Source organism: Gasterosteus aculeatus, chromosome 7 (assembly GCF_964276395.1).
Source record: "Gasterosteus aculeatus chromosome 7, fGasAcu3.hap1.1, whole genome shotgun sequence".
In the NCBI taxonomy this organism is placed as follows: domain Eukaryota; kingdom Metazoa; phylum Chordata; class Actinopteri; order Perciformes; family Gasterosteidae; genus Gasterosteus; species Gasterosteus aculeatus.
Window position 1 is genome coordinate 26,282,395 of NC_135694.1, and position 256,854 is coordinate 26,539,248.

Sequence of the window (256,854 nt, forward strand, 5' to 3'; positions counted from 1 at the left end):
GTTCTCCTCTAACACGAATCCCAGCGACTGCCCAGACATCGGATGATTCATCCTCAGCCCGGTGTGCGCAGGGTGTGGTGCAGGTTTTTATAAGATGCTGCTTTGTGCTGTTTCAAAAGAGCTGCCTTATTAAGTTGAAAGATATCAAAGACTCATGTGGATTTTTTTGCCACAGCCCTCAGACTTTAGTCGGATTAAACCCAATGGGTTCTTCCGCCTTTTTTCTCCTCACTCTTAAAGGCTTATTACGATAGTCTGGAGAGAGAAAGAAAGAAACACACCTCATTTCCGCCACATCTGCAGGGAATAGGTAAACTATGAAAGAAGGAAATGGTTTGTGAAGAGTGTTTTGGCATGTTTACGTGTATTTATTAATGTCATCTGTATGCCCATTGCACTGATTAAAACGTCACGTCGGCTTCACGGGAGTATTACTTTCTGGATTTAATATACAACATTCATTGAATTTAATATAAAGCGACAACATTTTTGTTCTGTTCTCAGCAAGGTTTCACCAAGCGAGAGAACGACAGCGATTTAAAAACACAGCTTTCTGGTTTCTTAAGTTATCAAGCTCCTCTTTTGTGGAACCAGCTTCCACTTTCAGTCCGGGGGGCAGATTCAGTCAGCTCTTTTAAGATAAAGCTTAAAACTTTCGTCTTTGATTTTGCTCATAGTTAGGGCTGGCTCAGGTTAGCCAGGACCAGCCCTTAGTGAAGCTGCTATAGGCTTAGACTGCTGGGGGACTTCTGAGGACACACCGAGCTCCTCTCTCACACTCTCGTTCCACAATAATTCATGTTTTATTAATGCATATCACTAATTCAGCTTCTTTATGGGAGTTTTTTGTGCTTTCTCTCCCCTAGCAGGTCTCCGTAGATAGTAGTTCCTTCTGGACCCTGGTCCTGACACTTGCCGTGGCCCTGCTGACGCCTGCTGCTGCCAACATCATCATCATTATTATTTTATAATTAATAAGTATATTACTGTACTCATAATCCAACATTACCCTCTCCTAAAGTCTCTGTGCTCTCCCTCCACAGGCTTCTGTGGATGGTGGTTGTCCCTGCAGTGGTCCTGCCGTACTCACAACTATTTGAATAATTTCTGTCATAGGAATTGAATGTATTATACATTGTTCATTCTGTACACATGGCATCCATTGTAGTCTGTCCATCCCGGGAGTGGGATCCCTCCTCTGACGTTCTCCCTAAGGTTTCTTCCATTTTTTCCCCATGGAAGGGCTTTTCATTTTTTGGGGAGTTTTTCCTGTGCCGATGTGTCGTATGTGTACAGACTGTAAATCCCTCTGAGGCAAATTTGTAATTTGCGATTTTGGGCTTTACAAAATAAAATGAATTGAATTGAATTGCATTGGTTTTATGTTATGAGCTTCATCTGCAAGGGCAGAGCTTAGCTCATGAAGGCTTATTATGTCACCCGAGCCCAATGCACACATTCATTTTATGGAAGCATATGATCCCAGAATTACGACAATGGAACATAATGTAGCAATATGCAAACGTTGGAATTTGAAAATACTACGGATGACACACCCAAGTGCGCCCTGAAATAATATTGAACACACAGACGAGTGAAGTGTGCAGACCAGATAGATGCTGCTGCAAATGAAAACATGATTGAAAATTAAAGGTTTTGGGGACATTGTTTAATTTCCAAGAACAGAATAAAAAAAAAATGGCAACCTTGTGATTCTTTTGTGTGTCAATAATGGAGCTCCCTCTTTGTTCCAAAAGAGGCTTGGCAAAGAAGATGTTAGGACATGTTTGCACTAGTTGTACCCGGTGTGCAGGTTGCATACTGTTAGATGGTTTTATGGTTTTAGCTCAGCCAGATGGTTCAATACTCCTCCTGTCCACATGTTTCAATCTGCTTGAGTCAAAATAATGTAAAGTACACACAAGTGCTTTGAGTTAAATATTAACGTCAATGAGCATGTAATAACTAACACACTAATGTTTAACAGCTATCTTTAAGTAAAGCAGGAGACAAAACTGAAGATTGTTGATGGTTCTGGAGAAAACCCAGATGGATCACGGAGGTTTTTTGAGGTGAGTTACTGTGTAACATGCCATGGCCGTCTATCCAGTAGTTGTGTCAACCACATGGTAGCGCCAGAGTCAGGGGGGCCAAATAATGGCTGAACAAACTGCGGTGCCAGTCCATCAACATTGTGAGATGCTTCACTGCACAAGTAAGCTTTGACCTGTTGGTGGCACTAAACAAAATGTCAGGGGATCACCAAAGTCAAATCGATAAAAGACAGTTAAGCGTCTTATAACATAGTAGTAACAAAAATGACATTAAAAAATGAGCATTGTGTACACAAACAGCTGACCGATGTGAGCCTGGTTTTCTCTTGGTGGTTATTTTTTATCCAGAAGCTACTTGGTCCTACGCTCAAATCGAATCACAAACTTACTGGGAAGAAGCGAAATGCAACCTCTCAGGGACATTTCTGACTTGTTTGTTTCAGAATTACTGCCCGTTGAAGTTCCCGCCGCTGCTCGCCGGCGGTGGAAGTGATAGAAGAGGAATTTCATGCACGCCGTACTGACTGGTACACCCTTAAGCACCAACCTCATGCTTATGTTTATGTTTTGAGTTTCTTTACAATTATGTAACATACTAGCATATTATCAAATGGGACAGAAAGGAAAGAAAAAGCAGTTGTTGTATAACTGAGCAACAGGGATTGGATTAAAACCAAGGTCAAGGACAAGTGCTGTGCTCATTTCTATATTTTGATCTTACTTGCAAGAAAAAACATTTCATTCTCGCAATTTCAAAGGGATGGATAAATTAAATCTGTTCCACCCAATTATTCTACTTCACACACTTTACAGACAAACATGGACAAGACAAGCTTAATCCAGAAAGCGGGAAACACTGCCCTAGCCTCGCCAACATTAAACATTGGTCTGGCCTTTTTACTGAGCTTGAATTGCAAATATCTTATTTACATTTTGTCATTTGCACTTAAAATTTGCATTCCCTCTTATACATGCTGCAGACCGTCTTCAAAAAGTGATTGCACTTAGCTTTCCTTGAGTCAAACACCCATTAATTAAATAAGAAAATAGGCCGCGCTGCTGCACTGATGTAGTGACTCGGTAACATGGCCATTAATAAAATCGTCTGCGTTCAGATGGTATGCTGCGGGGAAACATGCCCATTTAAAAGAAAGATAAAATAGTCCTTTATTACAAAATGTTATAAAACATACACGTTTAATTTTATTCATTTATAATGCTAACACGGCTAATTGTGCAAATCGTCTTTTTTCATGAGACTGCAAGAAAGCAGGTAGTAGGGTGGTCTGTGAGTCAGGAGATAGCCTGTTGGTCTATCTGCATTTCGCAGACTTCAGCTCAATTGACCTCAACCGGAGACCATATCTGCAGGCCAAGTGTTCAAATCCCCTGTGCCAGAAGTTATCAGCCCTGCACGTGTGCCCTTGAAGTTCTGTATTCTAAACTGCCTGCTCTGTGGCAATGAGTTGCCCAAATGGGGAGTCATCGCACGCTGCACCAAAGATATTTCAGTAAAGATGAACATTTGGCATTAATTATGCATGCACAATCAGTTGCTTTCCATTGCCAACAGGGATTTCATCAGGCCAAGTTGGGTGTAGGATCAGGCCAACATCTGGATGTGAGGTTGGGATATTGCGTTGCTTGATTGTTCCAACACATACTTGCAGATTTCACATCGATGGCAGTTGACAGGATGCCAACAGTCCACTTGTAGATAGGACGGACCTCATCGTTGTTTTGGAGTCAAGGGAAATGTAATCAGTCTAAATAACAGCGAAAGTATTGCGAATCTGTTGTCAAAGTAAAAGCTTCCATCTAACCTAATACTCCATGGGGAAGAACAAAAAAAACAACAGACCCAGAACATTAGAGTGACACAACACTTGGAATTGAAAAATTTAAAGGGACAAAGTGTACAAAGTGAACCGTAACAAGAAATCTGAATTATTATTATTTTTGCTGCTTTCCAACTATTCGCCATATGGGTTTGATTTTGTAGGCGCCCACCGGAAACTCGGTGCGCTATCTCTTTTTTCTGATTTTTACTCTGCTGCTATGGCAACGAGAGTCAGTGGGCGGAGTCTGCTGGTGGCAGTCGACTTGAGGTTTGATGCGGCGACGAGGTCCTCCTTGACCAAAGTACTCGTCCACTTCTCACCCGACGAGCGGCTAGAGCGCGCAACTTTCAGCACCCGCTCAGAACAAACGAGAACATCTCACACCGGGTTTTCGGTCCAGTCGTTGTCCGTTAATCCGGGCTCCGGGGGGGTCTGAACGTGTCGCACAGGAATCCACACCGCTGTTTCGTGATAGCAGGCAAACAGTCTCGTGCTTTTAAGGGAGAAGAAGAAGTAGAAGAAGAAGAAGAAGAAGAAGAATAAAAACGCTGTTTGCTGAGCAGGAAACTGTGGATGTGGGAATGAACCGATGTGGAGGACCAACGCAGATGAAGTGAGGTGTCCGGGGTCCGCGGACTCAACCCGCTCGGTCATCGATCCGCGTGGGGGGGGAGAAGAATCGGGAGAAGTCACGCGGAGCACAAAAAGCGCTCATTTAAAGCCGAGGACACAGCAAGTGTGGACCATGTCCACTCTGTGCTGACAGAGGACCGGGGAGGTGAAACGCTTTGACTGCTCTTTGGGGTTTTTTCCAGACCGGACTTTCATCGCAACGTAAAGTTGGTCAATTTCGGAAGAAGTTTTTATTTTATTTTGTTTTGTTGTTATTGGTTACCATTGGGTCTCAACACCATGGGGCTGACGTGCAGGAGCGTCGTGCTGCTCGGGTGCATCTTCTTCCTCCACCGGCCCCTCCTGGCTTCTGCAGAAGAAGGTGAGTCTGGAGACTGTACACGAGTCGAATGGTTTTCTGTGGTAAATACTGTTTCTGGACACAAAAAAAAAGAGCAGTAAAAAAAAAAACACGAGCATTCGATGCCATCAAACGCAATGATTTGACCTAAATCTCGGTGGAACGGTCTTGGAAATGTTATGGCAGCACGTGGCTGCAAACCCAGTAAAGGAAATAACAGTATGTGGTGTACACAGCTTACATTTAATTCACCTCATTCTCATTGTATTTTATTTTGAAAGTGTTTCTTCCAGCATAGTCAAAGAATTAACAAAATCTTCAGACACTGCTTTTCCCTTTAGAGTCAAAGGTCCACAGGCAGCACCCTGGAGACCCTTAACCAGCTCCTCTTAGATCAATTATTACGCAACTTTCAGTGCCCTGAGGATCATAGCGGGGGATTTTTCTGTGAGTTGGCGTTTGAGATCTATGTGACGCAGTGTGGGAAATGCATCAAACACTTTTTGTGTATATAGTCTGGATCAACATTTATTTTCGTTTCTTGCAGCAGACATGCCACTAGCAGGTCGCGGGTCAGCTTTGTATACTCTGCGGGGAGCAGTCAGACATGAGCTGTCACGAAGCTAAAGAAAAATGCTGCTTTCAAACCGTCTGGTTTCGGGGGCGAGTGAAGCTTGGCATCATCAGCATAACAACAGGGCCAGTGTCTGGATAATTGGCTTAATGCAGGGAGGGAAGGGAGGGGGGGGGGGGTACAGGGGGTGCAGGAGCCACATTGACAAATCCAAATCAATCAGAAGGCCCAGATGTCTTAAGGCCCAGATGTCTTGTTCATTTTAATTCTCCGGACACGTCTTCGTCTTTCTGTGATGTTGTTCGGGAAGTTTCAGTGTGGAGGGAACTCCAAACTGATTTGAGTTGATTTAAAAAAAAAGATGACACTCCTGTGAAAGGCCGGGGGTAAAATCCTTTCTGGAATAATAGGCCTTTTTTTCTTTTTTGTTTAATCCGAGGATCAGCGGATCACAACTGGGTCTCCTTTAAGAGCCACTGACTGGCAAGGTTCTCAAAAGGTACCTGACTACTGTGTCGGCTGCATGCTGTTGACTACTCTTTATTCTCCTTCAGCCTATTTCCGATGATCTGCTTAGGGTGACATTGTGGCATAACAAGTGGGCTTCCTAGATCTCATTTCCCCTCAGTAGTCAGCGCCGCGGAGTGAAGAATGGAGACAGATGCTATTATAACCGTAGCACTAATCAGTAACGCAGCTTTTGTTTCTCCGGTTCCAAACCTGGGCTGCTACGTGAGTTTGGTGTTTCAAGACCAAAATAAATAAAACTCGCCCTGAAAACAATGGTTTCTCCCACAATGAAACCCCCCCCCCCCCCCCCCCGATATGTTCATCGCAATCAATAGCCGCTGTGAACCGGAACACAGCACGAGCACGCATGACTGCACACACTGTGCGGCAGGAACGTGAATCTGTCAACTTCTTCTGGTTTGAGTCCGGACGTCACGTGTCTGCTGGCACCCGAATGCCCCGTCGTGGATCTTGGATGGAGGTTGGGGAGGGGGACGTCACCCGTGGTCTCCCCAATGCTTCCATTTGCAGCACTGGGAAAAGATTGTGAATTTCCCGCTGCAGAGAGTGTCTGCCAGTTCTCGCCGGGGGCAGAAAAACAAGAAACATAAAAATTGTTGTTGACTTTTGTACGTGGAGCGAGAAGCTCGGGACTTTCCCAGACGTTAAAGGATCAGGCCGTTGGAGGAGTCAGTGGCTTCTTCCACAGCTGGAACTCCACCTCCCCGACTCAACGCAGAGGTCTTTGTTTCTTTGGGACGCGAGAGGTGCTTAACCTCGGATCGGTGCGTGGGAAACGATGCTCGGCGGGCTTGAGTAAATCCCTTTTTAAACGGCCGACCCGGCTGTTTGCCGAGGTTCGGCGATGCCGGTTCCGCCCAAGGTTTCGGCCAGGAGGACGGACACGCAGGCGGTAGAGAACCAGATGTCTGGTTCCCGTGTCTGTGGATCGCCCGTTGTCGGGGATCCTCCAGTGAAGCTCCAAGCTGCCAAAGCTCTTCTCCTTCTCCAAATACGGGATAAATGACTCACTTACGTGCACCGGTTGCTCGCTCAGTGCGTGGATCTATTCCTCCTTCTGTCTCTGCGAAGATTAAAACATAGACCCTCTTGATCAGATAATTACTTTTGGCTCGAAATTAATTACATGCTTTGGGTGGAAATTAGTAATGACGATGCACAGACGTTGCCACACACACACACACACACACACACACACACACACACACAGAAAAAACAAACGCTAATTCAGGAGGGCCTCTCTTCTGAAACACACAATGTGTCATGTACAGAAAGGTATGAACCTTAAACTGGAATGATATGAGCTTTTTTTTTAATTATTTGATCCAGGATTAGTAATTCTCACGAATATAGCCAGCCCGAGTGCCATTTTTAAATATTTGACGTTAGAATGTAAGCTCTAAACGTTTCTTATCCTCCCACTCACCGGCTCACTCTGTAAAGCACCCATTGGGTTTCCCTCCCTGCCCCTCGTTATTCACACATATACAGGTTCTCCCTCGTACGGATGGAAAGATGCAGCCAGGGACAAAAACGCTGCACTGCTCAGGTCCAAAGCTCAAACCATACCAGTGTTCATTATTCGAAAGTGACCCCAACTTATCTAAACTTTTTAGGGCGATCTTCCGTATTCCTTTCTCAGCTCAAAGGCGTTTTTGAGAGCTCGTGCTGCTGATTTACCTGTTGGATCCGCTGAAGGTGCAACCAGCTTTGTACAGAGTCACTCTTACCACCAATGGACACGTTTCCATCGAAAAGTAGCGCCCGTCTCAACTGAATCTCCCCAAAAGGGCAAACGAGTTTCTGAATGTTTGCATCCAGGAAATCGGCTGGTGGTGCAAATTCTTCCCGTCGGTTGCGGCAAATAGTTAGAAGAGGACGCCACAAGATGAGTAGATTGAAAGAGCAGCGTAAGAGCCCAGGGAAACCAGAAGGAAGTGGGAAATGTGAGGGGAAAAGTGGCTTTTAGGCTTCTTTCATCTGTTCATTCGGGGGAAGGTTAACGTCTCCTGATTTGCTCCACACTGAATAGATGTTTTCGTCTGAGGAAATTCTTCATCACTTCGGTGGAGGGGAAGCCTGTGTGAAAAAAAGAAGTCACATGCTTCCTGTTCACAATGAACAATCTGTTGAGTGCGCTTCCATGGCTTTCTTTCTTTTGCCACCTCAGTCAAGCGTGAAAAAACCCTTTCTGTGATTTTACAACAACAACAAAAAAAAAGCCCCGAACGTCTACTCTGGGTTTTTTTTGATGTGCAAATTAGAAATGTGGATCAGCTCTAGTGGATTGAACCGCACCACAAGGATCTTGTTACTCGTGTTCATGCAGCTTGACTGTCGATCCGTCGTGGCGGGGGAATATCTGAGACGGTGACGTGTGATTGACAGCTGAACATCTTTAGCAAAATTGAATATTTCAGTCGACGCTCACAGTTTTTTTTTTTTGCAGCGCTGTAAATCCATCTTTCTATACGATCAATCTCCTGCTTCTGCACTAATGCAGCGCAGCTGTTACCTCCTTCCGTTTGCACATCACCTTTCCACATAATGCAACCAGAGAGTGCTGCTCAGCGCCATTTGTTAAGCAGGAGCCCGACGGGTTGTCGGTTGTGAAAAACAGCACATTTCCTTTGCCTCAGCTCGAATTGTCATCCTGTCGCCTGCAAACTTTACACACAGCAGCGGCTCGTTCCATATTGCACCGCCCCCCCCCCCCACTCTCCCCTCCATCCAAACTAAAACAACCCCAAAAACAAAAGCGTTGACATTAACATCTTTTGTCCTGAGTCTGACGTGACACGTGCTCCCTGCGTCGGGAACAATGAGCTCACAGAGCCACAAGTAGATGCACCGGGGGGGTCGGCGGGTAGTAATGAGACAACTGAGTAGTTAATTCACATTTTCATCAGATGTTACAGGATTGAAAGATACCGTAAATGAAAAAGAAGATGGATTCATCATATTTGTGTTCACAAAGAAGCACGGTTCATATCGTGCAACGCTATTGGATGCGAGAAGAGTGGGAAATCCAATGCACTTCTGCATATGTGTATGTGTATGTAATATATCTACACTCTTTAAACAAATGCTGCAACACTCCCCAGTTGCTTTTTATATTCAGCCAGCCAGCACGTGAACGACTTCTTCAGATGGAATAAAAACATCCAGTGCTCACATTGATGTAATCTGATCGCATTCAGTGGAGGGATGGATTGACATCAACCCCTTATCGTCTAAAACATTCTCCCATCTCCCACACGAGCTATTTGTTCGTCACCTCCTGACTTAACTAGCATGATGAATAGCACAAAGCTCCTCAGCCCAAAACTCACTAACCCAGAAAGGATGTTTTTTTATTTTATCTAAGAGGCCTTACTTGAGCCTCAATCCCCTTCTTTCACAGACATGTAGCCTTTTCTTTTGCTACTCTCTCCACGTCCTCTGTCTCCTTGATGTTTGACTGGCGCTATGCTGTTTTCTCCTGCCGACCGTCTCCCCTGCCGTGGAAATGTGGATCGTTTCCCAGAAATCCTTTTAAACGGAACCGATTTTTTATAAGAAAGGGATTTGCATTTAAAGCAACTTCCCCCCCCCCCTCCTCTCTGAAAGCCTGTAGCCCATCATCCTCAGCACCTCAATCCGATGATTAGCTTCCTCAAGAGTTAAACAGGCATCCGAGTGCCACAAGTACTCTCAGTCCGTGTCTCTCTCTCTCACCCCTCCCTCCGTGCCCCCCTCTTCCCCCCTCTTCCCCCCTCTCGCAGTGAAGGATGCATAGGGCACCCGGGAATTGCAGGTGGATGATAATGTCGCCCGGCGAGAAGAGACACTCGCGGCCCATACGTCCACGTCGGGCGTCCGTCCTCCACCCACGCGCTGCTCCCCGAGAGTGGGACACAATGGGGACAGGCTGCAGCAGAGAGGGAATGAGGCCACAGCCTATCAGCCATAAGCACCAAGGAGAATGGCACTTTTAGAGGGATGGGAAAGGGTGGCGGGCAGGAGGGGGGGGGGGGGGGGGGTTCCTCTTTGAAGTGAGTCAAGGAGAGATGGGGAGGCGTGAGTCGACGAGCCGGTGCAGAGGGAGCATGCAAAGCATACCCAGAAAAGTGTGCACGTGGCCTGTTTGCATCCTGTAATCACGCACACCCGAGGCCACGTGTGAGATGTGAGTGACGGAAGGCCTTTTTTTATTACATCAGAAGTAAAAGCCATCCATCTCAGGTCCATCTTTCGTCTTTTATCTCGGCACACTAATCACAGCTGCTGGAGCCCCGCTGAGCGTCGCGTAGCCAACAGTAAAGACGATGGATCGTGAGGCGTTTTCACGTTGCTTTCTTGTGCCCTGTGGGTTTTTTTTTCTTTTATCGTTGCATTTAAAAAATAGAATGAAATCTTGCAGCAAAGGCGCTTGGGGGGCGGGCGGGCGGGGAAGGGGGGGTTGCAAGAATAGATTAAGAAAAAAAGAAAGCATCCGCCACATCAAGACGTCGACGTCTGAGCCTGAAGCAGGCGGCCATCAGCGGTCCTGATTCGATTTGTGCCCGGGATATTTTTCTCACTGCGTCAAAGGCTGACCTACATCTGGTGCTCGATGCGCCCGCTCACAGTCCAAGTGGAATTCACTTGGTTTCGACATCAACCCCGGAGACCCGGAGTGCATGTTTTGATTCCGCCTTTCGGAGCGTCTCCCGGGGGCCTTCTTTCCTACGTCGAACCCCGGCGTACAGACACATTCCTGTGCACTAGCTGTCCCCCCCCCACCCCCCCCCCCCCCTCAGTGTCAGTGCAAGTGTTAAACGCCTCTTTTTTTGGCCTCTTATTTTGAAGGAGTGCCGCAAAACCAAATGTTCTCTCCCCTCTCGTGTTCACGCTCATCGCCGCTGCTTCAATGATTACTGATGTCTTTCTCAGCTCAACTCCGTCCGCTCATTTGAAGAAGAGCCGCTGCATTATTAAACCGGGGCCCATTTTTCACACGCCGTCGGGTGTCCTATTCAGTATTTAAACTTCTGAACTCGCTCCAAGCGCCAAAGGGAAAAAAAAATATGCTCTCTGTGCTCTAACAAATGTCAAAGGGACGCATCCGTCTTTATTTTGGAGAGATCGGTCGCCGCCACACAAGCTGCAGAGCAATGCACAGACTGATGAGGAGAATTAGCTCAGTGTGTCTGTTGATGTTTGGATATGAGAAAAAAGAAAAGCGGGATGTGTCGAGATACGTGAGAAGATTCTCGCTGTGAGTCTTGTTTTTCTTTTATCTCTACTTAGATGTGTCAATCCTTAGATGGTTTATTTAGCTGGAGTCTGCAATGTTCCCTTCAAGCTGTCCACCTCCCACTGCAGATTAGTCACTGAAAGCTCTGTGTGTGTGTGTGTGTTTGTGTGTGTGTGTGTTCTTCTGCAAGACCCCCTCCACCCCCCCAAAAAAAAGAATTGTAGATTCTGGCTTTGATACCACTACTGTGTTACAAGAACAGCAATAGACACTTTCGGGGCTCATTGAGAGCTATGTGGGGTTTTCATCACGGCAGATTTCAAATAAGATCGGTCACCACCTGTCATGTGTTAGTTTATAAAAGCTCATATTTCCATGGTTTCTTTTCTCTAACAAATTGTAGTTTGTTTAGCTGCTGCAACTCCATAGCACACTACATCATTCCGGCCCTGTGAGCGAACAGGCGCTACAGCGTTTTGGAAGGGATCCCAGTCGTTTCTGTGGCACGATTAAATTACACACGCGCGCTAATAATTCATCCGTACCGGTTAGGAACTGGCAAACTATCTGGTCCAATTGTTGGAAGACGGAGCGCCTACGGGGGGGTGGCGGAGTCTCCCGCTGGTTAGGAAGATCATCGCAGACCTCAGCGCCGCGTGTCTCCGAAGTGTCCGCCCTGCGAGGGTGCCAGTCTGCGGCTGACTGCGAGTGACCCTGACCCCGGGCACTCCCCGTGGACGGTGACGGAGACGAGACGGCCGACAAAGCGCTTCGAATTCAAGCTCACGACCTGCACTTTCAGCTTCTACGGCGCCGCTCGGCACTCCCACGTCGGCTGCCTTCAAGCCTTCTATGGAGGAGATGAAGAGGCTGGTCGGTTTGTAGAGGGCCTGTTCGGACTGCACACTGAGGAGGCATGATGGGTCCCAGGCACAAGAGAGAAGCCACTTTAAGGGCCTCAAACTAGCATTCTTCCTCTGGTTGAGATACACGACCTTGCTTCTCCCTGGATGTATCACTTCAGTAAACATTCTAAACATCAGATAATGGTCACAATCTCTAGTTTCAGCGTTCTCTAAAGCAGGATGTACTTTAGGGCGGGGCTTCCTTGTGATTGACACAAAGCAAACCATATGATTCGGCTTCGAAGCGGAGACTCCGTGTGCTTCTTATATACGTTCTGTTGGCGCGGCATGGACGTATAAACTGTATCATAAAGTTGGTCCAAGAAGGTTTTGGCAACGTTCCCTTTTTAGTCGTGCGCTCTTTCTGGGATGATGGATGATTTTTAAATTATATTGCTGAATGAGTAACATTTCCCAATCCAAACATCCTTTCTAAGTAGCTGAGTGTGGAATTGAGTTTCTGTTGCGCTCGTTCTGCCCTGCAGCGTCTCAGACTGTAGCCTCTGACGACGTCTAACAAAGTGAAGCCTTTTTCACCAGAGCACGTTCATAAGAACACATTCTTATTTTCCGATTGTCAGTGCAAATCTTCCTCCGCGTGCGTCTGAGGGCTGTGACTTCCAGAAATTGTCACAGAAAAGTGATAAAATGTGTTGTACAGCCCACATCTGTTAACAAAGGCTCTCGCCTTCAATCAGGGTCTATAAAAATAAACCATAAACCATAAGCTCACAGGCAAATTAAGCCATTTTTAATGGCCTCCCCTCCGTGTTTTAACAGGCTAGATATGTTTTGTAATTCAATGAAGCTATATTTTAGAATTACGGTATATTCCCTGAATCCCTGCAGCAGAGTTACACTCTTCATGAAGACGAATGAAGATGTCTGTCGACGCTAATCAACACACGTGTGACCCACATTTCAAGGAACTTTCCCCTTCAGCAGCAGGTAGGATTTTAGTTTTCGGGGAAATGTAGCTAGATACGATCGGTTTAATTTGGTTCCACGCGTCAGGCTCCTGGTTGACAGTTTAGTTCGGGCAGCGTGCGCATCCTCATCATCTGAGAGAAGGAATTCAAGGTGGAGAAACAATGGATGACGAGGGAAGAGAGAGAACTGGTGTAAACAGTAGGAGAGGAATGAAAAGTGGCGGAAAGGAGAATCAGCAGATCAACTGAGGAGCACGAATGCTCCAGAGTCTCAGATGTAATGCAATAGCCTACATTAATAGCATTTGCAATAGCGTAACAGTTTTCTTCCCTTAAAGACGACACGACTCGCAGAGGATTCAGAGGTCTCAGGAAGTGCCGTGCACCCTCCCAAAATACACGGGGTTAATAAAGCCTTTTAAACTTCCCCTCAGCGATTCATTCCTCCTGCTCCAGGATCCTGCATCAGGAAGCCACCGGGGAGCAACAATGTTCTCCACAAGGCTTTTCAGTTTTTCACAGAGTCGGGTTATTTTTGAAGAGGGGGGGGGGGGGATTTCAGAGAGCGGTGCCCCGTAATTGGAAGAAGCGGGAGGTGAATTCTCTCAGTGGCCGGATCGATATTCCCAAGTAGCTGAAGCACGCTGTAAAGCACAGCAATGTAATCCATCACACCGGTTGGAGGGATAGCGCGGCCAGTTATGCGTTTAAAGCTCAGAGTTCTTCTGTGTCGAGCGGGTTGGGGATGATTAACTATTTTGCCGGGGGTTGGGGAGAAGTGTGTTTTTTGGGGCCTAACGGCGATGAGGACTTTGTTTGCCTGGCTGCAGGAAGCCTGCTTGAGGCCCATTTGCTCTTCTGCAGTTCACTCGGCGGGTCAAGACTCATTACTCTCGCAGGCAGCGATACAAAACGTCCCGGAACCGAGTGAGTGTCTCATATCCTCTTAACCTCCACCTCACATTTTATGCAAGGGTCAAAACGTTTCGTAGACCCCGTGATTAAAGTAAATATTCCCTCCGAACTCGCGCTCTGTGAATAACGCAACAACCGCTTTCCCCTCCACTCCACATTTGTTTTGTGTCCCGACACCGTAGAGAGAGAGAAAACGTTTTGTGAAATCCCGTCCCGATGACCCGCACGTGTATTTCCATGTTTAACGTTGAGCTACAATTAGAAAAGGGGATTTGTATGAGAACACGTTTTTGCCGCCGGACAACACGACCAGAAATCAAAAGCGTTGTGGTGAAATTCACTGCGAGCTAAAGAAAAAAACCAAACCTCTGGGATTGATTGGGGGGGGAAACACATGTTTAACTGGAAACGATTAATGCGACGATTGTGCCCAGTGAACCTCTGAAGACCTCCACTGGATCCTCGGCGCTTCGGCTCGGTCAGACTCGCCCGTCCATGAAGCTCCCTCCCTAACTAGGTCAGCGACACCGACGTATTGTTATGCGTCCCCAAAGGCAAGAGAGAACAAAGTGTCGGACATTAACACTTTCTCTTTGCAGCCCCCCCCCCCCCCTTTAATCTCACCACTCCACATCGCACACTTACAGTAGCTGAGCTCATCTGCACGTGTCGCAGGAGTTTTTTTTTTTTGCCAAACAGCCGTCGAGGGGTTAAACAATGAGCGATGAGCTTGTTGGCGGTCGTCCTCCCCCCCCCCTGCTCCCCCTTCCCTCCCCCCCCGGACCAGGCGACAGGAAGGGGGAGCTGCAGGAAGCCGGGGTCTGATCTCAGTAGACACAACTCTTTGACAAAAACACACAAGCAGGGCTCTTACACACACACACACACACACACACACACACACACTGTAAGTTTTGGCTACTGGAAGCCGTCTTTTTTGATTAAGCATCTCGGCGTTCCCCGCGCGCCCTTCGGCAGATGCCCGGGGTTCCAAGGACGTTTGCTTGACCTTTGCTGTTGTTAAAGATGTAAACAACGACACTCCTCGTACCGCGGTGCTCAGTAAGAGCTGGCGGGCCGTCGCTCCAATTGTAGAACGTGAGCGATAATTACGTTGGAAGTATTATTTGATACTCCGAACGAAGAAAAAAAAAAGAAGCTTTCACTGACATTTCCCGTAGCAGCTGCAATCCATCAAGCTAATGTCAATGGAGAGAAGCTCATTAACCTGCTAATATTGGCCTCACTTTGAATCATCCGTTGAAATGCAGCACAAATGAATCTAAAAGAATCATTCAACATATTCTGAAATAGTTTTTTGAGGTCTCCCTGCCAACAGCTCTCGCGTCTGTGTGAGGCCTCTGAAGCCACAGCACGTTAGCTTAGCTTAGCTTAGCTCAGCAGAAGGATTGGAGCAAACCCGGGAAAGCTGTTTCCAGTGTGTGCGCTACGAGCTCACGTCGCATGAGTGGGATTCTCGTTCAAACGTTTGGCAATGAGGCGAAATAAGCGCATTCCACCAACATCTTGAACTACTGCTTTCATTTAAATGTGAAACATGGAAGGTATTAAATTGCCCGAGGCACCAGAGCATCCCAGAAGCAGGTCTGATTTCAGGCTCTGGATATTGTCAAACATGTGCTAGCAGTTTCCACCCGACACACATGAGGTTTTGAGTTCTACCTGGAGGACAGTAGGTATCAAGAAATGTCGTATGGAGCAGCTTCGTGTCTCAAACCTCCAAACAAATGTCATGCCAGCAGTTGAGATCGCTTCGCGCGGCAAATTCTTGATCTATTTGCCGTTTGTGTTTCGTGATAATCAAGTGATTTGAAGGGAAAACGCAATGTCTTTTACTGACACGAATAATGTCCGTGGATGTTCTTCGTTTCAGGGACTTCCTTCTGAGTTGGAAAGACGTGACATAAAAAGAAAGCATAGCGTACAGAAACACACCAAAATGATTTCAAGTTGTATCAGCTGAAAGATGAAATGAGATAAAAGATGTTGAACGCAGACGTCGCGCCGACCGGCACGTCTGGTCTTTCTCATATTTAAATCCTTTAAATTTAACATCCTCTCGCATTCCCCCTTTTTTCATTATCCCCGTTCTTCCCCTCTGTCTCCATTTCTCCAGGTGTACGAGGGTAATTGCCACTCTGTTTCTTTAATTAAAATGAGGTCTAATTGTAGCTGGAGCAGAGCAAACGTTCACAGGCCTATAATTTCCCCATCAGACTCCGGAGCCACGCAGGAAAGAGTAGAATGAGGAGGGAAAGGGGGGGCCGCGAGAGGCCAACAATTCAATGCCAGCGATTCATGATGCGCTCGGGTTTGAGCTCCGGTCCTGACGCCTGAAGACGACCCTGTAGAAAAACCAGGGTGTGATATTTGCCGCCCAGTTAAGCCTTTGTGGGGGGAAAAAACGCAGGGTCAGGTTTTACATTTCCAAAGAAAACGCCCTCTATTGTTGTCTGCCTTTCACACAGAGGACCCAACACCTTCCCTTTGCCTGTGTTTTTCACGACATGGGTTGCATGTCAGAGTGTAAACCACACCACGCTAACTGCAGTACAACTACTTCAAACCTCCCTCTCACCGTCTCCACTTGGAATAGAAAAGTCACTATTTTTGTTTCCATAAACCAGTCACTATCACCAGCATCAGCTCAGACCGGCCCGCTGTCTGTCTCGATTGTACTGTAATTACTGTACAATCGTTTTGTTTTGCGTCCGGGTGACAAATCTTCATTGTTCTGACATGTTTCTAACACTCTGGGCCACATCCCGGCAGCGGGTGGCCCACCGCCGCTGTAAAAATGGGTGGTGTGGTGGGTGGGGGGGGGGGGGGGGGAGACGCCAGCTTCCTCTAAGCGGGGCTCAAGTCTGATTCCCACTTCAGTGAAAGGCGAGTCGCTGCACGCACACGATGAAGAGACTCACCATCTCATCTCATCCATCCTGTGTCATAAACCCTGATGATGGAGCAGATGATGAGCCGTGATTATCGTGTCGGGGGGGAGGGGGGGTGGTGTTTGTTTTCCATTCCTTTGAGCCAAAATAATAATCAGCGCATGAAAAAGAAGGAAAGATGCGCTTACGATAGGTGGAGGCGCGGCGACCCGACTCTTATGAATGAATATGTGTTTTTTCTTTTTTTTTTTATTACGCCAGAGTGAACCTCAGGTCGACGAAATGCGTGGAAAGCACCAGCCTGAACTTTGTCTGCCAATTATCCTCCTCACCCACCTCTCTCCTCTTCCCTTCCTGCCTCTCCATCGCCTGGGATCGTTGCTGTGGAGCCGCTGGGCTTCTGTGGCTGTTGAACTGGGGGGAAGAGGCGTGTGTGTATGTGTGTGTGTGTGTGTGTGTGTGTGTGTGTGTGTGTGTGTGTCTTCTTTACAAGGAATCGTAAACAGTGAGAGTGAAAGAGAAGTGGGTGATAAATAATTGATTTAAGTCACATTTACCTCTCAGTGGGGTGTGCTGCAGAAGAAGCCTGAACAGTGGAACCTGAACGGTGATGTCATGCTCTGGTCGACCAGGTGACTGGAACGAGATGCTGGCGCTTTGGATGTTGTGAGGAAGACATGACGTGACATGATTCGGCTGTACGGCAGTGAGACGTGTGTGTGTGTGTGTGTGTTCACAGAGGGAACGTTTTAGACCACCAGCAGCTACGATGTGAGCGGCAGCCGGCGTGATGGAGTGATCATTGAAATCATTATGACAGAACGAGGATATTAGGAGTCAGACATTTAACTCTAGTTGTTTTCCACTTGTTCTTTTACCGTTAAGATCAGCCAGAATGTCCCCAGATTGTCCCTCACATGGCTTCGTACTGAGTCTTGGGTGACGGGCGTTCCAGCAGTCCATCCTGAATGCAGCGGGCTCGCCCGCCGCGTATCTGCTATCCGGTCGTCGTTTAACTGCTGAACAATGGCGTCGGATGAGACCTTTGTCTCCGAGGGAAGCGCCTGTCAGTCTGACGGGTTCTTGTTTTGCCGTCGGGATGTGGGTCGAGCGTGATTTGTCTCTCACTTTACTGGAGCTCACAGAGATAAATAACTGTTAGCCTTTGCGGTTGTTTTTGTAGAAATACTACGAGCGCTGCTTGTGTTTTAATATATTCATGGCGCTCGAGGAGGCCCCGACTGGCTTCGCCTCTCTGTACGAGAATGTTTCTCCAAACATCCTCTTCTCCTGCGCACCTCAGGTGCTCCACAGGAAACGGACTGTAGTCAGTGATTGAACACAGCGATAATAACATGGAAGGATGGGTCTTTATGAATCTGGCAGCGTATTTTGGAACGTTGCCATCAGACTACTATATAAATGTATGCATATAAATAATATAATACAATATGGCCGCAACAAATGCTTTTCCTCAAATATGTTCAATCAGCAATAATCTCAAACAGAGGAAATCAGAAACTTGAGCAGCTGCAACCAGACGAGATTTTGATTATCCAAATTACTGCTGATTTGTTTCGTTTTGGTTAATTAATCAATGTTTTAATCACAAACTGAAGAGGCATTCAACATGTAGTTCCAGCTGAGGAATAGGAAATGTAAACCGTATATGTGTGTGTGTGTATATATGTATATATAATATATACACACTATTTATATACAACCCAAATGTTGCTGAAAGAGCAACATTTGGGTTAATACAGATGGACTCCCTGAGCTGCGTTTAGTCATATTTGATTTGTATAGATTTGATTTTGCATTCGGCGCAGATGTTTTACACCATTTAAAAAAATAACATGTTGAAGTCAGAAGTGGAAACAACTTTCCTCAAACAGTCGAGAATAACGACGCTTTGGCCTCATCCAGAATTCAGAGGGGAACATTTTTATTTCTTTAATGAATCTAATAAAAACAACCATATTAATAAGGTCAATAGTGTTTCAAAATATGGTTTTAGTGTATTGTAAGCATCGTTTTATTTATATGAAGCATTATTAATAAAAACATTATCACTATGGAAAAAGAAATATATTCAGACGGAAATAAACATTTTGAAAAAGTAAAAAGAAAAGAGGAAAAAGTAATTTAATGCTCAAATGTATTTTGTTGTGTTGTGTGTGTGTTACTGAGCGTATCGGATGCCTGATTTTATTGTTGTCACTGATTTATATTGGGAGCCTAATTCAACATAATAACACACAATAATAACAATAATAAGTTAATAACTCCAATGAAACTCCAATGAAAAACCCACTCTGAAACCCCCTATTTTCCCCTCAGCCTCCTTTTCGTTCTCCTTGATCGAGGAGCACAGGAGAGCCTGTTCTTTGGTAAAAAAAAAAACGTCCTCGTTCTTGAGACGAGCTTCTGCGGGGGGAACACTTTAAAAACCAGAGCTATCTCTGCACCGAGCTGCATTAAGTTCGGGGGCCCCCAGTTTTTTTGAATTGCGATGCCGAAACACGGCGGAGCTGCTTCCGATTGTTTGCCGGCTGGCAGCTTTCTCCTCAGAAGATGAGGAGAAGAAGAGAACAGAAATCTACGCCATCGTAATGGCAGATGCACTTAAATCTTTACATTGCTTTACAGTCTGCTCTCCCGTCCCGACGACTTGTCCCGACTGCTCTCTGGACTCCTCGTCTACACCACGAGGGCCGTGGTGCTGGTTGGAGGGGGGAGGGAGGGGGGGGGGGGGGTAAAAGCAAACATGAGAGGAAACACAATACTCAGGCCAGGGGGAATGTTTCTGTAGATGTAATTGACTGGTGAAACTCCATCTTCTTGCGTAATCCCGCTGTAAGCCGGAGCCGATACTTTGCATGGAAGGCGGCGTGTGGAAATATGTCTCCCCCCCCCCGATTTTAAAGTCACTGGTGTCGTTTGAATGTAAATGAATCTCGCACATGGCATTTTTATGTTTCTCGCTGCGAGTGACGCTGTGTCTTTTTGCACTTTTTTCTCTTCTCACAGAGGTGCTGATGGACACAAAGACGGAGACCTCCGATCTCAGGTGGACCATCTTCTCGCACGCCACACCCGCGGTACGTAAACCCCAGCGCCGCCACGTCACCTGTATCACCGGCACAGACTTGTTTGTCCGTTTGGTGATTTTGTTTCTTTTATAAAAAGGCTCCTTATATGGCAGGTAACTGACAGAATGAAGCAAATGCCAGAGTGGATTTGGGATCCAAAGTACATTGAGAGCAGATGCTTTGATATTTTCCATCAAACTCAAGAGTCTTCTGGCTGCCCACAACGGTTGCAAACCGCTTCCAGAGAAAGACATATTTGTAATTTGATCATCCGAGGACGCCGGCAAGACGATTTTCAAAAACCAGACAGAAAACCAACCGGGCCGACCTGTTTTGAAATAGTTTGCACAAGCGTTATCATTTGAAGCCGTTCATCAACACCTTCCCGTTGTCAAACATTTCGCTTTTGTGTTTTTAACCCACAAACCAGGATTTAGTTCGAGGCGACGACGTCGGCTGTTTCAGATGTAAAACGGTTCATGTATGGGGATTTATTTCTAGCAATGAAGGATTATTATACATCATTCTTGTTAAGAATGTGTGTTAATTGTCGCATGAGGTACCAACACGGAGCCAACATTCACGTTAAACCTCCAGACATCGTTTGGCGGTCTAACAGTGATGTGAATTGATTTCCAATTCCACACTAAAATCTTGCGCAAAGAGCGATAACAAGGAATCGACCCCGCGTCGTGTTTCGACACCCATTTGCCACCTCTGACCCTTCAGTCCGCTCTGTAACGAAAGCGATGTCAAACATGTGACCAGTCTCGCAATGGGTCCGCGTGATTGCACATCACTGTTAATAATTCCTCCCAGTGATTTGTGTCCAAGCCAGACGAGCCCTGCGGGATATTTCGTGCATCCTCCTCACGGGGAAAACTGTTTGTTCACAGAAACATGTGCCGCTAAAGTGTGATTCTCTTTTTTTGGGGTGGGGGGGAATCAAAGCGGAACCGTCCCCTGCGAGTGATTCCTACCTGGCTCTCGGGGCGCTGCTGCGCCGTAATTCATGCAGACCAGTCGTCTGCCTCACTCAACACATCATCTGCAAATGGATTTTTGGAGATTTACATATTTACATAACTCAATTTCTAAGCCTCGAGTTCAGCGAATGTGCTCAATTCTGCCCCCCAGTATGTTAATTTGTTGCTTGTTTCCCGCTCTTGGCTAACAGCCTGATGGTGAACATGTTTGCTGTTGACTCGAAAGTCAAACATTAAAGCTCTTTCTCAGTTGCATTTGGCTCCCCAGCAAATGTTGACTTGTGTGGAGGGTTTTCCCTTCGTATGTGTATATATATGTCTGCGATATCCCCCCCCACCGCCCCCCCTCTGTATTCCTGTATTTGAGTCTAAAAGTGTGTTTGAAGGGTGAAATCTGTCTGGCTTGTTGTGTGCAGCAGTGTGCTCTGTTTGACAAGTGAGACTCGTATTCCCACTCGCTGCGCTGCGGCTCAGCAGGACGAATGATTTAACAACACACAGTCACATTTGGGCCAGATCTAAACCCACAGCAGGCCACGCGTGTCCCTCGGGCTTCTGACAGGTGCCGCGACAGGAAGTTGCACCATTTTCTTATGAGAAATGGGGCTGTTTATGTGATGAATTTTTTTCAAAGAGCCCAGCGAAAGTCCAAGAGAACCCAAAAGGTCTTTGGGGTGTCATTTCAACTGGCGTCTTCTTCTTTTTCTGCAGTGGGAGCAAGTCAGCGGTTTGGATGAGGAGAGCCACAGCGTGAGGATCTATCAGATCTCGCAGACCGACAGCTCGTCCAGCCACTGGCTGCGCAGCGGCTTCATCCAGCGCCGCGGAGCATCTCAGGTCTACGTGGAGCTGCTCTTCACCATGATGGAGTGCTCCTCCACCAGCTCCAACCACCGCACCTGCAAAGAGACCTTCAACCTGTACTACTACCAGGCCGACTCCAACAACGCCACGTCCTCCTACCCGCCCTGGATGGAGAACCCGTACATCAAGGTAGGTCCAAATGGCCGAGGTTGTGGGACGGGCCTGCTGTTATCAAGGGGGAAGTTTTTCTCTTTGTGCTATTTAAAACGTTATTGACTTTCACGCGGTAAAAGATCTGCATTCCTTTCTCACGGCTGGTGCCACTGAGCCCGTGAGGACAACTTCAAAATGTCTTATTTTGCTCAGGAGGATTCTTCTTTTCACACTTGAGAACATAGTTAACTATAAGGCTCCGACTCACTGATTCTGTTTGTCTTGACCTTTAACAATATTTATGAACTAGACAAATTCCCTACATTTCATGAAAGGACTCAACTGGTCGTGTTATGTCAATAATCGATGTATGTATGATCTAAGTTTATATACAAATATACTGGACATGACTGCAGACCAAAGCACATCTATGTTTTTTTTTAAATTGGCTTCTAATGTGCATTTTTCTCTAATTCATTCCTGCAACAGTTGTCTGCTTGCAGAGACAACAAGTGTTGATTTAGTAATGCATTTATTACAGTTGGCATTTAATCTTCTCAGGGGAGCAAGTTCACATTTGAAAATTCTCCTCGTTGGTGCATTCAATCTGTTTCACAACCTGCGTGCTCGCCTGTTCACTGTCTGGCTTTCATTTTCACAACACATAACTCATGAGCAAAGTGCTTCTGGGCTTCTCATTATCAAACGTCTCATGAAGGTTTAAATTTGTAACTACTCCTTTTCTTTTATTAAGATTTAATTATGTGACTTTGACAAAAAAAAAAGGAAAGCGATGAAATGTCCACTGTAATTAATGACGTTTCTCCAAAGCAAGTCCCTGAATGTCGAGGTTCAAGGCGTACTTTAGCAAATGGGAAACAATGGCCGCCAGGAAAGTGGGACATCAATCTAAAATCACAGCGGTGCGCTTTGTGCATTAATGTAAAGCACATGTGACGTCTAGCTAATGGGCTAAAATGGCTAAAACATGCGAAACCGCCAGTCTGGTCTCTTTCAAAAGCTGAGCCCTGCGCGTTGGAACCGGGCCATTACATCCGATGTTTTCTCTTCCTTCCTCTCGTAGGTCGACACAGTGGCCGCAGACTTTCTACTGCGGCAGGATAGGATCCGGAAATTCAACGTGAAGACCTTAAGGCTCGGCCCGCTCTCAAAGAGAGGCTTCTACTTGGCTTTTCAGGCTCAGGGCGCCAGCATGGCCCTGCTGTCCGTCCGGGTCTTCTTCAAAAAGTGCCCCCCTTTGGTCAGTGCTCTTTCCTCCTTTCCGGAGACGGTGCCCCACATTCTGGTGCAGGAGGCGCAGGGCGTGTGCGTGGCGCACGCCGCCCAGCAGGTGCCCCGACCCCGGCCGCCGAAGCTCTTCTGCGGGGAGGACGGCCAGTGGGTGGGCCAGCCGACGACCTCCTGCGCCTGCCTGCCCGGATACGAGTCCTCTGAGGGACACACCGTCTGCACAGGTGAGAAGGACGCCGTGTACATACACACATCTACTCCGCCCGGCCAGGCACCGCCAGAGCAGGCAGACTAAACAGGAAAACAATGGGAGAAGATGAGCGGGTGGGGAGGGGGGGGAGGTTCGGGGGGGATTAAAATGCTGGAGGGGAGAGATTGGAGGAGTTGGAGGAAGTTAATGAGGCAGCGGAGCGCCTGTAACACGGAGTGGACGGGGGGGAGAGGTCAGGGGGAGCGGCACTTATCTCAGACAGGAAGAGCAGGGTCAGATGCTCGCCGCTGCGACAACTCAACAGTTCAGCTGAGTTAGAGGGAGCACACAAGGGAGTGGGGGGGTGGAGAGGTGAAAGGAGCGCAGGGGGAGGGGGCGCTCGGGGTAAAGATCATATCACTTTGAGAACATCAAAGCAAAGCGGGTCTGAAAAAGAGAGAGGAAAAAGCAGGATTATTCTCTCAGGAGCTTTGCAGCAGCAGCTCCGTCTAATGAGTCCAATTAACAAGCCGTGTGCATGAACATCCCCAACACACACACACACACACACACACTCTCTGCATCACACTAGCACAGATAAATGTTGAGCAGTGAAACCGCAGAGACGCAAGAAAGAAATGCTACATTTTCTCAAGAGGAGCATTATTGAAGGTTGGATACGGTTTGATCTCTGTGGGAGGTCTAATGATTTTTCTTTAAAAAAATGTAAAAAAAGATTTTTGACATTTTGCTTTCGGGGGAAGTGGCGCCGGCATTTCCAGCATTCTGTCACTTAAGAGCGCCGTGAGGAAGAAACACTCACCAGACCATAGAGGGAAATTGCCTTCATAGCAAGATTGAACTGTTAATTTGCTTCCTAGGCCGCTCACTGGAAATATCATTTATGTCTGCGTTTAACATTAAATCACTTTAGCTGTAATCCACCGAAGAAAACACACACATCTTCTAGGTCAAACACAACCCTTTCACGTACAACTTGAATGCTGTCAAGTGAGTGTTATAAAGCAGCTTGATTAGATTATTTAAACACATCTTTGAAGTAAAGCTCCGGCAGGCTATAAATACTTTTACAGGGGAGGAGTTGTGCTGCTATATTGTAGCTTTACCAACGTTATATAACACAAAAGGGTAGAAGACTGTTCTTGAAAAAGTATTACCACCATCTTGTCATCAATCTCCAGAAATGATGAGAATCAATCTTCATATTTAAAAATGATCACCATTATTATTTATTCAAGATAGTTTTCAGTCAGAAAAAGGTCGAGAACATAATCATCGGTCATATTAGCTTGGACAGCTGCAGCATTCCTCACGTTAAACTAAGCCAGGAAGTGTCTATTATGTAATGTTCTGTAAAGAAAAGGTTCAGAAGCACCAACATTAGATTAATAATCCTGACAAGAACCGCAAAGAACAGTCTTTAAAAGCTGGAAAGTGACACTTACACTGTTTAAAAAACTGAGAAAAGCAGTAAATCCTCATATTTGAGAAACTTAAACCAGGGACCTTTTAAATCAAAGTGGTCTGCCAACCACTTGATTGATATAGCTTAACACTTTCAGCAGTAGTTCAGGCCCGTTTCACTGTGCCTTTACACTTTGAATGCCACCCGGAGCCGTTCATCAGTGGATCCACATGTTCGCTGTTGTTATTCTTAAAGGTACAGTCAATAATAAGCAGCATGTCAATGTCAGACAGGTTTATACACTATACTGACTATTACAATCGGCTTCATTACTGGGTCTGTCTTCAGTTAATGGCCTCCATTACACGGTTCTGTACCGTCAGTCAGCAACCATCTGGCACCCGGGGCCATGTGTTTGGCAAACTCGGTTTGACCCGTGCGGGTCGTGTCCCCTAATCAAAAGCCCTGATCATTTGCCCCCCCCACAGCTTGCCCAGTTGGTCAGTTCAAGCCGGCCTCGGAGGGGCGGTGTGCACCCTGTCCGGGTTTCAGCCACGCCGCCGCCAGAGGAGCGCCGGTGTGCGCGTGCCGCTCTGGATACCTGCGTGCGGAGTCCGACCCTCCCGACGCCCAGTGCACAAGTGAGTACATTTCATTACATTTCATTACATTACATGTCACATAGCTGACGCTATTATCCAAAGCGTCTTACAATAATTGCATTTCAACCACAAAGACACAAACCCAGAAAAACAAGGAACAACAGAATGCAATTTCATCAAATAAGCCGATTTACAACTTCTACAACAACAGCCATTATAAGTACAATTAAAGTGCTACAATTTGTTTTGTGTTTTTTAGTGCACCGGATTAAACGTACCGAAACGTCCCCTTGTTTGCTTTCACTTCTATGCTTTGCCCTGCTCGTCTTCCCTCTTCTCAATCTTTTTCTCTTCCCCTCTGGTCTTATGTGCCCAAACTCGTCTAATCCGTCTGCGTGTCTTTTGTCCCGCTGCTGGCCATTGAGAAACATTGTCTTTTGTGCCAGGTGGCTGGGGGCAGGGCCTCCAATCTAAAGTGAAGTAGCCATTGGTGGTCTTAAGTGACACCTCCATGCAGATTCAGGAATTTTAATTCTAGCCACATATTGTGTGAATGGGAGGGACTTTGTTATTAGGTGCTCTCTTTTGTAAATGGCCATAAAGAGGATGTGAAACAAAGTAAAACCCGGTGGGGGTGTTAGGAGAACTTGTTCTCTGCAGGTGTGATATCAATGTGATATCAACTAGAATTTACCTCCAATTTTATTATTACTGATAACTTTAATTACAAGGGATTTATCTTAATTGTGAATCACCTAATTCCATTAATCGCCATTCCTATTATTCATTCTGTTATTTTACTGGATTTCCTGTGCAATTATCCCTATCACTTCTATTTTTCGATTTGTATGCAAAATTGTTAACCGGATGCGCCAACTGTGAATGACGCAGAGCTTTTCCCCTGAAAATAAGTGTTTTACATAACTTAAACCAGCCCTGGTGATTTTAATAATTCTGATTGTTGAGTCATCAAATGTATCAAAATGTTAAAAAAAAAAATCCCCATTCCCAAATGCCGAATTCAGAATTCATTTGCATCCAGATCGTCTATGATTCTGCCCCACTTGGGTTTCCAGTGAGAACACTATTAGGACACTAGTTAGCTGCCGGCTCAGTGACAAAGCTCCGTCTCCTCGGCAGGAGCAGAAACCCATTTTACTGCGGCTGAGTGGTATCACTGTTTAGTTATGCTTGGCTTCAGGCAATAGCTATCGTCTTACAATTTTCAGACGGCGATCACTATCATCCGGTTTTAGACAAACTGCAATTGCACCGGTTCAATTCCGCAACACATATGCTCCTGCTGCGACGCAAAGGCAAAAACAAATGATCTGTGGGGGTCATGGAAAGGTAAAGCAGCAGTAAAATGACTCAGAAGATATTAGGATTTGATTTGATGGAGACGTTCGTGATTATTGCATCAGGGCTAAGAGGCCGAGTTATGTGACAAATATTTGGCGGATGACTTCTGAGGGTAATCGGAAGAAAAGACCAGGTACATTTAGAGAAATAGACTCAATTTGTTTTTGGAGATTTTCATTATTGATTATTTTTTCTGTGGTGGATTTAAAGCGGCTGTTTGGGGAAAGATCCACAACAATAAAACAAAAATCCACCAACCTGCACGTCCAAAGCTCACTGATCTTTGTTTAATAAGGACTCAAAGTATAAAGAGGTCTACTCATTTCCAGCACTCGCATTAAGAAGAATGACAAATAAAACCCCGTTTTTGTCACTTCAGCACCTCCCTCGGCTCCGCGCAGCGTCGTCACCCAGATCAACGACACCACGCTCAGCCTGGCGTGGAACGAACCTCTGGACAGCGGCGGCCGGGCGGACCTGAGCTACGCCATCGAGTGCTCCGTGTGCAGGTCGCCCAGGGGGCCGTGCTCCTCCTGCGGGGACAGCGTCAGCTACCGGCCGGCGCAGCGCGGCCTGCAGGGGCGCCGGGTGGAGGTGTGGGGCATGCTGCCTCAAACCACCTACACCTTCACCATCCAGACGCTCAACGGCGTGTCTCGCCTCAGCGGCAAGGACCCCGCCAGCGAGACCGTCAACATCACCACGAGCCACGACGGTAAGACGGGGACTGAGACGGGGGGGCGGTACGAACAGTCCGGAATTCCATGTGATGCTTATGATTCCTCGGCCGTGTGTGCAGTGCCCTCGCTGGTGTCTGTGGTCCGGAAGGGCGACTCCACGGAGAGCAGTCTGACTCTGCACTGGTCCGTCCCAGCTCAGCCGCACTACGCCATCCTGCAGTATCAGCTGCGCTACTGCGAGAAGGTGAGAGCCCCCCCCTCCCCCGCCCCCACCCGCCCCCTCCACCCGAAGACGTCTCTAAACCGTCTGACTTAAAGGTCACGTAGCGTTGGGGTTTCATTGTTTCTCACAGGACGCACACACTCGACACACGGGTGTGGACTTTGCATTTCTATGGGAGGGTTTGTCTGACTAAACACGAGAGAAGCCCGACTCAGAGACCCCGTCGTACAAACGGAGACACAAGACAGCTTTGTGTCAACCAATGCAAATCTCTAAACATGTGTTCTCCTCCACCACAATAACATAATTAGAGAGCAGATTGTGTAATTGTGTTTGAACGTTTTGTGATCAATTGCAGTCAATTCGACTGAACTTTGCGTCGACATTCAACATCGACGGCGCTTGAAGCTGGGGGGTTTTTTTCACGCTCACTCCCAGTTCAGCTAACTCGTGTTTTTCGTGCGGCAGGAGCGACGCAGCGAGGACCAGTGCCACTACACGGAGAGTAAAAGGAACCAGGCCGTGCTGACGGACCTCCGCCGTGCCACTCAGTACGAGGTGCAGGTCCGAGCGCGCACCGCCGCCGGCTACGGCAGCTTCAGTCCCGCGGCCTTGTTCCACACGCTGCCCGACGGTAGGTTTCGCTCCCGAAGGGGGACTGTTCACGAGCTTTATTATTATTTCACACTTTTTTTTTTTCTTTTTCATTTCCATCAGGAAAGGTTTTTTTTTCGGGTTCTTTCAGTCCCCGCACATTTTTTTTGTAGTTGAATGAATGTACCGTGTGTGTCCTTCTATTCAGTTTTTGTCCTTGTATTGAGCCTCTTTAATATTCTAAATTCCTGTCATGTTCTTTCTTTCCTTTCAAACCTGTTTTTTTTCAATTTGCAGCAGCAAAAAAAAAAAAAAAAAACTCTTCTGTGATCTTTGTCGTTAAATTTTCTCCAACTCTCTGTCTTCCAGGTCACGACTCAGCCGCCCAGTTCTTAATACCTGGCATCCTCATCGCTGTGGGGATGCTGCTGCTGGTCGCTTTTGTCTTAGTGGCCGCCTACTGCATACGGTGAGAATGAAGGAAAGAGAGTGCAAGCAGAAACAAAAAGATGGATTTTTAAGGGAAAGAATCTGACACAATAACAGGAAACGGATCATCGAAAAACAAACCGTGACCCCAATTTTACAGTTTTACACCCCTTTGTTCTTTTGTTTATAGAAGTCGTGTCTTATCGACAGTGGATTTGCACTCTGTTACCCACACTATGTTTTACTGTGTGAGGCCGTTCAGGCACAAAGCAAGGCTCATGTTGCCTTTGCTTACGCTGCCAAAAGTTATCAAGCTCATTAGAACCTTTTTCTTAGGCTTCATTGTTTGAGTAAATACTGCTGGATGGCATCCGAGGGGGAAAGTGTGTGTGCGTGTGTGTGTGTGTGTGTGTGTGTGTGTGTGTGATTGAGAGAGCGAGAGCGATGACGGTAGAGGCAGAGGGCAGGGAGAGACAGGATGCAGGCGTCCCAACCCTGTTTCCACAGGGCAGGAGAACAATAGCCGTGACCTTGTGACACGCGCACACACACACACACACGCACATACACACAAACCGGTGGCTGAGGCCCAGATCTGCCACTAGCTCAGGGTGGTGCACATTATTGCTATTTTAGGCTTATGAGGTGGGAGCAGGAGAGAAATGGAGGAAGGTGGGGATCCAGTAGCCACAGGGCTTTTGCAGTTTTAATGGAGCCGCTTGAATCAAGGAGTAGAACCGCTAGGGTTTGTTCGCCGTTATCACGAGCAGCCGTCGTGCGTTAGAGATCGCTGAGGGTTGTCAACAAGATTTTGTGTCAAAAAAAATAACAGGAGTTGTTCTTGGGTTTTTCGGTCCGTAGCTGATCTCACCGCTGGCCTCAGTGAACAGAACCGAGATAGCCGAATGTTTCCAAAGGTTGTTTTTTTTAAAAGATACAATGTACTTTTTCCCTTGTCAGACTTTGTATTTCATCCACGGATACTTAGCACATCGTAAGACCCGTGATTTGCATAACATTGGGCTGATAAAGCACTAACAATGCTTCCCAAACAAAGGTATGATTCTCGTTCTTCAGCAGTGCAAATCCTAATCTTTATCTTATTCCTCCCCAATCTTTTTCTACCTGCAGCAGACACAGCCGGGTAAAAGATCCAGAGTTGAGCGACAAAAACAGCCAGTACCTTATTGGCCAAGGTAACAGACCAAGGACACGCACACTAAACCTTAGCTGGGATTTCAAATGTGCTCACGTCAAGAGATTTGCTCAGAGTACTCAACATTTCTTCTCTTCCTTTCCCACGACTCCTTTTGTTTTTATTTTACAGGGGTCAAGGTGTATATCGACCCCTTCACCTACGAGGACCCTAATGAGGCCGTGCGAGAATTTGCCAAGGAAATTGATGTTTCCTTTGTCAAGATCGAGGAGGTTATCGGTGCTGGTAAGCTTCAGGCCTCCCATTATTCACAAATGTTCTCTTTGTGGTCACACAAAGCCAAACAAATTAGCAACTTTCAACAAAACATGATTAGAAATATATTTCATTTACTAGGCCGAATTGACTCTGTGACATTTGAAAAAACAATTGTCTTTATTATTCTTTATCGGACTAAATTCAATATTGCCGCCTCACTAAAGCAATAAACTGATAAATATGTTTCCAGTCGGTACAAACTAAAGTGCACCGCTAGCTTCAGGCGAGCTTTACGCTTGCAGAAGACCAATGGCCTCGTCCTAATGTGGTTAACAGCAGTTAAAGAAGACGCGGTTGTTTGTGGGTGCGTGTGCTGCAGGAGAGTTCGGGGAGGTGTGTCGCGGGCGGCTGAAGGTCCCGGGGAAAAAAGAAAACTACGTGGCCATCAAGACACTAAAGGGAGGCTTTACTGACAAGCAGAGGCGGGACTTCCTCTCCGAGGCGTCCATCATGGGTCAGTTCCAGCATCCCAACATCATCCACCTGGAGGGGATCATCACGGCCAGCTGTCCGGTTATGATCCTCACAGAGTTTATGGAGAACGGAGCTCTGGACTCGTTTCTGCGGGTGAGTGTGACACCAAAAAACAACCCAAAAACCCGCTGAAAACACACAGTCCTTCTCCAACTCAACCCGCCTCTCTCCTGCGTAGCTCAACGACAGCCAGTTCACTCCCATCCAGCTGGTGGGGATGCTGCGCGGCATCGCCTCCGGCATGAAGTACCTGGCGGAGATGAGCTACGTCCACCGAGACCTGGCCGCCCGCAACATCCTGATCAACAGCAACCTTGTGTGCAAGGTGTCCGACTTCGGCCTGTCGCGCTTCCTGCAGGAGAATTCGTCCGACCCGACTTATACCAGCTCCCTGGTGAGATGATGCTCCTGTCATATCTGGATGTCTGGATCTTTATAAAGATATACACACACACACACACACACAGTCCTTCCTTTCCTTCCTTGTCAGAGATCCTGTCTGACTGTGCTTATTTGAAGTTTTGCAGTGCTGACTGTTTTCTTTTCTGTGCAGGGAGGTAAAATCCCGATTCGCTGGACGGCCCCGGAGGCGATAGCCTTCCGAAAGTTTACTTCAGCCTCGGACGTGTGGAGCTACGGCATCGTCATGTGGGAGGTCATGTCTTTTGGAGAGAGACCCTATTGGGACATGAGCAACCAGGATGTAAGTTTCTTTTCTTTTTAATACCATTTGGAAGTTTTTGGAAGTTTTTGGAAGTTTTTGTTTAGCAGAGTTGAGCTTCTGCAAAACAAAATAATAAAAGTCTGAGAAAAAAAAAGCCGCCCAAGCAGCTCCACTCTTTTTGAAATAAAAAAGTTAAAGCATTGGTTTCAATAGTGATTCTTTTTCTGCCCATTAGGTCATCAATGCCATCGAGCAGGACTACCGGCTGCCGCCCCCACCCGACTGCCCCACCCATCTGCACCAGCTGATGCTGGACTGCTGGCAGAAGGACCGCTCGGCGCGCCCTCGCTTCTCGGACCTGGTCAGCGCCCTCGATAAGCTCATCCGCAACCCTGCGTCGCTGAAAATAGTGGCACAAGACGGAGCCGGGTGAGTGCAGAAAAAGAGGCCCGGTGAGGTCGGAGTAGCAGCCAACATACAGCTTCAGAGAGGAGGAAGCATGACAGTGCTTTCATGATGTCATTGTCCATTTAGAGTTGGAATGGTCACAGGACACTCATTACCCTCCTACTGCCCCATCTTATGTCCCACTTCAATGTCCTGCTGTGACCTGTCAGCCACTTGCTGTTCCCATTTCCCGCCCTCCGCATTCTGCCTGTCAGCCGGGCGCATACAGGAGAGGACACCCGACCCCCGAAAAAATCCCATTGTTTGCCCCCGTCACTCAGCTCGCACCTTTGCTTGTGGTGTGGAATGCTTGCTGCTGGGTATTTATAAGCTCCTCTGTGTCGTTACGGCGACGGGGTGACTAAGTCCTTACATGGTTCCTCTGCTCTGCGCCGTAGGCCGTCTTACCCCCTGCTGGACCAGCGTGCACCTGTGGGCCTCTCGTCGTGTGCTTCAGTGGGGGAGTGGCTGAGGGCCATCAAGATGGAGCGCTACGAGGACAGCTTCCTGCAGGCCGGCTTCAACTCGGTGGACCAGCTGACCCACATCACCACACAGTCAGTTCCCGTCTTCTTATCTTGAATAAATTACAAAATGTATTTCAATGAAGTCAGGTGGAAGTGAAAAATGACCCTCCTTTCATTTTTTATTTCCCTTTTTTAATGAGTGATTTGTGTCTTCTGTGTTCAGGGATCTGCTGCACATGGGAGTGACTTTGGCCGGCCACCAGAGGAAAATCCTTTCCAGCATCCAGACAATGACCTTTCAGAACAAGAGCACGGCGAATGTGACCTTCTAGCTGACCTCGTTCAGCAGCGCGGACGCCAGCCATCTATTTGGAGCGCTCTGGACACTCTCCTGTGACCCACTTTGAAACACGGCCTTCAAGGGAAATCCGCGGGATTTACCTATGACCAAAAAAGACTTAGAAAAATGAGTGACTTAAGATGACTTTCCCATGAGAGGGAGTTCTCCAGCCACGTCACGCGTCACGGTGGCGTGTCCCCGACAGACACAGTGACAATGGGACAAAGTTGCTGTTGAGCAGACTTTATTTTTTTTTATAGTCAGTGTTTTTGTATCTAATCGGAATAAGGACCCGATCAATGTGCTAAACCAAGAGGAGGGACTCATCAGAATTCACAGAGATTCTGTAGCATCCTGTCGTCATGGAAACCGACCGTGGACAAGTTAGTTGTCTCAGCAAAAAGAAATGCCGGTGGCAATACAGGCATTTCAGTTTTCATATTGTTGTTATTATGAATGTCTTACATTTAATCCAATTGGATTACATTACTACGTATAGACTTTTTCATATTGAGACTGAACATTTCTAAGAGCTTTTAACAGGATTTTTATTTTGTTTTGTTTTCTGTTTGACTTCCACATTACCTCCTCTTTACTCAGGTGTGATGTGTGATGCAAACTCCGGAGAACGCTGCAGTTGTTCTTCCTAATCAGAGTTCTTTCATCTTCTCCAGTCTCCTTCTTCATCGACTCCACAGCGTATGAGGAGAGAGACGCAGAGACATATCAGCACTTTTGTCATTTCAGAGTGAATATTGATCTTCAGTAACTCCATCCGTTTCTCTCGGGGTGGTTGCTTATTTCCGCTGCCGGTTGTTTCGGCTGGCAGGTCGGTTTCATTATAGTCTGAAGACCGACCCAACAAGGACCAAGTGGGATCCGATGCCTGAAAACACCGGAGAATTGCTTTTCCTTTGTAGAAATATACAGAGGAAACCCTCGAACGTGTTTTTCTTGATGAAACTGATGCATTGATAATTCTCTTATTCTGTATTCCCCATATTCCTGTGCCATTCAGTTGTCTTTGTGGACTTAATTGCAAATTTTATAAAGCAGAAATCTCTCATAAGTGATTATTGTCTCATTAAAATGTAACTCAAAGGGTTACTTTGACATTTTGAAGTGTATTATTTGTGCTGGTTGTGTAGTTGGCACGTTGTTCCTGCCTTTGCCTCAGATTCTAAACATTATGCATTAAAGTAAATGTACAGCTACCAGCCAAGCTAACGTGCTAGCTCGTAGCCACTAACGTCCATTGGTGTCTGTTGGAGTGAATCACAGGCTGCAGTTCAAAATATCCAAATATTGCTTGAAGATCTCTAGGAGGAGACTACCAGTCATTTTGGCAAGTCGTTCATTTTCCTGCTGTAAATCTGGAAAATAAAGTATAGTCAGCTGCTAAAACAAACACCAAATAAATACATTGAAAACAAAACAAAACTTTTTCTTTGCAGTTTTTTTCCTTAGTGCCATATAATTCGTCTTACAGCAATTTGGGTTGACGTTGTATTTCTATCATATACAATTTATTATCTTGGTTTTCAAGAGGCTTAAAGTGCAATTTACACACATTCAAATTCCATTCAAATGTGATGGTTGTGATGTAAATGTAGGTCGGATTGATTCACATCAAACCCTCGGTGGGAGCAACGGCTGCACTGCGGGTTACACTTGAAAAAATATGCCTGGTGATACAATAAAATCATCCACCCTCTTAATTAACATAGTTTTATGTCATAGGCCCATCAGAAACGCTGGTATTGTCACGGAGGAGTCTGCCAGATTCATTTAATGGTCATGAGCAACGTGGTCTTCATATTGAAGAGCTCAATGAAATCGACTTTAAAATAATGTATACATAAAGTATGTTTTAATTACTGTCCTGTGTGTAGGCTAATCTGTATTCAGTATTCATAATAAAGATGCACTACCAGTGTTTACTATGAAGGACTCGTATCTCTGATTATCAGGTGTCACCTGAATGTCTGACTGCATCATTCTACGTCAAAGGAAGATCCCGAAAGGGAAAAATATAACTTGTGCCAGTGAACCCTGATGACTTTTCCCCCAAATTCAGAGCAAAGCAGCTCCACTTTTGCCAAAACACACTGAAGCCAAGCATATTCCTTTTAATTTCATTTTGGTTCTCACTAACGTGAGATAAATAAACCGTTCCTGTGGTTATCTTGGGTCAGATAAGGCCTCGTCTGGTCACGCTCACGGCGCAAAATGTGCAAGAAAAACATCTGTTTTTATGTCTCCCTTTGTGGCTCTTGTTGCCAACACGCCTCTCATCTTCCCCAGTCGCTCCCCTTTTTTTTGATAATGAGAGGGAAACAGGACACGGCCACAGCGAGGATTGAGACTCACTCCCCCTGCATTTCCCAGCTTCGCCTCCTCTTCGCCTTCCATCCCCTCGAGGGCTGCAAGCGTGTCCTCTCCTATGTTTCTCTTCCTGGTCCTCGGCTCTTTTAATCACGAAGAGATGTTCCTTTTCTTCTCCCGTGCCTCGGGCCGAGAGCAGCTTAGAGGAGCGCAGCATAAGCTTAAACTAAACTTCTCCCCCCCCCTCTCGCTCTCTATCTCTGTAACCCGGCGGAGCTGTCAGGGCTTCAAGAAGTGTTTAGTTTCATTGACTAATGTCCTTTGATTATGTCCGTGTTACTGACTCATTCCTCTTGTTCTACTGCTCTCTTGTGGCCCACAAAGTACAGACCTGCGCCAGTGGAGGTAAATAACTGTGAATAACTCCTCTATTTCCTCCTCCTTTTTTCTGTTATGCCGTGTATGGATCTCTGTGTCGGAGTGAGTCATTGTTTGAAAGGGAGGGGCGGGCATTCCTCTCTGGTTTCTACTTCTGTCAGTGCTTTTACGTGACCCTTGACCCCTTCCTCCCCGGCCGTATAGCAGGAATCTAGCCTGGGCTTTGTCTGGCGATGTGAATGGCCATTCATTAGGCCCGCTGTTGAGCGGAGAGCCGACCAGGGCGCCCAGGTTTCAGCATTCAGCGGATTGTGTCATTCCCCTCGCATTCCTTGCGTGCATTCAAGTGTGAAGTGTGAGCGGGTAGGTGGTGCAGGGTGGATGGGTGGTGCAGGGTGGGGGTCAACCAGCACGACAGGTACATTCGCGTTTGCATGCGGGACGAGAGGGGGAGGGAGGCGGGACGAGAGGTGGTTTCACCGCGTCTGCAGCGGTAAACGGGAAAGTGACCGTGCACCGGATGTGCTTCGTCAAAGGTGTAAAGATGGATTTAGATGGAGATGACACAGTGATTAAAACAGCCTGATCTCCAAAACCTGTTGGTAAAAATGTATACGAAAATCTTGAACATGCAAATTTTGTAGTGATACATACGAAATAAATACTGACTGCAACTGATGACGTCACCCTATTCAAAGTGAACGGGGACCTGCGCCCCGTAAACACACTTTGTGAAGTCTAACGATGTAAAATAAACGTGTTATGATTGCATTTTTAACGAGAAATCAATGTTAACTTGTAAGAATAGAATACTAACCCTAAACCCCTCAAAAAATCCAACATGGCGGAGAGACGTTCACTCAAGAATCCGACATGGTCGGCCATGTTGTTCACTCAAGGGGCGTGGTTAACCACCGCCACTTCGTATGTATTGTTACGAATTTGTATGTTCAAAATTGTTGTATACATTTATACAAACAGGTTTTGGAGATCACGTTGGATTAAAAAAAGATCCTGATGACATCGTGGGGGTCAATGCACGAAACAGCCGTCCCTCAAACATGAGTTTGGAGATCCTGGAACGAGTGCAGCAGCATCAATGAGGCTCGCGCCGTCGTCGCCGTGTTTGTAATCTTTCATATGATGACCCCCCTCCGCAGCTGTTGAACAAACTAGATTGTTTTCCGGCCCATCAACAGTATTAGAGCCGGTTGAGCTCAATGCGCTGCATTGGTTCAAATGCCCCTTTTTGCATTGAAACCCCCCCCTTGCCTGGCCCCTTCCTTCTTTTTGGCTTGCAGAACTGCTTTGATTTCCCTCGACAGCATGGTCGAGGCTTGAAGAAGGGCAGTTACATTTGAGATTGTCATTCATCTCTCTCTCTGGCTCCCGGTGCCAGATCTCCTCCCCGGGATCCGTCGCAGGCCACTTTTGATTGAAACGGCCCGATGTTTCTGAGCAGAGCAGCCAGCGGAGATTATTTCCTCACCTGTGTACGCAGCGTGATCGGGTGGTGAAAGACGGGAGGCACGTCGCGCGGCTGAGCGCCTCCGCTCTGTTTTGTATTAAGTTTGATCACTGGGAAAGGTGTCCCTCCCCGCTGTTCCACAGCCTTTCTGTTGACTCTGCCGCAGCTCCTGCCAGTGCCGTGGCTGTAAATAAGAGTTTGTTCTTCACTGACCCACCTGGTCAAATAGAGGTTTGGAGGAATTTAATTATACTTTCATGCGCCGTTTGATGTGGAATTAGTCTTGTACTTTTCATCGCGCCCTTAATCCGTTTTAATCAACGTAAACCTTTAGATTACAGGCCCCTGCTGTCCCCTCGGTGTTATTATTTTTATTATTTGTTGTAGACAAGTGTTCAAATGTTGTTCTATTATCTGCTTCCAGGCTGTCGCCACCAGATGAATTCATTTTGGTGTGATCTCAATTGATTTGATTTTTCGGGAAGTTCCGCAGTCACACAGAGACGTGCCTGCTCCTCTCTGTGTAAGAATGGATTTTCCATAAAGCCCAATGGTTTCATATACTTATACATAAACATTACGGCTCCAAAGAGGCCCCGAACACATGTAGCTCGCGTATTACTTCTCCTCCGCCAACCAGGCTTCAAAGGACAGACGAAGGTGTTAGCGGGACGACGAATGCAGATGTGAACACCTCTAGGACGAGCGACCGGCCCCACCGAAGGTGTTTCCCGGTTCCTGTGCTTTCAACGGCCCCCCCCCACCCATCAGTCCCCCTCCTCCAGCCCCCCCGTGGCGCCCTTTTGTTTCCCGCTCTGCTGAGATGTGTCCGCCGCCTTCAGTGAGGAAATGAAAGGAGCGTGACCTTCCGTGCTTCTTATCCTCTCGCCGTGAATCACCCGGTGTACTCTGAAACTCAACCCACATGCGTGGAGAAACACTACGCTAGGGGGAGGTAAGGGGGAGTAAGGGGCAGGAAGGGGGGAGGGGGGTGTTAGGGTTATCAAATGGCTCTACATTGTCAGAAGTAGTGAGGTGTTGTGTGACAGAAAGGGCCCCGAGTGTGCGTCTGAATGGTAAAGAGGTTTCTGATGGGTGTACTCGGGGGGGTTGACCCGCAACCAAAATGAGACAAACGCAACCTTTTCTCACCGCAAAGTCACAAAGAATTTGAAGCATTTGGAACACTCGATTGGGTCGGGTTTCTTGTCGTCGTTTCTCGTGATCTCTATTTGTGTTGTGGTCGTAGCTGTTTACCTTCACTGGATGTTTCCCCTTCTTTTTCGACATTTTAATTGTACAGTTCGGTAACCGATCGCCTAAATGAGCTCTTCTCGTGGATGTTTACAGAGCGAATGAGTGGTAAACACTGAATATTCATGTAAACAAGCGACCACATGTGAGCCTCTGCACTGCAGAACTGACTTTGCTCTGAAATCTAAAGTCTGTACCTGATTCAGTCCCCTTTTTTTGTCGGGGGGGTTGGGGGTTGCATGAATGTAGCTCCTCACACAGCAAGCCAGCGGATTAACCCCCCCACCCCCTTCTGTTCCCCCAGGGCCCCCCCCTGAAAACCTAAACCCGCTGCTGCTGCAGCCTGGTCCTGATAAATGACAGTCCATCACTACTGTTGATTATACTGTAAAAACACGACCACACGTTAGGTTCTGACCCCACGCACGAGCCGGGTGCTGCAGTCTGCAGGGCGGTCAGGGGCGTGAGTGTGTGTGTGTGTGTCGGTGTGTGTTTGTGTGTGTCACCTTTGTGCAGCATGTGCAGAGTCCACTTAGAAATCTGAGGAAGGAGCATATGGTTATGATTCAACCAGCATCTGGATGCAATACAAAGCAGATTTTCAGAAGTATGAAATATGTGTGTGTGTGTGTGTGTGTGTGTGTGTGTGTGTGTGTGTGTGTGTGTGTGTGTGTGTGTGTGTGTGATAGAGTCAATGTGTATTGCATGTAATCAGACCAAACACAGCCCGTGTGCTCCCTCTAGCGTGCACAAACTCCAGCGCGGGTTATCCGACAGAGAGAAGACAATCATTCTTATCCTAACGATGGTCCCACTGGGGGGGCATCGTTAATGAAAGCTTGAAATACATGAACATGAAGCCGTCTGCACTGTCGGCAAGGACGCGCATCGGTTCCAACCAAGTCAATTAGACCACACCGCCGCGTGGGGCCACGCGCGCGCGTCACGCACGGAGCACGTTTGTCTCTGCTTTGCCACAGCAGGTGCGTGACCTGCAATGTCTGTCTCTCCTCCACACGTCACAGGTCTTCACGGTAACTTTGAATCTGCTACCAGACGTTGCGCGCGGTGTGTTGATTCAGCCGCGCTGCTCTGGCGCCATCCGGCGGCGATACGACGACGTTGCACCATGAAAGAAACATTTACATTTTCCATTGAGCTAACGTTTTTTTATCCAAAGCAACTTGCAATGACACATTGATGTATTTCTGCGGTGTCTACGTTTGGCTTGAAAGTATATCATTGTTATTTGATGACTTGTCCACTATGTCAACCCCCCCCCCTTTCTCATCCGTGTGACGTTCATAAGGAGAATTATAAATGCTGCAGATATTACTTAATTTTTTTGTAGGGCAGCCCCATAATTTAGGATTTCACTGTTTCCCATCAACAAAAAGCCTGTAGGATTATGAATGTTTTTCACTAAATAAAAACAGCAAGCGGTAATTACTGGCGTATTTGTTTATATGTTTATATATGTATATATACTGTACGTACATATGTATGTACGTATATATATACCCACATGCAATATGTATATGTACATGTATGTGTATATATATATATAAATATATTTACATGTATAAATATGCATACATCCTGAACCCACTACCCTCACAAACAATTGAGCTTGCTCCCCTGTCGTCACTGTGCATTATGTACAAGTGTCAAATAATAGCCAGACTGCATCATAGTTCAGTGCTCTGTACTCCTGAGCTGCCATACTGCCGGATTGACTGAATCTATCTTTGCACAGTTATGCAACAGTTTACTAAAAACAGACGCTTCTAACCCAGATGGTTATACAATACGGAGATCAAGATTGCTCACACGAATGCAAACATATATTTTTCTCTCGAGTTCCCCAGCGGTAATCCCGATGTTTAGAACTGCACCTTCTGTGGCTCGGCCTGCTAACGCAGACTGAAGATCAAGGCTGACCTCCAGCGGCGGCCTGTGGCCAATCGAAAGAGCGATTATAGCGGCTTAATCCCAGATGATCTCCGCTTTTAAAATCCACTGCAGCAAAGTCAGGGAGCGCCGCAGCAGTAAGAGTAACGCCTGGTCGCCATGACGGCGGCGAGGCGAATGAAAGGAAAGAGGTTGACGGATGCATGAATGGATCCTCAGGCAGTCAATGAGCGTGACTTCTGTGAACTGACGCACTTCTATTCATCAATTAATCATCGCTGGTTCCTAGATCCTGTGTATCCAACGTTTAACCTGCTGCATGACACGTGTGAGCACGTCGGCGAGCGTTTTCACTGACTGCAGTCTCATCTCATTGTTTCCCTTTTGAAATAAAGAAAAGTTGATTTCCGTTTGTCTTCATGGTCTTTAATGTCATTTTGCGAGATGGTGCAAACGTTTTAATGGATGAACAGCAAACATTTGTTGGCCCCTCCAGGTTCCCACATTCAGTGCTGCTTCACGCTTCATGCAAGAATCTGGCCCTGGGATTTGAACATGAACCCAGACAGCAAACACCGAGCGCTGAACCCGGAGGCGCCGCCAGGCTTTGGGAGGATGCCGCTCGCTTTTTGTGTCTGCAGCCAACGGGAGCTGCAAGGTGGTGGTACTGATGACATTGCCCTTGGAGAGAAACTGATCATCTTTCCACGTAGGTAAATAAAAAAGAAAAAGGGGTTCATTAATACCCGGCGTGTGGAGGAAATATCAGAGGGCTGGACTCTCCCAGCCGCTGCTGTATCAGATTATATGTCGGCCACAGAAGAACAGATCATTCATCCGCCGGCTCTCTTAATCTGAACAAATGTAAGCCGGTAGAGCTTCGCCACAAATCCCTCTTTTAAGAGATAAAGAGGGAATTGATGCTGGTTGCTTTTCCTCTTCATTTGTAACGCAAAGAGGCGCCACACATCAGCACGAGTCCTTGTTTGTGACGGCGTGCCTCAGCTGAGATGTTAGGACTGGCTTGGTCTTATTTTGGATTTAGAGTAACAAAGAAGCAATCAAGACTTTTGATTTTAAGTTCTTGCTTCCAGCGCTTTGATGTCTGGCATCCTCGGGCCGGATGTTTCAAAATCTTTATCAAAATAGCTCTGCCTTGTTGTTTCGTTTCTACCTCAGAAGCACCTTTTGCCTGAAGTAGACGTGGCAGACGATTTTCCTCAGTCTGCGGCGGTCGCCTCTCCGTTATGTTCGCCAGCCGTGGCGCCAGTGGAGGAGGAAAGGGTGGGAAATACTCGGTGGAGGACCTCTATGGCATCAGTAAGAAGCCCAAGGCGTCGTCCTCCTCGGGGAGCATTGTGGCCAAATCTGGAGCCCGGAGCAGCAAGACCCCGGACCACAAGACCGAGTCGGCGGCCCTGGCCTCTCAGATCCTGGAGGCGGCCCACAGGCTGGTGGAGCGCCGCCGCCTGGAGCTCTACCTGAGAGAATGCGGCCTCTCGCTGGCCGAGTGCGAGGCCGGGCGCTCCGCGATGACATACAAGTAAGAGGTGGCGGAGGAGGAGGGGGGAGAGCGGAGCGACCGGCGTGATTTGAATGCGGAGAATGAAAGATGTCGGATGAACGCCTGAGGATTGAAGCTTTTTCTGTTGCGTCGATGAATAGTGATTATTATGATGATTGACAACCGGAAATGGTGATTATTATGATGAGCAACAACTGGAAGTGGTTGTGATACCACCGGAGTGACCGTCACGAGCCCTCTGCCATCTTTAGAGGAACCATTTCACAACTTGTTTCTCATTTATTACGACTGCACGAGTGTTTTCAGAGCCGTCACTTGAAGGCAGCGAGTGAAGACATCATTCATGGGTGAAAAAAAAGGAAATACATTTGCATTTGTTTATTCATTTTTTTTTTCACCAGTGAACCTAAAAAAAAGGAATATCACACGTTTGATGAGATTTCAAAGCCCAGCGGCGCCGGATACATGTGGCCGGACCGCGGGAACATCTGGTTGTTCGGGGACCACTAGTGTTGATGTGCCGGATGCGTCAGCCATTGTCTGAGTCTCCCTCCGAGCAGCTTGACAGGGTCAACAGCACGGGGGGCATAAGTTCCGGGTTAATGATGCGTGATTTGACAGCAGTGAGGGAGGGAGGGGGGGCGCGCTGTTTGTCGCTGCGCTGTTTGATTCTCTTTGTTTCAACTGCTCAGGTGAGCTATTTTTGGATGAGGAGGTTGTTGTGATCTATTGTTTGCTAAAATGATGAAACTATGCAGAGCATGAACATGAGGACGAAAAGCACACTGCTTTTTTAGATGTTGTAGTTTTTTGTTGTAGTATCAGTGGTTTGCTTTGTGAATGCCATTGAGTTTACTTGCTACTGACAAATTGTAGTTTATCAACCTAATTACTTGGAGACAACGTTGCTGTGACACAATATGACATTTTATTTGATGCTCTGATGTCCCCAACAGACTCACGCGACCATAATGAGTCCAGTGAAGTCGCCTCTAGGGGGCAGCGTCACTCCGGTCAGAAGACAAATTAGCCCCGTGGCTCCATGACTCAAAACCAGTGAAGAAACAAAATCCATAGTTTGAGTGGCATCCTGGGTTTGATGCAGGGACCCTGCACACGTGGTCTCAGACCTCTCAGCAAGGCCTTGTAGCTAAGGGAACATTATGTTACAGGTCATTTAGCTGACGCTTTTATCTAAAGCGACTTACAATAAGAAAACTTCCACCTCCGTCAGTGTCGGTTCGATCTCTCAAAATGTGAATTTCCTCTGACATGGCAGCAGTCTGTGTGTGTGCGTGTGTGATATGTTACGTGTAATTTTTATGTCTAATTTGCTGGAAAGCAACATTTTTTTCAGAGTGCAGAACAAATTTGGGAATAGCGAGACAGATACTTTTGATTTTTTAGACAAACACATTATGGGGGATTAAAACATAATCTTGTCTTTCACCAGAAAAAAGCTTGACGGTTTGAAAAATGTCAACAAATTGCAGGATGGATTCACAGTGTTGACGGATTTAAATAAAAACAATCCTACTAACAATATTTAGTACCAGTCCTCTGTCCTCTTCAGGGCAATCCTAATGCCAAGCCGATTGTTTTAACCAAATGGACCAAAACAAGAGAATCAAGCGAGAGCAAGTGTTACTTTATCTCATTTTCCAGCTTGGCAACATCTGTGCTTCTAAAGAGTAACCACATTCTACTCATTATAAAATGTTATTTTTACCATGAATGGCCTGTAGATTAGGCCAATGGCACGCACCCTTCTGATCATGATATTATAGTTATTTAACACCAAAACTAAATTAATGGGCACATTTAATTGCAGAATACGCCCATCAAATCAGAGCTTTACGGCACAAGACACGTCATTGTGTAAATAATCTCCGAGCAAGGACGGAAACAGAGGATCAGGGTCGGAGGAGAGGAGGGCTGATGATAGTGGTTGTACAGAGAATCTCCCCCTTGATGGACTTTTTCATCATACAACCAGTTTAAAACGGCTCTCTTTCAAAGAAAGATCCAGAAGTGAATAAATGTCTGTTGTCCACCGATGCAGACCTCGCAGGAGGAGCAGCTGCTGCTCCGTGTCAGTGAGGTGAGGCACTACGGTGTGTGTGTGAACTGTGGCGCAGGATGCGTCAACGTCAAAGGGAAGACGGGCCTCGTTTGAGAGGGGGGGGGGGGGGGGGGGGTGAAAGTTCAAACCTGCAGGTGTGGATGAAGATTATTCGTGTCTGGACGTTGTGCTTCTTGGGAAACGCGTGGCCCGCCTGCATCTGGGCATCTGACAGGACGGGAGATCAGAGAACGTCCCGGTGCATTCGCATTCCCAGCCCACCCATTCGGATGGAAACTTCCCCGAATACACCGTTGGTCCCTAAATCTACCAAACAGCTCTGTTGAAAAACAGAAGAGTCCCAGTCACAGTCTGCTGGCCTGCTGACAAGGATCATCCCGGGACTGCAGAATGCTCTGATGCGAGACTCTGGTAAAACAAGTCCACAGAAATGATGGATGTTTCTCTGCACAAAGGTACTTTGCAGGGAGAGAAAACACGGGCTGAAACTTTTGGGGATTGACGATTACGTGCAAAGTTGTGGCAGCAGAGTTTAGACTCATCATTGCCTGGTCACCAAATGACACATCCGTTTTATCCCAACGTGACGTGATGCAATGTGATGTGATACACTATCCAAAGTTGTCACGTGACCAGCGGTGACTTACAAGCCATATCTGCTCTTTGTTGTGAGAGGATGATGATGATGGTGCAGTAGCATTTTTACTGTTTGGTATTCAATCAAAAAATACTATTCTAGTAAAACATGGGTGTGGTACAAAGAGAGATGATACCAATGGGATTTCACATATGAAGAAATTACACTATGTATGTGTATGTATGTATACACCCAGAGCGAGAGAGAGAGAGAGAGAGAGAGAGAGAGTGGGGGGTGGGGGGGAGAGAGAGAGCGCGCAAACCTCCACATTGCTGTGTCGTGAACATTTTGGAGACCGTGTGGAAAAAGGGAAAGAACAAATAAATAAAAAGTCGGCTTGATGCCGAGGAGCGTTAGAAATGACTTCGGGGGCCAGTGAGCCGGCGTTTCGTTGCAATCCGCGCACCGGGAGGTGCAGTCGGATGACGGGAGACCTGCACAGCTGCTGCCGGCGTGTGAGCGACTTGACACGCTGAAGGTAATAAGAAGAAGCCGGCTCGGCGTTCGTTCCCCTTCTATTTTCCTCCCGTTCTCCCTCTTTCTGTTGCATCAGTCGGATGCTGCGCGAGGCGGCCGGGCGGTGATGCATCGCCGGAGTCTGACTCTCTGAATGTGCATCGCATCAGGTCCATCCACCCTGCACGGACCGATCACCTCGGCGATGTAAATCTCAGCAATTAAGTCGGTTTCTTTTTTTTTTTCTTTTTGTTTTTGCTGACAATAAGTCTTGCGACAAAAAAAAAAAAAAACTCAAAGAAAAAGCAAGACAATTTCGACGCGAGGTGCGAGGATGCCTGTGGCTGTGATTGTGTCTTTGCTGCAGAACCCTCCGGAGCTGCTCGGCTCAACACAACCAACCTCAGCTGAAGAGAAGACGGCGAGCTATCAAGTGCTTTACCACCCCACGTAAGCCACACCGGCGTGTGCGTGTGCGTGTGAGGGCCCTACCTCTGTTGCACTGTTGAGTTTTTTTGGGGTGGGGGTGGGGGGTGGGATTAGGGGAGGGGGGTTGGCTGGGAGGGGAGGCTTGCCAAAAAAACAACTGCCACATCCCCAAAAAAATCCTGCCCGGGTACCGAGTGAGCGAGTAGCAGCTCCCCGATGGCTCCTGGAGGAGGACAGTGCATCTCCTGAGTGGGGAAAACTCCCTTGGAGCCTTTTCTGCCAGGTTTGCATCACCAGACGGGAGAGCGAGCAGACGGTGACTCTGCGCTGTGTCATGTCAGAGGCTGGACCCTCGGCCACCCCCCCCCCCCCCAGCACCCCCTCGCTCTCAGCCCAAATCTCTGACCTGCCCCCTCTGAGCCCCCTCTCGTTTTTTGCATGAGCGTCGCTGCTTCGCCACAGCAACAACAGCACCAAGCGGTGTCGGGCAGCACCAACAGTTTGCAGACGTTGTCGGTCGACTAGTCCCGAGGCCCTCCACCCCAACCCCCCCCCCTCCGCACTCTTGTCAAGACAAAAAGACACCAGGGAACCAGGGTCAGGATGCAGGTGTCTTTCGCCTGCACGGAGCACAACCTCAAGAGCCGCAGTGAGGACCGGCTTTGTGGCCTTCGCACCGCCCCGCCCCCCGGGGGCAGCAGTGGGGGAGGAGGAGGGGGAGGCGGTGGAGGAGGCGGCGGCAGTGGAGGAGGAGGAGGAGGAGGCGGCGGCGGTGGCAGTGGAGGAGGAGGAGGAGGAGGTGGCGGCGGACAAGGCAGCAATGGCAACTACACGTCCCATGGCTCGGTCAAGACCAGGGAGGGGTCCGGGCCCCGCCAGACCCCGCATGGCCATGCCCACATGAAGGAGGCCATCGGGCGCCACAGCAGTATGAAGTACAGGTGAGTGTGGAGGTTAGGAGCTCCACATCAGAGGGATTCTGGGCTGGTTTTCATTTCACTTTGATTACCTCGGCCTCTTGACTCCCAAACGACCCCACAGGTACGAGATTATCATGAAGAGCATCGGTGGCTCCGCCGGATGACAAGGCGGCAGGTTCCTCTCCTACCTGCCAGGCTTTCTGTTTCCATGTCCGCCGTCAGTGTCTTTGTCGGGGACGTGAGGCGAAGTTAAAGTTAGCTGGAATTGTCCCCAACGTGCATCCCGTAATAACACATTGTGCAGTTCTGCCTGCATGTCCGTCCACTCAGTGAGTGCACATACAGCAGTCATTTCACTGACATCATAAAAGAAACGCTTGCACCGATAGATGCACGCTTACGTAATCCAGAGCAAACAGCCATAATGTTATCGCAGTGGAGCAGACAGTATGCGTATAGGAGCATCTGCCATAGGATTAGGTGTGTCATGCAGATTTTTCCAAGGCCTCCTGCTCTCCACCTTGTATTAATAAAAAGCATGCCTCCGATAACAGCTTTCCTAAAAGCACCTCAGGTTTTCTCTGAGGTTTTCAAAAGCATTTCGTTTTTATAGACTGGAAAAAAGATTGCAGCCGGATATGTTATTTGCGCAGTAGAAAACGTTGTTGCACACTACAGGTCTGAGTCATAATGTAGATGGAAAAAAAACAGAGTAGATAAACAGCTAGAAAGCTGTTTTTGTTTTCCTCTTTTAGTTTTCCTCTTATTCAGCTCACCTTGATGGTTCGGAGCTCCAGCGTAATAGGGCGTTTAAAAAAGGGAATGAGGCACAAGATGAATCCGGGATAATTCACAGTTTCATCTCGCTTGAGAATTGCATACATTCTTTTGATTGTGTTTTTTTTTCTGGTTGCTCTGCTCTCTCTCTCTCTCTTTGTAAAAGTGTCGGCAACAGGGAGTGCAGCGGCACAATAAGTCTATACAGCATATGGCCGGCTCCGGTTGCCAGTGGCAACACCCCAGGCTTTGCTTTTAGTTTTTGTCTGTCCTATTTCCTAATCAGTCGGCGCTGCCGTCGCCGATCAGTCCCTTCTGCAACGGAGTCCTCTCAAAGCCCCTTCTGCGGCAACACAGTGGTCGCACAAATCTCCATTTTACGCTGCTGTCACAACCACAGTGAGGTCAGGAAGAGGCAGAGATCCACATGAAACATGGCTGCATGCTGTATGAATGAGTCTGTGTATAGTACATGTTGGAGGCTTCTCGGCGTGTGGTGGATCGAGGCTAAATGAAAACCAGTTGTGGGTAAATTTTATGTACAGATGACGCACATCATTTCCACTATGTGCTCGTTTTCTAATCTCCCCTGCTTTGTCGTTAACGGGAGTATTCATCCCTCACCGGCAGGTCGCAGATGATGGCACCTGATGCCAGTTATCACTGAGCCCATGAGCCCCTGCTGCCACCCCCCTCCACCCCCCTCACCAACTCTTCCCTTTGAATCTCTCTGCATCTCCTTTCTTTGATCAAAACGTCTCAATTCTCAACTAATTATCTTTTTAATAGTTATGGGAACACGGTTGCAGTCCACTGCAGCGTTCTGTCTTTGTTTGTCTCTGTTTATAAGATAGGTATAAAGGTGATGAAAAGGCGACCAATGCAAACAGAGAAATTCTGCTGCTGATGTCTTTAATGTGTTAATGAATCAATATTTAAAGGCACAGTGAGTAGGATTTGTAAGTTGTGGCTGGTTAACAAAACATTCAAAGTTGGCCCCTCCTACTGGATTTAATGAGCGTTGGGATGCTCGCGGTCAGTGGAAGAAAGCCAACCCGAGAACTCTGCTTCATCAGCCCGGCGCTTCGTCTCGCTTCAATTGCGTACAAAGCAAAATGAAAAGAGAAGAGAAATTAGTGGCTGGACCACCAACTTTCCCAAGAAAGCCACAGTCTGAAAAGATGTGTTCACATCAGCACATTTCAAATCCTAGAGAGTCAATTACATTTTTAAAGTCCATATTGTTGTAGCTTACAAAATAAATGTTCCTTTAATTTTTAGGACCTGTGGAGGTGAGGTTATTCTCAAAGTCTCTTCGGCAAAGTCCAGTCAAATTAGCCGTTTCTACGGTAACCAGGTCCTCTCTTTTTTTCCAACAGCAACGTGGTAAGCAGGTCAGGTACATTTCCAAGATGGATTTATCTTCCACTTTTGGACATTTCGCATGGATTTTAGTGAGGGCTGCAGGGCACATTGTGGCAGCTGGGTGCAGAGATCATAATGCATGAGTGAGTTAGGAAGCTTAAAATAAGTCAAACATTGTTAAAGAAGATTGTGGTTGCAGACTTTAATAACAGATGTTTCTGCATCCTCCTGTTTTTTTTCTCAGGCAGTACTGAACATATTGCAAAGTGTTGGTTTTTTACAGTCAATTTAGCTCACAATTTGTCAAAGGAATACTTTTAGAAATAAACTCATTGGGTCTCTTGCAGAGAGTGAGATGAAAAGAATTACCACTACTTATCTGGAGGATGGTACCCATCCCCCTGTGAAACGTCAAACTTCTACTTTTACAGTTTAATGGCCTCAGGTAAACATGCAGGTCTCTTGCAATCTTGTATCATAAGTAATTTTAGATCCGTTCCTATCAAGCTTTCATAATTGTGTTTTTAATTACCTCTGTGTAGTAATGCCAGAACCTAGTGGTAGTTTTGGATGCTAAAGCGACGCACGGCGTACCCTTACCTCGCATTTGGGGAAGCTCTTTTGTCGGCAGGTGTGCTTAAAATGAGATTTTGAGAGAACCCATGACGGTCTTCAATCTTCAAGCATGACTGGGATATTTCAAACTGGTTGATTAAATCATTAAATTATAAATTCATCCTTGGCCGTTTCGTAAAGGGCCCTTTATTTTGGGAAATGTTGGTTTGGTGGTTGATAAATGTTAGCTAGTGCAGGTCGAAACATATTTGGACAATGTTACTGATCGTCTTTAGCTGTTTGTCTAACATTCAGTGTCTATTTGCACCTGAGTGGTCTCAAGGTGACTATTAAACCTTGCTAACGTTTCTCAATTGAGCTTTAGTTACCTAGCTGAGTATAGCAATAATTAGCTTGCTAAACTTAGCAATTTATTGGTTACAGACACCTGGCTGTTTGTCTCTGCCATGTCACGGACACCTGGCTGTTTGTCTCTGCCATGTTACAGACACCTGGCTGTTTGTCCCTGCCATGTTACAGACACCTGTCTGTTTATCCCTACCATATCACAGACACCTGGCTGTTTGTCTCTGCCATGTTACAGACACCTGGCTGTTTGTCCCTACCATGTCACAGACACCTGGCTGTTTGTCTCTGCCATGTTACAGACACCTGGCTGTTTGTCCCTACCATGTCACAGACACCTGGCTGTTTGTCCCTGCCATGTTACAGACACCTGTCTGTTTGTCCCTACCATGTCACAGACACCTGGCTGTTTGTCTCTGCCATGTTACAGACACCTGGCTGTTTGTCCCTACCATGTCACAGACACCTGGCTGTTTGTCCATGCCATGTTACAGACACCTGTCTGTTTGTCCCTGCCATGTTACAGACACCTGGCTGTTTGTCTCTGCCATGTTACAGGCACCTGGCTGTTTGTCCCTGCCATGCCCTGGACACCTGGCTGTTTGTCTCTGCCATGTTACAGACACCTGGCTGTTTGTCCCTGCCATGTCCTGGACACCTGGCTGTTTGTCCCTGCCATGTCACAGACACCTGGCTATTTGTGCCTGCCATGTTACAGACACCTGGCTGTTTGTCCCTGCCATGTCCTGGACACCTGGCTGTTTGTCCCTGCCATGCTACAGACAAATAAATGCTTTTGTTTGTATCTGAAATCCAGATGCAAATAGAAACCACCTCTTTTGTCACATTTGAATGATCTTAAGTCAAGTAGCTTGACCCACATCTGATGGTATTCATCTGCACATATGCAGTTACATATGGAAACTACTATTTTTATGGTATATATTTCTATACATTTAGAACTTGCTGCTCCTTATGATCTTCTAGCACTTTGATGGCAAGTACCTGAAAAAAAGGAGAGGTCACATTTTCACAAACTAGATAATTAAAGCAGATAGCAAATGGCCTTGAAGTACAGTAAAATACCAAAATAATGATAATACCAAATACTTGGTTCCATTTTTAGCTGGGGATCGAGGCTTTGCATTTGTGTAGAGGTTTAAGCGTCCTGACATTCAACCATGCAGAGAGGGGCTGTTCTCTAGCAGAGTACTCTTCAACAGTGCGTTTTGAAAGCCTGGACTCTCAGTAGCTGATGAAGTAATGATTGCGTTTTACTGATGAACAACCTTGTCAAGTTGTACTGAGACATTGTGGTCCTTTGGTGCCATGACGAGGATGCTGGTGACTCAGCCGCAGTCTTATCACAGTCAGTTACCCTTTTATACTCGCTGAGGACACGATGCCATCACAGCTTCAGCTTGTTAATTTGATCCCAGACTATTTACTTTTAATGGGTTTTTTTTTCTTTTTTTCTCATACAAACAAAATGGAAGCAACAGACTATTCCCACATTAAAACCCTATGTACATAATGGATACCAAACAGTGATACAATATTAATAATAATAATGGAGTAATAATTAAGTGCTTTGGCCTCACATTATTTTTAATATTATTTTTGGAAACAAATGGGGTGTGAACAGATTTGTGACATTATTTGGATGTACTGCAATACGTTTTATCCAAAGTAAACAAATTTACTTGCTTGATTTCATCCTGGCCACTAATTCAAATATGTCCAAACAATGATCTGTTTTGGGTTGTTAAACTGCAAAAATCCAGCTGCTTAATTCATCTCCCACCTACTAATTTATATTAACGGGTTACTGAATATTATAATTATAAACCATTGAACCATGCAATACTTTAAATTGCTATTTGCATACAGCTGCAGGGTTGGAGACCTTAAAGGGGTGTTTCAGACTTATAACGTAATCTTTTTTTAATGCGAAGTGACTGCTGGGCCAGTGCTGTTTGTTGAGCTTTCCATTTGTCAATATTTGCCCTGTGGGTGGACGTGATAACAGCAGCACTCAGCGAGGGCAGTGATCAGGGCCTGGAAAATCCACGTCACGTCCTCTGAAAAGGCCGGCTAGTCAAAGTCGGATTTTGTCTTTCAGCAGAGACAATGTCGTTATAGCAAGACATTGTGTAAGAGCAGCAGCACAGCCAAACAAAACACAAGACCTGTGACTCAAAGTATTTAAATAAAACATCTTCGCTCTCTTTGTAAAAAGCTCTTTGGAGTCTTAGTTACATGCATTCTTAATTTTACCCATATTCAGCTGAAACATGGACATTCACTGCAAATTCAGTGAATTTTTTGTTTTCCCCCCCCCACTGGCTTCACTGCGTTTATTCACTGTGGCAAAGTAGCACAGATTTAAATTGCGGAACAACAAGATAAACTAGGGACACTGAAGGACAGCATGACACTCAAAAACATCAGCATTTAATCATTTTAAATCCGCTGAGCTGTCCGAGTCTATATTCATGAAGCAGCGGACCGGACACATCTTTACAATATTCGGCATCCTCCCTCGCAACAGACATAATGCAGGTTGGCAGGTAATGGTGCAGTGGCCCTTTCAAGCAATATACAAAACTACTGTACGCTGTATTCAGGAAGCCTCTCCTTCCTTTAACTGGGATGCATGTCTATGTTCTTTCATGTGTTGTAAAATCGATTTTATTTTTTACCTCTGCTGTTCTCCGTGTATTCAATTATGACAGATTTACTTTACTAATTGTTTTAGTATATTTTAATACAACTAAATTGAATTGAAAAGAATGACAGAAGCAAAAATTAGAGCGCTGTCAGAGCTTCACTGGGGTCCACAAATGCGAATCCGTTCACACAATATATATTTCATCACTCATAGTGGTATCTAGTATTGCAGAATTTATTTTTGTGTATCCAGGTTATGAGATTTTCGCTCTCAGAAATGACTGCCGCTACCTGAGACGTTTTTCTGTGGTACACAAAGCAGAAACGACGTCCTTTGTTGTGCTTTTCAGAAATAGTCCCTGGGGATTTTATCTACAGTAACAACGGGCCTGATTGAAGGAAAGAGTCAAAAATAAAAAAGAAATACTACTTGAAAGAAAGAATCTCTGCATAGGTTTGAAAAATGTGTTTCTTTGTAATTCGGCTGAAAGTACCCTGAAACATGTGCACAGCATTATTAAGAGAATGAAATGTTAACAATCTTTCCACACCTATTTCTCAGAAGGTGCATGTATATGCAAACACACACACATACTGGTGTGAGTGTAATTAATATCAAGGCGTGCTTCCCTCCGGAGGGGAGCCTGCTCAGCATGCGTGCGTGTGGCATTTCATGACAACTGCAGGGGAATAAAACTCCTCTATCATCTGCACCTTACCGTCTGAAAAGTGTCTTCCTCCCGTCTCAGGTGAGACCTAAATATAAATGTCAGCGCAGGTTAAAATGCTGACTACACCGTGACACAGCAACCGTCTGCCTCCGTCCCAGCCTCCATTAGAGATGCATGGAACAACCAAGTCCCTCTAATCTCCTTGTTTAGAGGGAGAAGAGAAAATAGGGAATAGACGAGTAAACAGACAGTCCTACTTATAAAAGCCACAGCGAAAGCATCTGTGTTTCTTTGTGCGCCCTGGTCACAAATGCATTCATGCGTGTCTGTATGTAGATCTGTGCCTGTGTTGCAGTGTAATTCCCATCAAGCGTGAACATTCACGTGAAAGCCACGACCAGCCCCACTTACCACTGCACAATATAGATCTCGTTGTTTCTGCAAAACGCCCATTCAGAATGCACGTCAAATGAGATATAGGCCGAGTGTCTGCACGCACACGCACACGCACACACGTGAGTGGGAGAGAGAAAATGTCATGTGAGATAGTGAAAGGAAAGTGTCTCTCCAGACTCATTGATAGTAATTCAGCAGACTGCAGCACTGCAGAGAGCGGGGAGGGGGCGGCCAGTTGTCATAGAGAAAAACAATGACATCCCTGCGTAGCCCAGAAAGAAAAATAATTGCGTTTCATGTGGCACGGCAATCACGAATTCACCCACTAATGCGTGCGGCTTTCTCTTTTGCTCCTGTAATGAGGCGCACATATTTTCTTTCTAATCCATAATGAATTCATGCTCAATGAAAGTGAAAAGGCATGCGCTTGTGTAACAGTTGTGGATGCTACCGGATGCTCGGCGTCCTCTGTAATGCTGACTCATGTTCAGTTCTGTTTGTCACACATTCAATTTGCAATATAACACATAGCATTCTGTTTTTCCATCATGGTGCTCTTGTGCGATTAAGGTGGTTAACAGCTTTATAGACGCTATGAACATTTACTACCAGTACAATATAGCCTCGTGCTAATAAGAATAATGATAAGGGGTGCATTTATATTCATTAATATATCTACATAAAATCTGTATACTCGCTAAGCAGATGACAGAATTGTGAGCGGATGTTTTTTCAAGCTTTTTTGTTTAGAAGCTGAATGAAACTATTTTAACCAGAGAAGATTTTCCGTGCTGATTTCATTGGTTTCACCTTGTCAAATGTTGTTTCACCAAAAAATTTCCTTTGAACCGCCCCCCTGACGTTGAGACAATGAGCCACAATTTGACGGGTGTCGCACGACAACACCAGCGCGGCTCAACCAAAACAACAAAACACAAACGATTTGAATATTAGATTTGAAAAGGTCTCTGAAGTGTGTTTTCTCCCACGTGCCTCATTTATATTTGCCCCCCCCCCGGCGTTTAAAGTGACTGTCAGGGTGCGAGAGCACACGCAGAGCCGTCATTGGTTGACAAGCGGCAGCCAGATCACCACACAAGGCATCGTCAACATCAAACTAACAGTTCTCCCTCTGCACAACATTCCCGGCCTTCCACCTGTCTGCTATTTCCACCCGTTTAAAGGAATGACACATACAATATGCGTTTCACACCCAAACCCTCACGCCCGCGCTAAATCAAAGGCTCACACACACGCACGCTTGCATATGCAGGAATCTAAAAATAGCTTAAGGTCAAGCATTAAAAATAGACCAGAGAAAATAAAGGCGAGACTCGTTCGACTGAGTCTAAACGCTCTGACAGTCTGTCTTCCTGCATTTGGCTATTTGTGGCGGACGCAGGCAGAGAAGGGGGAGAGGCGCTGGAGACGAAGAGACGGCGAGCAGCGAGTTGCACTGCAGTTCTGCTGCCTCTCCAGCTGGCTCCGTGGCTAATTAGAATGGGGGAGAGCGAGCATGAAGGAGGAGGAGGAGGAGGAGGAGGAGGAGGAGGAGGAGGAGGAGAGCAAGCGTGAAGCCCACATCATTTTCAGCTGTGCACGCGAGATGCAGCTCTCTTCTTCTTCTTCTTCTTCTTCTTCTTCTTCTTCTTCTTCTTCTTCTTCGTGCTCGCCCTTCAAAACTCAGCTGTCTGAAAAATCGGATGCGGCGTGTCAGGGTAATGGACTCCTCTTGAGCGTGTGGGACATTTTGGGCCGTTCATCTGAGCTGAGCCCTTTTCCCTGCAGCTGTTTTCACTGACCCAGTGTTTCACCCCGAACTGTTAACATACGATGGATGAAAGGTCAATTGTTCAGAAATAAATAGACGGACTGTAATTAGACCAAGACGAGAAAGACTTTCGATCAGCAGCAGTGGAGGAGGAATACTGTGGAAATAAGGGATTTTATCTGGTTTTACCAGATTTGTGTTACATATTTATATGATTTCTTTGTCTTTGTATATGTTCGTGCCTCATGTCATCTTTTGCAAATACAATCTTAATCGTCAAACTAAGTAGCAACCACACTGGTAATGTAAATGTAGTGGAGTAGAACTACACAATAGCACAATAGGGAAACAGTATTGTACAGTGCAACGTCTGTGATTGTTTGTGCAAATCTATCCTAAAAGCCCACCCATCACACCTTCTGTATTCTCTCTCTGAGCGTCACAGATTTGTTGTTTTTTCATTCTTTCTTCACAGAAACCTCGGGAAGTCGGGCCTTCGGGTTTCCTGCCTGGGGTTAGGTGAGTTGGTTTTGAAGGAGAACAATGAAATGCGTCTCTGTCTGAACCCCTCAAACCACCGCTTCTGTCTCCTTCAGGCACCTGGGTGACATTTGGATCGCAGATCTCGGATGAGGTGAGAGCGCATGTGTGGCTCCTTGAAGGAGAAGGTGATTCCCGGACGCCCCTTCGCTGGTGTTGCTTTTTACGGAAAAAAACACACGAGTACGATCCGTGTTTTCAATTATAGAAAGGTTTGAAAATCCCACAGACGCCTGGTGGCTGGAAACCAGAGTAGTTTGGTGCCACATTACACATTATCTCCGCCGTATAAGCCCCTTGCATTGTGCCCTTCACGGATGGCCGCTGTGTGATTGAAACGTGTCCACCGTCTCCTTCTCTCAGTCTCAATGTTCCTGTTCCCCCAGATGGCGGAGAACCTGTTGACCATAGCCTACGAGAACGGAGTGAACCTGTTCGACACAGCCGAGGTGTACGCGTCTGGAAGGTCGGGCTTCGCTTATTCCTCCTAGCGTAGAGAAAAGCGTTTGCGTCTGTTTTTCTGCTTGCAGTGAATGCGGCCTACTGTATCTCTCCATAACATAACATAACAGAACACGACATGTCTGCAGCATGATTCAACGTTGTTGTCCAGCGATGGGAACTTGGCCTCAACCTATCAGAGTAAATGATGTGTTTCTCCACAGAGCGGAAATCACTCTAGGGAACATCATCAAGAAGAAAGGATGGAGGTGATATTACTCATTTCTACAAACTGACTCACTTGCATTTTAAAAGCTTTCCAACTCTGTAAAATCGTTTTTAGATTTTAGACTATAAAAAGGATTCAAATGTTACCATTTTTAAATAAATACTTGTTTGGCGGCCAAACGTGTCTGGGAAATCCTTGAGATATTCTTATTCTGAGAAAAAAACGTAGCCACATTTTTATTTTGTGTACCAAGGATGCAGGAAAAAAAACTGTTATACTTCATACTGGAATTATACGATTGAAGATTTTAGACCAATATACTTATATATAACTATTTTCCATGATAACTCTGCTCCTAATACTCGTGTCTTTGCCAGGCGTTCAAGTTTTGTCATCACTACAAAGATCTATTGGGGAGGCCAGTACGTATAACACTAAAATACTAGATGTTTAAAAGGTCAAATTATTGTTTCCTTTCAATAGAACATCAATACTTTGCTTTCATCACTCCACAGAGCGGAGACGGAGAGAGGACTCTCCAGAAAGCACATTATTGAAGGTAGTGTATTTTATTATTTGTGTTATTGTATTCTACTTTGATAAAAATGTTTCCCAGAATGCATTGGTTTGGGTTTGAGATGTGAGGAGTGATTTCAGGTCCTTTTTTTATTTGCTCAGTTAAAGCTTCTCCATATCTCGTGTCACGGTGAACGTGAAGAAGATAACGTTTCAATGCCAATAACACCTCGGGATCACCAGGGACATCTTTGCACACCCTGAATCAGTCCCCCCTCCCCCCAAAAATAACCCTATAGAAATCCTTTAGAGAGGCTCTTGGCCTCACATAGGAATATCTTGGATGTATGTTTCGTAAGAAGAGTGGCCTCGAGGCGACCATTTATGGAGGAGCTGAATGGTCGCTTTGACCCTCATTGTCGGGAGGCTTTTGATTTGAGTCCATTGCTCGTATTTGGAGTTCGCATTTCACTTAATTTGTGGCTTCAGCGACTCCGTCGCACCGCTGACGCACACTGTGGGGGAACGTTAGCACACGGAAGATGAAAGTGGTGCAACGGATCATAACACTCCGGGTTTGAATTGGATCACGGATCAGAGTCACGGATTGGATCAGAACTAAAGGGGGAGAAAAAGAGCAAATGCAAAGTATATAAAACTGTTTTTTATGCCAATACTGATTTCCCATCTTTACATTTTTCTTGTCCCAAAAAATAATTTCAACCACTCTGAAGCCTGTGAAACATAACATATTCTAAATGTTACCCTTCTAATTTACTTATGGGGTTTTCTTTCCCTCGTAGAAACACACAATTCAAAGAATATGAAAATAAATTCAAATCAAACCTTTCTCATAACTCATTATTAGTTTTAGATGTATTAAATGCTGCTTAGAGAGACTGTAAACCGGTCATAATTCATCTCTCAGTTCATTCAGTTTGCATTTTTGGAAACTTCATGTGAACACATCATGATGACGATATGATTTCTTGTGGCCCAAATCTGATCACATATGCGACTGAATATTGTGGGAAACACGATTTCACACTGCGGTTAAACTGTCTAATTAATCCATGGTTCACATGTGTACCGAAACAGCTCATTCAACTCCCCTGTCACCCTGAAATCTAACTTAACACTAAATAATTACAACAACATAACAAATGATTACAAATGTTGTTCATGGCGTGTAATATCTATGACCATTGTTTATAACAGGTTTACGAGGATCCTTATCGAGGCTCCAGCTAGAATATGTGGACATTGTTTTTGCCAACAGAAACGACGTCAACAGTCCGATGGAAGGTCAGTTTCAGATGTTTGGAATTATTTCTGTGCGCTTCAATCAATTGCCTTAAATTATTCCGCAATGTAACGTGAATACTATTCATCCCGTGATTCGCAGAGATCGTGCGGGCCATGACGTTCGTAATAAACCAGGGTATGGCGATGTACTGGGGAACATCACGCTGGAGCGCCATGGAAATCATGGTGAATGCCGATCTCACGCCCAGAGTAGCTCACTCTCTCTCTTTTTTTGTTTTGTTGCATAAACGCTGATCGGTAACCATTTTGTCTCCAGGAGGCGTATTCGGTGGCTCGCCAGTTCAACCTGATACCACCTGTGTGCGAGCAGGCGGAGTACCACTATTTCCAGCGGGACAAAGTGGAGGTGCAGCTCCCCGAGCTCTACCACAAGATCGGTCAGCCATCCACGGCTCTTGCAGACCTATTTGTATCTTTAGTCTTTTAATTGAAGGTTCTTTCTTCATCATTTGAAAAGCTGCTCTGGTTCCACGCCTGCAGGTGTCGGAGCAATGACCTGGTCGCCACTTGCTTGTGGATTAATCACAGGGAAGTACAGTGACGGTGTGCCAGAGTGCTCCAGGGCAGCAATGAAGGTCAGTGTGATTTCACAGGCCCTCCTGTGGGATTTCTCACGCCGAAAAAACGAGCCTGGGCGTAATTCTCTCGCTGGTCGGCGGAGCACGGCAGAAGGAAATCAGCACTGTATTGAAGCTTTTCTCCGTTTTGGCTCCCGCTGAAGGGGTACCAGTGGCTGAAGGAGCGGGTGAACAGCGAGGAGGGCCGCAGGCAGCTGGCTAAAATCAAGGAGCTCCATCTGCTGGCGGACAGGATGGGCTGCACTGCTGCACAGTTGGCCATCGGTACGAACCCGGGAGAATAACACGGCCGAGCAGCGGAGACGCAGAGACACTTTGTCTACTTCGTTTTTGTTTAGATTGTTTTGGTTTAATTGGCTTTTTTTTCTCGAAAAAAACATTTCTTCAAAATGTTTGTAGACATATTTTGTACGCAGGTTTGGCCAAAAAGGAAGTGAAGCAGCAGATGTGGTGCTCTGCTCCTGATTGATGACCCCATCTTTTTTTTTAATCAAAACTGTCGAATGCATGGTTTGACTCCCGTCAAATATTTACATTTTTTAAATTTGGATTCATAGATCAGAATTCCTACTCAAATAATTTTGCTAGATACTTTTTAATTAAGTACTTCAACATTTCACAGGTCGTCCCCAGTAACACTCACTTACTTGGTTTTCTCCTCTCTTTTTAATTGTATTGTTTCTTCCCAGCCTGGTGTCTGCGCAGTGAGGGAGTCAGCTCTGTACTTCTGGGTGTTTCTAATACAGACCAGCTCCTTGAGAACCTGGGTGCCCTGAGGGTAAAATGTAGCATTTCCTTAAAGATTTAGCCTGACCGACTGACCCATTGTTGTAAGAACCAACAGATATTTGTGAGCAATTTAAGAGAGAGAAAAAACAACTAAATGCCTTTCTTTCCTTTCCTTTTCTTTTTTACAGATTCTAACCCAAATGACGCCTCAAGCTATTATTGAGATTGACGCCCTTTTGGGAAACAAGCCACACTCGAAGAAAGAGTTGCGTGCTTGAAGAAGCAAATCTGAGAGACAGATGATGTTTTGACATGATGACGAAGAAGACAAATGACATTGGGAAACATTGTTTTATGCTCCGCTGTATACTCGAAAAACGTGCATGTCCTCTGCAACATTATGCTTCTAGTATGTGCGCATAACCATTTTGCGCGATACGTTGAATCATGTATGGAAAAAAAAAAGATCTCTCGATTGGGGAAAAAACAGGTCATACTTTGCTCACTGCCGATTGTTCACGGCTTAATTATTTCCATGGAGGAGAGTCTCTGTCGGAGGCCAGGAGAGGTTGAAAGACGTTCAAACTGAATGCAGATTCGACTCTTGTAAATCAAATGTTTGAAAATGAAGAAGAAGAAGAAGAAAAAAAAACACCCCTGTGCTAAAATGCAACTTTAAAGTCTGAATGGTGCTTTCATTGGAAACGAGTCGCCTCCCCTCGCAGCTGCCTGTTATTCCGTATGACGTTTAGCACCCAGCAGCCAAAGGTCGGCACTCGTGTCACGGGCCAAACATCTCCCATAGTGTGCATGTGCCTGCCACGCTCAATGCTTTACAGGGTTGGGAACAAGGGATCACTCATAAAGCTCTTGTACTATAACTCCTTTTAAAACAATCACATGTTTGAACATTGATTTATTGGGTAGAAAGTAGCAAAAATATTGTGAGCGTTGTTACACATACTGAATTAATGATTACTTGGTCTGAATTACTGTAACCGAGTGGAAGTGGAAATCAGAGGTGGGTCCGATTTTGAAGATAACTTTTCCCAACCCTGCTGCTCTCTCTCTCCGCAGTCTCCTCATCTGTTTGTAAACTGTGCGCATGTCCCTTTAAGAGAGAACAGCCCCAACAGGGTGTAAATGTGGCATGGCTTTTAATGGCTTATGTAGATTCGCGGTGCCCTTGTTTTTTTTCTTACTCTAAATGGTCTGGCAGTTTGATGCAGGATCTGTGCCGGCGGGCCACTCGTGCTTCTCAAGAACCTTGCGGTCTGCAGACGGTGGCTGTGAGCGTCCATCGGACCTTGTACTGTCCTGAACTGTATCAAAAGATGTTGACCGATCATCACTCAACAATGCCATTCTCCTGAAGAGCATCACTGTTCCTAAATCCGGACGTTTGAGACATTTGTACCGTGTTAGAGGGTCACTGAGCAACCGACGCAGAGATTTGGACACACTGTGGGGAACTAGTAGTTTTCAAATGATAGAAGATAAAGGACGTGACAGAGTTTATCTGATGTGATGTTGGGGAATGACTTAGCAAATGTACATTTCTTTTTCTTGTGGAAGCCCAAAAAAATATAGCTTCTCTGCTCATTTCTCTGGGAGTTCTTTCTGTGTGTATCGTTTAGTCCCCGTTTAGACAACTCATGCTATACTGTGCATTGTTGTATCTTTCCCTTGGTTTCAACTCTTTGTCATTGTATTGGGGGGGGATTTATTCATTTTGTGTGTTTTTTTTCTCTCCATGAAGACGTTACTAATCCTTAGAGCGGATGATTGCATACACGAAGTTGTTTTATTTGATTACTGCTGTAAATAGGCGTTTATGTTTGGTAGTGAGTGAACAAGATAAAGGTTAAATACAAGGATGCTGAACGAATACCCGGAGCAGCTGAAACGTTTGACTCTGATGATGTAACTTAAGAATTACTGTCTTGCAACCAGGAGAAACCAAACAAGAGAAGAAACAGCTGATGCTTAATGTATCGTGTCTGTCTCCAACCTAATTGAACAAAGCACATAACTAATAGTTTCTCTTGGAAATTGATGCAAATATTTACATTGGAATCAGACAGGAATTTCCTGTACACTCATAACTTTCAGAATGTTTATGGAAAGTCTGATAAGATTTTTTCATTTACACAATTCATTCCTGAACCTGAAGGCTAAACCATAGCTGTGCTGTTAAAGTTCGCTAACCCACCGTTTTGACATTTGGAATCAACCTTTTGTTTGTATGTATGTACAGGGATATTAATTTAGGATTTTCATACAAACAACCTGTCGCCCCAAGAGACACTAAATGGCGTGTTGGCTGTTACCCACAATATTGTTTATTCTAGGATTACAATCAACCTCCAGTGTTAACATACCATGTGCTCCCATAATGTTTTTTAGCTTTTTTCTGTACACTTGACATAAATACTGTTGATGGATGACTCACTAATTAATGACAGTATTTGCACAAATCTGTAACCCCTCAGACTCAACATGTACGTGCTGACAAAGTAAAGAGAAGCAGCAGCGGCTACTTGAACTTATGCTTCTTCCTCATTGTCACAGATAGTCTTCCCTCATAGAATGAAGCCAGTAAACCAAGACAGCAGCAGATAACATCCACCGAGCACATTGAACCCTGGACAGCTTTGGTTGCACCATTTATACACACAACACATGTACCTTTGTGTGCACTTCCCGGTGTGGTAGTGTGTGACACCAACGTGAGTCCTTTTGCAAGTTAGTGATTGCGCAGATAAGTCAGACAAGCTGCTACTTTTATTCCCGAGTGTTTCTCACTCTGCAAAGAAATTATTTTAGCTTAATAATGTGACTCGAAAAGCTTTGTTTTGCACTCAAGCGTTTAACAAAGGGACAAATGACTAAATATCTGTGGTGGCATTAGGCAATTTAGGTTTGAAAATATTAACCAAGTATGTACACGGATATACAATTGCAAATGAATATAGTGGCAATTTGCATGTGTTATAGTTATAGTAACTGTCCTCGGAGATACTTAATAGCAATGATTATTGTAAATAACGGGATGAAAAACGTAGTTTTATCATGCAGGTAGCTCTTTGAAGCCACATTTCTTTAGAGACACCAAGCCATGCAGTATTTCCACAACATGAACTAAACTAAGTGGGGTCTTGTTAATCTCTCCCGAACGAGTGGCAGCTTCACCTGCATGTGGGATCCCGGCTCAGTCAATTGGACGTTACAGGAACACTGCGGTAGCTGTGTGTCCTGCCGGGACTCCACACACACACACACACAGCACATCTGCAAAGCCGACACTGCAGCTCGCCTCGTGTGTGTGTGTGTGTGTGTGTTACACAAAGCCACCCACTGACGAAGACGATCATGTGAGGTAAAAAAAAAAAAAAAAACGTAGCATGTGACACTGGCAACGCCGCCAAAGGAAAACCAGGTCTCATGGCATGATTCATTGATCTGGTAAAGAAGCTGACTGGAAAAACGGAGAGCGATGCAGTCAGTGGAGCACATTTTGAGATTGACAAAGCCCCACGTTTAATACATTACACCTGATACCCTGCCTGCTTGTCACTTCATGACCAGTTCAGTGAATATATAAATGGTGAAGCACATCACTGTGGTACCAAGTACCCCGCAGCTGCGGCTGCGGGGTACCAAAGGTTACAGATGTCAATTGAGATTCCTTTAAAACTATTTAATAGAACAAGACCATGTTTGCTGACATGGGTTCAGTTATTGTGCCATTTGCCACATCTGTGTGGGTTTTTATAGACATTTAAGTGGAAATTTGACCTTTGTAGGCACGAGCCAACACATTGGGTCGTGCCTACACTATACTGCTAAACTAAATGCACAGCAGCACATTATATATCCGTTCTAATAACTATACCCACATACTAATAAGAATGCCAGAAATTATTATATTATTTAGTATGTCCTAATATATATAAAGGGGGTCATCCAGTCGCACAAAGGTGTGTAATCTGGAACGTAGTATTTTGTCTCTCAAACAAGTTTCCAATGCATGAGCTATTGTCTCTCTAAGCAGCATTTAACACACCATTGTAGTGGCTTTGCTGCCAGTTACATTTGTGAAATTGTATTAGCGAATTATTAATCATATTGTGGCATTTTTTTCAATTGATCAGATACAGAAAAATCACAAAACATTTAGTCTTTATTTAATTGTAGTTCATACAAAACCACATCAGTTGATGCAACAGAATATCTGCATTCTAGCCTTCCTGTCCTTACTTCCTCCCAGCTGTCTGCACATCTGCTGATTCAAATTCAACTCCCCACAGGTTGCTCCAGAACAAAAGTCCTTCACATCATTTCAACAGGCCCTGAGCCCCTTTTAGCTGCTGGGGGAATTAAATCCTCCCAGCAGCCAATAAAGTGTTTCTCACAGCAGCTTTTAAAAAACACTCCCATGCGCTGTTCATGTTTTCTATCCAACGAACCCAATTTGACCGATAATTATTGTTAAACCTGTTTTATCTGTGAAAATGTAAAAGCATGAAACGGTCAGTTGCCACAACTATAATCCCCACATAACAACAAAACAAAAACACACAAAAAAGGAACAAAAGATGAGTCGTGTGATAACAGGTTACTTTTATTTTCTACTAAAATACACGTTTCATGCAGGATTTCTCACTTTCCACAACAGTCAACAAAAACACCATGAAACTAGTGTGGAACCACCTGGCGGCATTTTGCCTCACAACGTTAGCCAAAGATGTTATGTGGCTCAGTAGCACATTGTGTGTGTGTATAAATAGTGAGTCTTCTTCTGCTGTTACATGCCGTTACATGCGTTAACTTGATAACCAACAGCCAATCATACCTGGTCATGACGTCGCTTAGAAAATCATGCTAAGTGCATCGAAAAATGGAAAATAAAAAGATTTGACAAACAGAACTTGGTGAAAGTGAAATATTGCTTTTGAAAATGAACGTAATAACATTCAGTGTTAGTCCACCAACTGCTCGCCTCCATCGATGTGGTACAGTTTGGTTGGTCTCCTGGTTGATTTGCTGGATGTGGCAAGTAAAGAGTCAATGTTTTATCATTTCGGGTTCAGTTCCGTTGGCAACTTTGAGGCGCCGACTTTGACCAAGAGGAAAGGTTGTGCACTGGCAGACTAGAAGGCATAAGTGAATCAGAGTTAAATATAAAGGAGCGACTGCGCAGGGAGGAAACTCTACTTTACAAGGCCTGCTATGATCTTCATATGAAAATAAAAAGAGGTAGGCTAATTCGCTCCACTCCTCAGAATATACTGAGTTGAATAAGATGCAGAGATGAGCACAAAGTACTATTTGTCAAACATGCAACACACAAAGCCTGTTTTGAAGATGACAGCATGCTTTAAAAATCAGCCATCAGACCGATTAATCAGTGTTTCCTTCCTTACGCAACAGCTTGCATATTAATACTATTAACACTTGAATTACTTTTTCATGTAAACAAGGAGACAACAAAACACCCGACTCATGCATAAATTATCATCTTCACGTAAGCACAGACAGATGTCACACGACAGCAAATCTAGTGGCTTTTGCTTGCTGATTTGTTCTCTTTTGTTTTTTAGGTTGCGGGACAATGTTGAACGAGCTTTGTTAATACAGAAATGAAGCGCGGCGCGACTCAGCGCATCTTCTTGTCCTTCCTGCTGCCCGCCTGCATGACGTCGTTGAGGTTGAACGACATGAAAGCGATCTGCTCGAATTCGCTCTCTTTGCCGCACTCCATCAGGCATGAGAACTGATCCTTATCCCCGTTGTACGCCACGTCTGAGTAGCCGCTGGGCCCGCGGTGGATGATCATGGGCCGGTCCCACCCCGACGAGTGCAGCGGGGACCGGTTGAGGTACGCGCCCATGTCCCTCCTGCTGGACTTGTTGCTCGGGTGCACGAAGAGGAGCCACGTCTGCGAGTCCGGGGACAAGAGCGACGTGCCGCACGCTTTGCTCTCGGCGTCGTCGTTGGGCACGAACTCGGGAGCGGGAAAGCCAACCACGCTGCCCTGGCAGCCCCTGGGGGGCTCGACCAGCTCCGGGGCCACGTGGGGCTTGTCGAAACACACGCCGCTATTTTCGCTCAGGGCCTCGCACCTGGGGCCCCCGGCGTTGCGGGCGTTGCAGTAGAGGTGACTCCGGCCCTCGTGGTCTATGATCTCCGCCATCTCGCACTCGCACGACGTCTTCCGAAGCATCTCGCCCACGCGCCACGTCTGGCCGAAGTCCTCGCTGTAGAGCGACAGAGCGCGCGGGCGGACCGTGAAAGGGACGGGGAAGGAGCAGCACCTGTGGGGGACGTGATAGGCGTACGCCGGGACGATCAGCCTGCCGTTCTCCAGCTGCACGCCGTGGCCCGGGCCCACGGCGAACGTGGCCCACCTGTGGACGGCCTCACCGATCGCGCTTTCCGTCAAGTCTCTCGCTTGACTCCAGGTCTGCCCGTCGTCGCCGCTGCTGACGCAGCAAAGGCGGGCCCTGTTCTTGCCCGTGATGATCTGCCTGCGCTCCGTGGTGTTGCCCCAGACGCAGATGAAAAATAGAAACAGCGTTTTGCTGTTTTTTTCAAACACCGGGCAGGGATTCATCGTGCGGTGGGATTTTAGACATGCTGTTGACAGCTCCTGGCTGGACGACCACTGAGAGGGGGGGGGGGGGGGGGGGGGGACATGACCAAAATCCACCGTTAAAACATGGGTAATAATCATCACAGCTGTTAGTATTCACTCAGAGGTTAATAAGAGTATTATTGCATGTTAATAACAACCTGAACGGATCCATCATCTTTCAGCGTTCCTCTTCTCATAACAAGAATTTTGGCATCACAATCCGCGGAAGAAGATCTTTTCTCTGCAAAGGCGAGGAAGGTGTGACTGTGCCTCAGATAGATGAGAGCAGGGATTCTATATGTTGTACCACTCATTTCCCTCTGAAACAAAGTTGTTTTGACCGGTTCCTCTGCGCCGCCACTCTTTGATGGCGTGTTCCCCATGGTGGATCCCTGCGAGTAGAGAATGTTGTAGATGTGTGACAAGTCTTGGCTTGTGTGTGTGTGTGTGTGTTTTTTAAACCATTTTTATAACAATCTTAATTCAGAAAGAGTTCACACTCCAACAGCTCTTCGTCGACACATATCATTGGATTGCTACAAATAACGTGTTCCGTACAATACAACTCTTACCTTCACTGGTCACTCTCCGCATTTGTCCCGCTTGATCTTTGCGTGAACGGCATTGCACTATTTAATCTCACGCCACGCAGAAATACCTCTGATGTTCACGACACTGTTGTTATGGGTTCATCGGAAAAGAAGACGGCGCCGAAGAGAGAGCAATCCTCGAAAATACTTCCGTGTTCACATAGACGCGTCCTGAATAAACTAGACGCCAAATAAACAGCTGACGTTATCTAAATCTCCAAAAATAGCTGCTCGGTCAAACCTTCTTCGTTTTATCACCATAACACAATATCTGAAGGACAAACAAGGGAACTACAAACTGAAATCGGACGGAACCAGTCAGAAAAAACACTGTGACTTTCGTGGGCAGTCGTGCGCATGCGCAGTTCTGTGCCGATTAGACGCTAACTAGCTAAACCTTTTCAAAGAACACGGTTCAAACGGGTCGAAGGTAAACTCGGCTTGGTGAGTAATTGGATCCCGTGTGTCCTAACGCCAAAAACCGTGGCATTATCGTCACAATATATATTTAATGTATCAAATACTTCACGGTGGTTAAGCGGATTTTTATCTTCTCATTGAATTAAATCTTTGACCAGGTCTCGCCTGTACGCCGCAGCGCCTCCACCGGACTGGAGGAGTAGTTCTCGTTTTACGTGCTGTTGCTAGGATACCGAGCACCACAGTGTAGCCCGAAGCAATATGATGTAAATTGTCGCGGCCAGCTCTTCTCGGGGGGAAATTGTTTGCGATGAGTCTCACCAGCAAACGAGATGGCTGCATTGGATGATGGACAGGGCGAACCCTACCAAACGGTTCCCACCTCGGACATTACACCAACGGAGAAAAGAAAGTCAGTTAGGTAAAAGTCAAAATATATTGAAAAAATATTTAACATGCATGTAAAACCCATTCACAGGTATTCTACGTGATGATAAGTACATAATCATTTTGTATACTTCAGAACAATACACTATGAATATATTTATATTGTATTGTATTGTGGTCTTTGGTTTGTGGCAGAGGAGCAGCAATACAAGAATATGCAAAGAAGAATAAAAGACACCAATAAATACTATGACAACAAAAATGGGGCATTTTCTCCGCATGGTAACACATTGGATAGACATTTCCTGGTAAGTTACTGATGTCTATTGATCTGCTTATTTGACTAAAGTATCACGGATCAGGTGTCCATTAGTGACGCCAAATAATGACGTTCTTTTTGCAGCTCAAATTACACTGCGCTGATAAACCGTGTGAGCTCTTCTCTGTTGACATCAGTGAGCGGAATCTGAATTCTGTGAGTATCACTTCCCCCATCGTTTAAAACAAAATGTTGGTGGCCTGTGATTCAATCGTGTGTGTCTCCTCTCTGTGCACAGGTCAAACCAGGAGACCTCGAGGCCTTTGACAATGTAGCTTACATAGACGCATCTGTTAACTCCCTCTCTTTAGGTGATTGCTCTTAAACATCATGCATATTTGCTACGAAGACGATCTGGTCGCTTGCAAAAAATCTCTGACTTTTAGGAAACTTTTTCTTCAGGGTCTTTTAGCAGCTTTATGTCTTTGAGAGAACTCAATCTGTCACTAAATGGGATTTGCAACATGACGTTCCATGCAGCTCACTTCCCTAATCTCCAGGTAAGAAGGCTGACTCGGACATACTTAATAAAGGCACTGGTTGTTTCTATAGTTTGTCTTCATAATGTAATTATCTATAAATTGTCTCTGTATTTACTCACAGGTTTTGGATTTGTCCTTCAACAATTTGTCAGCTGATGATATTGTTTCCATCGATTGTCTTCCACGTCTAAAAGTTCTTCATCTGACCGGAAATAAGCTTCATCAACTTCCTCCTAATCTGGGTTCAGTCAACCATGACCCCACGCAACAGTTAGTTCCTTTTATTTTCACAAAAAAGGCAATATACTCGTCCAAATAGTACATTTTAGTTCAGGTTCAGGTTCATGTTGACCAAGAGGTGGCGCACAAATGCTCAAAATTCACACTGCGGATTCTGGTGAAGCAAATGTAATTACGTTCTGTACACCTTCACTACGGCAAGGTGTGCATATATATTTACATGTTTTTGTTTGTGTGCAGACCAGATGGAGAAGACGACACCACGTTTAAAGCTCTTGAAGTCCTGATGCTTGACGATAACAAGCTGTCCTCCGGAGTCTTCGTTAGTCTTGCAAACCTTAAGAGGTAATGATGGGGTTTGACATTTCCTTTGTAAAGTAAATTGAACATGGCCCCTTTGTGCATCACATTGAACAACAAATTATGTGGAAAGATTCATTAAGCATTTATAATTGTCAATCACAGGCTGAAGTGTTTAAACCTAAAGGGGAACCTCATTTCTGAAATACCATATTTGCAACAGACGCCGTGTTCAAAACTTTGGCGGACGTCTGTTGAAGAGCCAGCCGAAGAAGAAGGACTTGGTGAGTAAACTTAACAATGGATCTGCTCGATGAGTTTCCTCTCCATCCTCAGGGAAAATACAAACATTTAGTCATTTTTACCCCTTTAGCGCTCAATCCAGAGACAAGTTCTTCCACCGTCCTCAGGAGGATCTCACAGGTGACTGATTATACATTTGATCTTTGAGATGTCTCATCATCTGGTTTCCCTTATTTTAAATCTCTGCTGCCGCCCCAAGGAAAACTTGGAGGAGCGCCTCAAAAAATCCAGTTTCCCGCTACCTGAGCTTCAGTTCCTCAATTTAGCCGATAACAAGGTGCGTCGGACGATTTGATGCCCCCCCCCCCACTACAGAATGAGCTAACGCGTCTCTGTTTTCATCAGATTGCCGAAGAGGAAGCCCTGATGGCTGCTGCTCTTTTCCCAATGCTTCGAGAACTGGACATTCATTCCAACCCTCTGACCACGCTGAGAAGTGGTAACCCTTCCCTCCTTCTACAAGAGACCCTTTTTTTAAAGATCACTTCTGCAATGCCGATGCTTTTATGTCTCTGATTGGACACAGGAGACCCTCCCTTACTGACGTATTACCTCCACGAGAGACTGGGGATTACGATAAAGCGTAAGAAGGCACAGAAGAAGGTGTTGAAGCTTCCACTGAAGCTGTGTGATGATCCCAGCTGGAAGGTTGGTGTTCTGCTCCGGCGTCTGGTCGTGACCCTCCAGATTTTGGGATATTATTAACGATTCATCTGCTTTCTTTCTTTTTTCTTTTCAACACAGGTGGAGGAAAGGATCCCAAAGTTCTCAAAGAAGCTGTCGCTGATGGACGTACCTGGTTCTTCCCAGAGTCAGAAGAAGAAAGCGTCAGAATCTGAAGGCAGGCAAAGCAGAAACGACACCCTCATCTTTGTTACTCAGGTATGTATTTTTAGGTTTATTTTAATTCCCCCTCTCTTTTAGACTAATCGTTTTCTCCACTTTGCTGGATGTTACTCCATTTCCAGGCAACAGATGTTCCCGAATATGAGTGCGACCTCCCAGCTGTCAACAAAGAAACTGCAGGGAACGAGGAAAGATTGATGGACTCGAAGGGAAAACCAAGTCCTGATGTGGTGGAGCCCATCGGTGAGGACCGCAGCTTCACCCGCAGATATGCAGTTTTGGACATTTTCCTCAAGCCTTAAAAACAGTTTTGTGTTTCAACAGGAATTCAAACTGCTGTTCGGATGCTGGAAAACACACTGAGGCGTCTTGATGTTCGCAGAGACTCAAATCAAAAACTTGATTGCGTCCAGATTCCATACAGAAGGAGAGAGAGAAGGGTTTTAACAATTTGTATTCACACTTAACGTCATAACGATCCAGTCGAGACCGTAGTGACCAAGGACGACATCTAAAGAGACATTTTCTGCACACAGATTGAGGAACTTCCCCCCGTGAAGCCAATCGAGCCGCCGACCGAAAGGGTCAATGAAATGATCGCGCAAATCAAGGAGAGTACAACCGTCACAAAAGTCCCCTTAGGTACGCACATTTCTGGCACAACGAACGTCAGCTGACTTTTCCCCTTCGGCGACCTTCGCCCACGTAACGCTGTGTTGTCGGCGCAGGCGCCGCCGTACGAGGGACGGGCGTCAACAGGCGGGAGCAGAAGGAAGCTCTGTCGCTGCTGGGAGACATACAGAGGAAGCACAAGATGGTCCATAAGAAAACGATGGAGCAAGCAGCCGGCATTCAGTCCGACCGAAACACCGACCGGCCGCCCAGATGCTCTCCAGTGCTCAGCTGAACTGGGATTTTCTTTCCGGCGGGACTGAGACCTCGTTGCTGTCGGCATAGAATTGGTGCGAGTGCAGTGGATGACAAAGCCAACCATGTATAAAAACTAAAATAGGTGGTCGTGCAACTTATTGGACGACTTAGATACGCAAACGTTATTTTGAACAAGAGACCTGTAGCCTGTAGCACACGGCGGGCAGCGGATCAATAAGCAAATAGAAAGCTGCGGCCCGTATAATATGATCTTTAATGCATTTCAGAGGGATGGTTTAAAGCAGCTGCTATCAGCAGACTCACTCCAGCTTGCATGCATAGTACACTACAGCATCCCATGTGTCAGCTCAGCTTCTTGGGCAAAAGACCAAAGAATACGTTCCAGTGTTTTCACCGGCCCACATGTTTTATTCCATGAGCATTCCCTTGGAGGCTGCAGTTCTCGGCCTTCATCCTACTGAAGCGTGCTAGAGAATTAAATTAAGATTGCTTTATAGAATGCTTGGCCTTCCAATAAATGAGCCCAGCTGCAACTGGACTAAATAGAAGTGATCTTTTCAACCAATGAATACTAACGCTGAGGATGTGTGACATGTTGAATGTGTAACACCTTAAAATCAGCTGGAGAGCATTTGTACTGCAAATACTTACACTGTGCTACTTTATGTGTTATATTAAGTGGAACAGTAATTTATTATAACTTAAAGCAGATGTCTGCACATCAATAACAGTTTTCTATTACATGTCACAATACAACGGAGGCTTCGTTTTGTTCCTTCTTCTTCTTTTCTAGCCGTGTTCTGCTTTTTGTTGTTCATTCTCTCTTTGATTTCGTACTTCAGTTCTCCTTTTCCAGAGCCGCGTGCACGTGTGGAATGCAGGCTCAGCCCAGGTGGAATAAATCAATGGCCACTCTAAAAAAAGGTTTCACGGGATTCTACATTTTTACATTCACATGTGAGTTTTCCTCTGTGTGCAAAATGACACGTAGTATTACGCGCAGTAAGCCGGGAGCTTTGTGCTGCTTGTGTGTTGTCATTCTGTGGCACACGTTTAACATTTTCATTTTCAAACTTAATTTAAAGTTATTATCCATGTATATTTTTTTGCTGTAAGAATGCCACGTGGTGTTCATACACAAAAATTAATTTTAAAGTTTGATCTCCCCGATCGATGCGATGCGCCAACCACCAGGCCTTCCGTCTTTTCATCTTCAGCGTGTTAGTTGGTAATAGGGACACGGTGCCAAATGGCAGCGCTTTGACACGCTGCAGAAATACCGTTTTCCAGTCCGCTGGAGCTCAGCAGAGCTCGTCTGTGTTACAAAAGTACTCCACAGCTGCTGAAGATATCCAATCCTCAACGTGCTATATTTCTCTACCGCTCTCTTATGGTTTTTTCCCCGTTAATGCTTTTACTGCTCGATCCAGCTTTGAGGGCAACTTGACAAACGTCTTCTGGGGAGTTGTTGCTGCTTTCAGTAACCCGATGAAGTTTGCACTTTGGCCAGCGAGTCCTGGCCCGAATTTATTTCCGCTGCCCGGAATGCTGTTTCCAAGTCATTTTTTTTAAGTGATCATTTTTGGAACTTTGGCCATCTACGGTTGAACGAGTGCAGTGTTTTCATGCTGGAATTCTAGGCAGAGAATTGACTATTGTGCAAGAGGTTTACACTTCCGTCTACAGTTTGGGGAAATGAACAGTCAAAGGTTATATTCCAAGGAAGTCAGTAATCACTCACTGAATTCATCACAGAGTCAGAAAACCTTGGACAATTTGTTGACAAGGAGAAGATGAAGATGTTTTGCGCTCTGTGTTCGTCCCGGCTCTTGCTACCTACTAAAAAAACTGCCAAACTGATGATGTGTGGAGCCCGCTGACACGGCCCAGTGGAGACCGGTCTCAAACACAGAAACTGTTACTGGGACCCTCCCAGTATCCTATCGTTGGCTGACTCACAGGAGATGCACGGCGAGGAAGTGAAACCAAAATTGAAGCAGCGGAGATGACCAAATTTGTTTGTCCCATGTAGGTCAAGCTCTAAGAATCCTTCAATTCCCATAATGCAACTTGATGGCATATTTCATTGAAACCCCCATGTTCTACTGATGACATCACTATTCCCCCGAAAGCAAAATAGTGACATATTCTTTTTGGAAGTTTTAGTTAATGTTTCTTTGCTTAGCATTTGTCTGTTCTGGAGGCATCATGGAGTCATGCATGCTGAAGAAGTAACAATGGTCTTCTAATCAAGGCTGGAGACAGTCACACAACCCACACACGTCTGTGTTGTTACTCTAAAGGGTTTCCTTGGGATAAGCACCACGTTGGCGGCAGAGTGAAGCCATTAGAATCGCGTGTCTCTTTTTATTTTTATTGGACTCTTGCTCACATTAACGTCAACACAGAATAAACACGCAGACCCAAAAAAAGGCCCGGCTGCCCTTTTGTTGTTAACATTAAAAAAAAAAGGCGATGAGGTGAGTTATTAACTGAAAACACATTTCCATCCGTTCGGCTGGGTAATACAACACACAGTCGAGAAGTAGAAATAACAAAAGACGTGGTGGAGAAAGGCGGGACGGATCTTTCTTTATACATCTATAAGTTTGTGTTTATTTTCCTCTGTATATTTCAGCGCTGCACATTCTCACATCTGGAGCGGCCGTCGCTGCGAAACCTTGACAAATGTTTGGGTTGGATTTGTTTGGGCTCTCAAGTTGAAGGCCAACAGTTAAGCTTGGAGAACAACCCTGTGGAGAATCAGACGCCGGATTTGGCTCGAGAAGAACGAGCCCGAATACCTCATCAACACTCCTCATTACTCCGGTGCCAAATGAGTTCACTGCGGACCGGACCTATTCATCATTTATTGTGATGGGACAATTGAACTGTGACACGCTTATCATGTAATCCCCGGAAAAGGCTTCGGAGGCTCTTTGGCCAAGCGTCTGAAAAGAGGTCGTTATTAGTGAAAGATCGCGACCGCAAAGCTGTCGGGTCTCCTGCGTCCTGTGAAACATCTCGCTGTGCTCTGCTTTTAATGGTCTGCAGGTCTGCGAACAACACGTGTTTAAATGCATGACCCTTAGACTGAGCTGCTCGGGGGGGGAAGAGATAAGGAACAAAGAGTTCACTGCATGTCTCACCGTATTGTTCATGTTCTCTTGGCCAGACGCCAATCCTCCACTAAAATGATCAGGCCAAACTTGATTAACGAGGGGATAAGGGCGTAAAAAAACAGAGCCCTTGATAGACTTCAGAAGTATTTTGATGAAGTGTAAACTCAGGGCTTCTGCTGAGCACCGTGCTCAAAAGCAAACACGTCTATCAGACTCAATTAACACAATTTGGCTCCCTTTGAATCAAAAGACTGCCCGATTTGCGACGCTTGAGTTCCTCATAAAACGGGCGTAGATGCGAGGAACTACCTGCTGCAGCACACGAGGGCATGTGATCTTTTGAAACGAGTTAAAACCCGGTTGCTTTTTACCGTGGAAGACAGCTCGGTTACTGCAGAGGACTCTGCAGAGAAACCCTTCAACGGGAAGTGTGTAAAAAAACTTCATGCACGAATGGATGTTCTCTGAGATGCGTCAACGTTACCGCGATGCCTCAGAAGTTTTTCCCACTCCGGGCCAAGTCGTGACCCCGAGTCACACGTTTTTTTTTTTATTTCGCTTCTCACTGAATCTGGGCCTCTTGGGCAGCAGGGGCCGAAGCACACGTACACAGAGAGCCGACCGACTGCATGATTTATACCCCGCTGACTGCCCCCGGCTGCTACAATCGCCACAACTAAGCATGCAGAGCAGAATCGGCCCGGGAGACAAACTCAAGCATCCTCTAAATAAGGAGTGTTCAGATTTGCATCAAAAAACAGTAGACAAAGACATCGAAACATGCCGTGCAGATGCGACACGTTTGTTTGAAAGTCAATCATAATCCCCATTGAATGACGTGCGTTGGAAGACGGAGACGTGGAAATGTTGAATACTCATTTTAAGTTTGCAGCAATGAGGCCAACTACACAAAAACACGCCCGGCTTTTTGTGAGTGTAATGAAGGCGCACAAGGGGAGTGCGTCCGTTTCAAAATATTGTTTCATGGGAGACAGAGTTGTGTGGCTCGGAGCGTAAAAGAAACACAATGAGTGATTGTGGGAGGGAGGGGACAGAGAGAGCTCGCTGGGAGTTCACAGAGAAGGGGAGCAATATTATTATAGAGCGCCCACTCAGTCTACCAAACCTGCAGTTGCACACTGGCTGAGTCATTGCAACCGCGGTGATAATTGGACAGCTGGTGATCAAACGGGCCTGCGGAGAGACTGCACACGGCGCTGCAAAGCAAAAAGACAGAGCGTGCGTGCTTTCTTATTATTTTCATGAAATTGTGTTAATTCAGTACTTGAATTGGAAGCACTACTTATTTTACTGTGGTTTGGAAATACTTCAATACTTTTTTTTAAACCCTTTTTTTTTAGTTGATATGATATATATATATTTTTTTACTTTTCCATTACTTTATTCGACTTGATATTTTTTTTCAAGACATTAATTTACTTTTTTCCATGACATTTTTTGACATAATATTTGGGGATTCTTTTACTTCGTGTTTAGAAAATACTAACCCATTTTTGGGCTTATACTTGCATCAATCAGCTAAATCTCCTCCACCACGTTTACAATGACCCATCTGATGACCAAGAAAAAAATTGATGAAATAGATTTTATACCCAATTGAAAGTGTACATTTAATTCTGTGCTGCATAAAAATGATTTTGATAACAAACAGGATTAAGAAAATTGTTTTTTACACGCAATTACAAAGGCGTGTAATCAAACCTCGATGCAATGCCCTCTTTCTACTTAATGCAAAAACAATTCAGACAGTCAAATATATATACAGAGAAATCATTCAAAAGTAACACTTTCTAAAGGGGACAACCCCTCAGTTTGAATTTCCAATAAATATGTTGATTATATATATATATATATATATATATATATATAACATCTTTTAAAAAACCTTTACATTCTCAACCAACGATGGCCCTTTGTTCAACAGATAATAAAATACAGATCACTTTCCTACAAAGCAAAGGATTGTTTGAGAAATACTGATTGCAAAATGTCCTCAATCATTCAATATCATCAGTAAGTTAACAACATGTCGGATTCCACTTGTATTGCAGGAATGATGCACAACATGAATAAAGTATTTACTGCATCTTAACCATGTACATATCGGGAATATTGATATAAAAAGTGTCAAAGGAGGGGAAACAATCAGGGGGAACACACGTCTAGTATCTGCTTGGGATTTAGGAAAGTCACCATCTCTCGAAGGCCGTCTACACAAATTGTGGTCCTAGGAGCAGCGCTCAGTCTTTCTGCCTCATCTTTAAATATTTTCCACGTCTCTAAAAAAAAAATTAAAAATCAGTCATCAAAACCCAAAAGGTCAGGTGGATTTCACCAAATTCAAGTATTTGCAGAATAAAAGATGAATACCTTCATCAAGTTTTGTTATTAATGTGAAATTTTCAGGGTGATCCACAATATCTTTTCTTAGAACGTCACCAATTTCCATTAATTGTAAAACACCTGTATAAATAAAGAACGCAGATGAGAGTCACATATGTGTGCAGCGATAATGTGCATTCCTCTTAATGTTTGTAAGTATGGCATGAACCTAAGACACACGTGTGCATGTTTACTTAAATGCTGCCAAGAGAAGCAGATTTAGTAGACTGATACCGCTCTGTCTCTGTCCATACCATAGGGTACAGTCAGCAGCTGATAGCTTAGCTTAGCATTAAGCCTGCTGACAAGATCATTTAAGCAGCACATCAAAAACCCACAGAACTTCCCATATTTACTCTTTTTCAATCCGTAACAAAAAAAAAGTCTTACATTTCTGTTTTTAAGGCGGGTTATGTGCTAAACTACGTCTCGATTCACTGTTTAGATCTCTAGAGGTGTATGAACTACTCCTTCTTTATAGTTCCCACCAGCGGCTACCGTACCTTCCACGGTCTTCCAAACTTGCACTTCAACCTCAGCAGGACTTTGTCTTTCAACGGCAATGATCCGAACTGCGTTGGTCGGATCAACTTTCAAAGATGAGTCTACTTTATACACCGAGAGGCGCTTCTTATGTCCGAGGAAGCACCGGGTCTGGTTACTTCCAGCTTCGTTCTCTGAAGACACAAAACAGACGCCAGAAATGTGGATAGTGTTTACAGACAATCAACACGATGTCAGTATAAACAGCTCCTCGTGTTAGTGTTTATATTTGATCACCTGGACAAGTCTTGCAGCACTTTCCAGCTGATTTCACAGGATGTTGGCACGGGTACCGTCTGGGACACGTGATGCGTTTGCAGTCCTGGAGGCCGTCGGTACAAGTGCACAAGATGCATTCCAGGACCTTCCCCAAAACTGGGTGCCACATGTCTCCATGCGAGTACGTCTTGCCGTTGTACAAACAAGCTGAGGGGAAATCAAAAACATGTGAGTGTTGTGCTACACGTGGAAGTGGTTGTGAAGTTGCGAGGCAAGTCGAATACTCACCTCTCTGGTGCCTCCTCTGCATCAGGATCTTCACGGTGGTCTCGGAAGCCCCCCCGAGGTTAAGTCTACTGAGGCTCAGGCCTCGTGGAGAACTCCTGACCTTGAAAGGAGTGGCGCGGTCAAACCGTGTCCTGCTCTGCTCCCCGGAGCACTGGTCGACCGAATGCCTCTTTTGTAAACAGAGAGATATAAACAGTTGTCCGTCATCCATTCAGCTCTTGGCTTTAATATCTTTATCTCGTCTCATCTTATCAGACCAAGAGGTCCGAGGATCTCGAGAAATTCGGACTGCTTTGTCTTTAAGGATCGCTGAAAAATGATTGTTTTAGAAATAATGTGAATGACGTGAAGTGGAAACAATGAATTTGCACAGTAAGGTCAAAGGTCAGCGTGGTACGCACCACGCCTCTGTTTAGTTGCTGGTTTCCATCCTCAGTCGACGATGAACCGCTGGCGCCGTGATCTAAAGACCAGAGAGGGGGAATAAAGGTGAGGACAGTGTGTGTTCTCTGGAGGACACTTCAGAATGCATTACAGATTCACTGCATTCAACATCAGTTTCTTCTCCCAATTGTATTTTTCCATCTACTTTTCATTTTGTTACGCACATAAATGTGAGAAGAACGTTTTTTATGAACAAGCCATGTGTTCAGACCCAATACTCAACATATTATTGCAGGTTGAAAACAGAGCGAGGTCGTTTTTCTCAGCTCGGAGGGGTTTGATTACCTTTACACACCAAACAGCAGGTATCCTGGACGGAGACCGGAGCGGAGCAGGTGATCGGCTGGCATGTTTTCAGACCGCAGAAGATGTTTCCATTCTGAGAAAAGAAGTTTATGCTGACTGAGAGATCCATGGAGGGAAATATATTATTAGTATTAGGATAGATGACATTTGTACTGCTCTTATATTTTCACTATGAATCTGTTTGTTTATTTTGTAATGTGTTGTCTCCATGGAAACCTCTGTCAACAAACACCACTTGTAAACTCTAAGAAAATTAACTCCTCACATCGTGCAGCCTTTAAAAAAAGACAACTCCAGGGTGATGTCAAGTTTTGGCCTGACTTCTGCTTTCCTCTCCGATGTCTGCTTTTGGTTTTATAAATGATTGCCAACGTCAATTTTTATTTTCCTCACCCCAACTGAGCCCGAATCAAAGCACCAGCTGCAGGGATTAAATGGAACTTAACAGTACATTTCTATTTTTCCTTCATAGCATTAGCAGCACTAAGCTATACATCAACACCACCTGAGATAAATCAAAGAAATTGGAAATTCCACAACCTTTCATTGCCTTAAATATGAGACATTTTAGCACACGAGCAGCTGCTTTTCATATGGTACAAATAAAGGCTCATTAAACGTAATTTAAAAAATGCTCTGCTGAGCATTAACTCCGAATTTTTTTATTGTTAGGGCGACATTGTGTTGAGTTAAGTGTTTTATGTGATGTGGGCTTAAATCTGGTAATTAAAGCTTCATTTTATTGATCAGAGCTGTTTGGAGAAAACAACTCACAGTCAAGAGTGGATTGTGATAAACTCTAGGAGTTATTGTCCTATTTATTTGAACATAGATAAAGATACATCGGAAAATACTGTACATTTCTCTTTTTTATTGTCTACAGAGAACTTTTCTCTTTAAAGCTTTCTTCAGCTTCACATGTCTCACACACTGCGTGCGTTCGAGATATTCTTTTCACCGCATCAATAAAAGTACACAATTAGATGCATACTCACGGAGCAAGTGCACATGACGCACTGATTGCTTTGCCTGGATGGGAAGAGGTCGAGCTTAGTGAAGGTTTCCCCCGGCTGATAAATACTTCCATTATGCCTGCAGGACTTCACCGAGGCTCTCAGCCCTGCAGGGACCCGGGGCTCATCTGAAGAGGGCACATCGCACCGGACAGGAGCGTGTTTAAAGTCACACAAACGACAAACCCCGCAGGCCCTGATGGGTGGTTTGGGACCGTCTTACCTGTGCATCTGGGACAACACTGCTGAGGCTCAGCTACTTGGTTTTCACACGGCAGAGTTGGACACTTGATTGTGCTACATTTCACATGACCTGCCTAAGAGAGAGAGAGTGAGAGAGAGAGAGACTGTACAGGACTTCCCAAACATCCTTGACTCCCCCAGCCACAGAGTCTCTCAGACGCTCGAGCGACTTTAGTGCAATAGTCCTTTACATTTGTTTTTATAAAAAAGGTACCTCTGAACAGACACAGCGCATGCAGAACATGAATCCCAGGGGCTCCAGATAGGGATGCCAGCTGTCTCCTGGACTGTAGGTCTTGTCTTTAAAGGTGCATAACACTGCGGGCCCTGATTGTCAAACAGGAGGAGGAGGTGAGTGTGGTGCAGAACGACCCAACGGCAAAGCGTAACCCTAAGCCACAAACATTATTCAATGCCAATCCGCTTTGAGTCATTCTACCATTAAGAAACAAACGTTTTATCGTAATATGGCTTCTGGTAGAAAGATGTAAATACGCTTTAGCACAAAACCCCAATGTGGAGAGGCATTCGGGGTGTTTATCTTATGATATTAGTTCAGCTTCATTGCTAAATTCCTCCCAACTTTCCCCATCAGACTCACATCGCCATGCACTAACCACTTTCGATCAGGACTAAATAAGCATCAGCAGGGTCTTACCTTTGCGGGGCTTTAGCTCAGTTTCTGTAAACCAAATGATGAAAAAGAAGAATAATGTGGGCTTCATTTTTTTTGTACATGTGCGTGACTGAGTCTTCAGCGCACAATGCGTGTTTTTCTGCAGGATCGAAACTGAACGGCAGCTAAAAAAAATAATTAAAAAAATAGAAAGGAGATCCGACCCCTTTGGCTGGTTGATCTCTGGCGCCCCCCGCAGGACACCGCGGTCAAGTCCGCCTTCGCTTCGTGTAACACGCGCGCGCACGGTGTTCCGCAGTGCGCGCGCGTGTGTGGAGTCCGAGGCGCGCTCCCGCTAACACCGCGAGGGTTCGGTTCTGAAGCGTTTGAGGGCTCGCGGGCACACACGTCACACATGTCGAGCCCTTTACGAACACCGTGCTGAACACGTGTGGACAAAAGTACACATGAAATCAGACGATATTTATTCATGAAAAATATGCTGTCATCAAACCAATTTCGACAACAAAAAAACAAACACTATTTAAAACGACCCTCAATTAGAAGTCCGAATTTACGTTGTTGTCCCATTCATAGACACAATTTAAAGCCCTCAGACTTGGGGGTTCAGGATGAGGGGCCAGACTGGGATTGGGCCCAAGTTTAAAAGGAAATTGTCTATAGTGAAATAATTCATTATAGAGAAACGATGTTCGCAGATTGAAAGCCCTTGGAAAACTTTAAAATTACATTCTCAGGCCAATCTCTCGAATTTCAAATTAGATAAAAGGAAATGGTCTGTAGTTTAACACAGGATAACAACAGAGAATCAAGACATTCTGATGTAGGTTTTCAAAATGTATATAGACAAGACATTGATATTCCAACATATTGTTATGGATAATTATTTTGAGGTTGGATAACAATACAAATTTGAGGCTGTATTTTCCTGATGTGTTGGATAAAAAATGGCTTCTTAAGTAACAATGAAATGGACAACATACAGAAAAAGAATATTGTTCTCCATTTATTAACACACATGGGGAAATTTAACAGTGCAACCACGTTAAAATGACATTAAGATCCCTCCAAATTTACTTGAAGATCCAACAAAAATAAAAGATGTGACAAATATTCCCACAATGAGAAGAGTACTTCTGCTCCATACATATTTCCAGCCAACAACCGGCTTAATAATAAAACATTCCGTTTGAAAAAAGAAAAAAAGGTTAATTCAGATCTTTAGAAACAAAAGATCCCAGACTCAATTTAAGATTTCTAAAACCAATAAAACGGCATATTCTAAAATAAGAAAAGGAGGAAATGGCATGCGTCCAACAATATAAAGATCCTAAAAAGGTTGAGACGAAGATAAAATCCCCCAAAATTGAACCAAAGGCTGGTCGTTAAACAGCGTTCCCGTTTCCCTTTAAAAACCGCACCGGATAGCTCACTTTTCATCATCAAATCATCATTTCATCAAAATTGTGAATACTTTCAGAATAGTAATGTCACTTAAATATAAATGCTCGTCCGTATCAAACATGATGACAAAAATATCCTTTTAAAAGTTTTGTTTGAAGATGCCAGGGTGTTTTTAGCAGCCAGTCACGTCGTCCTGGACTAAAAACAGATTTCTCATAAAGTAAAAGGGTCAAACACTGGAAGATCTATAATTAACGAGACGAGCACATATTTAACCCTTTGGAAACTGACTCAATCAGACGCGACTAAACAGGACATTATGATTTCAACGCAGTCCAAGAGTGACAGTGGTATACACCCTGGATTCAACACCTCTTGTTTAAGTTGTACTTAAATGTCTGAAGTAACAGATATTGCATTATAGGATGAATTACACCGTGCAGACAAACCCACAAACGCAGAGACGCACACGCACACACACATACAAACCCAAACACCTCCATACAGCGGATGGCAACAATATTGAAGACTCAAGAGCTGCTGCTGGGTGCCCCTGACTCGCCCTCTTGCTTTTGCCGCTTCTTTGCCCTGATTTCATTCATGGCTTCCTCTATGGAGCGAGTGTCCCGCTTATTCGCCACCGGCACTAAAAGAGAAAAGGAATCCCTTCAGTAAATACAGGAGAACTGCGCTTTGAGTTGAAGTGAAGCAAAGCAAAGCGGCAGTGAAGAATGCGACGACGTGTACTCACCGCAGCCGTAAGCGCTGTTAGCCTCGAGTGTATGTGCCGCATCTTTCGCAGCCGAGGTGCCGATGAGGTGACTGTACTTGTCTCTGTAGTTGGAGTTGGGACACGCTTCTGCCTTTTTTGTCTGACTGGAGGCTGTTTCTTCCAATGCAGCCTGCTCCTGCAAGGGAAAGGAAACCAAAAAAAAAAAAAGGATGAATTTAACCGTTATTAAATTAATTGATTTATCCTTTATGGTCAATTAATGTGACGCTACTTGAAACATTGGGGTGGATCCAGTCTTACTTTCAGTCTTCGCCGTTGCTCTGCCAGCTTGGGATCCCACTCCTCTCCATTGCGATAAGCTTCCAGCTCCTCGTCTGACGGAGCGAACTCCTGCCAGGGCACAACGTGGAAACCGGTCACATTTTCCCCAAACATTATTACCCCAAAAATGGATGAAAAGCAAAGTTTCCTCACTTTTTTGAAAATCATGACATAACGGCTCTCCTCTTCCTCCCCAAAAGAAAAAGAAGTCAGACCAGCCACCTCCGCCACATCATGCCTACATGAGATGTGAAACAACGTGAGCATTTGACGCAACATGACATGACTTCCTGCATTGAAAGGAGGCCCATCGTATTCATCTAAAAAACTTACAATATACTTCTTTCAATCTTCCCCATTGGATTGTATTTCCGTTTCGGTTGTGTGCTGTCTTGAATGAAATCGGAAACTTCTTTCTCAATCTAAACACACAGAGAGAAACAGCCTGTGTCATTTTGCATGTGATTAATACCAACATGGGGTTAGGATTAACCCTAACCAAAGACATATTGCACATAGCATGTAGACAAAGTGTAATAGATTAAACTCATGGAGCGCTCACTTTTTTCCTGAACTCGGCTTTCTTTCTTTTCTCATTTTCCTCCATCTTCTTGAGTCTCGCTGCTTGTTCTTGAAAAAAGGAGGACAGGAATTTCACTTGTTTGCACCCGATGAAAGTTGACGCTTTTAAACAGAGATCACATAGCAGATGCAAACGGCCGGCCTTCATTCTTAAAGCGTCAGGTAACAAAGAGTAACTCCTCTACTTCAGGGCTGGGAAATGCGATTTTCTGTTGCATGTTACTAAAGTCAAACAGCTCATAACGGTTAATGAAATAGGTTTGGTCATTTTTGTATTCCAATCACCGGCATCTTGACGCGGTGTCTTCACAACTGAAAAGATGACGTTCTTTTATTTGTTGCACTCCACTCAAAGATACATACAATAACGGATAGAAAATGTGCGTCGTCTAGTACCATTGGATGTATTGCATGTATAAAGGCTAGCTAAACGGATCGTGAATGTAAAGAATACAATAGATGTTTATATAAAAAAGGGACAACTTTTGAATGTTGGTGTTTTCTGTTGTCGATGTCAACATCCGGGACACTACAGCAGATCCCACAGCGTTGGATGTTTGAATGATATTTATTCGATTCAAGGAATTGGCCCGCAAGTATCGCCACTTTTGACCGCATCAACTGCTCCGACACAAAAAACACTGCTCCATTGTGATTCAGAGGGCTCGGCCCCCCGCATCACTGGTCTCGGACTGCGGGACACGCGAGGGCTCCGTGGGGGCGGTAGTGATGGCAAAGTGAAGCTTTCTGAACCAGTGAAGCTTTCCAGCCAATTGTATCGGAAAAAGGTTCATTCATTCAATGCATCGCAAACTCTATGATGACCTCTGCTGTTGAAAACTTGTAGTGCAAATGTATCGAATGGCCCACCAGTATATTTTGGCCCAGTCTCTGTGGGTTGAACATGATTATGAAAAGTTGAACCAATAAATCATCTAATAAATACATGGATTTCTATATGAATAAAACTATTGTTTTTCAGGTTTGAATTGTGTCCTTGTTTGTGTATTTCAATTCTCTGTACATTGGAAAGAAGTTTAACAAACACTTATCTATATCTTTCTGCACCTTTGTGCATGTATGTTTGTGATCATACTAGCAGAATAATTAATAGAAGATATATAATATATATAATAGACGATTATATATATATATATATATATTATATATATATATGACATGTAAGCAATATAATTTAAAATATCAGCAAGTGCTTCCTACTGCATGTGCAGTTCATGGCAGTCATAGGGACTTATGTGAATTGTTTGAATGTGGGAAGTGATTTGCAGAGGAAAGGTCAGTGGGGCAGTAATTGTGCTTTTGGGCAGGTTTCTTATGACAGGATATTGAGGTGCTTGTGGACACATGGGATCCATCCATCCATCCATCCATTGTCAAACCGCTTATCCTGCACTCAGGGTCGCGGGGGGGCTGGAGTCCATCCCAGCCAACTTCGGGCGATAGGACACATGGGATGGGGCATGAAGAAACACAATTTTCTCCACAGAATTGGGGTTGAGTCGGTTTCTTAGATACTATTTCCCCTGCCTTACAAAAAAGGCGCTTACACGACACGATGAGGCAGGAATGCTCATAAGATTACGTGCTAATACAAATAGATGTGGGTACACATGTTTGTGTTTGATCCAATATTTTAGCGGGTCTTCACTCCGTGGAATGTTTGATTCAGCCAAATATCTGGTGGTCTCCACAATAAAAAATAAACATCCATAATTACACAATACAAATGACAGACTTTGTCTGCCTATTACAAACCTTGTTAGAGGAAATCAAATTGAAGTGCTCCCACATCTCGGAGCGACCTCTTTGCCACAGCTTCCATTGTAAATTTGCTACTAATACTACTACAACAACACTGACTTTGACTGTATCAAACAGACAAGCCCCAACCCTGTTTCGCACCCATTTGAATCAATTCGAAGCTGTCACGTGACTGTGCGCCGGAACGAAGCTTCGGACGTCACTGATGACGTCACTGAGCCGGAGCGAAGCTTCGGACGTCACTGATCACGTGATCAGCAGCGAACGAACCGAGCACCGATACAATTGCTTCGCCCTGCACTGGTTCATATTTCGACACAAGCTTCGAAGCAGGAGGGTGGGAGGTAACAACACTAGGGGGCGGTGACACCCCAGCTCCACGGTGCTAAACGGAAGGCTCGACTGGCCAATGGCAACAGCAGAAACGCTCCCTTCGCCTGCCCTTGTGCTACTTTACACACTACTGACTCCCTTGTAATGGCCGTTTCAACGACGTCAAACTGAGTTGTTATTTAGTCCGAACACAATGTACCTCGAGCCTTTCGTCGGCTTTCCTGGTCGCCGACAGTTGGAGGCTTTTCCATCGAGTTTAAGATTGAGCCTAGGAGGTCCGCCATCTTGGAATGAGGGGGAACGCCGTGGGGTTGTTGATCACGGCAGCGGTAGAGGGCTGCGCATGCGCAGAAGCTCAGAGTTGTTCTTCATCGCGGTTAAATAAGCGGCGTTTTAGGCAAGTGTCGCCCCCGTGTGGACCAGGAGATTATGTCAACCAGCGGTGGGATTTAAATGTCGACTTCTCCTTCTGCTTGACCAGCATTATTTCTGTTATATTACTTTATATCAATAATTTATGTAATTTCATAAAATGTGCATGCATTCAGTTGTTGAAATCAGTAATAATGTCACCCTGACCACATTTGAATGCTACTGTGATGCTAATCAATTAACAAAAGTCTATGATAATTACCATACCAATAGACCATAATACGTACATGTACGATTTTTAATGCAAGATGTTTTGTACCAGAGTATTTTTACCTTGTGCAATAGTAGCAGATTAGTCCATTGAAAGTGATTTCCCTTTAGGTGTGAGTGCACATAAGCTCTAGAGGGCAAAGGACACAAGTACACGTCTGTGTATCTATGCACAGTGTTGTTAGTGTTTTGTTAAAAACAATCCTCCCTTGTGTCTGTGGAGCAGAGTGTTTTGTGCTGTTTGATTGTAGTTCTACAGCATCAGCAATAACACATGAACTACTGCCATATTCAAATGTGGGCAGAGCAATGGTTGAACAGAGGGAAGCCCTGAAAGCACAGACAGCATTGTGCGGCTCGCTGTGTCTAAAAAAACAGATTCACTCGTATTTCACCGGCACTAGTAACCTTTGGAGGGCTTTTTCTTTTGAAGTAAGTACAATTAAAACAAAGAAGAATAATTTACAGTATCTCTAAATCACAGAGCAGCCTGAATAATGAATGATTATTAGGGAAACTGAGCACACAAAATGGCTGTACAGCTCTTCGTTAAAATTTAAACAACCATCTTAAACCCATAAGAAGCTGCTGCTGTTGAGCGGGCTGAGTAAGCTGATAGTCCCGACCTACAGGCCTCAGACTGCCGTCATCCTGCGCTACTTTGTTATTGTGATCCGGGCAGAGCGCGGCGGACTCCTCCCCCGGGGGGGTTGAAATGCTGTATAAATGCAGCATCAGCCTGTCAACAACATGTGTGAAAGCTTATTGGTACCCAAACATGAAGGGACTGAGCTTGGTTCTCCTTGTGCTTCTCCTGATGCTCGCAGTCGGGGAGGGTAAGCAATGTGGACACAACCATTTTATTACTGCGTGAGATCAAATCCAGCAAATCACGATGTGGCAAATGCTCAGACTAGACCAGGCTTTTAAAAATGTTTTCAAGATGAATGGATTTGTTGTGATTGTGGTTTAAGTCTCTTTTCATCAGACATGTGGGAAGATATTTTTAATCCTTCTACAACGCTTGATTGACAGGGCATGATCCAGAGATGCAGTACTGGACATGTGGGTACAGAGGACTCTGCAGACGGTTCTGCTATGCTCAGGAGTACATTGTTGGTCATCACGGTTGCCCTCGACGATACAGGTAAGGCCGCTAAGATTGGAACTGTGCAATAGGTGCTAGTATTTAAGCTTGTATTGCAGTAGACACAACTTTAGAGAGGATGTTTGACTGTGGAACCTTAATTGGCACCGTGGACGTCATGCATGTGGTTTTCAGGTGCTGTGCCGTGCGCTCTTATCACCAGCATGGGCCCGACGTCTTCAGCGCAGCCTGAAATCCTGGTAATTCTTCTGGAAAAAACACTTTACTCTGAATGAACCCTCTTGGACTCCAGAACGTGCAGTGGAATCTGACAATGAGTGCTTTTGGGTGCTCTTTATTTAGCCGGATGTCGTTAGATTAGCTTCACAGCTCTGTTATGTGGCTAACTGACTAAACCTGTATGCCACATTTAATGACACCAATACTTTGTGAACAGTGAGTTCCACTCTCTGAAATGCAGTGTTGCCAATAAACGCATGAAAATAAATCAACGTTTGGTCTGTTGTTGTTAAGTTAAGATAGTAATCACTATCAGATTCAATTATACCGTCCACAATATAATTCAAAGTAATTCTTTCAATTGACACGTTCAACGAACTCAAATACAGCGTCGACACTAACTTTGAAGCCCCGTTCGCCTCTTGGCGCGACCTTAGGGAGAGAACAGCAGAGAAGGCGGTCCGGCATGCTTTTGCTCACCGCTGCACAGACGCGACACAATAACGGTCATGTGACCGACCCAAATAGCTGTGATGGAATAGAGCTTTTGTGAATGAAGGGTCCGGCCTCTTGATCCCTGTTAATGTCATCGCCCCACCCTCTCTGTCTGGACAACACGCCGTCTGGACCGTCCTATTCATTACGGTCCGACTGGAAGGTCAAAGGTCCTTGTTGGTAAACTTTGGCTTTATTTCATGAAGTGACAGCTGAAAAAAGAAAAACATTCTCACCTTAACGTGAGGCACAACAATGCAGGTCATGTTAAATACTGACATCTAGCAACCGCGCGAGTAAATCCCTCTTCACACACTTTATTATTATCAGCTTGCTGTGTTGGCAGAGGCCGGATCTGAAGATGGTCGACGGCTGGCCCGGACCGGTAGGTGTTAAAGGCCCGGACGCTATTTGTAAACAGGAGCCGCCGCATTGTGCCCTGCATTGTCACCCGAGTGGAATCTTTGTGCTATTCAGACAGCGCGGCGTGGCCGCACTACAAAGGCGTAGCCCGCCACGAACCCGATCGCATGAGGCTGTCTGTCTGTCTTCACAAAGCCCACAGCTCAAATGAGAAAGTTACCACATGGGGGGAGGGAGGGAGGGAGGTGGGGGGGTATTTTTAAACAGTATCAGTGTCTACTGTACCTGCTTTACAGGCTTTTGAACTTGAGAAGTCACATCGAAGTATTCTAAGGCTGCAAAATACCTAATTTGGGCTTTAATTTGGGTTAACTTTATTGGCCTTGCTTGTGTTTTCTTACCACATTTCGGCTGCATCTCTGCATGCAATGAGCTGTACAAATGAAGTTATTGTCATTGTGTTTTTTTGCAAATGTTTATCCCATAAAAACACGAAGCGATGTGATCAGAAATGATAAAGAGACACGACATCATCAGAAAAACAGAAATCCCGTAGGAGTTCTTCAAGGGTACGTTTTGACTCGGAGCTCAAATAAAATATAGTGAGTCCAAAATGCCAAATTCAGAGGAACATATTTTCAAACAGGACCTTTGACCTCTGTGTTGATTAGTGTCCCAGCAAGCTCTGGGTAGAATGTTGTGAGTCTGGTACTTTCAAAACCAGAGAGGCCTGATTGATGCAGCGCTTTTAATTTACGGTTTCACTAGTAAAGCATGACGCTCTGATGGAGTTCACCTTCAGGTCTTGTTTCTGCACAGCAATGGTCTGAGCTCGTTTCTATTAGACTTCGTTTTATATGTTTTTTCTCTGGAATTTGGATATATTATGATGGAAAGCATCAAAGCATATGGCCGCAATTCATGAACAAAACATTCATGGCAAATAAGCACTCGGCTAGTTTAATTCCCTTGAGAGATAGCGGTGCAAATTTACACACTTTGGTTTGAGACATCCAGTTTCTACTGTTTCAATCCAGTAGAATAGAATAGGAAAGGACTTCCTTCTGAAGGAGCTTCTTCTACGAGAGAAGCAGCGACGCCAGAATGCGAGTGACATCAGTGTTTCTTTCAGGCTTTGTGTTTGGGTTCGGGTTCCATTTCTTGGAACGGGCCAACAGTTTTTAAAAACATATTTAATGAAACAAAACAATCATTTGTTTTAGATGTAATTTGTGTTGTCAGATTTACTTGCTCTTCAATGGCTTAAAGGGAAGAATCACAAAAGAGCAGAATGCAGAAAATGTTGTTGTACGATACTGAATAAATTGAGTTTTAATCTTTCGCACATGAAATGATGTTGGAACAGGTTTTTGTATCTCTAGTACAACCTTTCTTGCGTTATTAAATGCGAATTATACTCAATGAAGGAACATTTTTGTAATTTATGCAAACTGCCCTCACGATTACAGCATGGAGCTAAAAAAAGCCTGATCGTCTCGGCTCAATAACAACAAAAAACACACTGGGTTTGGTGCCGCGCGTCGATGAGCCAATTCTCCCCGAATCCAAAGTGTCACATTTCATCATTTCATTAGTGTTCCACAAGTTTGATGGAAAAACTCATCAACTGTTTTCCACTCTGAGGAATTCTCAAATCGCAGTATCATTTCAAGGAGAAATAAGAGTGCATTGACGACAACACTCCTTTCAAACAGTTTATAAAAAAATAAAGAGCCAATCTAAGAATCCATGTGCCTGCCAGGACAGAACAAAGCAAACATATCAGAACCGTTGCAATGTACATTATCGTTTGTCGTTACACAGCTGGATTAGCGGTCCGGTTTGAGACAAAAACTCCAGACTCACAAATTGGCAACATAAAAAAAAAGAAAAAAGAATCCACTGGAAATGAACAAAAGCAGTTATGAACTAAATATCGACAACACTAAAACAAATCTTTGCAAACATATTTACAACGATCCCCTACTAAAATAGAAACACATCATCCATCTTTCCCCATCGCCTCCTGCTCTCGTTTGCCAAATGATGCGATGGAACCAGGCGCTCCCGGCCGCTGGGGAGGAGAGGAGGAGATGAGAGGAGCTCAGTGCAGACCAGCAGGACCACGACCACAGCGGCCCACTCGCTCAGACTAGTTCAAGAGCAGAAGACCCCCGAAAATAGTTTGGCAGCGCAACGGCATTTTAATAATAGAATTTGGTAAAAAGGTTGTGGCAATATTTCATCACTGTAAGAAACTAATTTTCTGTGCGCCGGAAAGAAGTTAGAAATGGATTAATAAATGGGATTTATTATGCAGCGCTTTGATGACAGGCCTCTGCCTTATAACTTACTCTTAATTATGCGCTCAGTTATGGTTAACATTATAAAGGATATATAAAAAAGGTAGGGCTATGGCTTTAATGTCATTAAACAATGGGGGTCTGAAGAACACGTGAAGTGATTTGATTCATTAAAAACAGTCAAAATGTATAAATGTGATTTCAGGATTAAACATTGAGCTGCGGCCCCGTTTCAGATAGCAGGCCTGCTAAAACGGAATACTGTTTAATAATGACAGAATTTTATATTTTATGACTCTTTTAAGTGGACAGGCTGTTACTTAAAGGAAAAAGAGAAAGTTGGGTAAGCATCAACTATTTCACCGGATGTTTGTTGTTTTGACTGTTTTTAATAAAACCTTCATCTCTTCAATGAGACACTTTTCACTTCATAGAATCTTAAATTTGAGCAATTTAGGAGCTTTTCATCTTGCCCTTTTCCAGATGTGAACTTGCTCACATATCTGCTTCAGCTTAAAGTTGAATAGGCTCTAAGGCCTATTTTGCAAAACAACAAAATAATCACTATAAATTAGGGTTGGACGCTGGGACAAATGCATCAGCTAAAAGCAAGCTGAATCTGTGCCCAATGGAATTTGTTTCACTGCTTTAAATTCACCAAAATGTATAAAACAGTATCCAAGACAATCACCAGATGAAGTGGGGATGGTGGACAAATGGAAAATGTCTGCCCTAACATTCAGAACGCGTGGTGATGCGGTGGCACGGGAAAACAAAGTCATGTAAAAGACATACGGCCAGAGATTTGCAAACACGTGGCCGAGCATCAAGATGGAGCCTCGTCGGCAGTCCTGGGAAATGATCGGCGGAGCACCTTTTCCAGTCAGGCCGAGCTATAATGTCTGGCTCCGGGTTCCACTTCTGTGGAGTCACAAACGGTAGTTCACTGCGTACCGTCTGAGGCGTTGTTATCACCGGAGGGTTCTGATAGGCAGATCTCGTCTTTACAAAATGAATTCCACTTTTGGTCCCGTTCTCCTTTATTAATTTCATCATCAGCGTCTGAAAAGCTGGAGCTACTGGGAAGGACTCCGGTGGTTCCTTGTAGGCCACGGCCATACGAGCTCGTACGTACGTTGGTAGCTGAGGCTACTCACATTCGATGATGCATCAAGGCAGGAGCGGTCATTTGTGAAACAAGTACATTGGCCTCTGAAAACCTGTTGAGAGGGGCGGGATAACGGAGGTGAAACTGACATGCAGCTAATGCGATGAACATCATGTGATGCATACATTTGCTCTATAAACAATTCATATAATGAATCACCTTTAATCGAACACTTGGGGGCCCCAAGGTACTCGTAACTGGTGAAGCCCACCTCTGACGTAAGGTACGATGCAAACTGGTCAGGTTTCAGGCGGATGCTGTGAAAATTCCTGCCAATATTATCCTGTCAGATGAAGGAAAAACCATCATCAAACCGGGCTTTAAAATCATGAATACACCATATACGGTACCGGCCTCCAGCACGGGTCTCTTACCGTCAGCTTCTTTCTCCTGACGTAGGACTCCCAGGGCTGGGGCTCGAGGATGAACACGCCTCCGGGACGGAGATGTCTATAGACCCTCTGGAAGAGCCGCTTGAGGCCGCAGTCCCCCCAGTTGAGGTGAACCCATTTGGTGACGCTCAGGCACATGATCACGTCGTACTCCGGCCGCTGAGTCACGAGCAGGTTGTCGTTCTCCAGAACATAGTTGGCCTGCAGGACAGAGGAAAGGCGCCGTGAGGCAAACTGGGCTGAGAACGGACAAACTACGCTGTGCTTCTCGGCACTACGACCTTTGATGTAAATTGGATACACACCAGGATTTATTGGCTTCATATAGCCAAGCTTTATTTAAAAAAAACATACGTAGAGGCACGAAACCTTTGCATACTTATAAGCACTGCACGTCACTAAGATTACCGTATAACTTCTGCTAACTCACATTCAATGCATGTTTAAGAGGGGGGGAGATTTAATGGGATCATTTGGAAAGACGCAGGCCCATGTAATATGTTTGAAGTATGTTCGTGCTGACAGCAATTTCTCTAAGCATATTTTAGCGTGTGAACTAAACATCTGGTAGAGTAGAAGCTGCTAACTGAATTTTATCTGGATTGATTCGGCCAGGAGCAACTTATCTAAATGGTCATGCCCATATATTCTAGATTTTTTTTTTTTAGTTATTGTTGTTGTGATCGGCCGTATTCAGATACCCTCAACCACGGCCTCAGAGTGCCATCTAGTGGACGGCAGAGGTACAAATATTAGACAGTTTGACATTTCTCCCTAAAATCCACCCTGTGTTGTGCAGGCGGCAATCTTGAGGCTTTTCACTACTTAAGTAAAAGTTCTTAGGTGTACTGCAATTATCTCTAATGAGCATAGCGGGGAGACTGTGGCCCACTGATTTTATTTATCGCACCAATTCATGTGACAGCCTGACACACAAAAACCTCTAAGGCACAAGGCCAGTGGAGTGAGTGAAGAAATAAAATGAAGATTCTCTTTAAGAGAAGGCCGTCATAACAGTTCTGAAACATTCAACCATAGGTGGCGCTGACAGGCCGACAGCATGCAACAGCCACCTGGTGAAAAGGGAGGGTTGCTCTTCACCGCTTCCATCTCTCAGTTCTTACGGTCACCGGCAGCTTCGGGGCGTAGGAAGCCTCTGCTTACGAGGTGTGTAGATGGAAAATATGTAAAAAAGGTGGACAAACTAGTAGGAACTCCCTGAACACTCACAGCTTCAGCCAGTGAAGACAAACTCAACAGTTAATGATTGCCTGATCCCTCTGTATTAACTTATAAGACCTTCGTCCTTTGAATGGGAGCAAAGTAGCTTTTTTTTGTTGACAAGAAAACAATATTTGTAAATCAGTCAAAGTTTGCATTTGTAAACAAAATATATTTTTTTCTTTGGAAATGTGTCCAGGATGTACTGCACACGTGTGATCTACTTACCGTTGACGGCTAAATGACCATTTATAATTGAATAAACTAAATGCCATCTCAATTTAAAATATGACACATCTTTAATTGCAATGCTAACTCAATAAAGATCTTGTCCAGATAAGCTACACAGTATTGCATGCTGTTTTGGATACGGTTATGTGTTACATAGAGGACAGACAGTGATCACTGTCAAAAGATTCCAGGGAGATTACGTGGTTGCACAATTTACATCCTCGTGAAGTCAGAGTGTTTCCCCTCGATTGCTTGGAACTAATGATTTCATTTGTACCGTAATCTCAAAGCTGTAGAACCAAATGTTCCCACAGAGAACGCCATCTCACCTTGACGAAGGACACGTTGGAGGGGAACTCTCCGGGCCGTGTGGTGGCTGTTTCCGTGAGTGGCGGTGCGGCGATGGGACCCCTGGAGATCCGCAGGGACACCGGAAAAGAGCAGCTAGCAGAGTGATCAGCGGGGGGTGAATCTAAATCTTCCTGCTCCGTTTCCCCGGTTTTGACCACCTGCCTCTGGGTCCCCACCTCGTCCGCGTGGCAGGAGCCGTTGTCCTTTCCAGCCTCCGCAGGGCCACTTTCTCCTTTCGCTGGTTTCCCGTTTTCTTCGCTGCTCTTGGCGTCACTGTGCCTCTCCCCTGTGCCCGTCCCGCTCTCCCCCTGCTTGTTGCCCTTTTTCTCTTGCAGTGCATGCCGGGCCTCTTGGGTCTGCAGCTCGGACAGATAGTGTCGGATGTTCTTACGAGCTGCGTGTACCAGACCACTGTCAATATCCAGCCCCAATATGCGGGCCGGTCTTAGCATTTTGGCAATATAGAGCGTCAGGTGGCCCGAGTTGCAGCCCAGGTCCAGAACGTCTTTACCTTCAAACCACTCCGGACGAAGCACTCGCACGCGCGCGTCTTCGCTGGCGCCTGGGTTGCGGTAGCCGTAATACTTGTTGTAGTTCCCATACTGAAATTTTGTCTTCTGCTGCTCCTTCGCCTGGTTGCGGGGCTGCTGGCGACCTCCCGGCACGGTTTTGGAACCACTTCTGGGTGTGTGGAAGGACTGGGAATTCCTCGGCCCCGACGTAGCGAAAGCCCTGTCCCCGCATCCGGGCTTCCCAATGGGCGTAGAATGGGTCACGGGGGTGTCCATTTTACCGGAGTTGCGCCTCCGCTTGCGCCTGCTTGTATGCTGGTTTGTTGCCCCTGATGTGGAGGAGGTGGAATCCTCTATGGATGCAGATGTCGTTATCTCCTCCTTGCAGCTGGCTGAGTTGACAGCTGATGGCTCGTGGGAATCCTCTGTGACACTGGAAAAACCGCTGGACTCTTTGGAGACATCTAGTGCAGAGCATGAGGCTAAAACCCCTGGAAGCGGGAGGGAGGTGCTAGTTTTAACCTCACTTTTTCCTGATTCTGAGAGGCTTACCTGTGCAGCTGAAATCCCACCAGCACCTCCTCCTCCTCCTCCTCCTCCACCACCACCTCCGCCGCCGTGGTGTCTGTTGCGGTGTCTCTTCCTACCGCCGCTCTTGAAGGGGGACACCATGCAGCTACCGTCCGCTAACCCGCTGTTAAGGTTCAGTGGATCGGTGATGTCTCTGGGGATGAGGATCTCCACGGGGTCTCGACTCTTCGCCGGCAGCGGGGACGATTTGGGCGTCTCCGCGTTGAGCGCCCGATTGACATCCTCGTCCAGCAGGCTGTTGAGATTCAGCGGGTCAAATATGTTCCCGCCCAGGAGGAAGTTGGTAGGCAGAACGGAGTCGCTCTCGGAGTTTGCCCTTCGCCTCCTCTTGCCGGACGTCGGATGCTTGAAGCTAGAGTTTGCCGTGTAGCGGCGCTTGGCGAGCTTCGTTTGTTGTTGTGGCGGCTTGGAATGATTGAAGCTGTTCCTGGGATTGATGTTATTCTCGTTCCCCCTGGCTCCCTGTCCCGCGTCGCCCGAGTTGGCGAGCGCGTCAGTCGTGCCGGTGTGTTTTGGCGAGGCTTCGGTGCCCGAGACTGGACAAGCAGCCGCCAGGTCGGGGGTGGCGGCGGTGCCCTCCACCATCGCGGACATGTTGCTGTAACCTCCGGTGCATTCCGAGAGCTGCAGGGATGAAGTGGAGCTGGCGTGTGGACTGCCGGTTTTTACAGTATCCTCATCAACAGACATCTCTTGTGGTTGTCAGGGCTGACGCAGACATGGAATGGATTTGGTTTTTCTGGATCTGAAAGTCAAAAAGAAAACGACAAGAAACTAGTTTAAATACTTCAAAGTACAGTAAAAAATAAATAAATGCTACAACCCCACGGTCACAGCTGCAATACAGGCACGTTTACAACACAACGACTTTCCTAATGTGTTTTTTTAGTTTCTAAAATCCTTAAATGAATGTCTGAAAAGGCGAAGGGTCGCTGGCAGTGCGACGTCGTGGTTCGATCCCTTTGTATGGCAGCAGAAGATGAACCGCATGACCTCATTACCTTCCACTGTCATTTCCAAACATACGGTTAAAATAACAACAAAAGTATCCGATTGAAATGCAGAGTCTCCGGGACTAACGAAAAACCCAAATCGGGTAATTGTGACATCTGAAGGGCGTCTACCAACCACTCGGGGCTCAACGCTACTGACCTGAAAAGTTTAGGAGTCCCCCCCCTGTGCCGGACTGTTATCTGTAGTTAGCATGCTAGCGCCTAGCTTCTCTATCGCGGGCCACAACGCTGAAACGTCGAGCGAACGTTCGGCTCCACTCGGGCCAGAAAAAAAACAGCCGTTAAATAGACAAACGGTCGAGTACCCACCTCGATGTTCTGCTACTCGGCTCCCGCTTAAAAAACACACGGGTCACATGCACGCACGCGACACTATCTACCAGATGGCTCTACGCAGTCAACAGAGTAGTCACCATCAAAGTAACAGTCTCACCTCACAGTTCTCCCCGCCTCCGATAGGACTCCCTCCCTCGCTCTCGCGCGCGCTCTCTCTCTCTCTCTCTCTCTCTCCCTCTCGACTCGAGCTAACGCTAGCTTTAGCGTAGCTAGCGCTCGAGCGTCCACATCAACGCAACGGTGGCACGACACGCGAACGCGCAACTTTACACGGCGGCGCGCGTGACCCGCGCTACCGCCCGTCCGCGGCAGAAGGCCCCCGCCCCAACGTTCGGTCTCGCAAGGCGGGGGAAAAACTGTCTCGGGGAGGTCCTGGGGGGTCAACTCCTAGTCGCCCAGTCTCGGGCAGGTCGGTGAATAAATTGTTCCATTCGGGGATAGAGTCGGCATGGCGGCGCATCCGGGCTCCTCGCTGTGGCGCGGGACGGACTGGGGCGGAGATCTGTGGCTGGGAGGAGAGCTCCGTGGATATTCTAATGAGCCGCGCTGATGCCCACGCGAGTGCACGCCAATGAAAAAAAGCAACCGGTTATCTATAAGCCGGTGAACACAAATGATTGACTCACTGGTGCATTCTTAACATTACATTTTAGTTACTGTTTTGATTTACTTGCGTTACGAAATGTTGCCACTGTACACGAGTAAGACTAGACATGTATCTCGTTGCATCACTGACTAGCAGGAACATTAACAAATGTGCTAATTATTATGTGAAAAATGATACAACTTTATTAAATAAGCTGCTAATTGCATTATAAAGTGAGAAAGGGTTTTTTCACAAGATTTTTTACAATTACTGTAATTTAATTACATTGTGTATTGATAAATGCAATGTTCCGAAATTACTAAAGATTGGAATGAAATGTTTCGGGGGGGTTTGACATTTAGCATTGTTAAATAACTCCTAGTCTGACCTGTGTAAGTAATCAGGAATCAGGAAACATTTATTGCCATAATATGTCAGGGATACAAGAAATTTGACTTGGCGGTTGGTGCGTAGCAGACAGTACGACAAGACCACAGTGCACGAGGAATAAAATAAAATATAATGCTATGGGTCAGTTTAAAAATAAAGGAATAAGAGTTAAAAAAGTTACAAATGTTTAAACATTAAAAATAAAGTGCACCAGTGAATAGAAAGTGACAAATGAAAGTGACAAGTGAAAAGAAAGTGACCGGTGGAATGATTGGGGGACCGGGCTTCTTTGATGAGCCCGACTGCCGACGGGAACAAGCGGTTCGTGTGGCGGGAGGTCTTGGTCCTGATGGACCTCAGCCTCCTGCCAGATGGAAGGGGCACAAACAGTTTTTGTCCGGGGCGAGAGGGGGCAGATTGCAGCCGGTCACCCTCTCTGCAGAGCGGATGACACGCTGCAGCATGCCCTTGTCCTGGGCTGTGGCTGCAGCGTACCAGACGGTGATGGAGGAGCAGAGGATGGACCTGATGGTGGCCGTGTAGAAGTGCATCATCATCCTCTTTGGCAGGTTGAATTTCTTCAGCCGCCTCAGGAAGAACAACCTCTGCTGAGTAGAGGTATTCAATGTGAATGCAACGTCAAGCTCATGATTGCACATAAAACCATTGCCAGATTTTGAATGTGCTCTGCACTATTTCTAATCTCTTGTTGACCCCACTGCTCCCCCAGCGGAGATACAGCATGAGCTCATACAATCAGAGCACTGGATGCTAGGAGGCCATTTTGCTTGTTGTTCCTCACATATTGTGGTCGTTATTGTGGTCGCTGGCCACAACATTGCAGCAGTTTACTGTACTTTATAAAGGCCAAGATGCCCGCCGTCCTCCAGGTCGCCACTAGAGGGAGACAAAATATGCTCTTAAAAACGCTTCACATTGTCAGGCTGTGTGAACTACAAAAATGTTCTTCAGCAGTATTTTATTACTCTACTGTATAAAATATATTTCTTTTGACAAATCAATTGTGTGATCATGAGAGATTCTCTCTTTCAGGTTGGAATGGCTAATGATTCAAAACAACAGAGAGGGCTCATTCCATCCAGAGAAAGGCTCCGGCACCAAAGACTGCAGCTGCAGCAACAGGAGTGTTTATGTTTTGGGGTAAAAAACGTTTCCAGTGAAAAGTAAGGAAAACACGACCAGCCAGTTTCTCTGTTGAGAATCTTTTCGCACGCCAGCTTGTTTTCATGATGTACCGAGGAATAGAGAAATTAACGGGGTTCAAGAAAATCCAAAGTTGTGTGATTGCTGATGCTAGATTATTTTCCTTCATACAACATGTGCATTCCAAAATATAATCGATGAGCACTCTAACGGCTTGAGCTTTAAAAAGGCACCATTGACAGCTGCAGATTAGATTTAAACCCAGTCTTGATTTGAAACAAGATTAAGAAAATAAAGAAAAAACATTTTATTGATTCAACCACTTGCTGACATTTCAAATAAAGATCATAATTGAATGGAAGAAAGCTCCATCATTTGACTCATTCATTAAAAATTAAAAGATAATCCAGATGAACAGTAGACACGCACATAACAAAACAGTTAAATCTTCAAATCTTCACATTTTTTTCCATAACGTTGTATTAAAAAATATAGCTTTCAATCTATGTAGGAAAATAATTTTTCTCATGCAAAATGAAAACATTCTAAATAAGTCAGGAGCTGCAGGTCTTGAATATGAGTAAGAATAGATGGGACTCTCTTAAATATAAACAGAATCCTCACATTCAATATTGTCTGCTCTTGAATTGACAGCTTTTCCCCTAATTGAGTTTCACATCCGCACCACAGACTATGAGTCGCCCCCCCTCTCTAACGTCTAAGCAAGAGGGGAAAATAGGAGAGAGGGTACCTGTCCCCTCTTCCCCCCCCCCCGCCTCTGTCCCTCTCTTTTCTCATGTTAATAGGGTTGTGGTGCTCGATCCCGGGCACCATCTGCCCTTCCTCGGGGTCTGGGCCCCAAGCACTCCAGACGTGTCCCATTGTTTGCGTGTGTCCAAGCAGAAAGTGGTGAGTACACATGGTTCTTGTGGCCCAAAAGGCTCCTCCATCGAGAACACGAGCCTGCTGTTCGTCAGCTTACATGTGACGGAGGGAGGGAGCGAGGGTTTGGGGACGGGGGGGCGGGGGGCTGCTCGCGTGGCCCGTGTGCGGTCACATCAGCGGGATCCAAAAGCTCGTGGGGGCCGGTGTGTGATGTCACTGGCAGCAACCGTTGGATCGACAGGTCAACGCGGTCCATAAAGCAGCACGTTATGTCAGAGAGGACGTGCTCTGAATGTGGAACATCATTGATGCCGATAAAGTGCACAGGTGGACAAAGAAAAGCATTGGACTTTAGACAGTGATGATGCAATCCATCATTGAATAAATACATATATATATGTAAATACATTTCATACTCAACATGAATTATACAGCGCACCACCACAAAACCATCCTTCAGACTGTGACCTGACGGAGGGAATATACGGAGCCTTCCTTTAACTACTGAACATACCTTTGTTGATGCATCATCCCCACTGATCTCAGATGTGACAGACGGATGGATGAACTCAAGGATGGAGACCAAACTACGGCTGCCCTTTCTCACATTTCATTACTGAAGGTGGAGACGATAGGATGACAGCTCAAAATGTCATTTGAAATCTTGGGCTGAATAATTGCAAACGTGGCGCAATAACCTTTGATGTGACTTACTTGATTACAAACCAAAGGATTCTGCGGAGGCTGAATGAAAAATGTAATTAATGTGATAAATATTCACAGTTTAATTAGGCGAGTTTAATAATACTATCCATCAGGCCTGTGCACAACTTTTGGCAAAATACATTTTAACAGTTAAAAAGAAAAGCGTCCCATTATAAAAACCCATTATAAGCTTAACACCAAAGTCCATTTGAACTTTAACAGTGTTGTCTTACTCTATTTGTGCAGCCAGGGTGTGTTCTCCCTGTCCTGGCCCTGAACGCTCATGTGAACTGACAATATAACCTTCCAATTACCCAACACACACACGCACGCACACACACACACACACACACAAACAACACCCAACACCGCCACGCCAATCAGGACTTTCCATCGGGCCTGCCCTCTTCATTTTCAAAACCACAGGCTGCTGGCTGCATTGAGATTAGTTATTGAACTGTCCAAGCAAAGAGGAACAAACCGCTTCGGAGGCTCAGCACACAATGAGGCAGCTGTCAGTGGGCGGGGCTTGCTCACAACGCCCCGTTGTCATGGATAGGACGTCTGCGCCCTGTTGCTCTCTGGAAGCAAAGAGGTGCTCCTGTCATCGACCAGTTGATGTTGACCCGGAGCTCGGTGGAGGAAAGAAGAAGTAGATGTGAATAGTTGTGTAATTATGCAAAGTGTGTGTAGAGGAGACACACACTGTGCTGCTGCTGCCGTTACCACGGACCACTGGCCTATCAGCTTTATAGTAGTTGTCATAGCTGAACTCATTTGCCTGTTTTACATTCAAAGGTGTGTCTCTGAGCTTCTTATTAACCACATGGAAGCTACACTGAGCTGTTGTGTTACACCCAAATAATGTGGAACCAGAGTTTTTTAGCGTCAGACAGTTCTGGGGTGAGTCAGCAATCACAAGTATGACAGTTTACAACAGGAATATAAACTCAATTTTGAGTTTATATTCCTGTATTGCAATTGTGGCCTTCAGGCAGCAGACTTTTTCGTGTTGAATTTTTGCTTTTAGTTTAGTTTTATCCGCCTCCCTGTTTTTTAAACTCAGCTGTGTATTAAACAGCATTTCAAATCAGTTAGATGATTAATATTTAATACCTGACACATTTGCTCAAATTGTTTTTTTAAACGAATATTGCCAACCTACCTAAAGTTAGTTTCACACCATTATAACATCAAACCGCTTCATTTTAAAGCCCAAGATAATTTAAGTGTAAAAGGGATTTGTACATTTTCACTGTCACTCAAATGTCATAATAAAAACCCTCTAATCCCGCTTAAGGACAGATTTAGCAGATTGCGTTACAATCCAGAGGTTATAGGGTATTGGATTGGAAAAGTTTATCAGCCACATACGACTGGAAACAAAGGAGCGATCTTCTGTGTCCAGGTTTCACACACTTTTCTACAGTTCAGACTGAATCACTGGGCCACCGCGTGGACAGATTTACATATATTGCTGTGAAATGAATGAGTGTAAATAAATATCATCACATTTTATCAACACGCCACTTGTAAACACGATGGCACTGGTACTTTCTCCGAACAACGGCGTGGGCAAGGAATCGTGTTTGATGGCTTAGACCAGCAGTCATGACGTAAAACCTACGGTGACTTTCTCCCTCTTAACCTTTGCATGTTCTTTGAGGCAGCGAGTTGAAACACGCAATGTTACATTTGTAACATTTTAAAACATTCAAGGTGTTCAGTGTATCTGTAATTACTGCACTGACAGCGCTTGAGTGTTTCTCACTCTAAAAAAATGGTGAATTGACGTAATGAGCTCCTGTTCAGTGTGCAAACCTATCAATAGGTCAACCATCGTCAGCAGGATAGAGGCCTACTAACCTTGATTATATTCCTTTGGGGGTTATTTCTGGTGTGCCACACACATTAACAAGTAGTTTTCCTTTTTTTTGAGGATGAAGCTGAAGCATGCAGAGCGTGACCCATTATCTACTGCATGCCAAGTCAGTGGAGGGCTTACAGAAGTTAATCTGATGTGGTAAAATGAAGAGCATTTAATACACAGTCCATACAAGCCATCTCTGTCCTGTTTGATCCACCGACATCAGCACACTTAGAATACTCTATAATGCTGCATATGCGTGTTTTAAAATTGGTATTTAAAAAGGACATTTTAGAACGTGATGCAGATTAGTTTAGGATTTAAATATGCTTAATTTTGTGTATTGCTGCTTTTTCATGGCAAATATCCACTGTTGTGAAGCAATGTAAGTAACCTTAACCCACAGTTTGAATAGGTCAAAGTGCCTGTGTTCTAGTATTTGCAGTTGTTATCACCAAATATATATTACAGATACAGGTGAGTGATTTTATTGATCTCCATGGAAGAAAGCAAAGTTTATTTCAGTGGGATTCACCCACACACTTTGTTTCCTCCTCATATATCATCATTTCCTGCGAGGCCTGCACGTCTCTATGAAGCTTCCCTCCACCTCTGCTCCCAAGGCACAGTGAGCACTGCCAGAATGTGATACTATAAACCGTCATCTGATATGGTTCATAGCGATAGACTAGTGCAATGATTATTTCATTCTGCACCCAAAGAACCTTATTGTCTCAAATGTCTTCCTTCCATTTTGCAGAATAATATATTCTCCTCGGACTGATTAGGAAGGATAATCAGGAAATGACACGCGCACACACGCGAACGTGAAGGCATTTTCCTATTCATGTTGCTTATCGGTTGAACCAAAATTTGCTGGACTGGACTGCGAAGCTTCACTGCCTTCACAACTTTTTTCCCTACAAGGCAAACATGTTATAAAGAACGCACAGCCACTGGTACTCAAATCCATTTGACAAAAGGACACTAGTTACTGTGCTTAGGCAGTGGTGTTTTGTGGTAAACATCGGCCTGCTAACGTGCTCCCACTGACGATGCCAACACGCTGATGTCAGCAGGTGTCGTGTTCAGGTCACAACCTGAGATTACTCATCAGAATGCCAGCATTTGTCAAGTAGAGCTGAACAAGAAGTTTTGCTAATGCTGCACAGAAGTACTTTGCCGTAAACAGATGTATTGGTCTAATTGGGGATACGCGCGGCTGCATATTTTGCAGCTTTCCATCGCATGGCGATATTTCACTTAAAACCTGTACTATTATCTGCAATTTTCCCGACTCAGCCCACACCACTGCTGAAATCCAGATGGGGCTCATTACAAAATGTCACCAGGGAGATGTGCTCTGCCTCCCAGGGATATTTATAGGATACATTATATAAACCTGGTCACTCACAGCAGCCTATGGATACTAGTAAATCGTGCTCCTCCTCACGACAGCTGCAGGTGCTTCTGTCGGCTCCCGATCTGAGGCGAGCTCTGGGAAATGATCTTTCTGGAGTGTTAATCGGCTAAGTTTATGAGTCACGGTGTTAGCAGCATGTGGGACGGAGAGAATACTGCACGCATGTTTATAGCCGCTAGAACAAAGATATTGTATGAGACACCACACCGGATGAGGTTACACGTATAATATGTAATATCTATGAATATTTAGAGATGTCGATTCTCCAAAAGACAAGACAGCAACACTCAGGGCTGTGAAAGGACACCGGTCGGTAGAAAGTCTGTGACCTTTCTAACCATTGTTGAATCTCAGTTGGTTTCTTGGAGTCAAAAAAACTCCAGGTTGTCTCCTGGAGGGGACTCAGCGTGTTAACCCAGGTGGAAGACATAATCCGTTACTAATTTCATCTATTAAATCTCTTTGAATTACCAAATGAAAGGTTAGAGAAGAACTTGAGCACAATTTGGTGGTTGTGTGTGTGTGTATTACTTCTTTGTTAAGCCGGGGCCGGATTCTGATCAGAGTCGACCCTGATTGGCTGACGGAGGCTAATAGCAGTCCTTTATAACTCATTGTACCATGACATTCACTGTGTTGCAAAAAAACCCAACAAAACACTTATTTGAGAATTAGAAAAAAACTTGAATTGATGAAACACTGACCGTTGACACAGTTCACATTATGCATTTTTAATCCCATGACCTGTGAATGTCGTTGATGGTGACCCTGAAATGCTCTGATGTTTGAGGGAGTCCATGCGTTTGGGTCCGTGATGGAAGCTGACCACTTCACGGTATTTACGCATCAGCCAAATGCCGGCTGAGATGACCCCACTGTGAATATCCATCATTACAGTCACATTTACGAAAGTCATCAGCACGGACAATGAATAAATTAGTGGTTGCTGCCGAATTGAAAAATATAACAAAAAATAGATCTCTGTAGTATTTAACTGAGAGGTCAACATCATCCAAGTGAGGTATCTTTATTTAAATGCTTTGTCATAGTTGTGTTGTCTCAGATTGAGGTTGATTTTTTTACTTTCTTCTATGTTTAAAATCCCAAAGAGTTAAGAAAGTATCATGACTATTTCCAAAATATACTACATGTTACTATTTCTGAGATGGATCATTTTTAAGCTATTTTCTTGCAATTGCAATTTAAAAAAAAGCCACCTTCTGATGCGGCCAAAGGATCACAGTGAACATTATCATCTCGTTATTATCAGGTTCTCCATTTGAGGAAACGCTGTCACAGAACAGCCATATTACTCTCTGACAAGGAGTCGACATTACAGGGGTTGTCAGGACAACCAGCCATGATTCACAGAGCCTCAGATAGGCCTCCACCTTGGGCTAGAAGCACTTTCCATGAGACTGAGCAGATGCTGTGCCACTCAGCCAATCACAGGTGAGATAGACGAAAAAGATGACATCATAGGCAAATTAGGGCAAATGCAGGGAGGTTTTGGGTTGTCGTCTCCGCCTGCTCATGAACCCAGTCACATTTATGCTTTGAATAAATTAGCTAGCCATTTATGGCCAGAAAAGCATTCTGGCCATAAATGGTCAGAATATATTTTTTTTAATTTGGTATTATCTAATATTTTTATTATAAAAATAAGAACTACAGTTGTGAACGAGAATGCAGACTGTATTTCAACAGACACCTGATCTATTATTCACTCTGGTGCACAGAGCGTGAATACTAACACCGTGATATGATATAGATGACCTTTTATCAATCGAAAATCCTCTGATCAATATTTCAGTGTTGAGCACCAGGCATTCATTCACAGGGAAACTTGTCATGTCATGAGCTAAAGGCTCAAACATGTAAACAGGGAGATAGCCCTAGAGGGACTTTCTTAAATATACCACCACCTGTAAAATAAACAGTTTTTGTTTTGTTTATTACATCTATTTATTTCAGGACAAAGATCACTTAAAATGAAATATATTTTGGTTTTATATATTAGTTGTATTATGCTTGTTCAACTGAACCATTTTGCAGCGAGTTATCACCTTTGATTATATTTTTGTTTTACAATGTGCTTGTTGTTTTCTTCCAAACTTTTAGAGCATATATCTATGAATCTACCACAACCCTTTGCAGGTAATATATCAAGTTTTACCCGTTCCCCTTTAAAAATAGTTAAGATAGAAAATACATTTACCATCCCTCCCTCCTCTCCTCCTCGCAGAGCAGGTTTCTTCTGTCAAACACAAAACCAACCGCGTCTGCCCGCTGCCTGCCTCCGCCCCCTAAACCGCCTCCCTCATTAATATTCAGCCCTTCAGCCAATGAGCGGAGCCGGGTGGATGACATCACGGGCTAGGGAACAGTGAGCAGCCAGTGAAGCATCCAGCCTGCCGAACGAGCTCGCTTCTCTTGTTTTAGGGTCAGGAACTGGTCTGACAAGAGAATGGCAGTCCTGCCTTTAAACTGTCACTAGGACGGCGCGGTTGACGATGAATCCACCAGAGCTCCGGGCTCAACGGCGAAACACGGAGCAACAGAATGTGAAGACATATTTCAGGTAATACCCTCTCTTATGTATGGCAATAGAGGAGGGGGTGGGGGGGAGGAGGAGGGGGAGGCTGTGTATGTAGGGGTGCTTTGTAGCCCCCCCCTTTTTTCCCCCCTTTCCTTCCACTGTTCATCCTGCCCTGCTAGGAAGGCAGCTGTTCCATCAGCAGTAGAGCAGCAGAGATATGGAAATGGATGCCTGCATCAGAAGGGCTCGAGACGTGTGTGATCATATATAGATATACGCCCCCCCCCCCCCCCCCCCCCCCACACACACACACACTGCAGCACATCAACTCTGTATACACTCCCTTGTGCCTCGGAAATAGCATCCCTATTGATGGGGAGGTGTTGGAATCAATGGTGGCGCTTGTACCGGCCTTTTGTGCGCGTGCCCGCCTGCCTGCCTGCGTGCGTGCGTGCGTGCGTGCGCCTGGAGAAATGCAGCAGCTGCAGTGGCAACGCTGGAACAAAAAAGAAGCGATGCTATTTCTGGTCCCCAGGCTAACGGATGGATCAGGGCTGTGGATTGGGTGGTGGTGGTGGTGGTGGTGGTGGTGGAGGAGGAGGAGGAGGAGGAGGAGGAGGAGGGGGTGAATGGTTACACGCTTTTGTTATCTCTGCACGGCCTCACCTATGTGCTGTCTAGGGAGGGTTTCATGAAGAAATGTCTTATTTCCATTTCGGTCATTCAGAGATCTCGCTCTCGCTTTTACATGGACGTGTGTGTGTGTGTGTGTGTGTGTGTGTGCGTGCGTGTGTGTGTGTGTGTGTGGCAGTTTCATGGCCGCCGTAGTCACAGGGAGATATACAACATCTGGTCACCTGACTTCATTTGGGGAGCGGAGTGGGGGCTGGGGCCGGTCCTATGAAAGCTGAGCTACTCTGCCTCAGATTCTTCCACAGCCATCGGTGGAGGTGGAGGGAGGGAGGGAGGTGATCGGCTATTCGGAGGAGGATGTGCGCCCCCCCCTCCCTCGCCCCCCTCCCCCCTCACACCCCGTCACTTCTGCTCACTCAGCTTCGTGGCTGCAGAGCTCACGCGTTCATATCCGAGGAGGGCGCAGTCATCCTCGGGCCTGACGGGGGACCTGTTGTCGTGAACGAGGGATGCGAGAGAGAGAGTCACAGCAGTGATGGAGGGGAGGGGAGGGGAGGGGGGGGTGCGAGGGGAGCGCAGAGGGGAATTGGGGGATGGGATGCCGAAGGTGCTGCTCCCTCTGTGTGTATTGATACCGATGTCATCCTCGGCCCTCCATTCATCACTAATCCATCCGTCCCGACGCCGTGACCGCGCTCATTTCCCCGCGTTCCATCAAGAGTTTGTGGATTGTGTCCCCCCCCTCCCCCCTCTCCCCACACCTCTCTTTTTGTATGGAAATATCGAGCGCCCCCCCCCCAAGCCCAAAACACCAGGCCCCCTCCTTTGTCGTTAAATAACCTCATTTGAGAATCTATTATTTCTTTGCAGTACGATTGGGGATTGTGTGGGTACAATATTTAGTGCCAGTACAACCCCCCCCCCCCCCCCCCCCCTTCAGTAGTAATCTAATACGGAGGTGATGCGTTATGCTGTTAGGGTGTTTGTGTGCCTCTCTGGTTGTCTCAGCGCGCTACACGTGCCACAAGCATCGCGCGTGCATCCATCACAGCTTTATCTGCACGCGTGTGTTGCAGGCAAATGGGCGGCTAATGGCCGTGTTTTGCGTCGGCGGGTTCCGGGTAGGGCCAAAGTACTCACAGGGGCCTTTGTCGGCGTAGGTGGCCGCCAGTGTCACAGGCACCGGCATGAAAATGTTATATTTGCAAAGAATCTGCATGTGCGCTCTGCGATATAAAAAGTACCAGGGAAAGCTGCTCCCTGAAGCTGACTGTTTGGAGTGCAAACAGGAATCGTGGAGGCCGAAAACGAAGCTTATGGCGGCTCGGCTGTTTTCACAACTAACCCCGGGGATTAACTTAAAAAAATGATTATCAGAGATGCACCGATGATGAGATCAGACCGACTCACAAAGCTGAATTGTGTATCTGTTGCAATTACACAATTATTTCATTGAATTATAATTACAGTACATTTTTGTTGTTTATTGGATTTAGTTTTAAAAAGTTAAGAAAGCAATGTTTACGTCAAGCCGACACATTAACGCATGATCCCTTCCACATAGCGTATGTGCATACAGCTTATTAATAGCGCATGTATTTGAAAAAGGCGAATCAATGCCTCAATTTTGGTACCGATGTGATACTTGTGAAAAGTTTTATTTTGTGAAATACTTTTCAGGATTGAAGGGGGCAAAAAAGAGAAAACTATTAACTTAATCCCAATGTGGAGTTATTCTGCAAAAGTATTCCTGCATGCCACTGTAATAAATAAACAAACATTTAGCATGAATAATGAAAAATAATATCTTGTGCAATGCTAGCTACCAGGACTTCATTATCTTATCTATTATTGGATAAATGTTGTGGATGTTTCATTGTCCTGTTTGTTTCTTGATATTATCATCTCCCCGGGACCCGTGTCGCCGCCACCGATCATCCATTTCCTGCACCTTTTTATTTAACACTACCATAGACCCAAACTTTATTGACAAACCATTCATTTTTTCCACCCCCACACATCTGCCCGTGTGTCTGCACGGCCTTTGGCGTGTTGCTCCAGGCTTCCCCTCGTTTTCCAGCGGCTGGTGTAACCCAACACACGCGGCTTCTCTTACCTCACCTCGGCCGACAAAGGCAGCCGACACAGAACCTGCACTTGGCTCGCAGCCGGCCAACTGGGCTTCCTGAAACGCGATAGCTGGACGCGCGGCGCGTACCAGCGGGCCTCCATCTGTCGAGGTCCGAATGAGTCGTGCCGCCGTCGTGCGGTCCGGTCGGTGTTGGGGGCGGTTTGTGGACGTGTAGTTTGGGCCCCGTGTGGTGCGTTTTTTTTTAAAGGCCGTCGCGCCGTCTAAAGCCGAGCCGTGTTCTCGTGGAAGGTGTGTCGGAGCTGCAGTCTGTGTGTTGTGGATTAGCATGTAGGATTGGAAGCCATCTGGCCATTTTGTCTTGGAAAGGGGAGGGGAGGGGGGGTAAGTGTGAGAGATGGATGGAGAGAGACAGGGAGGGAGAGAGAGAGAGAGAGGAAACGCTCACACACTGACACATTGACACAGCTCCTCCCGTAATCTCCCCACTTGATGTCTGTTGCTACTTAGAATGAGGTTATATGTGTGTGTGTGTGTGTGTGTCTTTTTGTGTCCCTCAGTGCCCTTAGTGACAGAGACGGTCCTTCTGTGACTTACACCGTTTCTGACACATCAAACACAAACCAGCGAGGTGATGCAACGGGGACTGAAGAGAAGGATGAAATGTTGCAGAGGAGGAACCGGGGTCAGGGGAGGGTGGGAGGGGGGTCTAGAGAGCTCTGCACGCGGCCCCTGCTGCACAATATCTACACAAGGCCGTCGGGGAGCCTTTCCTTTGCATTGCACTTTGCAAGTGTTAATGCGGCCGGGGGCCAAGTCTTTGGCGTCAAACAAGCGCGCTCACAAATTGAAGCCCAATGACTGAATTTGAGAAAAATCCAGGCACGGCTTTTTCGGTGCACAATTCCAGCCACGCCGTTGCCATGACTACGCGATCAGACAAATCCTAACCCCGGGTGGAAAGGGAACCGCTCATCTGTCTGAAACAAACGAAACGCACACCCGGCGCAGGCAGCCGCACTCTGGCCCCCGGCTCCCGGCTCCCGGATTCAGTTTCCTCCCCTCGGCTGCGTGCAGGTGCGACGGCCTCTGGTTGTAGAGGCGACACACCGGCTGGAACTTTACCATGGGGGGGGCTGTGTGAGAAGGGGGGGGGTGGGACGTGAGACAGAGTGCGCCTTCATACGTGCGCGCTTGTACACATCGCTTGCTTTTCTTCTGCCGTGTTCTCTTCCGATGTGCTTTTTAACCCGTTCAACGGGACTTAGAGCCGGCGCACCATCTGTGCCGTGCAGGAGGGAATCCACCCTCAGCCTCCAGCTGGCACTCAAGCATGGCCACCCATGACACACTAATGCAAAAATCAACAACAACAACAACAACAACACACCTTTTGTAGCCCTTAAAGCGCGAAATACGAGGAGTAACTTTTCAATCCTCTCTTTTGGAGTAGGAAGCAAGACTAATTGCGGTGGAGGAGCCGAGACGGGTTTGTGATCACATGACGCCAAACGCAGTCGGCTTGTCCTTATTGCTTCTTCAAGTTCAAGGAATAACACTTGTCTGTGCCTTTTTTTTTTTGGGAAGTTCGTAGATGCTGACGGTGATGGCCGGCCGTCAAAGTGTCAGTTTGCACGCGGCGAATCTGTCCGAGTGGCGCTTCCGTTCATGGTTTCATGGGGCGTAACTCGGAAGGTTGGTTGGAATTCCAAAATCGTTCGACGCAGTTTCAACTGAACTGCAATAGCGGTTAATGTTATCGGTCACCTGAGACACACGATGCATCACTGTAATGTCTACTGCTGAATTATCTCGCTGTCTCACGACCAACTGCCAAATAAAGGCAGTACGCCGTAAAACAAAAATGTCCAGGCTGTTGATATAAAGGATCTATCTTGTCTTTCATGTGGAACTGAATGCCTGCAAATTCACAAGTAAAAGAGTAAAACATTGATGAAAAACACTTGATGTTTCTAGATCCTCGTTTGCTGCCTCAGTTACAGAAATGTGCTGTGAATATAATCAGGTATTTATCAGGGAAGAATAATCTCTGAAAACAGACAACTAGCAGTGTAAATAAGGCTCGCTAAGCTTTTAAAAGCGTTTGCCTACTTGACAGAATGAGCAACCATATTTTAAAGCACAATTCATTTAGTCGGGATAATCCCGGCCAAGCTGGCCGCCTAAAAAAAAAAAAAACGACTGGCGGTTTGTCTCCATCGACGCTTCGCACCTGACCAAATAAATTGCCGCACAACAAAGCGCTTTTATCCATAACTTTTCTCTAAGCTGCTCAAACACGACGCGCATGAGGTTCTGTCCGCTGCACTGATCAACAGTTTCAGTTTCAGTTTCACATTAATCCAGTTCACATTCTGCAAAAAGCAAGAGTGCACGCAGCCGATTACATCTTGACGCGGTGATGGAAAGAATCAGATGAAAATGAGAAAACTAACATGAGAGGTCGTTGAAGTGCACATTAGTCTGTGCACACGCACACACACACACACACACACACACACACACACACACACACACACACACACACACACACACGCGTGTGTGTGGCTGTGAGAGCCGCACAAGGGCGGTTTCACCCAAACTAAATATTAAATGACAACATGCTCACGAGCCTCTGCAGCGGGGGAGTTCTGGACAGGAAGGAGTCTGGAATGAGATTCACGGCGGACTGAAGCTATTGTTCTAGTATCTGAGGAGAAGTCAGACATTGTGTCTCATAGTTGTTGTCCGTGCGAAATGAAGTGAAGAGGCGGACCTGCTCAACTGGATTATTTTTGAAGTAACTGGGTCATTATTTCTGAAAGGAGACAACAGTAATATGGATTTTTGATGTTGGAGTGAACTTTTGTGTGTTACATTTTGACCTTGGCAGGCCAACCATGTGACAGAGGAGTGTGTGTGCGTGTGTGTGTGTGTGTTGACATCCGTGCGTTATGTGGAGGTTCGGTCTCGTCGTACTTTTTCCTCTCGCAGGCAGGAGAATGGGACGCCTCTCTCCTAAGCAGAGGACCGTAGTGTACAAGTACTGTGAGCTCGGAGATGAAGGGGATAACAATGGTTAACTGCAGCTATCCTCCCGCCCCCCCTTAGCCTTTGAATGTCCTCTAGCTGTCCGTCCCGTCCAAGTAATCAGCATCCTTCAAAGACGCACAGCCAAAAGCTGAAGCTAAGTCAAACAGAGAGCGTGAGTCCTAATCAGGGGCACGGAGAGCCGGGCTTATGGACCCCCCCCCTGCCCCCCCCCGCCCATCACTGGGCTCAAGATTAGAGCCTCGCCCTGCGTTAGCCGTTCAAATTCGGCATTAATGTTTGAAAGAGCAGAGAAAATGTCTGCTCTTCATGGATGGATTAATATTTTATGGGAGAGAAATGTGCAAACATCCCCGGTAATATCCGCGCCGAGCAGGTGGACGTTCGATGAGTGCCTTTTTTTGGGGGGGGCGGGGGGCACTCTTCAATTAATCCGGTCAACTGGTGTCAAAACGTCACAGCCTACCTGAGCAACACGAGCACCGGCCTCAATTTCCGACAAATTAGCGGGTTTTGGGTGTCACGGCCTGCATGTTTGACCGAGCTCGTCCTCCTCAGTGACCTTTGCTTCCTACCAGTTGAGCCTCGCTTTATTTGTAACGTTGAGGGACAAGCCTGTGTGTGTGTGTGTGTGCGTGCTGCTTGATTTTTTCAGGGGGACGGCGCGCTCACCGCCTGGGTTTGTGCGACCTATGAAATCGCTTGCTTGCTGGTCGGCTTCCGGCTGAATCCTGCTGCAGCCGCCGGATACAGACGTGACCCCAGTGGGACGCCACGTAATTCATCCACGCTGCTCTGCGATGGCGGCCGTGTCCGAAATGATCATATTGTGCTGCACCAACACTCACCCGATAAACCTCGCAAAATGATACATTTTTAGGTTTAAATGAGCCTTATTGCTTGTTGTTGCAGATGTTTTTATGTTTTCCTCTGTATTTGCTGACTGCGTAGTGACCTGATGGAGTAGATCCTAGTTGCTGTATTTAGGTCTTATGTCCACGTTATTGAATTTAACTAACAGCTGTATGACATACTGTATTTGGAAAGACTGTGTTCAAAAGATTATGTTAATAGATTAAGAGAAGGATCAGTCACAGCAGCAGGGTTAGGGATATATATATATATATATATATATATATATATATATATATATATATATATATATATATTTACGCTGTAGCCTAGGATTGTTTTAACCTTTACATTTGGGCTTGTTTGTCATGTGACGGGTGGCTCCCCGTCAACATTGTGACATTGCTTTATAAACTGCAGCGTTTGGCTGCGTTCGGTGTATTAGCGACACGCCTAACTGCCAACCTAATAGAACCAGTTTTCTGACCTTCTCTTGTTTGTAAGTCACCCAAAAACGAAAGTAACCGCCAGCATCTCTCCCAGGGAAAACCCCCAGAGAAACGATCTTTCCACGTAAGAGCATATCAGGATAGTCGGGTTTCTCATCAGCTGTCTGGTTAGTTAAAACTCGTTTGTGTAACTTTTATCAGCCAATCCGTCCCCTTGAGTGAGTCCCCTTCTCGTGACCCTGTCTGAGGTCACAGATACAATAGATGTAATCTCTTGTTTACTGTATAACATGTGTCCACCGTCTGTTGGACTGCATGAACAGTGGGTTTTATCTAAATTCTTAAAGCATAAATCTGAGGGGGGAAATAACTGTATAAACCGTGTTTACATAAACTAGTCATCCAGTGGCTAATAAGTGGAGGGGTTAATTTGTTCTGACATGTGGCCTTATTATATTAATATAATATGTTCTGGTTGTCCTGTCTAAACTGCAAAAGACAAATGCGTCTCAAAGGAAAGGAAAGATGCAATGATGTTACCTGACTGATTAAATAACTGCTTGTTATAATCAATATTCCTCTACTTTCCTCCTCATTTTGGGGAATGTAGTCTATAACCATCCAGACAGCGTCCCGTCCAGGAAGATGGTTGCATAAAAATTGTAAAGGCCACATGTGTGTTTTGTCAGAGGCAGTGAGCTCTGTGTAAGAGCCGAACATCGGCCTTTGTTTAATATGTAGGTCTTCACTAAGGGGGGTGAGGGGGCTGGATGACCGGCTTTCTGCTGGGACGGTCGTGCTGCACATCACATGACGGGTGAGGCCTCGGGGTGAGTCAAGGAGGGGAGTTTAAGATCGTAGTGGGATGGCTAGATGGAAGATGAGAGTGATGGAAGCGTTCACTCTTGCCGGATTCTCTTAGAATCAATTCCTGGTGACTCTGAAAGAATCTGACCCGAAACAACCATCCATTCAAAAAGCAACTCTGAGTAATATCGGAATCTGCTGTACAAAAGCATGAGACGGTGTCGCTGTAACAGGATTCCTCATGTTACAATGCTAAAGTAGGCCGAAGCTCTAAAGATACGATATATCCAAACTGTAACCGAGTCTTCTGTAAGCGTTTGATCTGACTGAATGCATCCAGCGCACCTTGAAAATGGCTTTGTCACATTCCTAGTACCCCACTTCTGCTGCTTCAGAAACCAAAGAAAGGAAATACTGCATACATGAATATTGGTAAAGTGTCAAACTATTTTATTCAAGTTATGCAGGAAAAGAATAGTCAAGTCAAGTCATTTTATTTTGTATAGCCCAGAATCGCAAATTACAAATTTGCCTCAGAGGGCTTTACAGTCTGTACACATACAACATCCTCTGCCCCGAAACCCTCCATCGGCACAGGAAAAACTCCCCAAATAACGTGAAACAAAGAGTTCACCAGTACTATATTATGTACTATATTGTTATTTGTGTTAGGATAGACAAAAGAAAGTGGACCCAAAGGCAGACAATAAAAACTACCACGATGGCGTATAGTCACGCTGTGGGTTTATGTCCGGTTTTATTTTTTATTTTTCTCGTGCCCGTGTCTTAACTTCTCTTCCTGCCCTGTTTTCCCCTCTGAGCTTGATTGTCTGCCGTGTCTCTTGTTTCCTGCTGTGTCCAATCACCTGCACCTCCCCGGTGTATTTAAACCAGGTCACAGCAGGAAACAATCAGGGGCAGAAAATCACACTCACAGGGGAAAACGCACCAGGGCAGGAAGTGAAGTTAACCCAGAGACTTGAGAAACTACAAAATAAAACTGGACATGAACCCACACCGTAAAAACCCAAACAGAAACATGCACAACTAGCATCACAGGTTATATTAAATATGAAATATATGCGATTTCAAAGTAGGACTATTAGTCACAACTCAAGGTTGTCACGATCATCTTTAATGCTGACCTCCCCCGCCCCTCTCCTCTCTCTCATAGGACATTGTGAGTGCTGATAAAGATGTCTGATAGTGTTGATATTGAAGAGAAACCACCAGCCCCCCCCTTGAGAATGAACAGTAGTTCCCGAGACTCTTCATCGCTGAATCACGCCTCCAAACCGCTTCCAATGGCTCCCGACGAGAAGAACAAGAAAGTCCGCCTGCGCTCCATCTTCCCCGGGGGAGACAAGAGTGAGTGTTCCCACCCGCCCACATTGGTTCATGTATTTCACCTGTGTGTGTGTGTGTGTGTGTGTGTGTGTGTGTGTGTGTGTGTGTAGAAATACTAGAAATCAGCCTTCGATCTTCCCGTTTGTCTCCTGCAGCGAACAAGAAGAAGGAGAAGGAACGTCCTGAGATATCTCTACCTTCAGACTTTGAACACACCATTCATGTCGGCTTCGACGCCGTAACAGGAGAATTCACGGTGAGCTTCTCTTTCTCTCTGATAATACGGACCGATGTGCTTCTAAAATGATCCTCCGAGGAGACGGAGTCGACTGAATATCTTCCCTCCTTCGCATAAAGTTGGTAACACAAGTGACTTGAATAACAATCGCTATACCTCCCCTCTCAGGTGAAACCTGCACTGCAATCCTGCAGTGTGTCTTTTAGCTGCAGTTCCTCCCTGCGGCTGACATTTCGTTCCTAAACAAGCCTAGATATATAATACCATGACACAGTATTTGCTTTCTCTTTTCTCTTCTCAGTTGAATTCCCTTTGCACAGGTTCTGTCATTTATTTCAGTTATTCCAATGTCTGTCTAACACCTTTCTTTTGCGTAAGAACAAAGGACAAAACTCGAACATCAGACCTGTGTCTATTCGTGCAGGGCATCCCGGAGCAATGGGCACGGCTTCTACAGACCTCCAACATCACCAAGCTGGAGCAGAAGAAGAACCCGCAGGCCGTCCTGGACGTCCTGAAGTTCTACGACTCCAAAGAGACCGTCAACAACCAGAAATACATGAGCTTCACCTCGGGAGGTAAACAACGTCAGACCTGTGATGGAATGAAACAACACCCGCCGGTATAACACATATTAAACATTTACCATGGATCGAACCAAAGATTGAAACAATGTTTCTTTCTGTTTCAGACAAGTCGGCGCATGGGTACATAGCAGCAAACACTCTGGTGAGTTCTTTCAATGTCTAAACATCTTCTTGTTGGTCTTGGTTGGGTTGCTTAAACCTAAATGAAGCATTATTAATGATGCAAAAACAACTACACAGTTAGCAACTGACAAGAAAAGTTTTCCTCAGTTAATACCACTTACTTTTTAATGCTGAATTTGAAATGAAGCGTGAGAATAAAACATTACTCAGTCTGATGGAAGTGGCTCGTCTGTCCGCTTCATTAGAGGCTTTATTGCTACACTGCTTATATTGACCTCACTACACGGTCTGGTTATTAAAGTTAAGTAAAACGAGGACAGACCAACCCCATCTCTGGCGTTTTGCCATGCATAGTTTGTCATATTTTATTAGAAGATCTCTCAGATATAGAAATAATGTTTAAAAAGCAAAAAAGCAGGTAAGTGGAAACGGCTTTATTTCATCGCCTTGGGACCTCAAACCACGGTGACTCTCCCCCACTTGAGTCAACGGCTCTTCATCACGCTCACGTTCTGCCTCTAATGGGTGAAATGTGCGCGTGCTCCCCTCTGGAGGCTTACTGTCCTCAATGTGCGGCTCTAATGCACCGAATCAACCAGATTTTCAAATACCGATAGACAAGCTTCACTGGAGGCTCAACTTCATCTGGGAGGACTCCCGCTGTGGTGACCTCATTCCGGGCTTTGACCAGAGTCTAATCTATGCTTTGAATCCCCCCGGCCTGTTGGAGAAGTCGAAGACCGGGTCTGTTCAGAGGGATCTCGCCCCCCCCCCCCCCCCCCCCCCCTACCACGGGATCACTTAATGCAGGGCTGTTGCTCTAGAGAGCTCTTTGCCAGCGAAGGGCGCGGCGGTTAGTCTCAGAGGCCGTTTGGACCGTCGCAGAGGTCCCCGGCCTGCAGAGGTGACTCAGCACGGACTTCAGTTCCTCTCTGTCTCAGGCAAGCAGAGCTACGGGAGCGCCGCTAATATACCAACTTTCTCCTTTAAGGCAGTAACAGTAAGCCAAGATGAGCTACCTGATGCTCCCCCATTATTCTTAAAACTTAAAACTTCTCCTAACCTGCAATGCAGGTAAATATTTGAGAGGGGGGTGTGTGGTTTTCCTCCAGCGACCTGCTTCTCTTCTTACAGCATGCTGCAGTCGACGTGCGTCCTGCAGGTTTCTTCTCTCATGATGGATTCAACGAGACAAATAACTTGTTAGATCAGGTGCAGAAATGACTCATTTTTGTTCACCTGTGCCTCAAACCAGAACGTCGTGATGCGAGACTGACCGTTTGTTTGCTGCACGCGGTCGGTTTCTGTGTAACTTCACAGAAACCCGGAGGGACCGGCGTTGTCGGTACCTCGCAGTTCAGTGGCGCTCACGCGATACGTGACATCTTGTCTGTGTAGGCAGCCGAGTAGTAACAACGTAATAATGTTGGAATCATCCCAAAACGTCATTTTGATCCTCACATAAACGGTTAATCAGAAATCAACTGATCAAGTCAATAACGAATGCAAGGGTATGAAGCAATGTTTTTTTATAACACATTCATAATTATGATGCTCATAAATGTTTAATAGTATGATATACAAATCGCATTTGTCCAATCAGAGCCAGGTTTCTCTTTATTAACAGTGAAATAATTATCATGTTTGATTAACAGTTAGCTAGTTGCTTTAAAACAAAATGACTGCTGAAAACCTTTTTGAACAAATAAAGTGGAAAGGATAACTAATCCTTAATTGTGACACACCTGCCTGTATGTTGGGGTACTGTTGTAGTATCTGGGACACCTAAAGCGTTGCATCCTTAACATGTCAGCGGGAATTGGATCATGAACCGAAAGCGGAAGAAGAGATCAAATAATCCCTGATTAAAATATTTATAATTAAATATTAAGAAACCTGAAAATATGTTCGAGGACGGTCCACATTCTTGTCCCCAGCTTGTCCCCTCCTCGCGGTGGGGCCCAGCAGGACAATTTACGGTGCGTCCCTCAGCGGCGTAACCCTTGCCCCCTTGACTCCCCCCCCCCCCTCCCTCCCCCTGCCCTCTTAAATGTTGTGTGGGTTTGTTTTGAGTAAATCCATTTTCAACCTCCACATTCAGAACCGACTGCTGTCCTCTGGGCCTCCTGTCAGCCTTAGAACCTGCAGCGCATTATTTGACAAGGTAACTCCTCCATATTACTTTTCACATAATATATCTCTGCATTGGCTTCGAAAGCTAAATTGGATCTCCTAATTTTGACTAAAAACGCGAATAAATATCTGATTTCAGACGCATCATCACTCTCTGTATTCAACTTTAATGGGGGCATATATGACTTTTTTTTGGGGATGTTACTGATGTGTGTGTTATCTTCCACAAGAGCGCCTCTTATCTTGTTTCAAATAGGCCGTGTCTGAAATGGCGGGGCAGCGACGCATGCCGCAGAGGGTTGCGATGGCGGTCAAACTGCATGTATGAGCTCACATTCTTTACAATCGCCAATAATATGACTTCATCACCATTGTAGACATTACCGCATGGCTCCCTGAAAAAAAAAAAAAAAGGTCCCGAAAGAAATAGCACACATGGCACTGCTTACAGTTAGACACTGATTGCTGCACTGCAGTCTTGGCCCGGCTCTCCTCGGAGCGGGTCAGAGGCCCAGTGTGTCTGACTGAAGGACCGGGACTTTCCTTCAGCCAAACCCTTTAATCACCAGAACTAAGCCGCACTGCTTCATTTATGCATGACGAGACTGGAAATGGACGAAATGTTTCCACTCCGTAAGAGGAAGATGATCCAAGGCTAGCGAGGCGAGTTTTTTTTTTTTTTCTGGATGGAGAGAATCAAGGCTGAGCATCAGGCATAATAAATATGCCCGAGGCTTATTAATCCCCCTCGTTAAAAGGTATCGAGAGGATGTCTGCTCTTCATCACCGTATCGCACGTTACTGCAACAGTTAAATGCAGCATATTGCTGCTTTAACTTTCATTCTCATCTTTGGCTCATGGAACACCCGACCCGCCCCCTTGTAAATGTGAAACTCCTGAGATTAACTGCACTGGGTGACACCTCGCTCTGTTATTGCTCGACTCTGTAGCGCTCAATAACACCCTTCACTATTAACGCAAATGCTCCGAACAATTTAACCCCATTCGCATTTGTTTTTTTATACCAACTGGCAGATGTATCACAATGGATTGACTGTATTTTGCTTGTGTTGTTATGATATGCAATTTATTTCCACTCTTTTGATTTAAATTGTTGATCCAATGTTATATGGTTGATACAATCCAAAAAATGAATTCACCGTCAACGCAGCCTGTATGTTCTATTACAACGTCAAACGCCGTTTCTGGTTTATTTGGGTTTTGCGGTTTGTGTGTATTTTTAATAGATAAATGCAAAGATCTGCTCTTTTCATTCCATGCTCCCACATGGCACAGGCACCCGGACTAACCTCCATCTCCGTCCCCCAGGGCGCCAAAACGGCATCGTCAGAGCCCCCGATCGCTCCGCCTGTGTCCGAAGAAGAAGACGAGGAGGAGGAGGAGGAGGAAGAGGAGGAGGAGGAGGAGGAGGAGGAAGAAGAGGACGACGACGACGAGCTGCCCCCGGTCATCGCGCCTCGGCCGGAGCACACCAAATCCGTGAGTTTGTGGCAGCCCGAAATGAGTGAACGCGCAACACCCCCCCTCCCCCCCCCCCCCCCCCCCGCATGTCTTTGACTCTGACGTCCGGCCGCAGATCTACACGCGCTCTGTCCTGGAGCCAAAGCTGCCGGCCCCCGCGAAAGAGGTGGTGACACCGCCGGAGTCGCAGGTCCAGCCGGACAACACGTCCGACACCATGTACCGCCACACTGACCGCCAGAGGAAGAAGTCCAAAATGACGGATGAGGAAATTCTGGAGAGACTCAGTACGTTCCTCTTGAGACATTTCGTGAGCCACGGGGGTTCAGGAGTTCAAATGTTGTAGACTGTGAAAAGTATCTCCTTCTGCAGTGACTCGGATGGCCCGATTAAATTACTTCAAATGCACAGATTCTGGGCATTTAGGAGCAATGTGCGAGCGAACAGGGCTCCTTTTCTCTGTAACATAACAAGCCCCGAACTACCAGCATGCACTGCAAAGTACAGATTCATGTCCTGCACTACGAGGCAGCGTATGTCTGAAGTAGAAGAAATCTGAAAAGTTTGTGTATTTATGTGAAAGCTCTTTTATGAAGCCGTGAGCCTCAATCATCACAAATCTGCTTTCCCTCTGACTCAGGGAGTATTGTGAGCGTGGGGGATCCCAAAAAGAAGTACACGCGCTTCGAGAAAATAGGACAAGGGTAAGTTCATCCGCGGATCATAAACAAGTCGTCGCGGTTACTCAAACGGAGCAATTTATGGAGCGGTCAGTCTCCGCTTTAGTGAGCCAGAGGCGGAGTGTGGGGGGGGTCAGGCCGAAGGACTGTGAGAGAAATAAGCAGGGAGGAAATGAAAACTGTATCCTCGCTCTCTCTGCCTCCTTGTCTTTCTGGTTTTAGACACAGAAAGTCGTTGATCGTATCTGCTCTGATGTTCTTACTTTCTCCATACCTGATCAGGAAGATCCTCCCTTAAACAGCAGATGACCATTTACTCCTTTTAGTAGCAGGAACTGCACGTCGTTACTCCGACAGTACGCAGGTGTAGCTGACGGAAAGAGAAAGCGGAAAGACTAAACCCACAGTGGAAGGTTTTTTAGTGTCATGAACAGCCGTTCCAAATAAGGAGAACATTTCTGATTGCCATTCCTAATCATAAAGATCTCGCTTTGCATCGCTGTTTCATTCAGTTTATGGATGAAGAGCCACACAGGACTGTCAGCAGGTGTAGACTATTACTATTATGTACTGTTTAGCCCTTTAAGTTTAATTATATCTGATCTGACTGCAGTAAAACTGATGCATACAACTTGGACCTGATCTTAAGTGTCCTCTATAAGTCTCTTTTGGGATTGTTTTGGACTTGACATTATTTAAGAAAAAATGATACTCATTTATTATCATTTCTTAAGATAACTGTGATTTTCATCGTGTGTTTCACCAGAGCGTCCGGCACTGTGTACACCGCCATCGACATAGCAACCGGCCAAGAGGTGAGTCAGGTTCTGATGTCCGTCAATCACAATCAACGGTGCTTTTCTAATCTTTTTTTAAAAAACTTTACTATTGAGGCTTTTCCTTGAGCTCAGCCATGAATTCCTCGTCCGTTTCCTCAGGTGGCCATCAAGCAAATGAACCTGCAGCAGCAGCCCAAAAAAGAGCTGATCATCAATGAGATCCTGGTGATGAGGGAAAACAAAAACTCCAATATTGTGAACTACCTGGACAGGTCAGGATTCCCCCACGCAGGGTCATATTTAACACCGTGGATACAAACCTGAGGTCGCGCCCCATTTAGGTTTATACTGCTTCAGATTGCTTGCTGTCCAACATAAATAATTACATTTATTGTTTTAAAAAATAGAGAAAAGCATCAAATCATACAAACCCATAATGGTTTCATGACACCCTATAAAAAGACCATTAACAGGCAATGTACACAGTTATTTAAGAGACAGTTTCAAATGTGTTTGATTTGCTACTAGTAACTGATTTGGGGTCCGAACTCAAGTTCAGTACATGTTGTTACCATTATTGACATTCAAGGATCCCCTGAGCCTTCTTCCGTGTTCCCCTTTCTTCTTCCTCGTCTTGCTTCTTAATGGTGTTCAGCATCCATCATTTGGTGCATGATTGCCACCTACTGTCAGAAATTAATTTGAGCACACGGTCTCAAACGTTCTTTCAAATCTTTAGCATCTGCTCCCCTCAGCTCGGATTTCATTACGCTGGTCTTTCTGCTGCTGTTCACAGCTGGAAGTCACACGGTCGAGCAGCCGCCGTGTGTTGTAATTGACTCTGCATCAGGGGTTCTACGTTGTACAGATGCTGCCTAAATACTCTTCTTCGGGAAGTTCTGGTCTCATTTTGTCCTTTTGTGTCAACCAGCTCGCCTAGATCGTTAACTCGTCAAAGCGACGACTCAACATAAAACCCCCAGTATGAAATGCGTGTCGGGCTAAAACTGTGTTTTTCTTTGTGGCTTGTTTCAGTTACTTAGTGGGAGACGAGCTGTGGGTGGTGATGGAGTATTTGGCCGGAGGCTCGCTGACAGACGTAGTGACGGAGACCTGCATGGACGAGGGCCAGATCGCTGCAGTCTGCAGAGAGGCAAGAAGCCGACTTTGCACATCAGCAATACCTCCGATTAATTAGAGCTCCTTTTGGCATTTAGTGGGCACAGGCAAACATTTTAACAGAATTGTGAGCACTTCACGCTGCCAAGAAAAAAGGATTATCCAAAAGCTTTTTTTCTCCCCCTTTGTCTTCAGTGTCTTCAAGCCCTGGACTTCCTACACTCCAACCAGGTGATCCATAGAGACATAAAAAGTGACAACATCCTCTTGGGCATGGACGGATCCGTCAAGCTTAGTAAGTCTTCACATATTTTAGTTCAAACCCCTTTGCTTTAATGTGGTAGAATTGAAGTGAAAAGCCCTGTTTCTGAGAGAGAAAGGTGTTTGATGGCACCGTGACAGATGAAAGATTACTTTAATTACACATGGGGTGAGTTCCAAGTGAAACTGTCTCTTTAATGTGATTGAGGTGACAAAAATGCAAACCAAGACCAGAACACTCACCGCTGCTTCGCTCGCCCCCTCTGCAGCCGACTTCGGCTTCTGTGCCCAGATAACTCCCGAGCAGAACAAGCGCAGCACGATGGTGGGAACGCCCTACTGGATGGCGCCCGAGGTGGTGACCCGCAAGGCCTACGGCCCAAAAGTGGATATCTGGTCTCTGGGGATCATGGCAATAGAGATGGTAGAGGGAGAACCGCCCTACCTGAATGAGAATCCACTAAGGGTGAGACGCAAAACCAGCTCCTTTGTCCTCATGTAAGATGGGGTTTAAATATCTCTATTTCTGCTTGAACCTCATGCGACGGTCTCTTTAACGTTGTCCTTTTAGGCGCTGTACCTGATCGCCACCAACGGGACTCCAGAGCTGCAGAACCCAGAGAGGCTGTCATCTGTGTTCAGAGACTTCCTCAACCGCTGCCTGGAGATGGACGTGGACCGCAGAGGCTCTGCCAAGGAGCTGCTCCAGGTAAAACCCAATCTAGAACCTCGATGGACCTACAAGCACGGACACGCTCTTTCATGCCCTGCAGATGTCAGCAAAGCGCACAAAAACCATTTCCGATAATAAATGATGCACGCAACCATTTTTCTTTTGTAAATCCTCTCTGTCGTCCTGCAGCATTCCTTCCTGAAGCTGGCGAAGCCTCTGTCCAGCCTGACGCCTCTGATTGTAGCTGCGAAGGAAGCCATAAAGAACAGCAGTCGCTAGTGTGGGCCCTCTGTCCCCACCCGAGGCTGGAGCCCTGCCTGCGGCGTGTGCGCTCACGGAGGGGGGGGGCGGGGGCAGGGGCTTGGGCGTTTGGCCGGTGGGTGACGTGACAGTGGCAGCACAATAATCGGGAGGGGAGGAGCGGGGCGGGGGGGGAGGTGTGGGGGGGTTTGTGTGACTTACCGTGACAGCACAAGGACATAAGACCCCAGGCCTCATACGTAGGACGGACATCTGGCCTTGCAGCCTCTCGGGGCCACGCTGCAGAAGAGACCTTGCCTCCTTGTTTACTTCTCCAGCACTACGTGTAGAGCAGTCCATCACAAGTACAGTGTGTGTGTGTGTGTGTGTGTGTGTGTGTGTGTGTGTGTGTGTGTGTGTGTGTGTGTGTGTGCGTGTGGAACAACTGTGCGCGTCTCTTTGTGACATACGTCTTGTTAAGCAGCAGTCGCCGCCCCCCCCCCCCCCCCCCCCCCCCCCCCCCCAAACCAAGAGACCTTTTCAAGAGGAAACTTCAGCAGAGAAGAGGAGCATCTGTTAAAAACTTGAGAGCCCGAGATTCCTTCCCCGCCCGGCTTTGGGCTCGTTTTCGTCTTTCCTCTAGTTCCTCCGTGCAGCTCAATCAGGCCACACTCGTACCTGCCGTGGCTGATATCGGGTCCCAACCTTTGCCTGCATGGCTGCGGCTCTGTGGAGGAACATCGCTACTCCTGTGCGGATTGTCACCTCTCAAGGTGGCATACTTTATGTGCACGTGTGTGATTGTGTGTAGGGGTGCAGCCACAGGGGAATGCGTCAGGAATAATTTCATATGCCAGCTTCAAACATCCTTCTTCAATCTGCGTCATGTAGGTGAAGAGAGACATGTCCTGCTCTGCATTAGAGCCAACTCCTTTCAGAAAGTCACCTTCAAATAATTACTGATTAACTGTTCTGATTATTCAAAAAATCTGCCTACACAAAGTATTTAATTAACAGGAACACGTGACTCAATTGTAGATTACGTGTGCAAATATTGAATTCTAATTACATAATGCAAACCCCTTCATATTAGTTTCGAAAGGAAAGTGTTGGGATGTAGAGAAAGACACTCGCTGTTGAGATGAATCCTTCTTATTCCATGTGACAGAGATGATCAATGGGACTGTGAAACCATGTCCGCTTCTTACTGTTGCAAGAAATGAATGCTTGAACAAATAATTCTGACCCGTTTGCACACAGTTCACAAACTGTGGCATTAATTCTGTACAAGCACCCAAGGATAATCCAATAGATAGTCAGTGCGTTTCTCTGTTGCCGTGGCTTTAGACAACATCAAACATCCATCCATCCGTTTCTGATTCGTCTTATTGCATTTGACAATAAGGTGTGAAATAGACAGAACAAAGACAGATAAGAGACCAGACACACTTTTTCACTTCAACATCTAGCGTGTACTTAGCGATTGCTCGTCCTTTTCAAGGAGCTTGCACACCGTGGACCGACGCCTGCATCCCTGTGACCTTCAACCCCGAAGCAAGCCTGCGCCTCAATGCAAAAGAAGAAGCAGTTCTCCAATATCTTCTCTTCAGAAGCACAAGTCCTGTGGTCTCACCGTCTTCTATTTCAGAATACATTATGTGACTGTGACTTTACATTGTTTGGACCGAAATACCAACAAAAACACTGGGAAGCAACTGCCCCCCCCCCCCATCTCCCCGTCTCCTCCTTCTGTATTCCAGCTGCTGCTCACCCATGCTTCAGTGTCCTTTTGTCCTTCACGGGTGCTTCGTGCGTCTTGTGTCATATGATCTGCACGTCTTGTAGTGAGTCGTCGGAGCGCGTGGCGGATCATAGGGGAGTGTTTCCCAGTGAGCAAAGTAGTTGCCATTTTACGATTGTACCTCGTCCTAATGAGCACTGGGAACAGACCAGCATAGCGGAGTGTCACATTGTTTGCTAACATTCCTTCCATACCGATTCCTGTACAGAGGTTATCTACTTTGTGTTGGTGGTTTGTTAGCCCGTCAGGCCTTTCCCATGTAGCCTCACCGTGCGAGTGTGTGCGTGTGCGTTTGTTTGTGTTAGGGAGGCTGCCCCATTCTGCACTAGAAGACACCTCACGCGTGTTGAGGTGCAGGGTAGCTGCTTAGTCATACTGTACCTGCATTGTACAGCAGCAGAACAAAGGCCGGAGCGATGCAACGGAATCCATGCATGTAAAACAAACTATACACTGTATCTCATCTTCAAATAGGGTTAAGATTGTTAGGATGTGTATGTAAATAGGACAGGAACCTCCTCCCCTGGCTCCGCCCCCCTTTTCAGAATTATGTAAGTTAAGATGACCATATTCAGGTTGCTCTATGGTATGTATCAATAAATGTTTTGCACCCTGAAGAAATCAAAAAAGAGAAACGAACACACACACACACACACACCGTCTCGGCTCTCCTGGACCTGTCTCTCCTGTCTGTTCTTCACGGGACAGAGAGCCGACGAATGCAGCACTCTGTGAAGCCCACGCAGTCTGTCCCCTGCACCACTGCTGGCCGTTAGTGCGTCTGTGTGTGTGTGTGTGTGTGTGTGTGTGTGTGTGTGTGTGTGTGCGCGCGATAGGTAGGTGGGTGGGTGTCGGTGGCCTGACAGGAAGCTTGGCCGCTCCCCCGGGACGTCGGGCCCTCGTGTACAGGTCTGAACTATGAGCACAAAAGGTGAATTTTGGGACAAGAGACACTGCTGACGTGCCCCTTTTCTGTGGTTGCTCCTGTACATTCCTTTCTTCTGAATGTGTAAACCTGTACATGTGGCGTGAAAATTCCTCTATTAATGTGTATCAAGAGAATGGAACAACGACAAAAAATGTTACTTTTTAAATTATTATCATTATTATTATTATTACTACTCTTATTGTCTAGCTTTGTAAAACTGCTGATCCATCGGGCATACCTCAGCAGGCCTTTCCCCATCTTTGAAAAAGGACAAATGAGTGACGGGGAAATGAGGTTTTGGATAAACTATTTTTAATTGTGGTTGAAGCAATAGACTTTTTGAACTTTGAATTGTGCATGGCTGTGTCTTGAGTGTAAAAAAACAAAATATTGCAGTTTGGGAACTGGACTGAAATAAAAAGAAGAAAACCAGAGTTTTTTTAATGCTTTTTATATTTATTTTATTCTTGTTCTTTCAATTAATTATGCCAGTTGGTTTTTTTTATCATGATATTAAAATAACTGGTGAAATAAGTTGCATTATGGAAACATGATACATTTATGTATTTTTGTTTAAACAATTACAACTTTAATGGCAAATTATTGCCATTTCCGTCACAGTATAATATAACATAAAAAAGGAATGATATCTTTACACGCAACTCAAACATCAACATAATAATACTTTATAAGTTACACAATGATTAGTAAAAAGAATTTGGATTTAAAAAAAAGACAGGAATTCACATTCAATCCGTCCCAAACTTCCCCGCTGCTCTAAAATCAGCCACGAGCACCACAAACAGTTTAAAGGGAGTTAAACCACAACTGTTTTTGGTGCTTCGACGATGCCACATGGCACGAGCGGTTCACCACGAGGCTGAGCACTGAGCACGGCGAAGGCCTCGCTCGGGTCAGCGAGGGGATCACATGGCGGTCAGCTGAGTTGAAGTGATAATCCTCACGCCGATGATACCCGGCATCTCGTCGGCCATCTGCCGTCCCCGCTGCCTCAGCTGCAGCCTCTGAGGGTCGGTGCTGTCCTTCACCGCCCCGGACAACACCACCTGGCCCATGAACTCGTCCTTCACTGCGTTGCTATTCCACACCTGGCGACGACCAGACACAAATTAAAAGTTAAATGTCCAAAAATAGCTCATCTGCAGGGCTCTGATTCGATTATGATGAGCGATGACGCCATGAGGCAATGATGATGTCATGTGCTCTCAATTACTGCTAATTATAAGCTGCCATTATTTGTCAGCTTTTCTTCTTTGTAGACTCGGCCGGCTCATTTTCTTCTTATTATTCATTGTGAGCACCGAATATATATTTGAAAATAAATGAATTTAAAAAAATAAATTAAAAAGTCTATTACACTTGTACGGTTTTTCATGAAAGAATTCGCCACACCATTGAAACTAATACTGTTCAGCAAATACAAATAAAATAAGCATAAAAATAACCAACAAGACCAGCAAAAGCACGATGCCTCTTATTCCACCAGTATGAAAAACATGAAATCAGGGTTTGATAAGTATATTTTCATTTATAATTACATTTATTAATAGGCTTTGAAATACCCCTTTGCACTCAAAACTATTTCATCTATTCAAAACATCTACCATCATTGAATAATGCCTTGTGTTTGATCTTAAACAAAGCTGCTTTTCTGAGTTTGAAAGGCAACGTTTTGGAGATACATGGTTTTCTCAGTGACCCACAATGCCTTTCAAACGCCAATCACTGAGATCAATGACAGTCGTCAGGGTGCTCTTACCTCCACGGTTATGGGCGTTCTGGGCTTCTTCCTGTAGAAAATGGCGCTGGTTGTAAACATCGGTGTCAGGGTGTCCTTCTGAATGGGGGATCGCACTGATCGGCCCTCACAGTAAATGATGACGTAGGGGTCTGCACCTGCATGAAAACAATTGAACGCAAAACATGTTGGCCGTCTACAAGCCGATCCCACCGATCGGCGGATTTTGGGGTGAAAGTCGGGCCTGCGTTAAGTCCTCTGACCTCCTGTGCTGTCCTGGTTCTGCAGCCCGTCTGCTCCGTGGACGTAGACGTGAGTCACTACTTGCGGATATCCGAGGAATGAACTCCAGCATTTTACCTTTGGCTTGTCCTCGATCAGCTCCCTGCAGGAGTAGAGGAGCATTCATGCACCAGGAGGGGAGAAGAGTGCATTTTGCTTGGTAAGTGGATCTTTGCAATCATCAAATTGGACACTTTTTCAGTTTTCAATAGCGAAAACATGGTTTTATGTAGTAGAAGATACCAAGTACAGATACCAGTGTTTAAATAAATACAGGAATTCAATGTCAGCTTTATGGTCAATTCCTCGACATGTACAAAAACATACAAACGTTTCTCTCCAGTCCAACACATAGAGTGAATGCTGTATATACTTCGTTCTAATTCAAGTGGAAAACTCTTTAGTGCAGCAAACAAACTAAAGCCAGAATTAAAATCCCAGGACCAGATATGGAATTCAACAGAGTGGTTCAGAGCAACTTAGTCCGCCAAAAAGAAAGTCATTTACAAAAATCGGACTAAACAAAATCTTTAGCCAAGAAAAGCAGTGGGATGGGAATGATTTGTGAGTGAACATGATTATGTGGTCTCCCCTTTCATAAACAGTCACTTTGAGTGCTTTCCTTGGATGAAATCCATCCGTTTGTCTCAAAAATTTGGTCAAATAAGCGTTCGAGCTGAGTGTCTCTTAAGACCCGGTGACTGTTAAATGTTGCCATGCTGCTGATTCACAGCCAACCATCCCACCTCCCCCTGTACACGTACCTGCAGCCCGAGTCCACATCGGTGAAAACTCGGATCATGTAGTCCCCCAGCGTGAGCGGCTTGAAGGTGGTGGGGATGATGACGTAGCGGCCCTGTGGCAGCGTGCACCTCATGAAGACCGTCCGAGCGTTGATGTAGGTGGACGTGTTCACACACTGCTGGGTCAGGATGTCGTGCATCCGATACTTCCTGTTCACTTCCACCTGGAAAAAAAAAGGAAAACAAGTTGAAATCTGGTGATAACTCCCTTCGCTATATGCGATATGAAGTCTTCCTATGCAGCGCACTCAAGGATCCTGTGTGTGTTTGCGCATGCAGAGATCTTCTCATGGTGACGAGAGACCTGGATGAACTAATTCAACAGAATAAAGCACGTCGCGGCCTCAAGCAGCTTATTCAGTCTTTTGTCTGCAGAACTCAGAACTCGGGACCATAGATACAAAGAGCTCTTTTATTTGAAGAAGATTGCTCTTTTAGATTTTTTATACATTTTCTTCTATCTTTCAGTTAGTATTATTGTATTTTTTAGGCTATATTTTGTACAGTTTTCAATGGTGTACTGTGTCATGCTTTGGTGTATTTTGGGAGAAGACAAACAAAGGCAATCTAATCCGGACAGATGTCAAATTGAACTTGTATGCGGAGGAGCAGTAAAGAAACGTTTGCTGCTGATGCAGAATCTTCTGCCTCCTGGTGGTAGAGAAAAAATGTGTATTCTATGGACAGAGTAATATAATTCTTGCACTATTATGGTGTATTGATCAGGCATAAAGTAAAGCAGCATATTATGTTTTGGAGCAGTTCATATCAGGCCATGATTTATCATTACAGTCACAGTCGGGTTTCAATGACATTCTCTATGATGTCAGCAAATACATTTTCTAAAATGTGTATCCTGGTTCATAACTGTCAATCTGAAGACGGGAAGTATTTCTTTGACCCCCCTGGTCATCTTGTCAAACAGCGTTTGGGGTGACAACAATAAAAAGTAGAGAATGTGGAGGCAGCGTCTGGACTCTGTCAGATGAAGGAGGAAGACACGTGACTGGTATGATGACCATAGATGACCCGAGTTAAATTCGGGGTGAGGCCGTGAGCACACGGCTTGCTTTCTGAGTCACATGCTCCTTGTGGCAGCAGCATTTACTGCTGTGCAGAACTGCCCCTCTGGCAGCACCTCCTTCGGAGTGATAAGAGTGTGTGTGTGTGTGTGTGTGTGATTGAATTTAGCCTGCTTTCTAAACAGTAGTAGGGGAAAGGTGATGTATGCATGCGGTTACATGGCCTTATTTTAATGTGACCAATCCAACGTCAAGTTTTACATCTGCCAGAGAGGCTGGTTCTGACTTTAAAGTTTAACTCAGTTCAGACCTCTACTGAAACGCATTGATGGGTTTTATTATTCTCTGTAAAAATAAAACGTAACTATCTATATTGCAAAATTATACGTATAAAACTAGAGGTTTTGGTTTCATATAAATACACACACGGCATTCTAAAAGGGAACTGAACTCTTTGCACCTTGCAAGGAGTGTAGAGAAAATTGTCATTATCCAGTTTGGTTCAACTCTGTTTCTTATATGTAAATAATCAGATGAAGGATGTGCATTTGCTGCACTTAATCGCTTTTAGGCTCTTGTTGAAATGGGCAGTTTTTGCTCCGATAAAGTCAAGTCTGCTGGTCATTAAAATCCCATAACTGTTCACTGTTTGCTCAACAAATGAGTAGAAAACTCAACTGCTGCCAAATTCTTTCACCAAAACGAAAGCCAAACTCCAACAAGATGACCTTGTTTTCCCTCTCGAAAAAACTGACCTTTGACTTTGTCTGCGTCCCACAATTCCCTCTGTTTTAAACTCATCACAGGTCACAAACGCTTCAAATCTTTCAATTTTAATTACCACTGATTCATGATGAAACAAGTCATTGTAGATCAGTAGTAGAAATCAGTATGCTGATCTTACCTTGAAGATACCAAAGCCAATGCTGAGATTTTCTCCTTGACCAAATTTTCTTTGGCTTTTCATGTCTTTCTGTTGCAAAGAAATTAGAACCTCGTCGGCCTCCTTCGTAACATCGAACAGGTACTGTAAGAGAAAGAAATGTTGAAAATGACACAAATGCATACAGGTGCATGAACACATGCTACGTGGGGAATCCATTCGGAGCCCTCAGTACCTGTGGGTTCTGCAGGAAGGTCTGCTTGTGGTTGCCGCAGCCGCCACAGCGGTTTAACAGCGGCTCTGCGTTTTTGGTCCAGCTCCCAAAGTGCACAACCTCGTTCCATGTCTTATAGACACTGATCAGAGAGGTGTTGATGAGACGACAGATATCCGCATCTGTAAAGAACTTGCACCAGTCTGTGAACTCCATCCTGTCGAGGTGAACCGGAAATGTGTTATTGAACTCTGAAAAAAGGGACAACAAGTCAACAGGTGTACTGCGATAAAAAAGGAAAAAATGCTCACCAGAACTCGCCATCATCCTCTACAGTGATGCCAAGTTTGCCCCTCTCCATATCACCAACCTTTGACCATTCCTCAGAGCTGACAGCAAGCAAAGCAAACATGATGATTACACTTAAGAATTACAAGTAAGACTAATACGTTGCACCCACCTTTTGAGTCATATGGCTTTTGCACAGTTTTGATCCTCAAATTTGGTTACAATGTCAAATATGATATTAAGCCACAACCGAAGAGAGGATTGACTATCATCAGATTGTTTGCTGTCCCCTCCTTATGCAACGTCCTTATTTTTAACAAAATATGACAAGTAGCCTCTTAATCATTATTCTTCACCCTTGTCAGCTCATGAGTGCGGTTTGCACAGCTTTCACTTCCTGCTCTTCCACTGGTCCGATCTACAACAGTGGAGAAGAACCGGGACTTAAAGCACTCCTCACCTGTCACTCCAGGCTCCTTTCCACTCAGTCTTGCCCCAGGGGTTTCTCATGCGGATCAGAGGAATGGTTTCGTTCTTGAAGTAGGCCATCAGTCCGTGACCTATGCGCACTTTCTTCACTGCGGTCACCGAGTACGCGTGGCCTTTCACCAGCCCGTTAGACATCCTGAGTTCCAGCTCATGAGGCTGCGCCTGATGAAATTATAACAGGCAACTGGTCAGTATCTCTGGAAGTATAGAGTCAAAAAAAGCAAACATTTAGGAAAAACACACACCTTAATTGAGCAGCTGATGATCCCTTCTCGCTCGTAGACCTTCAGCAGGTCCTCAAACAGCTGGTCCTGTTTTTTCGCGTCCTTATAGTAAGCCTCGGCCTCCAGGTTGATGGCTTCAGCCACAGCTCCAGTGAAATCCACCACAGCGTCTCCGGTGTTTCCCCCCTCCAAGGACTCATAGCAGCCGGTAAGCCTGGACGCGAAAAAGGTGCAGCGGAATCCCAGGTTCAGTGACAGAAACATGAAACTACAAGCAGATTAACACCAAATGTATATATACATATTTGCAAGTTGGGTTCAGTTGCATGACTAATGCCTTAGACTGCTCTTAAAAAAATAAGTCAAGTTGATTTAATCGGTTTCATTAATATTAACACTGACTTGTTTTGAGGTCGGACAGTAAGCCACCTCTTCCCTTTTGCCAGGACTGATGGGAGAGCTTTGTTGCTATGGCAACAATTTGTTCAGGTGCGTTGGAGTTACTTAGCGATAACTATTTGTTGCAGCTGTGGCTCATCGGGAAACATAATAGCGCCTCGACCTTTAATTACATGGTTGGTGGTTAAGTTTCTAGCCCTGCCGGCTCCGACTGTCCATGTTTCAAAGTGTCCTTGAGAAAGGCGCTACATGCAACATATATATGGAAGTGTGAATAGCATGTCTAGAGGTTATAGTGATTTCCAAGACCTGGGTCATTGTCATGCATCTGCCCCCTTGCCGGTTTAAGTTCACTGACTTGGCGTAGGCCTTCTCCAGCAGAGCGCTCCAGAATTCGTTGGTGTCTTTTGAGTGACAGTAGATGAGTTCACCGTTGATTGTCGGCAGCCGGTCATCCACCACCACATCCACCCACTCGCCAAACACCCAGAACTGAAAGTGGAAGATTCCCGCATAGTTCCCGGGCTGCTTGTGGTCCCACTCCTGCGTTGTGTGGTCAGGAATTACCTGGAAAAACACAAAGCAACAAATACCCATGTGACTCATTTTCAGTGAGTTTTTTGCAGCTTAGTGACACATCGCCCAGTGCCCAATATAATGTAACAGACATGATACAATTAATAGAAATAATTAAATGCTAGTGTAGTATTACACAAGGGAGGTCATATACTTTTACTCACAATTGCAGTTCAGAATATAAATATTGTAAATAATGTTCATCCAATTAACACCTCATTGCATTTATATATTTGAAAGCTTTGGATTGACAGCATCCTTGCTTAAAGATTAAAGCTTAAACATATACTGCACACTTGGATCATAGGACCCTTTGAAGGAGAGAGAAATGGTTCCAGTTATCCTATTAAAATTACTTAATTACTTATTAAAATGTCGGTTACAGACATTGGCTCACAGATTCTCCAACCAAATAAATGCACCTTTTTCCAGAGGTTTGGCTTCAAAGCCAGACAGGAGCACGCCGCAACAAACCAACAGTTCCCCACGGACCCCTGGTTCAGGTCATGGGAGCTGATGCCCTTCACAAACAGATGGGGCTCGTTGCTTATCTCCTATAGGAGAAAAGTAAACGGGACGCACGTTACACATTTCTTCAGCATTATGCAGGATTCTTCCGCCTGGTGCAGTAAACATCTCTAGGAATAACTGAATCGCTCCCCTCACCCCCGGTCGTCTCCACTCCACAACCCCTGGAGGGGGTTTCCTGAAGAACAGCGATGCATTGGTGGCTGGGAACTCTGGATCCTTGAACAGCGTCTTGTCATTGATACAATCTTTCTTCAGTTCAGAGTAGTGCTGGTTCTTGTAGGGGACGGCGGAGGAGAACATGGTCCAGACGCTGAAGCTTCACAGCTGCAGAGTGATGACAGACACCAGACGTCGACAGACTTCATATAGAGTTTTAGCTTTTAGGAACAGGTTCCATTCAGCATTTGATTCATTTTTTGGGGGTGGAAGTGCAATAATAAAAGGCTTTATTAGAAAGCCTAATAGACGAGCAAACAGGTACGACAAAGGCACGTATGTTCAATAAAACAGTAAATCCATAGCACACAGGTAGAACGCCAACATTTCCTTGTAACAGCTTGATGTGCTGCAATTGTCTGATGATTTTCCCACCAAGACTGAAGAAGAACGTGAGAATAAGTGTCCCGTCACACAACAACAACAAAAGGCCGCATCAGTACCTGTGATTGGCCGTTTGTTGACCTGTTTCCACCCAAACTGTGCAGCGTTATAAAGAATGAGACAGAATGTGTTTACGGCTGGATTTCGCCTCAAGCTGAAGGCGATTAATAACACACAACACAGTTGTGTTCTCTGGGGGATTGCGATATTTTAACTCTTGATCTATTTGTCCCGCCGCGCTGACCCCTCAGGGCTGCATTTGGACGATAACATCTTTTTGGAAGAAATACTGTTTGCCAAAAATAACACGTTAAATCATACAAGAATTAATTGACTGGACGCTGCAAGAAAGCGACGGGAAGTTTTTGGTTTTTCCCAAAGACCCAAAACAAGATAAGAAAGAGGGAGAGAGAGAGAGAGAGAGAGAGAGAGAGAAAGAAAGGGTAAAACATGAAAACTGAAACCGCCGATGAAATGGAGAAGAGAAAAGAAAGGGAAAAGAAGAAGAAGCATCAAACATCCAGTGTGCTGCTCCTACCTGCTCCACAATAGAGAAGCTTCCAAATGCTTTACCTGAGGTAAACCTGCCCGTCTCACCCTCCCACGCACAGGTGACTTGAGCAACGCGTGACTAGACACATTGTTGGAGCCACACCCGTGCTGTTTGCTCCATTCCCCGTCGCATTTTATTACCTGGCCGGTGTTATTGTTTAACGTGACATCAGGAAGGAGTGAGATACCTTCAAGACGTCACAGCCACCATGTCGACGTGACAGAAATGAGATTGCGTTGTGGGTGTTGGGCGTAGACCAGGTTGTGAGTCTGTGTGATGTGTTTCAGAGTCCCGGAGGGCAGCTTGTTTTTAGTCAGTTATTCGCACCCCTTTTGTGGGTCGTAAGTGTAGCAAACGGTCTGTAGAGTGTTTTCTTTCTTACGTCGGCAGCATTGATTTACAGAGTCAGATCACTGTAATATCTGCTAACAGTGGTAGCAGGTCACATTCCATTCTGATCCTCCCTCGTGATGTTTGGGACAGTCTTGTAGTCTTTGAGTGCTGTTACAGCGAGAAAATAACGACCTGACAGGACAGCAGATATGATCTGAAGCCGTGTTTGAATATTTCCCATTTTAAAAAGAGGATTTTGTACCGACTTGCCCCCGAGGGAACTGATGATTAAAGTATTAACCAGACAGATGGAAGCATAAAACACCACTCGTAGACTCATCAGCCATTTGACATAAAAGGCAACACTCACCTGTGGCGAGCAGTCTTCTCTTCGCTGTGATGAGCTCAAACAGATCCGAGGTGCTCTCATCAATCCAACATTTCTGTTGCATGAACCGAAACCAGTTTCTTTGGTTTCAGCCTCTGGCTACCAGGGCTTCCCCAAACACGCTCATTCGCACAGAAACGCAGGCTGAGAACCGGTCCGACGAGCCCCTCTCGGAAGCAGGAGGTGTTAGGCTGCCTGCAAAGAGGGAGGGAAGGGGAGACTGAAATCTAACACCTCATCACTCCCACCACCCAACTACTGCGACCAGGTGAAACAAGCTAAAACTCGTCTTCTTCCGTGTTTGTTCTTTTACGACAACGGGAGAAAACTCCCATTTAGTGACTCACTGATTGATCAAGCTATTCTTTGTTAAATATTTTGTTTTGCTTTGTTTTGAGAGAAATCTTGCTTTGGGCGGTATGATTAGAGCGGATTGACTCCTTCGGACGGACAAACTCGTCCAGGTAATTGCACCTTTGAAACTGAGATCTGAAGAGGAATGTGAGGTCAATCCATGCAAGACCTAAGCAGACGGTAATAAGAAGGAATCGCAGAAAATCTCGTGATGTGAAAGAGGAGCACTGTGAAGTTTTTGAAGTTCATGGGAAAGGGTTTGTTTGAGAGCGGGAAACAACAGTATGGAGTGTAAGGCAGGAAGGTATTTAAAAAGATTAACATCAGCAAGGCCTTTACACGCTGGTTAGAGGACTGTGGTTGGCACGAGATAAAAGGTCTCTCTCATGCCAGTTATAAAAATAATTACATACATTATTCAAAATATATTAAATAAATTGTATTCTAGATCCTTGAGGGGTCTTTTCATTTCACTTATAAATCCATTATTACCAGTGACACTGTATTCTACGTCATATTGAATTTCACGTTCATTTTTGACCCACTCTAATTGTTAGATGATGTTGACCTTTCTTGCTTAGGACATGCAGAGAGCATGTTATTGGCAGAAATAATTTCACTGAAAGGATGCCATAATCAAATAAAGACTAAGTAAAGCAGTAAAAAATATGGATTCTGAATACTGTTCAAATTTTGTAACTTAAAATGTATCAGCGGAGTCGGAGGATGACGATGTTGCTCAGTGTTTTCTTCCAGAGCATGTATGAAATTGTATGGCAAAATATGCTGATATATTAATACATATATACAAACGGAAATAAAATCTTTACAGAGATTTTAGCCTCATGTCTGGTCCTCTAGCGCCACCCTGAGGACAAGCTGGGTCTGCTTGCATGGATTTACACTTTTCATTTTGCATTGTTCTTCAGCAGCAACACCACAATTAAACTATGTCTTTGTCATTATTCTAAAAGCCCATCATCACCCCCAATATCTCCCAAAGTAAGAGGGCAGTGATCTTTGACCATAAACGTGATGATGTGAAATATGAAACTGATCTGAGAGTGAGAAGCAAGTTGGCCTTAAAAGCGCGACACAATCAGTGTCATCAGAGATTAGAGTTTCAGGCACTGCATAATACCACAGGACTTACACATAAGAATTCCTGCATGAGTATTTCTGCAAAAATGTCACTTCGGCAGAGCGTCTGATAAACGGCATGCTTGCAGATTGATTGAAATCCCAGTTTTCTATGTTTGAAACAATCTTAACAAAGGAACCAAATGAGTGCTAACAAAGCCAGACAGCGACAGACTGCAGCTTCTACATCTTTGGAAACTTTAAAGAGCCGTAATAGAAAAATGTCTTTTAGCTGCGGATGGTTTCAAGAGTTTAAAGCCTCTGAACAACCAAACAGGTGTTTTCAGCTGATCTGATTAGCGCTCACCCCAGAACTGTGAGAAAGTGCAAAGACTAATTGATTGACGTCTCCGCGAGTGAACTGTTAGCTTTCTTTCATTTGTTAGGGCGGGACTAATTGCACCCGTATCCGTCTTATTGGTGGAAAAAGATTTGTGACTTAATACCAATACCAATCAATCAAAGCTTTGGCCGCCCTCATAAAGATTCTGTAAGAAGCCAATAACTGTGTATATAATACAAGAGAGGCTTTAGACTCTTAAAAGATGACCTAGAATGGCTGGACACAAAGACCGACATTCATTTAAGAGTGCCTGCGTTTTAACATTCACAGTCCATTTATTGTACCTTTTGTGTTTGGCAGGAAGCGGATCGAATAACTAGTTTTGTGAGGCCCAATTATTCTGTTTAGGCAGAAGGTACAACATGCACACATAGTAGCCAGTAGATGGCAGGACATTCATTAAGATAAATGTGTGTCCTTCTTGTACAGCAGGTCTTACTAAAAATGGCGTCTGTGTCCCTGCAGCAGAGGACGCCACAGTCAGATCCAGTGCGCTATACTGCAGAAGTAAGAAGAAACAGAACAATAAGAATGGGCAGTTATCCGTAGAGTAACTCTAAACTAGAAAATGCATTGGAATGCTGAAAGATTAAAGCTGAAAGCTAAAAGCTGAAATGAATTTGAAAAAATTGCTGAAAATACAGAAATTGTGGTACTAGTTGTACTAGCAGTAGAAGAAGTAAATAAATGGAAAAAAAAAAAGAACATTAACGTCTCTGTTGGTGTTTTTTTGTCTTTATTATATTCACACTGTGATACATGTTGGGAATATGAGTCATATTCACTGGTTTAATCCCATTGGTGACGTCTCTCTGCTGGCCAGGACCAGTCACTGCACCACATGTGGTTTCCAATAAAAGTAATTTATTAACATTAGAAATATTTATAACAATTACATTCCTGTTAACCCAAAGGAATACATGGAGAGATTAAACGTTGTACTATTAAACTATCGTTAATAAAAACACAAGTATGTGTTTTTATCTGTCATTAAACCAGAGATTTGCTGAAGCTTTCAAAAGGTTTTTGTTCAGAACAAACCTGATTATGTGAAATTATATTGGATTCCACTGAACAGATTTAGAAATATTTGAAGTTAAACCCTAATTAGACCCAATATCTAAATGATGAGCTATTGATTCATCCACAAAGGCAACGAGCACAGCAACATTAAAACACACCTGACCATCTGCAACCCCACAAGTCCCAGAAAGCTGTGGACCCCCCAGAGTCCAGACCAGCTGAGGTCCCCCTCACCTGCTCCACCTGCATCTACACCCACCATGAACCAACATCAGCTGTGTGACGTCCTGTACAGACTGAACTATGTGGTGAGCAGAAAGGGAAGTTCTCCACCAGGAGGAGGCTCTCCCTCCGGCAGAGAACAGAGAGACACTGAGGAACCAGACCTGGACCAGAACCCAAACCCAGGATAAAGAGGTTCAGTGAATGTGGTGTTGAAGGTGTGGAGGTGGATCAGTGTGTCAGAGGAGACTATGTAGAAGGACAGAGAGCCAGCAGGATAGTCCACATACACTGCTACTCTACCAGAGGAGGAGGAAGAGGAGGTGATCAGTGTTACTGTCTTGTTGTTAAGGACGTAGTAACCTCCATCAGAGCATATCAGACTCCAGGACTGATCATTCTTTCCAAACTCACAATCATCACTGCCTCCTTTCCTACCGATTCCTCTGTAACTCACTGATACATAAACGTCTCCTCTCCATTCGACCTCCCAGTAACAGCGACCAGTCAGCCCAGTTCTGCACAGCAGCTGACAATAGTAGTCAAATCTGTCTGGATGATCAGGATATGACTGATCCTCCTGCATCACATATGTCACCTTCCTGTTGTTGTCAGACAGTATGAGTTCTCTGTGCACTGTGTTTGTGTCGATTGTGAGTTCACAGGAATCTGATGAGAGAACAAGACACAATACAGCTCCAGTTATTAATCACGTGTTCATCTATTGACACGCTGATGATGCCATCAGAGAGGTGAACGAGTGATGTCACAGTGTGAAGATGGTTGAATCTTGATGAATCAAACTCAAAGCACACTTACACTTCCTCAGACCTGGACTGAACCATCGGACTGCAGCAGGCTCCACCCTGAAAGGAGGAGGGGGGGTCAGAGCAGCATGGAGACATGGACATTACATCGTTCACATTACAGATTCTTTGGCTATCTTTGGACAAAATAACACTGGAGGAAGATGACCAGCATCTAAACATCCAAGCGTTGTTTGATAAGAACCCACAAACCTGCAGCGTGATGACTCATATCAACCCACCATGATGCCCGTCAATGTGTCAGGACACACCACTGTCCTCTCTTATAACATAGAAACAAGACAAGGCCCCGGAGAAACAAGCCTTTCATCACCTTCCTCCCTGTTTAGGCTCATGCTGGCTACTGTTCCTCACTACTTCAGTCTGCATTGATGGCCTCATTTGGGACACAAACAATTTGATGAGTCTCTGGTAGTTTGAGGTCAGCTGGGTGTGTCAGAGTCGTACTAACCAGGCTGACAGTGGGACAGAAAAGGTTTACAGCTCTACCTCCTCTACTAGACTGAGAGTTGATAGCCCCTTCATACCTGAGAGTTTGCAGTTCACAGTGTGGATCCTCCAGTCCAGCAGATGGCAGCTTCAGATGGGAGGTGTTGGAGAGCAGAGCTGAGGCCAGATAAGCACAGCCTTCCTCTGCATGTGACCAAACAACTTCTAATGAGACTCACAACATTACAAAGCCGACAGAGAGCAAACAATCCATGAATGAAACAGCAAATGAAGCACATCCATCAGAGGGGGAGGAGCTTCAGAAGAGCCCCACCCTCCTGGGATGAGAAGGGTTTATGAAGCACATTTCTTATCTTTACTTCTGTCGTATCTTTATTATACGCATGTGACCTCTTTGTTCCTCTTTTTAACAACTTACCGATAGGGGTAGTTTGGGGTAATTGTTCGAGGAGATCAATCCTTGGAATCTTTTTCAAAACCTCTCTGGCCACCTGAACTGGGTCTGCGTAGTACTGTCCCATCAGGTCCACTATGTCCAGCCTGTCTGCGTTCTCCAGGAGAAAGACTGGGATTGCTCGGAGGTCTCCCGGGCTTGAATGATTCTTTAAGCACCACTTGAATCGTTTAAACTCGTCCTCATTGAGCTCCTCTAAAATGTAGAGGATGCCCTCCTTGACTTTCTCCATCTGTCCGTTTCGAAGACACCTAAATAAATATTAACCGCAGAGAACAATCACTGCTCTGCACTTAAAAAACAAACAGCATCATGTTTTAAAGATGGAGTTATAACAGTTCATTGGTTTTGATACACAATAAAATAAAATTCTTCTTCCTCTATCTATGCACCTCTGATGAAGTCAGCGTCCTCTTTGTGGACACAAGTTGGATGAATCTGTGAATATCGGGTGCAAAGACGGTTCACAGCTTCACCTGCAACAACAGTAATGCCGTGTCATTTGCATTTATCAAACAAATCAATTCATAATCAAATAATTGAGAAGCAGGAAGTAAATGTAGCCAAATCCAAAAGTTTTGATCTTTTGAAGAATAAAAATTGAACCTGAAAGTTTGAGCTTTGGACTTGAAAATGTATTCAAAATAAACATAAGTGTGAATAAGTTTTAGGGTCAAATATATCATTTTGATTCAGTTCTTGAACGGTTTTGAATTAAATATTTATTTTCATTATTCACTTCAGTTTGTTTTGACGCGTTTAAATACTCCTTGATTGAAATCTCCAATTGTCTTTAATTGTCGTTCATTTTTTTATTAGTGACACCATGGAATCAGGAAAACATTTATTGCTATAATATATCAGACATGGAATTTGACTTGGCAGTTGGTGCGTAACAGCAGACAGTACAACAATGGACGACAAGATAACAGTGCAAGAGGAATAAAATGAAATTTAATGCTATGGGTTAGTAATATAAGGTTATGGGTTAAAAATAAAGGAATAAAAGTTAAAGTTAAAAATATTTAGAACAGAAAGTGACAAGTGAAAGTAACCATCAAATGTGAAAGTAACCATCAAATGTGAAAGTGATCATCAAATGATCTTAACAAATGACTCTTCCATGCTTGCGCTGTCACGTTCAAAAAACTATTTAGCTCCTCACAAACACCAACCCCTGTGGCAGTATCATTATAAGGACCTTCCGGCCTAATTGAAACATTGCCTTCCACCACTTAGGGGGTGCAGCTAACAATCAAACAACAACAAAAATAGCTACTAACAATGTCTTTTGGTTGTTTGAGATTAAACATTCTCAACGGGCATCACTTTGGAGGCACATCTGTTTTTCATCAAGATTAGAAATATGAAGCAGTTTGAGGTTGATACAACTAAATAAGTGAATATGATGTATTAAACGTGTTGATTCATAATTCCACGCTTCCGCAACGCGGTTGAGGAAGGTTTTGAAAAAATAAGATTTGAATCTGAGAATATAAAATCCTACAACTGAAAAATGTAAGACCTCAAATATAAAATGTATATATGTGAGGAACTCGTTCTCTGTGGACTTTGGCATCCATTCCTCCATGTTATCCACGGTTCTATTCAGCTTTACAACACATTAAACTAGTGGAATTAATTGCTCAATCACATCTTATTGCACATGAAGTGACAAATCTACAAGCCTCGTTTCTCCTCAACTGAGTTGTAGCAGCTGGTCGAGAAAAACTCAAGACTAAAGAAAAGACAAACACATTGAAACACTCTAAAAAGTGACTAAATGTGTTTAAAGCGGATGAAGAAAGGAACATGAAGCTCAGGTGTGTTTCAGTGCAGGAACAAAGGCCCAGGTGAGCTCTCTGGTCCCTGCTGGGTCCTAGTGCCCATCTGGCTGCTACCTTCCCCTCCTCATCAGTAACCCCAGATAAGATTGATCTCTTCATCACAGTGTCATCATTCAGACCAACAGCAGCTTCTCTAAGCCTGCTCACACAGGCGCCATCTTGTTTCCTAGCTTTAAACAATCACACGTTCACAACCATCAATAATGTCATTCAACCAATCACAGCTACACTTACTGAGCTTGTAGAGATGTACTTCCTCAGCGTGCAGCTCTCTTCTGTCCGCAGCAGGTCTGTGCTTCACTTCAGCTTCCATCAGACAGAGAAGTGATGCTTGTTAGAGCTTCTTATCTTTTATCAGAGAGGGTGTGTCCTCAAGTCAACATCAAAGCAGTCTGACTGGTCGACTGAGTCTCAGTCTGAGCTGTGTTCACGGTGTCAAAGGTCCTCGTGAACAGAATCCTCCTCACTGCTCAAACAAGAGTCCTTCAGGATCAAAACCAGCATCTGTGGAACAATCATTTCACCTTGAGAGTTGCTATGACAACAGAGTGGATGCTGTAGTTGGGACCAGATAGTTAGGACCCGTGCACGCCCCCCTTTGTCACTTGGTCTTCTACATGTAGACTAGCAGTGAACACGTAATGAAGCAGAAACCATTGGAACGAATGCTGTGACGAGTTTATATTGAATAAAAACGTTCACTAGGGTCTGACCTGAGTGTTTTTGTTCTTCACCCCACTTTGAAGATCTGGTTGAACCTGCATGCTGCAGGCGGGACAACTTACTCACATATCAGCCTCAAGCTGCGTGTTAAATAATTTACCTTTATGACAAACTGCCGCTTCTCACAAAGCAAAGACAGTCTTCTACTTCATCACATGACAGCTTGAACCCACTGGCTCATATTTCTGCTGTGCAAAGGATTGTGGGTAAGAACAGCCGGTAAAGAAGCCTGCTTGCAAACCACAAAATTCTAATTTCTGCACCTCAAAATGCTTCTCAATATCTTGTGTGCTGGTAAGCTCCTAATGAGACGTGTCTGTGTGTGTGCGCGTCTTTGTGTTCACCTTTTCGGTGTTTTTTTTAGGCCTAAAGGCCACTAAAACAATATTTTTAAACTATATAAAACAATATACTATATTCACCCTTTGAACCCCCATATTTCACTCTTGACATACAGAACAGTATTAGTATTTTGATTGAATGGAATGACTTCCTTTGCCACTATTGGAAATGTGAGACACCGTTCCTGTTCCCATGGCGATTAAGAGGGTTGTGGATGAGCGCCACGTGAACCCAATAGTATTTTTAACTCTCAATCTTTGATCTATTTATACGTCGTGGTTGAACACATCAATGTGCACAGACAGACAGACTACGGCTTTGATTGTTAAATTCTGAATGGAAGTGAATTGGAAAATAGTCTCACTGATTTAAGACACAAGAACATAAAACGTGTATGAACCAGAGCAAAATAAAAATAAAAAAGACCAGAGGGGTGAAATACAACTGTTTTAATTGCAAAAGGATACCGGTTAATACACTGAATGAACCACTGAAACGAGCCACTGTGACATTGCAAAATACCACTAAAAAGGACATTATTAATTTCCAAGAAAAAAGAAAGTCATTCATTCGATCAGAAAGGCTTACAAATGATAGAGAACAGGAAGGGAGCGTATTTACACCACAATAAAGTGTCCTGTAGCTCTACAAAACAAAGTTTGTTGAGGCCTAAATCATTCAAGACGTTTAAAAATGTTTTACAAACAGCCGTTAACAAAGATCAAGCTTTCGATGTCCTATTTTAATAATTTATCAAAAAGACAGTAATCCTAAAAAACAAAAAAAAGGCACCACTGTAGGTGATGAAGTCACACCATCCGTCTGGCGTGGTGGAGGCAGGTGAACACGAGACAACCAACATTTGTTTTATATCGCGGTAATAAGCTGGAGAAAAAAAATCAAGGAAACGAACATCGTTAGCATGTGAGGTTATACAGAACGGTGGGACAACAACTGGGGCTTTTTGTACAAAATGGGTGAGGCGTCCCCGCGGTTGGACGAGGCGATGTCATTGGCCGTTGTGACAGCGCTCCCTGCAGGAGGGACGTGCAGCTTTCAGCAGCGGATCGTTTGGTTAGCATTAAATGGCTAAACGCCTTTTTAAAAGCGCCCCATCACTCCTACAACTCTCTCGCATCATCACAATAGATTTACCTGAATGGTCATTCCCCCCCCCTTGGTTTATTTATCATTACGCTATTGGGTATAAAAAGGTCATGTCTACCGAAAAGGAAAAAAAATATGTCAACTATTCGAGTCCGAATGCATAGATGTTAATTTAAAAAGGATGCTACATGGGCAGCATTTTTATTTTAATAAAAGAAAAAAAAGAATTGTCACGCATTTAAATGCTGGCAAGTAGACCGTAAAGTGTCTGTTGCTGCGATAAACAAGTTGCTCCCTGCTTTGTGCTTCAGTGTCCAATTTAGCGATTGGATGGCAATATATTTAATTGATAGGAAATATGGCCGTAGAAAGTCGCACACAGGCTTGATCAAAGCGCTAGTGTGAAGAGCTCATGTGAGCAACTAGAAAGAAAGAGTACCCTTGATATAAATTAATAAAACTTTATAAAAATTTTAAAACCCACACAAATTTAGACAAACATTATGTTCTGTATCAGAGAACATGCAAACTAGGAGAAACCCAACTAGGCCCTGATACAACAATCATTTTCCCAGATGAGCATGATTTATTTAATCTCTACGTTCATGTTTGATGCATTAAAAAGTAACATGCATAACTCTCCAGGTGTGCTTCCTTCAGCATATTTACTAATAAACTTACATATTTTCCCTTTTCTATAGTAATTGGTCAGAAAATCCTCATCATACGTAAAACATCGTACTTTGGCTTTGACACCTCAATTATTTCAATTTCGCATATTGTCTTATAAAACGTCTCCAGCTGGCATAAAGGGAATGATTTAGACTGCACTGAATGTGTGTATTTATTTTATTAAGGGCCCAGTACGTTTTCCTTTGGTTGTTTTTATGCACCATCATGTCCTTCAAATCAGCTTAGTCTTAAGTTTAAAAACCAGTTAATACACACTGCTGTTGATGAAAAATCTAAAAACACAGATGTGTACCATGTGTAGTTTACGCTCTATGCAGAGGGTCAAAATAGAGGAAACGGCAACACAAAGGCATCGCAGAGGGCTACGTGGGAAGAAGTGATCTCATGTCCCCGATTAGACAGGACGCTTGGCAATTATTGCCACGGGAAGGATTTTGAGGCCTCCGCTGTGTCATTTTACTCATGGTTGTATAATCTTCCTGTTTATATAATTCAGTGGGGAACATGACTGGAGGAGGCTCCGGCTTCCCATAATCCTCCTCAGTCGGGGGGGGCAGCGTCCCACTCGCCGTGGCGGGGCTTTTGTTGGCGCCTCTTTTACTTTGACCGGACCGTCATGTCGAGCTAACGTTAAGACGGACATGGTGGTGGCGTGATGGGAGCAGAGCGGCGGGCAGAGACGTCATGATGGGATAGCTGTACACAGTATTTACAGCGGGTAAGAAAGACCGTCGGGCTTAGCGGATCTCTTCTGACGAGGAACCATTTACCTTTCACACCTTAGACTGTAGGACAGGAGGACACGGAGGAAACGTCACGAACACAAGTGATTAGAAAAAGTTAGGTCAGCTCTGACTAACACCCCTAGAAATTATCCATTTGCTGCTTGGAATTCTGTGACACAAATATTAAAGTGAACCCGTCAACCAAATGTTTGAGACCGAAAAAAGGGAAATTTCCCACACTGTGTAATCAGCTGGTTAGTGAACCATGTGCACCTTTTTTTTTTTTTTTTTTAAATGGTGTCTGGACATTATTGAACTCATTGTTTCAACGTGGGTGAAACTGATTTAAAAAAAAAAAAAAAAAAAGAAACCAACCCAAAAAAAACTGTTCTTCTCAAGCAGCAAATGGTGTCATAGCCCCGGAGGCGAAGGCCTTAAAAAGACAGAATGGTTCTCCTAGACAACAGGTGGCACTGGGAGTGTAGGTGGGAAGCAGCAGAGGTATAAAAACTTCTGTGTTTCAGGCCAAAAAAGGAGGCGGGTCTACATCGATTCGCCGAGGGAGTCGTCATCATCCAGAGATAAGGGCAAGTAGAGATCCTGCACAAAGTCACATGTGGAAATTCACCGTTAAGAACAAAAAAAGCATTTGGAAAAAAAAAAAATAGGGGGGGGGGGGGGGGGCAGGTACCTTCTGCTTGTTGTTGAGGCCTGGACTGTTGGGGGTGGAGAGCTGGCTGCTGGAGCCCGTCCCGTTGGCTGAGAGAGAGAGACCACAAAAGGAGGAGAGGGATGAAGGGAGGAGAGAAGGTAAACAGTGTGGATGAAGAGAGACCCACATTTAGTTTTTTTTTTGGCTCTGGAGGAGAGTCACTCCTGAGCCGTGGCCTCACTTGGCTCCTGCGTAGGGGGACGCTGGCGCGCCAGGTCGAGGGGTTTGCTAGACGACGTTTTATTCAGTCACTCGGCGCCCTGCCGCGTTGCTAGGAGTCCGTCTGTGTGCAACATTGTGTTTATAACTACAGCAGAGAGTTGCTTTTAAAAAAAAAAAAAAAAAGTTTTGCCAGTTTTCTCTTTTGACAGATGAAGAGAATTCTGAAGACTATGAGCCAGATGGCCAATGTAAATTCGAGCCAATGAGTGTTGAAAACACTTTGTTCACTCAACCCTACGGGTAGATTTACAAATGTGGACTTCACAAGCCTTTACAAACACTTTAAAAAAAAAAAAAAAAAAAAAAAAGGACAGACCCTAATTCACAATTCCTATTAGCTTGGAATCTTTAAATCGCTATCTAAACAATCGCTCTCCCACACAATCCTGAACAGAGTGCAGCCGCTTCATTTATCAACGTTCAGCTGCAGCAATGAGTGTAACCGGTTCTCTAATTACAGCAAAGTCGTCCACATTGTCCCGGTTTGGGCTCCAGATTTCTCCATCTATTAGACGTCGGAGGCTGAAGAAAGTACAAGTAAGGAGGCCAGCTGTTAGTCGTGGACAGATTTAGTTTTCAGATAAACTGGGACAACGAGAGACTGCGGGGTTGAAGTCGCTTCTATTGTTGAGCTGTTGCCCAATCAGAAGCAGTCACTATTAAAAGAGGGAGGAGTTTCAGTCGATGACACCATTTCCACTTTAACTGAAATAATACAAATGTTTCATGTTGTTCGGGTTTGGCGGATGTGATGCTTTAACGGTTTAGTCAGAAAAAGCTTGAATCTGAAACATGCAATAAAGGGACAAACATATTTGTCTTTACAGGATTATTGTTCTATTTTAATAGCTTACAATGTATATATCGTAAATGGCTCGAAAAGCCATAAAAGGTTTATTTCACCCTCATACAGACTCGTGGGAGAAGTTTTGGCGACAGAGAGTTATGACGCACTAAAAATAACCTTCAACACCCGGTGAAAAGAAAAAGAAAAATCCTTTTTCCAGAACTCGGGTTAACAAATGCAACGTCACAAACGTTTCAGCTGCCGCCCCAATTCTCCCCCCGCTGACCTCTCAGGTATCAAGGAGGTGAATAATGCTCAACAGTTTACTGCCTCCCCAGCATGTTGGCCAACCATCTGCTGTTTTAAAGGCCTTCAGCTCCATTAGTGATCGATGAAATATTCAAGACCGCTGAAGGACCGAGGAGCCCCGCCGTGCTGGAGACGACAACAACCCCCCCCCCAAACACATAAATAGTGATGTAAAACCCAAAGAGTGGACTAATCGGCTGCGATCAACTCTCAGCTTTCATCCTCCGGAGGACTCAGTAACTCACCTGCTCTCCCCGGGTCGTGCAGCCTCTGTGGGAGAGCCAACGTGGTGTAAAGCAGCAACAACTGGGACAACTAACGCCGTTTTAAAAGTATACAGTCCCGCACATGCAGAACGTGAACCAGTCAGGTGAAATATCACCTCGCTCTTCTCCATAGTTTAGGGCAAAGCCTTCAGAGAAAACCCTTTTCCCTCCCTCGCGTCTGAACCCGATCAGATTTCTTGGCAGCAAGCAGCTAAAAAGGCGCAGCTACATAAACTCAGACGGCATCGCAACAAAGGGATGTAGCACGCGTTCCCGAGTTAAAAGCTGCTGTTTGCATAAAAGATTAAAGCCGGAACCATGAGTCTCTATTGTGTTCTACTGCCTCCTGGATATTATTAAATGTTAAAATGGCTAATTGTCCAATAAACAGCTGAAGGCTGTTTACACGGCCTTTGTTTACTTTTCATGTTTTATTCATGCTTTTTTTCTAAACTGCAACATTATTCTTAATCTAATCAGATTGGCCTCCGTGTATAAAGGCCTGGTTTTCACTTTCCCGGTGTTACAGGTTTTGTTGTAGTAAGATTAAGATGCTGTTGTTTGGACCCCCCAGTTAAAACAGTCTGACTGCAGAAAATTCTTTTTTTCCCCCATTTGTTTGTACACCACACAATAAAATTATTACAGGTTGACCAAAAAAAGAAATATTTTTCATTTGCATCTGAGCAGTGAGCAAATGATTTTTTTCATATTCTATCATGCATTAATGATCCTGAAGGAGAACTCCCATCTTCTGTTAACCACTCCCAACAGAATAAGGTCAAAAGGTCACAGTCAGCTACATCCTGCCTCAAAGGAGCTCATTTTTATGCGCGTACGAATCATTTCCATAGCAACGGAAAAGGCCTGATTTATTTTCCACCCGCTCTCTGTGGTGGTTCATAGAAGGAGGTGAGGTCACTATCTGCTGTACTTTAACAGGGGGAGGAGGGGGCTCAGGCTCACTTGATTCAGCAGGAGACTTGATGCGCCTGATTGGACCAGGACTCTTGATTGAACCACGTTGAGCTTTGGATCCTTTCATCACTCTGCATTCTGTGGAACACAAGCACGATGGAAGTTAGAAAGAAATGGAAATCACAAGTTTTGGTTGCTCTTGGGCACTGAGCAAAAGTAAAGTACAGCAAAGGGACATTGTGGTGAATTTACATCATAATTGTACCAAAAATAAACTGGCTTTTTTATTATTTAAGTTTGTTTCTCTTAAAAATGATGCACATTACAGCGAGCACACAAATCATTCAGAAATGCATGCAGTGCATTCTGGGTCACTGTATAAAATCAGGGAAGACAGACTCCAGACACTGCTGCTGCTGCTCCTCCTCCGATTGTACTGTCAGGCACTTCCACTCTTGATGCTAATTATACTCTGTCCTCCCTCCGTCTCCTGGGATCGCACCACGTCTAACCGTCGCACACTGGCGGACACAGACGTTACATTTATGTGCCGTTTTTTCTTCGCGGAGCGCGTTGACGATGCGTCAGACTGGCAGCTTGTCTGGTCCACTCAGGGGTCTCCACACATCCCAGAGTCCACCTGAGCAGGTTCCCCTCTCTGCTTCAACCGATGATGTCGCTATAAATGGTACTTATGGCCTCCCGCCTGTCTGCGAGCCCATCAGTCTTTGATTTAACGCGAGCGTGATAAATAACCACCAGGGATTTAAATCCATTTAGGTAATTCTGCCAAAACAAACTTAAAAGGCAGTCTCAGTAGAATAAAAAAAAGAAAAAAAAAGTGATTGCAAATGTTATCTCCTTGGTAACACATCAGTCATCTTGGGGGGGGGGGGGGGGGGGGGGGGGGGCTTATAAAATTTTAACCATAAATCATCGTCAGAGTGACCAGTGGATCCTAATGCAATGCATCGGACAGGACTCTCCTCATCTCATCGGTGATGCCTGGATGCTGCAGACTCTCTGCGTCTGTACTTATTGCCCCCGAGGTCATTACAGGCTGAATGAAACTATACAGCTTTGGTTCCATTGGAAAGTAAAGGGTCTCAATCATTATAAACGCAGCGGCATCTCCACCCAGAGACTGGATGAAGAAAGCGTAATGACCAATCAGTCCTGTATCAGCGCTCTAAAGAATAAAAGCCATTCAGAAGGAAGCTGAACAATTCAAGGAGGGCACATTAGGTAGAAGTGGGTTGATAAAAATAGGATTTTTTTTCCCCAGGCCTGTTGGGAGCAGAGAGGCTCTGTGAGGGGATGAGTTTTACATTTTCTCTCCCAGAATTCTCAGCAGTATCAGCACCAAAAGATCCGCTGGCCTAAACCAGTCAGCGGACAGATTAATGTCTCTTCTTCCACCTTTTTTCCTAAACCTTCTGCAGGCTGCAGATAACAGACTCCTCTCCGGCTTCCCCCTCACATACATCACGTCTCCTCACTTTAAAAAAAGCTTCTTGATTGAAAGTACACCGATACATAATTGGCTCTCATGTGAATATTTTGACTTTACACAATGCTTTAAGGGCTCAAATGTGAATTTACAGTTAAGTTGTAGTTTTCTACGGTCTTTTAGTCAATATCGCCATGTAATCATCCTAAGGCTCATACCGCGTGTTTGTCATGGTTTTTACAATCATGTTGCAAAGCTGGTAAATGTCCAAGAAGGTGCAAGATGTAAAATATCGACTAATGACGCCGCGTTCACCGTTCTGATCCAGGGAGAAGTCGTCCTGGGCGTAGCGGAATTTCTCTGGTCCACACGCGATGAAGACGTCGTCCTCGCCAAAGAAATCTTGAAGGCAGGTGACCTGCGGAGCCAGGGGAGTGTAGACCAATTAATCTGGCATCATGAAGGAATCACAACAGGATTTCTACAAAAATGGTCTCAACGCAATCAAGCCAATGGATTTAGAGATATTGCAGCATGGCACAAAGGTGAACATGCTGGTAGAAAATAAGTTTAAAATACTAATCAATGCCTTTAATGCATTTTCGGATATACAGAACATAAGACTAAATGTAAAGACGGTAAATATTTGTTAAGAAATTCATGCAGCATGAACAAAAACTAATTAAACTAATGAACACATCCCTGGTAAACAAGGTTTAAAATTGTGCCTTTCTGTGATTCTTTATGGAAAATTTTACACATCTGCCCTTTCCATCGTATTATGTTAATGTCGTAATTTAAGAAAGTGCATTTGAAAAGACTCCGGAGCAATGAAAGAACTAATCCTTAAAAAGGTATTGCAGGCATAATGAAGCGTTGCGAATAGCTGCAGGGGAGAAGCCCCACGGATGATGCGCTCAGACTCGATGACAGAAACGAAAATGTTAAATGCCGATTACGCGGAATTAATTAAAGGAAAACCACCCAAAACGATGAACTCTAGAACACAGGGCCGTATGTGGATTAATTCACCGAGGAAAGTCCTCAGTGTCTGCCAGCCAAGGGGTTTAGTCAGCGAGCCCACCTTTGTCATGTTAACACGCCTCTAGCTACAGTAGCTGCATGTAACAAAGACAGTACACCGTTACACCTTTGCTAGTGTTCTCAAATGATCCAAACTTCCTTCCCCGGGGTCTTTTCCACTCCGGAGCAGCTGTTGACACAATATGGGCCGAGAGGACAGATGTCTTTGGGCCACACCTTCCCCTCTCCATTATACGGCCGCCGTTACCAGTTCATGCACGCCTATTAAAGCCATTCAAGCTGAAAAGCTGCGCTTCCGCTTGTTTATCTTTTTTCTTTCCTGTTTTAGATGAGATTTGTTACAAAAGATCTCCGCCTCATTCAGTTTATCTTTCAACGTCACTCTCCATTTCTTACTGGATTTATTAGATCATTGACCAATTCAATGACACGACTCGCCGTCTTTATTCACAGGGATGATTCTCAAAACACAAGACTGCTGGTCATGGACTTCTTCAGGGAGACCAGCAGAGAGTCCAGTGCCCCAGTGATGGGCCGGTTGCCAGGACGGCCAAGATGCCTCATGGCTTCCTTTGTGATACACGTGGCAAACTATGAGCTGCAGATAAATTGGGAACACCCCACCCCAGCAGCTGCCATGTTGATTCTCCGTCCTGCTAGACAAGCTAAAAAAGTGTGTGGTGGTGACTCCGTGGCGAGGCATCCAACAGCTGTAGCCCTCTCGCTCTCTGCCTGTCCTACAACATTCCCTGGATACAGGCCTGAAAGATTCCTGCTGCAGGGCGGAGATGCTGCTTTGACTCCAGGGATCACAATCTAATTGGTTTTCAAGCCTAATTTTAAAGACGGCTGCAAATGTGAGTTTTCCTCTGTGCTCATTATCAAGAAATGAGATACATGCTACTTTCGTTAGGTTAAACGATTTTACGGCATGATTGGATCCCACAGTTGACGCACAAGCATGGAGGAAGGAAGTGCCCCCCCTGGACAAGGCAGCGGGTGGAGAGGAGATGGAACCGGGTGGGAGGGGCGAGGCCAGTCCACGTTTCAGTAGCTTTAGTAACGGAGCTGATTAAAGGGATAAAATGTTTATCCAACAGACCGCTGTCTTAATCTCCTTTAACATAATCTCCATTCAAAACCAGGACCGTCTTCTCTTGGGGTCTCCGACTGGCAGAACCACCTGAGGGGAGATTCAATACCAACAAAACAAAAGACGCGGCGTGTTGTTATTCTGCGCGTATAAACGATGAGCAGGGCGCAAACACAGCAGCACACGAGTTAAACCCCATGTATCAGAAAGCTTTAAGACTCCTTATCGAAAACATTGAATCCTGCTAAGCAAGCTCACTAATCCGATTCCCTGCAGCGATCACTTAAGATGCACATCCTCTGAACAGTTCAAGACCAGATCTTTGACCGGTGCACCTTGATTCCACAACGACCACAAACAATTTGTGTATCCAACGTTCCTCAGACACTCCAAACATCACCAAAACATGTTCTGCATGTGAGAAACAGACTGAGCGATAACGTCATCATCATCATGAGGCGTTTGTCTCCTCACACATAATCGTGGGTTAGTTGTCATAGCGATTTCCGGCCCGACAGATCAGCCTAGTCGACAGAAATGTTGTGGGGAAAACGGATCTGCGATCTGATCAAATGTGAAATGCCAGGCTCCCTTTGAAAAGGTGGCTGCAGTGAAGGAAAGGGCAGGCCATCTCGGGAACATTGGGATATGGGTTAAGGAGCATCTGCTCTCAATTTTGAAAGGTCAGTCGACTGCGTCAAGAGACCCACCTGCCAGCAGAACCAAGAAGAAAAAAAAAGGACCCAATAAAGAGAAGAAATGATGCCATCAGATCCTCAAAGCCACCTTATTGCACATGCAACCCACACATCAGTCGCATTGTGTACGTTTCAACGCATATTAGCATTTGTTTGCTTAGCGCAGCAAGGCGGGTGGGCCCGTGTTTCTGTGAAAACGGGCTCCTTCCAGACTGCAGGTGCCCCTCACCCTCAATCCCACCAAGTCCATTCTTAATCTCTGCCTCACCAGCTGTCCAGACCACATGACCCCCTGCCCCCAACCCCCCACAGCACCAGCAGTCATCCCACCAACTACAAGAACTGAATTATTCAGTTTCTTTGGCCGATCGGACGCACGCCGCAGACCTTTCATGAGGTCATGGCGGACATGTAGTGTTTAACCCCGGTTGGGAGAGAGAGATGGACAGTAACATAAAATGACGTCCTTCTCTGCAAGGAGGCAATATTTCACCATAGATGGGGAAACGTTGGGGGGGCGATATGAGTCCAAACTGAGCAGAGACTTAGTTTACATAAAAACTATATGATCAGACGTAGATCTTCCATTATGGCCGACACGCCACGCGCCACTCACAATAAACCCAAATCAACGACTGATGAACAATTTGTCCTGCACAACAAATGAAATCTCAGGTCAGCTCCTTGCTACAGCTCGTGTGTGAAGCGGCAGGAAACCTCCTCGAACAAAGCTCGGGCTTCCTTTGTCTCAGACAAGCAGCTGCTTGTCATTGACTTCATTCATTCAGTCATTATGGCTCCGACTGCGCTGCTTGAAAGGAGGAACTAAACGACAGATCCCGGCCCAGGAGAGTCCTCCGACTCCACAGCGCCGTGTCAATTAATCTCGGTCTGTTTTGACTCTGCCGTGACTCATCTGATCAGCGCATATACAATGAACATAAGGGCCCCCCCCCCCACCGGGGCCAAAGGGGTCAGTCGGCAGAATCAAACCCTGAAAACTGATTATACTAATCGGTCGTGCCCTGACAGACGGGAGGAGTCATATCAGATCAGTTCATGAGGGTTTCCCTCGGCGTCCATACAAGTCAGCTGGAAATACAGACACCGGCTCAGCAAGGCTGCATCCCTGTGTGTTCGGTGAGGTTACGGCTGTGGGGTGTAAGGTCGAGAGGGCACAGCATGTACCAACAACAACAAAAATAATGACAAATACAAGTCTACCATGAGCAAAAGAGCTTGGGAGGTTTTATAGCCATCCAGAAGGAGGAGCAAAAGAGACAAAAGGCTGAAGAAGAGGCAGTGAGACCTTCGCTTTGCAAACCCATGGGTAAACTCCCACACCGATTCTTCACTGTAGGCACACAGACCGATCAATATCAGCACCAAGTGGAAGCCGCGTCTCCATTTTGTCCATTTCAGCTTTCACATGTCTGCTTTTGCAGCAACAGCTCAGTGATAGATATATATTATATAGTTTAAAGAAAATAAAAAGAAAAAATTAAAGCGAGACCTCATCCGAGCAGCGCTTTGTCCCGCCTCCAACGATGATCGTTGGCTGCCTCTCTGACCCGTCTGTGACCCGCGTGCTGCTGTAGGTGCTCCGGATGCATTTTGAGCACAGATGAGCCAGTTAGGCAGCGCTATCTGCACCGTCATGGGGGGGAGCAGCTGGTGCACGATGTTGTTTCAACCCCACTCCTCCCCAACCCCCAAGGAAGCAGGCTTTCCATTTGGCTGACTGATGTGGCCGTAGCCAGCGTTATTAAATTGGGCTTCCTTTTTCTTACCCGCGGGTCATGCTCACTTGTTGATGCGGTCCTCTGACAGGAAGACGGGGGGTGGGGGGCATTACAGGCGCAGAGGACACGTACAGACTACAGAGCCAGCTCAGCATGCTTCATGATGGGGACAACGCCCCTCTGTCAGCCTGATTATCTGCCTCTGTTTAACCCTGTGTGTGTGTGTGTGTGTGTGTGTGTGCTCACATTAGTGAGTGAGATGTGACTGCAGTGAGCGGTGGTGACGGGCAAGCAGGTAAAGACCCGATGTAAAGAGCACACTCAGCGTATTACACCCATTGTCACAAACCGAATCCATCACAACGGAGCTTATTGCCATGACAACTGCTTCTGCAGCGTAGCAAAGAGCAGGCAGACTGCAGGAGCACTGATAACCGAGGAAGAGCAGGCTTTTCTTCCACATTACTGGATTTATTAAGCCCTGAAACCCATTCAAGCATATATCCTAATGTGAATTTACCTCGAGTTGTCAACTTTTAATGAAAATTGGAATCTTTTGTTCTTCGACAAGAACAGTGTGACCTTGTGCCTGAAGCATCCATCGCAGCAGCAAGTCTGAACCGTCCACATATTTCTCAGATGACATTGGGATTTGTAATTTATGCACATAACCCTACTGTGCAATTCAGATGAACAAGCAGTGGCTCTTAAATGCAAATCAGAAGTATTCTCCTGTACAGACACCTCGGTCAAAAAAGAATGAATACAAAATGGCTGCCAGCAATTAAATAAACCCTCTGATTTAATGGAGCCTGTAGAAGCAACGAGGGTAAAATCAAGGAGCACTTTTTCTTTTTATGCACCGGGAATTACTATCAGCCATCAGTGAAAATAAAACGATTCTAATTTGCTTTGAGAATGGAAAATGACTGCTGAATCCAACGGCCCCACCCTTCCTGATTGAAGTGAAAAGCACCGGCTTGAGGGGAAAATGGGAGTCATTTTATTCACAACACCGACAAAGAGGGGAGGGCAGGCTGTCTTTATTAGAGTCTACGCAAGACTAAGGGGGGTAAAAGTAGGCATTTAAAACGCTCTAAAATCCTGAATCCTTTGAAACCCAAAATGCAAACACGATAAAGTCACTTGTGCTTCCAATTCAATCCCCATGATAGAACCAATACAGGTCTTAAAAAATGAAAACTACAAAAACATGACACGTGAGGCTCGCATTGATGGCAGACTCCTCACACCCACTACAGGACGTGGTATCTGACAGACCAGTCCACACCAGCTGGGCTCTCTTTGTGCCTGGGATGTGGTCTCCTAGCAACCGGTCCCAGCAGCTATCGCAATGGAATGGGAAGAAGAGGATCGGCGCAGACTCAGGGAGGGGCGGCCACTGCATCAATATTGCTTCTACCATATCACCTCCACCACAGAGCAGCTGCAGTGTGCCTCTGCACACAAAGACGCCGCAATAATGTGCGCACGCGTTTCTCACATCGCTGTGCACTGCCACGAAACTGGGCACGGGGCCAAAACCAGTGGACACTAATCGCAGAGCAATTCATCTTCATCCACAGCTTGGAGAAATACATTTAAAAAATATATATATATATATATATATATATATATATATATATATCGATCCAATCTGATTGGAACAACCACCATGGGGAGGCTATTACACGCATTTTGTGGGAACATATTAAAAATGCATGAATAAAGAAATTTATGCCAGACATGAGGTGGTTAAAAGATTCATACATCTAAGCAAGTGTGCATGTGAGAAAACCTGCAAGGAGACCTGAGGCAGCCAGACTGCACCCTAAGGGGAGGGCACTGGAAGTCAAACTCCCCCATCTATCATTGCAGCGCACCTCCCCTCCTCCAAGACGCATGCGATACCAGCCTTATTAAGACAAAAAGCACGAGGAAATGTACAACACCTAAAAGGACCTCAGCGGGGCACGATCCCCCATCCATCTGGAATGAATAATACAGGAAAAGACCCCCACCGGAGAATTAGCCAACATTTAACCATATCAAAGGCAGGACTGAGGAACAGATGTCCACGTTTGTGCGCGCACACACACACACACACACGCACGTCAGGAAAGCAAAGGTATTTGAGCAGTGTCAGTCAGTAACTGGCAAGACTTTAGCGATCATTAAGAGATTTTTATCACAGTAGCAGAAGGTTCTCCTGTCAAAAGGTCCCTCCCCAACACACCAAAAAAAATAAAAAATCTACAGCCACATTTTGACGCTGCACCTCATTTACTAGACCAAACCGACGGGACTTTATAAAGCAGGACACAAAGAAGATTCTTGCTAGACCTTTCCAGAGCCTTACAGGTGGCTGATCCTGCTCCTATGAATAAAACATCACCGTCCTTTTCAGCTGAGCCAGTGTTGAGAAAACAAAAAGTTTCCCCCCTGGGAGCGACTTTTAGGTAAAGTTAAGGCGCATTGTGCGTCTCGTACGGATCACGGGATTAGGCTTTCATTTCAGCTGCGCACCAATGCATACGATGTTCTAATCTTTCCGAATGGCAAAACCTTTACGGGAGGTACTAGCCTCAAGAAATGAATACACTTCATTCTAACAGAACAGAATTTCAAGCAGTGTAAATGTGACCGTTGCCAAGCCAACCATGCAAATTCTCATGTTCATGAAAACATTTGTTCAAGCAAAAGGCAGCGAAGATACTAAAAACTAGTTTTCTAGTGAACAACATCAAGCATTTATTCCAGATCATTCTCATTCAGGAAACAATGCATTAGCTTTAATATGGTCGGATTCAGTGCCAGTTTGATCTTTTTGGCCAAATGATCCGTTCGATATTCTGTGGCCTCTTTTATAAAACAAGGGATTCATCTGCATTGTGATCCTCCTCTTTTCAAGAAGGGAACTCGGGCCAAGTAGCTTAACAGTCTTTGCGCTCTGATGACACACGGTCAAATCAGGTGGGCCTCAACAGGAGCCATAATCCAGCTGACGTGTCACACAGGATTCTGGGCTGTATGGGATCCAGTTAAGTGGAAGGGACTTGAGTAAGGAGAAAGTTTTAAAATGCTCGGCGTCCAAGTCGACATTATACACGGAGTAGAAAAGGTTTTTCCAGGAGGCGCGTTCTCACCACTTCACTAGAATACCAGCGGGCTCCATCCTAAAGAGAGTGACAATGGGGGCAAGGCGATCAAACGTGACAACGCAGGGGCTCGGCCCTTTGTACACGACTACGGCGGCTGGAAGACACAACTTCCCAGGACCGATGACAAAAGCCAGAACAAAGGCCGCAGACAACGGCGGCCATTGTGTGAGAAGTTTGTTCTCGGGGACCTGTTTACCGAAGGCAGGGGCGGACATTTTGAAAGTAGACCACTTTAAATGAATTAAATTGTCTTTTAGGTTTTTTTCCCCCCCGATAAACAAAGCATTTTGTTTCCTGCTTTCCTTCGAGCCAGATACCCGGCTGGGTGTGGGTGGATATATGAATGATCGACTGTTCTCATCCTCACCACACATTTTCCTTTTATCTCGCGGAGATCTGCGCTTACATACTGAAGCACTTTTGTTGAGCGTTATAATGAACCGAGAGCCTCATCCTGCACTATTCAAATGCAGATTCAAAGAGAAAGAAAAAGCCTTTTTGTGGTTCGGTACATTTGAATTTTAGCGAGTTGGCTTTTCAAACTTTCGGGGAGTTTGCAGGAGCTCATACGAGGTCCGATGCCTTTCGCCCGGAAGCGCGTTGTGAGCGGATCAGTGAGACCACGTAAAAAAGAAAAGGTCGGCCATACCTGCTTCCCATCCAGCGTGTAGATCCTCTTCACCACGCCGCTTTCCAGTTTGATGGCCTCCGTGATGTCGGTGAGCACCTGCTCGAAAGAGTGCGCCGTTTTCTTGTTGAGCAGGATGCGCACGGCCTTGCGCGGCTTCACGCCGCTGCGCATCACCGTCACCAGCTTGGGCCGGACAAAGTCCTTCCCCTCGCTGGAGGAGTCGGCGGCGGCGGCGGCCCTGGCGGCGAAGGCTTGCATGTGCTTCTGACTCGCCGAGGCCTTCACGTTCACGGACCAGTTGGGGTTGACGTTCTTCGTGTAGTCGACCTTCTTGTAGATGTTCTCCGATGCACAGACGTAGCTTTCCCCTGGGACGGCAGGGGAGAAATTGGGTTAGTGGGTCGGAACCCCTCGGCTATTTGACTCCCGAGACTCCCAGAGGGCGTTCGCTCAGAAACATTTCAACCTGCAGGTACTTGATTTAGCAGAAACAGCAGGACCAATGGGGAGAAGGGGGGGGGGGGGAATCAGCAAGTATATACAACGAGCATCCAATTACTCCATTGTAATCAATGTAATTTACTGTAAGATTATGAATTCTGCTGCAGCTCACGCCTGTGTGTCTTTGTCTGGTATTAAAGAAAGGAGGAAAGTAAACTTCAAGGTTCTCCCATGAGACCACAAACCGTAACTGCAATTCAGCAAATATTCACCGTTTCATGCAGCTCTCAGTCAGACTTAACATATATTCACATAATGGCCCTTCCATATGAAACCTATTATAAGAATGGCCACCTTCTTTTTGACATTACTCATAAAAAAGGTTAAAAAAAACACAAAAAAAAACTATATATATATATAAATATGTTTTATAGAATATTCAAATCAAACACAAATCTCCTTTTTCCTAAATCGGATGATTTAGTCCTATTGCCTTTATTTTCATCTGCATTTATTGACCTCCAGTCTTCACAGCAGATTGTGTCTTTCTGGCTCAGACAGGGGGGGCGCTGTCAATGTAGAGACAAAATGGGGAGAGACTGAAATTTGGAAAAAAGCGGAACCCAGAAGGCAACAATTAAGCCCAATGTGGAGAAATTAGACAAAAAAGCCCGGATCTGGATTAAACAGTGCAGAGGAGATTGGGCAACTAATTATATCCCACAAGAGGAAGCACAATGAAATGCCCCACCACCACCCACAGTGCCGTCTCTACTGCGCGCACACACACACGCACGGCTATCTTTCCTAAGCAGCTCAAGGAGCAGAGATGTTGATCTCATTTTGAACAAATAACCTCCAACTCCTTTGTCCACCTCGTCCCACTTCCTTAGAACAATCCCACGAAGTGGACCAGGACTTAAGCTTATTCTTGAGAAACTTCATCTGATTGATGGTTTTTAATGTAAAAGTGTATTGTGAGACATACATTTTCACTGAAATAGGACCTTTCCACAGGCAGATGCGTAAATCATCACGTCTGATGCCAAGCAAAGACTTTAAAATCATCAAGATCAAAAACTCACAAAAGTGCAGTTTTAATTGGACACGGTTCCCACAGAGACGCTAAATAGTGAAAACTATGACTGGAGGTTTCTTTTAAAAATCAATGTGGTGGCGAGGTCGTCTGTTAATGACCCATTTGCCCCACGCTGAGACGTACAGAGCTGGCTTTACAGCTCAGTATGAACCCTGCCGGGTTCTAAAGCTAAAAGGCTCAAAGACAGAGTCCAATGGAGGCCGAGATGGAGGAGCCGCTTTCAGCTTAAACACGTCACAAGCTGTGACACTTTGGTTCAAACATCATCGTGTATGTACATTTCCTCCTAATAGCCTCGAAAAACAAAATATATGTGCAAAAAGCAAAAGCGGCACAGACTGTGCTGACCCAAAGCGACCACTCAGATTAGAAGTCGGTACATCATGTGAAGAGATTACAGGAGTCTAGACCGAAAAGATAAGACTCCTAATCTTCCAAACGGAATAGTTATGCCTCAAAATCGCACACATTGCCGACTGCTGATCCAAAATGTCCCATCACCGGATCAGATACGTGTCCATGGTGCCCCCCCCGCCGCCGCCGCCTACCTTCCTCCAGCTCGTCCATTGAGCAGATCTTGCGCGCGCCGTCGATGGTGAAGATGAAGCGGACGCCCTGCGGCAGGTTGATGTGGTCGGAGAGCGAGCGCGTGAGGTCGGCCAGCAGCGCGTCGAAGGTGCGGAATCGGTCGTTGGCCACGGCGTACACGATGCCCTTGAAGTAGCGGTCTCCGTTGCGGTAGAAGCGCACCTTTTTGGCCTTCTTCTCGTTGGTGAGGGCCTGCAGGGTGCGCGTGCGGTAGAAGCTGCAGTGGGCGCTGTGGGTCGGGCTGGGGAGGCCGTTCAGGCGCCCGCCGCGCGGGTTGCGGGACGCCTTGTCCCGCTCGTCGAAATGGCCAAAGTCTAGCTCCATGATGACTCAAGTTGAGATGGGTGGGACGGATGTGTGGTGGTGATCAGCGGCGGAGGGTCTGGAGGGGGAAGGAGAACAATCCATTTTAAGTAAATGTAAAATGCTGCAACCAACTGTGTTGTTTGTTTGAGCCGTGCTGTTGGAACAAGGTACGGATAAGACCGAACAAATAACCACAGCAAGATTAGCTCAATACCATCAAGAAGATTAGGATCATTTCAGCTGTCAGCTGCTAAAAATAAAAAAAAATAAAAAAGTGAATTTAAGTCTTTACGGCTGTACCCGTATTCATTCAATATTGGCGATTTATGTCACTTTAAATCTGGTGTTTAGAAAACAGATTAGAGACGAGGTCATGCAGTTTGAAAGAAAAACATGGAGACTTAATTAAATAAATGTTGAATTAATTAAGAACCTAAATGACTCAAATGGTGACTAAACCGAACAATAAGCTTCAAGTGCAAACACCGAGATACTTTATTTAACGTCAAACATGGAGTTCTATAAGCGTGCATCGATCGCTTTAATGTGATGCATACAGACGGCCAATGGATTAAACCACTGGTATTTTAACTGAGATTAAAGGACTGCTTCTACACACTGGTACTACAGGCTGCGCACAACGTGTTGACACAGCCAGACCACTTCAAAGAACACGCTATGTGGCTTTGTTATTTAGCTTGTGAAACATGGACTGTCAAATAAGAAAAAAAAAAAAGTTAAGAGTCCTTGAACTACTGCTGTGCTGAATATTAGGGCACCTCGATCCTTCACATGTTCAAATTAAAATAATCTTTACAGATGATCCAGTACTGCTCAGTTGATACCCGGTGGCACAAAGCTGTGGTGAATCTGATGTAAATCAAAATTAATCCCCTCATCAGGTTTGAAATTGGTTTTCAGGATTTAATAATGTATATTTTTTCCCCAGGTAGGAAAATGGGATTACACACAGATGGAGATCAAGATGGCGGACCAACGTCATGGCACACATCAACCAGGTTATCCAAACGGCAAATATTTGATAAATCAATGTAAAACTTGACAAATGTATTTTTAGAAAAGTGGATTTACACATTCATGACTCGCGTGTTTTCTGGAGAGCGAGATCACAATCCAACATCCACGTTGGCCCACACGTGCACACGCCTCATCCAACAGATGGACAATATTGTCTCTTCACAGAGTTGCTCTTCTCACGTCACTCACATCCCGATGAGTTTGTCACATAACGAGGAATTGGCCCATTCCGTAGTTGCTGTTAATTCTCATGTGTAGCATGACAAAGCAAAGTCTTGGGATAGTGTACATCAGTGAAAACCATGAAGCAGTGTTCAACATTTAAGTGGGTTTTATACAGTGAGTCATTAATTGCGTCAACGCAAATTCATTCGCCACATGAGACAGAAATCTTTCTTCATCCGAGGGAAGATGTTAACCGTTTTGTCCCAAAATAGTTGGGATTTGAATGCTACAGGAGATCCAGCTCTTCCTGATGCCACAGAAATTATGCAAACGATGCATCTGTGCAGCCGGCAAAACAATAAATCACTTGTACTATGAGAGGGGCCGACCAAAGGCCTGAAAAGCTTTTCCATTTAAAATAAAACAACTGCCCTCTTCCTGCACCTCATGACCGCAACGCAGTCCTTAAAAAGCCCCTAAACCAGAACTTTGATAGTGATCACGGACACTTAAAAACACTCCCACCCACATGAGACGGTAAGTTATGGGAGACAATCTCGTTTTTATATAAACCTCCTGCAAGAGTGAGGACAGCTTTATCTTTTATGAATCTCCATCTGATTTGCAGTTTGGAAGCATATTTCTGTGCCACCGTTGCTCTGTTCAGACAATAAAAACTTTGATCCCAAGCCAGAGGCTGGTCGGCCTACAGGACTCGACTGTATTGAATGAGAGGTCACTGGTCTTTAAACTCACGGCCTCTCTAAGTGGCTTGTTAGCAACACACACACGCTGCGAGTCTTTGGGGAAGATTTAAGATTTAAGAAATTGCTGCTTGATGACAGTCGAGAACTGACATTGCATTTTTTTTGGCACCACTTCAATGGCTTTCAGCGCTGGCACATTTTGCACTATACTCGTTGAATGGATTGGATTTTAATAATGAGAATAGGGGCATTGCAGTTTTACAAACTTGTGAAACTGAAAGTTTATTTTCGTGTCTGAATTGTTTTGTCTGAACGGAAATGACCAGCAGCTTGAGAAATTAGCGGATGAGATTATCCGGTGGTCTTAATTGACAGCTTTGATCTGCAATCGATAGTTTGTCATTTGTACAGCAGAAGTGGGAACCGCCCATCGATTGCAGCTTTACTAAACAGAAAATGCATTACTTTTATCGGTTTTGTGTCGATCTTTAGGTTTTGACAGGTGCTCAGACGAAGACATTTCTGATACAGGGTCAGCTGCAGCCTCAACTTTGAATGACACACTATCATCTTATTATAAAGTGTATCTTAAAACACGGCTCTACCTCTAAAAGAACAGTAAACATAAAAAAAAGTGAAACATCTTTCCCCATTTTCCTTCCAATGAAGGAAACCAACAACGCTCATTTGTTCCATTTCTAGTCCTTCATTGTCCTCCGAGGTTTAATGCCCTGCGTGGTGCACATGGTTGACAAACAGCAGCCATTAAAATAGTAGGAAACACGCTGCCGCCACCCATCCGTCCATCCGGCCATGCGGCGGGGCCCTCCGGTCCCCTGCTAAAGCCCAGGGCTGTGCTGCGGACTGGGGCTTTATGACAGGCACGCTGACAGGGTGTGGGGGGGCTCCTCAGCTGACAAAGGCCAGGTTTCAAGCCCATCTGGTGCACTAATGGGCTGAGCTAACAGTGCCCCTTCCCCAGTGGAGCATCAACTAGGAAAGTCCATTGTCTCAAACAGGGGGGGCCTTTCCTTTGGAGTGACATCACCATCACCGCTGCTGCAGGAGGAGCAGCGACCGGCTTTTTTCCCCCTTTTTCTTTCTTACCTCCACCGGGAGTCCAAACTGGAAGCAATAATGGTACTTCCACTACCTTCACCGCTTTGCGTTACAGCGCATAACCTCTAGCTTTACATCCACCCTTCAAATAGCTTAATAAAAAAAAAAATGAATCACCACCACAGCGAAATGAAATGAATCCTCCCACAAGCTAAAGGCTCCTCGGAGCATTACAAATAGCATTGAAGCAACATTTGGAGGAATCACTGGTATTTTTGGCTGAGCCACCCACACACACACACACACACACACACACACACACACACACACACACACACACACTGCTGATGAAACCAGCCACCCACATTGTGACTTCACCCAGAGCTCATCCACACACTCGCCAAAGGAAGAAGTAAGAAAAAAAGAGAACAAAAATGAGAAACTTTTCATTTATGATGCGGCCACATGTCTCGAGAGCGGCGGCAGAAATCGCAAGTTCGTCCTTTAGGGGGGAAAAAAGGGAGGAGGGGGGCGCGCACACCTACTTACGATCCACCTGCACACAATCTGAAAAAAAAACCCAACGAGCGTTTATCGCGCACACAAAACACATGCGATGTCATGTCAGGTCGCGCCCACATCAGATGAAACAAACAAAAACAAAAAAACAATTGCATGCCATTTGAATTTGTGCCCCAACAAGCCGATCATCAGCGCAGCGGCGGACTCACCTGCGTCGCTGCTTGCGGAGAGAAGGGAGCGCGTGTGCTGAGGGTGAACGTGGTAGGGGGGGGGGGGGGGGGGGGGGGGGAGTGGGTGGGTGTGTGTGAGTGAATGTGTGAGTCGATGCTGCTGCAGGATAGCGGCACGCCGTCTCTCCCCTCGCCTTTGTCTGCTTCAGTCTGAGAGCCTCGCTGCAGGAGCCACTGGGTCCTAAAGCCAACGGGCCCTGGCCACGCCCACCGCGGTAATGCTGGGGTGGAGCTCACATCAACCCCCACTCCCCCAAAATAAAAAAATAAAAGTCTTATGGACATGCTGTGAATGCAAAGTAATAATGGAAATAAAGGTAATGTATTAGAGCTTTCCCAATATCCGGGTTTGGGGCGGATGCGCAGTTTCTTCTTCCTGAATCGAGCTCCTGATTTGGAGGATGTGGCTTTTCTGTGTGTGTCCAGCTCAATCAGCTGAGTCCCTTTGACAAAAACCACAGTTTGATGCTTTCGGTCCGGTGGAGCTCTTTGTCAGTGGAAGATAAAAGCGTGAACGTTGCTTTGTATCCGCTTTCTGACTTTTTTATTATACGTTTTTAACTAAAGACAAACAACTATTTGTAGAGAAAAAGTAGATACATTTCTACCCTGCAGGGAATAAAATTGTTTTTTTTAATCCAAAGATTTCCTTAGTGCATGTTTGGGAACACGGGAGAAGTTTAAACTTATGTTACGGCATTCCTTTGTATTATTACAAGATTTCTCAAATTGTATGTCTAAATAGGCAAATGAGGCCATTTCCTATTAAAAACACAGATACATTTTCACAAACGTGTGAAATGTGAACATTGGACCACACCAGGTCGGTTTGTATCATTCCGTATAAAAGAAAATACTGTAAACAGCCAAGTAAGACAAAGCAGTTTCACCGTGTTTTAGGAATATAACGCTCTATAAATCAGGCTGTGCATATGAGCAATCCCCTTTGCTAAGATTGTCATAATATTGAGAAATCAAATATCTAACGTAGAAACCAAGTTAAGAAAACAAAAAAAGGGCCAAAATCCCCAAATTGAACAGTGCATGGAAAACAATGTTTTTGGCTCTGTGTCCTTAACTCAACGATGACGAAACATTACGACAAAGCACCTGCATGTAGGAAATGTTCTCACAGCCTCGAAAGAAATGCACATCAAAGGGGATCAAAGTCATTGTATTCTAGTTTTTATGAAGTCATCTTCTTTAAAAGGTTTGCACTTATTTATGACCTCAATGATAAAGTGCTTAATAATGGGAAAGGCCGATTCCTGGGGGCCAACAGAAAAAGTGTGCGTGCTTCATTGTGAGTATTATAGATGCACATGTTACTGTATGGATACGTCTGTGTTTCCTTTGAAGATATCATGCCGGCCTTGACACTGGACCACAATACAAATGTATGAATGATCCATAATGTTGCTTTGGTGTAATGTGTGCACCCTGACTTTAGGCCGAAAAGCAGTTGAGGTGCACGTCGAGTAAATTAGTCCCAACAAGCGGGACATAATCAATGAGTTTTACACAAATTTAATCATTTTGGGCAATAAATGTGCATCGACTCTTGGAGAATTATTGCTTGATGGATTGGCCACAGTGTACCAACAAGACAATCTCTTTTCTATCCATTATTGACATAGTTGCACATGATCATTAACCGTCTGTGGGTGTGAGGTTATTCACAAAGGCTGATTGATGCCATGTTCAATGGTTGCTCTGCTTTGAAGTCCAAAACATCACCGAGCGGCTCACCGCTGTGAACGGGAGGACCAGCAGATAACAGGTCTCTGTTTTTAGAAAGCCAACAAAGGGAGTCGACTCTTTTCACAGCGGGCCGCGCTCTCTTTGTCGTCCGTTCCTCTTCACTTCACTTTAAAACTCAGCTGTTGTCACATTCTGGAGCCTCTCCTTAGCGTGTCACGCATAACTGTGATTCAGTCCGATCACTGTGCCGCTCCGCTGCCCGTCCGCTGCCTGCTCAGGAGAGTCGAGAAAGTGTCAATGCAGGAGGTAGTTTATCAGGTTGGAGGCGCAGGAGGGAGCAGATTTTCCAAATCTTGTTACGTAATTCCTTGTTTGGCTTTAAGACTCTTTGTGTGACGCGTCAGAAGCGTTTCTCTGACTTTGACTTGGTTTTGATTTAAAGAAAAGGAAGATTCCCTGTCACAAATGTTGAGTATCCTTTACCATGTTTCCCATGTGAAACAGTTGATAACTTAAATATATCACTGATGTTTTGCCTGAATAACCCAATAAAACATTACACTGTACACATCATACTTCATCACGGTGCTAACATGCGTTCCGTACATTTTTAACCAATCAGAAGCATAGTACGCACACCGTACACATGTTACTTATTCCTGCCGAATGGTAAACGTTCCTTCTGGCACTTTAAAGACGAATAAATAAAAGATCTAAAGTGCTGTTATGATTCATGTTAATAAAAATCTTAATGACCTCACCCTGCTTTTATGCCGCATTCCTGGGAAATGAAGAGCCAGAACAGATTTCAATTCTGAAATGTAACAACCTGATGCATTGTGATCTAGCAGCTTCTCTTCCCTGTTAGCAGTGACTCTTTGGATTGAATGTACTGAATCTATCCACAGATTCTCAACCCCTGTAGCTCACCTCATGAAGGTCAGGTCAGCCGCAGTTTCCAGTGCAACAGGCACACAACGAAAAACGGGCTGGAAGTCAACTACTTGTAGTTTCTCAATGTTACAAGTTACTGTTTTGTCGGCCTGGAGGCCATTTCCTGCCGTGTAGTAAACAGAGACAATGCATGCATCTGTCCTTCGACCTAATTTGTTTTTTGCATCTGAATAAGGTGTTTGTGCGTCAGAGCGAGCAGCAAAGGATAGAAAGAGCAGTGTGCTGCCCGTCGACATGACGAGACGGAATGAGGTGGGCTGCAGGACGAGCATGAGTGCTTCACAGCTGGTGTCTGGGGGGGGGGGGGGGGGGGGACACGAGGGAGGGGCGGAGGGGAAGGGAGGGTCCTGTGGCGATAGCGGGCAGAGGGGTGGGGGGGGGGGGGTGGCAGCCATGACGACTGATGGAGGAGGAAGTAAACAGATGTCCGCAAGCTGGCAGGCTGGCCTGGAGGGGTCCAACCACCGAGAGACAGGTGGACGTCCAGCGACACAGTGGGACCACAGAGAGAAGCCAAGCAGAGCGCGGACAACTTGATTTGATAGCTGACACGTAGACTATTGTGTTTGTACTAGAAGTTGTTTTTGAAATGGTATCTTTAAATATGTAAATGAGGCATTGCACATGTGCACAATTCCAGAACAGAAATCTGAGCTTTGGTTGCATGTTCAAAGTTCTTATTAGATTTGGTTGACATAATCGAGTGAAAGGTTTTGCTCTACTGTCAACATCCATTAAAAAAAAAGCACAAAACTCATATGAGACAAATGAAACCCACAACTGTAATTCTGCATCTTAGTTAGAGCTGTAGGTCTCTGCAGAATGCCTTTGTTCTCTGTTGTTCTGACATACAATGTGACCCCATCTCTTGTTGTCCACAATATCAAAGTATTGAGATGGTCTCACTTCAAAAATGTAATCAATAATGCAAAAGCAGCTTTTTAATTGTATTCACAACCCTAAATAAAGGATGATGTCTGTGATGAGGATGATGACGACGCCATGAGGAAGCTGCCCTCCTTGTGACCCGCCTCAGCATTTTGCAGACCCACAGCAGCCGCAGTATTCTCGGGGAAGGACCGGAAACTGGAAAGCTATCCTTTTAAATCCCCTGGCAAGCAGCTAAATCACAGCGCAGGAAATGGAGGAGACCCACTGTCGCCTCCTTTAACCCTATCAGTCAACATGACCTTGAGCAAGGCACTTCAAACACAGCTGCTCTGAGACGCACTGCAGTGCTGGACAAACTTAAAATACTGACCGAAGGGGCAAAATTGTAATTGTCGTGACAAAAGTATTGAACTGGTTGAGGGTTTGCAGGTGACTCTTGAGCAAACTCCGTGTGCTCTGGTTACTGAGACGATCAGCAGACACTGATTCATTAGTGATGAGGCATCAGGTTGGACAAGGACAGACAGTGATGAGCTTAACAAGCAGTCCAAAGAAAAGCAATGCTTATTATTTTTTATATTTATATTTATATATATTTTCTTTTGTGACACACCGGTCATCTGCACACAAAATGTTTCCTTGGATTATTTCTGGTATAAAGACAAGATTCATTTGTCATTTTTTGGGAAATACATCTTTGTTTTCTTTTGTTTTTTACATAATCTTTTTTATGTATATTTTATTTGTGACATTGACATTATTGCAGAAAATGAGATAAGTGGCAAGCACAAGTTTGTGCCTTCGCTTATTTAATTTCCTTATTGTTTTGATTCGATATTATTGTTTTGATTTACTTTCTCGTAGTCTTTTATTGAGCCACAACAGGGGAATAAATAGTCCAATAATTGGTCACTTTAAATACAAATTAACGGTTGTATAAAACTTGCACTTATAAGTGAAGCCATGAGGTCCGTCTGACAAAGTTAGAATTTTTCCCAAATAAACTTTTGACATTGGATGCGTCTCTTCGCCCGGTGTGATCACTGCATGACTCGATGTTCTTGTAACGGTAAAGAGGGAACGACGGACCTGTTACATTGAACGGCTCCATTAAACGGGGCCTCGTCGGTTACCATGGCAGCTTACTCACCGCCAGAAAAGCCTCGAGAGGCTTATTCCGAGCCTAATCATCTGCAGCGACTCCGGGAAGACCGCGATGAGCAATAGAGGATGACGTCACCCGATGAGTAGTGCGAAAAGAAGCCATGAAGGATGCTAAATCGGAGGTGTTGGCTTTTGTGTACTTTCGTCTGCCGTGTCCTTCTCCTTACCTCTTTGGGACTTTCTTTTCCTCTTTATCAAAGAGGAAAAGCGAGTCTCAGTGTTGGCACGTTGGAGTCTGAGGAACATCACCTGAATGTCAAAAAGACAGATGAAACATCTGGAGGCTCAGTGGATAATTCAGAATTGGGGAGAGCAGATAAAAAGAAAGGTAAAACGTTACCCGGATTCCCTTTTTATGTTCTTTCGGATCACCATGTGGGGAGTCACCATTGTGTCTGTCTGCTCGGCAGATTTTCTAATGAGGGGCTTTTGGAGGGGGATGACAGAGCGCTGTGACTGTTCCGACGTGGAGGAGAGGTATTTAGAGTAAATGAGCAACGCTCTGTCCGTTGATACGCCTAATACCAGAGCCTCAGATGGCCTGCTGGCAGCTCGGCAGCACCACGAGGACTGAGAGGGGCGGCATTAGTCTGAAACTCTCATCATGTCAGACACACTGAAAACCTCTAATCTGCCAGAAGGGTAGAATTAAAAAAAAAAAAACGGGCAAGAAGGCAGCAGTGGTGCGGTTGAAAGGACTCGCATTGGCTTCGCTTGTGCTTTACACTTGCTAACTTTATTTGGAGAGCAAATGCTTAGAAGAAAATAGCTTTGAGTGTTCATATAACTGAATTAACTTCTTATTGCCAGACAAATCTACAGAAACGTAAACTTTCAACAGAACAATGATCTGAACAAGCAAAAAGGGTAAATAAGCTAAACATAAAAATGATAACCAAGTAACCATGTAATACACATTGTCAATTCTTAATAAGGAAGGAAACAGATGTATATTTAGCAAAAAATAGCAGACGTACAGTAAGCTGGTTGCTCCTCGTTAGCGTGTAAACATCATGAGGCAGACGCATGGCAGCTGGTCAATAAATCACTCAACCAAAAATGTGTGAAGACATCTTAGAAAAGATGCTGCTTGTCTCTTCTTGTGCTGATAAATGCTCCCTTAATCTTGAGAAACGTTACTGGATTTGGGTAAAGAAGTTCCATCATTGTGGAGGAGAGGATTAGTAACGGGCTGCAACTACATTAAAACCCAGTAGATAAGCTCACCATGTCTTTTATATGAAGATATATATGATATGTTTTCGCCCTTATAGGTAATTATAGCTATACGATTCGGATTGTCTGACTCTGATTTTTCTGAACTTTGCTTGTGTTATGAATAACATTATGAATCAAAGCCATTTCATTTTGGGGCTGTAGGTGTTTATGAATTCTGTTTGTGAGAGATATCAAACTCATCATAATACGCCTGAGCTCGGATCAAAGGGTTGTTTGTCAAAAGAAAAGAAAAATATCAGTGGGCTCAGCCCACACACTGCCTGTGCAATGAAGCAGAAACAGGGTAAAAAAAACAACAAGAAAAATCCAGCAAGATGGCAGACGGCTCTATTCTTATTGTGTTACTGCAATTTTCAGCGAGTTGGGGATTATTCATGTCTTTTGTGGTCAATATAAATATATATAATATAACTGCTGCAGCTGCTACTGCGCATAAAATGCCATGTGCTACTAGTAATCCTACAAGGTGTGGCGCATTAGTGGTGAGGAGTAGAAACAGCAGTAATAATGTGCGTTTTAACGTCAAGAATGTCGCACGCCTGCCACCTGCTGGACCATTAGCACAGAACAACATTGACTCTTTACTCATATGAATGCATGTTTCCCCCGGTTATTGCAATATGTGCCCCCAGAAAATGGGTATAAAATATCATGCAACCAAAATTGTTGGGGAAAAAACACTGATTTATTTGATAAAGATTCATATTCACCTATCAGTTCAGAGAATGACGTATATGGTATTTAAGGGCCAGTACATATTTGATATAATATTGAAAGCTCACATTAGCTTAGTTCTCTGTGGAGAAAGAATACTTCGTACTAGCTGGTGTTAGAAAAACTAAACTATGCCTTTATTATTATTGTCTAAAAAAAGGGAATGTCCTTATTCTTAATTATTCTATATTCTTGCTGGAGCGGCGCTTTTGTTTACTTATATCTTTCCTCTCTGCTTTTAAATCCTTCCACATTCTAACAAACCTGCGTGTTTGTGTGGACAGCTTTGTGAAATTCAAACACTTTCTTGTAACAGCCTCAATCATCCTGAACAGATGCGCTTGCCTCCAAAAGGTGAGAAAGAGACTAGTTTCCTTAACGTGGCCTTCAAAATAAAAGCACAGATATTGCGGCGTGGTACAGCAGGACTGCTATTCAGGAATCAGGAAACATTTATTGCCAAAATATGTCAAACATACAAGGAATTTGTCTTGGCGATTGGTGCGTGACAGTAGACAGTGTAGCAATAGACAACAAGACAGCAGTGCACAAGTAATACAATAAAATAAAATGAAATGCTAATGCAATGGGTTAGTAGAATAATTCTCTACTGATTCAGTAACTGTTCCTAAAATGTCACATAAGTTATATACATTTTGAAGCCAAAATATTTTGCGATGAATTTTTCAGTATAATTTTGAATGTTTTTTATGTTTTGGGAGGTCAGATAAAATCAATAAAATAACACAGAATAAAAGACAAATAGCATAACAGCAGCAATAATAACGTAACATTCAATCAAATCGTTTGTTCCAACACTGGCACCTAAAAACAGAAAAAGAAAATACATCTTCACGTGCCACGACAACTATTTTGAAAACCCAATCCAACCGGAAGTCTCCCTTAAACTTTTCCCAGCTCGTTCGTGCGCACCCAGATGAGCGCGGGAGCCATGGTGGGTTGACGACCAGCGGCCAGCGACCTTGTTCCCAGTTTAAGTGAGCGACCCCACCGCCGGCGGTGCGCCCCCACCCCCCCACCACCACCATCATCCCCTCCATCCCCGTGTCCCGCGCGAGAAAAGGATGTCTGTGAACGAGGTGTACGTGTTCCGGCCCTTCAAGCTGATCGCCCTGCTGTGCGTCTTCCTGGCGCTGGGTCTGGACGTGGTGGCCCTGCTGAGCCCCGCCTGGGTCACCGCGGAGCGCTTCTCCCTGTCCCTGTGGGAGTCCTGCTCCCAGTCCGAGGCTGCGTGGAGCTGCTTCTCCACCCTCTCATCTGGTAAGGAGTCCGCACCCTTATTCTTTTGTTTGGGGGGGTTGTATTTTGTCCTTGGAGTTGGGATGTTGTGACTGTTCTTTTTGTTGGGTTCTGTGATTTGCATAGTAACTTGGTGTCAGTGGGCTTTTTATTTTATCTAGGTCTGTTACTGGCGCACGAAGACTGCGCATCCGATGCCTGACACAAAAACACACACACACACACACAAGAGGAATGCAAGTTGAGCTGCAGCCGAGGCAGCGATAGTTTCTCATAGTTGGCTTGTTGTTCCCTCGGAAGCAGCTGATCCTCGTGCTCCTGCTGCTTTTCCTCTCCTCATACCGGAGCTGTGACGTGGTGCCAAACGCAAAGTGATGCTCGGCTCCAGCCGCGAGGTTTCATTGGTGCTTTAGTGCTAATTCATTTCTAAGTTAATTCAATTTCTGTTTCCTCGTTAGAAATAACAGAAAACTAATCACATCATCTTTAAGGCAAACAAAGGGTCATTACCCACCATTTGAAGGGGCTTTGAAGAGACACATTCAGCATCTTCCCCATCATCCACCGACCCGACCCAACCCAACCCGACCCGGGACCCACCGGGTTGCCCTTTGTCAAACACAGAAGCCGCATGACAGAAACCCCCCATCACCACGGAGGGAAACAATCATTAAACTCACTGCTACATTAGGCTGTAAAACATTCAGCCTCTGGGCCATCAGTGGTATGGAAAGACTAAAATGTTTGTCATTGAAGATAAATTCTGATTTTATTCGAAGAGGCCCGACCACCATACGTGCCCAGCGAGGAGGGGGGCCGGCCTCGGGGTGACTGACCGCGCTGTGATGCTGTGGAATGCGTTGGGGTGAATAGGAGGCGGATTGGGGCCTTGAGTGTCCGCAGAGCTCGTTCAAAGCAACAGTGGAGGAGGCGGGTGGAGGTTAAAGGGGCAGTTCACCTAAAAGCAAAGCTTGTGTATTGTGCACACACTCTCGTGCCTGATCTTGACTATATAATGACTGAAATAGTGCGGATAAAAACACTGTTTCTAACGTCCAGCCTCTTAAACCTTGTGATGTGTGTCCACTGTTCCTGAAAAAGAAAGTGTTTTTGTTGTTGACAACCAGAATTCGAACTACTTAATGCGGGGAAAAGTAAATTGTATCAGGAGCTGTGAGAACGAGAGGATTGTTCCTCAGATGTAAATTCTCCTTCTGAGTCGAGCGTCAACCTTCTTGTGACATCAAAGAGGGAACGTGCAAGCGTGAGTGGAAAGACGACGTCTGAATACATTTCCTGGTTACTGATTAGAAGCTCAGTTCAGAAAGGCTTTCAAAATGTGCCGTTTTAACAACAAGTGTTGTGTAGGTCCTTCCGAGGATTAATAATTTGACGAGGAGGAAGTGATGGGTTTAACTTTTCCACCGGGGAGGGACCGGACGTCGTTCGGGAGCAAAAAAATATGTGGTGTTGAGAAGCCGCCGTGGCCGACGGCATCTGGAAAAAGAACCTCCAAGGAGACGTCACAGTATCTGACGCCGCTGGTGAAGTACATTTTCAGAATTAAAGCAGCAAAGAATGCCGCACAACAAAACATCAATTCAAACAAAACCAAAGCCGTAAAGGTTTAATACAAGTAAATGGCAAAAAAAAACTGTAAAATACAGTAAAATCCGATTGAAAATCTGCTACAAATTACTGTGTGGGAATCAGTTGAACTTGCATGTGAAGATGTACTTTTGGACTTCTTTCCTTTATTATTGACCGCACTCCAAAGGAAGCAGCTGTGCTTTCAATATCTTCCTCTGCACGCCATCAGCTGTTCTTGTGTGTCGCTCATCACGTTTCCATCCCACGGGCCCTCTCCCCCTCCAACCCCCCCCTCTCCCCGCTCTCGCTTCGTGTTTGTCAACACAGCGGCGAGTCGAGCTTCCGTTTGCCTCTTTCTAACCGGCTAGTGTCTCGTTCCCGCAGACTGGCAGATCGCCACCCTGGTGCTGCTGGGGGCCGGCGCCGCGGCGACCCTCTTGGCCTTCCTGGTGGCCCTGATTTCCCTCTGCAGGGGGACGCAGAGGCGCCACTACCGCACCGTGGCCGTGTTGCTCTTCACCGCAGGTACGTCTTTGTCTCCCTTTCTGTTACTCTGCTTCCAAAAGTTGTAAAAAAAAAAAAAAACATTCGCATGTGTCCAGCCCCGGTGTGGACGCTTATCCGATGTGCATGATGCGCACATGCAAAGGGAAAACCGGGCGGGCATAGGCATATAACAACAGTTTCCATAGAGGTTTCTTGGCGTTGAGCAGAGGGCTGCAGGAAAGGAAAGCAGCAGCTGAAGGAGGTCTGTTGGTTGAGCTCATTCTTTCTGCGGTGTGGAGTCTGGGAAGCTGCCCGGATCATGAGCCGAAAAAGGGGAGGGGGGCAGCCACAGAATTTGCAGATTTACCAAAGAAGTGAAGTCACTGAGGGTTAAAAAAAAAAAAAAAAAAAAAAAAAGGAGCCACCACAGACTGCACATCTCCTCCGTGCACTGTGAGATGGATCTATTTACGGCACATGTAATTAAAACTAAATCAGTCAGTACGCATTGTTCCATACACCGTCCAGGCGCTGCAATAACTGACTCATATCCTGTGCCTACTTTACTTTAACAGCAGTAATGAAACGCTTGAAACTGCACAGTTCCAGATATGAGAAGAAAAAAATTAGATTACAAAAGAAATGGACGCACTGTCATGCATCATGAATAACGTCCTTCCAGCTGCATTTTTACTTCATGCCTGTGGACCAAACGGACAGATTTAACATTTCGGAGATGCCACACTTATTTGCATTCTTGGTGTGAGGCCACGAGGAGATATTTCATGTCCTTTGGAAAGGAAGCCACATCCAGCAGCTGGATAACTTGGCTCATCATAAGGACTAGAGGCTGCTGGTTTTCTGTCGATGTAATTCAACTGTAACTTGTTTATTGGTGAGCTTTGGAGATGCTAAATGTGAAGTCCGTTACATTCGGACGGAGCCAAGCTAGCTGTGTCCCACATTATACCCATGTCTTTAAGCTAAGCTAAGCTAATCTTCTTAGCGTTTGTGTTTTTTCCCACCTAATTGTTTTAAAAATCCACATAAGATCCCGCGGTTTATCTTCCGATCTAGTATTTTCCATCTGATTTGGCCCATTTGAAAGGTTAACAGCGCTGCCCCGTCTTAGTTTGATTAGCAGACTAATTAGTCATTTTGCTCTTGTATAAGATTTCTTTCTTCAGCCTCAGAACGATAATACAAAGTTTCTCAAGCGCTCTACAAAAACATTTGAGGGGGAATACAATGGCTTCTTTTCTAGTCCTCCATCAGCCACAAAGGACCAGTGTGCGCACAACGGCTGTTAGCCTTCGACTGTCCGCCATTTACTGAGCGGCGTGGGAAGCGGCTGTTTTCCTTTCCTGTGTGTAATCGCTTTTAACGAGTCTTTTGAGAGCGAGCTCTCCCCACAGGCCCGAGGGCCGGCAGAGCAGCGGCCACGGAGCGCCGTGGCTGCGTGGCGTTTATTTTTGCGTCCAGAAATGTGACCCCCAGCGGGCCGCCAGCTCCGCCTGGGCCTCCCGTCAACACCGCGCCACATTCTTCAGCTCCTGTGCGCCCCTCGGCCCCGCCCTGCAGGAAGGGGAGGCCGAGTTGCGCTTCACACAGAAGTCAGTTTCTCGAGAGCCGCCGCGAGAGCGCTACACACACGCACACGCACACGCACACTCACGCGCGATGCAGCACTTGCACGGGCCCGTCATAATGAGGCGTTTACGACCGGTAGCCCACGGCCCTGTGTGAGTTGGAGGGAAGATGATTCAACGTGATGAAGGAATCAAAGTCATTTTTCCTTTCAGGGATGTCAAGGTCCGGGATTTTTTTTAGGAAATGGTTCCACTCTATGGCAGAGGACAGGAAATGCACATTTACTGATTTTGAGTGCATGTTCTGTTTGAGTGAGTGTTAAGGAGCAGAAAAAGACGAGAAGAGTGAGAAACCTTCAAGTAGGAGGGTCATAGAAAGATTCTTTATTGAGATGTCAGACTGGACGAGAAACAGAAATATTATTATTAATATAATATTATATTTTTTTACAAATGTACTGTCCTGTAGATGACTATTTTATTTTCATCACAGGAATCAAGTGTAACTAATGAGAAGATATATTCCTCAACTCTCTTACACACTGTTTTTTTTATGAAGTTAAATCCTTCTGCTTGGTGTTTCAAACCATTTAATTAGATTTGAATTACAGCATTGAAGGTTTCGTACGTTATGAAATTCCTCGCTCCCTAAAACCTTCAAACCTTTCATTGTTATTTTCAACGAAAATCGGCTCATTTTACGAGATCACCTGAAGCAGAGAAGATAATCGCTTTACAAAACCTTTCTCTGGTTCATTTCTGTGACTGCCGGTTCCCTTTGCAGACACCGAAAACCCGTCTCTCCTTTATCCTTTAGCCTCATTTTAAAACCAGACCGCCCCCTTTCTGCCTTCTCAGAAGCGCGTCCGCCTTCATCGCGTGCGTTTTTGCAGGCGCTACGCCGCCGACGTCCTGTGTTCTACACCTGAGCACTGCATTCTTATGGGCTTAAAGCACGAGGAGAGCGAGAAAGAATTCATTGAATGGTTCAAACGAATGATTCCGCTCGAAGAAAGCACGATCGGAGGCAGAGTTGGACAAAGGACGCGTAGGAGGTGGAAAGAAGAATAAGACGCACGCGATAAATCGTCAGCTAGGGGTGAATCTTTCCTTGTGTTTTTCCGGAGTGATGTCATAACAAAGGTGTGTGTCCGGTAGTGCTGCTTCACGGTGTGTGTGTGTGTGTGTTTGACTCTTCTGCTTCCAGTCGTTCTGCAGTCCTGCGCTCTGGTCCTCTACCCGATCAAGTTTATCGACGGGACCGTCCTGCAGACCTACCACGAGTTCAACTGGGGCTACGGGCTCGGCTGGGGGGCCACCATCTTCATGCTGGGCGGAGGGATCCTCTTCTGCCTGCGCACGGACACCTACGAGGACGCCATGTACTGAGTCCTCTCTCAAACACACACACACACACACACTCAGTCCCACACAGGAGGGGTGCTACTTGTGCTCCCTCCCTCCCCCCCCCCCCCCCTCTCTCTCTCTCTTGCTCCTGCTCTCTTTGTTATTTTTAGACTGGTTGTGAAGGCCCAATTTAGGCCGGGCTGTTACGAACAGGAAGCCCACAGCCCTCGCCGCCCCCCTCCCCCCGTCCCAGCGGGTCCCTCGCCCCGGGCCGCTGTCGGGGGCCGAAGCGCAGAGAGCTTTCTGGAGGCGCACGGGCCGCCCATGCTGGACGTTTCCAGCGCCGGGCAGCCTGGATGTCTATTGTTAGAGAAGCGGGACAGCAGATCCGGAGCACGGACCTGAAATGCAGCGGCTGAACATTTAACGGGATCGGCCGATCCACCGCGTTTTGCATTTTGATTCTTTTGGAGGCCTTTCATGAGGACGAGCTTGTTGTTGGCGTATTTATGGAACACACTTCATACATATTGAGGAAGCTGAACTTGTGTGTTCTAGCTGAAACGTATCTAGTAATGTTTTTTTCTTTCTGATATTAGAATTGTAGGTTCTATATATGCTAGAGATCCTAGAGTGTTTATAGTTTGTCTGCAAACTAAAATAAAAATGTAAATGTGTACAAAGAATTTCTACATGAAGGAGAATCCAGAATAAACGGTTGTCGTTTTGAGTGAATTAAACCAGGGGCAGCATTACGGCTGCCACCTTTTTTTTGTTTTTGTTCTGTGGGACCAAACGCCAATGAGATAGAAATACAAAACACGTTTTATTATTCAGAGTACACATTCCTCAGAGGAAACCACCCCCAGGCTATTTAAAGAGACCCCCCCAGTTGTTAGCTTGCAGCTCGTCGAAGTGTGAAAATACGACACTGGTTGTAACGTAATGAGCAACAGAGCCACAAAGGTTTTATTGCAAACTTTATCTTTCTCAGTTAAGCTTTACAACTTCCCCTGAGACGATATAATGACATCACAGATTTATCTGGGACGTTATCATTATTTGCTTGTGAGATGTGCTCACAATAGATAACCCAAATAACACCTACTATTTATTCTGAGGCATCCTTTTTAGTTTGCAGATCAAAGGTAGCTGCAGGTAGTTTATTCATGGTTTGGTCCTAGTGTGCTAATGGAACGCAAATTTAAAATAAAGAAATAATAACCCGGTGAAGTTTCCCTGTAGACACACTTTACTTTACACCTACAGAGCAGCTGGTTGAATATTCTCTGGAAGGGGAACTACTGCACGTTAACAACATCCCCTGCTGCTGCAGTGTGAAAGCTGGGCGCATCCTTTACGCCTCAATCAGAGACAGGAAGTACACACTTGGCTCCTGTGAATACTTGTATGTGATTGGTTGAGGGTGTGAGCTGCCTGGTCGCTGGTTGTCTTATTATAGCGGTGACCTCTTGGGAATCTTTCGAGTGTGACTCGCAGGTTAAAGGTGACGACGTAACGGATTGGAGGGAGAACTTTGTACGGTATCTTCAACATTAACCTTGATGCTTGTTTAACTTTTGTAACGTTGATTCAGGGCATTTAAAACCTGGATTATACTGTAGAAGAACATTATTTCTCTTGTAAAGGACACACAACACCAATAGTACACCAGGTGATACACATAATGTGCACATGTATTTCCCAGAACTGCTTTTATTTGCAAGTAGGTATGTTGTAGAGTCACTTATTTGTGGTTTGAATATGTGAAACTCTCCGTAGGTCTTCAGCCACACAGTTTCTGCTCTTCTTGCATTACTTGCCAATGCACAGGACATCAATGTGCACAAAATGTTCAAACACAAAATAGACAGTTTTTAATTCCGCTAAGTTATTATCCATTTAGGGAAGGATTTAGTAGCTCCTAATATGTTGAGTGGCAACATAGTAAAAAAAGTAGTTGATTCTTGAACGCAGGCTTGCTTTTGCCTCCACCATGAGCACCGTGGTCGACCCAGTCACACGGTTCAGTCTAACGGCTTCCTCCACCTAATGGGCGAAGCTGAGAATACCTTCCAGGCTACTCAAGCAAGAGGAAAATAGTGGTGATTCGGGGTCTCAACTGAAGGGTGATTTGTAGCATGTTGATCTAACAATGTTGATTTAGAGTCTTTTCTGTATTCTCTATAAAACTGCAAAGGTACAAAAAATACATACAGAATGTATCTTATAAATCATGTCCCAAATCTTTTTTTTATTTTTTATTAAGTTGATGAAGGTCAAACTTAAGGGTGAAGTGCAAGACCTGATCCAGACTGATCTAAAAACAGCAACTCAATAAACTTCTTATTAATAAACATTTTACAAGCAGAGTACGTTTTACAACAACGAAACCTGTTGAGCAACATGCACTCACTGTGAATGCTTTGGAAATGACCACAGTCTTTCCTTCTACTGCAGAGGATTAGCACAACTCCTACCGGAAGCCAGCAGAGAAAACGAGACCCCGGCGTGGCGAATCCTTCTCTTCAGCTGTCTGGACACACTCAGTCCGGCAATTGAGAAATCGTGAAGCAGTGAAGAGTAGTTGTGCAGTGAAGATAACGTGTCTCTTGGAGAGAAGCTTGGCCCCCAGGTGCAGTAACCAGACGGGCCCTGCGATTTTACACTCTGCAGGGACAGATTCCAGTTACTGAGCCTGGGGGACAGAGACAAAAACGCACTCTGTCGTCTTGCTGCCTGAGAAGGGAAATTATTGTCACGGCGATACAGCTTTTGCAGGGATCCAATATTAATGAAGGATATCCAATGACGGATGCAAGCCCGAAGTCGCCCGGCTCCTCCTGCGAACCTCAGCAGTGGACGTCCTCTGCAGACTAGTGAAGCAGATACGTGCAATGAAAGGACACACCTGGGCTATACATTACCCTCCGACCAATCCTCTTTCAAGCTTGGCTCCACCAAAATTACATATTAACCCGAAAAAAGTTGCTACTTTCTCCTCCAATGTCGGGCGTTTGCTGCCCTGCCGCCCTCTGGGTCCCGTTCAACCCACGTGCTTCCACAGTTTATGCGGCAATACAGTCAAATCCCTTGCATGAAACATTCTCAGCTCGTCTTTGTTTAGTCTTATCATGCGTACAGGAAGCAGCGGGCGGTGGTAGGGATCAAGTAATCTGTGCAGTTCACCCGTTATATAAAAAATGAGGAGTATTAGTGTGTGTGTAAATGCTTCATTCATGTTTCTGATATTTGTTATCTTCTGATTAATCACGCAAGAACAAGAACACACAAGCAAGTTGTCTCCATCGAGCCACATGGAGTTACCAAGGGGCACACAGCTATACGTAGACATGCATGTGGACATGGACAGTCGGGTGCGAAGGAGGCGACCTGCTGTGGGAAGCTGTCAGCTGCATAACTGACCTTGTGGATGTCAATGAGTGTTGGATCAACACTGAAAAAAAGGACATCAGCCAGTGGCCAGATGGTTGCTTTCCCATCATGAGAGAAAATAGATTAATGAGATCTAAGTCGCTGAAACAGAGTAGACAAACTAATATGCAAACTTTGGTTATCCTCAGGAAAATCCCCAAACATAAAGGTAATAGGAGAGCCTGTATAAGACTAGTGGGATCATGGCCATGCCAATACATTTACATGTGCCATTGTTCATCAAATCAATCACATTTTAAATGGAAAACATTCATCTAGACAGCTGCAGACAGGACATTCAAATATAATGATCAATAATATGTAGATCACAAGAAAACATGCTGAAGAAATATTGATTTGTGGACGTGTCGGGTGCTATAAAGGTTCTGAACACTAGAGGGCAACACGCGCTATAACAACATTAAAGTCCTTCTATACACACGCCTTCTAAAAGCAGGAGCTTCAATAAATTTCATTGCAAAAGATCTATTTGCAGCATACAAATAGGTTAAAATAAATCCTTATTACTACCATACATGCTATTCCTGTGTGTCACAATATAATTCTTTTATTTTTTTTGTATTTGAAACATCTGACAAGTATGTATCTCTTCACTGTTTTAAATGAAAGAACACTGCACGTTTGAATGAAAGCCACCACTGTCCTGAGAAATTTGAAGATGCTTTCTGATTTTAATTTCATACAAATTAAGCTATGAAATTGAGATTGATGTTGCTCCATAGCTGGCAATGAGGTTCACCCATGAGAAACTGTGAAAATATTTGAATTCTGTGAAAACACAACTAGACCACTACAGAGACATTGTGACATTAGTATCCGTTAATAAACAGTAATAAAGTAATTCACAAAACAACATCTCAACAGTACGCTTTATTTGATTTAGGCAATACAATCTAGAAAAAACATTTTTACTGGCTTGGCAGACATTTGGTTAATACAAAACATAACAAAGTTATATTTCCAATTCTTCAAAATTCAAAACAAAACTGGCAAGGAGTGTTGGCAATAAAAGCACCTAGCACATTGACTTCTTCTGTATCGACTTAGAAAAGAATCCCAGTTGTGTTCTAAATTCTGTGGGTGAAGTGTGCGATTAAGTACAAAAACCACTTCAACCACTACAATGTTATAATACACGTATCTGAACTATTTGGCAAGATGTGATGCAAAAAACATTTAACAAAAACAACCTTTAAAATACAATTCCGTAATATATCCCGTAATGTCATCTCTTCTGACTAAATCTGTTAAGTAAAAAAATAAAGAGTAAAATAAACAACCGACATTCAATTGCAGTTGGCATGATATATCCTGTAAATTCAACCATTTGGTAAATAAAAGGCAAGATCAGCGCATTTTGTTGGATTGATAGAATACTGTTTGTATCCAATGAAGTAACCTTCTGTTACCTTCACGCAATCTCAGGTAATGGCTGTGTGGCATTCTTCAAAGCGTCACTGTGTGATTCTCCATCAGAGACACCGACAAACAAGAGAGCTTCAATTCTACACTTAAACATTCGACAGAGGTTGTGTTTGGGAGTCCTGAAGGTTTTTGGGTCTCTTTAGGCCTTCAGAGGTGAACTGAAGCGCTGAAGGTCTGGCAAAGAGAAGAGTGAGCAGAGAGTCCGGCTTCTTCTCTCGTCTAGAGATCCTCCTAAAATGGAAACACGGTTCGTGGTGAGCAAAAGTGTCTGGGGTATCTGACAGGGGAAAATAAACAATGAATATAATAATGAAATATACAGTATGCATACTGCATGTTTACTTACACTGCCCACACACACAGCGACAGCACCATTATGGCGATGATGGCGACAGCGATGCATACGGAGATCGCTACCACGTCCCATCCTGGCTCAGGTGCCGCTTCTTTCTTTTCTAAAACGAAGCAAACAAACACAAAGTCAAGTTTATTTAAAAATCCCTTCAATAAAAGCAGACACAACAATATATTACCAACACAATGTCCAAACCAAATGTCCAAGTAGAAGATCCTCAATTCTACATATTATAAAACCACAAGCAGTTTACACCCGCTTGTATTATGTCAGCTTTATAACAGCATTTTATGTTAGAACTTTTATTCTTTATTTAAATTGAGGTTTGGATTTTTTAACGAATAACTGGCAAAGAACAGACAACAGTAATCTCACACACACAAATATTAGCTATATCAGCGTGAAGAATAATAAGTCCCTTAGAGGAATTTGCAGTTCATTCTAGTGGTCCGAGGTGCAGAGTACTTTATATGTGCAGCTGATGTATTTAATAGCAACACCTCGGCCTTCTTGGCGCGCAATTTGCTGCCTTTCTTCTAACTGAGACACTCATTAGGTTTCAGGTTTGTCTTTTAATCCCTTGTCCACAGTGTAATGGTTTGTATAATGGTCTGTTTGGAATGGAGAACCGAGCTCTGTGTATATATATGTATACACATTTACAGTACGTAGCATGCCTTTATGTAAACCACCGGGGACCTCACACTGAGCCTTGTGGGACACCACAATCCGCTGGTGCAATGACTGAGACTCACGCCAGCAGTTTGATCAAACACTATTTTTTTAAAGACATGGTGATGCTTTGATGCAGAATGACAATATATTTAATATATCAAGCTGAACCTACAGATGGTTTTGGTCCATTCCCTCAGTTTTGGTTTGAATGTGAGTTCAAACAGGTTGTACATTTGGCAAGAAAGCAAAATTAAATTCCAAAAAACACCATATATGTTTTACATTGGTGCCAATACGAGGTCCAAACAAGAATTGCGAAACAAAACGTTGACGTCAGTACAGTGCAATATATCGTTTTAATGAGCTCAGAGCTCCAGAAATCACTCATGCACTCGGATTAGATACATTATCAAAAATAGCTATACTTGTTGGCTATTAGCTTCAAAAATACAGTTTTACACCTCCAGTGACCAAAACTTCATGTTAACAATAAAAACTAAGTTAATATGTGAATTTCATTACTTTTACAATTCTCTGTTTACCTGTTTCAGAAGCTATTAGTGTAATGAAGCCATACTTGTGTTCTGTACTCCAAAGATACATTATTAACATAAACATCAACATAAAACTAGATTTACAAATGGAGACCAATGGAGAACCTTAAGGTTCTTTAAGTGATACGTATTTCCATACTAATTGGAAATGATTAAAATTGCTTGAAATAAATTAACACAAATATTAATGAAGAGCACTGGATGTCTCATGTTTGAAGCACAAAAACAGATTTCTAGTGCTGTTGCACTTATCAAGTTTAAACATTTAACAGTGAGTGCAGCATGCGGCCAATCCTCTCTGAAGCCTGTATATAGAAGATGATCCTTCATCCTGCCTGGTCAGTCGCTGTAAAATAGATAAGGACAAATTAGAAAGTTTGCAAATTATCTTCATCTGTATCCTTGTTTTGTAAAAGATGCTTTGATGCTGTTTGATGCTCTCTTGTAGCCTCAGCCGACATTGTTATTCTGACACATCACAGTAACATAAATTAAATATCGGTTTTTCAAGCAGATAATTAATTCCCCAAAATGTCAATAAATTGACGAATCTCACAACTTCTAAAAAGACTTTTGTCTTATCCGTCAAACAAAATCCTAATAAGCAAAGCAAAATAAATCCAAATTTCCCAGAAAGCATAAAAATAATTATCTATTTGAAATATAACTTTGCCAGTACCACAGAATGCAAGTCATGATTGCAATATTTGAAAGAAAAAAGATAATTTAAAATTATACATGTTGAAACTCACTGTTTTATTATTCCAGGAGGGACTCCAAAGAAGTGTGCAGCTCATGAGGACTCGTCGGTGTACTTTTCTTTCTTTTCCTTTTTTTTAAATGCCGGTCTGTGGGACTTTACTACTTATATCACAAAGAACGTCTTAGCGAGTTTCACAACAAACCTGTTTATCACATTCAGAGCTGATTTCATGCTGGAATTGACATTTTCAGGTTTTCTTTGTGATGACAAAAAACACATATATTGGTCTTGCTGCAGTGTTATTAGGAAATTGAAAGATGGTTACCTGGGTGGCACGTCGGGCGACTCCACTCGCTCCACAGGCTCTTGTTTGCACAGTATTTGTGCAGCTTGGACCGAACCCTGAAGCAGTTCCTCCGATCGTCGCGGTCGAAGGTCAGCGTCAGGCTCATCTCCTTGGTTGTAATCTGCTGCTGTTGATGACAAATATTTGTAGGGACATTTTTAGATTAGAATAAAAACCTGAGTTTGACGGAACAGACATTTAGCTGAGACGCTCCAGACTGCACAAAATGAGCAAACAGGGAAATAAAGAATAACATCTGGGAGATAAAGAACCGCCTCAGTGTCTCAATTCAAGAAGATGGCCAAATCAGAGCTACACAGCCATCAATTATTGATGGACCACAAACACATGGATGCTCCATGCATATTTAGGAATTTAAAAATTCAAAAGGAACCGTCTGAAAGGGCAGTAAAAGTTTATGTATGCAAAAGAAAACTGCACAGCAAAAATGCGCGTTTATCAGCGTCATCCCGTTCTTGGTATTTGCCTCTTTAATGACGGCGGTGTTGAGGCTCTTTGTTGTCACTGCTCTGCGTCTTTGCGTGACAAGAAGGTCAACGGAAGCAAAAGGTCTTCATGGGGAGGAACGTTCTGGTCTTGGGTTTTTTGTTGTAGTCTGTTTGATCCTCGTGTGCACGTTTGGTTTTACTGCTCACCTGATCTAACGGCCCTTTGTTGGTAAGTCTCCCTTTCGTTTCACCTCAACTTTTCCTTTACTCTCGACAAGTCCAACCGCCTGCACCGCGGTTTTGGGAATGCATCGACTCGTGTGCTTACATGCAGGGCACGCAACACTATACGTACCGTAGTAATCTTCCCATCGGGTCCGTCTTGTTCGTGCTCCACTTCCCATTCTAAACAGTGTACAGGAATGTTTCCAGCTGGACTTTCCCACTGTATTTCTAGCCGTTTGCCAGGACCTGTTTGCAGATTCACTTTCGTTGTGGTTTCAGGCTTCACTGCATAAACATTAAACAAATGAAACACAGATTACAGACGGTGACTGAGACTGAGCGGACAACCAACGAAAATATTTAGTTGAGATCTCAGTGGAGCAAGTAGACCGTTCGTTGGCTCTCCTCGTTAAGGCAAACCTTCATGTACCGTGATTTAGGATCTGCAGGGAGATGAAGGTAGTCATCAGGGGGCCTTCAGGAGAGGAGCCATTTACACAGAAGTTGATTTCACTGAACTCCGGAAGGGCTTTTCCGGTGAAGTCGCAGCCGCTCCTGACTCCGTTGGAGATGAGGTATTTCGGGCATTCATCCGCCTTTTCCAGCCCTTTGTGCCTTGGGAAGAGGGTTTACAGAACACGCCGCTTAGATGGGGGCTTTCCATTCATCCAGACAGTTCTTTTGGAACATAAACAAATCAGGCGATTGCCAACATTGTCCAAGTTCAGGGGATCGTTGAATACTCCAGATGGAATAGTGATAAAAAAAAATCCCTGAATTTAGTAGGATTAAACTTCTCAGGACCGTCTTCACAAGACAATTCCCCCAATACACATATTTTGACTTGATCCAAGGAGTGTGCCACTGACTTCCGATGAAATGGCTCAAATGTCTTTGATGGGCCCACAACTTACCAGAAATAAAGGTTCTGCCGTGACTTGGCGGACATCTTCGGGTTTTCTCCCCACTTGCACTTCAGGTGCTGCCTGTTATAATAGACACAGACAAAATCCCGGACTGCTGTCCCCTTAACACCTTGAGGGGGAAAGGCATTAAAACCATTAAAACCAATTTATTCTTTTTCCAAAAGTATTCACCACCAATTGTACACCTGGAGCCCTGACCTGTGCTGGAAGGTTTCTGGACCAGTGCAGCGTAGTCTCTGCTCTTGATCATTGTGCCATTGGTGCAGGGTCCATTCAGCACGGTGTACACTCGCACGCTCACATCTTTCATCAGATCGAACTGGGCACTGTACTCCGTCCTAGGCGTCCTGATAGCCTGCAACCCATAAACGCAATCCTGCCGTTCACGCCACACTTGGTTTATAGCTGCTCGCTTAGTTGCAAGTTTTCTTCCGAATCCCCAACATCAAGGGGAGATATTATTCAGAGTAATTTCCAGTCAGTCCATTGGCACTGTGTGAGGTTGCAAAAGAGCTCGTTATGCATCATCATCCCATCGTCACCCCGTATCCCTGATCCGACAGCCCGGCCGTGACAAAGCACAGATGTGATGATTGTCTTAGACATTCCATATTAGTCAAGCATTCACCAGAAACATTAAGGCTAATGAAGCCCCCCCACACACACACACCACTGATAACAGCCCCACTACACACACACACGCACACGCACACACACACACAATGACCTGTGACTGAACGCTGCTGACTCAGCTCATGTCATCAATTCTTGTATTTAAGCTATGTGAAAGGAGGGCATGGCAAAATAATAATTCCATTGTACAGAGTAACCTGTTAAACTGTGCACATGACAATAAATATCTCGAGTCTTGAAGAGGGGACACGACCAATATTCATTTTTGAAATTTAGAATTATGCCAAAATCGACAGAATAACAAAACGAACATGTTTTAAGTAACGACTTTTACTAGAAAATACTCAGTCAAGTGAAGCGGCTCCGACGGAGACATCATGTCTGACAGGTTAAGAGTCTCTGTGTCAGACTGGAATGAAAAGGAGAGCACTTACATCCCAGCTGTTCGTGTTTGTGTCGAAGTACTCCAGCTGATACAGCTTGGAGCACTCTGTATTATTCATCAAGCTGGCTGGGGGGCTCCATCTAATCTGGAGGTGTCCGAGATGACCGGGGTCCGATATCACAAGGTGCTCAGGAGGATCCACTGAATGAGAAAAGGATTCACAGATACTGTGTTTTAGTGCCAATATGGCTTAAACAGACACTCCTTTCCACAAAGTTGCTCACTGACAATAACTCCCTCCCTCTGAAGAACTGTTCATTTACTGTCCACCATATTAAATGCATATAATTTTCTTTTCTTTTATACCAGCGATTAACAAGTCAAGGGTGTCATACGATTGAAACATAATAGACGTATGAACCTGGACCAACCTGTAATTCCCAAGCAACGCGTGCTCCCGTACCAGCTTACTAAAAGCAGCATTAGAGTCACTTGATGAGTTATCCTCATTCTGTTGTGTTAACACTCCCACAGTCACTGTGCAAAAAACATAGATTTTAAAAGGTTGTGCAGAAATGAAGTCTACTTTGTGATTTGTTAGTAAATGATATATTGAATGGCATAATGTTACACAAGACATTGCTGAAGCGGTCAGACTTAATAATGTACTCACCGAGGCAGGTTCAGGTCGGGCTTTGAGAAAAAGTGCTTTTCTCCCGCAGCTCCCCTCCCTAATGAAGGCAATGGGGGATAATCCCTTGTGATTTATGATGTGCTGACGTGAATACAAAAATAATGTGCTGGACGAGTGGGAGGTTAGAGAGGGTGGAGACACAGAGAGAGAGAGACAGAGAGAGAGAGAGAGAGAGAAGCCTCTGGGACATATATATACTCTCACACAGACGATTACGTATTGTCTCAACTTCCAACTGTGACCTGATAACTCAAAATAAATTGCTTCTTCTCCGTCTTAAAGTAATTTGGTAAGTCCAGTGCTTCAGTACCGTGGTCCATACCGACGTTGTAGGCTATTTGTCACTGTCGCCATGGGAACAGCACACACAAACCCATCCTTCAGACCCGTCAAAACCTGCCAAGCGAGGACTTAGTTAACACGTGGAAGACTATGTGAAACAAGTAATACGCAACTAAAGAACTGTACAGTTAAAGCACGTATAGTCCTCTCAGAATGTGAATCCCCTACGCGGCTGAACACATTGGATCTCTCCTCCCTGCCACTGCACCGAGTATGACGTCACTTGCATTTATCTGTGGGTGAGGCCACGTGCTTTTCCTGAATAGAGCAACAGATTCCTGGGCGGAAGTCCTTTGTTAAGTTACGGGAAACAGATATCCATAAAACAATGGCAAACATATGTGCTGTGGTCCAAGTAAAGGCGAGATTGAGGAGTGGATTGTGCATCCGGAGCCGTTCGCGCCGCCACTCTACACATGGCCTGATTTGGGTACGATGGTCTCTGGGGACGTCTCGGCTTCCGTCTCAGGCGACTTCTTGTTTTGCATTTAGATGGTTGATTCCCATCCATTATGTGATGCCACTGTCTAATTCTAACACATTTTTATCACATTTTGTTTTGTCCCAGTTCAGCTTATTAGCAACAACTGGAACCCAGTGCCCACAAGGACATTCCCTAATAAATCAGGCAGAGCCGGACTGCAAAGACTTTGACTTTATTTTATTTGGACCACCTTTCTTTTGTTTTTTTGTAAGAAATCCGTGGACTTTATAAAGAGAATATGTACACAGGTTTAGCTTCAGCAACTCAGAATTCCTACATGCATTTGACTTTTTTTTAAATACAAATGAATTTCTTGGCAGTGACTCAGCGATTCACTGTTTTCTTTAGATGAGATTAGATGACATGTACAGATGTAATCGGTCGACACACAATTGAAGTGGGTTTGTAAACAAAACACATTGGCAAACAACAGAAAGTACTGGATCTCTGGTAGATATTTCTTGCCAACTTTTCCATGTTACATGCTATAAAGTGAGTGCCACTTAGAAGCAAAATGAGGAACATTCAGTCTCTCTCTTTTCAGGAACATGCTGCCAGGAACCTTTTTCATCTGTACAATTAAATGGGTCAAGTGATAACACACACGTTCTGGTTTCAAATTGTTTCCGCTGAATCTATTCCTGCAGTTCACTACGCCCCGAAAGAAGTCTGCTTTGAGCAATTCCAGCGTAAAAGAAAGCAGAAAGAATCCACGGTCCTTATTCTGTGGAAAAATACCTTCTCGTATTAGTGTCTTCTAAATTGAGTTCAGTGCAAAATCCTTGATCCCATTAAACCGACTGGACCGCAGGAAGACACTCACTTTGATTTGTTGATATTTCATGTTAAGTTTGCTCAACCATCTGGAATCCTCCCTCCGCCCCAATGCTGTGAGACCTATTACCTTTCAAGGAGACCGTAACAATTTAGAGTAAAACAAGAGTAAGACAGGGCAGCTCGACAGGTGATGCGCTAAGGTGGAAAAAAAAAGATCAAGGCATCGGTGTGACTTTTGAAACCACAAGAGGTTTGGCTCACCTTTATCTCCACTGAATCATGGCGTGGTCTACAGTGCAAACCCAAACACTCAATCACAGGGAGGAGGGTGAGGCTCTGAGCTTTCACATTTGAGTTTTGCTCACCCCGGGCGTGCGTGCGCATTGTGTTAGTGAACGCTCAACACAATGCAACTCAAAGGCAACTCTAAAACAGAAGAGAAAAAATTGTACAGAATGACACATAAAGCTGCACGGCATTCATTGGAAATCTATGTAAGGAGATATACCGTGTCACGCCCAGGCAGGTGTATGTTGGTTACCACGGAAATTTAAAAAAAACGCCAAGCAGAGGGTCGAGTCACAGTCAAATCCAGTTGTCACTTGCAACAGTTTGAAAGACACAGCGTTACCTGCGTTCTTTGGAGCATCTTGTGTTTCATTCTTGAGTGATCTGGGATGACACATGTTAAACCTCAGGTACACAAATTGATACGGGCTTCCTGCATGAGGAAAAGAAGTGCCATGAGACATTACATGAGTATTTCAGACCGTAGGCTGGTATGAACTTGAAAGCTCTGCGTTGTTTTGCACAGGTGGGTCGCCTCTTCCTTGCAGAATGACAGCACGGCGTCAATGCAGCCATTTCCGAGAAATCAAGAGATTTCTAAGGTAAAGCATTCCAAGGAACCACACAACATTTTGCACAAGCAGGTGTGGGGGACTCGCGCTTGTCAGGCCCGAGGCTGCATATTAACCTCATTTGATCTCTCATAAAATGGATGTCTCTGCACAATAGCATCCTTTGAAGTACAGGTGTGACAGCTATAAACTTTTGTGATTGCAGGTAATTAATTGCAGGTGCATTTTATACACCCAATAGTGTGGTCGGCCAAGACTACAGAAGAAAACAAAGAAAACACCCCATTTCGTCATGTTTTTAGATGTTTCAATGCCGTTTAACATGAGATTTGTGAGCTTTCCAGGTGTTGAAGCGACTTTGAGCTCTGTTGTTCACCAAGGTGCTTCGGCTACAAAGCAACGCACTGTTAAAGCAGTTTTAAAATCATTACTGCATACTTTTTAAAACATGGAGTTTTGTGTGAAACCGGCCCGGTAGCCGAACTAGCGAAACCCTCGTAATAGCTACGGGTGATTCCATTGAATCACCAACGTGTCTATAATGGAGGTCAAGTCCTTCTCTCCAAAGTTGTACAGTCAAATTTTAATTACCATGGCTACAATATACCAGTAAAACATTTGGCCAGAATCATTGACACACTTAATGTGTATTGATTTACAGCTTTACTCTAATTTACATTATAATTGTTTTGTTTTTTTACATGTTAGACACCTGAACTTAAAGTGATTTACAGTGTCCGGACAGCAAGATTTATTTTGATTGCTCTGCAGAAATTATAATCCAACTTAATTATGATAAATGATGAGCATCGTCAGGAAGTACTTATTACGCTGTCAGTTCTACTGAAAAACAGGAACATCACGCACATCCAACACGGAGGCATTGTTATGTTTGGAGTTACGTGTTACCGGCCAGAGGTGCAGCTTCCCCTTCCAGCTGCTTTCAGTCATTTTCACACTTCTCGCCGCAGACTGATTGAGTTGAGATGTAAATGCTCAGATGCTCCACACCTGACCCGGCAGTCGGGATTAAGACACACAGAGCAGCAAACACATCAATATTAAACCAAATGAATAAATACTTAAATAATTGCATTTCCCTGAAATAATGAACTGTATCAGAAACCACACAGAGAGATAAGAGCGTGCCATGTGTCTGAAGGGTTGCAGGAGTTGAATGTTCCCGTTGGCCTCCACATTCAGTGTGAACATGTTGCTGCTTTATTCTGACATGCTCACATGCCGACATGGGATCGGAAAGAAACTATAAAAGCTTTAGAAAAAGTTATACAGAATCATTTTTTTTTTAAACGCCAACCTTGCATTTACAATGAAAAAGAACCCTGCTACAGAACAGGAGCGCCGTGCTTCTGGCCGCAGCCCGGCGTGTTCTCACAGTGGTCAAACGTCATGGCATGCAGGTTTGTAACGGTTTGTACAGTAGTTTAAATGTTACACAACTACACCAGAGTTTCAGGGCTTTGAGGGCAGATACGGCAGATGACCTGACCTTAAATACAAAATGAAATACCGCAAAACAAAGAGTGTAGGAACCCCTGGAGGTCAGTCGGGGGGGGGGGGGGGGTTTGCGGTGTTCAGATTTTGTCTCCTCACTGAAAGAGTCCCACAGGTCTGTCACCTCCTCGCCGCCTGAGCACTTTGAGAGGGATGAACAGGTCTTCCCAAAGACACGTCTTTACCTTCTCTCCTCAGCAAGTCCAAGCAGTGCCGCTGAGGAAACACACAGTCATGTTGCTACACACACACACACACACACACACACACACACACACACGGGCGCGCGCAAGGAGCCTGGTGGCTAGGAACTGGAAACAAGTGACGATGTGACGCCTGTTGAGGTGCGGAGGCGGCTGACATCATATAAAGAGACTCGGGTGTTTCCTTCCTCGGGTCTCCTTCTTCAGTCAGGCAGAACCCCCCCCCCCCCCCCCCGCGCGTCTTATCAGACAGCTGACAGCTGCGTGGGCTTCGACGCGGGCAGGTCCAGCAGAGCCTGGACGGTGGCGCTCACCTTCACCAGGCCGCGCTCCTCCAGGATGTGATGGGGCAGACACAGCTTGTCCTGAGCCAGCAGAGGTTTTGAGATATTTTTTTTTTTTTATAGTTGAGCTTATACATCATGAAAATGATTAGTAGGACGTCCCGTGTATAAATAAATCATAATATTACCTGAGTTACACCCAGCTTCTTACAGGCATCCAAGAAGTTCTCCACGTTCCTACGACATTTGGCCATGCTCAGCTTTGGCTGGAGGGCACAATTAATACGCGTTAAGAGACACACAAAAGCATTTCATTCGCTTATCGATTGAGTGAGACAGCTAATTTCCTACCACAGCGGGAGACGGCACATGGATACTGGGGACAGACCGAGGACAAATGTGATTGGCTAAATGGCAAAGGACCACCCCATCCATCAGAGCAGCTCCAACGTCATCTGGAAGCAGCACCTTCAGCCTGGATTCAATGTTCTGCAATATAATTAACAATGACTCACATCAGTGTTTTCTTCTGGTGTATTGACTTTAACCTCTGTCTCCCTCCAGCAGTCAGAGAAGCTTGTCCAGACTCGGGCTGCACTGGGTGAGTCACATTTGGGAGGCTTTCCAAACAATGTTTTGAAGCTCAAATTTAAAGTGAGACACAACTGTAACAACATCCACGGCTGCATGATTGCATAGCAGTGGTCCATCCCCAGCCAATCACTGACACCTGGACAGTGAAGCTAATTCGCTGGGTGGTCCTTAAAGACACCTGAGACATTTCTGTGGAAACTGAAAAAAAGCCTCCCTCAGCTTAAGGCTGCCAGATGTGTAAAGTTACCCATTATGTAAATCTTTCAACTTGCCTTTCTCTGGCTGAATGATCCCAATCACAGCGGTGACGCTGTTTGGATATGGCCCTTTAGTGGAAACAATTGGCAAATGAATACTTCAGCCAATTGCGTCTCAACATCTTGTGGTGTTGCCAAACAAGGTGTTGCAAGAATAGGGAGATAACGGCCTTATCAATGAATGGAAGATGCAAGAAAACCCCATTTTCAAGCCCGTTCTTGAGTTGACAAAGAAGCGGTTGTCCCGCTCTCGGTTCTTATTGCCTAATGGTGAATTCTAAAAGTCAGAGGATGCAGAATAGTTTCGGGAATCTGGCCTAAAAGGCAGAGTTTAGAAAGGTCTGCAATCTCTCACCAGCAATAACAATGATTTGATTGAGATAGAAAGTTCATTCAGTCCAGACTCCGGACCTCAGGGTCAAGGGTCAAGACCTTTCAGCCAACGTTGAAAAGAAGGCCTTGAACTATTAAGAATCAATAATTAGGGTATTCAGAATGGACACAAAATGACAAAGTAGACGATGCCTGAACTGCTTCTATGGAAAGAATACAGTGGCAAAGTGCAGGTCTGTCGTCTGCCATTATTCATGCATGCCCTGCATTACGTCATTTTCCTGTTTTTGCTTCCCTGTTTTGAAACAGCCTCCCGCTGCGGGTTCCTTTTTACGCTTCTCTCGTTGCTACCACACCCTTTCTTTTGTCACTTTTCAATCTGTAAAAACACTTTTGGCAACTGTTTAGGAAAGTAGATGTTTGCTTTTCTTCGGGGATATACGTTCATCGGAAATTGCAAACGTGAATTCCAGAACATCTGTCATTGATGTACGTATGATACGATCAGGTCGTTAGGAATCACGCGGGTTTAGACGTCGCACACCACGAGGCTCAACGTTCAGTCGGTTTGTTCAGTTTGTGTTCAAGGGATGAGAGATGGAACATTTAGTGCTACACATGTGAAGGAAAAATGTACCTCTGCATGTTCGGGCAAATCTAAATCGATTACTCACACATCTCACAAATCCTCTTTGGGGGAGCCTAATGGTATATAATCAAGAACACTGAGGGGACATGTGGTGCCTGACATGACCTCATGGCTTCTTTCTGCAAGACAATCTACTGCGATGTCTACTAAAAACGTACTTGTCCTACTACTAAAGAGTAAACAAATGTTTACACAGCAGCTTAATACTTGAGCTGCAATAAGCAGCCGCAATTTAGTGATGAATTCATGAGCCAAAATCACACGTTCTGCACGAACATCCTAAATATGTGTACCATCGTCATCCCTCCGTGTGAATAAACACAAATATACTCAGTGTCTTGGCCGGTTGGAAATGCGTCACGTTGGTAACCCGTGGCAACCTCATAAATAAATAAATAAAGATTTGTGAATCTGAACTTATTGATTAAAAAAACAGCGTGTAGCAAAGTGGAATATTTGACTTCACTATGATCAGTTGTGAAAGTTAATAAAAATTGAACTTAAAACACAACATATACTCTGCTGCAGGCGCAGCATGCGATGGCGGTCGTGACCATTTTGTAGAATTAAATGGAAACGCTCAGAAAGGAAACTTATTCCGTTACACAACACAAACACTGGAACAAAAGCAGGATCTGACTTTGGCCCCGCAAGTGGCTCGATGATTTGCGCCGACTGCACAAAGAAGCCGGGAAGCTCCTGACCTGCCGCAGGAGTCCGATCTGTTCGATTTCCTCCCTCAAGTGCTCCATCTTCCTCCTCATGGTGAAGCTGGGGTCTGTCGAGCTCAACTCCTGACGGCTTCCTTTGGCGAAGGCTGAAATATGAGTTCCAGATAACACACAGTGAAATACGAAAGAAGGCAGGTCAAGCGAGGGGCCCAGGCAGAGATGTCACGGCGTCTTTACTTCTGTTCTATGGAACGGATGAGATACAATTGCGACATCCTGCTCCACCTTTTAGCAAGTGCATTCCTCAAAACTCCTCGTGAGAAACACGCATCCCACTCCATTTATTTTTCTCTGGAAAATCTCACAAAAGATAGATAGATAATATATATAGTATAATCATATAAAATATATTTTTTTAGAAAAGAGCATCATTTATCAGGCACTCATATAATTGTTATCTTTCCAAATATTTTACAGATAAACTGGTCCTAACTTATGCAACTATTTGTTTTGGTTGATTAATATTAATATATTTTTTACAATCCTAATATAGAAATATTTTCAGACGTACAGTACATCCCTACAGATGTAATTTACCGTTAGGATTAGATTAAATATCATTGATTAAACTACTGTAAAGTAATTCTTCAACAGTCCATCCTAAAAAGTGTGTGTCCATGAACTGCACGTGCAGCAGAAGGAATCAGGAAGACGTATCAATCTGCCAGCACACTTCTTCACTGTTATTGCAGTTGAACAGAGCAGATCAACACTTCCTCAGAAACCTTCCCCACTTCCAGAGAAAGGACGCTGATAAAAAACTTGGCTCCAAATTTCCACCTTGGCTTCACACGAAGCACTGCCTCCAAGCTAAACACTGCCTCCAAGCTACTTGCTTACCTGATCTTGGCTTTAGTCCAAACACAGTCAGTGTGGTGCTGAAATCAGCGTTGCGTGAACCTTCCTGGAGACAAGACGCAATTAAGATTTAAAAGGACAATTAAAAATAAAAAAATTGTCTGAGATGATGCAATTTTTTTATTCTCACACCTACCTCACTGTCATCGTTCCCACTGGAGTTTTTCCGAGCACTCTGACACTTGTACTGACAGGAAAGGGTCGGTAGATTTTATGTAGGAATTTACGACCACTGATAGAGGTCCATGATAAATACACGGGTAATGTTCCCGGGGTGTGAACATATGCTCATGCAACTGATGAGTGCACGCCCGTACCTTCAGGTAATCTTTTCTCAGGTACTTGTTCCTCCTGCGTTCTTCATTCTGATTGAGGACCGGTGGGATCTCGGGCCACTTTGGATCCGAATCAGACGGATCGGACTTCAGGCCGCCGTCGAACGAGCAGGAGGAAGAAGGCTGCAAGAGCAGACGGATACACTTCAAATCCTCCGCGTGGAGAAAACATCGCTCGAGGAATGGGAGACACTGCTGAGAACCAAGTAACAGAAGTACTCGTGGTATGTTTGAAGGAGAAGAGTTTGTACCTGTCCACTCAGCACTGATGCCCCACTACTTCCTTCGTCCAGAGAAGCGCTGTAATAAAGAAGAGTATCAGACGTCTGTGTCTGATCATTAGAGACATAATCGGCTGTTTCTTTGTGTGTGATTACACAAGACTGACATTCTGTTGTTATTCAGCTTGACTATTGGATGGATGAAATGTTTTAGAGTTCAACACTTTGAGCTTTTATATATTTTGTCTAAACTAGATTCCCACTGAAATTCAAAAACATCTTTGGAGACATGAGAGAGACTTGAGCAGAGGTATGGATGTGTTTCTGGTCCCTCTACACGGGCCCCACTGTACATTAGTACCTGCGAGCCGTCTGAGGAGGAGGCCTCGGCTTGCTGCCCGAGCTGCCAGAGTAACTAAGGAATCTGCATACAGAAAACCGAAAGTTATTCACCACAACCAGCCAACTGTCAACAGAACAGACTGATGGTCCACGATACACGGGGAATGCGATGCGTCATGGAAAGTGATATTTTGACAGATATACAAACTCAACGGAGACTTTGTTGTGCCGCCATGGGAAAGTCATCCACATAATGACCCACATCCTATGTGATGAAACACTGCTTTACAAAGCTCCCTTTTCAACCGGTTCACGGGAAAAGACCACTTGTACTGTATTTCCTCATACTGTGTCAGAGTTCGCCGCCCAGCGTGAGGTACAAATAATCTGAAACTTGCACCTGTGCGCGCGGCCGGTCACCCGCCGCCGGTGAATGAGACTCTCCGCCCTGCAGATCAAGGACCGGCGCCTGGAAGCCGAGGGAGAGGACCAGGGTCAAGTTGCGGCGATAACAATTCGATCGCGTTACAGCAGAGGGGAAAGAGGTGAAAGGGCGAGGAAGGGAGCGATGTTTCGGTACGTGCAGGAAAAACAATCTGATAAGGTTAAGGCGGGACAGCGAGCGGAGATCCAAGCTAATGACCGAATGCTTTATTGGGGACGTCTGCCAGGAGAAAAGTGAGGACCACGCACCTGTTCTGCTGCTCCTGCTGCAAAAGCTGAACTGCAATCTTCCTCAGATCTAGCACTTCCTTCAGCTCATCATCCTCTTCCTCAACTAGCTGCTCCTTATCGGAGCTGGAAACAATTAAAAGATCACAGTTATCAAAAACGCTAGAAACATACATGTGTACAGTACATAAACCCGTGATTTTGACACTGAACATTTGGCAACAATATCATCTCGCCATGAATCCTCAAAAGTTCAACGGGGTGGGGGAGGATGGGGGGGGGCACCACAATAACAAACAAGCTCGCACAGCTGTGCAAGCACCAGAGCCTCTTTGACATGTTGTGGTTGAATTCAAAGCTTAATATGTGGAAATCCTTTGCTCATACACACATAATCGCAAATTATGTTGAATTTAAACATCTAAAAGAGGGCGCACATTCACCGTACGTGAGAATCAGACTGCGAGGCGCCAGCAGCTGCAGGCAGCCTCCGTGCACCTTCTTTGTCTCTACTGTGAATCTATCCAGACGTAAGCCCCGGGATTAGAAAACTCCTTTTACGCTGTGGGCATACAGAGGAACTCCTTGCATTGTAAGTGATTAGTTGTGTAACGTCTCATGAACTCACCCTGATTCCTCTTTCCAACCTTCTTTATCTTTGATTTGGTGAGACATGTTAAGAACTTTCTCCAGTTCCTGAAAAAAACAGACACACCCGGTCTCATTGAGAATAATTGGTTAGCAGCTTCAGTCACTGAACCGACGGATTGATACCTTGATACACGACACATGACCGCTGTGCTGCCCGTCACACTCTGACAGAGCAGGATCCTCTTCCGGGTTGGGCTCTATAAAGTCATAGAGATCCTGATCTGATAGAGGGAGGAAGCATCCGCGTTCATCAAATAAACTGTCACACGTTAGCCACTTCACTCAACAACCCCCCCGGTGTCTCTCTTATTGCTGCCAACGGGGGAATATTGTGATACTCATTTTCGGTGACCTTTGCAAGAATCCATTTTAGAGAGGAGAGAGAGCGCGTCAGCGCGGGCTGTCTCTGAGACCTGAGAGTGCAGGCTGACAGTGTCATCGTCCGAAGGCTGCGGAAGAAGGAAAATACCCATCGTCAACTGGTGATTACACGGGAAAATGACACACTTTGGCGCCTCAAGCAGTGGTTGTTTGTGTCTGAGGTGGATGCCCACAACAACCTCTGCTATCACGTCGTAGTTATTCCCCATCTGCAGTGGGCAGATGCTCAGAGGCTTTCCCACCTCAGCCAACCGAGCCACCTTATCTGACAATCTCATCAATCAATCAATCAATCAATCTCCAGTCTGGCCCCGACCCTGAATCCAACAGTTTTTCTTTTTTTTTAAATGAAATAAACTCCAGCTGGCAGCAGGTTATCCATCTTTGACTTTAGCGTATCTCTAACTGTTGCATCAGTTAATATTGAGCGTTTGAACTCTGACCTCAGTTGCAGACAGCCTCTTGTCGCCATTGTCACTTCCAATTCCAGAGTCCGGCCCGTGGTTCTTATTGGGATAAAAATCTTCCATGCTGAAAATATGCAACATGGGAGTTGGGGCTTTATTGGCTAATGATTCAAATGGGGTATACGAGCACAGAATAACCAATGAACATCACACATATCGTCTGTGTAGAACAGACACAACACAAAACCTGAGTGTCAGTACCTATCTGTAAGTGGCTGCGGAAGGCACCGTTTGCTGAGGGAGGGCAGGTCCAGGGTGTCCGGTTTCTTGTCCGTCCTACACGCCTGGATGTTTAGGTACTTGAATATGTGCACTTTGCCCTTGAGACAGATCTGAAATGTCCAGAAGCACAGGAGGTGTGTGAGATGTACCAGGTTCGTGACGACACAATGTGTCATCTTGGTGTCCACGGAGCGCAACAAACGCACATACCTGTGCTGGTGGAGACTGCATAGGGTTGTTATCTAGGATGATGTGCTGCAGCTGCCTGAGTTTCCTGTACGCTGGAGGAATCTCTGTGATCTTATTACAGGAGAAGTCAAGTTGGATGAGGGGCAAGTCAGCCAACTCTGCAAGTACAGGCCGGAGAATGTAATGCACTGCTTTAATTAATTCAATTAGTCATAGCCTTTGTTCTGCTACGGTTCCTAATCCTCAAGTACAGCCTCACCCAAAAGGCGTAGCCAAGTCGGCCAAGTCGTTTCTGGCCTGATGGGATCTTAAAGGAGTACTTCAGCTATTTGCTGTCGTGCTATATCTTTGAGGAACTCGATCCAAATGGGTCGAATTACTTTTTTTTTAAACCAAGACAGAGTAAAATGTTGATTTTCCACTAAAAATAAAAGCTGAAAATGGGCAGGTTACGTTTGTTTCAACCTCAGTGAATTTATACATTAATTCTTTATAAAATATCAACAAAAACAGCCTCCATGGTAACTGAACACCAATCGCTGCATGTCGTTACATGAAACTAAACCCTGTCAGGGAAGGGATTTTAATGCCAAATGTGTGGGATGGACTGACCTTCAGGCAGCATGTGAAGACAATTCTTCCTGATGTTGAGTTCCCGCAAAGCATGAAGCCTCCCCACCTGAGCTGGCAGCACCTGGATCTCATTGCAGCTGACGTCCTGCAGAGGGAGACAAAGTGTAGGATATGGCAGTGGGACAATATACCCAGGTCCATTAAATGTACTGCTGACACACACACACACACACACACACTGCTCACCAGTTCCATCAACTCTTTGGCCTTGCCGATGTCCTCTGGGATGGACACTAGTTTGTTGTTGCTCACCAGCAGAACTTTGAGGGGGAGGCTGAACAAGTATTTTGGCAAAACTGACAGGAGGTTTCGGCTGAAGAGAGAGAGAGAGATGAAAACATTGACCTATATTTCAATCCGTATACAGAAGCTGTGTTTGTTCTCTAGGAATTGGGTTTGGGCCAAAGAGGAAATGCTACTCTTTCATTAAAGCCTATTTGGCCCTGTTGAATGCTAAGTGAGGGGAACAAGCACTTGACTGACCTTTTGAGTGCATATAATAAGACATGAAAAACAAACTATGCATAGCTTTAGCAATGACTCACCTGACGTCAAGATAGGTCAGCATCTGCAGGTTGATGATGGCTTCCGGGATGCACTTGATGCAGTTGTGATAGAGGTTGAGCGACTCCAGGGGGGCGAACAGACACACTTCTGGAGGTATTTCTGTCAGGCGATTCTTGGACAGATCTGCAAGTCGCAGAAGGAGGAGCTGATGAATGTCACACACATTAACATCTTTGGAAGATCTGGGCACCATCCCTGATATGTTTGCTCCAGGCATGCGGCATTGACCTGAGAGCCGGATCAATACGTCTCTGTGACGGAGGGAGCCTCTTCATCGAACACCCGTCTAACATTACAACGGAGTCCTGGGCGTTGAAGGTTGGAGTGCCACTGGCGGTTTAATATTGCAGTATGTTCAATATCAATCTCACTGGGAGTGGCACCGTAATGGATTGTATGAATATGAGAAATGTATTTGGATGCACTTCACATCTTTTCTTAAGATAAGTTGCTAGAAATAACCGCTAAGTGACTGCTTTTGCTGTGCTACTAAATAGTTTGGAATTATTTATATTTGTTAGACTGTGTGTACTTCTGAAACTGAACATTTTTATAGACATTGGAACCTAATATACTGACATAAATGTAACTATTTCATTTTATTTAATACAACAAAATGCTATGTTGCAGAATACACCCATTTTGTTAATCTTGTAGCGAATCACAGTTGGTGCTCAACTGCTCATTAAAAGACAGGCTGTGATTAAAAAGGTGTCGCACACGCTAGCAGACATGACAATAACTTTAGGCTTTATCACTGGAGCCAGTTTGCTGCAAAATCCCAGCTAATGAGCTAAAGAGGGATTGCTGCCACTCGGGGACAACAACACGAGCGCAATCGCTGCTGCAGTCAATGGACGTGAGCACGGCCTCATCTGCATCTTTGCCTCTTATGATTAAATATTTAGATATACAGGCTCTCTCGGAGCAGAGGAGGACAGACTTCACTCGGCGCACCATCTACTAAATCATAGTAAATCCCTCAGGAGTTAAGAAAAAAATGTCCATGAACGAACACACACACACACACACACACACACACACACACACACACACACACACACACACACACACACACACACACACACACACACACACACACACACACACACACACACACACACACACACACACACACACATTATCTCACTTCCCTTTGGGTCATCTATTCAACAAAGCCAGATGCAAATCTTGAGAACAATACAGACTTCCATCACTTCAGATGCATTGATTTAGTGTGTGTGTGCTTTGTGAATTGTCTCTGTGTGACATGATAGTTTACAGAGCAAAATCCACAGGCACTCGGCCACAGATAAAAAACAACTTACTGCTGAAATGAAGCTACATGGGCTCTACTGAAAGGCAGTCTGTGTGAACCACGTCCGTCTCCATCCCTTTCTCCCTCCCTCCCTCCTCCAACCCAGACCGTGCACCATCTGCAGCCCACGCGGGGCCTTTTCTCCACCTGCCGGTTGCCCGGTGCCCCCCCCGCGCAGGACGAGGGCCACCAGCCAGACGCGCCCCCCTCCACCAAGGCTCCACCTTCGCCACACCCCTCCCATCCAAACCATGGATTTCCGTTGGTGGTGCAGACGTGGTCTGGCTAGGCCTTCCCGTGACACAGCAGACACTCAGTCTCTCTGTACGTCGCAGAGGCCATATTTGCGCAGAAAAGATTAATTGCAATTAAAAAAGTTTCACCTGTGATGGAAGAATTCCCAACATCAAAAGGCAAAAGCTGCAGATTAAAACTACACAACGCGGTTAAATTGAAAGGAAACGGAAAAGGCGTGTTGACAGAAACATGATTAATTGGGGTTAATTATTTGCGCCCTGCAGCAGATGCGACCGCTGCGCCCGGCTGTCATAAAGTGGGCGTGGTCCTGAGTGAACAGGGTAACTAGGAGCCTTTCCTGATGCTCCGGGACCTTTACAATCACTCACACTCACTCAGGCACCAAGTCGTGCATTACAGCCACAACATCGGCTTCCCCGACCAGACACGTTGCTCCAGACGCTTCATCGGCTCAGCGTGCTGACAGATTCAATCATACACAATAAAAACATACACAGAAACATTGTCATAAGCACTTTAGATATAAAATATTCATGTTCACATAATGCTTTTCTTCCATTCGCTCTCTCTCTCTCTCACACACACACACACACACATATTCCATCATTTATGTTTAACCTTCTCTCCAACATTCACTAAATAACAAAGTACAAACGATGACGGACAATAACATGTTAAGAGAAGAATAAGCATGTTATGGTGGCATCATTGAATGTGCTATTCCTTCCAAAAGGTATATGTATTTGTCCTCTTGTCTAAACATGCATATAAACATCTAAAAAGGGGAAGAAGCACCATGGATGTGAACATTATTTTCTCCCAGGCTACACTTCCATTACCACGCAAAGTAAAGCCAACCATCTATTTTTGAGTAGCCTCCCGGCAGTCCGCGCTGTAAAGGAAGACACGCAGGATATTAGATTTCACTGCACAGTCTTTTGTTATTTCCAAGTCTCTGGAAGCCTTTTTAATGACTTGGCTTGAAATGTCGTCGCTTGTGCTTTTGCACGCATGTTATTTACACTGGTTAATTATTAAATCCAAAAATGCCAGCTCGGCAGAACGTAACAATTAAGAAGCATTTGAACCGTGCAAAGCTCACTGTGTGCTAATGTGCCACGTGAAATGTGGGATGTTTTTCCACATGTTTCAGCCAACTCTTGATAGCACACAAGAGACCCGTTGCCACGATACGCAATTAAAACAAAAAAAAGCACCTGACCTTCCATTCCTTTCATTTGGAGCTTCTTTCAGCTTTTTGTATATTATACCAAACTCCCCACAGAAGACACAAGAAGGTTTAGGTGCTACAACAGATTCACATTGCCGCGACTCACACAGCATGAAAAACACACCCAAACAAATCCTTTTTTTCACACAAAATCGTGTGTTTAAAAACATACAACGCGTCAACAACGCGCTGCACGGCGCTGTGGCTATACTGTGTAGGTACCATCGGCGCCGGGTAATGGCTGGCAGGAGCCTGCTGGGATATGATGCACTGTCCCCCCCCCCCACCACCTCTCCAAGGACGGAGGCCGTGCACTTTCCCACGGGACAACAAACTGACTGGAGACAAACTGCCAGGAGTTCAGTGCAAACAGACACCCTCGTGTGAGCCCGCCTCTCTTTTCTGTGTCTACACACACTGGGACCGTCTGCTGCTCATTAGTCCGATGGGGGCCACTCAGTTGGACCCTGGTCTGTGTAAAAAAAAAACAAAAAAAACATTTGACTTCTAAAACCAACAATGAGTTGGATTGAAATTGTAAAAGCAAACCTGATAAATGGTGGCATACAATGCCGAAAAACAACGTACATATTTCACGCACATTCTGACTTGTATGTATGTGTACATGGAAGAAAGGGCAAATAAACATACAGAATAGATTTCACAGGAATATGTTATTTATTTATTTCTTCAATTTAAAAATGAGCCTGTGATGTGATCGATCGAGTGACATTTAAAGGCCGTGAAGCTCTTTCCTTTTACGGCAGAGGTGTGAGCCGATGCCGACGACGGCGCTGTGAGGTGTTCATCCGTCTCGGCACATTTCAAAGTGAGACTTCCTCCCAGCACCCCTTTCATCGAAGGCCTCGCGATGAAGATGCGAATACAAGTGAAAAGACAGCAGTAATCGCGCTGACGGGGTCGGTCGCAGCGGAGGCGCCAGATCAGAACTGTGACAGAAATACACTCTCATATCGCTTTTGATTTCTTTCACTGCCATATAAATATAAATACGAATCCTCTCTGCAACAATATTGATACATTTGGATATTCTTGCCTCAGGAAGAGACAGGTTTGTCATTATCACCACAGCTTGTCCTGAGCTGCACATGACAGAGTAACACCATATGGTAGGTGGACATGTCAGAGGAGGAAATCACCATTATGACAATCAGCACGATCCATATGTCCAAGATGATGACATGGAATGATTAATTTGCTTTGTAGTACAAAAAGTGCATCTAAAAAAAAGCATTCTCCTAAACGGGGCTCATTGGAATATATGATACTATAACATTATGTCATTATCTGTGGTCTGAAGACCTTTAGGAGTAAAAGTTAGAGACGCACATTCCCGAACCACAATGTCTAACACAGTATGAATGGCCTGACGCCGACACCACGACTGCACTCTAATTCTCTCCTACAACACCGTTTAGAGAACGAGCCAGCAGCAGATACACATCTGTCCGCCCACATGTGAAAACCAAAAGCAGACCATGTGTCTTCCTCTTCACTGACAGACTGGGGACTGTATCACATGTGCAAGGGGGCGGGCGGTGGGGTTGCAACTACACTGCATCTTTTGTCTGGTTGTGCAGCAGATGAAGAAGAACAAACGTGTACGTGTATCACATGCTCCCCGAAAAAAAAAAAAAAAAAAAAAAAAAAAGGACAATGAGTGAGCAAGAATTTCCGGTTCATTCATATTCTGCCCCAGACGGTCCCGTGCCCGATCAACCGCAGATCGGCGTGCAAACCACTGCACATCGCCTGGCTCGGGTGGGTGCGCCTGCCGCCTCATTGGAGAGGTGGGGGGGCGCCGTTGCGTCGATCAAAACAACCACACAACAGCAGCCGCGGTGCAACAAAGTGGTGTGATTAACTACCACCAGGATTCCTGTGTGCATTCACGGAGCCTATTCCCCTTTAAATATTGTCACCTGCACGTTCACGCGCCCCCCACCCGCCCCGTCCAGAGAACCGCACAGAAATCCGCGCACAATGCGGGACACGCTGCTGCATCCAAAATACGCGTATAGGAGTGAGCGCGTTTAAAAAGAGATTTCTATCCATATTTACGAGGCGCGTTGGGTCGCGCTCACCTGCTTGTGTCGTATCGGTAAGGTCGTAGCTCATCCCCGGGTACTCCCTCAGCCTCCTGCCGCTCAGGTTCAGTATCCCCGAGCAGCCGGCATCCTCCAGAGCCCGGTCCAGGCTGCGGGCCGTGTGGTACTGCTGCTGCTGCTGCTGCTGCTGGTACTGGCTGACGCCGGGGGTCCAGAGTGGTCCGCTGGAGTAGTGGTGGCTTTGTAGGGACGTGACAGCTCCCACACCTCCTTGACTGGACGCCATTTTCGTAGAAAAATAAAAAATAAATAAAAAAACAGAAAAGAAGAAATGACTCCTGGGGTAATAACGGCGCACAGCGGCAGTTTCCCCCCGCGCATGCGCAGACGGGGTAGATTCCCTGGACGGGGATGGGCTTCTGAGGTGGTGGTGGTGGTGCTGCTGCTGCTGCTGGTGATGGTGATGGTGACGGTGAGCTGTGTATGGTGGCCATTTTAAGCTTTTTACCATCCTCCACCTGCTAATACCAAATTCCCTGCAGCCCCTGCCAATGTGTGCAGCTTTGGGGGCCCCTCAATTAATCCAGGAATGGACATTTTCTGTCATTTTTGTACTCCCGATGCCTGGAGGGGTGGTTATTAAAAAGATATATGATGAATGACTGCGATAGGAACACTATTGGATATAAATATTCAAGTGATGTGTGTGTCAGAATGGATCAGATAGTCTAAGGTCTAAGATCAGGAACCATCTGGGGGTCACCCGGCCGAGTAGGGACAGAAAATAATAAAATAACTATCCTTACATGAATCTTATCTTATTATAATATGTAGGTGATATAGAAAGGTGGGTTAATTTGATCCCCTAATGCGCCAACAGAGTAGATCCAAAGTAGCCCAAAGGTCCCTCTGGTCAGGCCTAAGAAGCCCTCGTCGGTCCAATGGTCCTCAGGTGAGCACCTGTCCAAACGGCACCCTCTGGTCATCCCTTTGGTCATTAAAAATACCATATACAATACGGTTTAATTTTATATAGTTTTGTATTAATGTTCTGGGAAGGGATGTTTTTCATTTATCTTTGCCTCGTATAAATTATCTTATTGGCATAGAAGACTATCAAACTGTTTTTTTGTCTTGCATATTAGCAGATTTTATGAATGAATCATGTTACTTTGTCTTAGCCTCATGTGGGAACATATAGACGCATCCCTCCTGCGTGAGAAGGTGAATAACTTGAGAGCACGACTCAGAAAGTCACATTTACCGAAGGTCCGTCCCCCCCCCCACACACACCCACCACCCCCCACACCACCACCACCACCACCACCCGCCCTCCGCCGTGAATACGCAGCGATACTCGGCTGCTACCCTGCGGACTGAGCCCACCGAGCAAGCGTCCTCCTCCTTCCGCCGCTGCGCTTCGGATGCTTCTTTGATTTGTTGAAAGCCCCCCCGCGCCCCCCTTCCACAACCCCCCCCCCCCCCCCTCAGAAAATGGTGAAGCAGTAGCATGACACACGTTGTAAGTTGTTACACCTTTGAGCTAAACGCGGAGTGTTGAGGTTGTGTGTCTCTTTGTCGTGTGGCGTCACGCAGTTGAAACATGTTGAGAGTGTGTTTCTGTTAGCTAGCGTTAGCTCACGGAATCACTGTCTGACATCCACGGCGCAACGTTCGCGGATGTTAGCAGTCAGAGAGGAGGTGGAGGTGGTGGTGGTGGGGGTGGTTGTAGTGTTACCGGGGATGGTGGTCGGACGTGTTACCTGTCCACTGTATGCAGCTCGCGTAACTCAACGGTGAAGGCTAATGCTGGGTTAGCTTAGCCACCGCTAGCTTACGCTAAACATTAACGTTAATGCTAGCTGGCGTTAGCCTGGCGTAGAGGTAACGTTAGCTCGCATTTACTCCGGGCCTTTTTACACACCGCCTGTGCTGCAAACTGACCGAGACCAAGTGCGACCAACGTCTAATATCGTGGAGCGAAGCTGCCTTTGACGGTATGTGTTTTCGCAGTTCGGAGTGCAGGATGCGCTGAAACGATGGAAATGTGCAAAAAGTTAAAGCTGTGACTGCGCCTTTCACTCGTTTCCCCTCCCGCATGACTTAATAGTGCACGATCGCAGGTGTGTTACACGACACCGAGGGGCACATTTAGATTCGTGGTGGTTGTTGTTGTTTTTTTGTCTGCTGGGGGCCCTGTCCCTCAGAGGACCAGGGAGGTGTCCCTTGCTCTGTATTGGTGTCTCTTACTCTAGATTGTTCTTCCCTGGACCTGGACGTGTTGCACAGTTTGTGCTCACAACACAACTGATGTCAGACCCCTTTGGGACATGGATGCATGTAACCGGATTGGAGCCATCGGGACACCAATTAGGCTCATTTTGAACTACCACTGGTGGTTTGAGGAAGGGGATTATGTCAGATTTAACCGAGATGTCACTGTTATTCTTCTAACTGTTAATTATTAAGCAGTATAGATGTAGCATCTTTTTCCGTCATTCATTTATTGTTGTGGTTATCTTTGCAGTTCGAGCATGGCAGATAGAAAAGGAAAACCTGTCACTGCGATCAAAACACTCTCAAAGCGAGAACAAGAAGACCACAAAAAAAAGGTATGGAGGTTGGAGATGTTGCACTGGTTTATATGGTTTAGTGCTGTTTAGATTTAGTAAACGCATCAGCAATATTATGAATTAAATTATTAAAATGCATTGTACTTCTGTTTCTCTGTGACTTTCTAGGAGGAAGAAAAAGCAGCTGAGGTTTTTGAAGAATTCCTGGCGTCATTTGAGACCAGCGAGAAAAGCGGAGTGAAAACTTTTGTCCGTGGTGGAATTGTGAATGCAACTAAAGGTCAGCAGCAAACACTTTGCAATCCTGTCTCAATTCTGCTCCACTTCTTCTGCATGAAATGTCTGGACAAAAAGATGAATCGTGAGTTGTCTGTTCCAATAATGAATTACTTTTGGAAGGTAAAGATAGATAAAAATAGTGATTGAAGAGTATCATGCTGACTCAGCAGTGAAATTACCGTCTTATTAGTGGCCATATCTTTTGAACGGCTTAATAAAATGAATGCACTCTGCGGACCTGAAGACATCAGTCCATTATTGCTTTAATAAGAAAAATTAAATAGAATCCCAGCTAATAACGAGCAGTTCTTACTACATAAGATCTATACGTGTAACATACTGTTACACGTATAGATCTTTCTTGTGCTGCTCGAGATGAGTCTTGGTCTCAAGACCCCCTTTTTAAGGTCTCGTCTAGGACTAATGATTTTAATCGTCATCATTTAATTACTGTGGGGATATCACTCAGTCAGCTGGGGAATTTTCTGATTTTTCTGTCACTTTTGTAACATTCTCTTGCTGAAAATGCCCCTGTGCGATGCCTCTTCGGTTATTTTATCAAGGCTTTCTTATGGTACACTTATACAGTTCTTGCACACGTGTAGTACATGGCAATAAAAGAGCTACATGAAGAGGAATATTTCTTTCATGTGGGTGTTTGAATGTCCTGTCTCTTAACACTCTTGTTAATGTCTTGTCTTGTTAGGTCTTCTTGACTACAATACAGGCTCCAACTTACTCGTAGTTTGCACAACTAAATAATGGATTGGATAGTCAATTTTTGATGATTTGCTTTGATTACTTTTTGCAGAGGAAGAGGCAGCCGAAGTAAAGAAGAATAAGCTGTATCGACCAGCTGGCAAGTTTGTCCCCGTGTCCCAGCATGTCTCGCCGGTATCCTCTGCTGAAAGCAAGAAGTCTGTGAGTTAGTCCTTAGATGTTTGTAGGATTGACACAATACACTGATTTAAGTAGGAACCCAAACTTACTTTTAACTCTAAATGTTGCTTTGTCTGCTTTGATTGATAGACATTTAAAAAAAAGACAGAAGAAAAGAAGAAGAGCAATCTTGAACTCTTCAAAGAAGAACTTAAGCTGTAAGTCCTTTTGCAAATGTGCTTAGTATCGTGTTTCAGTTCAATAAGTTGACATCTTTGGCAAAAATAAGCCTATGTATTGCGTTTTTGAAAAATGCAGAATACAAGAAGAGCGAGAGGAAAGATATAAAAAGAAGAAAAATGATTCTGGTGGCGGAGGAGGAGGATTTGCAGAACTGGACACGCCACTATCAGGACGGTCTGGTAAGAATACCTCCACGAAATCGTTCTATTTGTTGAAATCGTTTTGCCTCTATAAATCGTCCCAACCTCGATCCTGCTTCCCCCCCCGACCCAACAGTGTTATATGATGACCTGACTGTGCCGACCACCACTAACCTCTACATCAGCTGCATTAGCCCAAAGGTAACCGAACGCGCCGACTCTGATTGGGCTTACCACAAGCACACGTACATTTCCCACCCTGTACCTTTTTTATTTTCAGATGAACGAGGAGATCCTCTGCAAAGAGTTTGGTAAGTATGGTCCTCTGGCCAGCGTGAAGATCATGTGGCCTCGAACAGACGAGGAGCGCTGCAGGACGTCCAACAGAGCCTTTGTGGCTTTCATGACGCGGAAGGACGCGGAGAGAGCCTTGTCTTCACTTGACGGTACGGTTGACTCGCTTTTAAAAATAAAAATGTTTTATTTAGCAGGTTTATCTAATTCCCATCACCGCATCGACTGTGACCATGTTTTGTAGGCAAAGTGATCATGGGGTTTGAAATGAAGCTCGGCTGGGGTAAACCAGCGCGGATTCCGCCCCAGCCTCTCTACACGCCGGCGGGGGTGCGGGTCACCCCGCCGCCCCCATCGGGCCTCCCCTTCAACGCTCAGCCGAGGGATCGCTTCCGCAATGACTTCACCAAGCCGCTCGGCATGTCCAAAGGAGAGCTGGACAAGGTAACGCTGTCTCTGTACTCCGGGGCATGACTACACCCCCCCCCACCCCCCTCCGCCCCCTCCCTCTAATGTGTGTGTGTGGCACTACAGTCCCCACAAAAATAGATTTAATAAGACTTCAGAGAAGATTTTACTGTATGGATATTTTAAAAGTAATGCTCCGCGCTTTATGCAAATTGTCTTTTTTTCTTTGCACACCCTGACAATGTATTATTTGGCTTCAATTATAAATTGAAATACAAAAACTGCAGTGGGTTCTGCAACTGATTCAGAATGAGTTGATCAGTTTATTTATTAGTTGGTCATGATGTAAAAAGTTGTGAATAATGTTACAATGCTTGTCATCATTCCTCTAATTGATCACCGTGTCCGTGCAGTGCCATATCGCAGGGTAACAAAATGCATGAATTCAAAGTAACATAACAGTTTGACTTGTGTATAGAATGTTTATGTTGGATCGGTTAGCTCGGCTAACACATCTGGTTTAGCATTTTTGCATTAGTTAACTGAAGCTGTGTCTCCCTCCCCTCATTTCACTGACTGAATGCTGTCGTCGTTTTCTATGCTGTATGTATCCTGCAGTGTTTCATCTGTACAAGTACTCACGTTTTAATACTTTCACTATTTGATTTGACTTCACAAACAGACTCTGTCCGAAGCCGTAGTCAAAGTGGTTATCCCGACCGAAAGGTACACACACTCTTCCTGCTACGACTGACCAGCTGTAATAACACAGTGTTACAGGACCTGTAAGGATTCAGGCTGTTAATGCATCCGACATAAAGGACATGATAAACAATCCTGTGGACATTTGGACATCTGCAACGTAAGACTGAGGGTTCTTACAGTAGATGTCAAAGGTCCCGATCTCCTCAGATTCACATACAGTGAATGCAGTTAGTAGTTTCTTTATGGACACTGGTGTTTACCCCTTCTGGTTTGCCCAAATATGTCCGATGATTCATGTTCCTCCCGTCTTATTAATACGTGTTATTGTGAAAAGCAGTAGACTTGGTAACTGGGCTGTAAGAACGTCTTTGGGCTCTGGGTTTCTCGTGGGCAGGCTGAGACACTGCAGACGGATACAGCTAGAAGGCAGCTAGATCTGATATTAACCCGAGTCAGACGATGTGGATTCATGCTGGTGCTATAAGACAAACCGAGTGCTGCTTCGGGGGTGAGAGTAGTGAGCGTTATGAAGGGGTAACTGCAGCGGTAGACATCAGGTGACACTGCATGAACACACTGTACATTGAGGCTCCGGTTCAGGCCTGACGCCACAATCCACAATAACTTCTCTATAGCACCCTGATGCTGATTTATTATGTGTCCAGTGTGCTTTTTCCCCAGTTATTTTTAGAGCATAATTTGTATTGCATTCAAACTGGCCTGTAAAGTCATTGACTCTGTGTGATTTCTTTTACGCCTTCCATGGACACAGTGCCCCGGGAACATTTAAAGTACGCTGATGCACCCTCTGCACAGAGGACAGTACACCAAGCAGTTTTGCAAAGCGGCGCGTCCCAGGGGCCGTCGCCTTTTTTTTTTATTCATTACGGTCAATAAATGCACGCACGGGCCACTAGTGCAGCATGAGGAGGCGTCAGAGACGTTAGCGCTGGATGGTGTTGCGAAGCCCCGCTCTGACCCCGCTCTCCTCTTCCCACAGGAACCTATTATTCCTCATCCACAGGATGATAGAGTTTGTGGTGCGTGAAGGCCCCGTGTTCGAAGCGGTAATCATGAACAAGGAGAAAAGCAATCCTGATTACAGGTAAGTGCTGCTGCCGCTGTCCGTGTGTTTGATCATGGACATGTTTGGTCAGCTTGCTCCTTGTGTTGTTTTCAGGTTCCTTTTTGACAACAAAAGCCAAGATCATGTGTACTATCGCTGGAAACTCTTCTCCATCCTGCAGGTACGTTTTCCCTCCCAAAACTTTCGGGATTTTAGTTAAAAAAGTAAAAGCCGTGTTAATGAAGCTGTAATATCGCTGGAAACTCTTCTCCATCCTGCAGGTACGTTTTCCCTCCCAAAACTTTCGGGATTTTAGTTAAAAAAGTAAAAGCCGTGTTAATGAAGCTGTTCATCTCTATGTGAGGTTTTTTTTTGTGTGTATCATGTATCAACCTTGTCGTCCCCACCACAGGGCCAGTCCCCGACAGAGTGGCGGACCACCGACTTTCGTTTGTTCCGGGGGGGCTCCATGTGGAGACCCCCGATCCTGAACAACTACTCTCAGAGAGACGAAGACCGAGCCGATGCGGAGGAGGACGTTCCCCCCGAGGAAGAGGTGAAGAAAGGGCAGCTCAGAGCGGAGTAAGTGTGTCCAGCGGCGACACTCGCCTTTTCACCTCTCGCTTCAGTTGAGTTACACGAGAACCCGTCGTCCTCTCTGCCACCCAGGCACAAAGTGAGGCTGGAGACGCTGCTGAAGGAGCTCACTCCCAGCCGAGAGGATGTCGCCAGCGCCATGCTGTTCTGTCTCGAGCGAGCGGACGCAGCAGAGGAAGTAGTGGGACACATCACGGAGTCTTTTTCCTTACTCCAGACGCCCCTTCAGAAGAAGGTCAGTGTATGACGCACGCTGCACAGAGCGTCTATATAAAATGTAGTTGCGTCTTACTCGCCCTTTTACTTTCTCCTCTTTCCCACAGATTGCCAGGTTATATCTCGTGTCCGACATCTTACACAATTCATGTGCCAAAGTAGCCGGCGCGTCATATTATCGTAAATAGTAAGAGACTTTCCTTCAACTCCGCCTCAACACTTTTGTCCTGTTGTGTTTCTTCTTCATGGGACGGTCTTAACGTGTCTTTACAGTTTTGAAACGAAGCTAACGCAGATATTCGGAGACCTTAACGCAGCGCATAAAAACATACAAGCCAGGCTGCAGGCAGAACAGTTTAAGGTAGTAATGTCTTTTTTAATGCCCAGTGGCATTTACCACAATGGCCAACAATTAAAAAAGAAAAAAAAGCTCATTTATTCCCCTTTCTCCACAGCAAAAGGTCACGAGTTGCTTTAGAGCATGGGAAGACTGGGCCATCTACCCGGAGCCTTATTTAATCCACCTTCAAAACATCTTCCTGGGCTTCGCCAAAGCAGTGGAGGAGTTGAAGGAGACCGCAGAGGTGATTTGCATATTTATGTTTTTCTTCTTCTTCCATTGGCGTCAAAAAATCCCGTCCAAACGCCTTTGCTCGCGGGACGGTACAAACGCGGGTGCACCTGTCCGTCTCCTCGCAGGAAGTGTCCGTCTTCATCGACGGCGCGCCGATGGACAGCGCGCCCATAGACGGGCTACCTCTGCACAGAGACCCCGTGGATGACCTGGACGGCTGCCCCCTGGGCTGGGACCCTCTGGACGGCGTCCCCGTGGACGACCTAGACGGTGTTCCCTTAGCAGTGGCCATGGATGACATCGACGGAATGCCCCGTGAGTCTGTGTGCACATCAAAAGAGGGGGGGTGGGGGGAAACGACTACTACTTTTAACCAGGCTCTGGTGTCACGAGTCGATAACGCGATCAATCCCGCCTCTCAACTTTCTTTCACCCCCCCTCGTTCCCACAGTGGAGGAGAGCAACGTTCCTCTCTCCACAGTGCCTTTGTCCAAGTGGGAGAAGACGGCTGATACCGGGACATTTTCTCAAGGTAGCACGCGTGGCGATTCACTCGCGTGTCATACGAACCTCTCCCCTCCCGCTCACCTTCCCCCCCCCACCCCCCTTTTGTCCCTCAGCCAAGGCCGAGTCCAAGTGGGACATGGTGGTGGAGCCCAACAGTGAGGCCGAGGTGAATGTAAGGTAAGGCCCCGTGGTCGGTATCCATGCACCTCCCCTCCCCTGAGGGGCACACACCCTTTGCGTAATCGATCCAATGGTATGGAAATGTATGGTTCTTGTCTCCCCCCCTTCCCCGGTGACAGTGTCAACTCGCAGGACGGAGATGCAGACTCGCAGAGTGACAGCAGCGACGACTCCGGCAGATTGTCCAAGTATGAGAGCGCAGACTTCCAGAGCTCCCTCAAAAGTTTTCAAATGTCTGAAAGCAAAAGGAAACGCTTGAGAGAGCTGGAGGCAAGTCCACATGTTTAATATTAATGTTTGCTTTTACAGAATCAATGTGGTTGTCTTCCTGTTGATTTTGCTGTGGATCCAAACATAGTGAATTTTAAATTTAAAAAGGATGTTGAATTATTGTGAGTTTGCTTGTTGCGTAAAACAGCCGGAACTCTTTTTAGTGTGACTCCTGTGAGCTGCTTCCCAACAGTCGCGTCTTTGGCTTATTGAACCATGCAGCACTGACCAGATGTGTCTCGTCACAGGTAAAAGTCATGAAGACCCAAGACGAGTTAGAATCCGGCAAAAGGACGAGGAAGTCCGGGATGAGCATACAACAACAAGTGGAGCACTACAGGAACAAACTTCTCCAGAAGGTGGGCTGCTTTTAATCTGCTATTGAATGTTTGATTTGGTTAATTATGCTCAAGCTCTTATACACCCAGTGTTTATTCTGCCGTCATGGTCTCCAAAGCAAAAATACACCCATCACAGATGTGTAGTAGAAATATTTCTTTAATCAGGAACCGTGTAGGGCAAAATGTACAGAACATTAAATTACACTTTGAACATGGCACAGTAAAAAAAAAAAAGTTAGAGAAGCATGGCAGTCAAAAATCAGACAGGTGATTTGCAGATTGAGAACAACGCGCCACCTACAGGAAATGAAGCTTAAGTCGCTGTTTGTTTACTGCAACACACACACACACAGTTTAATCTACTGCAACTGTGAGCCACAGAGAAAACAGCATGTAAAAAAAAAAACCCAAAAAACTTGTGCTTTCTTCTTCTGCAAGTGTCACTGTTGATAAATACTAGTGCAGTAATCGTGATAACGGGGGAAACAGCTGAGGTCTGACATTGACAAAGCAGCAGCAGTAGTGGGGGGGAAACCAAGCGGGGTCGGCGAGCCTTTGTGTGACGGGATGTTTCACCGTAGGAGTTTGAAAAAGATGAAGACAAGAATGAGAAGAGGTCTAAAGACAAGTCCAAGGATGACAGAAAGGACAAAGACCGGAGCAAACGAAGCGAGGACGGCGTCAGGCGGCGCGGCCGCAGCAGAGATCCCGACGAGCGCCCCCGGAGGTCGAGGAGCAGCTCCCCCTTAAAGCAAGTTCAACGAGACGTCTGTGTGTGTGTTCATCACCAAACGCCATCGGTTAGACCTTCAACACGCTTGTTTCTTTTCCAACAGGACCAAGTCTCCCAAATGGTCCAAGCATTCCCGGTCGCCATCCCCGAACCGGAAGACGGTGAAGTCGAGGTCGCGGTCGCCGCATCGCTCCCACAAGAAGGCAAAGAAGAGCAAACATTGACTCTCGAGCCTCGTCATCCAGCGTCTGTCCTCTTGGTCCCGACTCACAGCACCCTTGCAAGATCCAGAACTCTTTTTGTATGATGAAGTTTGAACACTGTAACTAATTATATATATTTTTGTTTTCTTGTTTTGTTTTTAAAATGATAACCGGAAATGTTGTTGCAAAGGTTCTGAAACTGAATAAATCACTGCGGGTAATGAATGTGTTTGTGTGTGTGTGTACGTAGGACACGTTTGGTCGGGCCAGGTATCAAACATTCTTCCAGTTTGTTTGGACTTTTATTGAAGACATTAATAAAGCATTTGGTTCTGTTTACAAAAGGAGCAAGTATGCAATGTTACACATTCAATCTAAAGTACTTTTTTTAAATGAAATGTGCTTTTATTCAACAAAGCAATTTGGAGCCGGTATTTTTGAAAAATTGTAAGATACCCAGCCCTGATAATGATAATAATCAGATTTTCGGCCATCTGCTAAAAGGTCTTGATTCATTTTAAAGGAAGGCTTGAGAAGTTGAATTTAGAAAAGCGATCTAGTTTTCATAGGCACAATTAACTCCAAACCAGCTTGCTCTGAAGACAATGGTTACTTTACATAAGACACATTAAAAGTTGAGACTGACGTGGACCGTGTCTTGCACTTTACATCTGAAAGCAAAAAGAAATGGGTTTGGTGGGCGGTGTGCTACAGAATAGCTCGTGGCGAGACTCAACGCTCACCACGCGGCTGTAGATAAACACACACGCTCAGTATTTCTGGCTCCTTGGTTTTTTTTCTTAATGCCAAACCGTTCACAGTAGCTTGGTATTAAAGATTTAAAAAAAAAAAGTGAAATGTGACCGGGAATCCCGCCGTGTCTGTATTAAAGAGTCAATTCCACATCTTCCACTCTGGGGTCCCTGTTCTCCCGAAGGAGCCACAGAAGGATCTTGGTCTCGGAGCGGTAACCTTTAGGTAGTTGTGTTTTTAGAAAGGGCCGAGCGGAGAAACCTCAGTGCTCAGTACTTCTTGACATTGATGAAAACCTTGATGGCTCCGGTGAAGTCGGCAGAGAGTAGAACCTCCGTGTGATCCGTCTTCAGGGCTCCTGCGAACGACAACACCGTTACAGCAGCCACACGGAGGTCACCGAAAACCGCCACCACCCGCCCCACCGGGTGGAGCTCGGAACGTACCTGAGGGTATCGTTTCAGAGTCGGTGGAGTCCAGGCTCTTGCTCTCTGCTTCCGGTTTGTCTGCTCCGGCCTCCTGTGGGACGATGAGGCCTGGGTGCGGCGCGAAAATGGCCGAGGTGACCACCGCGTTGTGTGCTGAAAGAAGAGTTCGGCCTCAGGTATCGGTTCCATCGACACAGTGTTTGCGGTGAACATGAAGTACCTTTAATTCCTTCCCAGAAGTCGTTGCGGTCCCGTCGCACGGAGGTGAATTTGCTCAGGTCGTGGTAAGTGCTCCAGATGTACACGTACTTATCCTCCGAGCCGCTGACTATGAAGGAGTAGTCGTGGCTGCGGGGGGAAAAAAAACGGATGGCATGAAGAAACGCATTTCAAATGGCCTCGGGCACCTCGGACGGTTGCTGCCGTGACCACGCGGCCGCCCTCACCTGAAGCTCGCCTTGATCTGGCTGCTGCTGTTCACGTAGCCTTTGTACTTCATGGACAAAGACAAGTCCCTCAGGTCGTAAAGGCGAATGCGGGAATCATTTGAGGTCACCAAAATCTACCGAGGGGGATGGGGGAGGACATTTGTCATTCGCTAGTGGGGACATGGATCACAGGAGCCATCCTAGTGGGGGAGGCGGGAGGCGGGAGGGTCGGGTGTTACCTTATTCTCCCCAGGCAGGGGTTCAATGCCGGTGATCTTTCTGCCGACTTTGTTCCTGCCTCTGGTGGACCTCACGTGGATTTGAGTGTGGTATTTCAGGCGCTGCGGGACAGACAAACACAACTTTTCACAAATGCTGAACACTGAGACGGCGTCTCCTGCGGGAGAGAGAAGTGACCGCCGCCCGGTACCTCCGTGTCGTAGAAGATGCAGCGGCCGTCGTAGGTGCCGATGACGGCGTACTTCCCGTTTTGGCAGAAGTTGGCCGCCGTGATGAGACGCGTCTGGCCGTCCACCTCGTTCCACAGCGCCACCTTCTTGTCGGGAATGTTCCAGAGGCGCAGCTTTCCATCCAGAGAGCCACTTAAGAAGTATCTGTCGTCCTGGGCAAACGAGAGGCACGTGTTTACTCTAAATACAAATCCGGGGGTTCTGAAATGAATAGCGGTTGGGGGGGTTACTCACTCTGGGATGGAAAGCAATGGCTGTGACAAAATCAATGTGCTGAAAGCAGCAGAGGCACTCTCGCCTGGATATGTGCCACAGGCGGACCGTTTTGTCCATGGACGAGGAGAGGAGGAAGAAGTTCTGGATTGACACACAAATAAAAACCAGGCACTTACAATGTCTAAACGCGTGGGGAGGGGAGAGGTACCGAGAAGAAAAGAGTCGGCAGTGAGGCGTCACCTTTGACCAGGACAAGTCCAGCAGGTCGGCAGTGTGACCTTTATACTTGCAGAAGGGGACCTGGCGGAAAGGGGCGGTCCTGTCTTCCGTGTCGGGGTCCTCTGGAGCACAACTTGCCTGTGGCGAGGGCACATAAAGCAGAGCGATATTCGTCCTTGAAGCGCCCTACAAGCCACGAATCACAAAGGTTATCGTCGCTCACCCCGTGGTCGTCGGACTTGGAGGAGCACAAGCTTTCCTGAGAAGGAGACGGTGAAACTCGACCTGCAAAAGGAAACGCAAAATCGGAACCGTACTGCAGCAAACAGCAGAGCATCTAAATGGAAATAAACCACTCAAGTCAAGTCTGAAGGGTGTTTCTTATTTCTTCTTTTTTACCTTCGGTGTTGTACTTCATCCTCATGTTATTGAAGTAGTCGAAGGCGGCCTTCAGGACCCAGATGCGCACCACGTTGTCCTGGCCGGCGGTCGCCAGCAACCTCCCGCAGTGGGAGAACTTCATGGTCCAAACGGCCCCCTGAGGAGAAGGCGTGTGAAGCCGCTCACACATTGACGACGTACCCGTAGAATAAAGACAAACATTTTTTTAAAATCCCTCCGGTCCTCTCACCGTGTGCTCGCCGCTCAGGTCTTGCACGACTTTAATCTGGTCGAAGTCGAAGGGACCCTTGAAGCTGTGCGCGGCCTTGAACTTGGCGGGCCTGGTGTAGGGCATGCCCTCGTCATCGCTCGACGACGGGTCGTCCTGATCTGTGTGGAACACTTCAGCCCGCCCCAAAAAAAACTAAATCAGGACTCAGGATGTTTTGGGCGGTGGCAACGGCGAACCCGTTAAAATGCATGCATACCTCAGGAAGCGCCATTCGGCCCGAGAAAGTTAAAAGAAGTGTTCTGTTATACAGATGTAAAGGGCTCGGTGACTCGTTACTGCATTTGTTTGACTGTCGTCGTTTATGTTCCTTACAGCAACAAGTGCATAAAGCTACATTGTGTAGAAGTACTTTAGTAAACTGTGTACGAGTTCTATCCTGCAGCCTAACCGAGGGTCCAAATGCTGGAAGTGCTTGTGCTCCTTTACCTTCATCGCGCACACTCTTCACTTTGTTCACTGCCTTCTCTCCATACTCCTCAGCGAGATGCTTGGCCTTCTTAACGGACTTTCCCAGGAACTTTTTAAACTGCGTTCTGGTGGGAAACATGGAAACAGCAGAATACAACATTGGATGCGTTTCATCACGCGGGAAACGACAGACTCCAACCGCCGGGGATTTCCTCACGTTTTCTGTTTCAGTTTCCCTCCGTCCGTGTCTGCCAGAGGAGCCTGAGCCTTGTCGTCGTCGTCGGACTGCGCTGCATCGTTCCTGAGAGGAGAAACGGATCGACTGGAACCATCGCTTTGAACACGATGAGGCTTTCAAAGCTTTTCAGAGGGAAGATATTACATGACGGAGGAGCCTTTTTCTACTCACGTGATGTACTCCTTGGTCCTCCTCATGATGTGCAGAGTGAGCGGGTTGATCGCCGCAGGAAGTTTCTCCTCGGCCTGGATTAAAGGGATCTCTTCCCCAGTGTCCAGATTCTTGATCATCACACTGGCCAGAATTTCCTGTTTTAAGAAAACACACAAATTCACATTTTGTGTGAGAAAAGTGCGAGAGGCCGTGACAAAACAAATGCGGGGTGCGGGGGGGAGGCGCCGGCTCTCACTTCATCCGTCAGCTCTCTGCCAGAGTCGGAACGTGGACGCTGGGGGCCCGGAGTTTGTTCTCCACTCTGGGAGGACGACCGTCCGTCCTCATTTTCCTACAAAAGGACAACAGGAGCTACTAGATTCTTCAACTTTTTGAGCAATTGAAAAAAAAAAAAAAAAAAAAGGAGGTCCGGGCCGCGGCCCCACTTACCTGCGCCGTCACCACTTTCTCCCCACTAGTGGCGCTGGCCAGATCCAAGGAATGCTGCAGCTCTTTGGTTAGACTCCTCACTGTGCTGCTGGGGGACACCAGGCCTGAGAGCTCCAGAGCGTCGCCGCTGACCGCAGACACTAAACCACCGTGCGACAGAACAACAGCGGCTTCAGTCGGCGCTGTACGCAAACGCGGGCGGTCGGACGCTGTCGTTTTAGTCTCGCAGAGAAGCTATAAACGGCGTGACCTCGAAAACGCTCGACTCTCGGCTCGTCGCTCGCGTGAGACTTTTTACAACCTGAATCTATGAAGCCGGTACTTCAATGAATTAAATTCAACACAATATTCTGCATCAACGCAACGACCGTCAGCTTTCACGTTTTCCTTTACCTTCCAGTCCACTCGGCCTCAGACACTCCTGAGACTTCTTGGACGGCAGACCCGGCAGAAACGGGGGAGGCGGCCTCGGGGGGGGACCTCCGCCGGGAGGGGGCGGGCGCGAGGGAGGAGGCTTCTTGGTGCTTGCTACAATGTCTGGTTCCACAGTGATTTGCCGCGGGGGCTTGGTGGGCCCGGAGGAGGAGTCCGAGTCGGCCGGCCGGTGGGCGAACGGCACCTGGTCCAAGATGTCCGCGGGCCTCTGCCCCCGCACCCCGTGGTCCGCGACCGCCCCGTCCAGCACAGCGAGTCCTACGGTGCTGGTGAGGTCCGGGGGCTGGACGCCTTCTCGGGACCCGGCCGACGGCTTGCAGGCTGGCGGAGAGCACGCCGCCGCCCCGTCGGTCGCTGCGCTTTCCCGTTGACCCCGCGGCCTCTCGGCCAGCTGAGGGTCGACGGATGGAGCCGCCGGCTCCGCGGGAACTTCCTGGGCGTCGCTCCCTTCCTCTGGCTCCGGTTCTGCTCTTGCGTTGTCGTGCAGCTGATCGAACAGCTGGACCTCCTCACCGACATCCCCCGCGCAATCCTTTTGGCTCTCCTCAATGATGCTATCAATGATCTGTGAGGAGGAGAGAAGAACGGCTCATTTGTCCAGCTCCACTACGGCAGGAGAAGATGTTGTTTGTTTCCTTAGTTAGTTTACACAAAATTAAACACTTTAAGCTAGAAATGTCCACATGAAAAACTGGTACAAGACTCAGACTTTTTGTTTTTCAGTTTATCAGGCTCATTCTGTGCGGCGCACTGTGCATGAAAGAGAAACACACACCAGTAGGGGGTCATCTCGCGGAGTCTCAGACGCCCCGCAGCTCACATCTTGCGCAGCGTTTACAGATCTCTGTGAAAACTGTCCCGGAAAACAGAACGATTAACGTCAATAGAAACACATCGGAGATAACGAAAGGCACGCGTCAGCTTTGATCTGAACGGAGACTCGTAGAAAAATGCATTTTTGTGTCAACTAAAGAAACAGACTAGCTTCTTTTGATGCAACCGCCTGCTAGGGGGGGTCAACTCACGGCCAATTCCAAAGGAATTTCTGCTGATTCTATCTATATAAAACACTGCTCTATGGTATTTCCATTTGCTTTAAAATCAATGTGTCCAGTCATATCTGCGGATTTAAAAAGGCACAGGGCCAAAGCTGGACTGTGAGCAAAGTTCACTCCGGGTATTGTGATTCAGATAAACAAGTTCTCAGTAAGTATCGTCTCGTGAGATTTGTAACCCTCTGTGTGGACGCGGCGGGCAGCGCATCAAGGCCGGACCATTCGTTCACGTTTATTTGCTGTCAGGAGGGAGACGCCGGCGAACCGATGCGATTATGAGTAACAGCAGTGAACAGACTGTGGTAATGTTTTCACAAAGGGTACCAATATCTTACCGTGAAGCCCCCCAAGGACAACTACTATAAACACTGCAGTTCCCTCTAGATCTAGGAGGCTTTAGGTTCGATAGCTTGGATCTGTAGAAATACACAGATCCACTAAACGACCAATTCGGATTCACTCTCTATTTTGTCTTGCAATGTAAGCAAATAGAGTCATTTAACTAAGCTACAACCACGAATAATAAGAAATAATCCATCTGTAAAAAACATCAAGTAAAAAAACTACCTCAACAGATTAAAATGAGGTAATCCTTAGGAATATGACTAAACTTAATTGCACTCCAACCCTGTGTGTTGACCAATTCCACTTCACTTTCGAGCCTTGGTAACATTCAAACTGAGTCAGGACAGTCATTCCAATGGCGACCCGGCAGATATTGCGTTGAATCAACAGTTGCTGGGCTTAGACAAACATACCTGAGGAAAAGGAACGGCCGACTTTGTGGGTGACCTAAAAAACACAAAAGGGACACCGTTCAAAAAGGCATGAAAGTAAACGTCCCAATTACACCATGTTAAAACGAGTATAATCTAAAATAAAACATGTAATTCGTTTATCTATTGAGTGAGTGAATCATAACTATTTTATCCCCAAAAATAAACTGATTTTGAGACTGTTCATTTCATTAAACATTTGGACATTTTTGCTTAGCAAACAACATTAATAACATGCACGTGTCGTTCCCTGAATAATGCATGAAATGGATATTCATACTCAACAATTGACATTGACTCCGGTAAAAACAGACACCTTCTATAACCTAAAAAATTAGGGAAATTTATATAAATTATTCATAAATTCGTAGAATTAAAAAAAATAAAGGCAATGTCACTAGGTTAATGTGTTCTTCAGTGAGCTCAATGGCCAAAAGAAGGGATAAAAAGCTGCTAAAACGTCAAGTAGCTGACCGATCTTTATAATTGCACCATAAAAAATGTTTTAAATGGAATTGTTAGCAGGAAAAACATCGTGTGTCTTTAGTATTGCAGTTGACTCTCTCTGCAGGAACACAATGCAACATACTATTAGTTTAATACAACACACACTGGGTAGTAATATGCAGCCCAGTGGAGAGTGTGAAGTTCACCAATGAGCATTTTTCTTCCAATCTAACGTCAAGTGGGTTAGCTGTCATTGCTAAGATGTGTGATGGCACTAACTTAACCTTACACATAACGAACAGAAACGCGTTCGCTAGTCACCGTTTTACTGAAGTGCGGTATAAAAATCGTTTTCCTTACACTTTAGGAGATGGAGTCAAATTAACGTCCTCGGGAGCATCATAGAATTCCTCGGTGTCACTTGTGTCTGACGCCATGCTAACATGAATTTAGCTCACGAGCTAGTCAATTCCAGTCGGCGGGCAGCTGTCTAAAAGCCTAACCCGCGAATAGCAAGTCTTACACGCATAGACTTGTTCCTCTACGTGCCGCCCTTTCTATATCCTTGTTATAATTGAAACGCTTCTGCCCTGCCTTCGTCAACCGCTTTCCTGTCCAGCCCTACTCCATACCGTTTACGGATGAGCCCAATGCTAGGCTAACAGCTGTAATCTGGTCACCGGACTCGCCGACGCCTACTTGCTAACTAGCTTTTCTACCCCTCTTATAAATCTTTGGTTCGCAGCGCGGTGTCTTCCTTGGAAATCGGACATCGATCGGTGCGTTTTTACAACAGCGTACTCCCGGGTCAGCTGTCAGGCTAACGGAGCCAGTGAGCCGCGTCATAAACAAACCAGTAAGACAAAAAAAACACACACACACACACACACACAAGTCTGACGAAGGAGGTGAGTGAAAGGGCGGGGCCCGGGCTCCTTCTTCTTCTACGTTACAATTTACGACAGCTGCAGGTGTGGGTTTGACTCGCTACTGCCCCCTGCCGGAATCGCAGAAGAACAGGACACGGAGCAGGAAACATGTTTGGGCTGTCATTTGTATTTTGCAAAACGAATGAAAAGCGGATCACCGACATCAGTGTGTTGCCTCAGGCATAGTGGATTTTGAGACGAATACCAATATAGATGTTCAAAAATATTATAAATACAGAAAATAAGTATGTTAAAGCAGTGTCTTAAAATGAATTGATTGTATGGATTAAATGTAGCCATGATATGCTGGCTGCTGTCCAAATGTATTTTACAGTTTAAAAACGTAGTGTACCAATTCAATTAATCCGCACCTCAACTCATGAGGTGAGAATTGGCTGGTTAAACATGCCCATAAATTCACGCATAACCGGCAGGCACTACAGAATTGTAGAGCTGACAACATTTAATCAAAATTAGCATTCAATTTATGGTCGATTCTTTATTGCTCTTTGTTCCAGATCAATGCATCAGTTGATTAATAATGAGCTTGCAACTTCAATGATGATTGGAGAGGACAAACATTTGGCAGTGGTAGATGCGTGATCATTAAAATAGCCTCGATGAATTTTAATGAATGCATATGGTAATTTGTCTTCTATAGCTGCATTATCATTATCAAGCATGCCAAGACTACGAATGGAAAAAAAGACCTTCAAACATGTTTAAATATTCTCAACTAAACCACAAATTGAGTGTATTTTGTGTAATTAGGTTTGCTTTTAAATTGGTGGGTTTGGAAGATAAACATTTAACAATTCAGCTTAGAGTATTTAAACAATATAGTTGACTAAATATATTTTGTCAACTTTTGATTCAATCTATCAATTTATAAAAACAAAATGCTGTGATTAAATGAGTTCCAATAGTCGAACCTCTGTAGCAGCATTGAAGATTAAATGGCATGTATTATTAAATAAATACATCATCAGAGGTGTGGAAATAAGGAACGTGTGTGTATTACCATTTGGCAATACCTGAATTTGAGTACAGGACAACAACTTAAGGCTCAGCACTTACTGTGATGATAACAAATGCTCTGTACTTGTATAGCGCGTTTCTAGTCTTCCAACCACTCAAAGCACTTTAACCCTACATGACATCATTCACCCTTTCACACACACACCGATGACAGGAGCTACCAAACCAAGTGCCATCAGTAACTAACATTCACACGCTGTTGTCATAGGAGCAATGTTGGGGTCAAGTGTCTTGCCCAAGGACACATCGACATGCTGTGATCGAACCGCCATCCCTCTGATTGGAGGAAAAGCTGAGAACACGGAGAAAAGTATGTGTGTTATGTCTGAGTAAGTTTAACTTGTTGGTACCTAATCTAGCATTATTGTACTCGTACACTAATGTTAAACCAAAATATATATATATATTTTGATTAATAACCGAAATCATATAACTAGAGGCTATTTATTCAATCCCTGCTTCACTTCAAATACACTGTGAGTCCTTGTCCTCCCATGCACTTTCTTAAGATGCTTCCAGCATTATCACACACAATTCTTTTCCTTGTAACTGATGCTGAGCGTTTCGAAGACACTTTGGGCCTTTGTGATCAACTTAATCATTTTTTTTTTCAAGCAAAGCTACACAGACATTTGTTTCATGACACGACCGCCTCGCAGAAAGACGACTCCTCTTTAGAAGCACTTTATTTAGTAACGGAAGTTTTGAGCCAATAAGAAACGATTGCCATACTCTTCAGCCAATGGAAAGTTGGAATACTGCAGCTCCGCTAGTAAGCGACATCCTCATTGGATAGAAATAGAAAGGGAGGCTCCAGTTGGTATAAGTGGATTTGAGGGCTTGGAAGGAAACAAGGACGCTAGTCAACGTTACTTCGTTGTTGAAGGTATGGAATGCTGCTATTTAAAAAAAAGTTTACAGAGGGTATTTGAGATAGATATGTACATTGAAATATCATATTTATAACAAGGTAGTAATAAGAACAACAAATACCGGGTTGACAGGCAGTCACACTCATATGCTGGCGGTGGCAAACCAACGAGACTTAACTAATAACTAACCCAACTAACTCACGTTAAGACCCCGGTCTTTTCCCCTCCATTAGTTATGTTAACCCCGGCTCGTGAGCGATGATTGCCGGCCACTAACCGAGCAGTCGTGTAGCCGGTTGTCCCGCTCTCACGTTATTTAGAGCTAGCCAGCGTTAATGTCTAAGGGTTAGCTCGGCTAGTTAGCCGCAGCCTGTCCCCACTGGAGATGTGACCGACTGTGTCGAGGGCAACGCGGCCAGAAAACGAGCCCCGCTCGGACCTGTCGGGGTCGCTCCAAAGCAATAATATGGTTAAGTGTGACTAACTTAAAAGACACTTTTTTATTTTAACGCCAAATCCGGATAGCTGGAAAGCTTTTGCTAGCAAGCAGGTGGGCTACTCTGCCCGGAGACTCAATGGACTAGTTCCTCCCCGGCGCATTGTATTGTAAACACTTTGGCTTTTAAAGGACCGACGTTAAGCTCTTTCTCCTCGCAGCTGTTCGAGAGCACAAACCACCTCCATCAGGGTGGTGTCACTAACGTTACGGCACCCTTTTTGAGGTTGTTTATAAACGACAGGACCCAAAACGAGCGAGGAAACTTCGCTGTCTCCAAAGTGCGGACCAGTTGTCATTCTTTTTTTAAAACCCCTCGGATCGCATCGGCCCTTGAATGTGTGACGTCACGCGTATTATCCAACATAAAAGGAGGATGGTTCCGTCAGGAAACCCACGGGCTGATATTTTTAGCTTCAATTAGCCTAGTTTTGTGTAAAGCAACAAGTTAGGAAGTACGATGCCGCTGTCATATTTCAGGGGGCGGGTGCACCTTGACATGACTTTTGTGGGACGTGGGGCATCCAAAAATAGACGTGAATATATTGTCATTAATTCCTAGTTCATCAGTCCAAGATGTAATGAGGCCACAGGTGGTGTGTGTGTGAAGCTTAAAAACACAAAGGCTGTCACGATACATGTGAAGGCCAACGTGGTGATATTTACTCAACCTGGTGTCATTGTTAGTCTTAATTCTGAAAAATTGGAAACTTTTTTTTTAAGGTTAAGTTATGGTATTTCATTGTTGCCGTTTCCATCCCAGTTGTATAAAATTAACAAACGTAGTTACCACGTAACTGTAAGCTATTTTTACTCGTGAACTGTAGTAAAATAATACTTACTACCTACATACCAAATTTAAAAAGCATACATGGCTATGGGAAGGTTTTCTCTGTAACTATGATGTCATTTAGCAAATAAACGTTTTGCTAAATGGTGTGCAGTCTATATTATAAAATGAAGTTTGGTTAAAAGTTGAACCAAATAACATATTCACTAAATCAGACTTGCATGTGTTAATTCAAATGTTAAAGTACCCTTTTTGTGTTTTTTAGGTGTGGTTTTGGCGAGGGTATGGAGCACCCTATACACCGAGGGGAGACAATGCCCATCGGACTACATGACCGGTAAGGTTTTCAATTCATTATTTTGCTGGCAACTGTAAATATGTGTATTTGTAGACCTCGACTCTACACATTCTTTGACCATTTAACTCCAGAAAAGTTGTCAATTGTATCTGTTAACAATAGCTGTAGAAGAACATGTTTTGCCACCACGCAAACATTATTTAACCTACTAAAAAAATAAAAATCTTGACCGGTACGGTACAGCAGGGTCCAGGAAACGGCTTCGCCCTGGAATTGGAGTTGTTAATCAGGTAATCCCCCGATTAGATTGTAAGAAAGAAACGCACACGACAGAGTTGAGAGCCGCTGCTAAGCATCTTACCCGAGTGTCACAACTACTTTCTGCTCCATTCTTTCTCCTGTGGCAGTCTGTCCGTGGCTGATTTATCAGTGCATACTGTTGGCTAATATGTCATTATTCGCCAGCCTTCATTTCATCGCCCCAACATCTTCGTCACAGCCCGTTTTGCCATTTGGTTATAGATCCACTGGAAACCAGGTTTCTCACGGCCCTTTTTTTTATAGGGAACCCCAAACGAAGGCGTCTTCAAATTAGACCTACACATAAAAGCACGAGGGAAAGAAACTTGCCAGATAATTTGTGTGTGTGTTTACATTTTTTTGAATCCAATCTGTCTCCATTGCTCACTGACAAAAGGATGACTGTGGATGTGGGTGAGACACTTCACCTACTGGGCGAGCATTTATGAAACATAAATAAGAGATGACTATGATTAAACGTTGCTAGCCGGGGGGCTGACCTGCATGGAGTAGAGCGGGTGCGCCGGGAACCACAGGGTCGGCGGGTCAAACCCCGGCTGCTCCCACGTTGAGGTGTCACGGAGCAAGACCCCCCCCAACCCCTAAATGCCCCGAGGGATCGGTTAAAAATGCAATGAAAGTCGCTTTGGATAAATCGTCAGCTAAACGACATGTAATAATAATGTAATGGTTGGAATGAATGAAAGATCAGCTTATTGCTTTTATTCATTATTTGTTGAGTTTTATACAACATAACGTTTGATCTACACTACAGTTTCCTACATCCAACTATAAAGCAAAAAAATCTTTTAACATGGAAAAAAGAGCCTGTTTACTACCGTGAACTTGTCAAACCTAGTACTGTGTTTGGGGGGTATAACTTCTGTAGTTACACGTCCCATGTTGATTTGTCTGTGTCATCAGCCAATAAGAGCGCATCTGCTGTGTGAAGTGGTCAAAATGTATTTCTTGGACGCGAGTCGCCGGGGGCTTTTAGATTCACAAGATTCCCCCTTAACTAACATGACCTTGTTAATGTTTTTTTGTTACATCAGACGCTGCTACTTCTTAATCTCTTGCACAGCCAACAAATCGAATTGATTCGATAGAAGTGGGGCAACACGATATGCATGACAACTTGTGTTTTCAGTCAGATGTGAATTCTTTTTTCTTGTTTTTCTGATTGCAACATTAGGTACAACACTGCACCCTCTCATTTGTGAAAAAAAAATATATATATTCACACAATGGGGCCTTGGGGCGTCCCGGTGACCTTAGAGCCATGAGCCGCCAACCTCCGTGGAGCTTTGTTGCATCATTCAGGAAAACGTGGACGGGTTGCTATGTGCAAATCACAACGCGGAGCCAGATATAGCGTGTGAGAGCGGCCGCACAGCTGAGCGGGTCGTGGCCTTCACACCGAGGTGCCGTTTAAGCCAGCGGGGGCGCAGTTCAGCCCAAACAGATGCCGCGTGGAGGCCGAGCATCGGCTCTCTGCACGGGTGAGAGGGAAGTCGGGTCAGGGCCTCACGAGTGGTGCTCCGTGTCGCAGTGACACCCGCCGCGGTGGCCTCGGCTGTTCAACACTCGCACACTATGAGTCCGTGGAATTACCTGGACTTTCCAGCACTTTTACAATAATCTTTAAGTTGACGAGCGGTTGGCCGAGCTGTGTTTTTCTACCTTATTGCCTTCCTCTGAATGGGGACCGACTGGCTGTACTCATGAATAATGAAATGGTCCTCATTCGTCTGTCCTGCTCTGTTCAGCAACAGCACAGCTGTGTCCAACAATTATATGTGGGGGGGAAAAAGACCCCAAATGAACACTGTGAAAAGACTACTCTATTCCCGTAAACAAATAATGAAACGCCATTTGTTTAGGAATAATTCTGTTTCGAACTTTTTGGTCATATTATTTGTTCATGATCTTAATACTCACACTTCAATGCATAGGAAATAACTGGATTTTAAAGGGTCGTTAAAGACTTTTATTTGTATCTTGTAAATTCTATATTATTTTACTGAATACATTTTTTGGCAAAAACCCTCAAAACCACATCTTAAAATCCCAGAGGATGACAATTTGAACGTGGTTCAAAGTAATAGAACAGTGTAAATAAATAAATAAATACATTTTATTTTTCCTTCTCCTGCTGCTTTCTCGCCCTTTGCTTAGAGGACAGATCCAAAACTGTAATCACAACTCCTTTTAACAAGGTGGCACTGTTGCCCAGCTACTGGGCTTTTTTTATCACAAACCATGGAAGGGTGATGGGAAGGCTTGGCTACCCCCCCCCCCCCACCCCTCCCTTCTACTCCCATCCTCCCTCCCTCCCTCCCACCACGAGACGAGCCGTGAATGCAGCAGGAGAAGGAGTCGTGGTGGATGCAATCTATTGGCTTCCCGGTGCTGCTGCTGTAGTCCGAGCCCCGGCGGTAGCCCGCACTGCCTCCGCCAGTGTGCTCCTCCTGCTGCTCCTCTCCCTCCTCCTCAAATGGTGTGGGCAGAGTGGGATGGAAGACTGCATCGGAAACCTTTTCAGGGAAATGGTCTTTTCTGTTGGTGTTGCCGTAGCACCGTTCTGGTGACAACAACATGCCGTTAAAATGGAAAAGCGGTTCTCCTGTCAGCTGGAAATTCCCGGTACCCGTTCTTAAGACATCCAGGTCCTCACCCCTTTCACCTGCCTACATGTGAGTACGAGCTCAACGGCATCCTCATTCTACCATTGTGGCACTGTGGAGACCTTTTTTGTCTTTTCAGTTTCTTTTTATATGTATTTTTGTATTCCTTTTGTAAATGATTAGTACTCGGTTCTGCTTTGTTGAAGCATTAATTAGGCCGAATACAATTGAGCCTGGGGCCATTTCCCTTACCCTGCGTGCGCTATGTCCTTTTTTGCTCTCGGGCAAAAGGACTCATTGTGCCGCTAGCTGGGACGTGGCAAGGCACCAAACCCCCGACCCTTGCCCTCTCCCCGTGGCGGTGTTTATCTGGGAGCAGGGACTCTGCAGCTTGGAGCGAGCCTGCCTTTGTCAGGATGTCTGGCGTGCCCTGGTTTAGAATCTATTGTCATCTGCTAATGTTCACCAGAGGGGGGGAGGGTAGAATGGAAGTACCTCTCGCCATCCTCTGGCTTTGCCCCCCCCCCCCCCCCCCCCTCCATCCCCCCCCGCCCACTCCCCTGTTTCCTGCGCTCTGCTGAAATGGACAAGTGTCTTCGTTTGACTTCTGTAACCGGGCTTTTTTCTACAGAGTGATGACCAAAGCCTGAAAACAACACCGTTTGAAGCGAGGCTGGCTGATGGCCGTAATGTAATTTAATGGGCTTACTTGGGAGGATTTATTTGTTTTTCTTCACAAAATTGGATTTATGCAGTCCCCAGTTATCATGCTGCTTTACTCATGAGCTTAAGGGCTTAATTTCTGTTGGTGCATCACAGCAAGATGAATCTATGCTCATCCTCAGTGAAACGGGGGCACATCTGCAGAAATGTAACATTATATCAACATCGATTTTTATATATATTCCCTGCTAAGTAAACCGTACGGAAGGTTTGGCAAACATCATGTCACTTTGTTAGGTCTTTACAAAATAAAATAATTAATGGTTTCAATATTGGAACTTTATAATAATTTTGTTTTCATCTTGGTAGCTTAGCTGGAACCCCCCCCCCCCCCTCGCCCACACACATACACTGTTCCTGTTCTCCTGCTCGACCTCAGTTGCCCACTGAGCAGCTCCCCTGGAGCAGTTGGGGGTTAAGGGCCTTGCTCAAGGGCACTTTGGGGTCGTGGCAACTGAAGGGGAAGATGACGTTTTTTCATCTCCCCATGCAGACTTATTGAGCCAAATCACACAAGCGACCTTCGTTATTTTAGCTTCACTCACAAACACTGTATGACAGGATGTACATTTCCATCTGGGATTCTTCCAGTCTGCTGATATGTTAACCGTGCACCGTGTTTTTTATTATTTTATTGTTTTTAATAAAACTCCTTCAAAATAAAGCGGCACAAGAATTCCTATATACATTTCCAGACTCTCATCCCCCCCGCCCCCCACTAGTGGGACACAAGTCAGAGACTGTGTGCCAATGAAAGCGCAAGGATGAGAGTACATTACGTGTACTGAAGTTGCTGCAGGGCTGGCACTTGTGTGTCTTCTTTGGAGATTTTGCGTGCGCACACACATGCACTAGTGAAGCACATTCAAGCCTTGGGGCTCCACCTCACTCTGCCCAATGTGGCTCTGCCCTCTCTGACCACTTACTATTTTGAAGCGGGTATATTGTGAGCTGTGTTCGTTAGGCAGCCTGATATCGGGGCCACCAATTATAGGTGTGTGTGTGTGTGTGTGTGTGTGTGTGTGTGTGTGTGTGTGTGTGTGTGTGTGTGTGTGTGTGTGTGTGTGTGTGTGTGTGTGTGTGTGTGTGTGTGTGTGTGTGTGTGTGTGTGTGGTCAGGGACAAGTCGCTCTTTATAGGCACTCAGAGCACTGCAACGGTCCGTTTGGCTTTGGAGACATTTTTAACTTGCTGCTGGGGTAAACTTTGTATATTGAGCGACAGAATGATGGAGCACACGCAAGAGAGTCTTTGAAGTACATCCGTCGAAGATGATGTATAAATAATTACGATTAGTTTTCACAATGTGACACCTCCCTAATTTATACTGCCAGTTTTGCTGGCAGTACGGCCCCTACAATGATCTTCAGACCGGCGATGGGTTTCATGTTATTTCTCCCACAAACACAAAATAAAAATCCCTTTTTTTGGAATGAACGTCAACCCTCATCTTGCAGTGTTCCACTACCTAGCGCTTAATGCGTGTGCGACGGCTGTCTGTAGTGATCACCTCTCAGAAGGCGTCACGGTGAGCCAGAAACCTCAACTGCGGCAAAGCCCGGTAGATTCCAGTCAGGGACCTTTTGGCACTTTGTTTCGCCCTGTTTTCTGTCAACAATCTCAACCAGGCAAAATCTATCCTTCAAAGGAAACTCCAAAATGAATTCTCATCTTGTTCATTCTGACCTTCATACGCTGCTGCAGCGCATTAGAGTCGAAGTGTGATTTATCCGCTGTCCTTTTTGGTTTTACTGGTATATTTGGTTTGAGAAACCACCTCCTCTAAACATGCAAGCTGCTGCTGAGATGGCTTAAGTCCTGAAGTCATCCAGTTGTCCTTTAAGTCTTTCTAATGTTAAGACGTTAATGAAAGCCAGTGTGACCAAATGAAAGTCCCTGCAGATTGTGCAGCTACAAGTCAAATGAAGGCTTTGGAAGTCTCTTAACAGATATTTGTCAATGCAGATGCTCCGCATGTCTCATGTGGCTGCCGAATCCTTCTGCCGCTGCACGACTCCTCACGAGACCATCTTCACGTTCCACTCTTTTGATTTCTTTAATAATGAATGTATTCTAAAATAATAGAAAGAAATGTTGATCTGACAGCTGGCAGCCCATCTAATAACACCTGGCTTTGGACTGACTATAAACACATTTTTATGTTTAAAAATACATTAAACAATTAAACTCACAGGTCTCCTCAGATTTTACTTACCTGTTAATTGGACTGAGTCGGGGATGATGCCCCAGCAGAGAGGTTTGTTTTTTTCTTTCATTTATTCATTATCACAATTGACTAAACACACAAACAAAAATGTAACCGTGCAGGACGAGGCAGAAAGCCCACTGGGCTTATTTGAAGCCTCCACCTAAATACTGTTCAACTATCATTTAGTGTATATAAATAATGTCAAAGCTCCAATGGTGTTCTTTGCCAACATATTGTGCCAAGTACAGATGGATCATAAATTCCCACATTAAAGGGATCGTTGTTGTTTGAGATAGTGTTCAGCCTGCAGTCGATGACTGTTGCCATGCCACCATCTTGGAGCGACTGATAGGAGTAACCTCTTGCAGCCAAAGCAATGCACTGCTGCTGACGGGGGAGGGGGGGGGCAGTAAAATGTATTTTAGACATCCAAAAGAAATGTTTAGAATATTTGTGCCTGCCATGTGACAGCTGTACAGTAAATGCTCAGGGGGGTGGGGGGGGGGGGGGGGTACTGAAGCCATTATAGATCGATTTATCTGGATCCAGAATGAATTAATAAATTGTCATGCTGACCGTCATCTACGATAGACTCTGATATGATCAATTCCCACTTCAGACTCGATGAGCTTGCGTTGAATTGAATGTTGCATTTCCACATCTCGAGTGTGATGGGCCCTAACCGTAGCAGCCAGGCTTGCAGAGCATCCACTGAGCTCATTCAAGGCAGACTCTCTAGAAGTAGCCAACCGAGAAGAGGACGGACGGCAGGGGGTCCACCGGCTCGTCCTCCTGCGGGGGGGGGGGCGAGTGAGGCACTGTGCCCGTCCGACCCGAGCTCTACCGCCGCGGTCGGCCTTGTTTTCTGGAACCAATGTGGCATTAAAAATGAGCCGACCAAAGTTATCTGCAGGAGGGGGTTTCCAAACCTCTTTTCTTAATAGATTAGTCAGAATCTGGACACATAAGAGCCGTCTTTGTCATTTCCATCTGTTTTTTTTTACTCTTTGGTTGTTCAGAGGTGTAAAGCTCCTTTCCATCAGCCCTGTTTACTCGCATATTGTGCATACATGTTGTAATAATTCACACGTAATGGAATTTGGAGCACAGAAAGACAGTCGAGGGAATTACAAATATGTAAAAAGGTAAATAATGCTGACCTGTATGATCCTGGCAGGGCAATCAATCATATATCCCTGTTTAGATAGTTACAGTGAGATTAAGCCCCTTTTCTATGCAAAGTGATTCCTCCCTACTTATCTGGGTCCAAGCTCAATTTTTGCTGATGCGTGCGATTCCCTGTTGCTGTGACGCATCTCTGGCCTCTTTGTTTGGTCTCTGGATTCGGTCCTTTGGTGACTACACAGTTCCCAAATCCATTTCTCTACATAAATTAATTAAAGAAATGCAAGCTTTTTGAAAACAAAAAACAAGTTTGTATTACTCTGGCTGTTGTCGTCCTTTTTGGTGTACACACAAACACACTCGGCTGGGTCCTGTTCCTGCGTTCAGCATCCAGCAGGTCGATGAAGCGTTTGGTACATGTCGACAGATTGTCCTCTCCACCCACACGCGAACCCGTTTATGAAGCGCGTGCTGTTTAACTGCTTTTGGTGCAGTTTGAGACTTTTCCTTTTTGTTTGGGTTTTATGCTGTCTCTCTTTTAAAGCCCTCTAGCGATGCAGCCTTATAGTGCTCTCTGATTATCAAGTGTAATTACAAACTCATTATAATAGACAAATTGCTAAGATTACTTGCATGATTGGAGCAATTATCTGGAGATTGTGAGAGTTTGTTCTGGACAGAGTGAGGTTCTAACGCATAATATAGTGCATAACATAATCACTCAATTCACAGAATATGTCAGAAAATATTTCTCATTTTGACATGTCATGTTTATCATGTTGCAGCTTTTCAGGAAACTTTCACTGAAGCGCATAAAAAGAACCTCTCAAATACCACAACTCCCCCTTTTCACTCCCATAATTTGCTCTTAACATTTCAATCAATGCTGATCTATTTTTAAACCAGAATTCCACATGTGATTTCCAGCAATTACGAGTCTGTGAATAGAACATCACAAGCATCCTCCATTCAGTTGGTTAAAGCAGAGTATTAATTAGGGAAGTGCCAATTTTACCATAATGTGCAGAGCAAACAGCATTTGTCAGACGCGTGGAGCAGATGTTTGAATCGTCTCAAGTGATCGTTTTTTTTTTTCCCTTTTAATTTCGTTTGCTGGAATTCTGAGAATGGATGTAATAAGAAAAGTAAAAATGGAGCAGAGCAGAGCTCGTTTTTCAAACCGTTTTCACATTGCGAATCCAGACACGCTGGATGTCCTGTTTTTTTAGAGGCACCAAAGTGGGATGAAACAGAAGACTCTGGTGTGCAAAGAGAATATAAAGGCCGCGCGCCTGCCTCCTCTTCTCCGCCCTGCCGCTGGGTGGTGGAACGGCATTGAGAAATTTCACTCAATGTCCAAAGAATTTCACACTCTTTCTCCTCCGGCGTAAATTTTTCAGTTGCGGAGGAGGGGAGGTGGTGGTGGTGGTGGTGGTGGGGAGGGGTTTGCCGCTGCATGCAGAGGCCGAGTTTCTGCCTCGTTTGGGCACTACCAGGCACTGACTCATGGGATAATCATTGGCTTGTCTCATGTTGTACCTTGATACGGTTGTCATTTAATGGTGTGTCGACCGCTGCAGTATTACGAGTCACACTGAACTGTACGTGAGCTTGAGCCGCAGTTTTGTGCTGCAGCCTTGTTGCTACAGCCACTTTTGAGGCTGTGCTCTTGGTACAAATGTATCGTGTTGCTTTGCGTCTTTTATAACTAAAGTCCATTTCAAACTATTTCTTTTGCCAATTGTGTTCAACTCGACGAGTCCCAGTGTCTGCTGCAGCGAGGACACCAGCCCCACTGAGGAGCCGTCTGGCCAGTGGAGGTATCCTCTTTCTGTTTTTTTCCGGTGTGGCGGTTTTCTTTTTGTTCTCTTCCTGTGTTCCTGTTAAAACAATCAGTCCAGAGAAGCCGCGAGCGACTGAAACTCTGTGTGACGCAGTTTGTGCAAAGATCAGTCAAAGAATAATGGGCTGCACATAAATGTTTCATTAGCAGTACGCGCTTTTTTATTTGGGATTTCTGGAGGTGTTTCTTGCCGTCTCCTGTCGGTAAACAATCACTGACACAATGAGGACTTGCACCCGTATTCCCTCACGTTCGGTAGCTCGCCATGTTTCGGGTGACCCTTTCTCCGCCGTGACCGCTGGTGCACTCGGGGCTCCTGTCAGAAAAGGCGAGGCCCGTGTGAATCAGTCGGAGCACCTGGGCGCCCTCCCTTTTTCTTTTTCCACCGAGGATGTGAAATAATTTCCCCAGTAAATGTCCTTCGCTCCAGAAACATCCGAGTTACCTGAAATAGATGAGATGAATGAAGTTTACGTCAATGCACGTCTAAGCTTGACGAGGCCAGAAAGCTACACCCACTAATCTTTTAAGACCCCTCCGCTGACGACTTCAGCTTCAGGTAAACTGTCCCTGGTGCAAGAGGGGATTTTAAGCTTTGCACTCGCTAAAAAGACCCTCATTTCGCCATTACTTATTATTAAATACGTTCTCCCTGCGCGATGCAGTTAACAATGTATGTATTTATTTTCTTAGGAAGAAAAAGTCCCATAATATAGGAGGCTGTAGGGACACACTGGTTCATAGTGTGATGATGATACATTGCTGCACTCTGAACTAATAACGGTTTCAGCAAGGGCTGATTCCGCTCTGACTTTATTAGTACCATGAATCTGCCAACCTCTAATCCTCTGACGGAGCACAAGATGAAGCGTTATTTTTATTAAACTCAACCATACTTTGATTTTCATCTCTCATTTTCAACTCCCTAATTTAACAGTATTCCCCCGACGAGATTAGCAGTATGTATTATAATGCATTGTTTTGATGTGAGGGTTTTGTAATCACTGATAGAAGAAAACAAGTTGCTGTGATGCGCCGCTGTGAAACCACACGTTGTTACAAGACACACAATAGCAGGTGCTTCTTTGTGGAGTTGTGCTAGCATCTGGGGACACTAGTGAATCCTTAATGAGTCGTAAGAGCTCAAAACGTACGTTCTTGTTGAAATGTATTCAAAGGTTTTATTTGATTTTGTTTTTTTTGCTAGTAAGTAATGATGGAAAAACCAGGATGCACATAAAGCCAGAAGACCCGTCAAATCTCCATGGGGCCTTTTGTTATTTGTGAAAGACTATTTTCGCAGAACTTCCATATGGGATGCTGTAGCACTTTGCTTTGTTTTGGTTCCGGCAGCCACCGACAGTCCTTTGTGGTTTGGACGGCCCGCTCCCTGCCGGCTGCCTGGCCGACTTACCACCTGACGGGGTAAATGTGCCACTACGTCGCCTGTGCTGTGTGTCCGTGTGAATGGGACCGCTGTTTGAGTGTGTCACCATATTTTTTTTATAGTTGGTGTTCACAAATCCCCAGTAGACGTGGTCCATGATCATCTCCCGTTTTTAACTACTGAACCCATCCTCTCCTCACCTTCGAGATTAGTCTGGAATAGACTAAGCATGTGTGACCTGGATCGTATCTGTTTCTGTGTTATTTTGTGGTTGCTTATGTACCCTCGTCGGTCCTCCTGCCCTGTTTTCTCCCTCAGTTCTCGCACAGCATGTGACAGGAATGCTGAGTAGATTCCTCCTGACCTTCTCGTAAAGTGGATCCATCATGTACCCCGAATGTCTTTGGCCTAATCTTTCAAAGTCTTCCTGTTTTTCCTGGCTGAAGTTTTAGCGGTGAGTTCAAGTTTAAAGATGTGAGGCGACGTGCGGTGACACGCAACATCTCATCAGTCAGCCTTTGCCGGCTGTGGGTTCGGCTCGGGGTGTCCGAGGCGTGAAGTGATAACGAAACTTCCTCTTTCCTTTTTGATTACTTTTCAAACCAAAGCCCACAGTGCGGCAGTGAACAAATGTGTCTCCTCGCAACTGCAATTAAATATCGTTATTCACCGTTTTAAATCTCTTTGCGCTGCGTAGCAGAGGATTGTATTGAAAGCAGACGGTTAATATGAGCACGTCGTCGGCATTACAGAGCATCGTCCTTCTCGTTTCTCTTGAAAATAATGACGCGTAAGTCCAGCGTGGTGCCGCCTATTGATTCAGCCATTTAGTGTAAGAAGACACCTGCAGAGCAGAACAGATGCACTAACTTTACACCTGTTTATTGGTAATGACAGTCTTGCGTTTGACAGGTTCCGTGTTTAGTGCATCTGTTACTTAGCGATTGCTCTGTTGTCCTATTACAGATTTACATAATGAGCATTATTTGTGATAACAGTTAAAATACAGTCACATTGAGGGGTAAGTCTAACTACATGTTGCATTTGCATAGATTAGCCAAAGTATGTTATATTAACATAATCTTCATTCAAAGACGCTTGGCATGTAAAAGCTATATTTTATCAAGATATACGCTGAACAACGCCCACCCCGCTTAAGCACGAGGGACATTTCCTTACAAATGGTAGAAACCACTCAGCAAGCCGTAGAAGAATCGAGTGTTCAGACACACGGGGACTTTAGAGTAGAATCCTTATATAAATAGTCCGCCCAAGAACCATTAGTCTTCTACATCTGACGAGCGCTGCCTGCTCGCCAGCCTGTTTGAAGACGCAAATGTGCCGTTACGCTGAGCCAGACGTTTTTTATTTGTGAAGGAATATTTGATCAAAACCAGGCCAGTCTACGCCTTTTCTTTTTTAAGGTCTTTACATGCCACATTGGGTGACTATTTTGTCATCTCTAGATAGTTCGTGGAGAGTAGTTGTAGTATTTTTGAGCTCGGTTTGTATTCAGTGTGCGAAATGAGGCCCTCCTCCCCGTGCAACAACTCACACGAGGCCCTATTTTTTTTTTTACACAAATTAACCCTTAAATATTCTGTGACAAGTCCTCAAGCTCTTATTCCTTCTGGTGTTCTATTAGCAGCTTCATCTTTTAAACAAATGGCCACCGTCCTCCTCTCTGCCTTAAAAGGGGTTGTTCCGTTGTGTCTTGTATTCCTAATATTCCCAATAACGTTCTTTCAAACCTTGCGCCAGTTTTTGCAGGTCAAAGTAGGTCTGACTTTTGCAAAACGTGTGTGTAAACTGCAAAACAACCTCATCTTTTAAATAAGGCACACAGAAGCTTGGCATTAAAGTTAAAGCAGTATAATCCACATTGTTAGCGGATGATACAACCTTGGGGACAGTTATGATTGTGTTGAGCCACCAAGCGTTAGGATTTCTTTTTTTTTTCTGCTTCTTCTTTCGCATTTTTAACCAAATTAGCTTCATTCTTAAGTCAGTTTTGACGCCGCAAAATGTACCCGTATCCCGAGAGTATTCCCCTTGGGGCGCTGAGTCACACTCGCTTTCCACGCTTGCTCTCTCTGTGGAGCAGTTACGGACTTTATGTTGGGTTTTAGTCAGACTGCCCGAGAGCACGGGAACATCACAAGAATTGGACCATGAGAAATGCTAATATATCACATTCACAGAGCGGGTTTTTTCTCCCCTCCGCAAAGGGCTGTTTCAAACTTTACAGACTTCTATTGTAGAGAAGAAACTATTACACATTTTGTGCCCAAGCTTTGATGAACTTCAGTTCAGGCCGTTAGCTGCGCGTTTTTGTCTCCTGAAGCGGTTGTTTTTCCCTCTGTGCTGAAATGGGGGAAAAATTAGGTTTTGTCTTTTACGTATTTCAGGTCACAGCTTTTCTGAAGACTAATGCACTTCAGGTCGCAGGGACCGCCGAGTGTCACCACACTACAGTAGACGTTTTGGTCCAATCACGTACCCGAGGTGCATGAGCGCGTGTTCCATGCATTTCTTTGGGAAATTGCTTTTTAGAGCATCGTTCATGGTGCAGGAATTGTAAATGGTGGTATTTAAAAAAAGCTCATAGCCGACACGTGTCCACTGTTTGAAGCATCTTTACTTCAGTCGGATCATAGTGGCTCCAAATAAAACATTTCTCTCAGATCTCACAATTCAGAGGTGTTTGTGGGTTTTTGGGGATTTATTGCTGATGTTATGGAGAAAAATGCTTTAGGAGCGGATCTCTAATCCATTCTAAGCTCCTGATTCCAATATGCTACAGATTATATGTACATTTTTTACATAAAAAAACTCTCCTCCTTTCCATTAAAAAAAACGTGTTTTGGCTGCACACTTTTTTTTTTTTTTTTCTTCTTCTTCTTCTTCTTTTTCCCCCCAAGTGAAAACGTGTCTCTGTTTCCCAACAGATCCCTCGTGGAGGACGACGACGCTCACATGAAAGTGGCTCTGGGCTATGGTGACATGGGCATATCGGCTCACCTTCAGGCATCAAAGACTGGAAACACACGGTTCTTCACAAGCAACACGCACAGCTCAGTGGTTCTTCAGGTAAGTGTCTTCACTGTCTGATGATAATGTTTCTGTCTGTCCTGTATTGTTCCTCCGACATCCTGCGTGCAGCGGCTGGTGAGGCGGTCATTTTGATTCCCTGCCATCTTCTTTTAAAACACAAATGTCTGTCTGTCCACAAAAAGGGTTAATAAGAATAATGCCATTAAAACTGCACTATTCAGGAGTAGCAGTAAGAGAAACTGTTTTTGTTTGAATACTGGCGCATTCATAAAAAATAAGTGGTATGTATTTATGTATGTATGTATGTATGCATATATATATGTATGTATGCATACATATCTATATTTATATATAATATGCATGACAAAAAAGCACCATAAATCATTCAGGAGATGTTCTTCAGAAGAAGTAATGAATGAAGAAGTTATTTAATCTTCCACAGCCCTCCCTGGCGGCACATTCGTCTGTTCTTGTGGGAGCACAGCGAGGGGAATGATGGTGGTGATTCTTCTTTGGCCACAGTTAGTTGGCACACGTGCTTCGTGTCAGTTAGCCGGTGCCTTTGGAAGCCGCGTGTGTGCACAGCCTCAGGCCAAAACGATTATACGGTGGATGCAAAATACGACTCTCCAAAGACTACACCAAATGAATCTACAGTGCGGCTCTTCAGACCTCTAATAACTCCTCTGATTTAAGGACGGGATCATCATTTGTTTTGCAGTTCCCCAAAGAGTAGTGCTGAATTAATCTGCGTAGCCAAAGTGTGATGTAACACAGGTAATGTCCCCACCTCGTTCTATGTAAGGGATGATATGCTGATGCTAACTAGGTATGCTATGTGAAAACCGGAGGCCCGTCACCTACCCTGACCCCGCTCTCCTCTTCTCTTAGGGATTCGACCAGCTGAGGATAGAGGGTTTACTATGCGACGTCACGCTGGTGGCCGGGGACGGCGATGAAGCGTTCCCCGTCCACCGCGCCATGATGGCCTCCTCGTCCGACTATTTCAAAGCCATGTTCACAGGTGGGTCCGACGAAGGCTCGCGCCCAACACGACATTTGCACTAGCGCCTTCGCTGAGCTCTTTCTTTCCACGAGGCATGCTTTTGATTGCTTTTTATCATACATATATACTGTGTGTGTGTGTATAATCTCCGCTCTTGCCCTTATTGAGCGGTAAAGCATTTATTCTTTATGAACATTTCCATGCTTCATCGCCGTCACTGTTTTGCCTCCAGAGAAATGACTCGAGTTGACCTTGTGCCCGCATCCCTCCGATATTGTGTCCGGCCTTCATAAGTTTCCTCGTTATAAAACCGGCCCGCTTCTTGTTATGCACTCGTGTTCGTGGTCCTCTGTGCTTTTAATGCCGGCTACTGTGACTTATTAGTGGATCTCATCTCCCAGGCACACTGTGTGTAGCAGAACCTTGAATACATTTAAATACGCACAAGTGCATGATGGGTACTTTTCTGAAATGGCAGAAGCCTTTATAACTTTATTGGTCACTTTCTTAATAAACATACTACTTTGGTTGCGCCTTGCATTAACCTGCAAATTTAAATTGAAGCTTTTTATTGGTAATGTATAACTCTTGTCCCTTGCAAAAACAGTCAGCGCCTTTCTTCGGATCCCGTATTGTGGCAGCAGTCGAAGCTAATTTGGAGATTCAGCATTTAAAGTGTATGTTAACGGTGAAGACTGTTCTGCAGAGTGGAGAAAAGGCGGGCTGGTTGGGAAGCTGCACCATGGCTCATTACGGGCAGTGCAATGAGATTCTCCACAAGACCTTCTATCCTTTCTCTCAATAGAAGTCCTTTGGACTCTGAAGTAAATTTCATTGGGCTTTACACGTAATGGCACACGCATCCAAATGGAATACTGCATATCTATTAATTGATTAATTGTATTTTTTTGAAGGATAAAGCTTGTATAACAAGATTTAATCCTCAAGGTTTCAAAAATAATTGAATAGATGCAGCTGTGTGCAGACCTGTCAGTCAAATAGGATTATGTATGAGCTTCTACTCCCCCCCACGCTCTCCCGATGCAGGTGGAATGAAAGAACAGGATTTAATGTGCATCAAGCTTCATGGAGTTAACCGAATAGGCCTGAAGAAGATCATTGACTTTATCTACACGGCCAAGTTGTCACTCAACATGGAGAATCTGCAAGACACACTTGAGGCGGCCAGCTTCTTACAGATCCTCCCTGTGCTGGACTTCTGCAAGGTTTTTCTTATATCTGGGGTAAGTAGTGAAACGCCAAAGCTGCAAATTACTGCACTACTGTTGGCCTCTCAACTCTCTGTTGAACATGTTAAAAGTTGACTGGATGAAATCACTGTTTTCTTGATTTATGGTGCACATATCTAGAAATTGCTTATTCATTCAGTCCAAAAACTAAAAATGTATCAATTATATACAGTGAAAACTAATGAAATGTTGACTTCCCTCCTCACGGCAGCAAGTTAAATCTCTGATGTATTGTATATTCTGGGTTTGACATTCATTTAGTCGCAGTTTTCCAACATTTCTCGCCTCTCTTCACTTCCACCCCCCCGGCAGGTTTCTCTCGACAACTGCGTCGAGGTGGGGCGCATCGCCAACGCGTACAACCTCACGGAGGTGGACAAATACGTCAACAACTTCATCCTGAAGAACTTCCCCTCGCTGCTGGGCACGGGGGAGTTCGTCAAGCTGCCGTTCGAGCGCTTGGCCTTCGTGCTGTCCAGCAACAGCTTGAAACACTGCACGGAGCTGGACCTGTTCAAGGCCGCGTGCCGCTGGCTGCGCTACGAAGACAGCCGCATGGACTACGCCTCCAAGCTCATGAAGAACATCCGCTTCCCCCTCATGAGCCCGCAGGAGCTCATCAACCACGTGCAGACGGTGGACTTCATGCGCACGGACAACACCTGCGTCAACCTCCTCCTGGAGGCCAGCAACTACCAAATGATGCCCTACATGCAGCCGGTCATGCAGTCGGAGCGCACGGCCATTCGCTCGGACAGCGCCCACCTGGTCACGCTGGGCGGCGTCCTGCGCCAGCAGCTGGTGGTGAGCAAGGAGCTGCGTCTCTTCGACGAGAAGGCCCACGAGTGGAAGGCGCTGGCGCCGATGGACGCGCCCCGCTACCAGCACGGCATCGCGGTCATCGGCAACTTCCTCTACGTGGTGGGCGGCCAGAGCAACTACGACACCAAAGGCAAGACGGCGGTGGACACGGTGTTCCGGTACGACCCGCGCTACAACAAGTGGATGCAGGTGGCATGCCTTAACGAGAAGCGCACCTTCTTCCACCTGAGCGCGCTCAAGGGACACCTCTACGCCGTCGGCGGGCGGAACGCGGCGGGCGAACTCGGTGAGTTCTATTCCTTTTATTTTTCTCTCTCTTAAGCAGCAGCGGACGCCTTTCTTTTCAATCATCAATACCCTACAAGATCTATGCACTTCAAATAAAAGAAAGAGTGGCAGAGAGACTGCGTGTGCAGTTTGATAAGGCGGTAATGAGATGTTGTGCCTGCACATCATTTGCCGTTTCAACGTCGTCGCGTGTATAATCGCTGTGTAATTTGATATCATTCAGAAGACACGCGCTTCATCTTGAACTGTTTCGCTGTAATCAAATGACTGTAATCTCTGAGTGTTTTGAACCCAACCGATCCTACCTTCAATCATAACATTATCATTCAAGTTATTACTAATGACTTACAAACACAATTGTCACCTTACTTCAGTCCAAAAGCACAAATGTATCAATCAAGATGAATGTAATTTTCAAAATTCTGTTATTATTTTGTTTTATCATAGCAAATATTCTGCTTCAATCTATGGATGTTGGTGTTTAATCATTTAAAAAAAATAATACATCATTTGTAATATTTCTTCACCTAAAGTACAGCAATGCCACAATGTACACAACGTAAGTCTTTTTGTTGAGAGTCACAACTCTGATATTTAAGATCCCAGTTCAACATTTTCTATTTGCTAACACTGCGTTGGATGTTTGATTCTTGGGTCCCGACAGTCGGCACACAAACCGTTGTAGCAGACAGGAAGTGAAAAGCCACCGGTTGTGATAAAGGGATCGCGTCAGCTCATCTTTACTCAGCAATCTGATTACTCGTCTGTTTGAACTGAATTTTGTGACATTTAGACACACGCCCCCCCCCCTACCCTCTGCTTGAAGCACTTCAACGGAGTGATGTATTTATATCCGTCCATTGTAGTTTTTGGTTGCTGCGTAACCAGTCTGGAATCTCAGCACCCGTAACTGTGGACCACAGAAAGGTACCACCCAGTACTTAAATTGGGCTGTACCACTGCAGCGGTGCGAGGGAGGCGCCCCCCGAGTGAGCGCTCCTCCCTTCTGGGTTATAATTAGACCAAAGAACACGGGGGCCTGTCCACACAGCCGCCCTTCACTGCGTTCCGTCCCACTGCCCTTTCACTGCACGCGCTTGGGCCTTGATGCTTTTGTGGACGTGTCCGGCCCTGGCATTACGTTTGTTTACTCCCGGTAGGTCACCCGGGTGTGGCTTCTATCGGTACGTCTGAAATACCCAGATTATAAAAGAGGAGTTCAACATGTTCTAATAGTTGGCATGCAGCACAGATCATTTATAGTACCTTTTGGATCTCATTACGAAGTCCAGACCCGACATGGAACCGCTGCTCTAGGTCAGAGAAGCCACATAGTGATTATTACCAGATGTCCCCGGCTACCAGCTGGACCCTCCACGTGTCCTTTGTTGAACCTTGGGCGGGAAGAGAATATCATGCTAATGGGGCGTACGACCCGCTCAGCTGATTTGTAGGGAGGTCTGACGGTAAAGGGAAAGAAAAAACGTTCCAGTTTACCCAGGCCTCTGGTCTCTGGATGCAAACCAACAACAATGTTAATGATCATTTGTTTATTATGGTGCTTTTTCTTCCTCCCTCCCCACCCTGCTCTGCATTCATTTAATACATTTAAATATTCTCTCCTGATAGGTCTGTTCTACTTCCACTGAGCTGCTGCGGGGATTTGTTTACTTCTCAAGGTCAACCGATAGTTATTAAACTAGCAGAATGAGGTACACAGTTTTTGCTGAGATTTCCCCAAGTGGCTCAGGCTGTTTTGGGGTTCCTGAGCTGCTGTATTTCGAAAAAACAGTATTGTTTTTTAAATATCATTTAAAGTTTTGCATTTAACCAAAGCTTTTTTTAAACAGTGTTTCTCCTTCTTGTTATTCAGCTGAGACCACTTATTTTCCTTCGACCACATTCTGTGAGAACAAGATATTCTGTTTAAAAGAAATATTGTTATTCTGTATCCTGTTATAAGCAGATGAGACTTTCCTTTGCTGGGAAGATGAAACAAAAATGTATCTATGGCCCATAATGATGTCGTAAATATACACCGACGCAGACGGCTTTTTCGACACAAAAAGGCTAAAAAGTGCAAAGCAACCTCCTCCTTGTATTTTTTACTAATAATTCAAACTACTTCATCAATGCGTATTTCTTCACCGTTGTGCGGTGCCTTGATACCTGAGTCCGTATTGGAGTCCTGCCGGTTATGCAACTTGCTCTGCGTCCGATCCCGACCGTCTCCCAGGCTCCCGGTGAGCTCATGAGGGGACCGAGCGCGGCCGCTCGTTAAGGAGTCGCTCACCCATGCATCATGAGTAGTGACGTCCCAGTGTCCCTATTCCGCTTTCTGACAAGTTTATGGAGCCGTCCTCTGAGGCTTTGAGATAAAAGCGTCTTGTCGTCTCCCCGGTGCCCGTGCAGTGAGTGCGGGTGGGGTCGCGGGGATGTGTATTTTAATCTGTGCTTTAGCTCCCACGCTGAGACCCTCCAAGGCCTCATTTGCTGCTGTTTGTCCTCCTTAGTTGTGTCTTGACCTACTTTCTACTAATGCATCCTTCTTTTTTTTTTCTTCAAGCTACTGTGGAGTGCTACAACCCAAGGACAAATGAATGGACATATGTTGCCAAAATGAATGAACCACATTATGGCCACGCCGGGACGGTGTACGGCGGTTATATGTATATTTCAGGTAAGGTTTGATTGTTTTTTTACAACAACTCGAGTAAAGAAGCAACGGTGATGTTTGAACGTGTGGGTCGCTGGTTCAAAGATAGATTTCATGTCTTGAAGTCTTAATTAGAATAAATGTCAGTGCATTCAGATTTTCCAATTAGATCATTTCTTTCTCCTCAATAAGCAAGCGGCTGATTAGATTGCACGGCCTCGCGTGTTCATGAAATCTAATCTGTGGTTTGCTCATCTGGTATCTTTCGTTCCAACGTGACTGGATGTGTCATCATGCGTTACCGGGACTCGGTGAGACGGGCTCTGTTTTTGGTTTGCAATGTTCAAAATGGATTCGATTTGATTGACACAGAGAATGGTAGAACACAATTCCGTATTATAATATTTTTTCCCAACAAACAGTACAGGCCGTACATTTTTGTGGTTTCAGTAAATCCATTATAGGTTTTCTGAAGGTGTCCCAATGCTCCGTAATGGAATATACCACATCAAAATAGCGGACTTTCACAAATCGCTCTCTTGATGCGTCGATGGCGAGCTCGCGGGGCGAAGCTGTTTTCAGAGGATGGACGCCGAGATGGTTCTCCGGGCGTCACCTCGGTACCCGCTCACGTTGTGGGATTGAAACGGATCCCGCGTTATGGAGATGAGCCCTAGTTTCTCTGCGTGACTAATCCAGAGTGGTGCTATGTGGGATGGGAGGGGCGAGTGGGGAATTGGGAAGGATGGAGCGAAGTGGAGGACTGGAGCATGAGTGGGTGGTGTAATACGGAGGAGCCCGTGTTAATCCCTCCCGGCCGTCGGCGCTGCCATCGCTCAACAACCGCAAAGAATGTTCATAAACATCACAGCAGTTTTCCAACTAGATCTGTTTTTTATTTTATTCTGAATTTGTCTTTTGGTAAAACGGAGGTAGTGATGGGAAAGAATGAGGTTGTAATGTAATGGTCATCCTTACCTTGAATATTATTACTGGATAAGTTACAGGCACAGGTTATCTCTTCACACACTTTAAAAAAATGCATGCACTCTATGATTTTGATTATTGTGCAAACAAGTAGTGGTTTTAATTTCATAATACACAGATGTCATTATTCCTGCAGATTTCTATCGGTATTCTATCGATGCATACCAACCTTACATTATTTTTCCCTTAATCATGCATTTGCTACGTTCTGTTTTAGTTCCTTCTAAGAAATGTATTTTGCATTATGCATTAGTGCTGCAAGAATTGTTATTGTGTGCACTCATGTGAAAACGTTTTTTAATTTGATTTCATATTAACTAACTCTGATTCTTGAGTAGCAGGAATGAATAACTTTATACATGATTACTGAAAGTGAAACAAAAACCTCAGTGTTTTTTTTTTACATATCACAAACTGAAACATACTTAGGACCACACAGGACGCGTGACTTTGCAAAGCTAATATCACTTTTTGCTTATTTGCAACGAAATAAAAAAGTGAAACGATGACAACCATAACGTTCCGAGCTGATCTGCTGGTTTCCAGCTGTTTTTCAATCTTTTTTTTTTTCTTTCTTTTTGCCTCCGGCTGTGCATCTTATTTATTGCTCATTCTTTTTGATATTTTAATGGATTCCTTTTGTGTTCGTTCATGTTTCAGTGTTTTCAGACCAGTACATTTCACCAACGCATCAACACAATGTCCTGCTTTGCACCGGCAGCAGCTGACGCCACGTGTACATAAAGCCTGTGAATTAGTATTTAGTTCTTTTTTTTCTGAGTACAGCTGTGGGTTACGACACAGGAGAGCGAGAGAGACGTACGTAATGCCTCGCATGGACATGTTACGTCGCCCCGCGGTCAGCGCCTCGCTGTGCAAGGTGACCCTCGCCGAAGTGCAGTTCTGTGTCCGTCTGTCACAGCGGATCGGGGCGCGTCCTGCGCCTGTCTGAAGGCGTCCTGTCAGCTGGATGAACCTGACAGACGCAGTCAGCCCACAGAGCGTCACAGCGCAAGTGATGCGTCCGAGTTCAGACTCCAGTCGGGAAACCAGCGCCGAGCCGCAGCGCCGATGGTCCACTGTTTCCCTCCAGCCCTTCATTATGACCTGGTTGTTGGAGGGCTTTGATACCAATATCAATATTTGGATTTGTTTTTATTTAAAACTGTGCTCAAGATGCAAATTGAGGGTGACATTTAACATTTTCAAATCCTCATACAAAATGATGTATTTTTGACACAGTTCCTCAACTACAATCCAAGATGAATCTGCAATAAACTACTATTTAAAAATGTGCATGTTAACTAAGAAAGGAGGCATATTTTATTGTATTTATGTTGCTCCTTTTGGTGCAGGATATGCATGCAGGGTTAATAATGTGAAGCGTTTGTGAGCATTCAGTCTGCAGGAATTAGACTTTTTATTTATTGTTATGCTCTTGGTCCGTGTGAGCTTCATATATAAAATGATTTGGTTTTTGCTCTCACGTTAGTGATTTGGTAACTTACAATTAAAAGTGATAGGAGGAATCCGTGTTGGTATGGAAGCGAAGCTCTGTAGACATTTTAATGGATTATTAAAAAAGCTGGTTTGTTATGGCCATGTTTGAATTTGAGTAGTAAAGGCCTCATAACACTGGCTCCAATTGGATTCTTTTATGCAGCAAAGGGTGGTGAGCTTTATGTCTGCAAGCCTTTTCCCACTTTTGGTGGGTTCTTAAAAATCTTGTGAGTAGTATAGCAGCTCTGCAAATAATGTGAGGAATGGTCTGTCATTGTCTTTGAATGTTTTTACACTCAACAACCCCAGAATGAAACGTGGTGGATTTCATCGGTATTAAACTTACCATCGTGTCTGTGATTCGTAAGTTAATTTTACTGTAAATGTATCTCTCTGAGAAGGTCTAAATCTGGCCACGCCGTGGCTGCCCTTGGTGTCTCACTAATGGCACTGATGAGACATCAGGACACTGGGAAGCTGATCAGACATCCTTGTACCAGAGAAAGGCCGAAGCCCTTGAACTGAATCAGAATAGCAGCGGGGCCTCTCGAGAGGATTTATAAGGACCTGACGTCTGGCGCTGTTCCCCTTTCAGTATCTTTCATGGCAGACCTGCCCCGTCGACTACTTGCACAAAGGAAAGGGATAGTCAGGATATTCAGGCGATCTCTGGGTTTGATCAGCTAAGGAGGTGCAGCATCGCGGATCCTGGCAGCTGAATAGACAACTTCGGCCCGACAATAAACCGAGCGCGCCGTCACCGGGCGAAGAGGGACCTTGTCTCCATTTGGCGTGCATTGCACATCTTCTTTGGATTTTGCTGCTAGTCACTCTGCCTAAGGGGGGGGGGGGGGGGGCGGGATTCCACCCAAATGCATGCTGGGATTGTGTTCCTCTTTATTTTAAGCCATCCCTGTAGACATGTCCTGTTTTCTCCCCCTTTTCCCTCAGCTTTTTTTTTTTTTGTGTCCCGCCGTCTACAGTCTGTTTCGTAATGATGTTTGTCTCCGCGCCGCCCTCAGCGGCAGCGTTATTTCACGCTGCGGAGGAGAACATTGGTGCCGCTCTCGTTTGTTGAATTTCTTTCTCACCCCGTTTGTCGGTCGCTGGGTTTGCATCGAGGTCTAAAAAAAATTGTTGTTGAGGAAAAGGTGTGATCTGAAAAAACGCCCCGGCTGTTCTTTCACGACGGGGAAGCGAATGTCCCAGTGTTGTGGCTACCGCTCCACGCGGCCCACGTAAATACATGTGGGTTGACAAGGGTGAACGAGTCGCCGATCGGTCCCCCGCCTTACACCCCCCCCCGAATGATTACCTAATCTCTCTTTCTTTCTTTTCACCCTGCAGGGGGAATCACTCACGACACTTTTCAGAAGGAGCTGATGTGCTTCGACCCGGACGCGGACAAATGGACTCAGAAAGCACCCATGACGACGGTGCGCGGCCTCCACTGCATGTGCACGGTGGGCGACCGCCTCTACGTGATCGGGGGCAACCACTTCCGGGGCACCAGCGACTACGACGACGTGCTGAGCTGCGAGTACTACTCGCCCGCCCTGGACCTGTGGACACCTATCGCGGCCATGCTGCGCGGCCAGAGCGACGTGGGCGTGGCGGTGTTTGAGAACAAGATCTATGTGGTGGGCGGCTACTCGTGGAACAATCGCTGCATGGTGGAAATAGTACAGAAGTACGACCCCGAGAAGGACGAATGGCACAAAGTGTTTGACCTCCCGGAGTCGCTGGGCGGGATCCGAGCCTGCACACTCACAGTTTTCCCCCCCGAGGACATCTCCTGCTCGCCCTCCAGAGAGTCGCCCCTCTCGGCACCTTGATGGATAAATGAGGGGGGCGGGGGAGAGGGGTGGCGCTCTTTTGCTTTAGTAACCCCCCCCCTCACCCCTCTAACCCACCCGAGCCCTTCAACAAACACTCCCTTATGGACATCGTTTGCACTTCCTCTTTGGACTACGTCCGTACCGCACCCCTGCGTATCTCCAGGTCCACGTCCCCTGAAGCTGTGCAGAAACCCCCCCCAAAGTGATTAAACACATGTACCGGCAGCCTAATTACTCGTTAATGTTGCAAACTCGGTATATACCTTGGCAGGAAATATCTCGACTCGAAAAGTGACTTTGCAATTTAACTTTTCTACCCGATGTCTTTCAGAGTTTTCTTACGTCTCGTTTCTCAAAGCACTCTACTATTTTTTTTTTTGTTGTTGTTAAAACGTTGACCATCGCACTGACTCTCCCCTCGTCTATGCCGGGTCGGATGCAGGGGACTCCAGGAAGCAGCAGCGTGCGGACAATTGAGCACCAAAACACAGCCGGTTTTTAACTCCGGGGTTTGGCCCCGTCTACGTTGCTCTCTGACGGTTTCAGTTCTTTCCTGCTATTGCTATGAAACTGTCAACAAAATGGTGTTTTTTAAATTTAATAAACATGGTTTTGAAAGTAATCGAAAATGTTGTTGTTGTCACTGACTACAGCTGATCCTCAAGAGCGTGGAGCCGTGTTTTCAAAGAATCGTGTGGTTTCTTTTGTTGTGATATATTGTTCATGTTGGACTGGTTGGATTCTAATTCACTCCTCATTGATTTGATCAGTCGTCCTGCTTGTCAGTCTACCGGTTATTGAGACAATAGACTGCAGGGTCATAAAATATCACTTCCGATTGTCAACAGTAGCTTTTCCTCCATCTGCACGAGCCAGCCACAGAAAACCGTTTGGACACAAACATTATGCCCGCTTAACCAGTACTGACCGGAAAACTGACCCCTCGACCTCCCTCGCCGCTCCCACCTGCTCCCGCCCCCCCCGATTAAAGCTCTAACGGCGGCATATGGTGTCCGAGGTGTCAGCTTCACGCTGTGAGCGGGGACAAACGATTTGTGTAATCAGCAGGTGAGTTTGCTCCGGAGCTTTAAATCCTCATTATACGCTCATTATATTCCATTAATGAAGCGCAGCAGTGCAGATTTCCCGTTCCAACGGCTGTCCCTGTGATGTTTCATAACGGCTTATTTCTTTAACTTGGTTTGATGCCCTTTTGAATGATTGATTTTACTGTGTTTCTTCAACCCCCCCCCCCCCCCCCCCCCCCTCCGCCCTACGTCTTTTTGCACGTTATCTCACGCGATTGTCTCATCCTGTCATGGCGGGATTGGATTTGTAGTTATTTGTGATTGTCTGACGTCATCCTGTTTTAATAAGACAGGATCTGTGTAAAAGCCATTTCAAAAGCTCTCCTTTGTGCAGCAGCTTATTGTTCAGTCCCTCTTATGTCAGTTGGCATCATTTTAAGAAATAGGCCTGGTAATCCTTCAATGGAAAAAGCAACGGAGTGGAGAGCAACAACATAACGTGTTCAGCCGCTGCCAAAAGGCATCCGGGATGGACGATGGTATATTAGGTTTGGAATTTAGTGCCGCCTCCCCCCGGACATTTCATCGGAAACAAATCACACTTTGTGAGCCATCTTCCCTCTGTGTCACCTGGACACAAAGGCCTTAACAAGAGCAGATGCAGTGATGGGGTAGATGAACCACCGCAACAATAACCCTCCCATGGGAAAGTAGGACGTGAAGCCCGGATACAAATGTATCACCAGATGCATTGTTGTGTGTGTGTGTGTGTGTGCTCGCGCTGTTTGGTGCGTTGCGTGATAAGACACCTCATTGGTGTTCAGAGATGTATGAAAAGGTGAGACGATGTAAATTAGCCAGCTGTGAGAGATGTCTCCCCACCGTTAATACTCTTGCATTCATGTCTTTAATAGCTCTGGGTGTGTTAGGCCATTGTATACAGATTAGCAATTCAATGCAGGAGTGCTTTTTTTGTTGTTGTTTTTTTTATATTAAGTTTATACATTCCTCTACTTCGGTTCCAGCAACATTGGCCACTGTTCAGACACATAAAGCATTTTAATTAAAAAAAAAAAAGAAAATTGTGTTGACACAGTCTGTGAAACATGAGATCCCGCGTGGAACTGCGCGGACACGTGGCCGCATCGTTTCCCGGGTGTCGCGAGCCAACGTCAACATCACACGACGCAGCAGCGCCTGTATTCCTAATAAACAATGTGCCCTCGGCGCTAAAGCAGAGATAACTGGAGCAGGAAATCCGGAGCTTTACCCCCCCCCCATTCTGCTCCACTACCTGTGCGTCTCAGCTGATTTAACCACCTCCGGAGCCACGTCGGCTTGTTCCACGGAGCGGCTGAGAGAGGTGCGTGCGGATAGCGGCATGACGCACGAACACGGCGCACATTAAGCGGCCCATGCGTGTCTCCGCCCCCCTCCTCTCTCTCTCACCACCGGCCAGAGGATGACCTAGATACTGCGGGCTGCCCGCACGCGGATCGCAGATGACGTTGTCGGTCCGACCGCCACGCCAACCCGCCTCTCGTGCACGGCCCCCGGGTGCGCGCCCGTGTTAATGGCCGTTGATCCCTTCGGCTGGCCGGCGGTCAGGAGATCCCGCCGTTGCTGCTGCTGCTGCAAGATATATTTACGTTTGCACTGAATCACAAGCTTCGCACGTCTCTCACTTTGCTCGCTTTCACCATGAATATTCAGAAAAAAGGTCAAGTCCCTGCTCTCCTCTTGAGTCCCTCCCCCGTGACTGTGCAGAATAATATGTCCCTGTGCTTGTTCCAGTGCTTGTTCCTGCACCAGCTGCAGTGTATTTATTTTTATTTTTTTAATATTGTGGAAAAACAGGAGGAGGAATAATTGGGATTTGGGTTTTTTTTTTTAAACATCTGGCCTCAGTCCTAGATTCCAGTTTATGCCTCAGCTGTTTCTGTGAAGGTATTCTGCGTGCATGTGCCCTCACACAGATTGGACATGTGTTCATGGGTTTTAATCCGTACGCTGCATCTGGCCCCAACGGCAGGACAGGATGTTCTAAGCCGCCTCGTGTCTGCTATTTAAAGTTCCTTGTTTCCGAACTTCTCTGTTAGCACCGTTTTTCTGTTTCCACGCTCCACTCTTTCACTCAAGTTCCCCCCTGTAATTCAAAGTGATTTGGAGACTCCTTGATTGACTGGCAGCCTGTCCAAAGTGTCTCCTTACCTCCACCCCAATGCATGCTGGGATATGCTTCAGTGCCCCATCCATTGACAAGGAAAAGGTGAAAGCCGGGGGAAAGAATATAAATGGGTGGCGAGAGGCAGTCGGATGCAGTTCACGCTCAGCCTTTTTAACTTTTGACATTATCCTTTGAGGCGACAGAGAACATGTTATATCATCGCGCGCACGGAGAGCCACTAAATAACCGGGGAGCTTGAACAAAGGCGTCTGGCCTCAGTGGGAAAGCTACTTAACCTCACTGGGTTAAATACAGCTCCGGCTCCATGTCCCTGAAGGTTTCCTGAGATTAAGCTGACGGCACCTGAGCAGCGACTGCAGCCTTTTTATAAACATAATGTAATAAATCCACGGTCACACAGTCGGAGAATAGATACAAAGCCTGCATGCCGGCACTTGTATGTAAATGTATTCATAAGCAGAAAGCCAGCTCAAGGAGATAATATGAGGCAAGGAAATAAAACTAAGTGTTGAAATGTGGTTGCGTGCGCTACAAAGATACATCTTCTTTCAATATTTAGTATGTCCCGTGTAATAATGTCCACCAGCTGCGTTTCTTTGCAGGTTCTCGAGCCCCTGCTCAAAAATGACTTTGACAAACTGAAATTCTGCCACATGGTCTATTTGAATAATCTTGGTATTATAATAAAACTGTCACTTGTTACATTTGTATCTTGCTTTTTTGTGGGTATGCAAAATTGGCGTTCCTTTTGCTTCCTTTCCTTCCTACTGGTTCACAGTAAACCTGCAAATCTCCAGAGTTTTCATACATTAAATTGGACGAAATATAACAATCACAACAAAAAATAAAGATTCTTTTGGTGTTTTCTAAATAAACAGTCTGGAGTGGAGTTTCCTAGCTGATGATTAATAATCTGCTGCACTGCCTTTGGCTAAAAGCCTGTAACATGAGGACTTTACACATGCAGATCTGTCCTCTGGACGCCGCACGCTGAAGTGGATGTTTTTACTCTCTGATGAAAAGGAAATTGTCGTTATCCTGGACTGAGGCATGTGATGGTTGAATGAGCAGTTGTGTGTGTGTGTGTGTGTGAGATGCCAAAGTGATTGATAACCCTCTCCAAGCTCAGCTCCTCAACTCGGTCCTGTATAATTCCAGGTCACCATGGTTACACTTGCTCTTCACACAGGGAAATGAGGAGAAAAAAAAAAAGGAGAAGTATTTTCTCCTCCTCTTCCTCGCCCGTCCTGAGCCTTGCTGGGGGGGTTGAGAGGAGAGCGCTGACCGGCCTGTCGAGCGGTGGATGGAGAAAAAAAAATAAAAAAATTGGGAAAAGAACCAAAATATTTAGCAGCCTCTTCAAACGCACTTACTCTCCCCCGCAATGTCAAAATGTGGCTGAGCAGATTACCGCGGCAAACTCATTTTCATCCTTATTAGAGCAACTCATTTTAATTTCCACTCCATAATCACTGAGTGCATGCCAGAGGTGGCTGTGAACGGCGCTCTCTGCGATAATGACCTCTAGTGGTCTATGTGCAAACCCATGAAAGTAGCTCTGACTCACGCTGACACTGTTTGCAAAGATGTCATGGATGATGAAAGATGGCAGGCTTTCCTCTTTTTACATTTTTTAAAAATGTTTTTCTTCCGACAGCAACCGAGCCGAAGGAAGAGCAGTAATCAAACGCACACCTTGTAGAATTTACATAAACCCCCCGATCGTCCTCCAGGCCGAAGTTCATCTTTTATTTACACAGTCTGAGCCAAGTCAGACAGACACAGTCTGCGACACAGGCCGAGTAAACAGGATGGGACGTGTGCAGGGGGGCTTAGTCTCCGCCAGCACCCACTTAGACCCGGGGTTGGATCTGATGAAGGCCAGAGCCCGTCCTAGAATCCCTCTGTAGAACCCCCAAAACTCTGAATCTAGGTTCTTTAGCATAGTTTAATTTCATTTTCTCTTTATCATAGTGTCTACAATACGGTTAGAAGACCAAAGAGTTAGAAACCTTTGCTGCGGTTTAATAAAGCCTGCGTGCATTCGGGATGGTCTCGATCCAATAACGGGCACTGATGGATGCCTGACCCACTTTGCCGATTTCATTCCCAGTAAAAGTAGATCAGTGCCCCCGCTGGTGGAGCGCCGAATAACAACAACTAACATCCATTTACCAGGCAGAATTCATTTTTTCACGATTAATTGCAACTAAATAAATGACTGCTTTGAATAGGTACCTGTATGATGTTAAGAGATGAACATACTAGAGCTCTGATGAAGATAATATATTACATCCATCGCAGTAAAGCCACTAGCTGCTGCCATGAAAATACCCAGTGATGTGATTTTATCTGAAGATGAAACAACCCGTCCTTATTTAATTACATGAGCCGCACAAAATAATGTAATCACTCCCTAAAACATAATACTTTAACCCCTTCTATACTGTAAACAGCCCTTCGATCGTATCACAGAAGGTTGGTATATTGTCATAATGTATATTTTTTTGTTTATGCACTTTTTCAGAGTTTAGTACAGTCGCACCTCTTGATCGGTCATGATTAAATCTGACCAACAGTCCGTGAGCTGACTTTCTTTTCAGGGCCTGACGGGATTCAACTGGGGCCTTTTTAAAAGGTCCATTTGTCTCCGAGGTGACAACTCATTAAAGTCCCAGATTACTTAATGCACCATACAAATGTCTAGCCTGCTTCTTGGTTTACGGGACGTGTTCGTGCTTGGTGGAGAAAATTCCGTGAGTCATCTCTTGACCCGGTTTTCTTTAATCATTAGCATCAGGGCACAATGCAACAACTGTGGGGGGAATCCTAAATTTCATGACTGCACATGAAAAGACGTCAAGCGG

The 256,854-nt window shown here is 45.3% G+C and overlaps 18 protein-coding genes across 40 annotated transcripts; 8 read left to right on the plus strand and 10 right to left on the minus strand.

Annotated features, from left to right (window-relative positions):
- Positions 1-3,916: 3,916 nt before the first annotated feature.
- Positions 3,917-34,457, plus strand: LOC120822468 (ephrin type-B receptor 4a). Of its 2 annotated transcripts, none has more exons than XM_040182189.2 (17): positions 3,917-4,889; positions 19,883-19,953; positions 21,642-21,923; positions 22,972-23,362; positions 25,243-25,395; positions 27,098-27,433; positions 27,518-27,642; positions 28,090-28,255; positions 28,585-28,684; positions 29,776-29,840; positions 29,972-30,085; positions 30,438-30,685; positions 30,771-30,986; positions 31,146-31,295; positions 31,492-31,685; positions 32,102-32,260; positions 32,394-34,457. In XM_040182189.2, the coding sequence occupies exons 1-17, from the start codon at positions 4,808-4,810 to the stop codon at positions 32,500-32,502; spliced, it is 2,961 nt and encodes a 986-aa protein (XP_040038123.2). In that variant the 5' UTR covers positions 3,917-4,807; the 3' UTR covers positions 32,503-34,457. The 2 variants fall into 2 exon arrangements, with proteins under 2 accessions (XP_040038123.2, XP_040038122.2); XM_040182188.2 differs by lacking the exon at positions 3,917-4,889 and adding an exon at positions 12,743-13,952.
- A 6,314-nt stretch (positions 34,458-40,771) lies between these two features.
- Positions 40,772-61,371, plus strand: LOC120821843 (voltage-gated potassium channel subunit beta-2). Of its 2 annotated transcripts, none has more exons than XM_040180888.2 (14): positions 40,772-41,389; positions 54,943-54,986; positions 55,064-55,101; positions 55,394-55,473; positions 55,673-55,717; positions 56,055-56,099; positions 56,193-56,236; positions 57,412-57,498; positions 57,599-57,684; positions 57,776-57,896; positions 58,000-58,094; positions 58,241-58,361; positions 58,787-58,875; positions 59,015-61,371. In XM_040180888.2, exons 1-14 carry the CDS (start codon positions 41,094-41,096, stop codon positions 59,102-59,104), a joined length of 1,281 nt encoding a protein of 426 aa, XP_040036822.1. In that variant the 5' UTR covers positions 40,772-41,093; the 3' UTR covers positions 59,105-61,371. The 2 variants fall into 2 exon arrangements, with proteins under 2 accessions (XP_040036822.1, XP_040036821.2); XM_040180887.2 differs by lacking the exon at positions 40,772-41,389 and adding an exon at positions 44,338-45,917.
- A 2,058-nt stretch (positions 61,372-63,429) lies between these two features.
- Positions 63,430-67,860, minus strand: LOC120821844 (sialidase-3). 2 transcript variants are annotated; one of them, XM_078106766.1, is made up of 4 exons: positions 67,781-67,860; positions 66,795-66,855; positions 65,622-65,855; positions 63,430-65,493 (listed from the first exon to the last, which is right to left on the minus strand). In XM_078106766.1, the coding sequence occupies exons 2-4, from the start codon at positions 66,813-66,815 to the stop codon at positions 64,486-64,488; spliced, it is 1,263 nt and encodes a 420-aa protein (XP_077962892.1). In that variant the 5' UTR covers positions 66,816-66,855; positions 67,781-67,860; the 3' UTR covers positions 63,430-64,485. The 2 variants fall into 2 exon arrangements, with proteins under 2 accessions (XP_077962892.1, XP_040036823.1); XM_040180889.2 differs by lacking the exons at positions 66,795-66,855; positions 67,781-67,860 and adding an exon at positions 66,036-66,480.
- On the plus strand, positions 66,631-71,164 carry xrra1 (X-ray radiation resistance associated 1). Its single transcript, XM_040180882.2, has 17 exons — positions 66,631-66,894; positions 67,056-67,168; positions 67,264-67,335; positions 67,418-67,490; positions 67,582-67,679; positions 67,783-67,931; positions 68,142-68,246; positions 68,367-68,485; positions 68,575-68,624; positions 68,704-68,781; positions 68,850-68,943; positions 69,031-69,152; positions 69,249-69,386; positions 69,473-69,593; positions 69,675-69,790; positions 69,887-69,992; positions 70,079-71,164. The coding sequence occupies exons 1-17, from the start codon at positions 66,819-66,821 to the stop codon at positions 70,255-70,257; spliced, it is 1,809 nt and encodes a 602-aa protein (XP_040036816.2). The 5' UTR covers positions 66,631-66,818; the 3' UTR covers positions 70,258-71,164.
- Positions 69,987-79,739, minus strand: chrdl2 (chordin-like 2). Of its 2 annotated transcripts, XM_040180885.2 has the most exons (11): positions 79,481-79,739; positions 79,037-79,149; positions 78,803-78,896; positions 78,562-78,707; positions 77,546-77,639; positions 77,218-77,279; positions 76,817-76,985; positions 76,547-76,735; positions 76,270-76,443; positions 75,755-75,847; positions 75,087-75,663 (listed from the first exon to the last, which is right to left on the minus strand). In XM_040180885.2, exons 1-11 carry the CDS (start codon positions 79,545-79,547, stop codon positions 75,530-75,532), a joined length of 1,335 nt encoding a protein of 444 aa, XP_040036819.2. In that variant the 5' UTR covers positions 79,548-79,739; the 3' UTR covers positions 75,087-75,529. The 2 variants fall into 2 exon arrangements, with proteins under 2 accessions (XP_040036820.2, XP_040036819.2); XM_040180886.2 differs by lacking the exons at positions 75,087-75,663; positions 75,755-75,847 and adding an exon at positions 69,987-70,137 and having other exon boundaries at positions 79,481-79,638.
- Positions 79,740-80,452: 713 nt separating this feature from the next.
- Positions 80,453-85,023, minus strand: spag7 (sperm associated antigen 7). Its single transcript, XM_040182532.2, has 7 exons — positions 84,814-85,023; positions 82,480-82,547; positions 82,251-82,339; positions 82,071-82,155; positions 81,897-81,986; positions 81,615-81,771; positions 80,453-81,509 (listed from the first exon to the last, which is right to left on the minus strand). The coding sequence occupies exons 1-7, from the start codon at positions 84,896-84,898 to the stop codon at positions 81,394-81,396; spliced, it is 690 nt and encodes a 229-aa protein (XP_040038466.1). The 5' UTR covers positions 84,899-85,023; the 3' UTR covers positions 80,453-81,393.
- Positions 85,024-85,936: 913 nt separating this feature from the next.
- On the plus strand, positions 85,937-86,851 carry defbl2 (defensin, beta-like 2). The gene is made up of 3 exons (XM_040182534.2): positions 85,937-86,092; positions 86,292-86,403; positions 86,539-86,851. The coding sequence occupies exons 1-3, from the start codon at positions 85,972-85,974 to the stop codon at positions 86,594-86,596; spliced, it is 291 nt and encodes a 96-aa protein (XP_040038468.1). The 5' UTR covers positions 85,937-85,971; the 3' UTR covers positions 86,597-86,851.
- Positions 86,852-89,142: 2,291 nt separating this feature from the next.
- On the minus strand, positions 89,143-96,154 carry mepcea (methylphosphate capping enzyme a). 3 transcript variants are annotated; one of them, XM_040181854.2, is made up of 5 exons: positions 95,533-96,154; positions 93,086-94,955; positions 91,287-91,505; positions 91,072-91,195; positions 89,143-90,964 (listed from the first exon to the last, which is right to left on the minus strand). In XM_040181854.2, the coding sequence occupies exons 2-5, from the start codon at positions 94,898-94,900 to the stop codon at positions 90,930-90,932; spliced, it is 2,193 nt and encodes a 730-aa protein (XP_040037788.2). In that variant the 5' UTR covers positions 94,901-94,955; positions 95,533-96,154; the 3' UTR covers positions 89,143-90,929. The 3 variants fall into 3 exon arrangements, with proteins under 3 accessions (XP_040037788.2, XP_040037789.2, XP_077962893.1); XM_040181855.2 differs by having other exon boundaries at positions 95,657-96,116; XM_078106767.1 differs by having other exon boundaries at positions 95,363-96,050.
- Positions 96,155-104,935: 8,781 nt separating this feature from the next.
- On the plus strand, positions 104,936-124,240 carry LOC120822004 (serine/threonine-protein kinase PAK 3). Of its 6 annotated transcripts, none has more exons than XM_078106768.1 (17): positions 104,937-105,160; positions 114,174-114,367; positions 114,502-114,602; positions 115,009-115,162; positions 115,276-115,313; positions 117,396-117,458; positions 117,684-117,749; positions 118,725-118,928; positions 119,026-119,197; positions 119,551-119,614; positions 120,357-120,405; positions 120,529-120,641; positions 121,405-121,522; positions 121,684-121,783; positions 122,019-122,215; positions 122,321-122,458; positions 122,612-124,240. In XM_078106768.1, exons 2-17 carry the CDS (start codon positions 114,196-114,198, stop codon positions 122,699-122,701), a joined length of 1,839 nt encoding a protein of 612 aa, XP_077962894.1. In that variant the 5' UTR covers positions 104,937-105,160; positions 114,174-114,195; the 3' UTR covers positions 122,702-124,240. The 6 variants fall into 6 exon arrangements, with proteins under 6 accessions (XP_040037168.2, XP_077962894.1, XP_040037166.2 ...); XM_040181232.2 differs by having other exon boundaries at positions 118,758-118,928; XM_040181234.2 differs by lacking the exon at positions 117,684-117,749 and having other exon boundaries at positions 104,936-105,160; positions 118,758-118,928.
- Positions 124,241-125,826: 1,586 nt separating this feature from the next.
- LOC120822003 (calpain-5) lies at positions 125,827-134,958 on the minus strand. 2 transcript variants are annotated; one of them, XM_040181229.2, is made up of 13 exons: positions 134,718-134,958; positions 132,997-133,185; positions 132,753-132,884; positions 132,113-132,321; positions 131,377-131,569; positions 131,103-131,293; positions 130,666-130,743; positions 130,376-130,571; positions 130,162-130,284; positions 128,197-128,399; positions 127,414-127,535; positions 127,172-127,308; positions 125,827-126,500 (listed from the first exon to the last, which is right to left on the minus strand). In XM_040181229.2, the coding sequence occupies exons 2-13, from the start codon at positions 133,159-133,161 to the stop codon at positions 126,318-126,320; spliced, it is 1,932 nt and encodes a 643-aa protein (XP_040037163.1). In that variant the 5' UTR covers positions 133,162-133,185; positions 134,718-134,958; the 3' UTR covers positions 125,827-126,317. The 2 variants fall into 2 exon arrangements, with proteins under 2 accessions (XP_040037163.1, XP_040037165.1); XM_040181231.2 differs by lacking the exon at positions 134,718-134,958 and adding an exon at positions 134,000-134,051.
- A 2,805-nt stretch (positions 134,959-137,763) lies between these two features.
- On the minus strand, positions 137,764-141,731 carry LOC120822287 (tripartite motif-containing protein 16-like). 2 transcript variants are annotated; one of them, XM_078106772.1, is made up of 6 exons: positions 141,630-141,731; positions 139,941-140,024; positions 139,513-139,780; positions 139,172-139,277; positions 138,637-138,683; positions 137,764-138,486 (listed from the first exon to the last, which is right to left on the minus strand). In XM_078106772.1, exons 3-6 carry the CDS (start codon positions 139,778-139,780, stop codon positions 137,897-137,899), a joined length of 1,011 nt encoding a protein of 336 aa, XP_077962898.1. In that variant the 5' UTR covers positions 139,941-140,024; positions 141,630-141,731; the 3' UTR covers positions 137,764-137,896. The 2 variants fall into 2 exon arrangements, with proteins under 2 accessions (XP_077962898.1, XP_077962897.1); XM_078106771.1 differs by having other exon boundaries at positions 139,513-139,799.
- Positions 141,732-142,894: 1,163 nt separating this feature from the next.
- Positions 142,895-164,356, minus strand: LOC120822286 (neuronal migration protein doublecortin). Its single transcript, XM_040181846.2, has 7 exons — positions 164,153-164,356; positions 160,107-160,528; positions 158,037-158,386; positions 149,965-150,067; positions 148,248-148,337; positions 145,677-145,744; positions 142,895-145,585 (listed from the first exon to the last, which is right to left on the minus strand). Exons 2-7 carry the CDS (start codon positions 160,468-160,470, stop codon positions 145,529-145,531), a joined length of 1,032 nt encoding a protein of 343 aa, XP_040037780.1. The 5' UTR covers positions 160,471-160,528; positions 164,153-164,356; the 3' UTR covers positions 142,895-145,528.
- A 4,702-nt stretch (positions 164,357-169,058) lies between these two features.
- LOC120822628 (transmembrane protein 47) lies at positions 169,059-178,337 on the plus strand. The gene is made up of 4 exons (XM_040182429.2): positions 169,059-169,211; positions 171,755-172,117; positions 174,071-174,211; positions 176,969-178,337. The coding sequence occupies exons 2-4, from the start codon at positions 171,922-171,924 to the stop codon at positions 177,148-177,150; spliced, it is 519 nt and encodes a 172-aa protein (XP_040038363.1). The 5' UTR covers positions 169,059-169,211; positions 171,755-171,921; the 3' UTR covers positions 177,151-178,337.
- Positions 178,338-181,421: 3,084 nt separating this feature from the next.
- On the minus strand, positions 181,422-187,977 carry il13ra2 (interleukin 13 receptor, alpha 2). 3 transcript variants are annotated; one of them, XM_040182426.2, is made up of 10 exons: positions 187,914-187,977; positions 187,672-187,777; positions 187,290-187,441; positions 186,421-186,577; positions 186,211-186,331; positions 185,727-185,911; positions 185,427-185,581; positions 184,602-184,746; positions 182,336-182,444; positions 181,422-182,220 (listed from the first exon to the last, which is right to left on the minus strand). In XM_040182426.2, exons 2-10 carry the CDS (start codon positions 187,748-187,750, stop codon positions 182,076-182,078), a joined length of 1,248 nt encoding a protein of 415 aa, XP_040038360.2. In that variant the 5' UTR covers positions 187,751-187,777; positions 187,914-187,977; the 3' UTR covers positions 181,422-182,075. The 3 variants fall into 3 exon arrangements, with proteins under 3 accessions (XP_040038360.2, XP_040038359.2, XP_040038361.2); XM_040182425.2 differs by having other exon boundaries at positions 184,602-184,749; XM_040182427.2 differs by lacking the exons at positions 181,422-182,220; positions 182,336-182,444 and adding exons at positions 183,359-183,919; positions 184,326-184,434 and having other exon boundaries at positions 184,602-184,749.
- Positions 187,978-188,919: 942 nt separating this feature from the next.
- Positions 188,920-205,797, minus strand: lrch2 (leucine-rich repeats and calponin homology (CH) domain containing 2). The gene is made up of 21 exons (XM_040182424.2): positions 205,414-205,797; positions 200,480-200,624; positions 200,121-200,247; positions 199,914-200,019; positions 199,323-199,459; positions 199,092-199,222; positions 198,867-198,954; positions 198,395-198,491; positions 198,166-198,263; positions 198,020-198,087; positions 197,413-197,517; positions 197,120-197,188; positions 196,739-196,801; positions 196,408-196,456; positions 196,139-196,279; positions 195,958-196,008; positions 195,804-195,867; positions 194,937-195,049; positions 192,751-192,888; positions 192,588-192,665; positions 188,920-192,480 (listed from the first exon to the last, which is right to left on the minus strand). Exons 1-21 carry the CDS (start codon positions 205,661-205,663, stop codon positions 192,361-192,363), a joined length of 2,238 nt encoding a protein of 745 aa, XP_040038358.2. The 5' UTR covers positions 205,664-205,797; the 3' UTR covers positions 188,920-192,360.
- Positions 205,798-206,603: 806 nt separating this feature from the next.
- On the plus strand, positions 206,604-215,806 carry LOC120822632 (U2 snRNP-associated SURP motif-containing protein). Of its 4 annotated transcripts, none has more exons than XM_040182431.2 (24): positions 206,604-206,899; positions 207,905-207,989; positions 208,119-208,230; positions 209,041-209,150; positions 209,259-209,326; positions 209,427-209,530; positions 209,628-209,692; positions 209,772-209,937; positions 210,030-210,229; positions 210,876-210,919; positions 211,899-212,003; positions 212,079-212,145; positions 212,377-212,546; positions 212,634-212,796; positions 212,885-212,964; positions 213,051-213,138; positions 213,233-213,361; positions 213,477-213,666; positions 213,803-213,883; positions 213,972-214,035; positions 214,158-214,308; positions 214,557-214,667; positions 215,231-215,400; positions 215,486-215,806. In XM_040182431.2, the coding sequence occupies exons 2-24, from the start codon at positions 207,912-207,914 to the stop codon at positions 215,604-215,606; spliced, it is 2,637 nt and encodes an 878-aa protein (XP_040038365.2). In that variant the 5' UTR covers positions 206,604-206,899; positions 207,905-207,911; the 3' UTR covers positions 215,607-215,806. The 4 variants fall into 4 exon arrangements, with proteins under 4 accessions (XP_040038365.2, XP_077962900.1, XP_077962902.1 ...); XM_078106776.1 differs by having other exon boundaries at positions 206,844-207,374; XM_078106774.1 differs by having other exon boundaries at positions 206,682-206,899; positions 215,231-215,806.
- A 68-nt stretch (positions 215,807-215,874) lies between these two features.
- wdr44 (WD repeat domain 44) lies at positions 215,875-223,712 on the minus strand. The gene is made up of 20 exons (XM_040182430.2): positions 223,095-223,712; positions 222,270-222,303; positions 221,232-221,309; positions 220,415-221,021; positions 220,022-220,161; positions 219,828-219,923; positions 219,590-219,726; positions 219,398-219,481; positions 219,199-219,305; positions 218,731-218,882; positions 218,499-218,637; positions 218,323-218,384; positions 218,121-218,237; positions 217,899-218,021; positions 217,625-217,816; positions 217,434-217,535; positions 217,213-217,328; positions 216,987-217,114; positions 216,785-216,919; positions 215,875-216,696 (listed from the first exon to the last, which is right to left on the minus strand). Exons 1-20 carry the CDS (start codon positions 223,169-223,171, stop codon positions 216,608-216,610), a joined length of 2,715 nt encoding a protein of 904 aa, XP_040038364.2. The 5' UTR covers positions 223,172-223,712; the 3' UTR covers positions 215,875-216,607.
- A 1,690-nt stretch (positions 223,713-225,402) lies between these two features.
- Positions 225,403-251,393, plus strand: klhl13 (kelch-like family member 13). 5 transcript variants are annotated; one of them, XM_078106778.1, is made up of 9 exons: positions 225,502-225,587; positions 227,125-227,196; positions 237,337-237,408; positions 240,319-240,460; positions 241,316-241,448; positions 242,478-242,674; positions 242,993-243,788; positions 246,357-246,470; positions 250,281-251,393. In XM_078106778.1, exons 2-9 carry the CDS (start codon positions 227,144-227,146, stop codon positions 250,766-250,768), a joined length of 1,995 nt encoding a protein of 664 aa, XP_077962904.1. In that variant the 5' UTR covers positions 225,502-225,587; positions 227,125-227,143; the 3' UTR covers positions 250,769-251,393. The 5 variants fall into 5 exon arrangements, with proteins under 5 accessions (XP_040037848.1, XP_077962904.1, XP_077962905.1 ...); XM_078106779.1 differs by lacking the exon at positions 237,337-237,408 and adding an exon at positions 227,401-227,447 and having other exon boundaries at positions 225,530-225,587; XM_040181914.2 differs by lacking the exon at positions 237,337-237,408 and having other exon boundaries at positions 225,403-225,587.
- Positions 251,394-256,854: the final 5,461 nt, after the last annotated feature.

Bases quoted from the DNA above. Each gene is read 5' to 3' on its own strand.
- LOC120822003 (XM_040181229.2), bottom strand. From the start codon at position 133,161: ATGTTCTCCTCCGCCGTCCCCTACAAGAACCAGCACTACTCTGAACTG. The intron at 131,570-132,112 runs GTCAGTGAACTT...TTTCGCGTCCAG, and splicing joins CTGGAGAAGGCCTACGCCAA to GCTTACCGGCTGCTATGAGT. The intron at 127,309-127,413 runs GTCAGAGGACTT...GTTTTCATGCAG, and splicing joins GAACCAGGACAGCACAGGAG to GTGCAGACCCCTACGTCATC.
- lrch2 (XM_040182424.2), bottom strand. From the start codon at position 205,663: ATGGCGTCCAGTCAAGGAGGTGTGGGAGCTGTCACGTCCCTACAAAGC. The intron at 198,955-199,091 runs GTACTGACACTC...GCATATTTTCAG, and splicing joins CCGCAGCCACTTACAGATAG to CATGGAAGATTTTTATCCCA. The intron at 192,666-192,750 runs GTAGGAAATTAG...TGTGCCCTCCAG, and splicing joins ATGTGCCGTCTCCCGCTGTG to CCAAAGCTGAGCATGGCCAA.
- LOC120822628 (XM_040182429.2), top strand. From the start codon at position 171,922: ATGTCTGTGAACGAGGTGTACGTGTTCCGGCCCTTCAAGCTGATCGCC. The intron at 172,118-174,070 runs GTAAGGAGTCCG...TCGTTCCCGCAG, and splicing joins CTTCTCCACCCTCTCATCTG to ACTGGCAGATCGCCACCCTG. The intron at 174,212-176,968 runs GTACGTCTTTGT...TTCTGCTTCCAG, and splicing joins CGTGTTGCTCTTCACCGCAG to TCGTTCTGCAGTCCTGCGCT.
- chrdl2 (XM_040180885.2), bottom strand. From the start codon at position 79,547: ATGAAGCCCACATTATTCTTCTTTTTCATCATTTGGTTTACAGAAACT. The intron at 77,280-77,545 runs GTAATCAAACCC...TCTGGTCTTTAG, and splicing joins CTGCTGTTTGGTGTGTAAAG to ATCACGGCGCCAGCGGTTCA. The intron at 76,444-76,546 runs GTGATCAAATAT...TTGTGTCTTCAG, and splicing joins GTGCTGCAAGACTTGTCCAG to AGAACGAAGCTGGAAGTAAC.
- LOC120822632 (XM_078106774.1), top strand. From the start codon at position 207,912: ATGGCAGATAGAAAAGGAAAACCTGTCACTGCGATCAAAACACTCTCA. The intron at 209,693-209,771 runs GTAACCGAACGC...TTTTATTTTCAG, and splicing joins TCAGCTGCATTAGCCCAAAG to ATGAACGAGGAGATCCTCTG. The intron at 213,139-213,232 runs GTAGTAATGTCT...CTTTCTCCACAG, and splicing joins TGCAGGCAGAACAGTTTAAG to CAAAAGGTCACGAGTTGCTT.
- wdr44 (XM_040182430.2), bottom strand. From the start codon at position 223,171: ATGGCGTCAGACACAAGTGACACCGAGGAATTCTATGATGCTCCCGAG. The intron at 218,638-218,730 runs GTGAGAGGACCG...CCTTCTCCTCAG, and splicing joins ACCTGAGCGGCGAGCACACG to GGGGCCGTTTGGACCATGAA. The intron at 216,697-216,784 runs GTACGTTCCGAG...TGTCGTTCGCAG, and splicing joins CTCTGAAACGATACCCTCAG to GAGCCCTGAAGACGGATCAC.
- xrra1 (XM_040180882.2), top strand. From the start codon at position 66,819: ATGATGGACAGGGCGAACCCTACCAAACGGTTCCCACCTCGGACATTA. The intron at 68,247-68,366 runs GTAATGATGGGG...TGTCAATCACAG, and splicing joins AGTCTTGCAAACCTTAAGAG to GCTGAAGTGTTTAAACCTAA. The intron at 68,486-68,574 runs GTGAGTAAACTT...TTACCCCTTTAG, and splicing joins AGCCGAAGAAGAAGGACTTG to CGCTCAATCCAGAGACAAGT.
- LOC120821844 (XM_078106766.1), bottom strand. From the start codon at position 66,815: ATGCAGCCATCTCGTTTGCTG. The intron at 65,856-66,794 runs GTGAGACTCATC...CTCTACTCGCAG, and splicing joins TGCAGCCATCTCGTTTGCTG to GGATCCACCATGGGGAACAC. The intron at 65,494-65,621 runs GTTGTTATTAAC...CCCCCCTCTCAG, and splicing joins AAGATGATGGATCCGTTCAG to TGGTCGTCCAGCCAGGAGCT.
- LOC120821843 (XM_040180887.2), top strand. From the start codon at position 45,580: ATGCAGGTGTCTTTCGCCTGCACGGAGCACAACCTCAAGAGCCGCAGT. The intron at 55,102-55,393 runs GTGAGAGCGCAT...CTGTTCCCCCAG, and splicing joins GATCGCAGATCTCGGATGAG to ATGGCGGAGAACCTGTTGAC. The intron at 55,474-55,672 runs GTCGGGCTTCGC...GTTTCTCCACAG, and splicing joins GAGGTGTACGCGTCTGGAAG to AGCGGAAATCACTCTAGGGA.
- il13ra2 (XM_040182425.2), bottom strand. From the start codon at position 187,750: ATGAGGATAACTCATCAAGTGACTCTAATGCTGCTTTTAGTAAGCTGG. The intron at 185,582-185,726 runs GTACATGAAGGT...ATGTTTATGCAG, and splicing joins CCTGCAGATCCTAAATCACG to TGAAGCCTGAAACCACAACG. The intron at 182,445-184,601 runs GTAACCATCTTT...GCTTCGTTTTAG, and splicing joins TCGCCCGACGTGCCACCCAG to AAAAGAAAGAAGCGGCACCT.
- LOC120822286 (XM_040181846.2), bottom strand. From the start codon at position 160,470: ATGGAGCTAGACTTTGGCCATTTCGACGAGCGGGACAAGGCGTCCCGC. The intron at 148,338-149,964 runs GTGAACGCGGCG...TGTGTTCCACAG, and splicing joins CTTCTCCCTGGATCAGAACG to AATGCAGAGTGATGAAAGGA. The intron at 145,586-145,676 runs GTACCTGCCCCC...GACTTTGTGCAG, and splicing joins GCCTCAACAACAAGCAGAAG to GATCTCTACTTGCCCTTATC.
- spag7 (XM_040182532.2), bottom strand. From the start codon at position 84,898: ATGGCGGACCTCCTAGGCTCAATCTTAAACTCGATGGAAAAGCCTCCA. The intron at 82,340-82,479 runs GTGAGCGCTCCA...CTGTGTGTTTAG, and splicing joins AAGCCGAGTTCAGGAAAAAA to ATTGAGAAAGAAGTTTCCGA. The intron at 82,156-82,250 runs GTAAGTTTTTTA...CATCTCATGTAG, and splicing joins AAGATTGAAAGAAGTATATT to GCATGATGTGGCGGAGGTGG.
- LOC120822004 (XM_078106768.1), top strand. From the start codon at position 114,196: ATGTCTGATAGTGTTGATATTGAAGAGAAACCACCAGCCCCCCCCTTG. The intron at 115,314-117,395 runs GTGAGTTCTTTC...CTCCACATTCAG, and splicing joins ACATAGCAGCAAACACTCTG to AACCGACTGCTGTCCTCTGG. The intron at 117,459-117,683 runs GTAACTCCTCCA...TGTTTCAAATAG, and splicing joins GCAGCGCATTATTTGACAAG to GCCGTGTCTGAAATGGCGGG.
- klhl13 (XM_040181912.2), top strand. From the start codon at position 230,056: ATGCCGTTAAAATGGAAAAGCGGTTCTCCTGTCAGCTGGAAATTCCCG. The intron at 241,449-242,477 runs GTGGGTCCGACG...CTCCCGATGCAG, and splicing joins TTTCAAAGCCATGTTCACAG to GTGGAATGAAAGAACAGGAT. The intron at 242,675-242,992 runs GTAAGTAGTGAA...CCCCCCCGGCAG, and splicing joins AGGTTTTTCTTATATCTGGG to GTTTCTCTCGACAACTGCGT.
- LOC120822287 (XM_078106772.1), bottom strand. From the start codon at position 139,780: ATGGAGAAAGTCAAGGAGGGCATCCTCTACATTTTAGAGGAGCTCAAT. The intron at 138,684-139,171 runs GTATGAAGGGGC...TCCTCCTTTCAG, and splicing joins TGTGAACTGCAAACTCTCAG to GGTGGAGCCTGCTGCAGTCC. The intron at 138,487-138,636 runs GTAAGTGTGCTT...TTCTCTCATCAG, and splicing joins CAGTCCAGGTCTGAGGAAGT to ATTCCTGTGAACTCACAATC.
- LOC120822468 (XM_040182188.2), top strand. From the start codon at position 13,829: ATGAGGACTTTGTTTGCCTGGCTGCAGGAAGCCTGCTTGAGGCCCATT. The intron at 13,953-19,882 runs GTGAGTGTCTCA...CTCTTCTCACAG, and splicing joins ACAAAACGTCCCGGAACCGA to AGGTGCTGATGGACACAAAG. The intron at 28,256-28,584 runs GTAGGTTTCGCT...TCTGTCTTCCAG, and splicing joins GTTCCACACGCTGCCCGACG to GTCACGACTCAGCCGCCCAG.
- mepcea (XM_040181854.2), bottom strand. From the start codon at position 94,900: ATGTCTGTTGATGAGGATACTGTAAAAACCGGCAGTCCACACGCCAGC. The intron at 91,506-93,085 runs GTGAGATGGCGT...TCTGTCCTGCAG, and splicing joins CCAACGTGTCCTTCGTCAAG to GCCAACTATGTTCTGGAGAA. The intron at 91,196-91,286 runs GTAAGAGACCCG...TTCATCTGACAG, and splicing joins TCAGGAGAAAGAAGCTGACG to GATAATATTGGCAGGAATTT.
- defbl2 (XM_040182534.2), top strand. From the start codon at position 85,972: ATGCTGTATAAATGCAGCATCAGCCTGTCAACAACATGTGTGAAAGCT. The intron at 86,093-86,291 runs GTAAGCAATGTG...CTTGATTGACAG, and splicing joins GATGCTCGCAGTCGGGGAGG to GGCATGATCCAGAGATGCAG. The intron at 86,404-86,538 runs GTAAGGCCGCTA...TGTGGTTTTCAG, and splicing joins GGTTGCCCTCGACGATACAG to GTGCTGTGCCGTGCGCTCTT.